The sequence below is a fragment of the Dermacentor albipictus genome, unplaced genomic scaffold (genome assembly GCF_038994185.2).
Source record: "Dermacentor albipictus isolate Rhodes 1998 colony unplaced genomic scaffold, USDA_Dalb.pri_finalv2 scaffold_20, whole genome shotgun sequence".
In the NCBI taxonomy this organism is placed as follows: domain Eukaryota; kingdom Metazoa; phylum Arthropoda; class Arachnida; order Ixodida; family Ixodidae; genus Dermacentor; species Dermacentor albipictus.
Genome location: NW_027225574.1, coordinates 3,546,972 through 3,821,594, shown reverse-complemented (window position 1 = coordinate 3,821,594; position 274,623 = coordinate 3,546,972). Strand labels below are relative to the sequence as shown.

At 45.4% G+C, this 274,623-nt stretch overlaps 1 protein-coding gene across 2 annotated transcripts; it reads left to right on the top strand.

Moving 5' to 3' along the window:
* Positions 1–33,151: 33,151 nt before the first annotated feature.
* LOC135919966 (presequence protease, mitochondrial) lies at positions 33,152–231,964 on the top strand. 2 transcript variants are annotated; one of them, XM_070529292.1, is made up of 29 exons: positions 33,183–33,322; positions 33,421–33,514; positions 33,580–33,686; positions 37,716–37,833; positions 37,949–38,100; positions 40,762–40,876; positions 60,003–60,099; positions 62,139–62,299; positions 80,602–80,728; positions 80,820–80,908; positions 83,787–83,915; positions 85,399–85,512; positions 90,200–90,296; positions 92,312–92,446; positions 120,492–120,630; positions 122,134–122,250; positions 135,706–135,835; positions 138,017–138,137; positions 144,612–144,688; positions 146,098–146,263; positions 160,802–160,902; positions 179,916–180,027; positions 180,850–180,962; positions 185,531–185,584; positions 194,433–194,504; positions 197,067–197,181; positions 206,611–206,744; positions 210,241–210,336; positions 228,323–231,964. In XM_070529292.1, the coding sequence occupies exons 2-29, from the start codon at positions 33,426–33,428 to the stop codon at positions 229,515–229,517; spliced, it is 4,272 nt and encodes a 1,423-aa protein (XP_070385393.1). In that variant the 5' UTR covers positions 33,183–33,322; positions 33,421–33,425; the 3' UTR covers positions 229,518–231,964. The 2 variants fall into 2 exon arrangements, with proteins under 2 accessions (XP_070385394.1, XP_070385393.1); XM_070529293.1 differs by lacking the exon at positions 37,716–37,833 and having other exon boundaries at positions 33,152–33,322.
* The last annotated feature ends 42,659 nt before the right edge of the window (positions 231,965–274,623 follow it).

Genomic DNA, 274,623 nt, shown 5'->3' with positions numbered 1-274,623 from the left:
GTCGCTCACCTCCCTGTACATAATGTAGAATAAATCCTCCCAAGTTTGGGTTTTCATCCGCGAAGTCCGTCCTTCAACCCCTACATCTGGTTGGCAGCGGTAGGATCGCCTCCGAATGCATCAGTTGGTGGCAGCGCTACGGATAAACCTTCGTCGAGAAAGATCCTAAGGAACCGGGAAGAGCGAAGAAGAGAGAGCCTTCGTCGAAAGAGGTCCGAAGAAACTGGGAGTAGCGAAGAAGGAGCGAGCCTTCGACCCAGGGAGTCCGGAGGAACCGGGAACAGCGGACGAATGAACCGGATGGCAGGGTGCTGCAACCGTAAGTGAGCGCGTGGTTTTTTTCCTTATGATTCGCCAGACTCAAAGGTTGTGTGTTCAATTTTGATAGTTCTGGGAATCGGGAGTTTGTTGCATTGTGTGTTTGCACAAATTAATTAAGGAAAACAGTTTTAACCACCTGTCGGGGCAGCTGCCATGGATCTTAGAAGGTTGACGAGGTTAGACTTGTTGGTGTGCGACGATTTGGGAGTTGAGGCGGACGAACGGATGAAAACGCCAGCTATCATAAAGGCGATTAAGGATAGTGGCAATGATGAGAAAAGCATTGAGCTTGCTTGGGAGGTGATACAGGAGCCACGGGAGCGTGTGCGTCGTGTACGTTTGCGGGAGCGTCGTGAGCTTAGGAGTGAGCTTAAGCGTGAAGAACGCGAGAATGAACGGAAGCAGGAGCTTCAAGAAGTTGCTCTTATGTGTGAGCTTCACGGACGTGAGAATGAACGCAAACGTGAGTATCAGGAACGTAAGCTTGAGCGTGAGCAGAAGTATGAGAGAGAGAAGGCAGCACTGGTCAAAGAGATACAGTATTGTGATCAGTTATTGGCACAGAGACAACGGCTGTCTGAGAATTCTGTACGTAGTACAGAGCGAAAGAATGAGGCAGCATCGAGCGGATTTTCGCCAAAAGCCGACGAGAAGAGTAGTGCCTGTGAGATTAGCTGCAGTATCATAAGTAAAGGGAAAAGGCTAGCTGCTAACGATGCCTTAGTGGCAATAGAGGCCGTTAAAGGCCAGAGTGAGAGCGACGAGGTGCTGTGCCAACAGATGACTGTGGAGACAGCTAGGCCAGCTGCGAACAAATTGGCACAGTTACCGCGTGTGTGCGTCGCTGGTAAGGTTAGCGAGGTTGCTAGCGAGGAAAAGGGTACTGTTGACGCGACAGACGCGAGCACCCATGTAGAGCCAGATCTGCGTGCAGAAGTGAAGTGCGAGCTGGACGATGCAGTTGAGAATAGCTCTCGGGGTGGCGAGCTCCGTAGCTCACGAGAGAACAACTGCATTGTTCAGGGATCGGTGCGGCTCTCCGCCAGTCTAGATGGCCTAGATAGGGATGATTCAGTTAATCATTCGGACTGTGCGCGTGAGACAGCGATCGATACCGACGGGCTGTGTGCCGATGCACAGCGTGAGCTGGGCAATGCAGTAGAGGGCAGTTCGCTAGAGTGCGAGTTGTCTAACTCGAGTAAAGCCTGCTGCATTGTGCCAGAGTCGGTTGGGCTGTCCGCCAGTCGAGGCAAAGTGAGAGTAGATTTAAATGTAAATCACTCAGACTGTGCGGGTAAGAGACCGATCCGGGCCGACGAAATGTGTACCGGCCAGCACGAGGCACGAGAAGGCGACATGAAAACGAGTGCAAAGAGAAAGCGCCATAAAAAGAAGCGCGGTAAAGACCGAAAGTCGGTAAATAATGTAGCGCCGCCAAAAATGGCGAGAAACCCAAATGGGCAGGGCGCGAGGAGAAGAAAGGTGCGGTCGTCACTGACGATGTTGACGCATCCTAAACGTTCGAGCCACAGGTCAAAGGGGGACCGCGAAGAATGTTCTGCACGGACGCGGACAAAGGGCACGAGGCTGTTAAACTCCTCGTCGTTCCGTAGTTCTTTTCATAGCTCAGCGTGCAGTTCGAAGAAACGCAACGTGGTAGGACGAGACCAGGTGGGGAGTAGCGACGCGGTCAATCGAGTTTGTGTTGAAAGCGGGGCGCGGGGACGCAAATTAGCAGGAGACCGTAACGTCTTGGGGGAGCTGATAGTGAATCAGCCCTTTAGTTGTCTCTCGGCAGCCAGAGTAGCTTTGAGACCACGCCCACCTCGAGTCAGGCTGAAAGTATGAGTCAATCGTAAGCAATCGGGAACGCGAAGCCAAGAGAGCTTCCGTAGAAATGAAACGTGTTATTTTGTTTTATTTTTGAGCATCGGAAAGTTTTCGCAATTTGAGACTAGGATTTCTTTCAAGGTGTAAGGTATGAGCTTTGTTTATGTTTTGGTTTGAGAAAGCTCCGAGATTTGAAAGACGCGTTTGTGTAAACATGTAGTCTCGCGAGATGCTCATTAATAAGTAGATAGGCTTTTTTTTGTGTATGTGTGTGTGTGAGTAACCTGAGGGTCAAGGTTATTGTTGAGAGGCCTATCGTAACGCGCGTGTGTTTTATTTAACCTTCTTTCTTTTTAAGTGTTGAATTTTCTAAGGTTAAGCGCGTAGATTTTCAGTGAGTGCATGATTTGCATTGAGAAGCGTTCTTAGTTCCATTAGCGCGTGTCCTGTGTGGACGGAAGGAAGCAGATTTATGACTGGGTTGCTCGTGTGTTGAGGGCAGCCCTATTCTGACTTCTTTAGTGAGCGTGCGTGGAAAGAGTTAGTAAAAGACGCATTATTTTAAGAGTTCTGCGGAGTGTGTAAGTCCCGCAAGTTTAATTGTTCGTTTATGTCACGTGTACTGTAGGACTTTCAGGGAAGAAACGTGAGTAAGCGTAAGCGAAGAGTTTGCCTACGACACAAGTATGCGTTCTGGATAGTGACCACAAGGCTAGCGCGCTTGTGATTACGCACTTGTGAGGTTGACCAGATTATTCAGTGGCGCCAATACGTGCGATAAGTACGCCACTGCGATAGATTGGAAACATGCTGTTCGTGTAGTTAGGCCACTTAAGTTATGTTCGGCTGTTTTCATTTGTTGTTTGCATCGTCAACGACCCTTTTGTTTTGCAACAACAATAGTACTCTGGTCTTGTCGGCAATCGAGGAGAAATGGATAGCTGTTTGGAAGGGTGGTTACAACTGTTTTGTCGAAATTGGGGAACTAAAAGATCAGGGTTCATTTTGACTCAGTAATAGCCTGGCGAGTCAGGGGTGAAGAGCCTGCGCTTACACGTGGGGCAGCGCTGTGTTATTTGGTTTGTTTGACGTATGTTCTCCAGGGCCCAGGATCCCGAAGTTCGTCAAACGTGGCTCGACCCCAGTACCCTGCAGCTTCTATCAGCGTTCCTCATGGCCAGCGAATTGAGTTCACCGGCCATTCAGAACTACCGGGGCGAGGACGAGCTGTTAGATATGGCGCCGTTTCCTGAGGCTACTTCGAGTTCCCCAAACCACTTCGAAACGCAGCACAGCTAATTGAGGAATGCAGAAGCAGTAAAGCACATTCCAGAGGAGCGGCCGAGCAAACAAATTGAAGGCAACAAGTTCACGTGCCAACAAGTTCGTACGCCGCCGGGATTAGAAGGGGGCGTCGGACAATGGAGCATGAGCAGCCCTCCCCTTCTCCTCGTTAGAAGTGCATTGCCAGTCTGCGAGGCAAGACCGCAGAGAGCCGCCAGGTGTGACACCGCGACACGGACGGGCGCCTACCATTGGCTGAAAGTGGCGTCATCGGAGCGGACTCTCCCATTGGTCAAACACGACGTGACTTACAGTGCTCGAAGGGTTTATAAGAAGCCTTCCAGAGAGACCTGATCATTCTGGAGCAGTCCCTGATTCCCTGATTCACCTCTCTCGAACTTCTTGCCGCGGGCCGCAGCGTCCGAGTTGCTGCCGGCCTGTAATGACTGTATAAATGTTACTTGTCGCTCACCTCCCTGTACATAATGTAGAATAAATCCTCCCAAGTTTGGGTTTTCATCCCGGAGCCCGTCCTTCAACCCCTACATCTCCAGCTGACGAAGGCGAATAGGGACACCCTAAACACGATGCTTCGTAAGGCAACGAAACAAGCACTGGGCATGCCTATTTACTCGTCCACTCAAAAACTGCTAGACATGGGCGCCCACAACACTGTGGAGGAGCTCATCGAAGCCCACCTCTCTAATCAGAGAATCCGGCTCAGTCACACGGTACACGGACGAGCCCTCCTACGCAAAATAGGATGGCAGATCGAGCCAGTACCCATCAAGATGGCCCTTCCGGAAGAATGGAAAACGATCATTCAGACAAAACCCCTTCCCCGAACATGACGCCGGGCAAGGACGACGAGAGGCGCACCGCGCGACCTAAAGTACTAGCCCGGAAACTGGAAGAGAACCCCAGGGTCCTCTACGCGGACGCCTCGCTCCGAAAACACAGTGACCGTGCCGCGGCGGTGGTTACATCAAAAGACAGGCTGATCGTCAGCGCGTCCCTGAAGACAACAGACCCCGCAGTTGCCGAAGAAGCGGCCGTGGCCCTCGCACTCGCACAGCCGAGCGTGGACACCGTAGTCACCGACTCAAAGACAGCCTACAGAAGCTTCCGCAGGGGGGTAATCTCCTCCGCGGCCCGAGCCATTCTAGCCAAGCACAAGCCTCCGGGAAGAGCCATAGAGCTCGTGTGGGTCCCGGCTCACTCGCAGGTAGCAGGCAACACCATCGCCGACTACCATGCCCGAGAAATGTCGATCCGGGCCGAGCACGAGCCGGAAGAGCTACCGCACCCGGTTACCAGCTTTCGGGACATTACCCGGATGTACCGAGAGGAAAGGTGCAGACTGCCAGAACCGCACCCCAAACTCACCAGGCAACAACAGACGATCCTGCGTCGAGCGCAGGCGGGATCGCTTGCGCACCCCGTACTCATGAACCGCATGTACCCTGCGGAATTAAGCTGATAAGAACAGATTTTTTTATTCATGCTATTTACAATACATCAAAAATATGTGTTACAAAACCAAGGAGAAAACGAATAAAAGGTGTATAATCTAAAAACGCAAACAAATAGCTAAAAAAACTAGTTAGTGGTGTTAGTAATAAAAGACTAACCAAAAGGCCGAGAAAAAAGGCCGAGAAGCGATAACTGGCCCTTGCGCCAATAAACACTACATATCATCATCACCCTGCGGAATACGATATGCTCTGTCCTTTTTGCAGAAGAGAAAAGGGCACCCTGCCGCACGTCTTGGCAGAGTGCACAGAGCTCAAGACCCCCCCTCCTCCCCTTCCCACCAACACCCCCAAACCCCAACCCCTTGAGCGATGGGAGACCTTGTTATCCAGCCCCGCCCTACCGATTCAGCTCGCACTGACGGACAGGGGCCAGGAGCTGCTGGAAACATATGGGTCCCGTAACTAGGGAACCACCCCGTCTGGTGCCTGCGTGCACCACCGATTTATTTCGGGCCCAGCAAATGTTGCTTCATCATCACCATCATCCAAAGTGCAGTATTAGCGGCGGAGAAATTTTCTAGATGGAGTGGCCTGAAGTGCGCACCCGAAAAATCTGAGGTTATCCGGATACACGCGAAAGGCTACAAATCCAGGGGATCGATTAACATCGTGGTTGAGGGCCAATCAGTCCGAGAGGTACCCACGATGCGAGTCCTGGGTTTGTGGCTTCAGAGCGACGGGAGAGCACTACAGACACTCAAGACCCTCAAATCCACATCCAACAACATAGCCCAAATGATACGTCGCGTGACGTATCGAAAAGCGGGAATGCGAGAAGACGATACCCTAAAGCTCGTACAGGCCTTAGTGGTTAGTCGAATAACGTACGGCTTACCGTACCAAATCCTGAACAGGGAGGAGGAAAAGCAGGCTAACACAATAATCCGAACCGCTTTCAAAGCTGCTCTGGGCCTGCCTAAATGTACTTCAACGGAGCGCATGTTAGCTTTGGGAGTGCACAATACTTTCGACGAACTGAGGCAAGCCACCCTGATGCGACAGAGGGAGCGCCTCAGCTTCACAAAAACTGGTAGGGCAATATTGGCTAGACTCAATATCCCAGCATACCCCATTTATCTCACAGAGCAGGCCGTACCTCTCCCTCCTTCGATGAGATCCAAAATTACAGTAGCCCCAATTCCAAAGAATATGCATCCAGAGTACAACAAAGAAAGGCGCAAAGCACGTGCACAACACATTCAATCAGCCTACTCTAATAACCATAGGTACAACACGTACTACACGGACGCAGCTCTGTATGCAGAGGCGACCGGGCAGCGCTACCAAAGGAGGTACGCCCTGGCAGTCGTGAACGCTATCAGCCAACAGCATATTACCGCGTCGGCCACGGCGGGATCCCCTACCTCGACTGAAATATTAGCAGTGGCGATCGCACTCGCTCACGCGGAGCGTTCGCAAAGGGACTCGGTCGTGGTCACGGACTCCCAGGAGACATGTCGCATGTTTCTCAAGGGGCACGTGACTGCGGCTAGCCTCGCGATAATCCCCAAATCCTTCACCCACCGTCATCGCCTACTCTGGTGCCCGGGCCACGCGGGGGTACAGGGGAACGAAAAGGCTAACGCGTTAGCTCGAGGTTTCACTAACCGAGCGACGGCGTCCTCTTCTAACCCCAACCACCCGCACTACCCCTCACAAAATTCCACCAATTTAAATGCCAAAGACATCCTTGCTCATCAGCGTGGAGTCCGAAGAAAATACCCGCCGCCTCACCCACAACTTAACGGGGAAGAGGCCGCCGATTGGCGTAAAATACAGACCGGGGTGTTCCCCCATTTAAAATTGCTAAACGCCATGTATCCCACTCGTTATAGGGCCAACTGTCCTTGGTGCGGTGGCATACCTACCCTAATGCACATAACCTGGGAGTGCACTAAGCACCCTCATAGGCCAAACACCAGTAGGACAATGGAGCAGTGGGAGGCACAGCTCGCCCGCTCCGACCTGGCAGGACAAAAGTCCTTAATTAGCCAGGTCAGGCAGGCGGCAGAGGCCAGTGGGGCCCTGGACTGAGAGGCTCCGACCACCCCTCCTTCAAATTTTTACAAGTACAATAAAGTTTCTCTCTCTCTACTGGACCATGATCAAGTTCATAACACTGATAATGACACCGATCTGCGTGGAGATGAGCATTAGCGCAATGCTTATGCATGCTTCGATAACTCGCAGAGGAGTTTCTGCGTGATTTTTTTTTCTTTAAACAGCCTGGCTAACGTTAGGTGGGACACACGGTGTAGTAAATGCGATGCAAGCGCAACAGTTTCGCGCTCCCCCCACGCATTTGCGCGCCGCTATGGCCACTCTCCCAGTATATTCTAGTGCACTCTCGTAAGGGAGCCTTCATGCGTGTGCTCCTAGCATATGATGAAGGCTCTCTACACAGGGACCCGATGCCGGCGCCTGCCGCAAAAAGTCGAAACGCATGTGAGTGCATGCTTACGGTAGAGCAAGACGTTGTTCGACTTTACTGTTTATAACAATAATTTTCACTTTCTTGCAACTTTAGATTAAAAGGCATGTGTTCTGTAGCGGTTTCACATGGGAAAACTGAATATGTTTGTTGTTTTGCTATAATTCATTGAATTAATACGTAAAAGAAACATGCGCCAACCTGAGCTTTAATTGACGTCAAATGAGACTACTTGAGCAGCTGCCACACTCGCGCAGTCGTGCTGCTGCGTAACATTGTAAAATTGCAAAATATACTTCTCTTAAGCTTGTGCCCGTGCCACACAGGCATTAGATACATAAACCTTTAAGTTCCTTAATGCCTTTACGATTCGGTCGCTGCTATACGTGCATACTGAATTACATTAAACGTCACGATGGCGAAAGCTGTAGTGAAACGGTTATGGTTGCTTGCCAATCGTAATACAATTAAAATATATATATATATTTAGAGAACAAACCATTAAAAAAGAAGGAAACAACATTAATAGGCACACTTTATTAGTTTACTTAGGAATGTCATTTTAGGATTCAGCCGCAAACTGTTTAAAGCCGATGCCAGGCCCCGGACACTCTCAAGTTCAAGAAATAGCCGCAGGGGAAAAAAATCGACAACACGCTGCTGCTAATAAAATCAGCACAGTAGAATCACTTCGGGATGCTTACGTTAGTTTCAGTCATAGAGTTTCATATTAGTATTTATTTCGAAACTCTATGGGGTGAAGGGACATAGTTGCAAGCGGACATGTAAGCCGAGGTTTCGGTCGTGAGACATTCGGAACACGTCTGCATCGAAACGGGAGCTGGATTATGTTGCGGCTGACAATGGCAATAATGGTGAGTAGTTGAATCGTTATATAATATTCGTCTCATTAACTTACAGGCGGAGATAGGATAGGATAGGGATAACTTTAATAAAGTGCCGGCAAACGACTAACGAGTCGTGACGCTGGCCAAGCGTCCCGACTCGGGGTTATACTCTACTCTGCACTACCCCAGTTGGGCCCGTTTGTAGTGGGTCATGAGGCTTGTGCTTTTCGAGCGCACCCCGGGCCTGCTGGACGGCCCATAGTTGTGAGTCCTTGTCTGCAGACTGCAGTGCACTTTGAAGTTCTGGCGGGTAAGTCCTGGAGGTAGCTGCCGTCGGGAACCTGGCACAGTCCCACATGATGTGCCATTGGTCCGCCGGACCCGCTGCACAAACACCGCACAGCCCACTCTGATAGAGCTCTGGGTGAAGCACGTGCAGCATTGCGGGGGCGAGGAGTGACGCGGTCTGTATTTGCCTTAGGATTACGGCCTCCTCCCGACTGAGTGCCGGGTGGGGAGGCGGCATTGTCCGTCGAGCTAAGCAGTAACACTTGGTTACTTCGGCATAACTAGTCATTCTGTCCTTGCTTTCGAACCACCACACGGAACGGTTACTCTCGGGGGCGCGGAAAGTAAGCGCTCGCGCTGCCGAATGGGCCGTCTCGTTGTGATTCGGGGAAGATGCACACTTGCCGGCGTGCGCCGGGAACCACTTGATACGGACGGTGCGGCCGCGGTCTTGAAGTTGGAGCTTGCCGATGATGGCGGCCGCCGGCGTGCATATTCGCCCCTTGGCAAAGTTGCGCACGGCATTCCTCGAGTCGCTGAGCACGGTGTGACACTCGGTCTCGGTGATCGACAGGCGGAGCCAAGTTAGCTAACTAGATCCTGCATTACATATGGGCAGTCAGGACCCTCCGTTGCTGTTTCCGAAATAAACTTTCAGTTGCGAGGCGATCATTATACACACATTCACGAAAGAGAAAGCGATATCGGAACGCACGTCACATTTTTCATCTTATTGTAGCAGGGGCCATAGGTGACCAAGTAGCCTTATCAACATACGTATAAAACTTTTTTTCTAGTACGCCAGCAACTTCTTCCGTCCACAAAACCGAATAATCCTTTGGTAAAATGAAGTGAAAGTACAGAATTACATTTATTAAACAGTTGCAAGCATGATAATTCACCCGTATTTCGTACTTGTTGGTTCCAAGTGTTCTTGCTGTTCAGTTTGATTTACCGTAGGGCATTTATTTTTGCAGTAGTGAAGCAATGCATCACGTTCGTGCAGAAAAAGAATGCATCAGTTCTAATAGCTTCATGACTTTCATGCATTTGCTTGTGGAACCATCAGTGTGATATCTTCTAGTGTATAAGTGAGCGCGCAAATGTTCTCATTTGTGATTCTAATAATGCTTACACTGTTGACATGCATTGTAGTTAGGCAGACATCAATTTTATGGACAATAGCAATATTTATTTAACATGCTGCTTAAGCACCCTAGAACAGACAGTGCACATTTGCATGTGTTCTGCAGTCGCAAACCATTACAATATATATGTCACATCTTATTGCATTTCATATTGCAAAATTGTGCTTCTTCACTTTCTGATGCAATAACAATTTCTGTTTCAGACATGCAGTAATGAGGACGGCACCAGTATAAAGCAACACACTCCACGCACTAAACAGAAGCTGCTGCCTGCCACAACAAGGCCATTGTGTGGACTTTGGCTGCTCCTACAAGGTAAACAACACCTGGTTCAGAAATAAATAATGCTTGACATATGCTGTATTGGCTTGCTAGTCTTGAGATGCATGTCATTTGTTTGCAGCAGATATGAATGTTTTTTTTCTTCAAATTTATTGTTCTAATTGGTTCGAACATATAAGAAAACCCTGCATGAGTTTGGCTAATCTGTGCTGTATCTCATGTGTCACTGTTCTGCCCCAACAGAGTCTATGCCAAGCACATCTTGGTCATCACAGTGTCTCCCATCTACACCACGATCAAAGAAGCGCATGCAGAAAAATTTGGATGAGATATCAAGTCTGCAAAGGGCTGTGTCAAGACTGAAAATAGCTTCAGCCATCATTCCACCAGCACGGACATTTGGCCGAGTCATCCAGGTAACTCAAAAAGGACTTTCTAGAAATTCATCGTGTTCAGATGCACCTGCAACTTCTGAACAAGCATGGACGACGCTGGCCAAAAGAGTTCCGTCAGTTTGCTCTTAATCAGCTTCCTGGCCATGTCAATTCCATTTGTGCCAAGTGCAATTTTTTTTTCTATAAATGCAAGCTTTTTCCTTGCCCATTCTCGTTAGAGATGATTCATACTCATCCAAACATAGAGGTCAACCGATTCTTCGCTGATACTTAATACCCAGCCACTGTCTGGTAGCGTAACATATCTGTAGCAGTATCTCCTGGTGCATGTTGTCATGCGCAATTCCTCTCCTGAAATAGCTGATGCAGCATCAGCATGTGTCTTGCATTAACCTACGCACCGTGTGCTATGCACCATTTCTTAATGTTTTTAGCCTTCAATGCTTGCAGAGCAGAGTGGCTTCTTACTTGATTGCAAGCTTTCTCATTTTCCATATTCCTAGTCTCGATGATTGCTCTTCTTCCTCGATAGCCTGGGTCTTTGCGCACGTTACACTGAAGCGATTGATTGCAGAATCTGGCTTTGCTGCCCCACTTGCTTGTGGTCGCCGTGTTACGTTTCTCGGATGTGGGGGCCTGGTCAGTTGCGTTGGTAAGCAGTCTCTCGAGGTAAGCATTTGCTCCTGCAGACCGCACAGCGATATAGACTCCCAGTATACACGTACCGTAACTGGTGCTCCCCGTTTTCTTTCCTGCTGCAGCCATGGGCAAATTGCGCTTGTGGCCTACCTCGGCCATGATTTGCTCAGAACAGAGACCAGCCTACACTCTTAAGCAAAATTACACCCTTTTGCCACACAACGATAATCGTTATCTGTCTTGTCCGCATTTCCTTTCTTTAACGCGGCGAGCCCGGTACTTCCCAGTAACGAACGGCATGCGCGTTATTCGCATGACATATATAGCATTCTCGACAGGAAAGTAGCGGGCGCGACGTTTTCAAGAAAGGAAATGCAAGCAAGGCAGATGATGATTATTGTTGTGTGGCATATATACACCTCAAAGGGTGTACTTTTGCATAAGAGTGTATGTGCTTATCGAAGTGTATGAAGTCGATAGCCACATGGGTGAAAAGGCCCGCAAAAGTGGCCGCCAAAGGTGATGCCCACGAAACTGATTTGTCCATATTGAGACAAAGTGGGGCACCAAGTGCGAGCCACACGTTAGTGGCCCTCGAAAGAAAAGAAACGTGCAGGTTGGAAAGGAGTTAACGCTAAAATACCGGGTGTCCATGTCGCTGTGTAGGTTGCGGCAGCAGATGCCTGCGTCACCTGACTGCTTCGCAATGGAAGTTGCTCATCTTTAGCGGCAACTGTCGATTCAAACAGATGTGACGCTCTGTCCAATCTGTTTATACTGGTTTTCGCTCATTACCAGACCACCACGTGCGACGAAGGCAAGCACTATGCCTGTATAGGTAGGCGGCTGAATGTACCGTAAGAGACCCGTGTACGTGAATGCTCACTGTTGCCATATGGTTCGTAGCCAATGTATAATGTATTGTCTGGGCCTCATGTGGTGATAGATTGCTGTTCAATTTCACTGTTATCTCACTTGGTTACGGTCGCCATGTTATGTTTCTCGGATGTGGGGGCCTGGTCATTTGCGTTGCTAAGCAGTCTCTCGAGGTAAGCATTTGCTCCTGCAGTCCGCAAAGCGACACAGACTCCCAGTATACACACACCGTAACTGGTGCTCTCCGTTCGTTCTTTCCTGCTGCAGCCACGGGCAAATTGTGCCTGTGGCCTTTCTCGGTCGCGATTAAGCATGAACGGAGACCAGCATACGTGCTTACATGGTATGATGTGTATGAATGTTGATAGCCACGTGGGTGGAAAAGCCCGCAAAAGTGGCTGATGAAGGTGATGCCCACAAAAGCGACTTGTCCATAGTCAGACAAAGTGGGCACCAAGTGTGAGCCACACATTAGCGGCCCCCGATATAAAAGGAACGTGCAGGCTCGAAAGGGGTCAACGCTGTAACATGCCAGATAGTCCATGTCGCTGTGTTGGCTGCGGCAGCAGATGCCTGCATCACCCGATTGCTGCGCAATGCAAGTTGCTCATCTTTAACGGCGACTGCCGCTGCAAACAGGTGGGACACTCTGTCCAACCTGCTTGCGCCGCTGATTGTCGCTCGTTACCAGAATGCGACGACGATGGTGAGCCGTTTACGAGCTCGCGTCAATGATTCCAGCGTATTTCGAGGAGGAGGAATAAACTTTTATTGTTGAACCAGCACTTTATGATGGCCGGGCCTACGCCTCCCATGAAGGGACGTCGAGGGCTTGCCTCGCCGCCGCCTCGCGGGCGTGCTGGGTCGCCCAGGTTTGGTCGTCGAGGGCGGAGCTCCGCAGAGCCTCATGCAACCTCGACGAGAGAGTCGTGGTGTTAGTCTGTGCGTACTGTGCTGGGCACTCCCATAGCATATGCGAAAGCGTAGCCGGGTGAATTCCACAGCACCGGCAGTTGGGGGTAGTGTAGACGTCCGGAAATATAAGGTGGAGGCGGGCGGGTGAAGGGTACGTGTTTGTTTGTAGTAGACGCAGGGTGGTAGCCTGCGCCCGGCTGAACTTATTTCGACATGCAAATTTTATTTCTGCTATTACACGAGAATGTACACTGCTTGTCTTCTGCCAATAAAGTGTCGCACGTTCTGTTCACTCACTTGTGGCTTGTTTGTATGGGCGTCAGTAGAGGCTCTTCGGTCTCCTGGCAATTAGAACGCACCAGCTACGCGGCAGCCAAGGCAACAAATGCACTTCCGCTTTGGATTGGACTGGATTTATTGGCCTCACCCTTTGTAACTAAAGGGGTTTTATTTGTATCGGGTGGAAATCGCCGTGAAAAAGTAGCGATGCCCTGGATGAATGGATGGATGGATGGATGGATGGATATTATGAGCGTCCCCTTTGGAACGGGGTGGTGGGTTGCGCCACCAAGCTCTTGTTATTATACTGCCTAATGTCATACCTAGGTTAATCAATAAAAAAAACACTATGAACTCCCACAACCAAATTTTCTGATCCCCTATTGTGAACTGTGCTTTTGTACGTCTCCGTTTTTTGTAGTTTCCCTACTTTTCTTCCACCAGCCCTCCAATCGCCTCTTAATAATCCCTATTGCGGACATGTTTACTTTTCCACTGCTCTCGCTGAACCCAAGTGCTTCAAGGAGGCAACTGGTGCCTAAACCGACCGCTGGGCAGACGTCTTCACATTCTAATAAAACATGCTCCATAGTTTCCCTATCTTTACCGCAGGAAGCGCAGGCTTCTTCTTCCTTCTTATATCTCGCTTTATAGGTGCGTGTTCTAAGGCATCCCGATCTCGCTTCGAATAGTAATGAGCTTCCCTTTGAGTTATCATAAATGGTTTCTTTCCTGATTTCGTTTTTTACTCTTAAGAAGTTATCATGGCAGGTTTCTTTTCCATTGCCGCCACCCATGAGATTATTTCAGCCTCTTTGACTTTCCGCTTGACATTCTTTGTTGCTGTGTTGCCCACCCTACAGGCCGCACACTTGCTGGTAAGTTTCCTAGTTGTTTTCCTCCACTGTGAATAAATGCTTTTTTCTGTACAGATACCTCAACCCTTTCCTGGTTGAGCATCGCCATCTGGCGTCCACCCAAGTAAGTCCCATGCGCTGCCGCTGCCTATTTTCGTACTATTACGAAAGGCAACGTTACTAGATTAAAGGTATCTAGAGACGGAAGCGATGACGGAAGGTGCGTGCAGTGGTGGCGTAGAGGTAGAGCATCCGCCTCGCGTGCAAGAGGACCGTGGTTCGAATCCCGGTGCCGCGCAATTTTCCACCGGATGAAAAAACTAAATCCGCGTGTTGATAAAATTGCACAAACAGGCCTTGAGTGCGGCCTAATCCCGGTGACCAGAACCGGTAACGCACTCCCTCACCAGAGCAGGATTGGCCACCCTGGTGCAGTACTTGGCCACAACCTTCCCATATGAACATCAACAATAAATAAAAATGTGCTGGGGTGCGTTTGGCAGGCATTCTCAGATCATGAACAGCAGGTTGCCATTATCCCTCAAGAGAAAAGTATATAACAGCTCCAGTTCCGGCCAGCTTCTTTACATAGACAGCTAAGGAGACAGCTTCGAAGTCATGTAATAGTTCCGAACCGTCTGGAAGTCGTATTTTGGTGTACTTGAATAGGGTGTTGTCTGGGGGCAAAATTGTGACGTTTTGCGATCGATAATTATCGGTGGTGCTGGAGCACTCCGGTCTACTGCAGCGCTATCTGTCGCTGCAGCCTGACGTCATTGCTGGCAAGCGGAAAAAGAATTGTGAAACGCAGGGCCTCCAGGATTAGCACTTACGGTTGTCGCGGGGGTCATGCATGTCTGTGCGGAGCTCGCCGATTGCTTGCTGCGGTTTTTCCGGCCACGTTCGCACATTTTATATATGCACGGCAGGCGCTGTGTTTGTAAAAAGGCTTTTTTAATTGTTTTTTTTTGTGCATTGAGTTTCCTGCACAACGATTAGAACAACTCCGAATTTCCTCAGATCAGGCACATTAAGAACATTGGCTGTATTAGAGAGCTTTAGAATAGGGGCCCCAATAGTTTGAGGCCCCAAAGATCTTTGCGGGTGTTAGCGTTGTGGCACGCAGGTGTGAAGAGCTTAAGAATAGGGCTTTGCGTTTGCGAATAGCGCCTTGCTCTGACAACGCAATTTCGGCGTTAAAGAAAACCTATTAAAAGTAATTGAATAAAATATACCATTTTATGGTAATACAGTAAAAGCTCGTTAATTCGAACCGCATGGGGAAGCCGCTTCAGTTCGAATTAACGAAAGTTCGAACTAACGAAAGTGAAGGAGAGCAACAGTACACTGCGATTTGGAAGCAGTAGGGAATGTCAGAAATTTGGCGTGTCAGAAAGTGATGGCGTGTGCCGCGGGCACACGCCATCTTCCAGTCGAAGCTCTGGGTCCGACTGTGCCACACCACCGATGTCCACAAAAACGAACGTTAGCCGAGGCTTAACACCATCACAATGAATCGCGACGGCCGATACCTCCTAAGCTGAAAACAGAGGTACACAACCGATGAAGACTGCCGAGACGAAGACGCCGAACATGTGAAGGTGGCGAAGGCCCTGATTCGTTGGTTCTTGATTGCAAGCGCAGCTGCGACGTACTTCATTCGCTGTGTTTTGGCGCTTGCCGTGCCATCTCCGCACAACATTAGCAGCTGTACAAGATTTGCAAAGCCTCCGAGATTCGCAACGGGCAAGAAGTCTCGGAGGTTACGTAGAACGGAGAGGCGGCAGCCGCCGCTGCCTTCTGGCTGACCCCGCGTCGGTTAGATTTTTTTCCCGATTTTGCCTTCTCTCGCCGTTCTCTCCGTTTAGGAGGCAATACAGCCTTGTGTGTAGGCCGTAGGCGCATTTCTCTGGCCGTGTGCCAGGCGAGCGTAGTTCGAATTATCCGTGAGGGAACCTTCTCGCGTTCGAATTAACGGACTTTTTTATACATAACACTTCTGTGGAGCTTGGCCGGACCAAATCGTACAGTTCGAATTATCCATAAATTCGAATTAATGAAGTTCGAATTAACGAGCTTTCACTGTAGTAATTTTGACTTTCGTGTTTTATCGTTTAATTACAATTTAGAGGTTATTCTATTAGCAGCAAACAACTAGCTAGTTGCGCTTAGTTTTGAGTAGCCAACCTTACGAGCTTTCACCAGCCAAGCTAAGCCGTGTGTAGTGACGTGAAGCGCCGAATGATAAGACAAGACTATGCATTGACGGAAACCACGGAACTGCCTTTATTCCGATGGCAATCGCTTATATATAGCTGATTTAATTGACAGCGCCCCCTATACACAACACATTCCCCCCTCATAAAAAAAAAGAAAGGAAAGAAAAATCAAACCACTTCACAGCACATGGCACGAACGAGGCTCTTCCAGTCAGGTAAGCTCGTAGTCTTCATATCGCGCTGGCATTCCTCTTGTTCGTTCTGGCCTGGTGCGTGGTGGTGCTGTGGTTGTGGCCAACTGCGACCGAGAGATGGCCTGCTGATCGGGTACCTCTATATATACGCCGTCATTGTGGGCTGTGCACCGTCAGAATGGGTAGCGCTTCCCTGGATCTCTTCTGATGGCACCATTTTAGATTGATTCTCGACGGTAGTAGGGGTGTCTTGCTCCGCCATCTTCCCTATGTGAAGATCCAGGTCGCAGGAAAACCCTGAGGCTGCACTGCGTCGCGCTGTAACCGCGTCAGCTATGGCTTGTGCCTGTCCTGTCCCTACTTTACCAATTACTGTTAATTTTGATGCGTTCCAGTTCGTGCCGTTTGCCAGCAAAAACGAATTCGTGCCCACTCGTCTCTCCACATGGATCGGCAAAGAAAACTTGTGTTTTGTCTTCGGTCCGGCTTGCTTTATTTTTACGAAATCGCCTGGCTCAATGGTAGAGGCTCTGGCATCTCGTTTTTCATCGGTGTACTTTTTTTGTTCGTTGTTGCTGCTCCTTAACGCGCTGTTTCAATTTTTCCAAGGCGACACGCGGTTCATTGCAAAATTCCCTTTCTGGAAGGCCTACAACATCCAATCTTGTTCTGGGTCTTCTTCCGTGCAGTAGGTAAGCGGGTGACGCTCCTGTAGTTGCATGTGGGTGGCCTTGTAAACACCCAGGTAGTCCCAGATTGCCTCCTTCAGTGGTCTTCGTTCCAATGCCGCAACCTGAATATATTCCTTGAGAACGCGGTTGAACCGCTCAATCTGACCATTGCATTGCGGTTAGTACAATGTTGTAACGCAGCGCTGGATTCCCCGATCTCGTAAAAACTGCTCAAAACATGTCGACATAAACTGACGCCCATTATTGTCAGCCGCAATGCTTTTCGGGTACCCTTCTCTCGTAAAAAGTTCCAAAAGCACTTTCACTACTGTCTGTGCAGTGATTGTGGACACAAATGCCACTCGGGCCACTTGCTGTGGTAATCAATAATAGTGATTGCAAACCTGCACTCTGGAGAGGCTCGCTCCATCGGCCCACGATGTCGATTCCAAGCTTTTGCCACGGCTTCTCGGGCCACTTTACTGGCTCCAATTGGGCCATTACGGTTTTTGCAGATTTATCTGATGCTTTGCAGATAGCACAATTCCTAACCAGAGATTCAACATCACTGTCCATTCCGGTCCACCAGTACTGTTCCCTCAACCGTTGTTTGGTGCTTACAATGCCTGGATGCGATTCCTGTGCCATCATGACCAGCCTGGAAGTGAGTGTCGCTGGGGGAACGACCCGTTCAGCTCGAAACAGTAGCCCGTCTATAACCGACAGTTCTTGTATACGAAAAAACAACCTTAGTTTTCCAGCTATAAAGGGCCTTTTTCCGGCCATCTGGACGTAACATGCCGCGCCACCTCATTTAGCAATGAATCCTCAGCTGTTGCTGCTTGCAACTCACTCTTAGTGATCATGCTGGAAACCACAGCAACTACTTCCTCCACCGGTTCGTCCTCTGCAGAGGTCAAAGGTAACCTAGAAAGTGCATCCGCAACGACATTGGTGTTCCCCTTTGTGTACTGCACAGTGAAGTTTATCTCAACAGTTTAGCACACCAGCGTACAATACGCAGTGGGCGTCTTCCAACCCCATTTGTGGACAGCAGTGTCACCAAGGCCTGATGATCAGTTCATAAGACAAACTTGCGGCCCCACAGATAAACGTGCCAATGTTCGCACGCCCATAAACATGCCAGCGCCTCGCGTTCCCCGGTAGAGTACTTGCGTTCTGTTGGAGTTAGTGTCCTCGAAGCGAATGCCACTGTACGTACTTCTCCGTCGACTACCTGTTGTAGCACAGCTCCCAGTCCATATGCAGAGGCATCAGTGGTCACTAGTACAGGCAAAGACTCGTTGACCATAGCCACCACCCCGCATGACGACAGCATCCCCTTCATCCTGCAAAAACTCTCACACCATATCTACATTTCCTTAAATCAGAATCAGATAAGATAGACACTTTTTACGCAAAATATATAAATTCGCTCTGAGGGGTCCCCATACGTACCTCCACTGAAAGGCTAATGCTTACTGGAACTTTTAACACTTTCTGAACTCATAGAAGCCCATCTCACATCCCAATATAGCAGACTTTCTAACACTGCAACAGGTCGACACATTCTACAAACTCTTTCTATCCCTCCGGCACCCATCATCAAGACTAAATACACCATTCCACATCACATACACGAGAACCTCTGCATCCCCCCACTTCATAAAAACATGCACCTTGTGCACCACAAACAGCGCAGGAGGCAGCGAGCAAAGGCTCTCCAAAAACAATTCTCCATCTCTAAAGACGTGCTCTATGTTGATGCCGCCGAATATGGGAACAGAAATCATTACGCTATATCAGTCATTAACTCTCACGGCCAGGTCGCTGCGGCCGCCTCCATTCCTGGCTCTTCATCGGAGGAGGCGGAGGAAGCGGCCATAGCCCTGGCCCTCACAATCCCAAATTCATCAGTTATCGTTAGCGACTCCAAAGCAGCCATACATAACTTCGGAGCGGGTAGGGTCTCTAAGCCAGCCCTTTCTCTCCTCTTGGCCCATCCTTTCCATCAAACTGTGGCATTAATCTGGACTCCCGCGCATGCGGGCCTTGCCGGAAACGAGGCGGCTCATGCCAGTGCCTGAGGATTTACAGTCCGGGCTCAGGCATCAGATGTGTCGGACCTCGCCACGGAGGAGGCGCCGTTTACAGCGCGGGATCGACTTATTACTTACCACGACATCTGTACACACTACCGACTAGACCGCTTAATCTTTCCGCCACTCATGGGCAAATTCCCGCGTTGGTGTGAAGTTCTGTGGCGACAGCTGCAGACTAGCACCTTTCCGTCCCCTTACCTCCTCCATCGCATTCATCCCGCCATTTACCTTTCTCGCTCTTGTGAATTCCGTGTCTCTCCCAAAGCAGACTTAAACCGCATCATGTGGGGGTGGCCTAAGCACCCCCTTCCCCCTTTCCTCAAGCATTTAATATCTAGTGAGGAGCAGTGGGAGGCTGCCTTGCGCAGCTCCAGGCCCGATCTTCAGGAGGCCATCCTGGAGTGGGCTGAGAGGATAAAGGAGGCCTACTTCAAGTAGTTCCTCCCCCCACCCTCTCTATTCCACTGCCCCCTTCCCTTTAAAGAGGAATGAATAAAGTTTTTCATCATCATCATCATCATCCTCGGGGCTCTGGTCCCACACGAACTTCTGTTCTTTACGAAGAAGCCGTCGCAGCGGCTCCACCACCTCTGCATAATTGGGAAGAAAATGAGAGTAACAGCCTACGAGCCCAATGTAAGACCGCAGCGAGACTACATCAGCAGGCGTTTGTGCTTTAATTACAGCATCCACCTTCTACTTGAGTGGGGCAAGACCACTTGCACTCACATGGTGACCCAAAAAGGAGAGTTCGTTGACAGCGAACAAGCATTTCTAATTTAGCTGCAGCCCCGCATCAGCGATCCGATGCAATACCTCGCGAAGGTTGTGGTTGTGCTCGTTCTTAGTCTTTCCAAAGACTATGATGTCGTCGATATAAAACAACACGCCCTTGCAGCCTTTTAAGATTTCTTGCATCATTCGCTGAAACGCGGCTGGTGCCGATGCGAGGCCAAAACACACTGCTGAACCTAAATGAGCCTTCCTGCGTAATAAACGCCGTTAATTCGCGACTGTCTTCGGCTAATTCCCCTTGGTGGTAGGCTGCAGCAAGATCCAGTTTCGAGAACCATGCTGCTCCGCTCAGCGCATGCTACAGTTCCTCCGTGTGCGGCAAAGGGAATCCATCAATGACTACTGCTTTGTTCGCCTCGCGCAAATCGACGCATAGACTAATAGTTCCATCTTTTTGCACAACCACTATAGGAGACACCCATTCCGCAGCACTGACCTTTTCTATAATTCCTGCATCCAATAATCTTGCCAGTTCAGCCGCTACTTTCTCTCGCAGCGTCAGGGGCAAACGTCGAACCTTCGCTGCTACTGGTTTTACATCTGCGCGCCGCTTCACAGAATGTACAAAGCTTTTCGCTAATCCTAACTTATCAGCGAAAAGAAAGAAAAACTCACATAATTCAGAAGGAAGCGACTAGGGGCTGACCGTGACTTGTAGACTCTCCAGTGTAGAACCGATGATGTGCAGCTGTAGCTGGTGGACCCCATCCAGTCCTAGTAATGCCATGCCTTGGGGAACAACGTAAAAGCGAGGCAAGCCGAGTTGTTCCCTCGCACAACTCTGGCTGTGAACCATCCCAAGACTGGCATTTTCTTCTGTGAAAAATCCCGCAGCGTCGCTGAAGCCGCAGTCAAAGGGAACCTGTTGGAGAACTTGGCTCGATAAACGTGGTCTGGCAAAATAGACACCGACGGCCCAGTATCTACCAGCAACTGAAGTGGCTCGTTCTCAATAACGACGTCAAGGGCCAAAGTCCTTCGTTCCACTTGTCTGACCGCCAGCACAGGGAGCACGTTATCCTCGCTAGCGCCGTCGTTTCGGACCGTCCGCATGTCCCGCTTCGCCGACCTGCCACAGAACGCTCGGAAATGTCCCATCCTGTGGCACTGGGAGCAACGTTTCCCCCGTGCTATGCATTCCTGTGAATTAGCGAGGTGCCTTGTAGAACCGCAGCGGTAACACCTGCGCATCGGCGTCATTGCCGCGTCGCTGTCTGGGCTTCTGCCTTGAGATACGTGCTGCACTACGTCCGTTTGTGGCGACCCTTGGTCATAGACCGCAGCACCCTCCGCTGCCTGCTCGTACGTCTGCAGCATTTCCACTGCCTCTGCGAGCGTAAGTTGTGACCCCTTCACGAGCAATTTCAGTCGCAACTCAGTGCTCCGTACGCCGTCAACAACCCTGTATCGTAGAACCACTTCCAAGAATTGCCCGAAGTCGCACGTCTTTGCTAACTGTCGGAGGTGTAAGAGTACAGGAGGACTTCGGCATGAAAAACTTGGGAGGTTTATTTACTTTATTTACAGTGAGAGTCAATTAACAGTCTTAGAATCATTAAGGACTGCCAGCAACTCGGACGCTGCGGCCCGTGGCAAGAAGCTCGAAAGAGATGAATCAAGGAATGCCCTAGGAATCCTCCCGGTCTGCGTCTTTTAAACCCTTCGGTGTCTCGAAGACACGTCACGTTCGGCCAATGGGAGAGCCCGCTCAGGTGACGCCATTTTCGGCCAATCGGCGAGAGCTTACTTCTCCCTGCGGTCTTGCCTTGCTGACTTGCAATGCACCGTCACAATAGATGGATGGGGGCGACGCCGCCAGGTTTTCACGGCGCATTACAGCCGTCTTGCTTCGGGACCCACTTTACCCGCAACAGTGCCAGGCTCTCGCTTCACTTTCGGGAAGAGTCAAGCAGTGAATAGCTCCATCTGCGGCACCCGAAGTGGGGGCCGCCAACTTGTTTGCACGTGCCGCGCCTCAGGAATGTGGTATCCGTGCTTCTGCGCTCCTTACTTAGCTGTGGTGCGATTCGATGTGGTCTGGTGATCTCGAAGCAGGCTCAGGAAGCGGTCCCGTATCTAACAGAGGGCACTGACGTACTCTCGTATCGGCTCATTTGGCAGTTGCCGACGTAACGTGAATCGACGTCGCTCGACCAGTACGTTGACGGTGCTTGAGAACTGCCGCTCCAATAGGCCGAACGCCTCCGTGTAACTATCCCCTTCACTTGCCTCCGTCTTGTGTTTTCCTGCTGGTTTGCTTGCCTCCGGCCCGGCTTTTGTCGTGTCTGACGGTTGTGGCGGCTCTGGACCCAATGTGCGAAAAACACGGCGTCCCTCGACCCCAATACATTGCAACAGAATGGCATTTTTCCGTAGTGGTGGTTGCGCGTCCATCCCCGTCGCTTCAAGGAAATTTGTGAAATCATCGCGCCCTGCTCCCATGGAATTGTCGCAGCTCGCTAGCTAGCAGTCGCTCGCTAGCTTCGCCGACTGCGCCAGATTGTAGTGACGCGAAGCGCCGAATGATAAGACAAGACTATGCATTGACGGGGAACCACGCAACTGCCTTTATTCCGATGGCAATCGCTTATATATATATATAGCTGATTTTATTGACAGCACCCCCTATACACAACACCGTGTTAGGCCTACGAGCCGCAAAATCCACAATCGAATTCGGAATCAGCAGCGTTTAATGGATAAATCTTCATAACACACGCTAGTTGAGAGAAAGCAATAACCGCAATCACTCCTCCTAGCTTGCGAACTTCACGCGTTACCACGAATCGAGGCCAGTTTGGTGCTCGTTCAGATGCTGAAGTGACTAGCGCAAGAGTAGACCCGGGGCACAAAAGGGCGACAAAGACAAGCGCAAACTTCCAACTGGTGTTTACTACAAATACCCCTGCTGCCTTTTACATCAGCCCATAGTAAAATTGGTTAAACGCGGCATTGTTCAGGCGTGCTTGAAAAATGCCTTGCTAAAATCCTGTTACCACTCTGTACAAGAGAGTTTCAAGTCGCAGATAGCTCGTATGGTTCCCTGTGAACTATAAGCTTCTCACGTTTTCTTCGATATTCCTTCAGTAGCCACATTAGGTGCCCAAAGTAGGCATTCGATTGTGGCCAACATTCTTTCCTTTGCGTTTTCTTTTTCATTTCGGTGCCCCCGCCCCACGAAAGAAACATTGTTGTGCATGGCGCAGCGAATTGTAGCATGGTGAAATTTCGATTTTGTTAGTTCTTTTGTGGAAAGTGATGGGCCACGGGACTCTGATACCATTATTATATTATTGCGATAGCAATTATATGGACACTTCAGGCGCATTCCTGACGTCGCCGTCACGTTCCGTGTAAACTCCAAGAGCGGTGTAATCGAAAGTTAGACGGCAGCCCGCCTGGCCGAAAAAATAAATGTTGAATAAACGCGATAAGACTGCGTGTTTTCAAGGGCTGAACGACTACTACTACAAGCAAGACTATCGGAGTGTAAGGCTAAGGTCCGTACGCTGGAAAATGATACCTTCTATGCCCGTCGCCGACTAGAGTTCCTGTGCCCTGCCGAATTTGCTTCAATACAGCCACACGATAACTTTAAAGCAAGCGTGAGAACACGAAATAACGACGTCATGCACCATGCCAAGCTGGAAATGCTGCGACCATCGTGATACGGTACGTCCCGAAGTTTACCAAGAGAGGCTATACACATTCTTTCTTCCTATAAACCTGACAAAGCGGAACTCTCGGTCCTGAGCCTTGGTCTAAACATTAGCGCAGGGCCCACACGAGATACGAAGTAGCTGATTTGAGCTGTTGAAAAGGCTGAAAACCAAGTCGACCCTTCTAGACGTGACGAAGGCCGCACGCGTGTTAACGTGCTTTCTAGGCTTCAAAACCCTTCTTCAAACTCCGCGCTGTCGCTAGATGAACATGAGGCTGTCGAACGGCTTCGAAGCAATACAGACGTCATCATTCTTCCGATTGACGAAGAGACGCAACTGTTTTGCTTGATAGTGGTAACTACACCAAAAAGATGCTGGCACTGGTTAGTGACGAGAATACATATATACTCGCCTGACGCTTGATCCCACAGGAAAACTGCAAAGATACTTTCAAAACCATCTAGCTGACGACTTCCATTTGGTCCCGCCCCAGCATATATCACTCTACTACCAACTACTTTGTCGCAACGGATCAGCTACTGCACTTTATGGCCTACCAAATGAATACAAGCAAGGTGTTCCTATGCGGCCCATTGTCAACTACGCTCGTTCACCTCTGTACAAGCTTTCTGGTTTCTTACACCGGATCATTCCACCACTCGTTAGAAAATGCGGCACTCACGAACGCAATTCTGACGACTTTATTGAAAAGATACGGCACGTTGTTCATGCTCATGATGACGTCATGGTCTCATTTGATGTTAAGTCACTATTCATAAGCGATCCAGTATAACTCGCTGTAAAGGTTTGCACCTCTGCCCTCAAAGCTGACGGGTCACTGCCCGATAAATCTCCGATTGACGTTTAAGACCTCTACCGTCTGCTTAGGTTCTCTTTCTCGAATACATACTTCATCTTCCAACAGAATTTTACCTGTAAACGCATGCTACGGCTATGGGTGCATCTTTATATCAGTTTCTACTGCGAATCTGGTCATGGAGGGCGTCAAACGTCGGGCGTTTGCCTCTTTTACCCCTTCTCCAGGGGCGTAGCCAGGGGGGGGGCTTATGGGGCTTCAGCCCCCCCCGAAATTTTTTCGTGCTGTCCATGCACCGCCGACCAAAGCGACCCCTGGCGCCGGAAATCACTCTATATTTTGTCTAGAATGTCTTTTTGACGCTCGAAAAGAGATTCAACCGCGAAGATTGCGAACTCGGGCTGGATTTCGTGGCAACGCCCATACACCGGCAGTCATATAACGCCAAGCAGTCCCATCCGAGCACAAAGTTTCAAGGGCGCTTTGATGGTGAGCGGGCTCGCCGCGGCATCTCACTGAGGCCACGGAATCTATGGAGCGCATGGATATCAATTGCGAAACTTTATGGGTATAAATCTCATAAACTCTAGATGTGAAACGTGCATTGACATTTCCAAAGTTGTGCTTTAAATTTTCAATTGCGGAACTTTGTGGGTTTAATGTGGTTATAAACATTTGACGCCAAAGATCCATTGACTTTTCTAAAGTCTTGCATCGGAACATACAACGAGACAAGCCAAATCAACACACTAGCAGACCAGTTGACAAAGCACGCAGCGAGGTCCAATGAGACGATGCGTTGGGGTAGTTCATTTGTGCCGTCATGTCACATAAAAAATTACCAACATTTTTTTTAACCTACGCCAGAACATCCATGTCAAGACACTAAAGCCAGCCAAAGTAACTACGTTCTTATTTATTTTTTTCTACTTTGGCTTTTATTCACCAAGGACACATTGAGCCTCTTCAATTTTTTTTTTTTGTTCTCGCTACCCTACCCGCGGGCTGCCAGAGCGAGCCAGAGCGCATATGTTTTTCTCGTATGGCCCCGACCACCGCGCGGTGCACTTCGGTGGGCGTTGGGTTTGCTCTGGCCGAGTGGATTTTTCCCTTACAGAGTTTTGGAAGCTTTCTGGCTAGCAGACGAGCAAAAAAAAAACAATGGTCGCTCGCCGCCATCACTGTGGGGACTCGAAGGATAGCACCGCGTTCCTTGAGCGGAACCTTTCCGGAAAGTCTTGTTTCGCCGGTGTAGGATACTGAGCAGTATGCGTATATGGTTCTCAATGGGCCAATCATCTCATGTTTTCTTCGGTATTAATTCCGTAGCCCCATTAGGTGCCCGATGTAGGCATTCCATTCTGGCCAACATACTTTCCTATGCGTTCTTTTTTCATTTCGGTGCCTCTGCCCCACAGAAAAAAAATACATTGTTGCGGCGCAGCGAATTGTCGCATGGTGAAAGTTCGATTTTGATACTTCTTTTGCGGAAAGTAATGGGCGACGGGACGCTTCAGTTTCCGGATACGTTTATTGTATTATTGCGAAAGCAATTATATGGACACTCCAGGCGCATTCCTGCCGTCGCCGTCGCCCTCATGTTTCGTATAAAGTCCAAGGGTGATAAAATCGTGACTACCCCCTGCATGCTGTATGTGCGAGTGAAAGCGTAGGAGGGGAGGTGGAGTGGGTGAGCCGACGATGGTGGCTCAGTCTTGTGTGCGCAAAGGAGAAAAGCGGGGAGCAAGCGCGCCGCCTTCCGTCGCGCGCAATACATCGGGGGGAGTGGATGGAATGGGGGCGGAATCTAGGATTCTGTGAATGTATGATTGTGCAACATGTTTATTTGCCTTGTTTGACGCATTACATACAGTTACTTTTTCTTACATACGTAGACTCATTGGAGACCTATACGTATACTTAGATATCTCGTTGCGAGGTTTTGTGTATACATGCAGTGAACTTTGTTTCCAGTGACACTTTTTTGTCCTTTGTCAAGCCGTATTTTCGCATTTGTATATGCCATTGTATCTTTGCATTTCTAATGTACGAGGGCGAGTCAAATGAAAGTGAGCCTACCCTAACCGCGCAATAATGGTTCGGTTCATTATCTGCGAGGCATGCGCGTAGGAGAACGGCATGTCTCATTTACAAAAGTGGCACGCAGGTATGAAGATAACTGTTCTTTAATGCTCTCATACACTGGGTTGAATATGGTTGCGTCGCATGGTGGACACTTCAAAAGTTTAACAGCTCGGTGTCGCGAAGTTTTTGACAGCTAAAGGTGTTTCCAAAACAGAAATTAATCGCCGTATGGCTGCCGTTTACGTTGAACATGGCATTTCATTGACCACTGTGAAGCGTTGGAGCAAACGGTTTAAAGGACATTGTAAAGACATTCCAAGACCGGGCCAAAACCATCGTGCAATCACCTCCCACACAATTTCAAAGGTTCATGAGCTGATGAAACAAGAAGGGAGCATAAGCATCGATGAACTGGCAGACCGTCTGAACATCAGTCACGGTTCGGTTCACGCCATAATTCATGAGCTTCTCGGTTATCGGCTCTTTGGTGGCAATGGATCCCCAAGATTTTGGTCCACCGCGAGAAGACGGAGAAGTTCCGCGCTGCCTTGACTCATCTGATCGGGTATCACAATAAGGATGACGACTTCTTGTTTGAATTTGTGATTGGGGACGAACCTTGATGCCACTACTACGAGCCTGAAACAGGACGGGAAATCTTACAGTGGAAACATACGAATTTACCACACCCAAAGAACGCAAAGGCCATCATTTCCGCTGGAAAGGTGTTGTTGACTTTTTTTTTCGGTCGTCAGGGTCCATTACTGATAGAATTTGCTAAATCTTGAGAGGCTATCAATTGTTTCCGGTATTGTGAAACGCCAGAACGGCAGTGTGTCGCAATCAAAAACGAACAACGTGGAAAATTGACGAATGGGGTCATCTTGTTCCACGACAATGCCTGTCCCCACGTCGCTTATGTGGTTAATACAAAACTGGCAAAATTCAAGTCAGAAACGCTGCAGCATCCGCCATACAGCTCAGACCTCTCACCTTGCGACTTCTACATTTTGGGGCAGCCGAAAAAACAGCTCAAGGGAACCAGATACAGACTTTTTGAAGCAGCAACCCAAGGAGTTTTATAAGACGGGAATCACGCGACTCGTTAGTCAATGGGACAAATGTCTAAATTCTCATGAAGACTACTTTTAAATAAAGTACCCCGTTGTTGGCTCACATTCATTTGACCTGCCCTCGTATATCTTGCAGAATTCCTGCGTTTTATACGTGCCCTCTGTTGCGACTATGATTTCGGTGCAATTACTCACGATACACGACCGGTGACAGCTGCTCCTGCGTAATACATTAAAACAAATTACAGCGTCATTGAGATTTTTCACTGGCCATTGCATATATACAAGAATGTAAGCACGGTTCTTGAATGACAAAGTTTCGTTAACATATTTGTCCTCAACTGGTTCAGTTCATTGCCTTTTAATTTTTCATATCAGTGGCATGCACTGCTTTCCTGGGTTCGAACTGATGTAGTTCTAAAGTTCGTGTGATATTTTCTTTACCTAAATAGACAAAAATATGGAAGCATTGATACCAGTTATTTTGGGCAAAATGTTTGGCACATACGAGTATATTCTTTTGTGAAAAAATACATATTTTATTGTTTTGACTGTGCGTAGCGTTCAAGAATTCGTTTGCAGCATCTTTGGAAATGACAATGAGGTTATTATTCATGGATTTGATCCCTTGAAAAATTGTTTAAGAGGAAGCCTTAGCTCGGGCCCAATCCGACGCGGCCTATTCAAATACTTGTAAAACGCAGAAACGCTTTTCTTAGATTATCCTGCTAATCGCTTTTGTTGAAATTCATTGCATTTGAGAGAGAAAGTTAAATTCTAGTTCTGTTGGAAACACAACTTCGATTTAGGGCCTGAATTTTGTTTAAAATATTTTGAAAAATTCGAAAGTTTGAAAAAATAGGAGCACGACGTTTACAAAGTAATAGCTATGCATGAAGAACAGACATTGTGGTTCTGTAAACGGCATCTATTATAACAGTCAAAACGGACAAGTTTGCTATGTCAGTTTGTATCTTACGTGAATTGGTTACGTTGTGTACAAGGGTTCTGCACAAGCCGTATTTCCACAATACTAATTTTTTTTAGATTCATGTGTAACATATCCATTTTGTCCACTGTAGATTTACTATTAGATGCAATTCACAGAATCGTGATATCATTTTTCATTGTTGAGTCACGGAGTTTTAAACTTGATAGTTTCGTTTTCTGAAAATTTTCGATTTGGCCAATTTTTAATAAATAATTGACCACCTAAATGAAAAATTCGAAACCAGTAGTCACTAGAATTAAACTTCTTGTAAATGCAATAAACCTCCTCAAATTTGGTGAAGTGGTTGCAGAGAAAAACGAATTCCCCTTCTACATGTACTTAAATAGGAGAACCCGAGCTAAAGCTTCCTCTAACAAAATTGCTGGCTACGCCACTGGCCCCCTGTGTATATATATATATATATATATATATATATATATATATATATATATATATATATATATATATATTTGTTCGGGGAGGCTACGCCACTGGCCCCCCGTATATATTTATATATGTATATATATGTATGTATATATATATATATATATATATATATATATATATATATATATATATATATATATATATATATATACGTGGGGCCAGTGGTGTAGCCCCCCCCGAACAAAATTTCTGGCTACGCCACTGCCCTTCTCCAAAGGTTTTCCTGATATATGTAAATGACTGCTTCTGCATAATTCACAAGGGTGCTCTCGCTGCCTCCACTGCTCGTCTTAACAGCGTGGAACAGGCGATTCAGTTTACTGTCGAGCAAGAAGCATACGGTTGTCTATGCGGTTTCTTGGTCTTATTGTCAAGCGCGGTTACTCTAGCCTTTCTTTCAACGTCTACAGGAAGCCCACACATGCAGGCCGGTACCTGCATTTTAACTCGGTACATCCGCTTTTACACAAAAGGTCTGTTCCTGCTACGCTGTTCCGGCGAGCAAAAACCGTTTGCACAAGACAGGAGGACTGCACATGTGATATTGGGAGCATCTGTAAAGATTTAAGAACCTGTGGCTACCCTCCGTCTTTATTGTCCTCCGTAAGGAAAGAAGTGCCACACCCAGAAAGACAGCGTTGTACGTCGTGTTGCAAATGGGTCGCAAGCCCCAAGGGTAGCGTTGGCCTGGCGGCCTGGGGCACAGCTGGAAGCATCCGAAGGTGCTGGCAAAGGATGAGTCGACTGCTAACAGAACAACTTGTTTATTCTAGCATCGTAAAAGAGCGGCCGGTCAGGTCGACCGAAGTGGAGAAACGGGAGGCCACGTTACTCTACGGAAGGAATCGAAGCCTCTCTCTTGGCGTCCGGGGGCAGCTGCTTTTATACTCTCGGAGTCGAGGGCAAGAAGGAACGGCTTGAAAGAGGCGCACGTGACGGCGGCACATGGACACGTTGTGACAAGAAGTGACGTATCCGCCGGGCCGGCGCCGGTCAGACCTCCTCGCTTCACAGTTGGGGAGCTCCTCTCCCCGGCTGCCGCGCTTTGACAAGCGTGGGCACCAACACCAACACACACACACACACACACACACACACACACACACACACACACACACACACACACACACACACACACACACACACACACACGCGCGCGCGCGCGCGCGCACGCAAACACACACACACACACACGCGCACGCACGCACGCGCACGCACACGCACACGCACACACACACGAAGACACGTGGCATTGAAACATGCCTGGACGCGCTTAGCAGGAAGCGTTGCGGCAGCGCTGAACTGGCCAAAATGTCCGCCGCTGTGAATGAAGCCCCGGCGTCCGTTGCATCCGCGCCGGCTATACCGCACGTCGGAGGCGAAACCTAACAGTGGCCTCCGAAGAAGTGAGCTGCCATTCCGTACGTCCCTCGCACAAGCAAGACCATCGCTCATATGCGCAGGTACGACGCCAAATTCCGCATGTGCCAACCCGCGAACTAAGAAACGGTTTAGTAAACGTAAGAGACAAATTGCAACAGGAAAATTTCCCTGGTGCTTACGCCATAACGCCATAATTTCCTACTGCATAACGTGCGAGAACTGTGCTTACAAGTATATCGGCGAGACAGTGACTTCAAGAAAAGTGTGAAACAGCATGAGTATGACTTCAAGAAACTACACGTGGCCTCGAGTGCCCTTGCTGAACATGTGGAATCTACAGGCCACAATATTGACTGGGCAAGTGCACGTGTCCTGGCCAAGGAAAAGAAGCTTGCGTCACGCCTACATCTAGAATCCTTGCACATACAGACCACGGCGTACACACTAAATAGACATGACGGGAGACTTCCGACGGCGTACACTCGCTGCTTGCGTCACGTACTGAAGCGTACTTAAATACGTTGTATCTCTGTTTTGGGTTTTATTGTAAACATAGCTACCATAAGTGGAGCGGAAACGTCATTAAATTTTAAGTTATCTTGGTCCGTGCATCTTTTCGCGCTTGTTGATCAAACTTCAAGGGCGATAACAACGTCACCGCGCTCCGCATGCTGTACGTGCGAGTGAAAGCGTAGCGCGGAGGGGGATAGGTGAGCCGACAATGGTGGATCAGTCTTGTGTGCGCAACGGAGAAAAGCGGGAAGGAAGCGCGCCGCCTTCCGTCGCGCGCGATGCATCGGGGAGAGTGGAGGAAGGGAGGGGGGCGGGCCTTAGGATTCTGTGATCCGTGAACATGTGATTGCGCAACATGTTTATTGGCCTTGTTTGATGCATTATATGCAGCGACTTTTGTTTAGATGCGCAGATTTATTGGATACTTGTATGTATATTTAAATGTCTTGTTGCGAGATTTTGTGTATACATGCAGTGAACTTTGTTTCCAGTGGCACTTTTTTGCCCTTTATCAAGCTGTATCTTCGCATTTCTAATGTATAATTTACAGAACCCCTGCTTTTTATATGTGCTGTCTGTTGCGACTATAATTTTTGTGCAGTTACAATACAAGACCGGCAACAGCTGCTCCTGCGCAATGCATTGGAACGAAGGTAAGCGTCACTGAGATTTTCTGCTGGCCGTTGCATATGTACAAAAATGTAAGGAAAGTTCTTGAATTACAAAGTTTCATTAAAGTATTTGTCCTCAACACGTTCATTTCATTGCCTTCACGTTTTTCATAGCAGCGGCATGCACTGCTTTGCTGATTTCAAACTGATATAGTTCTAAAGTTCACGTGATATTTTCTTTTAACAAGACAAAAAAGGTGGAAGCATTGACATCAGTTATTTCTGGCACAGTTTATTGGGACATACGAATATTTTATTTTATCAAAAAATACATATTTTACATGTCTTGACAGTGCGTGGCGCTCAAGAATTTATTTGCAGTATCTTTGGCAATGACAATGCAGTTATCATTGATGTATTTGATCCCTCGACAAATTCGATAAGCAGCTGACCGGCCACGTGTTCTCTTGCTGCCGATAAATATGGCCGACCTTACGTCGACGCAAAATTCTTTTCTTCTTTTTTTTGTATGGACGTAAGGTCGGCCATATATACACACTTTGAAACGCTTGTTTTCCGTCCCGAATGTTTATTCGTGCTGTCGATAAACATTCGTGCCGAAAACAAGCGTCTCGAAGTGTGCATATATGACCTACCTTACGTAGGTCATATATATATATATATATATATATATATATATATATATATATATATATATATATATATATATATATATATATATATATATATATATATATATATATGGACGTAAGGTCAGCCTACACACTTTGGGACGCGACTGCGCAAGCTAGCGCTCAGATGAACAATTTGATATCCGAATGTTTCCCGGCACGTCGCACTGATTTGCTATCACTTGTTTAGGGCTATCCACATCGTAACATAGGCGCTTCGCTACCGGGCTGACCGGCCACCTCAGCAGTTCAGAGTTAACTGACGTATCCGGAGAAACTAGGGGGGCGGGGGAAACGCTCACTTTGGAAGTTGTTTGCGCTGCAGTGATTACTAACATGCTGTGTAATTTCAATAACTGGTATCTATTTGTGAAGTTAGCGACGTGGCAAAATATTTTGAAATTCCGTAATTCATCTTCAGATTCGTTTGTTGACGAGAAAAGACGGATGCTTGCTTCTGTCAGAAACGGTGATGCCCTAACCAATTGGCATAAACATGCATATACCGTAACGGTTTTGCTAAAATTACTGTATCCGTACAACTAGAGTTTACTAGACTATGGTCTAGTACAATTTAACGCAAACTTTTCAGTATTACGAACAGTGTGCGTTATATACGGAACCAGTGGGTGAGCGAGTGAGTGAATAAACTTTCATTGGGTCCAGCAAAGCGCGCATCCAGCGAATCCCACCAAACCACGTTTCGAACACAAAAACATTACGTTACGTTGCAATCTCGGAGGCCATGCAAGATTGCTGTACATAAAAAATTTGCCATATTTCGGAGAACACAGAGTGCTGAACACTGAACTTTAATACTCGTCTCATCTTTCTTGCCCCGATTACGGCGCTGTTGCCGTCATGCAATCCGTAAATCTTTCTTCCACAAAACCTCCGAGAGTCGCAATTTGGATCAAATTGGATTGGTAGGCAGTTGCGCCCCTATCCAATCATACAGCCAGACGAAGCCTTCGCACATTCGCACATGGTTTCTTCCTAGATGGGCGAGCACATGACTAATTAAAGCAGTTCGTCTCAGCAGTAACTCCACTACTAATACTAATAGGGGAACGAGTATTTACGTAAGGTTCAGAAATGTTCAAGCGCCTGTGTCCAAGTTTTAAGAGGCTACAGGCGCGGTAAGGGGCCTCAAAATTGGTTTTATATAATAGTTAAATGGGACATCCTTTCCCAGGATAAACTCGCGTGCTCACAGCGCTAGTGTTTACTGTTTCAGGACAAATGTTCACCGATGGAGTCACACAGCAGCGGTCAAACAAGCCCTGCAATACAAGGCAGGGGCCACGATTGGCGGGTACACGGTGCGCCAGGTGCGTGCGGAAGAGTTCGTTGCATTTCAGGTCATTGCAAATGGATTTTTCGCGTATTTATTCAGGTTGAAGAAGTCAAAGAATTGCACCTCGCTGCTGTTCGGCTTTTGCATGAAAAAACAGGCGCGGACTTTCTTCACATCGCCCGTGAAGATCGCAACAACCACTTTAGGTAAGTCTGAGCTAAAAGATAGGAAATCTGTGCTGAAAGGCTCATCGATAGTTTATTTCCACAAATGACCGCACCCGTGTGCAGCGTTAAGACGAGATCGGAACTTGCGTTAACTTACGGATAAAAGTATCGTCCCTTGCTTTTTTGTGTCTGTGGGTGCGTGCAGATATATGTGCATTTTCTAAAAAATGGCCAGCTGTTGGAGTGTAGGTGTGGCATGTCGTGGGACTCTGCTGGCCTGTTCCTGGATTTGGCCCCCCCTCTGCTCTTTGGCTAGCATTGCGCTGGAAAGCATTTGGCTCATGGCACTACAGCAGGTGTAATTGTCCTGATTATAAGCATGTACATTGACTGCTGGAATGAAACAAATGATTTGCCTTAGTTATTACCAACAGGAGTTGTGATGAGGTTTTCGAGAAAGCATCACTGCATGCCAGTGAACAGGATTAACAGCCTGCCCTGTCAGCTTATTGATATTGACACGATCACACTCTAGAAGCCGAGGGAGAACACAAAATTCACATGCCACGTAGGAAGTGAATATTGTCTTTGGATGAACATATGTAGACACAGCCTTTTTGATGTGCTCTGTGGGCTGTAAATTTTACATCTGGAACCTTTTGATGTGGCATATACTGTGTGTTTACTAAAAACTGTGTATTAATGGTCAAATTACAGTTTGGCTGACCAATCTTTGTAGCAGTGATAGACATCGTAACTTGCACAATGTGCCAATGTATATATTAACAAAATTTTACAAATTTAGCCCCAGAAAGTCCAAGCACCATTCCAGGTCAAGGAAAATTACAGCTTGTTCACTGTTATTCCTGGCCAAGGAGGGCAAGCGCATACAAAAGAGGAATTAAATGTTATTTGAGTTAACAAAAATACTATAGAAATTAATGAGTAATTGGTTTGCAGAACTATCCACAACTGGAAGGGGGGAGGGGTAATCTTGCTCCAGGTTATTAGAAATGCTTCTACAGGCTTGATTAAATTGATTGAGCTCAAATCTGAATTTGGATCTGTTGAACTCAGTGCAGCAAAAATTATAGGTTAGGCTCTATGGGGTTTGCTTTTAAATTAATGAATTTATGGGGCGTATTGTAATTTCAGAATTGAAGTCAGCCAGCACTTGAAGCATAACTTTTGGCTAGAAATTTCGTGCATGGTACCAGTTTTGAGAAACGCGAACTCGTAATTAACCCATCAACAGTTCTTTTATACACAATTTTTTATCGGTGCTCAAACATATTTGGAGCAGCGATGTATTTTGCTGAAGATTTGGGTACTTATTTCTCAAATCTGGTGCAAAACGCAGAGATTTAATAAAATGAAAGATTCTATATGATTAAAAATGTAACAGCATGACCTTGGATAAACGGAAGAGCAGACAAGGACAAGTGTTGTTAAATACCTCCTCGTCTGGCCTATGTAGCAGCTGCCACAATGCTTGTCCTTGTCTCCTCTTCTGTTTGTGTCCTTGTCTAAAGTTGTGCTGTTGAATATTTAATCACACATTGATAATAGGAAAATGTTTTGCTTTGAGTACTGGCTGATTACACTACTGTGATTGCAACATGTCCCATAAAGCTTTAGTTTAAAGTCAATTTCTGAAATATCACTAATAATTGTATTGGTTGTAATTGCAAAATTCTGATTTCCGTAACTTTTATCAAGCTGCAATGAAATGGGAAGGTGGCATATTGTGCAATCCTTCTAGTGTGTATGATATCACTGCTTGTTCAGCAACGAAGTTGTGTTTTTTCTGTCTCATTATGATTGATTCATGAAAAGAACCAGAGGAAACAATGGACATGATTAAGTAGCCTCCACAAGAAGCCTGTGCACTGAAGCCAAGAAATATGCAAGGGAATGGATCTTTTCCATGCCAGAAAAGCAGTGCTAGCAGCTGCTGCCGAAATCCCTATTGAGAGTCAGGCTGGCATGGCTCGACGGATCTGATTGTGTGTGTTTTGTTAGTCATGGTGATTTGTGCGACTAGGTTCATGGGTTGTCATGCTTCCCATGTGTGCGTATGCACTCTTGTGACTTGCTTCTTGGAAACGAGCACAAGCATGCACTAGTAGAGGTCTGTTTAGAAGATGGCCGATGCAGGAATTTGTGCACCCAGCTCCGCGAATCCACCATGGAATTCAATTTTTCTTCCTTGGTCCGCCGACAGTGCGATCATTCCATCTTTAGAGGAAAAGTATCTTGGGTTGTAATAAATTCACTGCCCACCAACACTCTCCCGGATGTGAGACATTGATCTTATATCCATGCGCTTTCGTGAATCCCAGACATATTACAGGGAACTTGTGCCTAAAGATGCATACACCATGAACATGCTGGGTGTGGCAATAAACCTGATGGAGGTGATCTCTCATATACACATGTAAAAGTTCAACATACTTGTTTTTTTTTTCATCATCAATGAGGTACGGTACCATCATGGATTATCTTAAGTTTGAACATTGACAGTGCACAGCTATGGGGCGGCAGGTGAATGCTATAGCTCCCCTGCAGAAGCTAATATAAATGTCATTCGAGCGTCTTTATCACATCTACATGTATGTTCGATGGTATCTTTGTTATTTAGCAATATGTAGCTTTGGCGGTCGCCAAGTTGGACAGAATAAGCTCAAGCGTGCAAAGAGCTTTGCAGTAGTTTGGCCAGCACATGATTTTAATGGTGCTACATTGTTCACAGTTCTACTGTAAACATCAGTCAGCTTGGGAATAGGCTGAATGTGGCCATCCTTTGCTTACAGCATAAAAAACTGGGGTGGTGTGGGGAATCGAACCAGCAGGTTGGTGTCATTAAAGTGAGCACCTTAGACAACGCTCCACGTCTGCTTTCATTTGATCCCTCCACGGTTGCTCAGTGGCTATGGTGTTGAGTTTCTGAGCACGAGGTCACGGGATGGAATCCTGGCCACGGCGGCCGCATTTCGGTGGGGGCGAAATGCGAAAACACCCGTGTACTTAGATTTAGGTGCACGTTAAAGAACCCCAGGGGGTCGAAATTTCCGGAGTCCTCCACTACGGCGTGCTTCAGGATCAGAAAGTGGTTTTGGCACGTAAAAACCCATAATATAATTTTAAAATTTTGCTTTCATTTGGGACCGAAGGTTGAACTCCAACTGTTATAACTAATGAATAAGAAAAGTGGCACTTGGGCACATGTGCTACAACTGCGAGCGTGGGCATAGAGAACAAGAGGCAGAAGTAAACAGGTGTTCTGGCGGATGGCTGATTATCTGATACTCTCCTTTACATAACCTATAAAACAGGCTGAACATGTGAGTCCCTGGCTGAGCAGAATGATGCACAATAAGCAGGAAAGGGGTGCTGTGCAAATAGTGGAAGGCCAGTTATGAGTGGATACCCTGCTAGCTTCGTTGCCTCGGTGCAGTGTCATTTGGCAGGCCCCACTGTTCCTGCCTCTCACCCACTGCACAAACGCACTGCGATTCCTTACGTTTTGGGTGCGAGTCCCTGCTTGTTGCGCACGTACAAAGTGCATGTAGCATATCTTTCTTCCAAAAAAACTAATGAATGCGTTGGTAAATGTCAAAGATCAAATAAGTAAACAAGGCTTTCCTGTGTTGTATACAGGCTGCATGCGCAAAGTGTTAGCAGGTGTATATTGGCGAAAACGGAAATTTTAGCCGAAGATGGCAACAACACAATGTAAAAAAGAAAAACACCACCTCAAATGTCATTGCTGAGCACGTGGTATCTTTTGGTCATGAAATAGACTGGGGCCAGGCACTTGAATGCCTGTAATGCATCTTGAATCTGTTCATCCAAACTGCTGTGCAGACTCTGAACTGTAGTGATAGCAGCTTTCCACACGTGTATGCACAATGCTTGTGTTGCCTATTCAAGCCTACATTACCTTCTGCTCATTCGCATCGTTCTTGTTGTGAACAAGGCTCCCGTGTGAGAGCTGAAACGTCTCTTGTTTTTTTTTCACTGAACATTTTATTTTTTGGTCAGTGTTCCCTTTTTTCCTCTTCCCAGGATGCATGGTGTGGACACTGGCCACACATGTGCAATGGGGCACCTGGCAAAGGTCCATTGCATCTTTAGTTGAATGGAAAATGATCTTAAATGATGTGTTTGTTGCCTCCTGCAATATGTAAGTTTTTGTTTTGTTGATGGACACGCTGGCAGTGTATCAAAGCTTTCTTGCAAATAAATTTAACCTTGGTGTCAAAAAAGCCTGCAGCATGATAAAAAAAAAAATCTTCCAGTGTGGCGTTTGCAACGTTACCAACAAACAGCACAGGTGTGCCTCACATCCTTGAGCACCTGACATTATGTGGCTCACAGAAGTACCCCTGCCGTGACCCCTTCATGAAGATGCACAATCGATCATTGGCTACATTCATGAATGCGATGACAGGCAAGTTCTCACTTTTACTGAACTTTGGGAACCTTTCTTCGCATTTGTTCTTTAAAGACAAATAAAACATCCCTTCTTGCAGCTTTTAATTAATCGAAAAAAAAGAACAGGAATAGTTGCACAAAGGATTGTCTATGCATCATATTTTAATTGCGTGACATTGTTGCTTTTTGACTGATTTATAAAAAAAATTATATTAGCTGTTTTTTCACATATAGTGTGCTCATCTTACTCATGCCTTTTCTTAACACCTTTGTTCCTGGCATTTGCCTGCCTGGCTGACTTGTGCTATTTGCATGATGCAGTTGATTGGACTGTCAGTTCATGTATTTTTCATTTCGACTGTGTGTTCCTGAAAAATGGGGACCTTAGCAGACGTAAAATAAACAGGTTTAGCCCCATTTGCTCTGGCAGCATTCATTATTGCATTGTCTCTTGTATCTCCACTATGTACCTGTAATGATATCCAGTCCCTGTATTTGTCTTTGTCACTGTAAAGTTTTGTGATCAGAACAGTCGGCTAACCCTTTAAGCCCCAATCCCTAGCTGTACTTATCATGGGAGGTTGTACCAATATCGCCAATAATGGGGCACGCTCGTCGACCCGATGTTTCTGCTCGTACTGCCAAGGGAGAGTTGAGGTCGGCATTGAGGGAAGCCTGCCCTCAAGAGCAGCTTTCCTTTCTTTTTAGATGTTTGCATTAATTTTAACCAATAACCAATCAAGTTATATATATTCAGAATTGCAATGACAGAGAAAAAATATAACTACATAAAAAATTTGGGAAATGTGGTTCGTATTTCTGGAAATAATTTGGGGGTTAAAGGGTTAATAAATTGGATATGTAAGTATAAACTGGGATACATAGCGCAAGAATGGCACGAGGACGAAGCAGGAACATGGGATACAGGATATGTAAGCCTTGAAACAGGTGTAGTGAATTGTATCATACAATCTTCAGCAACTGTCTGATGAGCTAGAAAAGAAATGAAAAAGTCTTGAAAATGAAGTTCTTCAACTATGTAACTCAGTAATAAATATTGATATCACATTTCTGTAAACTAATCTAAAGAAGGCGAGTGATGCATTATACACCACTCTGAAATATACCACCAACTTGTGAGTAAGACTTTGGCAATATCCTCATCAGCATTGTGAGAATTTCACGTAAGGTGCAAATTTATATATTGAAGTCTGCTTTGGATGCTCCACAGATAAAATTTCCAGAATTGTGATATCTGTTTTTAGTGCAGAGCTACGAATTCGTAAACTTTGTTCTTCAATTTTTCTAATACCTACAAATTTTGGGAATTTTCGTAAAGAATTTGGGGGCCTAAATTAAGATGTTGCTGCATAGTATCACTACAATTGAACTCTCTATCTTAAATGCAACACATTTCATTCAAACCACTCCAGTGGTTGTCTCATCAAAGCATGTTCTGCATTTTACATGTATTTGAATAGGGAAATTAGAGTTGACCTCAAGCTAATGCTTCCTCTTAAGGATGTAATGTTAAAATTCACTAATATAGAATATACTGCCCTCCCCCATTTTTGTTTCTGCAGCCAAATTTTCCTGCTGATGCTTATGTAAACCATAGAAAAAGCATAAACAGGAGCTTTAAAAAGGCTGTTTCTGTAGTAAAACATACTGTAGCTTTTCTGTGTCCAATATGTACAAAATGAGCTACTATAACCATGGCTTTGGCTTTTATCTAAACACATTACGTGAGCAACTGCATGGTTGGAGGGCCATGAACATAGTGCTTGTGATACCTGTCCTATGTACAGAAGCAGTTGCTTCATGTTGTGTAGCACAAGCACGCTTTGCTGGTGCTTTCAGTTTACTTATGTTTTATTTTTAGCCTTTACACTTATTATGATAAGTGTAACATAAGTGTTAGATTACTTAACTTTATGAGTTCTTCAAAAATGAGAGTCGCTTATCTTGAGGTTGTGTACCTACTGGGTGATCCTCGCCCTCAAGGCAGCTTGGTCCAACTGTGGGTGCAATGAACCATCTCTGGGTATTCCGAGTACTCTGCCTAGTATAGATAACAACGAGTAGTGAAGCTCTCATGATGCAATTATTATAGCAGAGCTGGTCACATTACATGGCTAGGTCAAAAGCACCTAGTAGTCATTCCAGGAAAAACTTCCCGCACGGCTAGACTTTCTTCATAATATCCTTGGAGACCTTCAATTCTAGTGGTTGTTTATTTGTTTTCAAAATTGGGCCTAATGAAAAGAAAGTGGACAAGGGATAATACATAGCAGATCTTCTTATGCACAGAAGTTAAGATTGGAGCTATTTTTATTTGTATGTTTTCAAAACGTGTGCAATGAAAAGAAAGTGGACAAGGGATGCACATATATCAGGTTTTTTGATGTATACAAGTTTAAGACTGCAAAATGCATGATGTTTAAAATTGTGGATGATTCAAATGTTGATGCAAAGAATAAGGATCAGTAGTATCTTGGAATTGATTTGCTTGTTATTCACTTTGAGGAAAAACCTAGAATTGGGACAGCAAGTTTGATCGGCAGCTTCTGATAAAGATTTTATGTGTAATAATTAATTTATTCGTTCTGCTTGTTTATTTATTCCATAGCTCTGGTGAGAATCATGCATCTTAACCTTAATTTTCTTATCATTGCAGGTTGTGATGTGACATTCTACCCTTTCTCAACACAAAACATCAAGGACTATGAGAACCTTCTGAGAGTTTATTTAGATGCTGTGTTTTTCCCACAACTGACAAAGTTGGATTTCATGTAAGTTTGATTTGGCAGTGCAGTGTCATTGCTCAATGCTTGCAAATGCTATGAGAAAATGATATATTTAAAATCTTATTTACTTTATCTGAAAATTCGCTCAAGTGCAAGTGAAGGTCACTTTGTGTAGAGGTGAAAAGGTGGCTTAGTTGGTTGTTATAGGTCACATTCATTTTGGCCAGGCCTTGACCCGTCTATTTTGTTTCTTTCTTTGTCTACATGTTGTCTTAGTTGAGCTACTAACATGAATGTAAGCTGTCACTTCGTGTTTTTGTTGATATTCAATTAATTATTTCAGTCGTAATTCATAAAAGGAAACAATTAGCACAAAAACGAAAGACTCGTACAAGAAAGGTCACAGTACACTTTTGTCTCTTCATGCTGTTCATATTCGTCTCTTTTTTGTGCTTGTTTAATTTCTTTTATGAACATGTAGCAACTTGTCCAACGGCTTATGGTGCTGTTAGTCATTATTTCCTATTTTATTTATGCTTAGCTTTAAAGCCAAGTTGCCATTGCCTTGTGACCTATTTATTAGATGAGATCACTGTCTCAAGTAGAGTTACGTAATGACTAACCTCTATGTGAAACCTCAAAGCTGATGTCGTTGCACACCAAAAGCTCCTCTGTCAAGGTGACATTCACTGTTCTTAAAGTGGGACAGGGGTCTTTAGGCTGATAATTGAACAAAAATTACATTTTTGGACAGTGGCATTTTCAGAGTGTACATCTATTATTATCTTTATCTCTCAAGTTTCTTATCTGGTATTTCTATATTTCAGCTCTAATATCAGTTAAAACATAAGAGGCAGGTCATGTTTTGCCTGTGTTGACATAAAACGGCACATATTCAGTGACACATCGCTCGCATTCCAGGGCCTCACATGCCACCATCTTGGTCTATGCTCCTGGAGCCTACTAACGTTTTATGTGTGTGGACGTGTACATATTTCGGACTGTTCTCGATTAGATGTGACATTCATTTGTTTTCTTCATTTTCTTGAAATGCTATTTAGTAATTTCGGACATCCAGAAAATATGATACTGGGATATATCAGTACCTACCGGCAGATAGAAGAATAATTCTTTTTGCAGCACGAAGCTAGATGTTTGGAGAACACAATGCCGGGGGCATGTTTTTGATAACTTTTGTCTTAAAGGTTTTAAAATGTTTCACTTATGTGACCACTGCAGGTCAATGTTCAAAGTGATGCAATTAGTGTGCTATAAAATAAGAAATAATGGCCCAATTATAAAATTGCTTCCATTATTCTGTACCTGACGCTTTCTAGTATTTGTCCATGTGTCATTTGCATTTTCTTGTGCAGTGGGTTTTTTGTCAAGTGTTCTCAAAACAAAAGGTATGATTTAAAAAACAATTATGGAGCAATGGACATGTAGAAAAAATAATTTTTAGAAATGGAAGAAACTAAACAAGCCTGCCTACTTTTATCAAATTTTGTCCAAAAATAAAAGAATACATACAGCTTTCAAACCCCTGTCCCCCCTAAAGGGACACTAAAACAAATATTAAGTTAAGGTAAAGTGATAGATTAATGTTTAAAAAATGTTGTAAGATGTGGGTATTACTGAGGACAGAGCTTTAGTAAGTGAGAAAATGGCGTAAGTGAAAGACAATTTGTGATTCGACAGGGCCATTCCAGCACTAGCCTGATTATGTCACACTGCCTTGTTATAATCCGCCTTTTTCACGGTGCGGCGGTGTATGTACCCTGCCCTAGCGGATTAGTCGCGAAACGTTTTGGAAGAGACGCGTGCACTGCCAGATATCGGGGGAAAGTACCCCGGAAAAAAAAATAAAGCGCTTGGACGTGCGCTGTTGCAAACGCTCATGACATCTACTGCGTTGAAACTCTACTGGTAGCTCGACGTCGGTGCGGTGCCAAAAACGTGCGTAAGACTGCAACTCCACTTTGAAACAGAAAAGGGCCAGGGCTTGGTCCGGACTGCACCGTGAACCACGTAGTTGCTGCCTTGCATTGACGGCTGTCAACTTTATTGTTAAACCCCTGCGTTACACTTGGGTGACACTTCAAAAACACGTTGCTGACGCAGTCTTCTTGCAGCGTCGGCCCACTGTTGCTGGGGATGGAAGCACGTGCCTGACTTCATGTACTCTTTTAAGGCGTGGTAACATTGGGTCAATACGAGACTGACAAGACGCTGATGCCGACGGTTGGCCGACTATTCAGCACTATGTCACTGAGACTATTTGATCGTAATAGGCCGACAACGACGCAACCGACAGGTGTGAGTTGTCATATAGCGCGACGGGCTTTCGTGTCGACGGCACTGACAAAATCAGCGTGCTGACCGTGATAGCTTGACCAAACCTTACGTGATCAGCCGTCGAACCGACAACGCAATAGCTGCAGCTCATTCACTTGTAAATATAATTATTCGCGCTCAAAATGGGTCAACATGCTTTCGAAGTTGAAATGCACAACCTTCAGTCCTCTCAAGCTGTGCACGTGAAGTTTGAGTTAATGTTGATCCTGTTTAGCAAAGTTTGGGTTAGGCTTGACCCCGTTGAGTTTGTGCAGGCGCTACTGATGGAGCTCGACTTAAAAAAATAAGCAGTCAGTATGAAGGAAACCGCTCTTACAGTTAGGTTGTAGCCCTACAACGATTTGATAACTACTCTTCACTTTGCACGGCACGTACACAATAAGCGGCAAGCGGCGACACAGTGCTGTGCCAACATGTTCTTTGGTCGCCGTTCTCGAATGCGGCCGGTCTTATTCCCGCAGATGGTGGGTCTGTGTGTGTTATGCTGACATTTCTTAATTCCAAAGAAGCACTGTGTACCTCTGCGTGAAACAGGAAAGAGGCAGTGCATTCGGCCACAGCAGCATCAACTCGCTCGGTTGCCAACGGTGTCAGCGATGGCATCCGCTTTTTCGCGAGAGAACTACATGGCCTATAAGTGGGGACTTATTCCGAGCACAGTTGTCTCTAATAATACTTTATAGCATACGCAAACTGTAAGTATGATGAAGTTAAACAAAAGTGAGAATCAGTAGTAACAGCCCGTAATATATATGTGTCTGGATCACAGTTGCAGTTGTTTAAGGGACTCGGCCACTCATACTGACTTGTCTGTATGTTTTGCTACGTTTTGAGACTATTTCACATCAGCAATGCGCCGTTTCTACAATAACCGTAGCTAACAGTGATCTGAGGCTGTAGAGGTAAACAAATGCACCGCTTTGGCTAATCCCACATGGAAGGCTGCGCTCGAAGGCTTCTTGAATATGCGAAATGTTTGGTGAATGTGTACAAGGAATGCAAAAAGCAATGTGCAATCGCAGACATCAGCGACAACGAATTCAAGGCAGCCGTGTCGGCACACGTAACTCAGCGTGCTTTTGTTGGCCGCGCTGTTACCACAACAGCGCACTCGGGCCTGTTCACCCACTATACTCAATGGGTGAACGACATGCTGCCCTGGAGAAACCATTAAAAATTAATCGTGATCCATGAAACGCACAACCGATGTACACTCAGCATGGGTGCAGGTACACTAGTCAACCGGCGAAATCTCCGACACCCTTCCAAAACGTTTCCAGCGGTGTGCGTCAGAGGGCAGCACAGGAACATGAAAGAGGTGGATTGTGTCACTAGTAGTCAACTACTGGTAATAGAAAGATGATTATGTTGCATTTTAACACGGGAAGAAAATGCTTCTTTTCTACTTCTATTCATTTTATCAGAAAGAACGGATTGATGTTACCCTTGACAACAGTGTGGGTGGTTGGAAAGTTGCGTTTTTGTGCACCTCATACTGCCCAAGCTCCCAAATTTTAGTAGTTTCAGTATCACGTGGTGCTTCACTGGGTCTCCTTGCTTGGGAAGCTCATGCTGACTACAAGCAGCAGAAAATGCCACATCTGTGTAGTATTGTTAGCTTAAATTGCCTTAATGAAGTCCCAAGAAAGTCACCAACATCAACAAAGTCCATGAACGACAAGCCTTTGAAGATGATTAGCAGGTCACGTTCATGATAGGCGCGCACATTGTTTTGGTCTTGGTAATGCAACTAACCACACTGTCTTGGCTCGGTTGCAGCTGCCCTTCCATGCTTTGCTAAAAAAAACAACCGAAGTGCTAACTCTCTGGCGCAATTTTACTCACTGATGATGGAAGGGTATTTTAACACTATACGTTGAATTAATATTTTACTTTAGGGTCCCATTAAGGCAAGGCTTAGGTTGTGGTCTATCCGCAGTACTCAAAGGAACTAACCACCCCAAGTTTAATCTTACAAAGACGTAATGCCACATCAGCAGTTGCCTCGTGTAGACTATCCTGGTGTTGTGTGTATGCACTTGGGGGGCATCTGAAAGAAACTGAGTGTTACACCACAAGAAACACAGTATGGCCAAGGTAACCTAGTGGTTTATTCTACTCAACATTCAATGATACCTGTCACTCTTCCCATGTCTAATACTGAGCAAGAGCGAAGGCCTCCATGCCAAGGGTGAATACGCAGGATGGGTGCCACTAGCAAGTCACCGAGGGAAGAAGGCTCCTTGTGAGGGCCTCTCAAAAGAAGAAAGGCTTTGCATGCTGTGTCACAAAAGAGAAAGGCTTTGTGCGACCATGCTGTGTGCTCTGTGATGACCAAAGGGCCGGTTTGTGAGGGAGTAAGGCAATCTCTTTTAGCATTCACCTCTAATGTCTAATGAGTGCGGCCTGGTGTAGTAGAACCATGCACAAGCACTAAGCTTAACACTTGGAAAGGAGCCACGCAAGATGTGCACATGCTCACTGCATGCGAAAGACTACATAGACGAGCTCAAGTGTGAGTGATCCCCAAAACGAGTGCCGGACGAGAGGAAAATGCGTATGCACCTTGCATTCAGCTGGAGGCATGTCCTCTGAGTTCACTGTCATGGCCGGGAAATGCGTGACCTGAAGAGTGAGCCTTGATTACTATCAAAATCGAAATTAGTTCCATGGAAACTGGCTGCTGGACCTTCCACTTGAGTGACAATCTGGCTACCACCCTTCGTGCCGCAGGCTGAAATGGAAAGAGGAGCAGTGGCAAAAGTCACAGAGCACATCTTGTTCCCCACATTGCATAGTATGCTGCTGCCCCTGGAGTATGACAGATGCACACCTGATAACTGTACATGCCTGCTTTACATTGGAAGACTTGCAGTTGTGCTGTAGTGCTACTGAGATGAAGTGCGGTACTGCCAAGCCACATATCAGTTGCACAGATGTGCAATGATATCAACATGTGTATTTTGCAAGGCACCAGCAGTTTACTTAATTTTTGGCTAAAGAAGCGTTTGTGCTGCAATGGTAGAGGAAATTTTTCATGGGCAAGCTGGAATGGAGACGGGTATCACATAATGGAGTTATTATGTGTTAAATTGAACACTTGCATTTGTGCAGAGGGCACAACACCTGTTAGAGTACAGGAGCTGCGTGCTTGGAACTACGCAGGTGACGTCTAGCACTAATTATATGATTTGAGACTGGTGCGATAGAAGCACGCCTGAGCACATTTACGAGATAACTTATCTTGTCTTGACTTGTTGGTTGATGCATCCTCTGGCATGGCATGGTATGGCAAGAACTTTATTTTGGTCCAGAGAAACTAGGGCCTGAGGGCAAAAGCCCCCAGGCTAAGTCGGTGGCTCTGCCCACGTAGGCACCGGTAGGCCAAAGGCTTTCCCAATGTCGTGAGCTCTCCGGACGGCCAGGAGTTGATCTTGGAGGACTTCGCTGGATATGCGCCGGCTCCAGTACTCCTCACTGTTGAGATCCAAAGCCCTTTGGTTGGGGCACAGCCAGAACATATGATCAAATAGACATGGAGTGTGTCCACAACTTTTACATTCCGCGGGAAAATCCTGGTCAATGTTGTTAAGCACGAAATTTGTTGGATAAGATTAGTTTGAATCATTCTTAATTAGACTGCCTGAGCTCGGTTGAGCTTCTGATGGGGGGAGGAAAAAACCTCCTGCCATCCCTATAGTGTGAGGTGATCTCAGGAAAAGTACTAAGTGGGTCTTTGTAGGAGTCACAGTCATCCTGGAGCAGTTCTTGATCTGATACGTGGCATGTGAGATCTTGCACAGCAGAGTGAGCTTGCTCGTTAGGATTGCAGCCATTAGGGCTGGCAGAGTGGCCCTGATGAGCCGGAAACCAGATTAGGCTTGCAAGTTGCTCGTAATTATGAGTATTAAGACTGTGCATAAGTAACTTGTGTGCTTTCATTGAGACGAAGCCGGCTGAGTAGTTCCTAATAGCTGTACAGGAATTGGAGAAAATCGTGGAGCTTCTCCTCATTATAATCGCAAGTGCTATGCTTGCTTCTTCGGCGGCATGAATTGAGCTTGTTCTTAGCGACGCCGCACTTATTAATTTACCGTTCTCATCGACCACGGCAATAGCATAGCGGTTGCCCGATCTATAACTAGTTGCATCGACAAAAAGAGCTGAGCTTTGTTGTTGGTGCAGTTTACCCAGAATACATTTGGCCCTGGTGCCCCTTCTGCCCTTGTTGTAGACAGGATGAATACTTCTAGGTATGGGGTCCACAAGTAATTGTGTCTCCACCTTCTTGGGTTGTTTGAACTTAGAGACGTCTTCTCCTCGAGGCAGTATTCCGACTTCATCTAGAATTTTGCACCCTGGCTTAGTGTTGGAGAGTCTTGCAATTTGTGACATCGAATGCACCTGAATGAGCTCATCTAGAGTGTTATGAAGACCTAACTTGTCGAGGAGTTCGGTACTCGTTCCATGCGGGAGTCCCAGAGCCCTTTTGAGCCCGGAGCGTATAAGTGTGTTCAGCTTAGCCTTCTCTCCTTTCCCCCAGTTAAGGTATGATGCAATGTACGTGACATAACTGAAAAATGTCTGATATGCTCTGATGAGATTGTCCTCCTTGAGACCTGCATTTCGATTTGAGACCCTGCCCAGGAGCCTTAAAGTACTGTTGGCCTGCTCTGTGAGACGGTTTAGGGCCGTAGCATTACAGCTCCTTGCTTTAATGAGAAGACCCAGAATTTTAATTGTATCTACTCTGGGTGTGACCCATCGTGTGTTGTCTGTGATTTTAATTGGCAAAGTTTCCAAAGGCACAAGGTTCCTAACACCCTGTCTCCCCTGTCTAAAGAGCAGCAGCTCAGATTTACTGGGTGATAGCCTGAGTCCGGTGCTCTTAAGGAAGGATTCTGTAGTGCCTGCTCTAGTGCTGCGAGTGACCCCCTGGGGACCCACACTGCGATATCGTCAGCGTATGTGACGTGCCCCAAGCTCGGGATTTTGGACAATTCCTCCGAGAGCCTGTGCATGGCAATGTTAAAGAGGAGTGGGGACAATACCGAACCCTGTGGTGTGCCGCTGTTGCCTAAATTGTATGGACCGCCTGTGACTATCCTGATGTGACTATACCGAGTTTGACCCGAGCTGTCCGATTGGCTAGAAAGGACCTCACTTAATTGTAAAAATTGCTTCCCAGGTTCAAGGTTGAGATTTCATGTAGGATATGTTTATGTGCCACCGTATCAAATGCCTTGATAAGATCCAGACCCAGGATGCCCTTTACGTCCCTGCTAGGGTTGTCAATAATAGCATGTTTGATCATGAGCATGGCGTCCTGTGTGGATAATGCCTTCCGAATACCTATGAGATTGTGCCTGAAAAGCTCCTAGTTTTCTATGTGTTCTACTATCCTGTTATGAATAGCATGTTCGGCTACCTTGCCAATAGTACATGATGTAAGTGATATGGGCCTGAGGTTCTCCTTTGTTAGTGGTTTGCCGGGTTTCAGTATAAACATCGCCTTGGCCAACCTCCATTCCGGTGGGACCATGCCGGATCTCCAGTGATTGTTAATTTTGACCGTGATTATGTCTATGGCACCATCGTCCAGGTTTCGCAAAAGCTTATTTATAATGCCATCCGGACCCGGGGCAGATCTGTCATTTAAATTAAAGAGTATGTGCCTTATCTCAGCTGCAGTGAAGTCACTGTCCAAGTCCGGTTGCGATATTCCGGAGTAAGGTTCGCTTATTTCTTCTTCGTTCTCATATTCATTTTTAAGTGGCAGGTACATGTGTGTGAGGTCGTTTGCGACCTCTCTTGTTGTCCGCCGTATAGTTACCTGCTTATTGACGAGTTTGTTTATGGCGAGGTTTGTAGTACCTCTGGAGAGCTTGTCATTAAGGAGGCTCTTCAATAGATTTCATTTGCCTCCTCTGCGCAATTTGCCGTCTGTTTCTGAGCAAGCTTCGTCCCATTGTTGACGTGAGAGTTGAGCCGCATAGGTTTCAATATCACGATTAACTTGCGCGATCTTGGCTCTAAGTCTTCTATTAAGTCTGTGATTCTTCCATCTGTTTAGAAGGGAATTCTTTGCCTCCAGCATGTGAGCTAGCTTGGAGTCCATTTCTGGGACTTCGATTTCTGTTGAGACTGCTTTAGTAGCTTTCCTAATCGTTGCCTATAGTTGATCTAAAAGCTCCTCATAAGATTCGCTATCTATGCTGGTTTCCTTGCGCATTATGAAAGAGATCCCAGTCCATGTACTCATATTTCCTTAGTGGTGGTGGTTGCGTCTGTAAGATGACCTCAATTATGTAATGATCACTTCATAAATTCTCCTGCAGATTGTCCCACGAGCCTTCAATTCCCCGAAGGATTGTTAGATGTGAGGTTGTATCTCTGGTATCTCTAGTTCTCGTGGGGAAGGTAGCATCTGTAGTAAGAGCAAATTTTAACTCTCTGGCCGAGGTTGCTAATTTAGTACTCTTGACACTCTGATGACAATAGACCCATTCTTTGTTGGGAGCGTTGAAGTCCCCAGCCACTGAGAGTGGGGCTGTATCGGCCTTATTGGAAATGCGGCCCAAGAGGGTCTTAAAATCCCTTTTCCTATCTGCCGGAGAGCTGTAAACATTAGCTATAAACACGTTAGCTGCTTTTTTGTTCTTCAGGATGAGTTCGATCATTTGTGCTTGTAGACCAACCTTGTACTTGGGAAGCTCGTGAGTTTCGTAGGAAGTACCCTTCCTAACCAAAGTCGCTATTCCCCGACCCCCTGGAGTGATCAAGGTTTCAGAGCTGTAACCTGGTAGAGAGATATCCTCCTTGGCTGGTGTTTCTTGTACGAGAATAACGTGCGGCTTAACTTTGGCCGATCCCCGCAGGGGCGTCTGCTTGAGCAGGCGTTTGGTGTGTTGCGACACCACGTACCCGAGCACACGAGAGTTGGCCCCTCCCGCGTGTAGCCGTGCACGGCTTAGCCATGTCTGGGGAAAGGGGGATCCTGAAGGTTGAGCCGATGCTGGGTGTTTGGACCTTTAAGGCCCCCCGGCAGAGGCAACACACCTCTTCGGCCTCTGCTTCACATAGACGGCACCTCCAGACTGACCCACCTGGAGGAAATCGGCAGTCGCCTTTTCCTGTCCCCCTCTTCAATCTTTTGCTTTCTCTCTCGCTGTTTCTTCTTTCCTGTCTCCTCATCACTTCTTCTCACTTCCGTATTCTGGGCGGCAAGGGTTAACCTGGTGTAATTATCCAATTTTGGGTATTTTATATTAGGTTATAGCGGCGATGCATGGTTGGCGTCTGCAGGTACTTTCCCGACCTTGTAGCGTCCCCTTGTTGGGCTAGGTGATGGGTGGCGACCATCGCCGCCGAATTTCCAAACTCTGTATGGCAAACGCTTTTCCCCCACTGCCTGATCGCTCCCTGAAGAGGGGGCGCACCGATGAACCTTTCAACTTTTTAATGCCACCAATACAGTTATTTCCAAATATCATGTTGTTCACATTCAACACGAAACTAAGACAGTCCGAATGATATCACCTTTTCTTGTAGCCAAATCCCTCACAGAAGCAATAGGCCCAGGTTATAAAGTAACAAAGATGGGATCTTCTTCTCGAAGTTCGCGACAAGCCACAGTACGACAGACTCTCGAAACTTGTAGCGTTCGGGGACATTCCCGTCTCAGTAGGCCCACACAGGACGATGAATACAGTGCGCGGGGTCATCTCGGAAGATGACCTTCTCGAACTTAGTGAAAGTGAATTACTAGAAGGATGGCAGGAACAGAACGTTGTCAAGGTGCAAAGGATTAAAATAAGACGAGATGACAAAGAAATACCAACTAGGCACATTATCATAACTTTTGGAACCAGCATTCTTCCTGAATCAATCGAGACTGGTTACTGCAAGCTACATGTCAGACCATACATTCCAAATCCGTGTTGATGTTTTAAGTGTCAGCGTTTTGGTCATGGGTCACAAACCTGCAGAGGGCGTGCGACTTGTGCCAAGTGTAGCTCCATCGAACACTCTTCTGACGTTTGCAGTTCAGCAACCCACTGTGCCAACTGTGAAGGAGACCACCCTGCTTACTCGAGATCCTGCCCTTCGTGGAAAAAGGAAAAGCAAATAATAGAACTCAAAGAGAAACTAAATCTGACGTTCCCAGAGGCACGCAAGCGTTTCTTTTCCAACAATCAGAACAGTCCTTTCTACACCGATGTGGCGCGCCGGGGGGCAGCGCCACATCATTCGGCGGCCTGCCCAAGTCACTCGGAGAGTGACGGCGGTCACGCCATCCGCCCCCCTGACTGGGACAGCCAGCGCTATTCCGTCGCCCGCAAATGAGGGCCAGCAGACCTCCGGGCCTGTTGTACCCAGGGCCACTGCTCGTGCAGATCGGCCCACCACTCCCGCGAAAGTGCCTGCTACGCGGGCACTATCCACCGCCTCGGACGAGGTGATGGATACAAGCACAAATCCGGCGTCTCAGACGCCCAAGGAACAGCGCAGCTCCCTCGAGCGCGCCGGGAAGAAAGAGAGAGTTCGTATCAAGGGGCCTGAAAAGGTCTCGTGAGCTTATATAATCTATATTTCTTAGACACACAGCACAGAACACATACATTATGGATACGCAGATAATACAATGGAACGTCAGGGGTTTACTCCACAACCTAGATGACATCAAGGAACTCTTAAATAAGTACAATCCAAGGGTGCTGTGTGTCCAAGAAACGAATCTTAATTCTTCACACACAATCTTTCTCCGACAGTATGCCATTTACCGAAAAGACCGCAACGACGCCCTTAGCTCGTCTGGCGGTGTGGCAGTAATTGTAGATAAGGGTGTTGCTTGCCGGCAATTACCGCTTAAAACACACATAGAGGCAGTTGCAGTCCGTGCGATTGTTTGATAAACTGGTAACAATTTCCTCACTATACATCCCCCCGAACTACCATGTTTTAAAAACACAATTCCAAAGCCTTATGAATTAACTACCCGAACCTTATATTGTCGTTGGAGATTTTAATGCACACAATACTCTTTGGGGAGGTTGTCGTTGTTATGCCCGGGTACGCTTAGTAGAAAGCTTCCTCTTCACTACAGGTGCATGCTTATTAAATAATAGAGAGCCTACATTCTATAGCGTGGCAAACAAAACATTTTCATCGATCGATTTAAGTATTGCATCTGGTACCCTCGTACCGTATCTAGAGTGGAACGTGCTTAAAAATCCATATGGCAGCGACCATTTTCCAGTTGTCATAAAATCAACAAAACGTGATGAATGCTCTCCACGCGTCCCCCACTGGAAAACCGAGTCAGCTGACTGGAAACGTTATAAAGAACTCACCCGCATGACTTGGGAAGACATTTCTGCACTTTCTATTGATGATGCTGTGGCATATCTGACAACATTTATTGTTGATGCGGCGTCACTATGTATCCCTGAATCAAATAGATCGCCCTTCAAACGACGTGTTCCCTGGTGGAATGTGGAGTGCAAAGAAACTTGTAAGAATCAAAAGAAGGCTTGGAGTCACCTTCGCGAACTTCCAACGGCCGAGAATCTGATCAATTTCAAGAAAATAAAGTCACTAGGCAGAAGAACACGCCGCCGGGCCAAACGGGAAAGTTGGCTAAAATACATTAGTAGCATCAATTCATATACAGACGAGCAGAAAGCCTGGAATAGAATCAACAGAATAAAAGGCTGCGAAACTCATCCTCTACCTTTGGTAAACACTCAAGGAGACACTATTGAGGACCAGGCTGATTCGCTAGGAGCACATTTTCAGTACATCTCGAGTTCATCTCATTACTCAGATACATTTCTAAGATATCAGCATCAAGCGGAACGGCAGCCTCTGAATCAGAAAGGAAATAAAAATGAACCTTACAACCGGCCATTTAACATGGTGCAATTTCAGGCTGCACTGAACTGTTGCAATAAATCAGCTCCTGGGGGCGATCGAATAGTTTATGAGGTGATCGAATACCTACACGCCGAAACACACAAAACCCTACTATCACTTTTTAATTGCATATTCTCCGCCAGTTATATTCCATCTGCCTGGAAACCAGCAGTCGTAATTCCTATTCTCAAAGAGGGCAAGGATCCAACTTCAGTCAGCAGCTACAGGCCTATAGCCCTGACAAGCTGCCTATGCAAACTCTTTGAGAAAATGGTAAACAAACGCCTAATTCATTATCTTGAAAGCAACACAATACTAGACCCCTTGCAGTGTGGCTTTAGGGAGGGTAGATGTACGACAGATCACCTTGTCCGCATGGAGGCGAATATCCGAGATGCCTTCGTGCACAAGCAGTTTTTATTAGCGGTATTTTTAGACATAAAAAAGGCATACGGCACAGCCTGGCGTTTTGGAATTCTTCGTGATCTGGCTGGTATGGGTGTCAGAGGCAATCTGTTGAACCTGATCCAAAGCTACCTCTCTAATTGTACGTTCCGTGTGAGGGTTGGTCAGGTGCTGTCTCATCAATTTATGCAGGAAACAGGTGTGCCACAAGGTGGTGTGCTGAGCTGCATGCTATTCATTGTAAAAATGAATTCCCTCTATAGGGTCATACCACGAACAATGTTTTATTCAGTGTATGTGGATGACGTACAGATAGGATTTAAATCATGTGATATTTCTATCTGTGAGCGACATGTACAGCTTGGCCTAAACAAAATATCTAAGTGGGCTGACGAGAATGGATATAAGTTAAACCCCCAAAAAAGCATGTGCGTTCTATTCTCTAAAAAGAGAGGTATATTACCTGACCCTTTTGTCCATCTTAATGGACAGCCGCTATCTGTTAGGAACGAACATAAATTTTTAGGAATAATTTTAGACTCGAAACTAACATTTGTCTCTCACCTTAGGTATCTGAGAGCGAGATGTCTGAAGACAATGAATTTACTAAAGCTCTTGTCCCGCACATCTTGGGGAAGTGACAGGAGATGCCTTTTGAGCCTCTACAAAAGCCTTATACGGTCCCGCCTCGACTATGGAGCAATAGCATATAGCTCTGCTGCGCCTAGTGCTTTAAAGATGCTAGATCCCATTCACCACTTGGGTATACGCCTGGCTACAGGCGCTTTTAGGACAAGTCCCGTAGAAAGCCTGTATGTGGAGTGTAATGAATGGTCATTACATCTCCGAAGGACATATTTAACTTTTTCCTATGCTCTCAAGGTTAAATCAGACGTGCAGCATCCATGTCACTCATCTATTCGTGAAGTGTCTATAGCCAGGTTATTTTGTAACCGCCCAACTATTAGAGCTCCGTTGAACCTTCGTTTGATAACACTGGCTGAAGAAACAGGTGTCTTAGTCCCAGAGAATGTCCTAACGGCACCCACTCGCCTGCTCCCACCATGGGAATGGCAGACCATTGAATGTGACATCTCTTTCGTAGAAATATCTAAGAGGGCGACAGAAGCACATATACAATTCCACTTTCGTGAACTTCAGAAGTACTCTTGTACAGAATACTATACAGACGCTTCCAAGTCCTCTAAAGGAGTTTCCTACGTAGCTCTGGGACCTTCATTTTCAGTATCCGGGGCACTAAATCCACACACAAGTATATGTACAGCGGAAGCCTACGCTATACTATCGGCTATTCAAAACATAAGGCTCACAAAACTTGCTAGGGCTATTGTATTCACAGATTCACTAAGTGTAGTGTGAGCCCTGCTTAGTCCAAGAAAATATAATAACTCAGTTTTTAGTGAGCTGTACAGTCTGTTGTGCTTGCTCCCTTATATGTGCAATCAAGTGATTGTCATATGCTGGGTACCTGGTCACAAAGGTATAAAAGGCAACGAGGCTGCTGACCAAAGCGCTAGGTCAGTAATTTTTAGCAATGCAGATTCAAATATCCCCATCTCTGCCACAGCCCTAAAGCCTTTTCTACGCAGTAAATTGAGGAACCATTGGCAAGGCGAGTGGGATACACAAGCAATGAATAAGCTTCACATAGTAAAACCAAAACTCGGGAACTAGATAAATTGAAAAATAGCAAGGTACAAGGAAGTAATTCTTTGCCGATTAAGGATAGGCCACACGTACGGTACCCACTCTCACCTCTTGACTGGGGGCGATCCTCCAACTTGTGTTAAGTGCAACAATAGTCTCACAGTCCTCCATGTTCTTATTCAGTGCCTTGCAATAGAAACAGAGAGGAAAAAGTATTTCCCTGTTGCATATCGCGAAAATATACCCGTTCACCTTGCATTTTTTATTAGTGATGAACCGCTTTTTAATCTGGAAACAGTCTTAGAGTTTTTAGCCGAAATGGACACCCTGAAAATCATTTGGCCAGGCAACCTTTAGCACACGACTAACAACCCTGCATTCAAGGGCTCTCTTGAAACGCTGGCCTCAGTGTTATGTTTTATTGCATCATGTTTTAACGAAAGCCCATTGCCATAGCCCACATCACATCCTAGTCACCGTCATTATTTTAGCACCTATATATTCTACGCCACTTACAGCGGAAGTTTTTAGCCCCTTTTACAGCCATATCACATCTACCATGATGAGTTCATTGTGCACGTCATCCACAGTACATCAACACCACCACTTGTCATGGCGCTCTTTGGCCAAACATGGCCCTTGTGCCATAAAACACCACACATCAACTTTGGCCGATCTAATGAGCTGCTGTAGGGGAGCCTTGCGCCTTTGGAAACTCGCACAATTTCACTGTCAGAATTTAATGTTATTGCTGTCGTTTTCAGCCATTATGATACCATTGGTTGACTACTCGAACCCCTAGAGTCTGCACTCGGGCTACCGTTTGTGCCTCCAGGGACTGCCAATGCAGCTGCTGCGTTCGCCTTTGCCTTAACTTTGGGCCTTTCTAGTTGACCCACTCTGGCATCTAGATTAGTGATGAGCTCCGTGATTTTCACCAGAGTCCTGTCTATTGTTGCTAACCTTGCGGCTATTCTGACTTTTTTGGGTTTGGGGCATGCCTCACCCTCTCCCATCTCCCCTGTATCAGTGGATTCTAAATCTTCCTCTTCCGTTTCGCTAATGGGAACAGGGTGGGGGTCTTTACGCTTGGGTTTGCCGGCCAAGGGTTTTGGAGCCGTTGTCTTCATAAGACTAGGGGGTGTTTCGGACCCTTCTTTAAAGGATTTGAAAGCTTTCCTCACCTCGGACAGTTCTTGCCTCAATTTCCGATTTTCAGATTCTAATGCCAATATTCGGGCATTTGACTCATGTTCCAGCTATGCCCTACCATTATTACTCCTAGACCTTGTCCTAGTCAGTTGTCCTGGTTTCCAGGGGGCTCCGTTCGTGGCTCAGTCGGCCAAGGTTGCTCTTGGGGTCGACTGTGAACGGGACCTCGGTCTTTTCCCAGGCCCTCGGGGTTGCGAGTCGACATCAGAAGATTCTCTGGAGCTGGGTTGTCCTCTGGATTGAGAACGCCCCCTGGAGCGGGAGCGCCCTTTCGTGCGAGAGTGCAATTTGGCGTCAATTTCTTGCATCATCCCTTTGCACTGGGAATCGTCGCTGTTGTCAATGTTGTTGGCAACCTGTGTATAGCGTTCTTGCTGTCATTGGCGCCTTCGACGTATTTGTCTTGCGATATAAGGCATCTGGAACCTTCGACTGCCCTTTCGGTCCCCAGTTGGGTGTGCGCCACCACAAATAGCACACTTGGGATCACATTGAGGATCTTCAAGTGGGAAGTGATTCCACAGCCCCTACACTTTCTAACATTTGCCGGATTGGGACACACGTTAGATCTATGTCCATTTTCGCCACAGCCATAGCACACATCTATCTGTCATCAGTAGAGATTACAGGGCATGAGTACGTTACCACAAATAACATGATTTGGCACTCTTTGTCCCTCAAAAAGTACCACCACCATTGCAGTTTGCTTGATCCGACCTACCTCGACGAGGCCCGGATTTCAATGATTGACGAAAACGGTTTTCAGTTTCGTGTCGCTAATGTCCATGTCGATACCGCAAACAACACCCTTGCATGTATCTTCTCCTGCTGTGGTGTAGGCCGCCACTTCGAAGGGTCCATCCTTCGTATGGATCTTGCGTACCTTGGCGTAAGCTCTCGCATTTTCTTCCCGCGGAGTCGACACTACCAAAATGTTTTGACAGCCGTTCAGATAGTACATGTCCTCCGTCCTGTCTTCCGGTGCTAAGGCTGGCGCCATGGCCAGCGCTCTGGAGAGATGCACCAAACTGAACTTTTTAATGTCGAGGCTGCCGTGTGGGTGGACAATTATCTTGATGTGATGCCTCGGTAGTATCGGGATCCCAGAGGCGGTAGCGAAGCGCTTAAGCACATTCTGCAAAGTGGCCGTGCGGCGACTACCTTTCCCACCATGGTTGGTATCCTTTATAGCCACGGATTTTCCGCCAGCGGCTAATGCACGTCTCGTTCGGCAAGTGATGGCCGTCATCCATCTGATATCTTCCTCCGAGGTGATCTCCATGCCTTCAACAGCTTAGCCAGAGGCCATGCCTACACTCCGTCGTGTGCGTGAGGCCTAGGCCTACAGCGCGCAGAAAACAGTTTGCAGAGAGCCGAAAAATGGACCCACTGGCAAAAAATGGGCATCCACATAATCCTTGCGATAAGACACGTTGATCGACATCAGGTTCTCAGCGGTGGCACAAAAATTTCGGCACAAAAACATTGATCAAAGCGGGAGCCGATGTTTGCACGACCGCACTAGTCGGCTTCTCCGACGACAGGAGACATGCATCCTCTGGCACTTGCTTTCGCCGTTAATGCTGCCGTCTTTGATGCCTTACTGTGAAGCAAAAGCAGAGATTACACCGTTTAGCCTGTGCTATGAATGTTTTGTGTAAGTAAAGCTCAGAACTCTGCTATGATTTTGTCATCCTTCTGCCAATTGCTGCGTCTGTATTATGTGCATTGTGCCTCGAATTCCAGTGCATGGCTTGGCAGTTCATCGCCGTCAGCAACGCGTGTTTTCCGTAGAAGTTTTTTCATTGTTGAAATACCATGAACTGAAGTAATAAACATGGCAGAAGTGTGAGATGTGAGAACATTAAATTTTTTTTTTGCCCATGTGTTGTAGCAATTCATACATGACTTTGTTCAGCTGAAGTATTTTCAATGTTAGGTGTGCAGACAGCATTTTTTCTTAATGCCCGCAAACAAGCAAATGAATGCATACATTGCTAATGGAAACCGCTCACAGGAATCCGAGGAGTGGTGCATGTGATACAGATTTGCTGGTTGGCAGAACAGTGATACAATCGTAGCCTAGTTCCAAGCTTTTCACGCATCAAATATTGTCATAGTGTGTGCCTAATCACTTAACTGCTGCTTTGTTTTGAGGTGAGGCATTGCAGACAGAAATCCTGATGGTGAAAGCAATTGCCAAAGCATGCGGCGACCAACAATGCGGGAGGAGACAAGCCATCTTGTAAATGTAGCTGCACATGCATGCTCACATCAAGTCAGTCTTGAAGCAACTGTTATAGGTGAATGTTGACCACGTACTTGAGAGCATACAGCTCCTGTGTTCTAAGCATCAGTCTTGCTTTCTGTACACGTTGAATGCAAATTGTGCACACACAGTTCAGTAAGAGTTAGAAGCAGGGAAAGTGAGTCAGTCAAATTTGGCATATGTTCATTGTCAATGAACAGCAGGATGATGATGATGAATGTGGTGTTTTGTGGCGCAAGGGCCAAATGTGGCCAAAGAGCGCCAGGCCGGTGGTAATGCGTTCGCAATGGAGGTATGAATAATGAAGGGCAGATGTTACGGTGGCTGTAAAGGGGCCTAAAAACAGTTGGTCTAAAATGCATAAAACCTATACAAGATAAAATTATGCCGATGGTTAAGAAAAGCAGGACCAAGACACTTCTTGTGTGTCCTTTCCTTCATGTTGGTCATATTGTTATTTCATACTGAGTGAGAGAGTACTGTGGTGTGACAGGTTGCATTTAAACGAAAAAAAATTCATATTATTGTCTAATTTAATAAACAGTATATTCTATTAGCTATTTTTCTTTGTTTACATATTTTAATCATTTTCATCTCACTGTCATCCCCATCCGTACATGAAAGGTTTGCCATACCCGACTTCTTTAGTATCCACTAATGCTTTGATGAATGAAGAAGGTGATGAATGAAAAAGACAAAACACGGACCACAAAAGATTTAGTAAAGTTATTGTTTTGCGGGCCATGTTCACAATGCTGTTTAATAAAGTTTGTGTTTCGGCTCCCACATAGTAGTCTTGTTCACTGTGCTGTTGGCATTGGGAACAGGGCTCCTGTGTGGGAGCTAAACTGTTAAGTGTACCAAATCTTTTGTGATTGGCGTTTTGTTTTCTTTGTTCAGCATGTCTGTCCCGAGCCAACGGGATTCCATCGTACTCCTGATTTTATCCATTAATGCTTTCTTCTTTTATCAGACGTAGTCAAGTGCTAAGTGTGAATCTTTCTTAGTGCATTCAGCCTTGGTTGCTTAGTGGCTGTGGTGTTGGGCTACTAAGCACGAGGTTGCGGGATCAAATCCAGGCCCCGGTGACCGCATTTCGATGGGGGCGAAATGCGAAGACACCCGTGTACTTAGATTTAGGTGCACGTCAAAGAACCCCAGGTGGTCCAAATTTCCATAGCCCCCCACCACAGGGTGCCTCGTAATCGGATCATGATTATGGCACGTAAAACCCCATAATTTAATTAATTTTGTTTTCTTACAGCATATTTACTGAAAGGATTATGGGCCACATTTTTTTTCTCTGCGGCCAAGTAAGATTTAAAGCTTACATTATGCTCATTGCAGGCAGGAGGGATGGAGGCTTGAGCATACTGATCCCAAGGACAAATCTTCACCCATTGTCATCAAAGGAGTCGTGTACAATGAAATGAAAGGAGTCTTTGTAAGTGGAACTCTAAAGTTATACAGATTGTGTTTTAGTAATGTTCAGTAATTTTGTGGTACCAAAATGCTGCAAGGGTAATAATAAATGCAAGAAAGTAGAGCAAGCTAAGCTCTTATATAGCTACTACATACACTGAAATGCTGCTTGCACTTGCAGACACATATTCAGTTCCATGTCTTGTAGTACTGCAATCTGGCTTGCATGTACCACAGGCTGCCATATTAATAAATGCCTAATGACCTGTTGATACAGCGTACATTTGCTTAAAAGGACACCAAAGGGAATTGCATGCTATCTTGCTCTTTCGAAATGTTGGACCCATTGTCCGTACTCCACCTTTTGCAAGCTTTTCGCTCATTTACCTAAATGCATGTTTCTGGAAAAAATGTGCATTGTTTTAAGGAGCCTACTTTGCCTAGCGCATGGTAAGGCACATACTCTAGGCAAAATTATCTTGAGTTGCCTGTGGTAGACGGCACAAACACATCTCTGAGCATGCTTTCATGCTTTGGATGAGCATGTGCTGAGGGCTGTGCACTGAACTGTTTTGTTATTAGTTCTTTGCAGTTTTTATTTAGTTTGTTGAGAAATCTGTTTTTTTTAATTAAGAAGAAAGTATTGCAGTGTATGTGGATCTGAACAAATACTCTAGTCCTGACAACCTCTATTGGCTTTTTGTCATGGACTATATCATTGCCATAGTTTCAATGCGAAATGCTAGAAGGAATGTTTGCCTTTAGTTTTTTCACTTATGGCCATCCTTATTATTTTTTTTTTTGAATGAAAGCAGAGAACTCTTGCAGTCTATGCTAATTTTGTGTTACAATTCGCTGTACCTTTAAATAATTGATTAATCAGAAAATTAATCAGAAAGCCAATCACTCATTCCTACACTGAAAACATACCAACATGCAAAATACTGTTGCCACAGTTTGTACACCCCCATCTTCTGTACACAGTGCAGTGCTATGTGTTTGTTTGGTACTTGTGGTGTTGGAGATCACCTGAACAGCATTATGTGAGGGAACATGTCAGTTGTCATTTCTATCACCAACTGCCGCTTATTAGCAGTCCTCTATACCGAGTTGGCATGCAACTGGCCGCCTTTCACCATTGCTGCTTTTTTATGAGCAGGAACACCTGTGAGAATTGGCAGCTTGCAAGTTTCCACTTGTCAAGCTTCCAGGTCTGCTGCTAAAGAATGCCTTAAAGTGTACGAAACATACTAGTAGTAATTGCATGCATTACAAGTGCTTGAGGCGGGTGCTGAAAGAAGGTGTATGACAAATGTATAATATTAATGGTGACATATTTGCTTACGTCCTAGGTTCTTTCTATATGACCTGTGTGAATAGAATTGTGGTGCTGATGATAAAATGCTGACAATGATAAATGCTGCTTTGTGCACTGCAGAACCACTGTGTACTATTATTGTGGAAAAAAAAAAATGTCATAATGCTGCTGGTCTGTGCAGTCCGTTATTTATAATTTTTGCCAATTCCTCGCTATGACAGCACTATTCTTTTTTATGCTCGGCCCTGAATTGCTCTGTAACATTGAGGAATTTATCAGGTAAACTGCATATCTAGTGTGAATGCCACACATTTTAGTCTTCTTGAACTAGATTTACAGGGACCAGGCTACTGTGGACTTGACTGGAGAAATGCAGCAGCAGGAACATGTACTATCTGTCATTATTTTTTTGTGTGTGTGTATCCAGGCATCTATGACCAGTGGGCGTAGCAGATACTATTGTATGTGACATGAGGGCATTGCCTGCTGTGACCATTTAATAAAAGTGTGCTATAAAAAGCAGTTAATTTCATTTTACACCATTGCCATATTTTTAATTTTAGCCACTCCGAAAAGTTAATGCCTTGTCTTGTCTTTAATTGAGCAAAAATTCTTTGTTAGTAAGCACAATTAAGATTTTTTCCAAGTTTCAGTAACTTGGTGGGAGGCTACTAGTGTCTTAGTGTGCTGTATTAAAGCTGTTGCAGCCATGATTGTTTCATATAATTTCTTTGTCCTTGCAGTCCAACTCGAGCAATGACTTCAACCAGGCCATTGTTAACAAGCTATGTCCAAGTGGTGTGTATGGCCATGTGAGTGGTGGTCACCCCCTTTCAATCCCTGACCTCACCTGGGAGCAGCTCAAGGAATTTCATGACAAGCACTACCACCCAAGCAATGCCAGGTTTGTTTATTCCACACTAGAGCTGACACAGAGGTTTGGTGTAGGAGAGCTCATGGCTGCAGTTGAGAATAAAAATGCTGTTGGTTTGCTCGAAGTAGAACTTTTGGTCCACCCGTTATTCCAAGGATGGTGTAAGCTTGAAGGGCTTTCTTATTTTAGCACCATAGATATACATATTCTCTTTATGTGGCTTTTCTTGCACGGTGGCTGCCAAGCAAGTGTGTCTAAAGCTGTTGCCGCTGGATTGGGGTTACGAGGGAAACAACTGATACTGCTGCTGTGCAGGAGTTGTATAGATTGAGCTGAGCGGTGAACTCAGTCCAGCGTATCATCTCTGGTGCAGTCATTATGACATTTCAGAGATGTGAAAGATTTTTTGCCAGACTCTAATCCTGATCATTGTTAGCATTGTTCTCTTTGTGCTGGCATCCATTCACTGATTGTCATCAACCTAATCAATGCAGTAACATGGGTGGCAAGTTTTCTAGATACTTCTTGTTCATGAGCTCCCACTTCCTCGAACACCACTTGTGCCTGCAAAAGCTTGCTGCAGTCAACTCTGTTGATTTAGTCCTGTGAAAACTGTTTGTTAGTCAAATCAAGTGGAAGGACACAGGAACATGTAAACTTTTCATTTCTTTATCTGCCGACATGATCAACAATCATCAGCCGCTGTTTGTAATTCAAAATGCTTGAGCTAGAATGATTAACCATTGCTGGTTCTGATTTTTTTTAATGAAGTGAAAATGTTATATTTTGTGCATCTGAACAACAAAATTCAGGAACAAGTAAAGAAAAACGTTCTTACTGGAGTTCTTCACATTCATTCAAAGGTTTTTCATGAACTGCCCAAAACTCAATGCATTGTAAGCAGCAGGGTGTTATTCAGACTTCTTAATTTGCTCTCATGAGTGTGAAATATGGCCACAGATATTTGCAAGACCATTTTGTACAACCCAAGGCAGGTTACATGCACCAGGCAGGGCATTTCAAAAATAAAGCATAGAGAGCTAACTTCAGTGTGGTGTGACACATGACATTAGTGAAATTTCAGGGACAGCCATATTTATATCTGGCACAAAGCCTGCTAATTTTGTAGTTACCATTGATGACATTCACATTTCTGAAAACAGTTTTCAGCTTGTTTCTATCAATGTTGAATATTTCTTGCAAGGCATTGATTCATACAGGAATCCTTGAACCAGCAAGGGTTAAACAGCTCCAAGAAGACAAGGTACAAGGAAAGATGAGGCATACAGAGCGCTGTGTCTTGTCTTCTTTTTGTACTATTTAATCACGCATTCCTACCAACTATCCCAACAAGCGAAATCAGCCTAACGTAACTTGCTACACTGCATGCCAGTTTATCTAAGTGCCTGTTTGACGCTGGCCGACGAGATGTGTGAAGCAGTATTTCTGCAGCATTGAGCCCACTTTCTGCTGAGCTCGTACGCATTAATTGAATACCTTTGACAGAATTGTCACGACTTAGTGTCATGATTGCTGATCAGGTTGCTGCTTCAGGGTGCACTACTTTCGTTTGTTAAGGTATCGCAGATTTTTGCCTCAGTTGATGTTGATAAAATTGATAAATCCCCTCACCAGGCCGCTTTGTAAATTTTGGCTATGCATGATGATGATGATGATGATCATATGCTTATTGGCATTCCTTTTGAAATGGGGTGGTGACTAATAGCCAGCCACCATACATGCTTTCATTCAAGCTTTCTTGTATACATCTCCTCAATCTTTCTTCTCTTCTTCAAAACTTCTCTTTCTACCTTGTACAGTGCTACCTATGCCTGTAATGGATTTGGTTGTATCAACCTCTTCCCTGCTTTTTTTCCACCAGCACTCTAAGCGGCTCCTGCTTATCTCGAATGCTGACCACTTGGTGCTTCCGTGCACTTTAAATCCAAGCACTTCTGAAAGGTGTACATTACCCACGGGCCTCGCTTGGTGAATCTCTTCGCATTCCATTAGGTTGCGCTGAGTGGTCTCCGTATTTTTGCTGCAGCATACACATGCTTCATCTTGTTGCGAGCATTCACTCCGGTATGTTTTTGTTCTTACGCAACCAGCTTGATCCTCAAATAACAAAGCACTGCCCTTTGTGTTATCGTACAGATATTCCCTTCTAGTTTCTTTCTTCCCATTCTTGTAAATCTCCATGGCCTTGTCTGTTTCCATTCTGTGCATCCGATTTGCTCTCTCTGTTTCAATTATTTCCTTTCTGATGACTCCTGGTACACTACAACTTGTGTAATGCCACCTAGGGAGCATTTTACAGAAAAAATTTTTCGCATTGATTCATTATTACAGGGGATAAAAAAACTGCAATTCTGCATTGTCATGCTGCCAGGAGGCAAGCGTTACTGCCGACACATCTCTTGCTTTGCCGTGACTAGTGTCCGCAAGTGACATTCCTTCCCAACTTTATCCCATGCTGGAGCCAGCGGACTGTGTCATGCTTATGTTAGGAGCTTGGCCTTCATTTTTTTACTTTCTTCTTGTTTTTCACAGCGTGGAACACTTCTTGTGACTTTGCGTGTTCTGCTTTGGATGACTTACCGAAGTCATGTGGTAATCAGTAGTGTTGCAAGCAATGCATCTTACATAGAGGAATCTATGCATGGTACCTTGATTCTCCTGCAGGAAGCAGGGTTTCTTTGAGAAGAAAGCCGCATATGCTTTCGTTTGAAGTTTGAGATGTTTTCTAGCTGGGGAGTGATTTGACGTTTAGCAGACAAGATAGTCAGCGTGTGATCTAGAGGCCACGCTTGTCCGTTTGCAATGTCCGTACCCGGTGAGGGGCCCTTTAAGGTATCCTACCAAGATCAGGGTCAGAATTGGCATCTTTGGGGAAACACAGCATCTCTTCAATGGCAATGGCCAGATGCCAACCAATATTATTTTGTTTTCTTATAAAAAATATCAGTTTCACAAAAAAGTTGCCACCAAGATTGCCTACCCTGCAAAAGCCTGGCAGACTGTATGACCTGCTGACATAGTACCACAGCCATATTGGCTATGCAGACGTATGCACATTAAGGCTACAGGCCTGTTTACACCATGAGTAACTTGCCGTGGCTATTGCTGGCACTTCATTGTTTACTTGCCGATGTTGCTTCCTGTTTGGGTTAACATGTGGGCATCATGAAAAGTCTCTGTGTTTGCATTTGTTTATTCATGGGATAATTCATGCGTGGAAAATATTGCAATGTCGGCTACGTATGCCAGCGTATTAAATCGTATAAAATCGTATTTAATCGTATAGTAAATTGCGTAGCTATGCGATTTAAATAATTGGTTATATGGGAACAACAATTAGATAAACATTCCTGAATGCCACAGGCAAATGTTTAAATGTTTAGAAAATCTTTTGGTCATTGGTTACTAATGGTAAATTTTTTTCCTTAGGTTATGAGTGTTCTCTACTTACACACCAACTTTTTTGGTTAACAGCAATGCTGTTTAAGCTGGTGGTTAGGGTGGTGAACGTGCGCAGCAAAATCTTGCCGAGCAATGACATCATCGCGTGCGCCAGCACCACTTCACCGTAGCTTTGCCTCACCGTGCCGTACGGAGGCGATGCATGCGCAGATGCGGATCTAAGCCGCAACGTCACTACAGGGGTATAAAAGCAGCTCCGCTCCACTGCCACGCCGTCAGAACAGCCGGGTCTCCGACAAAGAGAGAGATGGGGTGACAAAAGAAGAGTGTCACTCCTGATGAAGAGGAAGTGTGGCGTGAAAGCTGCCGCTCCGCTACTTGAAAACGGATACGACGACTTCGGTCCTATCCTGAATATTGCACCGGTGAAGCGATTGCGATATTCATTGCTCTTTGGGGGGCTATTGACGACCCCATGCAGCAAACTTGACCGAGCCTCAAAGCGTAACCACACAGAAAACTTGGCTGAGTCTCCAAGCATAACCATGCATAAACTTAGGCTACCCAAGAATAACCTAGGTGGGGCCGCCAGCTTTGCTGTTTGCCCAGTCTTCGTGCCACAAGTGCGAAGCTGCCCCCAATTTTTTTGTCTCCTTTCTCATAAATTTTACGTGAAGTAAGGCATGTACAGTCATGTGCAATATGATCTGTAACTTGGTACCCTTGGCTGAAGGGGCTCGAAGACTGCACGCAGGGGCTGACATATAAAAAAATGGGAGAACTAAACACCATTCCCGTTACTGTTGGTCTTTATAAAACCAATTTTTCATATGTTGGTGCTGTCGTGTAGTCTTGGGGTGCCTCTGGCCTTAGGCATCGTTTTGCAGGTCATATTGCAAGCGACTACATTTATATGTGTACAATACAACGTCCATGGCTAAAAAGAGCACTTAATTAGTATTCAAACAAACACAAATTGGATGTATTATCAATTTCATGGAAATTAAGTGCTTAATGTGGCAAGTAATGTTGCTCATTTTCTCTGATGGAAAAAAATTATTCTTGAGGCCTTTTTGTCAAAACTGAGTTGTAATCAGACCTAAAATACCTATTTGGTGTTCCCTTTAACAGTGGACCAACATATTGTCAGTTTTTTTGCTGTGGCACAGGGATACACGATAGTTTGGATCGAGAGAGGTTGTTTTTTTATGTAAGAGAAAAAGCTGAGAGTATGGCCTGAACTACTGTACTGTGTTCTAGCCTGCTACTCAGTGTAAAGGTAGGGTGAACAAAAGGAGAGGGACAAAGTGAAGGTTATGACATGAAGAAAAAAAACACTAATTACAGTCATATATCCCATTCACTACTCTCAAAAAAGTTGCAGTGGCCTTCATGGGCTGGCATGCAGAATATTCTGGCCATGTACCTAAAAGAAGGTTTTCAGAAAGTGACCAGTTGCTGATGTGTGCCAAGACAAGTTAAGACTTCTATAGCTCCATACGATGAAAAAAAACAATGATTTTGTCGCTTAACATGATACAGGCAATGAACCGTTAGTGGCGTTAAGCACATTAAGATGACATAGGTGCGAGAGTGTTAGGTCTTCCTCTGAGAAGAAATAAGAAGAGTGCATGACCGCCAAACGTATTTGTCATGGTACCAATGTCAGGATTGCATTATGGAAACAACGTCCACAATTGGATTTAATGCACGCCTTTTTTTGATATTTTGATTCGATGACTACAGCTGGTACTGCCAGCAAACTGGCGCTTTTGGGTGACGCGTTTACCTGACTTTTCATCCTTCACAAATATTTGCTCAAACATCAACGAATTGGGAGTAGGTGTGAATCAAGGTTATTTGAGCCTAGTAGCAGTGGCATCAACAGCTTTATTGAGGGCTTTGTAATAGGCTCATACACATAACGTGCCGTCTTCATCGACATACAGTTAAACCTCAATACAGTTAAACCTCAATATAACAAAACTCTTGATATAAAGAAGTATTTTACTTTTCATAACCTCTTATGCATAGAACACCATGTATTTAGAACCTCAATATAACGAAGTGTTTCTATGCTAATTCAATATAATGAAATTTCACTGCCGTCGCAAAGGAATGCAGAGACACTAAATTGAAACTTGCGTGGACGCAGATGGTGAAATGATTGAATTACAAGCGGCTGCTTGCAAACGCACCACTGATATGAGCACCACCACTGCCGAAGTGGAGCCGTATCATGTTTTGCATAAAGTCCAAGTGCGATAAGATCGTATCGCAACTAGTGCACTGCGTGCTTTAGGTGCCGGTGAAAGTGTGCAAGGGTGATATAAGAAAGATGGTGGCTTCACGAGTGCCACATTCCCGTGCGAGCAAAGAGAAAGAGGGGCATGGGAGTGAGCTCATGGTAACGCGATCAAGCCCACGCGAGGGCGTGGAGGAGGGGAGGGGTAAGTTCGCACAGGTCTCGATTTCTGGCAGGTGTCCCGGCAGTGGTGACTGCGTGTGGCTTTAAGTGCAGCTGAGTGCATACGCAGCTGCGCATCGTGAATTAGAGGTTATCTACTGCGTGTGCAAAGAGCAGGCGTGCCGAGATGGCATGGCATCACCTAAGCTGTCTTCCCATGCGTTCAGTATTGGAGACTGGGTGATCTAGAGTTTCGATGACCTGTTAGAGCAAGAAGCAGACGAAGCATTTGCTCGTGGCTGCCTGTGCTTTTCATGATAGCGCTGTCACAGTGGGTGCGACGCTATCAACCGTAGGGGCGGAGTGCAAGACGAAGTGTGGCTGGCTTCACTTTATTCGTACCGTCTATATGAAGATATCATTGACGTGGCATGAAACCGTATCATTCATCGCCAGCTCCCAAATTCATTAAAATGAATTGTTTTTTCATTCAAGTTTGCATTTTTCAATTGCCCAATAATTTGGAAAAGTCTGCGGACCCTTTCCTTGTAGGAAGAATCGATGGGCGACTGCACTTATTTGCATAAAAGGTCGGATTTCAATAAAACAAAATTTCGATATAACGAAGCAAATTGCCAATTCTACTCACTTTGTTATATCGAGGTTTAACTGTATAATGAAGTCGGTAAAATTGGCAATTCGCTTTGTTATGTTGAAATTTCATTACATTGAAATTCTACCTTTAATGTAGTTAGATAAGTGCAGTCGTGCATACATTTTCTTACATGGGAGAGGCTGCAAAATTATCAAAATTATCATGCAATAAAGAAAGCGAATTTGAATGAGAAAAAGAAAATTCATTTTGTTGTATTTGGGTCAGCCAAAAAAGATACAGTTTCATGCGGTGTCCACAATATCTTCAGATTGGCAGTGCAAAGCAAAGCCACCCATGCTTTTGTGCCTACTCTGCCCCTGCGACTGATCATGTCACCCGCAGTGGGACAAGGCTATTATGAAAAGCGCCAGCAGCGGGTAGCGAATGCTTCCTTTGCCTCTCGCTTCAACGCGTCTCTGAAATTCAAGATTACGCAGCTTCCAGTACTAAATGCGTGGGAAGATAGCACACATGATGCCACACCATATCGGCATCCCTACTCTTTGGACATGCAGCACATTAGACCTTAAAAAAGGTGCACGGTCTGGGTATGTGCTTAGCCGTGCTAACAGCCATGCGTGGCCATAGCTGTGCTAGAAAAGGAGGTGTGTGCTGACCAGCCCTGCATTTCCTCCCCTCCTTCACCCTCCGCATGCTTGATTGCATTACCTTAAGCTCGCTCCCCTCCGCATCCCCTGTCCCCTCGCTCATATGGGATGGCGGCGCTCACCAAGCCATCCTCCTGCTCGGCTCACCCTTGCAAGCTTTCACATGCACCCAAATCATGCATTGCGTGAGGAGCGATAAGATCTTATTGCGCTTGGACTTTATACCGAACCTGACGCTGCTCTTTGGCGGTAGCTCTTGGTCGTGTCTGATTTGGGAGGAACGTTTGGCTATCCATTTGACCATTTGACTATCTTTGCCTGAGGAAGTTTCCGTTTATTGCCTTGGTGTTCCTTCGTGGTGCCAGTGAAATTTCATCATACTGAAATCCTGTATAAACACACTTTGTTATACTAGTATTGAGGTTCAAAACACACTATGTTCTGTGGACAAGCAGTTACAAAAAGTGAAATACTTCATGATACATGGAGAATTTTGTTATATAGAAGTTCATTATATCGAGGTTTAACTGTATTTTAGAATCTCGTAAGAAAGTGACCTGTGATTGGCGGGCCATTTTATTAACATGCTGCGAGCGTTTCTCACAATATCACTATTTTAATGTAGACAAAGCCACTGCTCATCCATTCTAAGTATGAGGAGCGCAACATTTTCTCCCGATTCATAATTAAATGTCTTGAATGGGACAGATTTTTTTTCTTGTTAATTTCTATCATCATGCAACCTTTCTGATTCAAAGATAAACTTTCGTGCACGGGGAGAAAAAAGCATGATACAGTAAAACCCTGTTGAATCGGAAGTTGGAAAAACCAGGAAAAATTTCAGGATAAGTAGAGTTTCAACATAAGCGAATTCATGAAAATATAAGCCCCTGGCCATGCATAGACCACACAGAGCCTTTCAAAATAAGCACTAGTAGCCGCCAAATTTCTCGCAAATGCTCAATATACCAGGGCGGTACTTCTGGTAGATCACTTTTGCGAGACGTTGTACGACTTGGCACCTGACATGTCAGGTGTCTATGGGTAACAGTAATCTTGCTTTCAGGTCCAGCAATCTCATTATCAAGGAGATAGCAGCTGGCCGTGAACAGTGGATGATTGTAGTGGTGTAGAATGAAGGAGAATTGGTTATGAACTTGCGGCCCTGTCACTTTTTGATGATATCGCAGCTGCACACTAAATGTGGAAACGTTTGAGTAGTGACGTTTTCCTGACATTTTTGCAGTCAGGATTTCGAGATATCTGGAGTACGGCGCAAAAGCATTTAGAGATAAGAGGTAAAAAATACATGGAGTTAATGAAGGGCCTGGAAAAAATTTCAACTTAGCTGATATTTTGAGATATCAGAGTTCAAGTGAATGAGGGTTGACTGTGCTCATATTCAGAACATGTGACAAAACTTTTTCGTGCAATCCCAGCTGCTCAAGTTATTCAAAGATGAGAAAAGAGAGGGACCATCTATTTAGCAACCTGATTTCAGCGATGTTGTAAGAGTGCTACACCACAGCATAGCTAGAGCTCAATGGGCTGCAGTGTTCACCAGAACAAAAGGAATGTCTTGTGGCCTGAACCTAGAAACATCTCCCGACAGCTTTGAATACGTACTGTGCTTTCATTAAGAGTAAACAAGACTTCATGCTGTCCTTTTTCTCCTTGCCAGGAGAGCCGACGTGGCTGTGACAGTGAGTGCCAGTATCATTGTCTTTGAAACACTGGTTGCGATAAATGCAGCAGGAGCAGTTGCTTAGTTGCTTATTTTGTGTTATGAGAATCTTAATTATAACAAATACAAAACTATACCCAACAATTCCTGGAAACTGGTTACTCTCTCTCTAATAGCATTCATGTCTGTGACCATGCGTTATAATTAATGTCTCTGAGAACAAGAGCTGTACCTACCTCCTGTTTTTCAATGACTGACGTGCCATTACAACTCATGCTAAGGATAGCAACAATTGCAATGACACCAGACAGACTTCTTTTACACAAGCAGAAAATACAACATGTTTCGCTGAAGTGTGGCCCTTGTGGCACCCAGAGAATTTGGTTTTTACCCCTCGCTGGTTTTGAGTTATGCAGCCCCTCTTGAGTGTGTTGCCCAATATCATCATTTCATGAAACTTTCTGTGCCGATTAAAAAATGCAATTCTTTGTTTAAGGGATAATGCGATGCTCGTTTCCATCATTTTGTGACTCGACCTTGTGGCACCCTCCCTTGGGCGGTGCCTAGAATCTGGATAGCGCATGCCCGCATGAGAAGAAAATAAAGACTGTGCGTGGCCGTGGCACGCGAAGCCACGGCTCGCAGTTATATTCCACCGTCGATTCGGGTCAGCTGTCTCTTTCTTTTGCGTTTGAGGCATAAGCCTGCAAGTTGTGACCTAGGATGAACACAATGACTGATCTGCCCGAACCCTCCACAGAACACGACTCGAGTCCACAGGACGTCTCGTTGCTGCAGCTTTGCCTCCCACCCTTCTGGCCACAGAAACCGCAAGTTTGGTTTCACTAGATTGAGGCGAAATTCTGCCTCTACCACATCACCTCGGAAACGACATGCTGCTACCATGTCACCTCAATCTTTTCTCCTGATGTTGCCAGTGAGCTCTCGGGTGCTCTCTCCGCCCCTACGGGCGCTACACCATATTTGCACCTCAAGACCAAGGTGCTTGTGTGATTCATGCCATTGAAACGCACCTGCCTTCTGCTGCTCCTTACTGAGGAGGACCTTAGTGACCGGCGCCCCTCGCAACTGCTGCGTTGGATGTGACTGCTTCTCGGGGAGCATGACGTCCCCACCCACTCAGCGTCGCTTCGAGAGCTTTTCCTCCGACGCCTTTCATAGACCATGTGCCACATCATCATGGTGGCCGGCGACGTCACCCTCGACCACCTGGCGGAGCTCGCCGACCAGGTTCATGAGGCGACCTCCCCGTCCGTCACTGGGCTTCTTCGATTTTCGGAGTTCTGGCAGCCCGCTGGGAGCCAGACGGCAGCCAGCTAGTTCCGGTTCTGACAGGAAGTCACGTGGGCTGGGATCCCCAAGACAACCCGAACCTGCCCGAAGTTTGCAAAATCGAACGCCGGTACAGCTGGCCAAATGTAAACATGCTACCAGCATGGCAGCGCCCGTCGAGGCCGACGCGCGCTCGGCGTAGTCGGCCCATTTGTGCGTTGCCAGCTTGAAAATATATAGTTGTATTCAGGAACACGATCACTTTCGCGCGATTTCGCGCGACTCGGCCAACCTCGCCTTGCGCAGCGCAACCGATGGCCTCCGACGAGGCGCATGACAAGACGCGAAATCGTGATTGTATACTCGAAAGCGATAGCTGGAGGATCCCTGCTCGCAGCGATCACGTCGACCACCGGCGACAATGATGAGTTGGCGTTGTGTCATCACAAGACATGAAAAAGCAGGTTAACGGGTACGTCTCATACGCATAAAATTTCGCGCCGACCTGTTTGGGCTTCGATTTCAGAAAGTTTGTTGTGGCTGATGGTGCTTCTTATTTAAGGAGCTGGGGATGCGGCTGGCGCGTGAAAATGCACGTCGCCTGTGACCAGCGAAACGTTTCACACGAAAAACAACATTGGTCGCAATCATGAGAGCAATAAGCCAATGTACGTGCGTCTAAATGTACCGAGTGCAATCTGTGTATTCTTAGATCAACGGCCTGCAGTTCGAACACATGGCGGTTTCGAGCTGCCACCCAAGCATACGACGGAGAGACGGAGCGCACACGGGCTAGCTGCAAAGCCTTAGATAACTGCAGAAAAAGGAGATACATCCGCATGCATACGCGAGATATGTGAAAAGGAACGCCATCAGTGAAAGACGAACCCAAAATGTACCGCAATGTGTGAATGAGCGCCTACAGCTTGCGTGGAACACGATGCAGATAACATGCACGCATGAGAGCGCGGCGTGCTGATCACCGCCGCGAAGAAGCAATCAGGGGACACACACACAAGCTTCAAACGGTTCACCACGGCTCGTATCACACCGCTTCGCGATGCGGAACGGAGCGTTAGCACCTAAAACGATAACGCTAGAAGTAAGGAAATCCGAAGATGACCGTAGACAGTTTGCTGAGCGAGGTAAGTTTAAGTCCTCAAGCGCCCGTGTAGCAATCCGTGAAGTCCCCGTAAAGATGGCGGCGAGCGCCCATCGCCTCTTTTAGTCGTCTGCTAGCCAGAGAACTTCCAGAGAGCAGCCAGACCAAAATCGTCCTGGCAGGTTCTGGCAGCCCGCGGGTAGCCAGAACCGTCCAGCGCGAGCAAAACGAACGCCCGGCGGAAGTGCGTAGTGCGGTGGGCGGAGCAACCCGAGAAAAACGAAGACGCTCTGGCTGGCTCTGGCAGCCCGCGGGTAGCCAGAAGTGGAAAATCGAAGAAGCCCACTGCTGTCTTACTGCCTGCAGACCTGGCAATTTCGTGCCTTGAGGCCTGCATCAATGAGCTCGCTGCATCAACAGCACGCTGGAGAGCCCCCCCCAGGGTACTGATTTACCTAATCTCGGTCATCGCACTCTTTTGTGTACATGTGAAGCTCCGAGTCCCAGCCCTATGGGTCTCTGCTGGTACCACCGGTGTTTCCAACACCGAGCCACGAAGGGCACATCTCCTTGTTTGTGGCCGGGAAACGCCCGCTGGGATCACTGACGGCGGCGTGTGGTCTCGCTTGTCATCCCAGCCTCCTTTTTGTGGTAACCGACAAGTTCTCCGGCACCCGGTTCCTTATAGACATGGGCGCGGAAATCAACGTGGTTCCCACGAGATGATTGTGCCACGTCAGGGCAGTTGCTTCGTGCTGCCAATGCCAGCGCCTCGTCTATAGCGACGTATGTACTCCAATCTCTCATCCACGACTTCAGCCTTCGCCGCACTTTTCTATAGGTCTTTGTCATCGCAGACATGGTTCACCCGATCGTTGGCTCGGACTTCCTCTCCTACTTCGACTTGAACGTCAGTGTGCGGCATTGTCGCCTCACAGACGGTCTGACTTGTCTCTCCTTCTCTGGAGTTCTGTCCGACCTTGCTCCCATGGGCATCTGCACGTTGATGTCTTCCTCTCTGTTCGAAAAGATCTTGACAGATTTTCCCATTTCAGACTGCCATTTCTTGGTCATCAGAAGCCCAGGCCACCTTTACTGCTGCTAAGCAAGCAGTTGCGAATGCCGTGCTTCCTATCCATCTGTGCAGCAATACCCCTACTTGGATGATGGTTGATGCCTCCAGCGTGGTCGTCGGAGCCGTCTTACAGCAGTTCATTACCTCTGAGTGGAGACCTTTGTCCCTACTCTCGGAAACTACTTCCTGCTGAGACCCGCTACAGTGTTTTCAGCCGAGAGCTACTAGCCATCTACACTGCAGTACAGCATTTCCTGGAAGGATGCCAGTTTTACGTGCTGACCGATCATAAGCCACTGGAGTATGTTTTCCACACCAACTCATCGAAGTATGTGTCACGCAAACTTCGCCATCGTGCTTATATTTCAGAATTTGCAACCGACATCCGCCACTTGAAAGGTGCCGACAACACCATTGCTGATGCCCTTTCTCGTATAGCTGCAGTTTACTTTCCATCTCCAACCGTCGACCGGGTTGCATTCGCTTCCACACGGCAGAATGCCAGCGAGCCCGCTGCTTTTCGGGAGAACCCCCGTTCTCTCCGACTATGGCTTGTTCCCCATCCATGTTAATCTGAGCTCTTTTGGTGCAATGGCTCAGCAGACGTTCCCCACCCTTGTGTTCCAGCTTCACTATATTGCACCATTTTCCACTCCAGGCATGTACCCAGGATTTTTTTTCGGGGGTGGCCCAACCCAAGGTAACTTTCTATGCAAATGAGGGGGGGTACCTTTACTAGTACAAATATGAATAACGCCCACCATTCACCACAAAGACGCGTAAACCCGCAAACGAGAAATGAAATAATGCATATCTCACAGGTACGCCTGTGAGATACACCTCTCCTTTACTTGGCAAACAAGGAACCACATCAAATGGACTCGCTCAAGAAAGAAGCGTAGAACAAGTAAACAAGCGAAAGTGTAAAATAAAGATTTCTACAGTAGAATACAACTTAAAAAAAAAAAAGAAACAGCATTTAGCAGCCAAGGCAAACGGACCATGTGGGGTTGTGTTACTCCGCCAGTCAATCACAGAACCAAACAAAATTATGATCATGCGACCTTTTCAAAATGCCGTCGTGCTTGACAGCTCCACAGCGTCCGCTGTTCTTGAAGAATCATTCATGGAAGCAATGGTGGAAGCAATGAGGTGTGCAACAGACATGGACAAAGTGTATGGAGCCTGAGTATATTTCATTCTTCAAAAGCCTGCGGTACAGTTCATTTCACTGCTGAGCCCGTTTTACTCATGAAACTTCACTGCCAACTTAAGTGAAACTTGACAATAAATAGTTGCTGCGAAGCAAGCATCTTATTTCAGTTCAATAAAGAATTAGGCTTTCGTAATTCCACTGTACTAGGCGAAGAAAAACGTGTAAAATTATGCGCTAATAATTTTATTTTTGTGGTTACTGCCTTATTTGGGTAACAGGAAAAGTTTGAACTAAGGATTATTTTCAGCCTCGTGGAGCAACAGTGGCTGGTGGTTATGAGGGCGTGGGCAGAGCTTCACTGCAGATTTAAGTTGTACACGACTATAGTAGCATTTTTTGTACTAGCTCTGGAAGAATTATAGAGAAATATATATTTGCGGAACAATCACAGTTCTTTTGGATTCCTCGTTTACTGCTCTACCAAGTGCGAAAACCAACTCGTATTGTTACTTGGAAAATTTCGTAACAATGCGTGGCCGCCAGTTCTATACAACCACATAGAGCGCAGGACGCTGCGGTTCTAGACTTACTGGGCCTACTGCGAAAGGTTAGAAAAACACCCACATAAGCACAGCAGAGAAGTGGCTACGTCAGGCGGTTCGACTGATAACTGTAGAAGCGTAATCCAAACACACGTAATTGTTCTCCATTTCTGGTACTGTTTTCTCTACTTCCTTTTTAAATAAAAAGATGTTGATCCCTAAATATTTTCATAAACAACAATTAAATTTGTTATGTTTCCTTTTCCTTCCAGTTTGGCTGTTGCCTTGGCTCCCTCCCTTAGAGGATTGCTTAATTTCTCAACTCCTTGCAATTTTTGTTTCCAGTTGCCAATCTTGCACGAAAAGTGCTCTACAATTAGGGAAAAACCAGACAAGGTAACAGGTGACAATCATATTACTTATGAGTTTTAGGGTTATTACAGGGTTTGATGAGGGACACTGTTTCGCATTATTTCAATTTGCACTTTATTTGACCCATATTGCGGGTATATGGTTCCGACGATCTGGCAGCATCATGGCGAGCCGCCACTAGAGGTAATAATGAAGCAAAAGGAAAAGTTAAACTCAGCTGGTGTTCTCTCCGGCTGCAACTCGTTCCTCAAGCATGCAGACCAGCTGAATATGAACCGAATTCCTTTCCTGGTCCCTGGATTAGTCTAAACAAAGAAGGTTGAACTAATGAAGCAACAGCCATGTGCGTGACCATTGAATAGATGGTGACAACTGAATGCATTTGGAGTTAATCGCGCTGGCACCGAATCGATGAGAAAACTGGCCTTCACACCCCAGGAGATGCCAATAAATACCGTCATCCAAAAGGAGTGAAAGAGGCATCAAAATGTTGACCACCAAATAGGCTGTCAAGTCTCAACATTGATTTGGCAGCGCTTTAGGAATGTGTGCGTAAGGATTGGTGGTGTGGGCAGGGAGGGCGGAGTGTATGACACATAATTTCGGCCCCCCCCCCCAGGCTCTCCCCTGGGTACGTGCCTGTTCCACTCTCTACAAGACATATGTCAACCAGGTATTTGGGCTACTTGGCATCTTCTCACCCAGAGCTATGTCTCGCCCGGAATTAATGGTGAAGTGTGCGCTTGGACGCATGCGTATCTGCCCTGCCAGACAACAAAAGTCTCCCGTCATGCCAAGACACCTCCCCAAGCCTTCCTTCCACCCGGCCGTCGTTTCGACCATCTTCATCTCGACATCGTGGGCCTTCTACCTGTGTCTCAAGGTTAACGTTATATACTCGCCATGGTCGACCGTTTCACATGCTGGCTGGAGGCTGTTCCCATTCATGACGTCACCGCCAGGACTGTTTCCCACGCTTTCATTTCTGCGTGGGTATCATGCTTTGGTTGTCCTGGCACCGTTACAGCAGACCATGGACGCCAATTTGAGTCCTCCCGGTTTGCTTGACTTAATCGCATTCTCGGCGCCAGACATTGCCGTGCCACTGTGTATCACCTGCATGTAAACAGTATGGTGGAATGCCTTCACCGACAGCTGAAGGCCACCCTGGCTACCCCCCTCAATTGTGCCGCCTGGGTTGACCTTCCCCCTTGTGCTCTTGTGTTTTGTCGGGGTTGAAGGATGGACTTCAGGATGAAAACAAAACTTGGGAGGGTTTATTTTACATTATATACAGAGAGGTGAGAGTCAAGTAACAGCCGTACAGTCATTACGGGCCGGCAGCAACTCGGACGCTGCGGCCCGCGGCAAGAAGTTCGAGAGAGGTGAATCAGGGAATGCTCTGGTCTCTCTGGAATGCTTCTTTTAAACCCTTCGAGCACTGGAAGTCGCGTCATGTTTGACCAATGGGAGAGTCCGCTCAGATGACGCCATTTTCGGCCAATGGTTGGCGCCCGTGCCGCGGTGCCACACCAGGTGGAGAGAGTCGCCGCTTGGTCCCCCTTGCTTGATCGCCGTCACAAAAGCCAGTTGGGGGCGACGCTGCCAGGCCTTCCCGATACATCGCAGCCGTCTTGTTTCGGGACCCACTTTCCTTGCAACAATGCCGGGCTATCCCTTCGTTTTCTGGAAAACTCAAGCATTGAATAGCTCCACCGGCGGCGTACGAACTTGTTTGCACGTGAACTTGCTGGATCGAGCGCTCCTCTGGAATGTGCTGCAATTCGATGTGGTCTGGGGAACTCGAAGTAGCCTCAGGAAACGGCGCCATATCTAACAGTTTACGGGTCGTCCTCCGCGCAAAGCTACAGTGCTCAGTGGCAGAGCTGGCTTATGGCAGTTCTCTCCCCGTAAGAAGTGTAAAGAAGTCTCCCCGGAGACTTCTTTACATGAACGCAGCTACCAGCCCAGCCACAAGAATTCCCACAATGCCTCCTGGACTGTGTTAAAGGGACACTAAAGGCAAATACTAAGTCTACGTGGACTATTTAAATACCATTCCAGAAATCTCGCAACGCTTGTTTCGTGCTAAGAAAAGACCTAGTTTACGAGTAAATTGCATCCAAAAGGTCCGAATACCTTTTTCGAAATTCAAATCTCCCGCCATCCAGCCGGTGGAGTGGTGACGTTGCATACGCCATCACCACCCTTTGCTGCCATCGGTGAGTAAAACAGCGTTTGACAGACGGCGATACCGAGCCAAGACGAAGCTAACAGAGTGGTGGATTCGCCGCTGCAGCTGTTTTTTGGTTAAGTAGTGTAGACCATTCAGGCATCCCGCGACATCAGTGGAAGTTGAATTCTCTTCCTCTTCTACTCGCATTTTGTGTGAATTTCGCAAGCCAGCAAAACCAGTGCAGTACTACGCTAAAACGAAACTACTGAAATGCGAAAGCGTGGGCGGTGCAGAGTCGAGTGAAAATGAAACTTTTTGACCGCCCGCGTCATTGTCAAGGGTAATTTAAATGAGTTCTTCTTTCTAAAGACGAAATATAACAAGACAAGTACCATTTTATTTCTTCTTATAATACAATAAAAGGATGTTTTTTGCAACGAATGGTTGAGTACTAGTGACAGAATTCAACTCAGGAGTGCTTTTGTCATCGGGCAAGTGCTTGAATTTCCTCTGGAGTCTGTAATCACGTCCTGCATTTACCTCAATTTATCGAATATTAAGGCTCTAGTCACGATAATATTGGTGCCTTAGAGAGTCTCGAGCACTAATTTAGTATCTCTTTAGCTTGACTTAATATTTGCCTTTAGTGTCCCTTTAAGGACCTCTGGTCCACTCCACCCCATCCTTCCAGCCACAATACAATCTTCATTGCGATGCTGTAAATACCGATTTCGCGTCCTCCACTGCACCTCGACAACCGCCATCCTCCTACAGAACGACAGTGAAGAGACAGTAAGCTTAGACCGCCTTAAGCCGGCTTACGTGGAGACTGCGATGGAAAGCCTCGCATCGCCGCCTGACCTCATGCTAGAGTGCCATAGCCGGCCCTCAGTCCGGTTTTAACTTCCAGTCTACACGGGGCGCCCATTGGCACCCTCCCTTTGGTGGCACCTGGAACTCTGATAGTGCATGCCCATATGAGAAGAAAATGATGTAGCAAGGACTCACAGTTCTATTCTGGCGTCACTTGGGGTCAGCTGTCTCTTTCCTACGCGTCTGAGGCATAAGCTTGTTTATTTCTTGACTGCAACCTCTAGAAAGTTTTGCGCAGTTGTCAGCACCTTATGAAAAGAATTGGATTAAACTGAGTTGTATTATTGTAAGTACACTGCATTTCCTGTTGCCTCTAAGCTCTCTGAGGTTGTGCCATACTTGCTACACGAAATGCAGCAAGTATGTGACATGCAGTTGTGTGGTAGCTGAGTGATTAGCATGTTTGGTTGTCTGTCTGCTGATGCACTAGTGAAACAGTGTAATACTGCTAGCAGCAATTTTAGGAAGCTTCAAACAAGGTCTTCATCCTATCACATGGTTTCTTGTTTGGTTCACTAGCATACTTGCATGCATTGCAGACAATAGGCAAACACTTTCATGCGTTGATTTTCACTTTTTAGTTGTAAGTGGCAAATTGTTCTAAGAACCTTTAACAGGAAAGAGGTGTGTAAGTCACATATGGGGATTGGGGACAAGTACCTTGTGGTCCCAGTTTCCTGTGCATATTGTAGTGATGGCACCATGATAGAGCTGTATCCACTGAATCTGTGCACTTATGAATGATTTTTTGAGCGTTGTTTTGTCTAAGGTGCATCGTCACTTCAGAGCGGAAGAGGCTGCAGCTGTGATTAACTGGTATGAAGCCAGATCTGCACTGTTAGCTACAGACGCTAGTTCATTCTGAACTTAAGACTATTGTGCCACATTATTGCAAGTATTAAACTAATATTATCTCGAACAAGCAAATAGCTGAAGCGTGATTTCCTTCCTTTCTTTTTGGACCAGATTCCTAACCTATGGTGACTTTCCTTTGGAAAAGACACTGTCACTGATCGATGAGTTGGCCTTGTCAAAGTTTGAGAAAATTGATAGCAATCATGTCATACCTTCTGAGCCAAGGTGGAAAGAACCGGTGAGCAGTCCTGGTTTTTATTTTCGTTGTTGCTGCTGTATACAGCTGTCCTCTGCAGAAAAAAAAAGTAATTTGAGAAAACACATTACAGAGAATGGAGACCATGACTTGCGTTCCAGACCCATTGGCTGCAAATCCTGAAAAGCAGTCAACAGTGGCAGTAACATACGCAATGAATGAGTGAGTGCTTTTTATTTTTATGTGTGTAATTTATTTTATGTGTGGTTTTGTATTTGCTCTTCAAGAAACCTCAGGCACACAATGCAAGCTGTGAAAAAGACTTGGTAAAACATGCCTAGCAATCCTGTTCACTGTGTGATCTGCTTATGGTTGTTTAGTGGCACATCTGCCTGTCGCATTGTAAAAGAAGGTGGTAATCCACTTACCAGATAACTGCTCTTAAGTGAAGGAAGTTTAGTGAACCTGACCTGTGTTAATCATATCAGCCTGAATGAAGTCAGTTGAAGGTGATGCTGTTGTCTACACCTTTAGCTTGTGTCCTCACTTATATGGCTTCTTTGCAGAATTCTGCCTAGTGCCATGCTTTAACAGTAAATGCTTGTGAACTCATATTTCATGGCAATGTGATAAACAAATTTGCAATAAACAAAATTCTCCATGACCACTTATTGGACTTGATAAACCGACAGAATCAGCATTAGATAATTACACCTCCTAAGATGCACTGTGTTGCTCCTTGGTCACAACTTTGCTGTCTGTGCACTTGTTCCCCTGTAATTTGTGTATGCTCATCCATTTATCGAGCACAAGCTTTTCCTTCTCATGCAGTTTCACTCCCTGCACTAGAATTGCTGTTCATTGCAGCACAAGAAGGCCCAAGTCTCATTGGCAAATCTAAAAGTGGTCATTTAAGTTTCTGTTAGGCATATGTAGTTACCATTGCCCCAAATTTTCTCCATGAATACTCACCGCTTTGTCCTTGAGTTGTTCCATCCCACAGCACCTTGCCAAAATAGAATGGGGGTTTTACTCTGTTCATACATCACTTTATTGTTGATGCCATTCCCACTGACGTCACTGTAAATTAGGGGTCTACGAATAGTAATTTTTCAAATGCAGATTGAACACGAAACAATTAGTGATTCATCATCATCATCAGCCTGTTTTATGTCCACTGTAGGACGAAGGCCTCTCCCGGGGATCTCCAATTACCCCTGTCCTGCGCCAACCTATTCCTAGTAGCTTCTGCGAATTTCCCAATTTCATCGCTCCACCTAGTTTTCTGCCATCCTCGACTGCGTTTTCCTTCTCTTGGTACCCATTCTGTAACCCTAATGGTCCAATGGTTATCTAACCGGCGCATTGCATGGCCTGCCCAGCTCCATTTTTTTCCCTTGATGTCAATTAGAATATTGTCTATACCTGTTTGCTCTCTGATCCAAACCGCTCTCTTTCTGTCTGTTAACATTATGCCTAGCAATCTTCGTTCCCTTGCTCTTTAACTTGTTCTCAAGCTTCTTTGTCAGTCTCCAAGTCTCTGCCCCATATGTCAGCACTGGTAAAATGCACTGATTGTACACCTTCCTTTTTCACTGATAATGGTAAGCTTCCAGTCAGTAGCTGACAATGTCTGCCATATGCGATTCAACCCATTTTTATTCTTCTAGGAATTTTCTTCTCATGATCAGGGTTCCCTGTGATTAATTGACCTATAAACGTACTCCTTCACAGACTCTGAAGGCTGGCTGGTGATTGTGAACTTTTGTTCCTTTGCTCGGCTATTCATCATTATCGTTGTCTTCTGCATATTAATCTTCAACCCCACTCTCACACTCTCTTTTTTAAGGTCCTCAGTCATTTGTTCTAACTTGTCTCTAGTGTTGCTGAATAGGACAATGTCATCTGAAAATCGAAGGTTGCTGAGATATTCGCTGTTGATCCTTACTCTTAAGCCTTCCCAGTTTAATAGCTTGAATACTTCTTCCAAGCACGCAGTGCATAGCATTGGAGAGATTGTGTGTCCCTGTCTGACCCCTTTCTTTATAAGTATCTTCCTGCTTTTCTTGTGTAGAATTAAGGTAGCTGTAGAACTTTTGCAGATATTTTCCAAGGTATTTACATAAGCGTTCTCACAGCAAATATAAATAGGAATTAAGTTATTTTTGAATAGCTTTAAAATAATAAGGCAAGTTTCCTTTCAATAATGTGCTAGAGTTCTGCAGAATTTCGCTTGAATCAATACATTTCAGCCAACATCAAATGAAGATAGAATGCTGTTCACTGAAGTTAGCTCCTTCATAGCAATTAGTATAGTATGCATGGTGCGGTTTTATTACCATCTCTTAAATAAAAGTCAGGCATCAAAATTAAACAAAATACTTTGGAAAAATGCAGCTTCTTGTGGGAAGTGGGTGTACCAAAGTACCTCCGAAGGCATGTTCAACAAAAATGCTCTGTAATAAGATTCAATAGATAAGCCCAGCTCCTAACCATATATTTTTAATGATAATATGAGATTGGTTGCACATGAGCACTTGTTTCACCCTAGCATTAAGCAACAGCATCGCCCCTAGATAAACATTGTCTCTCATGTAGCATAAAATCTTGCACTGTGCATTGAATATGGGCACATAGTCCAAGGATGGAAACAAGAAAAATGAATCCTTCGCCTTTTTGGTTTCTTGTTCTTCAAGTGCTTACTCGTTGGTACTGATTATTAAGAAACTATTTGATAAATGTTCAGTATCTCAAATAATAACTATTCAATTTAAGCACTGAATCGAATCATTGAATAAAAGTGTATTTAGTTTGCTGTATAAAATTTTCAGACATTCAAGCACCCCTACTCTAAGTGCTTTTGTTCCTCCTTAAACTTGCTTTGTCCCTGTATATTGTTCTTCTCATATTTTTTCTTATTTTAACTTTAATCACATGTGTGTGCATTCAAACATGCACATATATATGCCTATGTATGCCCATGTTATAAGTGTCCATGAACACATGCATACATGGCACAACGGCTTGACTCACATCTTTTTGTGAAGTGTGATGTAAGTACTGGCATTTATGTTATTGCATTGTTTTTTGTACCCCCCAGTATCACAGATACACAGGAATCATTTGCCATGTCAATACTAAGCCACCTCCTTGTGAATGGACCTAACTCACCATTCTATAAAAACTTACTTCAAGCTGGAATTGGAGCTGACTACACGCCATCACTTGGGTATGCTCACGCATTTAATTCAGTAAAGCCTGCAAACCAAATCTGATACCTCTTTATTGTTATTGCTGATGAGTCCTTCTTGAAAGTTGTTGCAGATTGATGTTGATTTTGCATGCAGAATGTTGTCATACATAATTTTTGGGCTTTCCTAGCTCTATATGTGTTCTCTGTTCAAAACAATCACTTTAGCTTTTTATTGTGCAGGCTGTGCACTGTAGGAGAGGTATAAGCTTTCAAGAAGGTTAATCGTACTGTAATGTGCATGGAATGCTTTGCACTACTATATGTACATTGCCTTCCTGTGTATTTGTTTTAAGGCCCTCACCTCATGCTCTGTAGTTTTGTACTGCTCCATTGTGTGGCTGCACAGTTGCTTAACTGATGTAGGATCTTGTTGAGTGTAATTATGGTGTAACTTCTGTACTATTCCATCTTTTTACTAAAGTTAAGCTTATGTTCAGAAAACTGTGCATAGTTTGTTCATGGACTGATTGTTACGACCATTGCACATTAACCCATGTATCAGTGCAACTGAACAATAGTTTCTTTGCTTATTACTGTGCAAGTTGACTATACGTACAAAAAGTAAATATAGGGATAGATTTATCTAGCCACCATTTGTTATGGAACAGTTCATGCACATGCTATTGCAGAAAAAAAGAAGTGAAGTCCAGCTGACTGTGGCTGCCAGCAGCTGGCTGGCTCTTACTTTTTTTTGTGTGACAAGGTGTACACATTGTTCTTGAGAAATAAACAGAGTTTGGTACAATGTACTATAAAATTTAGCTGGTACTTGAGAATAGATTGCTTGGGACCTTGCTGATATGGCACCATGCATTCAGCCAGCAACATGAAAAAGGACATCAGAAAAAGCATTGCAGGAGTGTGCTCTCTTTTTTTTTTTCTTTTTTCTGTTGTTACTGTTCCCATTGCCTGCTAAATTCATCTAGGTGGGCCATCTGATGTAGTTTCATGAGGTAAAGTGCAAAAGGGAATGGGGCAGGGGAAGAGCACACGAGACAGGCACCATTTACTGAATTTTTTATTTCCTCCTGGAAATTAATTTCAATTGAATATGTCTTGCAATCTCACCGGCTACAATTTGTAAATTGCAGTATATGCCATAAAGTAATTCATTAAGACATTAATTAAGGAATTTCTGTTAACTAGTTAACTATGTGTTTCGATTTTTGTTAGTAATATCTGCCTCTTTGAATAATAGAGCTCAAGGACAGGATTTATGCTGTCTGCCATTGGCGATTTTTAAAAGTCTGTAATACTTAAAAATTATAACCGTGTACAGTATTCCTTGCTTTTAAATAAAAGTTCATGTAAGCAGTGCTTTTCTTGTGTTTTCTCCCTCTGTCCCAATCCTTTCTGTTCTTTTTCTCATCAAAAAGCATGCAGTCTTTATTGTCCTTGACCGATGCTGTGCATTAATGCAGTTTCTATTGATTTACATGAAAACATTCTGTAATTACAGGTATGATGCCAATTTGAAAGAGGCATTTTTCTCAGTTGGCTTGCATGGTGTGAGTAAGGCTGACATAAGCAAGGTGACTGACATAATCAATCAGACGTTTGATGAAGTTATAAGGTGAGACATCCTGGCTAAAGTTCTATACCTTTTAGCTGTGCTTTCTCTAAACTGGGCTGTGCACTTAATTTGGTGATATTGAGCAGCAACCACATTGAATGTATGGCTAAAATGTGTTCCGCATGGTGTCCACTTCACTGTGTATTTACCCAGCAGATATTATAGTTGAACCTCCATATAACAAACCCAAATTTAAAAAATATTTGATTATTATTAATAAAGTACTAATGCGAACATAAAAGTAGTACACCTCTTATATGTTTTCCTTTAGACATTGAGAAAAAATGTAAGAACCTCTTTTATAAGTTTTGTAAAAAATGTAAGAAAAAACATACTATAGTCGGCTAAAACTTTAGAAAAAAGGGGAGGCCCCGCCCAGATGACCGAAGCGCGACAGCCGATTGCCTCCGCGACCAAAATGGTCCCGCTCGAAAAATCGTGCTCTGGAAACGCGTAATTCTCGGTATAAATAAAGACTTTTGTATTTTGATGACTGGTTTAGTAGAGCTCTCATGTGCACAGCACATGCCAGATAGCGACAGAAAAATAACCGCGTGCCTTCTACAACGCTGCCCGTCGTCTCCTCTTTAGCTTCATTGCAAGTGACAAAGGTAGAAAGAGCAGCTCTGCATGGTTTTTGCGCTTGTTTACATGTACACGGCGTATCTACTACTCGTTTTCCAAGCTTAAAATGAATCAGTTGCTATTGAAAAAGTACTTATATAAAACAATGCATTTATTGCAACCATTACAAACCTGGGGCAAGAATACGGTCGAGCCAGGAAGGTACAAAAATGCTTTATTCATCGTTTTAAATGAATACTCTTGGTTTTAAATAGCATAAAATTTGTATTTTTTTGGTTTTGTGTTTTCACAATTTCACAGCACGCATTCTACAACTTGCGCTTGCAGTGAGCACTGGTGGACAGCAATCAATCGACGGTGCTATACACAACGCTCGAACACTGTCGCTAGACGCTCGACTATCTCACTGTTGACAATGATCGTTCATGCTAAGTTGACGGTGACAAATCTTTGCGTTGAAGGCTTCTTCGGCCAGTATTTTCTGTTGAGACACTCGTAGGTTTGTTTCATGTGCGCACACTTTTCTGATTTCTCCTGATAATGGTTTTGCTCCATCTCTTCACCCCACCTGACGAAAAATGTAGCGACACAGTACACGAACACACCCGCCACTAATAGTAGGCACCAGTCCTTGGAAAACTTTTCTCGTCGTAATGTCACTCGGGAGGGAAATAAAACAACATGGAACAAACACGCAACATGTGTGTTCGTAGTGGTCGCCGCAGGATCCTGTTTTCAGGCAAAGCGTAGCGCAGCGCCAGCGATGCTCGCTGCAATGTTCCTTCTCCAGATCACGGCTAAGAATAAACGCATGCTGCACAAATGCCGCATCATAAGCTCGTAGTAATATTTCCGGCATGATAGACCATCACAAACAGTTCTGGAATTCACTCTGACGAGGGGCTGAAGCACGCAGCTGAAGCGACCTCACCCAGTTCGAAGGACGGGCGGCCTTCTTCTCTGCCGGCGGGCTCACCGGCTGTCTGGCTGATGACGTTAGTCCAGAGCGCGCCCATTGGTGGTTGCTTGTGTGCCTCCGCCTCGGAGGAGTAAACGCCCCCTTTTTTCTAAAGTTGTATTGGACCATAGTCAGGGAAATGTTCACCCGAAGTCACTAAAATATTTCGCAAACTCAACTGTTCAACCTACTTAATCCAAACTGTTGCACGAATCATTGCAACATGAGGTGCCGACACACCCCGCGCTATTGGAGCCTGAGCGGCTGACATGCGCATTGTTATTTTCATGGTGTTTTAAGTTAGTAATGGGACACCAAAATGAAATCGACTCTATAGGCGACACTGGAGTACGATAACACGAGAGCAAAACCTCATGCTTGCTTTGCGCCGCCTGCAGCAGGGAAGTGCAGTGCGTTTGTGTAATCGCCTATTAAATGCATGCATTACGCTCCCAACGGCACTATGCCACACGCACTGTAAAACAGATAGGTAAAGATGCTTATTGCAATAGAGCTGGCAGCGACAGCTATAAATGCAACGTGTGACGACCCGCGTGGAGATTTGCAGGTGCCAGTAGAGTGAACCGTGTGCTAACCAGCATATTTATGTGACATGGGCAGGCGAGTGCTGCAAGGAAGGTGCCATGGCGAGTGCCTAGTGCTCTCTATCGCTCATACCTCTCACTTCTTTTTGTTCTTATATAGGATCTAGTGGCTGGAAAATGTATTATACGATTGCTGAACGCTGGTGCAGAAAGATTGTGTTTTTCTGGGAACGTATCAACCAGTAAAAAGAAGCATAACTGTATTGGAGAATTGTTATTGTTCTCAATAGCGAACATTTTTGCCTGGAAATTGTAAGAAGTGAGATAGTATCAACAAGGTTCTACTGTACCTGGAAAATGTGTTACGTGGATATGCTGTTAAAATTGCTTGAACATGTTAAATACTAAAACACAGCTCAGCCTCTAAATACAGTTGCTGACCAATAACGTGGGCTCGACGGGGCCGTCTTATTTTTCAAATGGCCGAAAAAGGTGTGCCATATTCTCAGATTATCACTTACGTTCACCTATACGTTCACCTTTGTGATACGTTCACCTTTGTGTGAGTAGCGCCATACGTATCAGCATTTACGAGTGAAAGAATTCATGGCACAGTGCCAAGCAGGTTGTCTTATCAATCACACTGCCAGGATTGCTATCGCCTATCAACACATCTGGTTCTACGAAAGGGGAAGTACTATTTTCGAAAGTGATCATTCAAGAATACGGCCTAAGTTTGTCGAACACATTGCTGTGTGCATATACGCTTGCCTGTAACCTGGTCAGTCGGTATTTTGACCATTGCCATGCTGTCGCTACAGATAGATGAAAGTACAGTCAATGCATGTACTGAATCTTTTATTCTCTGGCAACATAACAGAAGCCAACTGAGCTGTGATAGCCAAATGATTGCAGGTTTCTTAGCAACAGTCGTTGTCTGGCGGTTCCCTCACTTAATTGCCACGCTCATAGGTACATACATTGAGAGTAGAGTTTGCTCTACTTCAAACTGCTTGAAGAAGTCACCTGAGACTTAGTTGCTATATTTAGCACATAAATTAACAAACACTGGATGCGCCGAACTTGTATAACAAATTGCCAATGCAGCTGATGCCTTACACGTAGCCTTACTGATGATGCAGCCTTATTGATCCATGCTTAGTGGCTTGACTTGTCCTGCGGTGTGGACACGGTCAGTGACTACTGGATTGACTGGGTTTCACTAGTTATGGTTTCGAGGAGGTGCTGCAACATGGCCGACAACCATGCTGGTGACTTATCAAAACCAAAATATCACCATTTCTGCCTGACTTTGTGGCTAAATTGGCATATGGTTGAGCTGGAGTCTGAATATCGAATAGCATGATGTAAGGTGTAAAAAATTCCAGAAATTTCTGCCAAGGCCACACCCGACAAGATTGTGGCACATTGCAAGCATATGTTGGTGATGGTCGAAAATGCACAGCTAGGGTTTCTAGTGCAGTTGACATGTTTTAAGTGGTACACTTGACATTTCTCTTGTAGTTATGCCCCAAAGTTGCAACATATCATGTGGGAATGTTGCGGGATCGATGAAGTATCAAAGGGAGTTCTAAAGGGGTGTGTTGAGCCTTTTGCTGCTACTGGGCTCCAGCAACATTATAATCAGGAAAAAGTATGAACAAGGAGCGTATCAGTGAGGTTCTACTGTGTATGCTCATAACAAATATTGTATGTAACGAAGGTACTGTATTGTGTCAGATGCCACTTTGCTATAACAAGGTTTGATTGTAGTCGGGAGAACAGTGTAGGCATCATGTAATGCAATGCCTCTGGGTGCCTCCATGCCAAATATACATCACAGAAAGGTTCCACTTGAAAGTTTCCCTGCTCCTTCATAAAATTTGCCAAATTAATGCCTAACTACAACTTAATGTAGAAACATGTATTGTGCAGCTAGCTGCCTGCTAGGTAGTTGCATACAACTTACCTTTAAATGCGCTAATGCTTGAAATAGATGTAGGAGTCTAGTATGTCTTCTGTAAGTACCAGTTAACCTTAATAAGAGCTATACATGCAAGATAATAACTATATGTGCAAGATCAAAATTTTATAAATATGCTTACACTCCACGTTTAACTTCTTTGCCTCTGTAATTGGCAGGGACAATGTGTTTCAGTTATTGTAGCAAAGACCTCAGAATTAGTGTGCAAATACTGTAATTAATCAAACCTTAAGTATTTTTGGTGCAGCTATGTTTAGGGGGGAAACAGTTAGCCAGCAGGGCTGACAGCTCATAGCAGTAATTGATGAGTTTCCCGCCCCTCATTCACTTCACGGAAGCTTGATGATTGTGTAATACATATCTTTTTTTTACTTCTAACTGGCTAGCTACAAGCATAAAATGAAGAATAAATAAACTGAATGTTGATTATTTCAACACATGCATGTAGGCAGCCTCATGCTGTGCAGTGGTTGGCAGACTTTTGATACTTTTTAAATGTGGTTCTGATATTGTTTAAAAAAAAAATGGCACATTGTTTTCTTGTTCTAGATGCACTTTGTGTTTGAAGGTTTCATTGTAACCCTCTGTTGTGTGTCCTCTTTTTTTCTTGAACAGTGCTGGATTCTCTCAGGAACGCATTGATGCTGCCCTTCACTCTGTGGAGCTGAATTTGAAGCATCAGACATCCAACTTTGGCTTGCTCCTGAATTATGTAAACCTTTTTTCTGCTTTTTATTAGCCCATGTTTGTCAAAAGACAGTTATGTGTCTTGCAATACTTGGTTTTAATGTGTACTTCATGGTTCCATTAGCAGGAGCCATCCTGCTGACTTTCTTGTCATGTGTATGAGACTGCAATAATGTGGTGAAGTTAAATCCGAGACTTAAGGTGCCAAAGGGGTGCCACTGTGCTTGTTTAAACAAGTTTATACAAGATATACAAGGTGGGACTTACAAATTTAATTTTTCAGTCCAGGAATTAGAAAGTGTGTTCAAAACAGTTTGCTGTCCAAAGAAGGCAACTGTGCTAGTAAGCTTGCATAACCAGTACCATACCTGCCAATTTTCCAGAATTTTTTATAAAGTTTATGAATATGGGCTCGTTTTGGAATTTTACGATTGTGGTATTAAGTTTTACGAAAAATAAGTTCTGTTTGTGAAAATGTTTGAGCTCTTGGAAAGATAAGATGATACAAGACTGCTAAACAGTGTATGCAAAAATGAAATTGTAATGGTACCTGTTATGCTCTCTTGTGGCAGAGCAAGGTGCCATGTAAACAAGAGTGTGCATGTTTCAAGCAAGCTTATTCAGAAAAGTTCCTTAAGCAGCCAAAATCGGCAACACCGTAGTTGCTGAAAATGTCAATGGGACCTGAAAACATGTTGCTTTTCAGTCTCTGCTGTTTTAAATTTGCCGATGTTTGCTTGCTGTATCTAAAGTTAAATGATCATTAAAGGGGTCCTGAACCACCCCTCTGGCTTGGTGAAATAACATAGTCCATAGGTAGCATACGCTGCTGTGAACATCTCAGTCAAGTTTGTTGTCATATGCAGTGCGTGGAGCTTGCAAGCGGATCGCGAAGTCGCCTTTCTCTCGAATGTTCTTTCTTCAACAGGAGGCCCTGTCCTCACTCTCTTCTAGATGCACTATTTCGTCATTTTCTTAGACGGCTGCTATCGACCGATAGCTGACATCAAGCCGCGGTCGGCTACATCCACTGGCTAAGCACACAGTGGCTTGCTGAGGACAAACGCATTTGGCTTATGTTTAGTGCATCGTAGGCACCAAGGGCGGAAGTCGTGGCGTCTGCGTTAACATCCAAAAGGAATTTTGAACTGCGCGCCACGATGACATTTAGAAGACTGAGTGTGGTGGGCATGCCCCACTGCGCTGTAGCCTTCGCAGTGCAAGGCATTGAAGAAGGAATGGGAGCGCAGCAGAGTCCATGCTTGATTGCAAATAACTCCGCTTCTGCTGAACGCATTAAAGTACTTCTTGCGGCGCAGTATTTCTGAAATAGACTATTTTCACCTCAAATACGTTTCTCCACTTCGATAAAAAGTGGTTCAGGGCCCCTTTAATAAAATATGTATCCCACAGAAGGTGTTGGCTTGGGGCAAACTTAAAGAAAAAATTAAGTGCTATCCCCCCTTCCCTCTCTTGTCATGTTTGTGGAATTTTTACAAATGTTAAAGTTCACAAGTTGGCAGGTATGTACCTAGTACTCACTACAAAGCCAGGTTGGCACATTTCGTGTGCATGAAGCAGCATTTTATGTTCTTAAATACTTGGCACTTCAACCAGTACTTCAACTGCAGTCTGTTCCAGCTTGTGGACTTGGAGCTGCATCGTCATCACTGCCTGTAGTGGGCTTGTTTATGGTGGGCAACAACTGAACCAGCCTTCCTAATTTATTGTGGCTGCCAAACAGAACAACAAATAGAACTAACACAACAAACTTTTGACACTGACTGTATGAATGTGTTGGATGTAGGCAGCACATTGGAACCTCACTGAAGTAAAATCATGGCTACACCCTGAAGCTTGGTATAGTAAAGAAGCACGATTGCACAAATTATGAAAAAGCTGGGATGATACATTTTAATTTACTCGTTGCACAAAATTTACTGAGCATGGGTTGTTTGCTGTAGGTATGTGACCCCCAATAACTATTTTCATAGCTGCTGTTTGTGTAACTTTGCTCTTGCCCGTCTTTCTTTGTTGCAGGCAACAGTTGGCATATGGAACCATGGGGGTGACCCTGTCAGGTCACTCAAGGTGAATGAACACATTTCTTGGCTGCGGGAGCAACTGGCAAGCAATCCACACTTCTTCCAGGAGAAAGTGCAGCAATATTTTAAGGTCTGTGAATGTCACTTCTGTACTACCTTCTGTAGTGGGGAAGGCTGAGGGGATCAAGATGAACTTTTCTATTTATAATGTCCGTCTGACTATGGGGGTCCCAGAGAGCAGTTGCCCCCAAAGCGACCTGGGTGTTTGATATGCGGTGGGCTTCGTGCCCGTCAAGCGTGTCCCCGGTATCGCTCCCGTGGATCCCACAGCTGACGTCTGCAGCCTCATCCGCTTGATGCGTTAGGGGCTGGTTGTCGGACGATGCTTTTTCCACGATATTGAGGTGTGTTCCACATCGTCCTTGGACAAGTCAAATATGAAAGCGCCGAATACGAATAATACGATTAAGGCCGCCATTGGAATCTGAACCTGGCAATGTTTAACGTTAGAATGTTATCTAGTGAGGCGAGTCTAGCAGTGTTATTGGAGGAATTAGAGGGTAGTAAATGGGATATAATAGGGCTCAGTGAGATTAGGAGGACAAAAGAAGCATATACAGTGCTAAAAAGCGGGCACGTCCTGTGCTGCCGGGGCTTAGCGGAGAGACGAGACCTAGGAGCCAGATTCCTGATTAATAAAGATATAGCTGGTAACATCCAGGAATTCTATAGCATTAACGAGAGAGTGGCAGGTCTTGTGAAACTTAATAAAAGGTACAAATTGAAAGTCGTACAGGTCTACGCCCCTACATGCAGTCATGATTACCAGGAAGTCGAAAGCTTCTATGAAGACGTGGAATGGGCGACGAATAAAGTCAAAACAAAATACACTATACTGATGGGCGACTTCATTGCCAAGGTAGGCAAGAAGCAAGCTGGAGACAAGTCAGTGGGCGAATATGGCATAGGCTCTAGGAATAGCAGGGGAGAATTATTAGTAGAGTTTGCAGAACAGAATAATATGCGGATAATGAATGCCTTCTTCTGCAAGCGGGATAGCCGAAAGTGGACGTGGAGGAGCCCGAATGGCGAGACTAGAAATGAAAATAGACTTCATACTCTGCACTAATCCTGGTAACAAGATGTGGACGTGCTCAGCAAGGTGCGCTGCAGTAACCATAGGATGGTAAGAACCCGAATTAGCCTAGACTTGAGGAGGGAACGGAAGAAACTGGTACGCAAGAAGCCAATCAATGAGTTAGTGGTAAGAGGGAAACTAGAGGAATCCCGGATCAAGCTATAGAACAGGTATTCGGCTTTAACTTGGGAAGAGGACCTTAGCGTTGAAGCAATGAATGACAATCTTATGGGCATCATTAAGGAGTGTGCAATAGAAGTCGGTGGTAACTCCGTTAGACAGGATACCAGTAAGCTATCGCAGGAGACAAAAGACCTGATGAAGAAACGCAAATGTATGAAAGCCTCTAACCCTACAGCTTGAATAGAACTGGCAGAACTTTCGAAGTTAATCAACAAGCGTAAGACAGCTAACATAAGGAAGTATAATATGGATAGAATTGAACATGCTCTCAGGAACGGAGGAAGCCTAAAAGCAGTGAAGAAGAAGCTAGGAATAGGCAAGAATCAGATGTATGCGTTAAGAGGCAAAGCCGGCAATATCATTACTAATATGGATGAGATCGTTCAAGTGGCTGAGGAGTTCTAAAGAGATTTGTATAGTAGCAGTGGCACCCACGACGATGATGGAAGAGAGGATAGTCTAGAGGAATTAGAAATCCCACTAGTAATGCTGGAAGAAGTAAAGAACGCCTTGGGAGCTATGCAAAGGGGGAAGGCAGCTGGGGAGGATCAGGTAACAGCAGATTTGTTGAAGGATCGTGGGCACATTGTCCTAGAAAAACTGGCCACCCTGTATACGCAATGCCTCATGACCTCGAGCGTACCGGAATCTTGGAAGAACGCTAACATAATTCTAATCCATAAGAAAGGGGATGCCAATTGAAGACGTGAAAAATTACAGACCGATCAGCTTACTGTCCGTTGCCTACAAAATATTTACTAAGGTAATCGCAAATGGAATCAGGAACACCTTCTGTAAACCAAAGGACCAGGCAGGATTCCGTAAAGGCTACTCAACAATAGACCATATTCAAGTTATCAATCAGGTGATAGAGAAATGTGCGGAATATAACCAACCCTTATATATAGCTTTTATTGATTACGAGAAAGCGTTTGATTCAGTCGAAACCTCAGCAGTCATGGAGGCAGTACGGAATCAGGGGGTAGACGAGCCATATGTAAAGATACTGAAAGATATCTATAGCGGCCCCATAGCCACCGTAGTCCTCCCTAAAGAAAGCAACAAAATTCCAATAAAGAAAGGTGTTGGGCAGGGAGATACGATCTTTCCAATGCTATTCAAAGCGTGCTTACAGGAGGTATTCAGAGACCTGGAGTGGGAAGAATTGGGGATAAAAGTTGATGGAGAATACCATAGTAACTTGCGATTCGCTGATGATATTGCCTTGCTTAGTAACTCAGGGGACCAATTGCAATGCATGCTCACTTACCTGGAGAGGCAAAGCAGAAGGGTGGGTCTAAAAATTAATCTGCAGAAAACTAAAGTAATGTTTGACAGTCTCAGAAAAGAACAGCAGTTTACGATAGCTAGTGAGGCACTGGAACTGGTAAGGGAATACATCTATTTAGGGCAGGCAGTGACTGCGGATCCGGATCATGAGACTGAAATAACCAGAAGAATTAGAATGGGCTGGGGTGCGTTTGGCAGGCATTCTCAGATCATGAACAGCAGGTTGCCATTATCCCTCAAGAGAAAGGTGTATAACAGCTGTGTCTTACCAGTACTCACGTACGGGGCAGAAAGCTGGAGGCTTACGAAAAGGGTTCTACTTAAATTGAGGACGACGCAACAGGCTATGGAAAGAAGAATAAGGGGTGTAACGTTAAGGGATAAGAAAAGAGCAGATTGGGTGAGGGAACAAACGTGAGTAAATGACATCGTAGTTGAAATCAAGAAAAAGAAATGGGCATGGGCAGGACATTTAATGAGGAGGGAAGATAACCGATGCTCATTAAGGGTTACGGACTGGATTCCAAGGGAAGGGAAGCGTAGCAGGGGGCGGCAGAAAGTTAGGTGGGCGGATGAGATTAAGAAGTTTGCAGGGACAACATGGCCACAATTACTACACGACAGGGGTTGTTGAAGTATGGGAGAGGCCTTTGCCCTGCAGTGGGCGTAACCAGGCTGATGATGATGATGATGATTTATAATGTGATTTTAACCAAACCATGTGTGGCATTTGTTATGTTTTTTAAAAAGATGTTTGAGGATAATTAATTATTTCCATCAATTCTATTTTTGCCTGCAACATACTTTAACGTATTGAAAAGGCCATGTAGGGCTTGAAAAATATTCTTGAAGACTCATTCAAATTGTAGTGTGTCACGAAGTGTATGCAGGCAGCAATAACATTCCTGGAATTAATTTTATTTATTCATGGTATTTGAACCTTGGTAAAATGCACATGAATACTATGAAGTATATAGAAAATTTTGTTAGTCTTGCTTTATTTCAGGGGAGTATTCTCCTGCTACAACGAAACCGAAAATGCAGGATTTGCTGCAGTACAGAGAAGCAACATTTTATTCACTCCATATAGTCAATTCTGGATACATTGAACTTGAAGGGGATTGGAAATAGTCGACAACCAATAATTCGGACTCCACAGGGAATGTAAACAAGTCTGAACTGTCGAATGTCAAAAAAAAAAAAAAGAGTGTATCCAAAAAAGATAATTTTATTTATGTATTAAGGCCCCTGTGCGAGGAATAAGTGGTTCATTCGTTGCTGCATGCACTTCCGCTTACGTGAAACCAAGTGCGCCTGTATTTCTGCTAGTTTTGTGCTGTCGCTGTACGCCGATGCAAGGACTGCAAAGGCTCGTGTACGCATGTGAAGGCTCCGGAGCACACGGCAGATCATTATCATCATCCGAGTTAGAGTCGCTGTTTGAGGGTGGGAGAACGTGCTCAATTATTTCGTCATTGTTCAGTTTGGTACACAACACCACTGCGCTATCAACGTCTGCAAAGTCTTCACATGTAACAGTGGCAGAAATCGGCACAGCACAGCCTAGTAAGTTATCAATGATGTCCACATTTGAACACATTGTGGTAGGCGGCAGGTTCAGGCTCTTCACTTGTAGAGTTATTCGGACTGCGACCTAAAAGTCAGACTCGTTTCGAATCGGACTGCAAGGGCACTGTTCATGCCATTTGGTGCAGCCTGTTGATAAGGTCACGAGAAAGACTTCTTGGAGGTAGCAGAGCACTGTCTGGAACGCAAGCTAAACAAACAAGCACAGAATAGCGGAACGCTGTATGATAGGCAAACTAAACAAACAGAATGGTGAGAGCAGGCCATGCGCATAGTTGCCGGAATAGGATATGATGATCGCTGTGTTGATGCGACCTATAATTTGAGCAAAGTCTCCAAAGTCGGCATTTGCAGTTAAATCTGAGCTGTACACTCTCAGAAATGTTTACACCCTTTGAGTTGTATCTTGCTACACAACAATCAATGTCATCTGTCTTGTCCACATTTCCTTTCTTTAATGCTGCGAGCCCGGTACTTCCCAGTAACGAACGGCATACGTGTTATCAGCATGACATAGCATTACCAACAGAAAAGTAGCGGGCGCAGTGTTTTCAAGAAAGGAAACGCAAGCAAGGCAGATGACGATTATTGTTGTGTGGCAGATATACACCCCAAAAAGTGTTAACTTTTTTTGGAGTGTAGTGCCGAGACCAAGGCAAGGCACTACACTGTCTAACGTGTAATCTCCGAGGCCATACTTGGTGTCGCATGTCTCTGAGACAATACTTGATGTCTTGCCGAGGTTGCCAGAGGAGATAATGGCGGCAGAGTCAGTGTAGGCTACAGCCACAGATCCGGATAAATGAATGTAGAGCTGGTGGCTCTCCGAAATATCGGTTGTCTTTACACATTAAATCTGTGGGGCCATTGATGGTGCCATGGCGCTTGTCTGAATTATTGAGTGTGTCTGGATTATCGGTGTCTGATTTATTGGTCGGTGACTTTAGTTTGGTATATCAATAATTCTAAATACAATATATGACTACTTGAAGCTTATCTGAAACCTCCGCACGTTTCGGACAGTTTCTCATGAAAAGAGATAATTTACCAATTTGCTTCTCTAAGGCCATTCTCCAAGGCCAAGGCCAAACATTTTCTTATATTTTTGCACACGAATGTGGAAAGTTGCTTGCACGGCAGTGATATATAGTAGAACCTCGTTCATACATTCTGCAAAAAAGTGTGAGAATGAACTTAATAATCGGGAAAATGTACAACCTGAAGTCAATGAAAAATTTGGCGGACTCAACAGTAGTTCACATCTACACAATGTGAAGTGTTGTGTGAAATGTTGCAGCACAAGATGCCAGCGTGAACCGAGCTGGTGGAGCCTGAGTGGCCCAAGACATGTATTGTTGGTTCCGTGACTCTGGCAAGCTTACATTTGTGCTCCTCGAATTTGGCCTGGGTCAGCAGCTTCTTTGAGAGGGGCATTTTGGTGGGAAGTTATGACGTGCCCACTTGGCGAGAATACTTGCAGCCGCGAAACGCCAACGCATGTCGAGCTGGTGAGGCTTGAGCTACCCGAGACGTGCATTGTTGCTTTCCTATTGTGTGTTTTAACTCTTCCCCTACCCTGCCTGTTGGGCATCATTAGCCAACTATTGATAGTTTGAAATGCCGCTTTCGGGAACTTCTGCACCGCTCACAGACACACTGCGCTATCGGACATGAAGGAGGAGAACTATATTTTTGTTTTCTAAGCAGTTTGCTTTTTTTCCCACCAAGTGGTAATTTTTGGATGAGCTCCAAAGTTTCGCGATTGTCGAAGTAGAAAGCGAAAATGGCCGCCTCCAGGAGCGGCACGCATGCTCTAGAGATTGCAGATCTTGCGATTCCACTGCGTCTTAAGCTGATTTTATCCATGGATCAAGCAGCAGCGAGTCTGAGGATGCTTCCTTTTCTTCAAGCTTTGACTCTGAGAGTGACAACGTCACAAACCAGTCCGGAACATCGGCGGCCGCAGCTCGGCACGCCCAACTGTAGTGCTTGTAGTTAAATTTTTGTTGTGTAATACCTGTTCAATGAAAAATGTAGATTTTTTCAGAGATAGTGCCCATTAGACATCAATACATTTTGTATATCTCATAATTATTGTTACATTTCTTTCCTTAGTAGATACAGTAAAAACTCGTTAATTCGAACTCGGGTAATTCGAAATCCCGGATAATTCGAAAGCTTTCTGCGCTCTCGTATTTTCCTATGTAAATTTTACCGGATAATTCGAACCGGCGGCCTAGGCCAACCTGGTTAATTCGAAGATTTGGGGTGCTGCATCTGCGTCAGCAGGCATTTAGTGTGTTGCGACACCATGTACCCGAGCACACGAGGGTTGGACCCTCCCGCGTGTAGCTGTGCGCGGCTTAGCCGTGTCTGGGGAAAGGGGGATCCTGGGGGTTGAGCCGATGCTGGGTGTTTGGACCTTCGAGGTCCCCCGGCGGAGGCAACACACCTCTTAGGCCTCTGCTTCACACAGACGGCACCTCCAGACTGACCCACCTGGATGAAATCGGCAGTCGCCTTTCCCTGTCATTCTCTTCAATCTTCGTCTTTCTCTCTCGCCTTTTTCATCTTTCCTGTCTTCACTTCTCCTCACTTCTGTATTCTGGGCTGCAAGGGTTAACCTGGTGTAATTATCCAACCTTGGGTATTTTATATTAGGTTATAGTGGCGATGCATGGCCGGCGTCTGCAGGCTTCCGATCTTGTAGCGTCCCCTTGTTGGACTCGGTGGTGGGTGGCCACCATCGCCGCCGAATTTTCAAATTTTTATGGCGAAAACTTTTCCCCGATTGCCTGATCGCTCCCTGAAAAGGGGGCGCACCGACGAACAATTCAACTTCTTTATGCAACCGAAAGTATCTTTCCCCAAATACGACGTTGTCCACAGCCAGCCTGAAACGTGAAACGAAGACAGTTTGAATGATATCACCATTTCTTGTAGCCAAATCTCTAACTGAAGCAATAGGCCCAGGTTATAAAGCAACGAAGATGGGAAGTGGCGATCTTCTGCTCAAAGTTCGCGACAAGCCACAATACGACAAACTCTCAAAACTTGTAACGTTTGGGGACGTTCCCGTTTTTGTAGGCCCACACAGGTAGATGAACACAGTGCGCGGTGTCATCTGAGAAGATGACCTTCTCGAACTTAGCGAAAGTAAATTACTAGAAGGATGGCAAGAACAGAACGTCGTCAAGGTACAAAGGATAAAAATAAGGCGAGATGACAAAGAAATACCAACTAGGCACATAATCATCACTTTTGGAACTAGCAACTTACCAGACTCAATAGAAACAGGATACTGCAAACTCCGTGTAAGGCCATACATTCCGAACCCATGCCGATGCTTCAAGTGTCAGCGGTTTGGGCACATTTCGCAAAGCTGCTGAGAGCGCTTTACTTGTGCGAAATGTGCATCAAACGAGCACTCTTTTGACACTTGCACTTCCACCATCCGTTGCGCTAACTGTGAAGGCGATCACCCCGCATACTCCCGTTCTTGCCCATCCTGGAAAAAAGAAAAACAAATCATCGAAATCAAAGTCAAACTGAACCTTTCCTTCCAAGAGGTGTGCAAACGCTTCTCCATGAACCAGTCCAGTCTATCCTACACCGATGTGGCGCGCCGGGAAGCAGCGCTACATCATTCGGCGGCTGCTCAAGTCACACGTAGCGTGATGGCGGTCACGCCATCAGCCCCCCCCCCGGCTGGAACAGCCAGCGCTGTCCCGGCCTCTGCAAAGGAGGACCAGCAGACCCTCGGGCAAGCCTGTTGGACCCAGGGCCACTGCCTGTGCAGATCGGCCCAACATTCCCGTGAAAGTGCCTGCCGCACGGGCAGTATCCACCGCCTCAGACGAGGTGATGGATACGAGCACAAATCGAGCGACTCAGACGCCCAAGGAACGGCGCAGCTCCCTCGAGCTCGCCGGGAAGAAAGAGAGATGTCGTATCATGGGGCCTGGAAAGGTCTCGTGAGCTAATATAATCTAGATTTCTTAGACACACAGCACAAATCACATACATTATGCATACACAGATAATACAATGGAATGTCCGGGGTTTACTCCACAGCCTAGACGACATTAAGGAACTCTTAAATAAGTACAATCCAAAGGTGCTGTGTGTCCAAGAAATGCATCTTAATCCTTCACACACGAACTTTCTCCGGCAATATGCCGTTTATCGAAAAGACCGCAACGACGCCCTTGCCTCGTCTGGTGGTGTGGCAATGATTGTAGATAAGGGTGTTGCTTGCCGGCAACTACAGCTTGAAACATCCCTAGAGGCAGTTGCAGTCCCTGCGGTACTGTTTAATAAGCTGATCACAATTACCTTTGTATATATCCCCTCAAACTACCACCTTTCAAAAGCAGAATTTCACACCTTTATCTATGAACTGCCCGAACCCTACATTGTCGTTGGAGATTTTAATGCACACAACACCATTTGGGGAAGCCATCGTTGTGATGCCAGTGGACGCTTAGTTGAAAACTTCCTCTTCTCTACAGATGCTTGCTTGCTAAATGGGAAAGATCCTGGGAGAGGATCTTTCCTTGATCACAATTACCGCAGCCCCAGCCAGAAGCGATGACATACGCTGCCGTCGCACGCCGTCAAGGTCCCCCTCCGCGACCACGCCAGGGCCCTGCAACGACACAATTCCGTCGTCCGCCGCCGCCGCCAGCATGCCCACCCTTTGCCCAGCGCACCTAGGCGAGGAAGACGGACATTTGGCGAGCCCCCGACCACCGCCCGCTCTGCTATCACTGCGGAGAAGCCGGCCATGTGTATCACCGATGCGCATACCACGACTTGGGACTGAGAGGGTCCGCCGTCAACGCGTCGCGTCTACAGCTTGGAGAGCGCCCACGTGACATCGCCGACTACCTCGCCACTACTCAATGGAGCTCTCGACGACCGTCGCGTTCGCCATCACCAGGCCGCTACCTGTCGCCGCAGTGCCGACCATACACTGGCCCAGCCCGAGGCCGGTCAGCGAGCCCATATCCGGAAAACTAAATGTAGCAACCGATGGAGCTGTGGTTGCTGTCCGTCGATCTGACGAAGATCCTCCACCGCCGACGAAGGCGCCGAAGAGACCATCTTGAAGACATAATAACGACATGCCGCCGGCCCGACGAAGTCCAGAAGCCAAGACTACACCGACGAAAGACGACTTGACGACGCGACGTTCCAACTTCAGTTCAACACGACGCAGCCGTGATCCGACGCCAAGACCTAACTGCAACGCCAGACAAAGAACCACCGACCTCGACGTGCTTCTCGACGGCCACGCAGTTACCGCCTTAGTGGACACAGGGGCCGATTACTCCGTAATGAGTGGACACATCGCCGCCCAGTTGAAGAAGGTTAAGACTGCATGGGAGGGCCCTCAAATTCGGACCGCTGGAGGGCACCTCATCACGCCCACTGGAATCTCCACGGCAAGAATAACCATTCATGACAGGACTTACCCTGCCACCTTCGTTATCCTCCAACAGTGTTCACGAGACATCATTCTCGGTATGGACTTCCTGGACCAACACGGCGCAATCATCGACCTGAAGTCGAAGTCAATAACACCCTCGGAAGATAAAGCGATGCCGCCGGAGAGCCCTCGTAGTCACCACGCCTTGAGTGTGCTCGACGATCAAGTGAGCATCCCGCCTCGCTCCAGCATCGTTATTTCGGTCGGCACCGAAACACCCGCTGACGTAGGAGGCGTCATCGAAGGCGACCAACGTCTACTGCTAGACCGTGAAATTTGCGTTGCAAGAGGGATTGCTCAACTGCATGGAGGGAAAACTGAAGTGTTGCTGACAAACTTCAGCCAGGAGTTCAAGCACAGCAGCTAGGGCACGACGATCGCGTACATCGAGGAAATTCTGGAAACCAGTAATGCGTTTGTCCTCTCAGATTCCGCCGCATCTACCCCGACGACGATGGTTCCCGAACCAGACTACGACATTAATCCAAGTCTCCCCGTGATTAAGCAACAGCAGTTCAGAAGTCTGCTCCGACGATACAAAGGCTGCTTTTCGACGTCGTCGAGGATTCGACAAACATCAGTCGCCAAGCATTGCATAATCACCGAGGAGTGCGCTCGACCACTCGAGCCCTTACCGAGTTTCGCCGCGAGAACTTGCAGCTATAAGAGAACAAGTCGACGAAATGCTGCACAACGACATCATCCAGCCGTCGAAAAGCCCGTGGGCATCCCCTGTTGTCCTGGTAAAAAAAATGGACGGAACCCTACGTTTCTGCGTCGATTATTGTCGTCTGAACAAGATCACGAAAAAGGACGTATGCCCCCCCCTCCCACGAATAGACGACGCATTAGATTGGCTCTGCAACGCTAAATACTTCTCGGCGATGGACCTCAAGTCTGGCTATTGGCAAATAGAAGTCGACGAAAGAGATCGCGAAAAGACGGCCTTCATCACCCCAGACGGCCTCTACGAGTTCAAGGTTATGCCATTCGGACTGTGCTCGGCGCCCGCAACGTTCCAGCGCGTCATGGAGACGGTGTTAGCAGGATTGAAGTGGCAGACCCGTCTCGTTTACTTGGAGGACGTCATCGTCAGGGCTTACTCTGAAGCCGGAAAAATGCCGCTTCGCTTACGATGAGCTTCTGTTCCTAGGCCACGTAATCAGCAAATATGCTGTCCGTCCAGACCCGCAAAAGACAGCTGCAATCGCACACTTCCCGCAACCCATCAACAAGAAGGCAGTGCGTAGATTCCTTGGCATGTGTGCCTACTACAGGCGCTTTGTCAAGGACTTTTCACGCATCGCTGAGCCGTTGACACGTCTTACTAAATGTAATGTTGAGTTCAAGTTGGAAACGCCACAGGCTGACGCATTTGAAGAACTCAAACGACGCATGCAGTCGCCACCTGTACTTGCGCACTTCGACGAGTATGCCGATACAGAAATCCATACTGATGCCAGTAGCCTAGGCCTCGGTGCCGTTCTAGTCCAGAGGAGAAACGGAGTCGAACAGGTGATAGCTCACGCTAGCCGGTCGCTGTCAAAAGCGGAAGGCAACTATTCTACGACCGAAAAGGAATGCCTTGCCATCGTTTGGGCTACAGCTAAATTCCGCCCTTATCTTTATGGCAGGCCATTCAAAGTTGTCAGTGACCATCATGCGTTGTGTTGGCTAGCGAATATAAAGGATCCTTCAGGACAACTGGGTCGGTGGAGCCTCAGACTACAAGAATACGACATCACTGTAACCTACAAGTCCGGACGAAAACACTCCGATGCCGATTGCCTGTCACGCATCCCCATTGACCTGCCGCCACAAGATGACGAGAATGACGACGCCTTCGTTGGAATGATAAGCGCGGAAGACTTCGCTGTACAGCAACGAGCAGACCCGGAGCTAAAAGGCCTCGTCGAATATTTGGAAGGGCACACCAACGTTGTCCCCAGGGCATTTAAGTGCAGATTATCTTTCTTCACACTTCAAAACAACCTACTCGTGAAGAACTTCTCACCAGTCTGTGCCAACTACCTTCTTGTTGTCCCGTCAAGACTTCGTCCAGAAGTATTGCGCGCCCTACATGACGATCCGACCGCTGGACACCTTGGATTTTCCCGGACACTATCGAGGATACAAGAAAAGTACTATTGGCCGTGCCTGACCGCCGACGTCGCCCGTTTTGTCAGAACATGCCGAGGCTGTCAGCGACGCAAGACACCGCCGACAAGGCCAGCCGGATTACTACAGCCAATTGAGCCTCCTTGCCGACCATTCCAGCAGATTGGGATGGACTTGCTGGGACTCTTTCCGACGTCAACAACCGGAAATTAGTGGATCGTCGTGGCGACGGACTACCTCACCCGCTTCGCTGAAATTAAAGCACTGCCGAAAGGTAGCGCAGCCAAAGTGGCGAAATTCTTTGTTGAAAACATCCTGCTGCAACATGGTGCCCCAGAAGTCCTCATCACCGACAGAGGAACGGCCTTTACAGCGGAGCTCACCCAAGCCATTCTGAAATACAGTCAGACAAGGCACAGGAGGACAATGGCCTACCACCCGCAGACGAATGGTCTTACGGAGCGGCTGAATAAGACCCTCGCCGACATGCTAGCGATGTACGTCAATGTCGAACACAAGACCTGGGATGCCGTCCTGCCATACGTAACATTCGCTTACAACACGGCGGTGCAAGAAACAACGCAGATCACGCCGTTCAAGCTGGTCTATGGCAGGAACCCTACGACGACGCTCGACGCCATGCTGCTGCACGTCACTGACGAGGAGAACCTTGACGTCGCTACCTATCTCCAGCGCGCCGAAGAAGCCCGACAGCTTGCCTGCCTGCGGATCAAGAACCAGCAGAGGACCGACAGCCGACACTACAACCTCCGACGACGCTTCGTCGAGTACCAGCCCGGCGATCGTGTTTGGGTATGGACCCCGATACACCGACGAGGACTCAGTGAGAAACTACTGTGACGCTATTTCAGGCCCTACAAGGTCATCCGACGTATTGGCGCACTGGACTATGAGGTCGTGCCAGACGGCATTTCGCATTCACAGCGGCGCCGCGCACAATCTGAAGTGGTCCACGTGGTGCACCTTAAACCCTTTTATGGACGCTGACGAACTTCCTTATTTTGTTGTTTTTTTTCCTACGAGTGCTTCTTTTTTTTATTACTTTCATTTGTTTGCACAACGCCTCCTATAATATACTATGCCTGGAACGTGAGCCGCAAACGTGCTGCCCTTCCCTCGCCTGTACTCTCCTCCTTTTGGTACGGTGGCGAGCGCCTTTCGCGGCCAGCCCTTGTAAACACGCCGGTGCGCGGCTACTGGGAGCGACGTCGGCAGCCAAGTGGCTGGCGCGTCGTGAGCAGACGACATCGTGCGTTTTCACCGTTGCTGCATGCAGACGACGACACACATGTGTCGTTTTTTATCGCTGCGACGAGATGAAAAATTGCTGAATAAAGTAAACTTCACTTTCTTGAAACTTTTTTTTTTATCGGAAACTGAGCCACAGGCAAATGGTGGTAAGTTTGTCTGCTAAACCCATCAGCTTTGCCTTCGTTCGCGCGATGCTTGCTCGCCGTCTGTTACTGCAGAGACGGTATTTTTATTTCAATACCATCAGAGCCTAAATTATGTTACAGAGCCGGTACTGGGTGCTTACTGTATGTGTGTGTCCGCCTTACTAACGTTTCGTGATTTACACGCGCAACGATGCGTTGCTGTTGTGTACCAGGCTGCCCATCAAGTTGGGGACGGAAGCAACCGGTGGTGTCCTTCCACGAGGTGCCAGCGGACAAAGCTTTGCGTACAGAGTGGCTGAGAGCTATATCAAGAGACGCTTTGCCGATCATTACTATCTCGGACTGCTCTGTTGTGTGTAGCCTCCACTTCCGTCCTACGGATTTCAAGGAGAACTTCACGAAGCGACTTCTGAAACCCGGTACGGTACCCAGTGTGTTCGCTGAACGGACACCATGCCTTGCGCAAACTGAGAGCACGACAGTGTCCGGTGTGTTCGGCGAACGGACACGGTGCCTCGCACAAAGCGAGGGCAGGACGGAACATCAAGGCAGGACGCGAAAACGTAAGCGTGCCCCTTCGAGTGCTTCGTTGCCTTGCGAACTACCGGAATGCACAAATGAAGGAAATCAAGGACCAGCCACGCCTCCAGGGCACGAAAGTAACGAGAGCAACACTGAAGGAACCGAGCCAACGCGCCATGCCATTCAACTTCAGTGAGAGGAAACCACGATGAATGATCTAACAGCCGAGAATTCCGATAGCTTGAATGCACCACGTACAGGGATGGTGCATGCTAAACGCTCGTACAAGACACACGCACCATTGAAGTTGTATTCCTCGACGTGTTTTGTCCAGCGCAAGCGGTGGCGCGAGAAAGAACGAGCGCTCAAAGCGAAAAATGAGAGGCTGAGTAGGAATGTAGAATCGTACAAACAGGAACTACTCATGCTGAAAGAAGCAGCACCGTTGGTACATTCCTAGAAGTGACGTCCGATGCCGATAAAGGAAATTTGAAGGCACTCCTAATTGTTGACCAGGTAAAGAACTACAGAAAGAAAAAGCCACAATGGTCAGAAACAACGCTGTGACATAGCATTGTACTCCGAAATTTGTCAGCGAAGGCGTACGAGTACTTGCGCTCCGAAGACCTGCTGAGGTTGCCTTGCAACAAGACCCTCCAAAAATACATCGGCGCGGTTTCCGGAGAAGTTGGCTTTACTCAGCTAGTTCGTTGCCGCCTGGAAACAGAAATATTAGCGCTTGAAACGCCACAGTCAAAAGTTTGTTCACTTATCATAGACGAAATGAGAATTCGCCAGAAACTACAATACCACAAACAAAGGGACGCGTTCATTGGCGACGTCAACATGGGCGCGGAGCTGCAACACCTTGTCCAAAACTCTCAGAATGAGTGCCTGGCAAACTCTGTCCTCTGCTTCTTGCTCTGCGGGCTCCACAGTCGATACAAGATACCTGTCGGGTATTACTTCACAAGGGGTGCACAGGGGAGCAACTAGCAGAAGTCATGCGCCATGTTATCGAGAAAACGTCGGAGATCGGCTTCGATGTCGTGCGCGTTGTCACAGATAATCACAAGATAAATGTGACAGCCATGCAAATTTTGTGTGATGGAGACCTGCGTATACGCGCTCCGCACCCTGCAGATCTCACTAAGCATATCTTTCTGGCTTTTGATCAGAGCCATATAATTAAAAATGTGAGATCGCAATTTCTGGCGAAGGACATCGGCGGAGAAAAAGAGATATCATCGAAGTACCTAAAGATGGTGCACAAAATGCAGAAGAACTTAACAGTAAAGCCAATCAGGTTCCTCACGCGAAAGCACCTCTACCCGTCCAATATTGAAAAAATGAGCGTGAAACTGGCCGTGCAGTTGCTGTCAGCCGCAGTAATTGGGGCCCTCAAATAGTTGAAAGACCAAGCAGGGCACACTGCGGACATTGAGTTTGCATCGGCAGGGCCTACAATCCACTTTCTGGAAGCGATGCAGAAATGGTTTACTCTCATGGACATAAGCAATTGCCAGCAGTACATTCATTGTAACAACGATGATTGTCGTCCATTCAGTGATGTGGATGATCCGAGGCTCGACTGGCTGGAACATGCTTTCATCGCGTACATCGAAGATCTGAGGGATGCCAGCAAGATTGAAAACTTTTTCAGCAAGGAGACGTGTCATGCTCTGATATTCACAACGCAATCAAATGTTGCTTGCATCCGCCATCTGCTGACTGAGAAGCAATTTAGCTTTGTTCTTACCCGCAAAATGTCGAGTGATCCTATTGAGGCAATGTTTGGATTCTTGCGGCGTAGTGCTGGATGTGATGATGCCCTAGACGTCAGGAGCACAATATGCGGTCTCGAAAAGATGCTGAAAACAGGCATCATAGCCGGTTCCAGTGGCAGCAATGTGCAGAGTACGACAAGTTTCACATCGAAGCAGCTTCTTCCGATTCAGCACGAGCGCCTTATGACCACAGGCACCGCCGAGCGCATTTTGAACATAGCAGCAATGAGTCTAAAAGAGCACTGTTTGTCAGACAGACCACTTGTCTCGAACCCCGACATTGCCAGCGTGGCCATGATGGGAGGGTTCATTGTTCGAGCTGTAAGCGTGCGCATTCCCTGCGCTGACTGCGTTGCAATGCTTCAGGCACCAAAGAGCAGTGCTCCCGCTCATGGCCTCATCACTCACCAGGATCGCGGCGGCCTTTTCTACCCGACGGAAGAGCTCGTCAAAGTTCTTATAGGTCTTCGCAGATTTGCGGACTGCATACTGTCTCAGCGACGGTCAGTCGAGAAGCCTCTCAAAGTATGCGTGCAGAGGACAGTGCAAGAGCTCATCAGTCTGCCCGTCTTGACCTGCGGCAACACCGATTCAGACCACCGCAAGGGTCTGTTGGAACTCATCGCAAGAAAGCTCATTAAGCCACTTTTTGCAAACTATGCACAAGCAAAAACCGACACGAATGCTGTCGCCAAGTTTCTTGAGAAAAAGCCCCTGTCGAGAAAAGTATTAAAATTGTAGTACATTTGTTGTGTGGCAGTACACGAAGCGCCGTGCCACACTTTAACCACCAACCACTTTCTGCATCAAAGTGCGTGGAATCATCATCATCTGCTTGTGATGAACCAGAAAAGAATATCTCACATGAACTATATATTAACGTGTGCTTTTTATGACAAGCAGGTGCGAGTAATGTGGTCGAGTTTCGAACATTGCTGAGCTAGCACTGCGATCTGCTTAGGAACGATTTTTGGGCCGTGCATTAAATTCTCGTGACATCACAACTGGCTCATTATGTGCACTTAGTGTTATTTGCTTTGTTTTGTGTTTTCTTCAACCTACCCCGAATCAATAATGTATACAGGCGCTGTGTATATGTTCTCTCTTTCGATCATGTCTTCTTCACCACGGGCTTAAGCGCGCTATTATTCGAGTAAATATAATTCCTGGCACCCTAGGAAACGGAACAGCGCGAAGCACATGCTTCAAGCTCTTAAATATTTAAATCGCTTTATCCAGAAGCCTCCTACATAAGGCTGATATTCCTCTCCACGCCATTAGTATTGTCAATCGACGCACGTACGGTGACCTATCTTCCCTGTAACAAGGCAGCCAATCCAGCGTTTACCGATCTGGATAGAGTGCTCATGAAAAAGCACAGAATCAGAATTTATCAACGGCCTTTTTTTTTTTTCATGGCCGCTCTTAAACGGGCAGCCGCACGTAAAAAAAAAGCAAGAAGAAAAGGAAGAAGAAAAACGCGTGAACGAAATACCCTTAAAAGAAGCGCGAAACACTATGCATCGTTTATATCCCTGAATAACTGCTTTGTGTGAGCTACATTATCGTGCTTTTTTGACGCCCGTTAGTTTGTCTTCGCATAAAATTTTGCAGCAGAGCAGCCGGGTTCCAGCGCGCCACTCGCCCGACAGCCGGCCTGAAAGCGGGAGAGCAGCGGCGTGAAGCCGCGATGCTTTCGGCAGCGGCTGTGGTTGCCATGGGGACCGGTACGGTGGCGCGCGCCGTCCTGCGGCGCATGGTCGCAACACTCGGCAGAGAGCTCCCTATGGAAAAGAGAGCGACGTTCCAGGCATATAGTTATAGGAGGCGTTGGTTTGCAGCATCGGGTCGATGCTTTTTTAGAGGGGGGTAATGACATGTGTACTTATCTTTATCGGGCGACCACGTTTGGCCGCCTAACAAACGTTATCGCGCAGCGCAGGACGCGCTTGCATGTAAAAGAAGTTTCTGGAATGTTATCGATGGTTCCGTCCACTGTATTTCACCGCAACTTGTGTAATCTGATTGCATGTATGCGCGACGCGAATAGTGTAGAACTTTGTGGAAGACACGCGGGTCCCATCGGTTAATCTGGAACATTCGACGACTGATCTATGAAAGCCGACGCGCTTGATCCGCTGATCAGATTTTCGACGATCGCCAACCGTGTTCGCCGCTATCGTTGTGCTAGAAGTGTAGCCTGTTTTTGTGGGCACAGGTTCGCCCAATAAAAGTTAGTTTTGTCTTTCACAGTATTTGTTACTGTGTTCTTCAACGTCACCAGCACGTGACAATACCAAATGAGCAGCGGCTGGACTGACCGCACCGTCTCGAGGTGAAGGTCTTGCTGGTCGTCACAGTACGCTGCCGTGCACAACCATACCAGCACCTAAAATGGTGACGCAGCATTAATCAGCAAGAGCAACAAGGCACAGTGCTGATCGCAGTTCTCCACCACTGCCACCGTTGCATGCCATTTCATAACACTGTGTTGTGCCTTGTTCCCCTCAATGGCCTGAACTCTTGGCATGCCATGCACCAAGAACTGGCCAATATGCCTCAACTCTGCTTGCCAAATTGTACCACACTGGGCGCGCAGGTGCTGACAATGCAAGATGACGTCAACGCACCGGACTACATGCCCTGTGTCCAGGCACTCTAAGCCACGATCACCAGAGAGCTATTGTGCCCTTCGCTGCAACACGGATTTTACTTAGGCTTCTTAACGGATGCTACAAATTACCACTCATATATATAGGCTTACAGTCATTCTTCTTTCTATACGTGCCCCTTTTGCACATATTTTTTAGCAAAACCCTGCCATTATTACTAAAAACCAATCCAAAGCGCTTTTGGAGCGTAGTAAAATGCAAACGTGGAAATAAGATTGCATTAACACAGTCTGGTAGTCAGGTTCCCAGCTATCTTTGCGCAGACGTCTTGAACAGCGCGTTTGTGCAATCATTTTCCTCTCCCGCACCTAACAACGAATGTCCCGTCTTACAGGGCTGTAACTTTCCTCCTATGGACCCTATTATATTTGATGCAACAGGAATTAAAAAAATAATCGAAAATTTGAAAATTACTTCCTCCTGCGGTGTCGATGAAATCACCACCAAATTCTTAATTAGCACAGTTGAATATTCATCTATCATATTGCAATATCTATTCTCGCAATCATATAACTCTGGCATGCTCCCGCTAGATTGGAAAACAGGAAAAATCATTCCCATACACAAATCAGGTGACACTCATAATCCCTTTAATTATAGACCAATTTCTCTTACCTCAGTACCTTGTAAAATTATGGAACATGTAATCTACACGCATCTCATTAACTTCCTTGACGATAATAATTTCTTTACTCCTCACCAGCATGGGTTTAGAAAAAACTTCTCTTGCGAAACACAGCTTCTCACATTTACAAACGATTTACACTCTAACCTTGACGCAGGCTTCACGACGGACTGTATTTTTTTAGACTTCGCTAAGGCATTTGACAAGGTGTGTCATGCTCTACTCTTACACAAACTAAGCATTTTAAACTTTGACCCTACACTACTTAAGTGGATCTGTAGCTTTCTTACATCGTGCGTTCAGTTTGTTTCTGCTAATGAATGTACTTCCTCTCTAGCCCCTGTCGGCTCAGGCGTCCCTCAAGGATCTGTCCTGGGCCCACTTTTGTTTCTTATATACATTAAAGGGAAGCTGAAAGGTTTTCCAGAAAAAATGAGTGAACATGTGTACATAATGGTTTTCAACCCTCTGAATTCGAATATTGTATCGAAATTGAGCGAAAGAAAGCGCAAATATATTTTATTTCGACGAAAAGTGCAGCAGCGGACACGCCCAGCTCGCGCGTCTCGTTTCCGCCTGTGATTGGTCGGGCGACCCGTGACGTCAACTTTAGCAACCGACCGCTGCCGCTCCACATGAAGCGCGGTGCCAGGTAGTTTGGTGCCGTAATGGAAAATTAAGAGGTAATAGAAAATTTAGAGAGACTGCGTTTTTTGAAGAGTTCGGCGTTGCTCCCTACATGTACGAGCCGATTGCAAAGAGCCGGCCTCTCGAAGAAGCAAACGATGCTGGTGCGAGCAGTGCTTTCGACGAGAACGAAAGCGAAGTCTTGGGATCTCCTCGTGTTGGAAATGCTCTTTTGAGTATGTTTTTAAGCGATCTAGTGATCTCGCCGATCTTTCGCCGATCTAGTGAGCTCGTTTCCGGTCAAACAACTGCAGTGTTGTGTTCCTGCATGCCTCCTCGTGGAACATAAGCGGGGATGCGATCGTCGGCATTTGTGCGCTGTCCAAAGCTGTCGGCAACCTACAAAGACGGTTCAAACGCGTGAAAAGCTTCCCGGTTCATGCAGTACGTGTAGTGACCTTCATCTGTGCGCCATCCGCACACTACTCGTAACCGAAGTCGTAAAGGCGGCGAATTCCGACGGCTACGTGAGGCGGTCGGTTTCTCGCTGTGCGCGAGAGACGCGGGGAGCGTAGGGTCCTGGCGTGCGCCGGCTTTCCAGCACATGCAAACTCTACATTTGCACTGCGTTATGGTAGCTGCGTGCAGGCTGTTTTACAACACACGTGCAAATAGAAAATTCGCGGCGCTTTGCGCCGAAACCTGCATCGAGGGCGGGAAATAAACATGCACCTTCCGTTCAGCGTGCTAACATGAAGGAGCTCGCAGTAAATCAAAATCCAGGTTTGGGCGAGTTCGTGTATTCATAAGGCCTTCCAACACCAGTTATCATCAGTCAGTCCGCACTCGTGCCGTATTTGTTTTCGTTGCTCCGATCTTTTCGCGCTGCGTTTAGAAAGCCTGCTAGTGGAAATTCTGGTGATAATCGTCGTCACGGAAGTGGTTGGAGCACACCACTGTTGTTCTTGAGGGCTTGAAATTCTTTCGCTTTACAGCAGCCTCCCACTTCTTTTAAAGCTTCTTGTCTTGTGGGAAGCAATAGAAGACAACATTGTCGCCGCCGCTGGTGTTCGTGCAACCGTAGGCTGCACAGAAAGACGGCATGATCGGCCCACCACATCAGTTGATGCTGCGCACGTTGACCACCACTCTACATACACACAGACGCACCAACAAAGAAATGCAGGGTCGATCGAAGCAGATTACGACGGCACGCACGCAGAAACAAGCACGGTCAGGCATGGTCGCGCAGGCTGCGAAGGAGCAAAACACTAAAGTTGACGTCACAACACCGCGGTTTCCGGTCTCCGCTCGCATCGTCAGCGTCAGCAGCAGCGCGCGGCATTCGACGGGGGGCGGAGCTACAGCGCAATTTCAACCAACGATTACGTCGCTCCTATTAGAAAAAAAAAACCAAATTTGACCTACATGGTTTATAAGGTTCCCGCATCCATATATGAGCGTCTTATTGAATTCGACAGACTCTTCAGCTTCCCTTTAATGACTTACCTATTAATATTTCATCAAAAATATGTTTATTTGCAGACGATTGTGTGATATACCGCAAAATTTCCAATAACTGCGATGTAACAGCCCTACAAACCGACTTAAATAAAATAACTGATTGGTGCAGCACGTGGAAAATGCAGCTTAACATTAAGAAGTGCAAAACTATGAGGGTTTCTCGTACTAACTCTAGTTCTCCAAATTATTCTCTTACTAATATATCACTTGAATGCGTCACCTCGTATCGTTATTTAGGAGTGACCATAACTAACAATTTGTCTTGGGAATCGCATATTGATATGATAGTGTCCAAAGCTAACTGCACTTTAGGGTACATACGCCGAAATTTTTCTCGTGCGCCATCATCATTAAAACAATTACTATATACCACTTACGTTCGCTCGCAACTTGAGTATGCTTCATCAATATGGGATCCCTGGCATTCAACACTAATACATACGCTGGAAGCTATACAAAACCGTTCAGCCCATTTCATTTTAAATAACTTCAATCGGACAGCAAGCGTAACACACATGAAATGTTTATTAAACCTTCCTCTCTTATCCGACCGCCGAAAACACTCACGCATTTCTCTTTTTCACAAAATCTATTATCATAACACCTTTTTAGACACTCTTTGGATCAGGCCAGCACCTTTCATTTCTTCTTGCCATGATCATAATCAGAAGGTTAGCATATCTCATTTCAATACTATCATGGGCGCAAATTCATTCTTACCAATGACTAGCAAAGACTGGAACAGCTTATCCTCTTCATTAACAGGTATAATTAATCCACTTATGTTTAGAAACGCACTTGAAAACGAACTTTTGTAATATACTTACCATTTGTCTTGCCTATGTGTATGTACCTTTCTCTATAGCAGCGTTTTCATCAGTTTTCATCAGCATCATGATCAAAAAGTTAACAATGCATTTTGTAAATCTACTGTACATATGTTTTTTTGAATCTCTTTACCATTGTGTACATCACATTTGTATTTGTATCTTTTGTACCTCTGTTTATTATCATCGGATGTCAACTCAAAATTTGGAATTATTACTGCTGTTATAATTATTTTTTTTGTTTGAGTTACTATTACTGATGTTTACTTTGTATTCTCTTAGCCCCTCCCCTCTATAATGTACCATGTACCTTGAGGGTAAAATAAATGAAATGAAATGAAATGAAATGAATTATTTCAATCACGCTTTGCACTAGGAGGGGGGGGGCCCTGTAGTGGCATGATTATTGCCTCCAGAGCCGGTGAAGACGACGACTCGCGTGCATGTAGCGTGAGAAGAGAACATGCTAGCACGCTCAACCTGAGCAGCCATGGTATCGGCCGCTCTCAAGATCCCGGGGCACCATGGCTGGCTGGCCTAAATAAACCATGGCCACGATGGCTACCTGGTCATGCCGCCTCCCACACTACCATACCTCCAGCCTCCAACCTGATGAATTGCTGGCTTTGGCAATATAGTTTCTGTTGTTGGGCCCGGTGGTTTGCCAGCTTTGGTAGCTTATGAGTTAAATAAAAGAAGTGCACTTGCAGGGGTGGGGCATGGTACGACCTATTGTTGGATATGTCAAATGTGGTGGTGAATGCTAGTCCGATACACACATAGTACAGTGCGCTAATTTTTATTTATTGTTATTTATATAAACAATAAATAGACATATCCAAGTTTGATATATTTGCAATTGACTGTACCGCATATGTATTCGGGTAGCAGAAATGTCAAATACAGTGACTGCCAAATTATTCAAATGCCTTCGTTTTCCGAAATGTTCGATTATTCATATTTCCCCACCGCACTGGCAGCTACACCTAGAACCAACGTACAATGTGAACCGAAATTTCATACGCTGCACGATGTGTTGAAATTTTCCGGACGTGGTCCACATGCGCGAGTTGCTGCAAATGTGGCAGTCGTAAGAAAAGTTGCTGCCATGTTGACTTGGAAACAAACCACAACTTTGGTTGCTTGCTCCTGATGAAGTGGCAGTGGTTAGGCCTAGTAGCAGCCTAATCAGTACGGCTGTGGCTAAAATTTGTCGATGGCCAGTAAAGTGGCTGACAAGCCATCGGAGGAAGCTCATTGTCAATGTGTTCGGGGAGAGAGAACTAATCAGCGATCGAGTATGAGTTCACACACAGGGGCTAGACTGGCAGCCGTAGTGGCAGAGTTCAGGTTTGCATGTGGCCCCCTCTGGTACAAGAAATGGGTTGGCAACTTACTCGGAAAAAGCAATTTGAAATGGTACATTCGGGACATGCGTCTCTTTCGGCCAACAGTTTGGCTTGGTTTGACCGCGTCTGGCAAGCCAATGTGCCGATTCCATGTATGACCCATCGCATGATTGCGTATTAGTGACCATGCAAATAGCACAAAATGTACTGTTTCCGTGTTGCACTGACCATCGACGGGCTATCAAAAACAGCGGGAGACCCTTTACCAGCCCATCACGCTTGCGTTTCTTTCGCATAAACCTCAATGCAATTTTTTTTCTGCTAATACAGTTTAACAATGTTGGCAAAATCTGCAATTTGCTTTGTTATATTAAATTTTTTTTACATTTGGAAGTTTGGCTATTTATGCAAATAAGTACAAATGCCGACGGGTTTTTCTTACGTGAAAGGGGCTGAAAAATTTTTTTAATTATCTGGCAATTGGAAAAACCAAATTTCAAATGAGAAAATAATTCATATGGTTAAATTTGAGAACTGGTAATGAGATACAATTTCATGTTTTGTCCACGATATCTTCACATCGGCGGTACGAAATGATGCTAGCTGTGCTTTCATGCCCACTCCACTCCCGTGGCTGATAATGTCGCCTGCAGTGGGACAACACTATCATGAAAAGCATCAGCAGTGGGGAGTGAATGCTGTCTCCAAAACTCGAGATTACACCTCCAACACTAAACACTCGGGAAGACAGCGCACATGGTGCCACACCATCTTGGCACGGCCACTGTTTGCGCACGTGGCAGATTACCTCTCAAGTAGGGCACGCAGTCTGCGTATATGCTTAACCGCGCTGACAACCATGCAAAGCCACGACCAGGCTAGAAAAGGAGACCTGCATGTTTGATTGCGTTATGCGGGCTCGCTTCCCTCCCCCTTTTCCCCTTGCTTACGCGGAAAGATGGTGCTCATCAAGCCACCACCTTTCTCTGCTCATATTCTCACGCTTTCACTTGCTTAGAAAGCATACAGCACACAGTGACGGAACATGACACTGCTCCGCTTCGACGGTCACTCTTGGCCATGCGGTGCGCATGGCAAGCAGCCACTTATAATTCAACCATTTGGCCATCTGCATCTGCAGAAGTTTCCATTAAGTCTCGGCATTCTTTTGCAGCGGAAGTGAAATTTCGTTATATTGAAATTGCGTATAAACACACTTCATTATATTGAGGTTCTAAATACATAGTGTTCTATGCACAAGTTAAGTAGCCAAGTACTTCATTATATCGAGAATTTTGTTATATTGAAGTTCATTATGTTGAGGCTTAACTGTATCAGCCTGTATGCTTAAAACGAATACTACAGAACCTCATTAATTCGAACCTGCTTAATTTGGACTTCTGGTTTATTCGAACTGATATTGTGGTCCTGTCAAAATTATGTGTATTTCAATGTGCAAAAATGCCTCATAAATCACATGTGTAAGCATTAGAATTGGTTAATTTGAACATATCACACCACCAAACGTGCTCTCAGCAGCACGTCAACTGACATGGCAGCGCCTCTGATTCGCTATCTGATTCATTTACATTCTTGATTAGTTCAACTGAAGAATTGGGAATCCTGTGCATACTCTGTTGTTTGTTGTTGTTAAGTAGTATTGCCTTCCTTTATTTTTGCGAGTTTAACTTTCCCTTTCACTTTGCCTTACCATTTGCCCATTCTTTCATCACCTTACTGGCTTCATGGTACCCCTCAAAAGTGTCTTGTCGTAGGCCTATATGATTTGTTTTTACAACGGAAATTAATCTCAACTGCCTTCTTGCAGAGGTAGTGTTCATCACTTTTCATCATCACTTCTTATGTTAGCTAAACCATCTTTGTCTTTCATGCTGTCCTGAATTTTAGCTACAATGTCTGAGGGCCTGATCATTCTTCAGGTGTGGTTGTCTTGAGAAGAGGTTTCTCTGTCACTTAGAACATTAATCTGAGAATTTTCATTGGAGATACTTCGGTCTCTTGGATGCTGGCTGCCTTCACCAGAATCATTGCAGCTTCATATACAATTGATGGTTACAATTTCTTGCGCAAGTGGTCTTTTGACTTCACCGGTGTATTTTTTTTTTGTAGTATTATGGAACATCCCTTGAAATATTCCATTCTGTCTGGATTCTATGAGGCACATTGTTTTTATGTAGGCCTCCAGTACTGCCTAGGCATCCCTAGTAAATTCATTAAACCTCTTTTCTCTTTCAGTTTTTCCCATTACTGCAGTGGTTTTCTGTTGACCCTTTGTTGCAGAGCAGTTTGCTCTAGAGGAATGAGATGACACTTTCGGCGGCGTGCCGCACATTGCCTCAGTGAAAGCGCACGAATACGAAACTGTTATACTGCTTCTTCCCTGCTACTGTGTGATCAGCTGTTGGAAATGCAACTGGGTGTCCGCTAACGTGATGTGCTCCATTCATGCTGCAAAAGGGGGAGCGATAGAGGGAAGACGTGCGGTAGTTGGCAGCAAAAATAGTGACTGGCATATTAAGTAATGGAATGAATCCTTATGGGTGCTGCTATATACATAAGGACTGCCTGTGTTGCTGGCCCTACCCAATGCATGGCTTTCCTTGAGGATAAAGAAATTCACTCATCCACCAGCACTGTATTGCTAACCTCCAAAGAGGTGACTTCAACCACAAAATGTTGGCAATTAAAATTTAACATTGAGTACCACTTGTTACAAAAGGGAGTAGCACCCACTTACTGGCATACTAAGTTTCTCGCATGTTATTTACACACATCCACCCCTACTCACACGAAAACTTAAGTCCACTATTTCGTCAATGTATCAGGAATAAGTGAATGGGTGCATACTTGAATCATTGCACTGAAGCATGAGTGATGACGACTATGGCGACAACACACGAATGTCCAAATTAAACTGAACATATTGTGATGGTCCACAAAGTAAGTGAGTGATTAGCGATAATACATCTTTGCTACAAGCTATCACAAAGTACAGAACATGTGCATCCCAGGCCTTGAGTGCAGCAAGAACAAATTGTTGCAACTGAGTAATTAGGCAGAAAAGAAACGATCAGATACTGACCACATCGAGGAACCTTACTGAGTCAGAAGCATCATAAGCTGCTGCTTTTAATTTAAGTGTTTGCCAAATAAAGAACAAAAAGTAAAAAACACTGATCCTGATTTAATTCATAAGCAAAACAATTGGACAGCTTGGAATACATTTCTAGCCCCTCTTTTAGTACAAGCACTGTATACGCTGCTTGCACCGTTGCACAAGGCGTAATGAGCTCTGAAAGGGTTTACTTGTCCTCTGAAGCTGTGGCCAAAGTTCATGTTGTCTACACAGTCATCATCTGCAATATTTTTCGAAACAGAGGCTTGCTGAGCTGCACCGGGCATTATGCACATGCATTGTAAACATAGAGGCAGCTCAGGCAAGCAATGGTTGTGTCACCATGTGGTCGAAAATGGCGCCGCCCGTGGGATTGCCATGAAGAGGGTCTATGTCTACAAGGTGGAAATTACCGTATATCTTAGGTATACCATATGTGAGGAACTGGGTAGCGTTTATTCGAGCTTTGGTTACAGTTTGCTGAAAGGGCGCTCTCTAAAGACGAAATCATCTTCAGGTGCAGTCTTGGGCATTATGGGCCATGCACAGAGTGCATTACAAAAGAAAGAAAAGGTACATGGCTGGTAAAAGGAAGAAAAGCAGCCTGCTCTGCACTGCAAAAGTGATGAGAGGAAAAGAAACTGGGGAGGTTGTCATGCAAATGTGAATGCAGCATCAGAGCTGATATTGGCCTCATATATTTCAAGTGGTGTGGTTGTGAACAAGACAGGTCGCTGTACGCACACTCACACATGCACGCACCCCACCATGATGGCTAAGTGGCAAGGCATACTGCTGCTAAGCACAAGGTCGTGGGTTCGAAAAACACTTGTGTACCGGGCATTGGGTTCACGAGAACATTAACATGCACCCCCCATTACCCTCATAATTAAATTACAGAGTTTTAGTTTAGGGGACGCAAGACGTTGGGGCCCCTAGTGCTTGGGTGCGTTTGCATTTGCGTACGCAAGCAGAAACACATTATAGGTTAGCAGCCCCAAACGCAAGCCGCAGTGAGGTCGCATGCCCTTGCAGCGCCACACAGGTCTGATCTTTGCTACGTTATCATTTTTTTAAAACACGAAATCAAGCATATCAAGTAAAGCACATAAAGTTATTCTTATTAAAAGCAGTTAATAGAGAGGTTTAGCGTGTTTGGTATTTGGGTAAATGCAGGTGGACGAGGCGTTGGGGCGGAGCCATAAACAGGAGCGGCCTGCATGGTGCAGCCACCTGGTGGCGCAAAGCTCAAACAGACAAAAGCAGCTAGTATTGCAGTAGCCAAGTGTATTTTACTTTGCTGTGGGTGTAAATTTTTGGCAGCAACACGATTACGCCAGTGCCGAAAATTTACACCGGCAGTGAAGTAGAATAGACTTGGTTATAGCAATATTAGCTGTTTTTGTTCGTTTGAGATTTGCGCCACCAGGCGAATGCACCATGCCGGTCGCCCCCGTTTACTTCCCCGCCCCAACGCCCCCGTCTGCGTTTACCTGAATACCAGACATGCTAAACCTCTCTAATATGTATAAGAAGGACGTCTGTCGACACTTGGCGAAAGATGTATCAGATTATCTACCCGCTAGCTACTCGAAAGTTCTCGTACACCTCGAGAGTCATATAGGCAACGTGACCGCTTAGGGGCAGCGATGTTTTCGGCTGCCCCAGGGACGCAAGTAGACGTAGCAGTCTGTGCATGTGCAGTACCGTCGCCCCTAGTTCTTGCGTACGCAAGCCGCTTGCGTCCCCTAAACTAAAACTCACTATTGTGTTTTTGGCTCATAAAACCCCAGTATTTAATTTTTATAACACACAAATGCATGCACACACAAACAAAGGGGGAGAATACTGTAAGCATCCATTTGTTGTGTACCCTTTCAGGAGAACAAGCACTGTTTGACACTAGTCATGAATCCGGATGATCATCACGAAGAAAAAATTCGCACCTTGGAACAAAAGAATATTGACAGGAAGCTGGGAGAACTGGACAGTGCAAGCCGAGCCTCAATTTATGACAACGGTAAGCTTAGGTTTTTATTTTAATGTGCTTTCATTAAAAAAAAATTGAATGCTCATTGTGTTGAGTGGTTGGTCCTTGGGCTTAAAAGTTCTTATACTAACCGTTTTGTCGTAGTTGGTACTACTACTTGGTTGCTAGGGGTTTATTGTCACAAGCATGTACTTGCAGTTGGCTGTGGTAGGAAAACAAGACCACCAAAAGACCACTGGAAGTTTCGTTCTGCTACTTGTTTGACATGCTTGTTAAGTGGGTGATTTTTTCTTAATCGATGAAAATAATGGCAATGCTTAAATAGGCTTTTTCTTTCATTTCCATGTACACATGAGTCAGCATGGCTTTTTTTGTTTCTTTACTATTTACTTCCTCTGGAAACAGCTATTACTGGTACATAAGTTCCATACTTAGTGCTGTTAATCCCGTGTTTGCTATTATGAAAGAAAAAGGCTTGCATGTCTTAATGCTTTCCAGCATCAGTGCAGCATTACGCACATAGAGCAAGTCATTATAGAATTCTGAAATAAGACAGTGCTGTTAAGTAGGCACACAAAAATAATATTGGCATAATATAATAATATAGTAATATAATATAATAAATAATAATATGGCAAATTATGTTGAATAGAGCTTTTAGGCAGAGAAAGTTGACAGTTTTGCATGAGAGTCTTCAGTGGGGCCATTATAGAATTCGTTGTGACCAGGCAAGCCCTATAGATGATTTAAGTGTATGTGAACCTGTTGGGCAATTTTTTTTTGTCATATGCAACACTTAGTTTACAACTTAACCAGGAAGCTGACTTCATATCAGGAAGACACTTCCAACCTGCATGTATGTGTAATTTTACTGTACCATGTAGCATGACCTGTTTGTTTCTTCTTGCAAAACTGTCTAATACAATGCCCACCTGCTTTGGTCTCACTGAGACTGGCAGTATCGCAAATAAATAAGACTCCAAAAAGTACTTGAATAGTGGACATCGGTGGGCTTAGAAAACATAATGTTAAAAGCAAAATTTTAATTAGCAACAGTTCTCTACTTTATAGGTATACCCATTCATCTGGAAGAAACCTTCCATTTCAGCCTAACCCGCTTGATGGTTACTATTCTGCACCACTCAGGGCTGCACATAAATGACAGGGCTTTCTTCATCCAAAAGCTCTTTCTTCATGACAAGTTCTTACATTGATGTTACTGTAATCCACAAAGAGAATGGTCAGTGTAAACTTGTGGTCTATTGAGATTGTGGTCACTTTAGCATGTTAGTGGGGTCTACGAGCTACTAAGCCATATCCTATTCTTTCTCCCGGGATGTCTGAAGAGAGCTTCACAAGAACTACACTTGACAGGAGTAGGCAGCTTTGCACTTGCGGTTTCCAGCTAAAAACTGTTCAGGCTAGTATACATTCGTGCACAGTCTACGGACATTTGAGGAGGCACTGTTTCAGGTGTTCACAGCTTGGCAGGATCCTCACGATCTCATGCTGTATTTTTTTTTATTTTTGCAGGCCTGAAGTTGCTGCAGCACCAGTCCAAGAAGGAGGATGAAAGCTGCCTGCCTCACCTTCTCCTCGGAGATGTTGCTCCTACTATTGAGATGACCAAGCTCAACCACATCAATATTGGTGAGCTCTGAAATTTCGTATTTTTGTTTTGCATGCAGGAGGAGTGCTAGCATTGTGCCAATTGTGTGATTATCAATGTGAATTGAGTGTGAAGTGTGAGTCTTGCTACATTATACTGCATTTGTCAAAATTTGTGTGATTTTTGTCCAGGCTGTGCCAGGAAAACACAATGCAGCACTTGCTGTACTGAGTAAAATTCACTGCACACTCTCCAGCAGCAGTGCAGTTTTCCTCCGGTTGTGATCTCTGGGTAGCTACTGTCACTGCTATGTGCCAGCAGAATCTCTCTACCATTGGTTGTAATAAGAGACTGTGGTAACTTGCAGTGTTGATGTACACACAACACGACAACCACTGTGGCCAGCAGGAGCAGGTAGAAGGCCAGCAGGAGCCTTCGGGGGAAAGGAGAGGAGGGGGGGGGAGGGGGCTTCTTCTCTGGATTCACTAGTAATAGCCAGCAGTGTATGCTCAATGTTTTAGTGGAAGCAAGGTACATTAGGCTTTCGTTATGCGACTTCGGATAACTTAATTTCGCAGATAACTTGATTTTGACCAAAGGTCCCGGGTTGTGCCCATACATTTCTAAGGGCAGAAACTTTCATTATTTCAGCCTTGCCAGATAATGCAAACTTGACTGATCAGTGTGAACCTGCCTGGCCTCCATGGCGACCCTAATAGTAGTGATCCCAATATCTGCAATATGCATGTGCCTTGGCAGCATTTAGGGCACAGTGAATGCATTTAAGACACATCATTTCTCCCTGAAACACCTGTTTATAGCCTACCTTCGGTAGATAGTGAAGCATAAATGGAAGCTCACATTGAATGTTTAGCATATTTACCCAATACGGATGCGTACCTTTTTTTTTTAAACACGCGCACACGCACATATGCCAAGTCTAGCTAATGAAGATCACGCTTACCATCTGTCGAATGCTATGCGAATGACTCTTCCAAGACATACCAAGCGGTCTGCACGCACCAAACATTCTTAAGCAGATGCCCCATTTCATTCCTTTCATCACTTTCCGCACTTCCATGAAAAAAAAAAAAAGCTACAACGAAACTTGCCTTGGCTCTATTATTTGTAGGCTTTATAACGGTTGTGATTAACAACAAAAAAGGCTTTTCAATTCTTCTCGTCTGCACTCGTGGACATGCAACAAATCACGAGCGGCAACGATAGTAGCCACAGTTACACTGATACGTTAGAAGTGTACCCTATTCATACCCTGACGCTTGTAACAAAGCTAAGATATTCGCCCACCCATAGCGGAAGCATGCTCTATGAGGATAGTAGTGAAGACAAATGCCGCAGCTTCTACAACACGCCCGCCATGGGTTTCTATGTCACTGGCAGCTAAGTGGGCCCATCTCTATTTCTGTCCCCTCAAAGTGGTCATGGCTGCGCTGTTGCTGCAAACTTGCCGATAGTAACAATATTATTAATTACTGATACGGAAGAAACTGTTTCAATGCGCGTAATGCACTCACGAGAACAAAAAAAAATCAAATTCGATGTGTTCGGCTTGCTCCGCTGGCCACCATTTTTGTTTTGGTGTGCCGCACTGTTACCGTGGCAGCCAACTATTTGTTGACCTGTTGTCATCTAGCAACAAATGCGGGATGAAATAAAAAAATTTTCTTTTCGCGGGAAATTTAACCCGCGTAATGATCGCACCCCTAAATTTGTGTCAATTTTTTTTACAAAAAAGTGTGATCATTATGCGATTAAATACAGTAGTTCTGTAAATTGGCTTAATTGGGCTGCACATTACAATCGTATAAGAACCGAAACCACCTTTGTTGCATTAGCAATAGCCTAGCATCCTAGCCAACATTATTGCCATTACCATCACAAGGTGGCATCAAAACAAGCTTTCGCCTAGCATGGCAACAACGATGCACAGCTTCCTGGTTTGAGGGGATCTGGTATCTCACAAGAGTACTGACACCCGCAGGTTTGGGCTTAGCAAGCCTCAGGGCTGCAGCAGCTGCTGCCTCACATAATGTAGCACGGTGCTGTGCATGGGCGCTCAGCCTGCAATAGGGCTCTGAACACTGCATGCCAAAAAGACAGTACAGTGAAACCTCGTTAAATCGTAGTTGGCCGGAGCTCGGAAAAAGTATGTACTAAACAGTAGTACAGCTTAACCGAAATAGCATGAGATCGCCCACTTACCTGTCAAAATGGAACTCAGGAAGGTGTGATGAAAGGGGAAAAAAACATGCAGTATTTGTTCACTTCGCGCGACAAAAGTGTTATTTTCATTTGATGCCGCGGCAGTCTAGCAGCGATGGCAGCAGCCTCGTACTTGCTGATGCTGCGAGCCAGCTTTTCAGCCAGCTTTTCAGCCAGCTTCTTCTTCTCGGCAAATACTCGCATGGCAAATTCCTCGTTGGTGTTACGAAGTCTCGGTGCATACGTGTGGTAGTGCTGCAGAAGTCACGGGGCACCTTTCTCATTTAGGAGTCTGTTCTCGCTGCGACGATTACATTCATGAGGCTGATGTAACGCACAGCTTCTACCACTGTCGGGCCTGAATCGCCCATGCTGTCACTTTCCGTGTCATCCTCATCACTGTCGCTAGTCGACACTTCGGCAACAACAGAGGCAACGATGGCAAAAAGTTTGAACTTCGTAGCCCGCATTTCTCCCTGGTCGCCGCAGCGCCGCCGAGTACCTTCTTCACATTCCAAATGCCATACACCGTAGTCAACAGCAGGTCCCTGTTGCCTGCCAGCACCGACTTCATGTCACGTTCGATAGCACGAACATTGTCTAATTTTTCTTATATGCTGAGCACCTGGCGTCTTTTTTATTCCAGCTTCAGCATGACGCGAGTCCTTGGTTGCACAATGCCAAAATGATGTTGATGATGTTTGGCTTCATGCGCAAACACGCAGGGCGCTTGGAGGCCGTTGTTCCGATCTCTGAGGCTTGTTGTTCTGCCGGGCTGCCCGACGGAGACGACGCACTGTGTGTTTGTGTGATGAAAAGTGGAAACACTACGTGGTAACCAATACGTACGCAATAAACTGGTACGTTTTATGCGGATACAAAACACATTATGTTCAATGGCCGCTGATTCGGGGATTTGACTTTACTTCTTTTTAAACGAAACTACTGTTTTAAGCGGGTATGGTTTAACAAGGTTCTACTGTATTGCCCTAAGTAAACAGAAGCAGGTTTATTTGCCTCCGATGACACCAGACTCCGAACAAAGGCCCGGTCCCAGAGCGGCACATGAACTGAGGAGGAAATACAGCAATGGCAGAAATTCAGAAAGAAGCGCTGCTAGCACGTTGCTCCCCGTGAAACACCGCTAAGGGACTATGCGTTCCTTTGGCAATGCTGCCTACTCGTGAGATCTAGGGCAATCTCCATTGGCTTGGGCCTCCAATAAGTGCAGCTCACTGTAGCATGACCACACACGAGTACAAGGCGCCGCTCTTTGACTTAATTTTTGGAAAAGTAGCAACACAGTGTAAGTGCGTGCTCGCTGTAGGTGAAAGGCATTGCAGACAAGCTCAAGTTCGCTGGCCCCTTCATTCACTGTCCAAACAAAGGGGCCAGCGAACGAGAGGAAGAACCTGTGCATACCCTGTGCTGACCCGGAGAGGTCTCTCTCGCACTTGCTCTGCCAGTATCGCTGGTTGCACCGCCGTGGCCAGCAGCACAAAACGCCACCATTGAACACCGGTCTGTGGGAAAAGCCACCCCCAACACATGTCACACGTGAAAAGGTACAAGCTACAGATGCCAGAATAGGTGAGTGTTTGCACTAAGGTGCTGAGATGCATCTCGGTCAGCAAAGGCGTTAATTATGAAAGATTATCGAAAAGATCTTATTTTGCATGCTAAGCTAGCAGGTAAACTTCCGTCACATTTTTTTGAGTGCTTCAGAGACTTGAGTTTATTTGAGTTCACTTATTTTACCACATGCATGGAGTTTCACATAAGTGGTTGGGACGAGGAAAGAAAGCTACATTAGAAACAGCTTGACTAGCCCTACGTCCCCGGTTCACTATGGCAGCATGCATTAAAAGAATACAACATCAGCGTCAAATGTGAATACACTATACAGTCAGTCAGTCACGAACTTTGTTGAAGTCCTGAGGAGTTTCAATCCGTTGGAGATCCCACGCGGGGAACTCCTCCGGCAGAAACCGTAGGCGACACCCAAGTCGGGACGGGAACGTGGTGACGCTCCGCCAGTTCTTGGGCCCTCTGGACGGCCTTGAGTTGGAGTTTGAGGTCCGGGCTTTTGAGGGCTTCTTCCCATTCGGGCTCACTGGAGAGAGGGCCCTTTGGTAACGCGGTACATTGCCATAGCATGTGCGAGAGTGAGCAATAAAGTTCTGGGCAGTCTGGGCAATTTGCCGGGATTTCTGAGTTATAGTGACTTAGAAGGCCTCGTGACGGATACGAGTCCGTTTGTAGCATTCGAAACGCGGCCGCCTGCGCGCGTTCGAGTTTGGCGTGTGGGAGCGGGAATTTGGTTCTGCCTTTCCGATAGTGGGAGGTGATCTCTTGGTAAGTGAGCAGCGGGTCATTAAACTGAATGTCCAGCCCCTCGTAGGCCGTGGGACCGTCGCGGCGGGCAAGTTCTCGCGCACGGTCGTGGGCCGTTTCATTGAGGTTAGCTTTTTGCGGGTGAATGTCTTTCCCCATGTGAGCGTGGAACCAGGAGAGGCACCGTTGGCTCTCTTTTGAGCCCGCTAGCAGTATACGCGCTGCTTCTTTAGATACGTTGCTGCATTCGTAGGCCCGAATTGCGGCACGCGAGTCCGTGAAGACATAAGTAAATGTGGGGTCTGCCATGGCGATGGCTACGGCTATTTGTTCCGCTTTAGCGCTGGTGCTCGTTTTAACCGATGCGGATGATCGTAGCGTTCCGTTGCCGTCCACGACCGCTATTGCGAAAGTGGATGTGCTGCCGTACTGGGCCGCGTCCACAAATGCGGTGGCTTCACGATCCGCGTCAATGCGGTCGAGAATCGCGCGGGCGCGGGCCCGGCGCCTACCCACGTTGTGTTGTGGGTGGACGTTTCTGGGAAACGGTGAGACTTTGTATTTGTCTCTAATTTCGCTCGGTAGGGTAACCGCGTGCTCGAGATAGGGAGACGGGGAGACATTGGCGTCATTTAGGATTAGCCTACCGGCTTTGGACGAGGATAGGCGGAGTATTTGCGCCATAGTCTGAGCCTCGATCACTTCGTCGATGTTGTTGTGCATACCTAGCTGGTCAACCTTTGCTGTACTTGCTCTTACTGGAATTCCCAAGACCTGTTTGATGCTTTTGCGCATGAGTGTGTTTAGCTTCGTCTTTTCTAGTTTCGTCCAGTTGTGGGCAGAGGCGACGTAATTAATGTGACTCATAAGGAACGCGTGGTATACGCGCAGAAGGTTATCTTCGCGGAGACCCTTCCTGCGCCCCGAGACTCTGTGGATGAGTCTGATCATGTTTTCGGTTTTGGCGGTTAACTGTTTGATCGTGTGTCCGTGGCATCCGGTGGATTCGATTAGGAGCCCAAGAATGCGTATGTGGTTGACTCGCGGAATCTGCTGTCCGTCTCTTGTGTGTAGTGCGAGCGGAAGTTCGTCTAGAGGTGTTAGGTGGCGGACTCCTTGGCAAGACTTGTGAAATAGTAATAGTTCCGATTTCTTTGAGGATAGTTTCATTCCTGTGTTTAGAAGGTACTCTTCCGTGGCATCAAGGGCAGACTGTAATGCCTGCTCCATGTCTCCCAGGGAGCCTCCCAGGCTCCAGATGGTAATGTCATCTGCGTATAGTGCGCAGTTTACGTTTGGGATGTGTCGTAGTTTGTCTGCAAGTCCCTTCATCACTATATTAAATAGTAATGGAGAGATAACTGAGCCTTGTGGTGTTCCGACGGAGCCCAGCGCGTAGGGGTCCGACTTAAGGTGCGAGACTCGCAGTCGGGCTTCTCTGTCTTTTAGGAAGGAGCGTACGTACTCCTGAAATCTCTGGCCGAGGCCGAGGCCTGCCACAGACTCCAGTACGAAGCGGTGCAAGACGGTATCGAATGCTTTCGTGAGATCGAGGGCGAGGATGCCTCGAACGTCTCTTGTTTTAACGTCGAAGATCTGTCTCTTTAGGAGTAACATCACGTCTTGGGTGGATAGGTGGGGTCGAAACCCTACCATGTTGTGTGGTAATAGTTCGTGTTCTTCAATGTAGCGTGACACTCGGTTTTGAATTACGTGCTCAGCTACTTTACCCACACATGACGTAAGAGAGATGGGTCGTAAGTTGTCGAGGTTAAGTGGTTTGCCGGGTTTTGGTATGAGGACCACCGTGGCAGTGCGCCATTGCATTGGTACCTCTCCTGTTTCCCACACGTGGTTGATGTCTTTCGTCAGTAATGTAATGGCTTGGTCGTCTAGGTTACGCAACAGTCGGTTGGTTACACCGTCGGGTCCTGAAGCAGACCTGCTGTTTTGATTGTGTAGCGCCTCTCGGACTTCTGCTTCCGTGAAGGCAGCGTCTAGTTCGGGAGTGGTTTCGCACTTTATGATCGGGTAATCATTGGGGTGAGCGACGCCTATACACTATACACAGAAAACTATTTTACAAAAAGAGAATTTAACGTAGAACACAGCATGCTTAAAACAAAAGTGTTAGAGAGTGTGCGAACGTTTTCATAAGAAATGTTGAAATTATTTAATGTCATTGACAAGCAATAACTTAAAGCTTTAAAGCCACAATTTGTGCACAACTGAGGCACTTACCGTTGTTCTGAGTGTTGGTTTAGCCACGAAAAAGGATTTAGTTGCAAGTTAGCTTCACTGTGCATTTAACTGCAACTTTTTGCAGTATCAGTTCTAAAGGAAAGTAATAAAGTGTATTCATATAGCATGTTTATTTTTATTACATTATAGGTATTTAACAAATAGTTCTGAAGTGTGTGCAATAAATGGTAGGTTTGCAACAGAACGTAGAGCCTTTTTTTTTTGTAGAATAAGAAGATTATGGATTGCTTTGTTTTGTTACCCCAAATGAAGTTGCAATACATTATAAATTATGAAGACGCCAAATAAACAGACACACACAAGAGAAGAAAACAAGACAGGGCGCCCTGTCCCGTTTTCTTCTCTTGTGTGTGTCTGTTTATTTGGCGTCTTCATATTTTATAATGAACAGCTACCAACTAGCCCAGCAAAAAGTGCTTTTATGAAGTTGCAATAGCGCAGATGAGATGAGAAGAGTTCCTTAAATATCAAAAGGCTTTTGAGGAACTGGCAATACACTCTGACATTTTCTCATTACGCCCAAGACCTGGCAAAGTTTGTTTTGTGAAAATTCGGTATGGTGATCCCATTTATATTTATGAAAAATAGCACCTAAAGGTTTTGCTCTAGAAGAAAGTTCAATTTTATTATTATTTAACATGAGATTATAAGAATGAGTGGGCTCATAAAGCGGGGATTTAGAGAAAGAAAGAACAGCTTTAGTTTTCGAACAGTTAATTTGTAAAGAAATAATAAGTGTCCAGGTGCATATCTTTTCTAATGTTTTGTTAGCTAGATTCAGGAGATGTATATTTTTGCTGGAAAAGAAAAGACTTGTATCATCAGCATAGATTATATTGGGCTGAAGGGTCAACATTTACAATATCATTAATAAATATAATAAACAAAAACGGTCTGTTATGATTGGCCTGCAGAGTCGAACATCTCTCAGCCCGCTGTGATGAATCGCTTCGTGAAGCCAACAATGCGCCTCCTATGCACAGCTCCATGGCACCAGCAAGACTAGCCATGTTTTGCGAACCGAGTATTGTTAGTTGCTTCTCTGTCACCTTCACGGTCTAATTGGAGCAAGAGAACTCATGGAAAAGGATGTTTAGCGGTGCTTTCTCACAGCCTCCGCTAATCATCACGGTCATTTGACATACGCGCTGGCTAACTGCGGAATCAGCTCTGGAATCAAGAGATGCAAGCTTGAGTCAAGCATGACAACCTCTGTCTACGAGACTCCTCTTTGATCGGTGTGTTCAGTGAAACAAAAGTGCAGAAGTGAGTGCATGAATCCTCACCCTCAAAGGCAACTTTGGACGCTCCGATTGGATGCAGGTTGGATGGCAGTTTTCTCTCGCCTGGGGATCTAGGGAGGACAGAGGGTGCTTAAGCACCTGTTTTTGGCGGCTCAGTGTGCTTAGTTTTTCAGTCTTGCTAGACTGATGAAATGTAATTTTCTCCACCCTTCATGTAGATATTGTAAATAAATCACATATTTCTCGTTCTCTATGAGAACAAGTTCCTCCTTTCAACCACATCTTTAGTAATGGATGAGTCGGACAACAACATGGGCCAGCTACCTCTTATTGCATGCCCGACTCCAACTCATACAGGTCCCAATAAGCTGCCTTGGGGAACTCCGTATTTAACAAGTCACACAAAAGACAGAGTTCCGCTTACTGATACACATTGATGTCTGTCTGTTAAGTAGTTTTGAATTAGATTGAGGGCAATACCATGAACTCCATAACGCTGCAGCTATCCTATTTATGTTTCATGGATAATTTTGTCAGAGGCCTTGGACATACTTAAAATATGTCGAGGGGGAATTTCCTTGCTTCAATATTTTTAAGGATCAGTTCTTTTTTAAACATTAGAGCACTTTCTGTTAAAAACCTGATCTAAATCCTTATCGCGATTTTGGTATGACGGAATGTTTGTCAAAAAATTTTGACTGTCTAAGGTGAATATTTTTTTCATGTCCTTTGGTGAATAGGGGAAAGATTGAAATAGGCCTATAGTTACTGAGAATATTTTTATCACCGCTTTTGTATATTGCCGTCACTTTAGCATTCTTCATATTCTGTGGGAAAATACCAGTTTTTAAGGAAAGGTTGTAAATATGAGCCACACGCTGGCTAAGAAGGTCAATAACACGTTTAATTGGCTCCATTTTTAGACCATTTATATCCTCGCTCTTGCTCATCCTAAAGTTTTTAAATACTCTTAATATTTCATAATTATCAGTTGGGCAAAGAAATATTGATTCCTTGAGTGGCACGGGTAAGTAATCAAAGGAGCTATCTTGATGTGAGCTCTCAGTTACAAATGCAAAGTTAAAATATTCATTGAATTGGTCGGCTAACTCCTTGCCTTTGATAACTTCATTGTCAGCTACAAGTTCTAAACAATTTATTGCTTTACCTGGAGATATGATGGAGTGTAATTTATTCCACATTTGTTTGATATCTGTAACTCCTTCGCACATGGTATAATGATAATTTCGTTTTGCTTGTTGTTTTAACTTAATGACCAAATTTCTACATATCTTAACATCCTCAAAGCATCTGGATTTCGGTTAACTAGGAATGCATTAAGTAGCCTGTCCTTTTTCTTCGTCACTTTTAGCATCTCTGTAGTCGTCCAAGGTGTGTGGACACGCTTTGGTTTTTTATAAACCTGAAGTGGGAAATGTTTATTGTAAACGGAACTGATCATTCTGATAAAATAGTCATAAGCTAAATCAATACAGAAGAAAGAAAATAAGTCATCCCATTGCGTTTACTCAATTTTTTCACGAAAGCGCGAAAGAGAGTTTGAATTTGCAGCTCTATAATATATACCAGAAGCAGCCTGTCTAGGTGTGTAGCAGGATTGGAATATAATAAAATATATAGGTAGGTGATCACTGACAGTGGTACAAATAGTGCTAGAAAGTATGGAATCGAAGAGATAGTTTGTTGTGAACATGTCTTTTAATGTTACACTCGAGTCAGTAATACGAGTAGGTGTGACAGTGACATTCGATAGAAAGTGGGAATCAAGAGGTGTGGAAAGATCCCTTTGCTTATTAGTGCTTGCTAACATATCGATATTCAAGTCGCCTCCCAACGCGAGTCTATATCCGTGGTCATTAACAATGGAAAACATGTTATCTAAAAACTGTATAAAATTGTTAATATTGCCATCGGGTGGTCTGTATACTGCAGCAAACACACAGTTTTATACTTTAAGAGCTACATTTTCAATATGATCCATGCATTGCGACCACTTGTTAAGCCATTCGTATGTTATCTCATGTTTAACATACATACATATGCCACTTCCCATCCTTATTTTTCTATTTAAGTAAACTGGATTATAACCTGCGATATTAAAAATGTCCGAGTCATCACGGTACCATGTTTCTGTAAGCATAACTATGGAGAAATCAAATTGAAACTCATCAAGAAGAACAAAGAGGTTGTCCTCTTTGCAATGAGCAGACTGCATATTCATGAGAAGCACAGCTATGTGTGATATGCGCTGGTCTACAATGGCTGAATTTAGTTCAGATGGACTAGAACCAACTGTAGTAGTGTCCATTAGAAGATGGTGGTAATAATATATGTATACAGAAATTAAGTATAGCAAGTATAACAAAACAGCAGCTCATGAATGGAATGTATAACAAAGAAAAGGATAAACACACTCACTGAGAACTGCCGCTGAATCTTTACAAAGCCATACTTTGGTTGTGCAACAATAGAAAAACTAGTACAGACAACAAATAAGTGATATATAACATTAATGCAGCACACAGCAATATTGCATGCATTACAGAAATGTTCACTTGCATAGTACAGATAAAGAATAGGGACATTGGTTACACAAAGTGCTGTGTAGTATGAAAAAATAGGTATGGATACATCTAGGATACATCTAAAAATAGGTATGGATACAGCGATAAAAAAAAATAACATGCAGCATTGCAAGCAAGGTAACCATTGTTCCACTGTGACGACCACTGTGACGACCAGTTAAACAACTTGCTTATACATCTAGGATACATCTAAAAATAGGTATGGATACAGCGATAAAAAAAAATAACATGCAGCATTGCAAGCAAGGTAACCATTGTTCCACTGTGACGACCAGTTAAACAACTTGCACCCAGTCCTCGCATGTTATACACAAAACTGGTGTCTTCTCCAATTTCCGCATGAGTACTTTATCTTGAGACACCGAGATAAACTTCAATTTTTTTCTCTTTCCTCACTTGTCTCGCTTTTGCTAGCAAAATTTTTTTTCGTGACAGAGATACTAGAGTGTTTTAGTTGAGCGTCTTTACAGTACGCTCCGCTCCGAGCTGCCCCGCTAAGCCACAGCGGAGCGGCGGGCGATTTTCACGTTTTAGTTACACGTTTAGCGTAGCGGAGCGGACCTTTCGTAGTTGCAGCACCCCCTGGCTAAATTCAGGGTAATGAAAGAAAATAAAAACACTTTATGATCACTCTTATAACAGTATAATAGTATAACAAAATTAGAGCTTATCAGTGCCATACCAATGTGTTTAAGTATTCATTTTTTCCTAACACGATTAGCGATTGGAATGAGCTCCCTAATGAAGTGATGGCAGCTTCTAGTTTTGAAAATGCTATTGAGAGCCATATTCTTTGATTGTTCTGTTATTCATTTCTGCACATACGCAACTTTTTTTTCTGTTTTGTTAGTTACTTTGTCACTCACTTTGTTTTGTACTTTGTTAGTTTCTATTCCGATTTTGCGAATTTCAGTGCTTAAACTATGTTGTATTTACTGATGTATTCTTTTGATGTTGCTGAATATGTTTCCATTGTGACCACCTGTATTTTAACCCCCCTACGATAATGCCGTACAGGCGATGTAGGTATACCGAATAAATAAATAAATAAATATACAGTAAAACATATATATGTATATATATAACTTATTTCTCCATGAAGTATCTAGACGTGCACTTGTAATGCGTTACTGGTCCATTTTATCCAATGGAAAATAAAGCACCGTCTTGGGGAACGCCACGTGTTAGCCGGCGCGCTTGCTTTCTGCATCCAATCCAATCCGTTCTGACGCCAACGCTAGCCAAAGTGCTGCACGGCACGCTCCGCTCAGGCAGCTTCTAAGCGGACCGTGTTCCTTGCTCCGCTATCCCGCTTACGGCTAAGCGGCCGGCGCATGCGCATTCGCGCTTCCGCTCTGCTTAGCTGCTTAGCGGAGCATGAGCACGCTCAACTAAAACACTCTACTCATTGTAGATCGAAGCATCTGTGTCATACCCTAAATCCCTTGCATTCAGTTTGCCCTTTCTTGCTGCTGAAAGCATTTCTTCCTGAGCAGCTCTCAAACGAAAAGTTACGACCACATATGGCTTACTCTCATCCTTAAATGGCACACGATGCACACCAGTCATTCTCAGTGATGTTGGCCTTCAGACACCCCACAAGTTTTCCAACTTCTTTCAGAAGGTCCTTATCTGGCTCAACTAGAAGCCCTTGAATTTCAACATTCATATTTATGGAGTACTGTTTCAACTCAGTTATCTCACTCCTAGCCTGCTTCAGTTATTTTTTGAGGAGTTCACTTTTAAAGCAGCATTGCTCACTGTCAGCCCTAACAGCAGAAAGCTCACCCTGAAAGGCCTCAACATCAAGTTTGAATTTTTCAAAACCTTCACTCCTCCATGCATGCATTGGAGGATGAACTGGTGAAAGTGTCAGTCTAGGCATAAGTCTCCATCTTGTTTGCAATGGTGGGGGGTCATTCATGAAATCCGGAATATCAAACACAGTAGACGGCATGGAGGATGGCATGTTGCTGTTTCTATGTAGCGATTAAAAGATGTGATATCGATGACAATAGATACTAAGTACAAATTTCCATTCTTTGAAGGTAGACTTTATGGGTTTCATCTTACTTGTAATTGCCAGAATCTGAGGCATACTACCATTTTTATGTTATAAAATTGGATGCTGTTTTGTACATTGTCTTTTTTCTGCCTCTTTTAATTTGGGTTACTGGATAGTTCGATAAATTCTGCAGTCCCTACAAAATCGAATATAAAGAAGTTGACTGTACAAATTAACAATGCTGTTAGCTATGCAATATAGAACTACAATGCAGGGGATTTCATTCTGTGGAATGCCTGAAGACACTAGGCACAAAGCAGAGTGAGGATAAGTACTGACAAGAGTGCACTGGAGAGGAGGAGTACGTAGTTAAAGTTTACTGAATTGAATGCCTCTAGTGCAGCTGTTACTGTGCTTGAGTGGGAACAGTGCAACACAGAGATGAAAAACAAGAAGAGGATGTCCCCTTGTCCTGTCTGCTTTCGTCCCCATGTGGTCTCTTGTGATGTTCACGTTCAGTATGGATTATCAAATGGCCCAGTCAGCCACCTTGCTATGTTACGGCACCTTTTTAAGGAACTCTTGTGGAGGAAAATGCTTCTTGGACAATGTCATACAATCAACATCAGAGGATGGAATGTTAAACTGACCTGGTTGAGGCATTATTCAAAGCCTGAAAACTGGGCGCACTGTTCCCAAGAAAGCATCTGTGCATGGAAACAAATGTGCACGCTGTACTTGAAACTTGGTGTGCAGGGTTTCTGAGTTTTGAAAGTTTACTTCAGTGCTCACAGAGTCTGGAGAATGCTCTTTGTTGTGCAGGTGGGGTAAACGTGCAGACCACAGAGCAGGCCACCAATGGAGTAACCTATTTTCGGGCTGTCCTCAATGCGTCCCACTTGCCTCCTGAATTGAAGCGCATGGTTCCACTCCTGTGTGAAGTTGTGACAAAGTATGTGCCTTTGATGCTCTTACATTGTGCTGGCTTTAATTTAAAAGCCTGCAAGGTGTAGCATGTAGTGCTAGCTGATGTCTGAACAAGACAGACGTTCACAGGGAGATGGGGGATCTGAAGGGGTCAACAGTGGTTGAATAAGGGATGTTACTAAGTGTTTTAACTTGTTTTCGTCAGGAAAGCAACTACCTTCCTCGGCAGCGTTTAATGTAACTTACTCTAACCCACCTCCAATGTGGTAGGGGAATAAGTAGATGTGTAGAGTAGGATGAGGGAAGTGTTAAATGGACAGACAGCCACTCAGAACATGAATCGAGATAAACCCACTGATGGAAAGGTTGTCAGTCATGTTGGCTAAGACTAGCCCTGTTTTTCTTATTAAACATAGATTTATATTTTTAATTTTTCACTGAAAGTTGCGAAAAATGACATTTGGCACCCCACACAACAAGAACATGAAGATGTATAAGTGACATATCATGTGACCTTCTGCTAGCGTACGTAGCTCCTGGTCTTTTTTATTAGTATTGAAATGCAGGGCACATTTTTCTATATTAAGTTTTTTTTTAAATATGCAGATAAGCCTTCGTTTTGTAGCGAGTAGAAAAGTGGCGCTGCTCTCACTTGACATTTTCGATGAGTTGGCTTGGCTCGTCTGTTGACAGTATAACAATGCAGGGGGCCAGCCAGCCATGACGTAGGCATATACTTGAGGAAAAACACGGTACAAACATAAGAAAGGTCTGTACAACAATGCAAACTTATTGCACCAGCTTTTCTATTTTCAAGAGTGATTGAAAAGGTCGAGATATAGGTGGTTAATCACAGCTGCACTTGCTCCTGTGAAGGCAGAACAATGAGTAGCTTTCACAATTTGCGGAGCAGGCTGTCGGCATTGCTCTCACTTCTCAGCATTGCTGGAGGAGGGACTCTTACTTTTTTTAGAAGCTGCTCAGATAGAAAAATTCTGCTTGTAAAATATCCGCACACTTTCGGAAACGCACCAGGTGTAAACTCTACCAAGGGTGAGCTTTTCGTTGTGCCATAAAAAACTGGGCCCTTAGATAATGGTTGTCGGTCCCTTTAAACAAAAAAAGGGAAAGTGGGTGTAATGCTATTGGACATTCCAAGAAATGGGGGCGACAAAAATGGAAATGGCTCTACACGTGTAAGCCAGCCGGCCTTGTTAATCCAGTAAGCATAGTCTTCCTTGAAAACTAGGTTCATTCTAGAAAAACTAGGTGTTCATCGTTTGTAGAAAGGCTTAGTCATGGCAACTGTTTGCACTTGGGACATGTTTCCATGGCTGGCACAAACCATGGCATTAAAAAATTAAATTGTGGGGTTTTACATGCCAAAATTTCGACCACCTGGGGTTTTTTACCTTGCACTTAAACCTAAATACACAGGTTTTTTTCGCATTTCGTCCCCATCAAAGTGCGGCCACCGTGGCCAGTATTCGATCCCACAACCTCATTTTTAGTAGCCCAACACCATAGCCACTAAGCAACCACGGCAGGTAAACCATGGCATTAAAGCAGGCAAAGATGGGTTTCTTACCCACATCAATCTTAATGGCGAGCGACATTAACAATCAGAATTCATAATGTTCAATGAAATCAGTGGCTTGGTTGTATGTCTGACAAAGCAGTAATGACCACGTGTGCTGGTGCATACTTGCCCCTTGTGCCTGGAATATGTACACCACCAAGGCAGACAAAACTGTGTTATGCACCTATTCAAAATACAATGCTTTTATCCAGCATTGGAATTGCTGCTGTGCTTGATTAGTTGCCGTGCAAGAAAGCAGGCAGGAAGGTCAAATGGTGGCTACCATAACTGGAAGATGGTTGCCTCTTTGGAGTGTTGTCTGCATTCTTCCATGAGATGGCTGTACCCCTGGCGCTCTTTAACGCTGCTCAGCATCAGCTGCACACTCCACTGTGCCAGGAAAGTGGCCATAAGTGTATGCTCAGTGGCATACAGCTTGAATTAATAATTGACAAAAGCAATTTGCATGCAGATTAAGGAGCTGTTTTGCACATGTGAGCTCTATGCAACTCGGCATCACCATGGTGGGATAATGGTTTGAATTATTTCAAAATTTGAAGTAATGAGGACTGACAATCGAGCTTTCACTATGTTACGTCTACTTCATGTACCTCTTTATTTCTACAGAATGGGCACACAGGACAAAGACTACCGCCAGTTCTTGCAGGAAGCTGAACTGAAGACAGGCGGCCTCCATACTTCTGTGCATATCTCACCTCACCCATCTGAGCATGGTCGTTTTGAGCAGGTAATGTAATTGTAACAATAGAGTGAAATCTTGATATAATGAACTTCAGAGGACCACGGTAAATCATGCGTTATTCTGAAAAGTTGTTGTATGTAGTAAAAGCTCCAAAATTAACCATTCTACCCATCAACCCATCAGTTTATATGTTGTTGCCATTTGAGCTATCCATAAAAAATGACGCTGTTGGCTCTTAGCCCGCGCTCTTTCTATTTTCTATAGATTTTGCCTCCATGCACCACTGAAGCACTGTATAAGAGTGACGCGTGCAAAACAGATGCTGACGCTGAGAAAACTACTTACTGAAAGGAAGCTCCATGTATCCTCCAGAGAGCTGTCTTTCTTGTTGATTTGTTTTTCACATTCCTTCCTGTGGACACTGTAACTGTCTCACTCTAGGCTCCACCTGAACTATTCCAAAGCACAAGTGCATGTAAACGACATCATCCGGAAAGTGCAAAGTGTGACCGTGTGGCATTCCTGCGAGTATGGAGGTTGCATTTCTCTTCGCATGTAGCTAGTACAGCCGCAGAGAGAAGCACGAAAGAAAGAGGGATGCCCAGAAAGAAGGGCGAAAAAAAGGAAGAGACAAGCCTCCGTTGCTTGGCAACACTTGTCTGGGCGAAGCATGTGCTCATAAAACCTGATGCTTCGTCGTCTTAATAGATTAAAAAATAGATATATACCTCCCACGCTTTTTTTTTTTTTTACAGCAAAGCTGTTAGCCTCTCAGTGGTCGGCATTTTTCGTGTCTGTCCGTGAGCAGAAATTATCATCAGCAATGGCTCATCATCATCATCATCATCATCAGCCTGGTTACACCCACTGCAGGGCGAAGACCTCTCCCATACTTCCCCAACTACCCCGGTCATGTACTAATTGTGGCCATGTCGTCCCTGCAAACTTCTTAATCTCATCCGCTCACCTAACTTTATGCCGCCCCCTGCTACGCTTCCCTTCCATTGGAATCCAGTCCGTAACCCTTAATGACCATCAGTTATCTTCCCTCCTCATTACATGTCCTGCCCATGCCCATTTCTTTTTCTTGATTTTGACTAAGATGTTATTAACTCGCATTTGTTTCCTCACCCAATCTGTGCTTTTCTTATCCTTTAACGTTACACCCATAATTCTTCTTTCCATAGCTCGTTGCGTCGTCCTCAATTTAAGTAGAACCGTTTTCGTAAGCCTCCAGGTTTCTGCCCCCTACGTGAGTACTGCTAAGACATAGCTGTTATGTACCTTTCTCTTGAGGGTGCTAAGAACGGCCTGCTGAGGTGCGAGTTTTGCCAGCCAGTTGCGACAGCGGTGTCAACTTTTCTTGGAAAGCCACCGTTGCGCTCTAGCCTCGGCGCCGTTGTGACTAAATGCGATCAGCAGACCATCTATTGTTACTGAACCCGCCACGGCCGACCTGATCTGCTATGAGCGAGGGAGTTGCTGAGGGAACATCTCCGGAGGCCCCTTCCCACGTGCCGTTCAAGACACAAGACAATGGACAACCGGCGGCCGCGCTGCGGGGGTCAGCTCGGGGAATCGGATGTGCCGTTCCTGACGTCAGCTCCGAGTTCTGCGAAGGCCGTTTGACGTCGGTTGGGGACCGTGAACCTCGCGCAGAGAGGTGTATTTGTAAGCCCTCGTCTAGGGTGCCTGGTCGTACGTTTCCCTCACCTTGGGATCGAGGGAGGACCGAGTGTTTATAAACCGGTGTTGTGCGGCTGCTCAGTGTACTTTCTCTCGCAGTCATGCTAGACTGATGAACTGCAACGTCCTTATGTAGATACTGTAATAAACCCATGTTCCTCATTCTCGATGAGAAGCAGTCCTTCCCTTCAACAACGTCTTCAGTGTGGATAAGTTGGACGACGGCATGGGCCAGCTACCACCTAACTCATGCTCGACTCCAATCTTGACAACTGGTTACTAGCGGTGGGATTGACCTCCCAATCCTTACAAGGGATAATGGCAACCTGCTGTTCATGATCTGAGAATGCCTGCCAAACGCACCCCAGCCCATTCTTATTCTTCTGATTATTTCAGTCTCATGATCCGGATCCACGGTCACTACCTGCCCTCAGTAGATGTATTGTTTTACCACTTCCAGTGCCTCGCTACCTATAGTAAACTGCTGTTCTCTTCCGAGACTGTTAAACATTACTTTAGTTTTCTGCAGGTGAATTTTTAGACCCACCCTTCTAATTTGCCTCTCCAGGTCAGTGAGCACGCATTGCAATTGGTCCCCTGAGTTACTAATCAAGGCAATATCATCAACGAATCGCAAGTTACTAAGGTATTCTCCATCAACTTTTACACCCAATTCTTCCCACTCCAGGTCTCTGAATACCTCCTGTAAGCACGCTGTGAATAGCACTGGAAAGATCGTATCTCCCTGCCTTTCTTTATTGGGATTTTGTTGCTTTCTTTATGGAGGATTACAGTGGCTGTGGAGCCGCTATAGATATCTTTCAGTATTTTTACATATGATATGAGCAATGGCTCATACCTCCCTAAGCAAGCAAAAATGAAATCGCTCATCACCCTCATGGCGCAGAGGCTACAAGCACTCAGCAAAGTGAAGCGAACAGTGTATACATTCGTTGGAATCATGCATACAACATTCAGAACAGTCTACGTTTCAATAAAGAACCAGCTCAAAACAAGCATCTATCATTATCTGCAATGGCTCATACGCCCGTGAGAGAGAGAGAGAGAGATAAAACTTTATTATGTCCTTGATGGGGTTCAGGGGTGGCGGGGGTCAGGAGACTAACCCCCAATCCCACCGCTTCTTTAGACGGCGGCCAGTCCTTGCTTTCTGGCGGCGTTTTCACCCATCTGGACGGCCCAGAGCTGCTCCTCTGGGTCCAAGCTGAGCAGCAATGTCTCCCACTGCTCGGCCATAGTTATGATGCATGTGTTAGTGCGGGAGGTGTTGGTTGGTGAGGCTTTGGGGCATTGCTGGATAATATGATCGACGTCAGCATGGGCCTCGCATGCTTTGCAGAGTGGGGAGTATGCATTGGGGTAAATCTGCTTGTAAAGCACGGGGTTCGGAAAAGTTCGTGTCTGAAGGACTCGCCAAGTGGTGGATTGAGATTTATTCAGTGTTTTGTGTGCTGGGGGGTAGCGTAACCGCTCTCTGCGGTAGTGCAGGAGAATTTCTCTGAACGTCACCATTCGGTCCCACGCGTGACCGCGATGCAGAACAGAGGGCTGGTCGGGATCGGAAGACGCAGGAGAAGGATGATGCGCCCGGTGTGCGAGAGCTCGGGCGGCATCGTGGGCGGCTTCATTTGCAGCCAGACCCGAGTGACCAGGGGCCCAGATGATCTGGACGCGGCGTTGCTTTGAGGGAGGAGTGCCAGAGAGTATCTTCTGCACTTGGGACGCTATCAGTCCTTTTGTGTAGTTCAAATGGCCGTTTTTGAATCGCTGATGATGCAGTGTGCATTGGTAGCCGCGTAGGCCAAAGGAATGGCAGTTTCTTCTCCTACTTCGGGTTGCGTGGTGAATATGGATGCGGCCGTGGCGAGGTGGTACTGCGAACCCGCGACTGCGACGACCGCAATGGCGTTTTGGTTGGGGTATTCTGCTGCGTCCACGTAGGTTACGTCAGCGGCTTGGTCGTAGCGCTTTTGTAGTTGTTTAGTTCTTTCTGCACAGTCGCTCTGGATTGTGTTCAGGGTGCATATTGCGAGTTATGGGTGGGATAACTATCTAAGCACGAATGTTTGGAGGGATGGGTACTTTTGGTCCGAATTGGGTGGTGTAGGTTATGCCTAGGGTGCCTAGAATGTGCCTGCCTGTGGTGGAATTGGAGAGTCGTTCGTATTGGCTAATACGCTACGTTTCAATAAGCTCGTCTATGGTGTCGCGAATGCCAAGAGCGTCCAGTTTCTCGTTAGAGGTGGAGATGGGGAGATGTAGGGCTTGTTTATAGGCCCTCTTGATCATAGTTTTGAGTTTGAGCAAGCAAAAATGCAGTGGCTCATATCCCCGTAAGCAGTGGCTCATACCCCCATAAAGCAGAGCCTACAAGCACTCAGCAAAGTGAAGCCAACAGTCCATACATTCATTGAAATCACCCCTACAACACACAGGACAGTTCAATAAAGAACAAGCTACAAGCAAGCATCTGAGCCATCACTAAAGCATTGCATACCCCCCCCTCAGCAGTTGTAGTGGTGGTTTTGCAACAGCTTCACTGGGCATCCACTTCCACAGGGCCGGGACGGCGCGCCAACTTTATCAAATAATTAATGCAAATTCACTAATTGACTACCTAATTTATTACTTCACGACGCATACTGCAATTTACTAATTGTAGCCAGTGAGTTTGCCAGGCATATCCACTTGGAATGAATTTCCAGAATGACACCAGTTTGGAGGTAGGCCCTGTTGATCCACTTTTTTTTTATTGGGCCCTGTCTCAAGTTTGCAAACCCATGCACCATGGCGTCTGCTTTCTGCAACTTGTCTGCTGGCCTACTGTGTCAGCTGCCGTGAAGGATACACTGAAATCTAAGAATTCCCAAATTGTTTAATATTCAGTTCGTAGTACTGAGGTTGTTAACATGACATGGAAACTGAATAATAATCATTATTCTGAAATGTTTGGTATTCTAAAGTTTGCTGTATTGAAATATTTTTACATTGAAACCATAAGAAGTCAGCAGGGTATTTCTGAAAAGTTTGTTAATCTGAAAAGTTAGTTAATGTGGTGTTCATAGTAACGAGGTTTCACTGTATGTGAAGCCTTATGTAATAAAGTAAATACATTTGACTATCATTATTTTGACCTTTCATTTGTTTATGTTCAAAAGGCACATATCATATGAAGCCAAGAAAAGCATAGGGTAAATTTTTTTTTAATTGAGGTATAGAAATAATAAGGTAGAGGAAAAGGAAAGTCGACAAAAAAACGACTTCTCGCTAGTGAGAGCTGAGCTCACATCTTCCATATGTCTTTGACTCTCACTGGCAGCAAGCTGTTTTTTCCCCCACTTTCCACTTTGTCTACTTCCATTTCGTGTTACCTTATAATTTCTATGTTTCTGTTAAAAAACAAACACAATTCCCCCATGCCTTGGCTTAATATGGTTGCAACAAACAAAACTCGGGCTCCTAGGTTCCTCTTCTGATTCAAAAGGAAATTATTCTTTTTAATCCCTACCTTTAATTCAAGCGAAATTTGTCCTACAGAGGTTCTATTATTGGAAGTCAACTGTATTACACTGGCTGTGTGGTAAGCCATGGTAAATGTCTGATTATTGAGCCAATGTGCACTAGACTTTCTACTGAGTAGCATTTTTTCATTTTATCAGGATTGTAAAATGACTGGTATGTGTCATTTTCATGCTCTTTATTTGTGAGCATTTCTGTACACGTATGCGTACACTTGAGATGGTGTATGAACTTGGCCCAGGTGACAATGTTGTAGGATTATAATGTTTGAATTTCTCGATTTTTTAATAGTATTTTAATAAGTATATTGCTGCAGAGGATTAGATTGAGCAATGAGAATAAATTTTCAGGCATGGAATGAACTTTACTGATGCAAAACAGAGTTAACAGGAGATCTCTGGTATAGGTGCTCATTCTGTAAAAGAGTTGCATAAAGTGATGGGATCGCACTATATAAAACTTACAAAAGTGTTTCTTTTCAATTGGTTTAAAATTTATCAACATGTAATGTAAAGTGTAGAGCAGAGCTACCCCATGCAAGTCTCATGGCTCGTGCTCAGTGCATCTGGGAAAAGAAAAACTAGAATGGGAAAAATAGAAAGGAGACAAAAGAGGATATTTGTGGTGAGGTAAATGTTCTGCAGTAATACACAACCAAAAGTTTACTAAAGCTCGTGAATAATAACTTGTGCCTGAAAATTCCTGTGCTGACTGCAGGGCGAGAACACCGCCCTGTAGTGGAAGCAACAGGTTGTAGGACATGTTATGCTTGTGCAAGGCAACATGTCATCCATGAAATTGCGGCGTAAGCATCCAGTCTACAGCTTCACCTGCCTTGCATGGCTGTTCATGGGCGTGAACATCATCGGTCACTTGCCCACATGGTTGTGAAGTGGTGAAGAATCGGTTCACTGTGCTAAAGCAAGTCATGAGCTGACACTTTACTCATGCAGTTTAGAACATTGACTCTCTTCCTTCAGCACCCATACGGCTGGTGTCAGGAATTTATACAATGAAATCTCGTTGATGCATACCTGGAAGGAACGCGGCATAACTGCATACATTACTACTGTTTAGTGCTTAGATTTTTTGCTGTACTTTGTGCTGAAAAGAGGCACTCAAACGCTCTTGTAGAATGGACATGATGTTTATAGTTAATAGTTGCCAGAGATGGAGTTATGATAACATATAGAATGGCCACTATCATACCCGTCCTTGGGAAATTACGCTTTACGAATAGCTTGCCACAGGTGGTGCTCTGCATTATGGCAATATTGCATGTTTCTTTGGCAGGGTGTGCTGCTGTCATCACACTGTCTGGAAAAGAACACAGGAGCAATGTTCTCCCTCTGGAAAGAGCTCATTCTTCGGCAAGTCTTGTCCACTGCATGTGTCCCCTTTTGACCATCGATTCCCAGACTTGAGGTTATCGTAACAGTTTTAAAGCAGACCAGGAATTCAGTCCTTGAATGGGATGTCCCTGAATGGGACATATTCAGAGTGTTATAATGCATGTGCATGGTTGCATGGATGCATACTATGTGCACGTTAGCGTTTTATGGAACTCAATTTGACAGTCACTTAGGCATAGCACAAACAAATCAAATGTTTCAGTTTAACCAAGTAAGATCATCTCTGTTTTTCCAAGTATTGAAAGTTAGTGCACTGTTATGGGCTAAATTAATACTGGAGTAATTCATTGTTATTTTATTTAAAGTAACACATTTTTACTCTTAAGGGGAGGTGCTTCTCTAAAAAGACTTTTTTTATTATTTGTGCTAGAGGTTTGAAAATTAAGTCAATGAGAGAGTTCTCCAAGCGGATTTTGAGTATGTCATTAGGTGTTGTCTAACCACTACATTTCTTGAGTTATGTCCTACACAATGGCAAAATATAGTAATCTTAGCGTGCACTTTCTTGTGTATTAAGTTTTCACAAGAAGCATTGTGTTGCAGCTTATTTAGCTCTTTGTAGACTGCAAAGTGCTGATATTTAACTGAACAGCGTGCACAATTAGTGAACTATGCAAAAGATCAGTACACTTCAAGTAATCTTTTTTTTTTTGCAATCCCGTGAGAATAACCTTGTGCACTTATACTTGTCCTCTACTAATGAAATTTCACATACATACTTTTCAAGGTATGTAGAATCCTGATATCTACTCGAAATTGCAATATCTCTCAGCAGTGGTTGAAAAAGTACAAGGTTGTAGTATTTCATGGAATTGTGAAAGAAATTTGTTAAAGTGTCCTAATTTTTTTTGCATAGTTCCAGTAATTGTACATGCTGTTTGGATAAATATTGACACTTTGTGGTCTACAACAAGCTAAATAAGGTACAGCACGGTGCTTTTTGTGAAAGATTTATACGCAAGAAAGTGCCTGCAAAGATCACTATATTTTGCTGCTGTGTAGGACATCACTAAAAAAATGTAGTAGCTACACAAAAACTAATGACATATTGGAAATCAACATAAACTACTCTATGAATGGCAGTATTTTCAAATATTTAGTACAAATAATAAAAAAGAAAAGCTCTTTCATGTAGCATCTGTATGTCTTGTGTGTATGTAGCATGTATGTCTTTTTCTAAATGCTATTGTAGTACTTCTGTTTGTGAGTACATCCGTGCTTTTCTGTTTGACTGGTTATGTTTTGCTCTCCTCTACGTAAGGCCTTTATGGCGATGTAAGTACTCTGTAAATAAATAAAAATAAATAAATCTCCCCTTAAATGTAACTGCTTTGCAGCATTACCGTCACTGCGCACTGTTTGTGCAGGTTGAAACTGGAAGATGATGAGCGCTTGATGCAGCTTGTCCAGATGTGTGCAGCTGGTTTGGCTCAAACACTGGCAGACTCTGGCCACCATTATGCCATGGCGCAAGCTGAGAGCTACTTGAATGCCTGTGCCCAACTCCAGGAAGAGTTTACAGGCATTTCTCATGTAAGTTTATAGTATTTCATGTTTCTGCACATTCCTTGCTTTGATCCATTAGAAAGGCGTGTACTATTACTTTGTTTGCAAAGGTGTCTGTGAATCACTTACAGGCACCGTAGGTGAACTAGAGAAACCTAGCATGGAGCCAACATTTCGACAGGGACGTGTTTTTGTCAGGGCGACACATTTTTCTAATTTTGTCAGCCTGGACAAAGCTGAGTCCCCTTGCCAAGCCATTGGCTCGAAGTTGAGGCTTCTCTTGTTTGCCCTCTGTTAACCGATTGAAGTCTCCATATTTTTGTGACCCCATTGCCTTAAAGATATTGGGGAAATTATTATGCATCAAAGATAAGAGTAACACAGGCATGCCATTTCCCCCTTGTGCTTTGATGCAAAACCATACTGTTTGGCTTCAGTCTTTCGTAGCTGTGAGCCTGGTACATACTGCCTGGTTGCAGATTACAGACTGGTGTTGCTAAAATACCTTTTTTTCCTCGAAAATTGGGAACACCCTTAAAACAGTGTGGTGCCCTCCCAGGAATGGTGTCGCAAAATTAGTTTGACTAATGTACTATGTTTAACCTATGTACAGAGACAATGTTGAGTAGCCTTGGCAAGGGAACAGAGTTCAGGATCGCGAGTCAGCTTCTAGAGTCTGTAAAGGAGTACGTTTATCTAGGTCAGTTACTCACAACGGACTGGGATCATGAGAAGGAAATTTACAGAATAAAAATATGTTGGAGTTCATATAGCAGACATTGCCAGATCCTGACTGAGAGCTTACTACTGTCATTGAAAAGAAAGGTGTACAATCATTGCATTCTACCTGTGTTAACATATGGGGCAGAAACTTGGATGTTGACAAAGACACTTGAGAACAAGTTAAGGACCACGCAAAGAGCGATGCAACTAAGGATGTTAGGTGTAATGTTAAGAGACAGAGAGAGAGCGATGGGGATCAGAGAGCAAATGGGGACAGCTGATATTCTAATTGACATTAAGAGAAATAAGTGGAGCTGCGCAGGCCATGTAATGTGTCGGATGGATAACTGGCGGGCCATTAGAGTTACAGAATGGGTGCCAAGAGAAGGGAAGCACAGTCGAGTACGGCAGAAAACTAGGTGAGGTGATGAAATTAGGAAATTTGCAGGTGCAAGTTGGAATCAGTTGGTACAGGGCAGGGGTAATTGGAGATCACAGGCTGGGGCCTTGGTCCTGCAGTGGACATAAAATAGGCTGATGATTATGATTTTAATGATGATGTACTTGGTATATACTGAGTGTGAGTGTAGTTATTAAAGGAATAGACTGTTTTCTTTCTCCCCCTTTTTCCTCCTCAACTCCTGCCTCTGGCCCTAAGCCTGGAGAAAGAGGCCATGTCAGATTTTTATGCAGCTCTTAATGTCTTTCACCGGCAATGATTACCATTGTTGGCACCTCCCAACTGCATTTGTGCTGACAGTGTTATGCCCCAGAAAGTTTCCCACAACATAATTTTCTCCTTGAGTTGTGGTCAGCACTGTATTGGCACACTAGGTACATAGCATCGTGCATTGTGCCATCTGCACATTATGTCATAACTCATCATGTGATTCCACTTCTACAGAAGCTTCTGGCGAGCCACACAGCAGCACGACTTTGGTGGTTTGTATCATATGATAATTGGATGCCTGCATATTGTGTGAACACCATGGAGGGGGGGCATGAGGCTCATGATGCTAGTGCAAGCCAGATCTCTGTACATGCCCATATCTAGGAGCAGTGTACCACCGCATAAGAAAGAAATGCTTGCGCTCCTGCAGCAGAATGAGCATTAGGCACTTGCTAAATGCAGCAGACATCCGTTTATTTGACTCCGGTTAATTAAATTTTTCGGTTAATTCAGCCTCAACCAAAGGTCCCGGCCAGTGCCCATGCATTTCTTCGGGCCCAAACTTTCGTTATTCGACACTAAAAGTGGCCTTCGCTGGATAATTTGAACTTGACCAGTCAGCATGAGTGGGGCGTCTTCTGTTTTGCACAAGGACGAGCTTGATTTTCTAAGAGATTGCTTCTGGCATGCACAATAGTTCTAGCTGATATAGCTTCACACTTTCGCTTTAGGAAGTGGCGTGATGCATGCACTCAAAAGAGCTTGTAAATCGATAGGGTATTGACAGGAATAAACAGTTGGTAGTAGCGCTTATCTTTGTCTGTTCTATGTGTCATTGTATAATTTATTCGCGCTTAGTTTTCCAGTCAACAGTCAGCATGCATGTGCCTGAAGCCTATGGTGGCCTCAATAGCAACCGCTTTACTGGCAGTGTCTGTCTCGACAGGGCCTGGGAAGGTGTTGAACACACGTCATCTCCCGTCAAAAGTGCCTATATCCATCCTGCTATAGGAAGATTTTCAATCAGTAAAGGCAGCTCATGGTGTCTGATTGAAGTATTTTTAAAATCTTGTTGCACACCTTTCTAGTTTTCCAAGAAAATTGAGCCAAAAACTGTGTTCACTGCATTTGTATGCTTTGCTGCGTAACACGTCCATATTGCAGCGAAGCTGACTAGGAAACTGGCCGCCACTGTGCAACATGTGCCTATTTTTCTTTGCTAAAAAATCAGGTGTGCGCTAGACTTATACTTCGTTTAGGATCTTTAATTTACCTTTATGTTATTTTTCTAATTTGGATTCATAAGTTTTGTGTGCACATTTGATTAGGGGGAGTGTTAGAATTCGGCAAGTATTGCCAAATGAATCATCGGTGTGTTTTGACGTTTTTTCTGCATCTTGGTTAATTTGACCCGCCGGATAATTCAAAAAAGTTTGGCTGCATGTTATACTCCTGTAACACGGGAAGGCAAAAGCCTGCTGCACACTTGGTAGTGCATTAAGTTAAACGATCGCAGGGGTCAGACTTCTTGCAAGTCATAATGAGCCACAGTGTGAAGTAAACGTGTGGCAGACCGTTGTCTGCGAGCTTCGGCCTCCTCTCTATGTTGCCGTCTTGCATCGTTGCGGTGGTGCTTTTGCAGTTCGGCTTCTTCGGCTCATTTTCAATGCTTAGCTGCAGCTTCGCCCGCTTTTGTAGCTGGTTTAGACTCGCGCCAACATTTCTCTTCAACTTTACGTTGCATCCTCTCAGCAGGGAAAGCATCACTCATGCTCGAATGCCTTGCTCCCGCCACTTCTCACGTCGCACCTCGTTTCTCGCTTTGCGGGCATCCTCGGCCATAGCATACTTCCGAGGGGGGTATGCACTAATTTATTAATACTTCTCACGTCGTACCTCGTTTCTCGCTTGGCGAGCATCCTCGGCCATAGCATACTTCCATGTTGGGTATGCACTGCTTGATTAATGGTTGGGATGCTTGTTTTGAGCTTGTTCTTTATTGAAATGTATGCTGTTCTGCGTGTTTGTATGTGTTATTTCAATGAATGTACACACTGTACGCACTTTGCTGAGTGCTTGTAACCTCCGCCTTAAGGGGGTAGAGCCATTGCAGTTTTTTACTTGCTTACGGGGGTATAAGCCATTCCATCTTTGCTTGCCATCAGATTTGGCAGTCGTAGCTGTAGGAAGGAGCTTGACTCTTCGTCAGGACTTAGGAGAGCAGGATTTATTTACATTTTAACATTTTGAACAAGACATATATCGACAGTCTAGCGTGACTCCCATATGGAGCCCGCAAGACTAACATACAGCAAACAGCTTACGAGCACACAGCTCACGAGTACATTTCTAGCATGACAACGAGCACACAACGAGCACTCACTAGCAGCCAACAATCGCTGCTTATAAGCTCTTGGTCCCCCCTTGATTCCAAGCGGACGGAAACGTTCGTCCAGTCATCATTCGACGTCACCGTTCGACGTTCGACGTCACCGAAGATGACCCGCCCTTTTGGAGGTGGAGGAGGGCTCACATACACGTGCCGCACACACACACTAGTGTAAAGGTCCGGAGCCCACGTCAGAGGGGCTTCGTAGAATTCTGCTCCGTCCTGGGTGGCACACCGGGTAGCACATTCCTGAGCTGACCCAGCGCCACGTGGCTGCCGGTTATTCGCAGTTCTCTGAAGTGCGCCCTGTCTGGTTGGATTGGAACACGTGCAGTGGGCTGAAATAGCTGGCACGTTGTCAACCCGTACAGCCATTCCTAACATTGCCTAGTGGGTTATGAGCCATTGCTGATGATGATATTTTTTGTACCACTTGACTAGGCACCATGTTTTTAGGTATGAGCCATTGCAACGAGCCACTTAAGGCTTTCGCCCTAATAAATTTTGTGGGTCTTGTTAGGGCCAAATTAGTGAAAGTTGACTGCACTACACTTAGTTGTTATTTGTCATACACATGCACTTGCACTACCATCTTCACCTAAAGCTCCCTCTGAATTTCCTTTCTCCTCTGGTGTATTTGGGATGTAACAGTGGACATACAACAGGTATATGCCCTATGATATTGCATTACACTTTGGCATGGTGCAGGTAGTGAAGAGGAGTTATGTTTTTGTTCTGGTTTTGAACAGTATGTGTGTTTACTGCTGCAGGCATTTGTGATCTGCCTTGCAGGACAGCAACACATTACATACAAGCTAAGAGGTTCACAGTATTATTTACTATTTGTTAACATACCACCTTTTCACCATTTGCAAGAGGTTTAACTCTTTCCCTATCCACTATGCATACATTGATCTCCTGTTCACCACTAGATTCAACATACTATATTGAAAGCTATTTCATGCTGCACCCCTGCAAGTGCCGCTTCTCCTAACGGAGACACAATCACTTTTTACATTGTCGGAAGTATTTAAGGCCAATGAATTTAAAATGGCACTGTTATGACAGGTGCTTTCAAACAAGAGATAGAGTTTGAAGGGCAGTACATGTCATGGAGGAAAAATAAGCTGTAGGGTGCAGGTTTTTCTCGCTGCTCGCATGGATGGCTCGGGTGAACTGTGGCTGTTCGTTATTGGTAAGAGCAGATTGCCACTTTGCTTCAACTATGCGAAACGCCCTCTGGTCTGATACGCGTTCCACAAGAAAGTGTCGGTTATACTGCATCTTCTCACTGAGGGGCGCCAGGCATGGGATGCCGAACTGGAGATGTCTGTGCTGCCGAGTTTGTCTTCTTGTATAGACAAGGGCTTTCCGCAAATGGCATTTTTGGAATCCGCGAGTGACCAAAATGGATCCGACCCCAACCCTCACCTGGATGGATCTTTACACCACAGTTTGAATTTAACAAAACCACTGCAAGCCACATCTGCACTTTATGGCAAGACCATTGCGGCAGCTGCATGCAAGTCCCATTGCTGTGTGATTTGTGGGTCAGCGCTGAATGCGCTTCATTCATGCTTCTGTGGTTAAACATTAGTGAAAATGAACTCAGATGTTCTGCATATTGAAAGGCACTTACGAAACAGCATGTGTGTAGTGTCGGCAGTCACTGACACAGGGGCTGGAAGGGAAGTATCGAGAACAAAGGGACATACTGCTAGGCGTTGGAGCGCTGAGCGGCACACAAGGCACAAGTGGTCTTCGGAGGGCAGTCGAGAGGTGAGGAGGAATGGTTCCAACAGAAACTGGGTTCTGGTGCCCAACACAGCAATCTGCCTGGCTTGTTGCCCAGGCATGACGACCGGCTATTTAAGCAGCGTAAAGGTCCCGCGGCCCAGCACGTTCACACACAATTTGCAGTACAAGTGTGCTGATGGTGGCACACCACCATCATTTGCATCATGTCCATTTCACTTCGATGTGCGCGAGGATCACCACCGTATCACGTCCAGGCGACGCGTACTTAGGGTTAGCATTTCATTCCGCAGTGCGAGTGAGTTGCAACGTTCATGTGCAAAAAATAAGTCAACTTTTGTGCTACCTAAGAGAAGCAAATCGACAAATTCCCCCTTTTGGTACTCTTCGGCAACTATTCAAAACGTGCGGATATCTCAGATGAGCTTCTGATAGACATATACTTCGAATTATTGATATATTGAACTATTTCGCGATCCCCTTTGAGTTCTATATATCCAGGATCGACTGTATTTAGAGATGCAGCACCTCTGTCCTCTCATCGGATTAAATTGGATTAAATATCTATATCTATCATTGGAACATTCAGTAATCCCTCGTTAATCGATTTACTCGAAATATCACTCTATTCGAAATTTCTTCTGGTCCTGACCCAGACGCATGCATTTTAAGCCGCATTACTCGAAGTTCACTTCGAGTAAGTGCACGAGTGAAGTGGCGAGCAGAGGCATCACCACTGCCAAGTGGCGGCGACCCTTTGGCACATGCAGTGTCAAATTAATACTGCTGACAAATTAGTCTCATGCAGGCACAGAACAGGCCACAAAAGTACCAAACCCATGACTGATGACCGCCTAGTAATGGGTACCAAGCGAGGGGCGAATGCTCCTAGTTGTTTACTGCGGCATGAACGGAAGCTGTCAAATTCTTGGTGCAGCATGCCTAAACCGTTAATCCCGGTTGTAGTCGCATCGCTGGTGTCCCCAATGATAGAATCCATGTGAAAATAAAGTTTTCTTGACACTTTACAATGCCAGAAAACTGCGGTCTCTTGGATGCCGAAAAGTGGCTAAAAGATCGCAGGCAGACTTGCGCCGTAGCATTCCATGGGGTGCGCTCGATGAGCAAAGTTTTACTGCTCTAAAGAGCACTTCTGGTGCTGAAACGTGCCAAAAAAAGCACAAAAGAAGTGTCCCTTGAATTATAAGTGCCATGTTCAATGCGAGGAGCTACGTTAACAAATCGGAAAAACGACCTTGGGGAAGCTGGTCTAGAAATTTGCTCGCCGCTCGCCATAATTGGCCTGCATCGCAATAAAATGCTGCCCCTAGCTTTGTTGCACTTTTGACGGTGCAAATCGACCGATAAATTGCTGAAGACATGAAAAAGTCACCAGCAGTGAGTCAGGCTGTCAATATGGTGGGTCAGTGCAAGCTGATGTTTCCCTGGTGGTTTTCTTGAGCTGGTCATGCTCAATTCATGTTATCTGACTCTAGACAAACAGTCTAAGTGCATGGTAAGGTCATTGAATTTTGTTCATAGACATTTATCAATGGTGTAGATGTGACAGTGTGTAAATGCCGACACTCAAACTGTAGAATTAGCACAGTGTTGTCGACAATGGTGTGCCGAAAAACTGTCATTTTGCAAACTTCACAGCTGCATACCTCAGGAAAAAATTGCCTAGTGATCGTGCAAAGTGCGTACTGCAAAACCGTTCAGTTTTCACGATAGCGCTGCATACCCACAATGAGCAGCTAATCATTTTTTGAGCACAACAAACACAACCTCAGACTCGAGCCACGGCATTTGCGGCACTTTCCAGCATGATACTGTCATAGTCTTCCGTGACCTCTGCACTTTCCCTATAAAAGCAGCCACTGCCTTCCCCTCCTCATTTGCTCTCCAGTCTGCAAGCCGTTTGGAAGCTAGTCGCTCCTCTCACTCACCTTCATGTCAACTCCTCGCCTCCTAGATGCCAGTTTCAATGTTGGTGCTCCTCCAAAGCTGCCCTCTTCCGGCCTGCCTTCCCGAGCACAATCTTCCACCATTGGGTGCCCTTCTGCGGTTCCTGCTTCTTGGTCTCCACAGCTCAGATCACCTTTCTTCTGCTACACTTGAATCTGATGCCGAGCTCACTTTTGCAACCGTCACCATCACCAAGCGTGCACTGACAAGGAAAGCGAGATGCCCTGATGACATTTTGAAGCTTCTGCCTTCTGAGTTGCCCGCCGTGCTCAGTCACTTTGGCGCCGACGGCACGTGCATTTGGGTCCATGCTGCAGGCCATATAATTGTGTGTTATTTGGAGTGCTTCGTTAGGCATGCCTCGCGTGTGCTTTTGTGGTCTACAGTGATAAATGACTCAATCAGTCTCCAGGCGAAAGTGTCTTGCTTTAGAGCAGAAAGTTCTGCTGATGAAAGAAGTGGAAAAAGGCGGCCGGCAGAAAACTGACATCACGAAGGAATTTGGCATACTACCGTCTACTTTATCAACTGTATTGAACAACAAGGAAGCTGTGCTGGATGGCTTTGAAAAGAGCTTCTTGGCAAAGAGAAAGAGGAATCTCAATTCAATATACCCCGAAGTAGAAGGTGCATTTCTACAGTGGCTGAAGAACGCCAGAAGTGCTAATCTCCCCATACATGGACCTGCACTTACTGCAAAAGCCGAAGCTATCGCTCTCCAAATGGGCCATAAAGATTTCAAGTGCAGCAATGGCTGGCTTGAGCAGTTCAAGAAACGACATGGCGTAACCTTGAAGTCGATTTTTGGTGAAAGCACAGTCATAAACCGTGACACTGTCGACGTATAGCACCAACATCCGCTCTAAGCTCTACTTGAAAAGTATGAAGACAAAGACATCTACAACCTAGACGAGGCTGCATTTTTCTACAAGATGCTACCGAATCGCACTTTCACTACCGCTGGCAGATCCTCATCCGGAGGAAAACAGAGCAAGGAGCTTGTCACAGTGCTGTTTGGTGCCAATGCAACAGGTGAGGACAAACTTCTCTTGTTGATACTGGGTAAGGCGGAGAAGCTGCAGTGCTTCCGAAATGTAACAATACACAAAGACTACAGAAATAACAAGCTAGCATGGATGACTGCTGCTATTTTTTAACACTATGTGCGTCTCCTGTATAGACAATTCAATGTAAATTATTGGCAAGTGCTTTTCATAATTGACAATTGTCTGAGCCACGGGAAGATCGACAACCTCAAGGCGATCGCTGTGGAATTTTTGCCTGCACACACAACCGTGGTACTGCAACCGATGAATCAGGGCATCATTATGACCGCAAGTTCCACTGCAGGGCTCTTTTGCAGTGCATGCTCACAGCATATGACGCCAGCAAGAATTACAACAGTGATTTGCTTGGTGCAATCCAGTTGCTGAACTTTTCATGGAAAGAACTTGCACCTTGGAAGGTTGCCAACTGCTTTGTGCACACCTGCTTTTCCCACACCGTCGTCAGTAACCCTGATGATGACCAGCTTGACGATGACCGGACTTGCAGTGGTTTGTACTAGGTTCTTCATAACATTGCTGGTCAAGAGAGAAGGTGACTTCGAGACATTCGCATTGGCTGACGCTGCTGCTCCCATGGTCGCCCCTGCGGCGGATGCGGAGATGCTAATTGACACCGTTGGTGGCCCCGACGAGGACGAAGAGCTGGCGGATGAAGAGCTACGTGAAGTGCCAACTATGGTGCAGACGTGGGAGTACCTACACCTGCTGCTAAATAAGGGTGAATGCATGGGCGGCGACCACAGCCTCGTGCAATGCTTGGTCAAATTAGAGCAGGCGTTGCTTGTGCCCGGTAAGAACTTGAAACAGCCAAAGCTCACTGCCTTGTTTGCACCTGAATAAAGCTGTGCTTCTCTGAATATATTGTATTTTGACTTCCTTGCAGTTGTGGCACAATTAAAGCTTGACTGCGTTAGCTTTTCTCGAGTGGTCGCTTATATTGAATTACCGTTTATAACTCATTTTTTTGCCGTCCCGCTGACTTTGTTATAACGAGGGATTACTGTACTTTATGCAATAGTTGCTCCAACTGCCGCAGCCATTCCATCTGGAGAAAAAGGGCTTTTTTTCCCCTCTCTGTCATTGCAGCAGACGGCACGTATTTATGATTTGCTTGTGAAGGTGTACACATATAAGTGGCCAACAAGGCTGCCTTTCTAAACTTTATATGATAATGCATGACCACATATCCTCTGAAGAGCCATAACTTTGCGAGCAAACTGCTTAGTAATTCCTAATGCTCCTTTTGTACTTTTATTGTTATTCTGAACTTATTCATGAGAGTGGCTTGTTGGGCTAGTTGGTACATGGTTATGCTAGGAGAATGCCAGCAAACTTTAGAGTAGGAAAAATTCGAGAGGCAGACATAGACAAAAAGACAGGAAGGTGGCTGGACTAACAACTGAACTTTATTCATGAAAACGACGTCCCCCAAGTCCGTACTGAACATGCGCAGGCACAACAAAACAAAAACACGGTCAACACCTTATCTATACACGTCTACAGTTATCAAGAAATAAAAGCTCTTTCTTGGTTAGGAACACAGATGGGGCGCTTACACACTTCTCGGGGCCAAGTTTATAGATGCGATAGGCGTCAATCAGTTCTCTTTCTTGCTGAGTCTTCGCCTTCGCCAAGATTGAAACGAAATTTCTTCAATCAAATTGCTTCAATCAGTTCTCTTTCTTGCTGAGTCTTCACCTTCGCCAAGATTGAAACGAAATTTCTTAGTGAAATTCGACAAGTCTTTGTCAGACGCCATTACCGATTACCGTGTTGCCCGGGTGTTCAGGTATGTCAACGATTTCCTGGTTCTCTTAAATATCAGACGAAGTGATTGTCTCCCTGATATCATTTGCAGTATTTTATCAGTTTTTCAGCATTGCTCTCGGCATCTTAGTTTCACCCACGAGGCACCACAAGAAAATTCCATCAAGTTTTTAGATTTGACTCTAACCTTTCACCCTCAAGGTCACATTTGCTGGGCTTATAGTCCAAGAACTAAAAAGACGTTGCTACCGTACCAATCCGCTCACTCGAAACTGGTCAAGCGTGGCATAGCCTCTTTGCGCTTGTCGAATGTGATGGAAAAGAGTTGTACGCATCTAATGCAAGACAGTGCCGCCCAGCAAGAAAGGAGACTGTTAGCGGCAGGCTACCCAAAGACTTTGATCACTGCAGTGGCTGAATCTGTGTACAAGCGTTTGAAAAAGAAAAACAGGGAGGATCGCGAAGTGCGAGACAAAATAAAGAAGAACTTGGTGGTCATGCTGTATGTACATGGCATTTCTTATCGATTGAAAAAGATTGCGGCAAGAAACAACGTCAGTTTGGTTTGTTCTGCGCCTTGTAAGCTTGCAAAACTTTGCAGTAGGGTCTCACAGCACAGTTCGCGAAAGAGTACGTGCAATACCAAGCATGTTGTGAAGCACCGCACGTGCGACACATGTGTAGTGTACAGTATCCCTTTGACATGTGGTAGGGATTATATAGGACAAACCGGTCGCTGTGTCAATGATCGCATGCGTGAGCATGCAAATCTAATACCCACAGGCACAGGAGGTAATCTTCCGCTGCATTGTAAGGAGTGCGGTTGTGATCCTATCTTCAATGACGTTTCAATCTTGGCGAAGGCGAAGACTCAGCAAGAAAGAGAACTGATTGAAGCCTATCGCATCTATAAACTTGGCCCCGAGAAGCGTGTAAGTGCCCCATCTGTGTTCCTAACCAAGAAAGAGCTTTTATTTCTTGATAATTGTAGACGTGTATAGATAAGGTGTTGACCGTGTTTTTGTTTTGTTGTGCCTGCGCATGTTCAGTACAGACTTGGGGGACGTCGTTTTCATGAATAAAGTTCAGTTCTTAGTCCAGCCACCTTCCTGTCTCTTTGTCTATGTCTGCCTCTCGAATTTTTCCTACTCTAAAGTTTGCTGGCATTCTCCTAGCTGAACTTATTGCCAGCTTTCTTGTAAGAATTTTTTCTGCTTCTCAGCTGTCGGCACAACTGCCCGATGAATGGAGAGTGCCCCGAGTTGTTCCAATATTTAAAAAGGGGGATCAATTAAGATTACAAAATTATCATCCCATTTCTCTGACATCACAATGCTGCAAGCTCTTGGAGCACATCGTGGCAAACTATATAAAAGAATTCTTGGCTGAAAACAATGTGCTCACAGAGTTTCAGCATGGCTTCAGAAAGGATTATTCGACTGTAACGCAATTGGTATCAGTGATTCATTCGTTTGCTTTATCTCTCGACAATAATGGCCAAATGGATGTAATATTTTTAGATTTCAGAAAAACCTTCGATAAGGGTTCACACAACAAATTAATCTTCAAACTTACAATTATTGGCATACCTGCCATTTTCATAAACTGGATTGCTTACCTGAGCAAACGCACTCAGTATGTTACACTTGGCGAACATAGCTCGGCCACTCCCCCAGTCAGATCAGGGGGGCCCCAAGGTAGTGTCTTGGGGCCTTTACTGTTTCTAATGTATATAAGTGACATCGTTAAAACCATAACTCCTGGTGTGCAAATAAGACTGTTTGTCGATGATTGTATTTTGTACAGTGATATAACTTGTCAGAATGATCAGACTGTCCTCGAAAAGAATTTAAATAACATATTGAAGTGGTATAATGAATGGGGTATGTTTGTTAACACTGATAAATTCGAATTTCTTCATGTTACTCGTAAAAAAAACAAAAAACACTACCTTTTCCTGATAAGCTAGGTTCTTCAGCTCTGCGTGAGACTAACAACTACAAATACTTAGGTGTTACTTTGACTTCCACATTGTCGTGGAACATGCACATTAAAGATATTTGTTCTGCTTTTCGCAAACTCTGTTTCCTAAGACACAAACTGAAAAATGCCCCTCCTATTGTGAAATAGCTCTGTTATTTTACATTTGTTAGACCAAAGTTTGAGTATGCATGTATATCATGGGATCTTTACACTAAGTCAAATATCGCGCGTCTTGAAAAAATACAAAGAAAGGCAGTTAAGCTTATATTTCATAAATTCACAAGACTGGATTCTCCCTCTAAAATTATGACAGAAAATTCCATACCCGCTCTTGAATCACGCCGAAAGCTGCTAAGGCTTGAATTCCTTTCCCTTCTTCTCAACAACAGGCTTGAAATTAAACTATCAACTTGCATAACGCCTGCAGTAACATGGCACACAAGACAGCATCATCTGGACTCACTAGCACCCTGTTATGTTCGAACTGACACGTTTAAATCTTCTTTTTTTCTCAGAACAATATCAGACTGGAACGACAGTTTACAGACACAGTGTGACTAAAAATTGTATAAATTTGTATTTGCTTGCTCCTAATTTGTTCTCTTTTGTTTGTATGTATTCTATTGCCCCTCCGTTTGGACCGAAAGGTCTGCAGTATGTACTAAATAAATAAATAAATAATAAAGTGTTCTTTATAATGTGCACTATAATGACAGAAAATTTTTTATGTTGTGAAAGCCAGGATGGGAAAATTAGTTTACATTATTGGTGAGAAGGCTGTACATTATTTGCAAACTATTTGAAAAATATTGGATTCGATTTGCTTCTGGAACTTTTCAATCTTTATTCTATTAGCTTCTGTTCGCATTTGATTTGGTCTCAAATACTGCTATTCGCATACTTCTAATAGTTTTTCCTTTTACTTTTATTTTGTAATAAATAAAGGTCCGGGACCTCTAAACCTTAGAAAAAATAGTGGAAAGCCTCAGAGTGCCCTAAATACTTGACTTGAAAGCTTTTCTACAGCCAGCTTTGGTTTCGTTTCCCAGTACGTTACTGTTAGGACGTCATGACACAGAGGGCAGTCACGTGAAAGAAGGACATTGCAACACTTTCTCGCTCTGACTCACTTCGTTGTATCTTATGCTGCTACGTCAGGCCTCATGAGTAGCAGCTTAGGAGGCGACCGTGTAAGCCAGAGCAAGTGTCAAAATCTTTTAATATCCTGCTCCCACGTGAACACCTTTCGTGTCACGATGCCATGACAGTAACCTCCTGGGAAATAAAGCGAAACTGCTTGTAGAAAAGCTGGTATTATTACATTATTTAGGGCACTCTGCGGATTGTGAGTATATTTTCTACAGTTTAGAAGTCTAAGGACCTTCACTTAATGGAAAATGGAAATGGAAAAGTCGAAAATACCATGTTAGTACTCCTTTAACATGCACCCAATGCACGGCACACAAGCGTTTTTGCCTTCCGCTCCTATTGGATTGCAGCCGCCACTGCTGGAATCGAACCCATGACCGTGAGCTCAAAAGTGCAACATCATAGACACTGAGCTACCACAGCAGGTGGTATATTTAGTTTCATGGTCATTATGATGACAGCTGCCTCTATATCATGCTGGTACATATTCTGTATGTTGCTTAATATCCAGTAGTGAGTGTGGTTTAATAATATAAAAAAAAGCATTCAGGTGCAGTAGCTGATTATGTCAATGAGAATTAATGATGCATCATTTAATGCATATATTATTTTTGAAAAAGCAGGCGGCTTCTGTGGCACTAAAGAAGTTACTGGACCAGAAAGAAATTAATTTTTTTTTTAGATTACCTCAGAAGAAATGCACCACAATTTTGACGAATGCAAAGACAGAAACCTGAACAGTGTCTGTAAGCATTGCCTCAAAAGGTTTTTGAATAGGAAAGAATAGGATAACAGCATGAAATAATTTAAGCAATGTTAAGGATTACTGAGCATGCATAAATGCTCCAGTCTTCAGGCTAATCTTTTTTTTTTCTAGTGTTGAATGTCAAAGTACATGCATTCTGACGATCTTCTTTTGTGTTCAATTATGAATTTGAAAAATAATCCTAATGAGGCAGTTTTTCTTTCATAGTGACTGTTGAGTCCGGGATCTTTACTATAGCATTTTATGCATAACTATTTCAGGGGATTGAGCTTGTGTGTGCAAAAAACCAACTACTGGTAAGCTTAAAGCCTGTTTTTTTTTTTTCCAGATAACACAAATGAAAACTTTAGCTGAAGCACGGAGCCTTAAGTATTTGTTGCCTCAGTTGAGAGCTCTAGCAGATGCTCTGCTCAAGAAGGATTCTATCAGGTAAGGAAGCTTTGATGCCCAAAGCAAGGCTATGAGATGGTCTTATTGCACGAATTTAAGTCGCTGTGGTTGCTTACAGTAAGCAGATAACAGAGGTTTCTCTTGCTAATGTCTTTTGTTAACCTATTCGTTCATTGGGCATAATAGAGGACAGTGACGCAGTAAAATTTGGTCAATACAGCCCCAAAGGGAAAGGGTAAAATTGTTTCAAATAAAATGTTAAAGGGGTTCTGAACCACTCTTCGGGCATGGCGGAAAAAATGCAGTCCGCGGATAGCATATACTGCGATGAATATCTGAGCCAAATTTTGTAGTCATGTGTGATGCGTGAAGCTCACAAGGGGAGCGTAAAGTCTCCTTTTTCTCGGACACTCTTTTCGAGCGAGGCCTTCTCCTCAGCTGTTTCGAAGCTGGCAGTAGCTTGCATATGTCGTCATATGCAAGATTCCCATAGATGGCTGCTGTTGGCAGATAGCTGACATCAATCAATAAAGGTTTTTCGATCACTCCGCTTCTTCCTACTTGGCTGTTTGCGCGTGTTCGTAAGACATGACAAAAACTTCAAGTGCATGACCAGACGAGAATGGTGAAAGAAGGCCGAGACACGCGAGCCCTATTATGTGTCTCAGTCTTCTTTCACCATCCTCGTCTGATCATGCACTTGAAGTGCTTCCTGCTGATATTGTGTATATTTACTGACGCATAAGCAGGCTCAAGTAAGCTAAAATCTGTTTTCGCATTTCAGTAAGAATTATGTACTTCTGGAAGAAGCAGACTATTGTCTGCTCATGCTCAGCCGCAGCTGCCTGCGTAGGAATTAAACTTTGGCCATGCTTATTGGTGTTGTAGCTGTTGGATCTCGCACAACACAACTAGCCTCGATCCACGCAAAACTTAAGATCAGACCACACATACGCTTACCAGCATGCACGCACTCCTGGCTAGATGCCTTGGCAGGCATCTCTTTGTATTGAGCTATTGACAGCGCTATCTGTCAGTCAGGCTGGTGCAAGACAAAGCCAGCCTGCATCACGTAGCATGGCCAGAATGAAGCACATGTGCAGGAGCACGTACTCCAGCCCTGTCGTGCACATAGCAGATGCTGCGCATACACACTACAGTTGCATGTAGCTGCATCTGCTACGTAGCATACATACCGCGGTTGCTGTGACGAGCCCACTCACTGCTACAGGCTTTAGCTCACTGAGCGTGCTGTGGCTCACTGAGGGCAACAGCATTTGGCGTGTCATAGGTACCAAAATTGGAAATAGTGGTGTCTACATGAACATCCAAAATCAAACTTGAACTGCGTGCCACGGTGATGTTAAGTAGGCGGAGCATTGTGGGCACGCCTCGCTCCCCCGTAGCCTTCGCCGTGCAAGGCATTGAAGGAGGAGAGTCAGCATTGTGAAGGGGATCAAATGTAATCTTTTATTGCCAATAACTGCACTTCTGCTGAACGCATTGAAGTACTTTTTGCTGCAAAGTGTTTCTGAAATAGCATAGTTTAACTTCATATGCATTTCTTTACTTAGATAAGAAGTGTTTCAGGGCCCCTCAAATATCATTTCTTGTCATTCTGTATTCCTGAACATGATCTAACTAAAAGATGGGTTAAATATATATGTTGGTTGCACATACACCAGAACAAGGGTTTTTAAACACGTAGTTGTCAAGGCACATTGAATAGTCTTGTTATCGATTTTGTGAGAGCCTTGAACTGCTTGCCTTGGTTTACTTCCCTTGACATCTGACTCATGTCTTCTCTGCACCGCATCAATGGTCCAGGCCACTGCTGTAGTTTCTCTTGTGTGCTGCACTCTGTGGATGAGCAATGCTTGTCTGTAGAGTGTCACTAGCTGGATGTGAGGCATGTTTTTTTTGGTCCCAGTGTAGCTCTCGTAAAGTTTAATTACAAGGTTTAGCATCCCAAAGCAATAAAGCACACATGATAAATGCCATATTAAGGGACTTTTTAATTTTAAGCACCTTAGTTTACTGTGCACCCAAGGCACAGTACACATCCGTTTTTGCACTCCACTCCATTACGGAAATTGCAACCTCATTCTCAGTAGCAGTGCCATAGTCAATAATGATACATTTGGTGGATTGCTTTAGAGGGCTCTAGAGCACTCTGGCAGAATGCTTTACATTTGGCTGGTCGAAATAAATCTGGAACGTACTCAACTGGTTCTTTCAGAGCAGTTGGATTTGCTCTCACCTTTGATGTGGGAGTGTAAGCAAGATCTGGTGGTGTTCCCGTCACATGGCTGCCCAAACTTTCGTTATTGGTGCGGTATCTTTTGTGGCAGGTGTGCGCTGTTGGTCTTCTATGTTTGCTTACAACAGCAACACTGACATGTTTCAGCTTCTAACCTCCAACTGCTCTGGCCAGCGGCCTGCAGTTGCAGACGACATTACAATATGTACAGTCAGAGGGTCCATAGGAGAACAACAAGAGGCATTGCCGGAGGCAGTGGACGTCGTAGCAAGATACGCGGAGACGTGCAGACTGCAATGTGCACCGGAGAAGCCGGAGCTCCTCATAATCGAGAAGTGCTCACGAGGACGATCAACAACCCAGGCACCAACCATCCACCTGTAGATAGGTCCTAGAGAAATCCCCAAGGTGGACGGACTTAGTATCCTCGACTTACACTTACAAAAGGACGGGGGCAGAGGATACACCATGCAGAAGCTGCAATACACGACCATGCAGATCTTGTGCATCATGCAACAAATTACCAGCGGGAAGAGGGCACTCGAGGAACAGGACCTGATCCAACTAGTGCAGGCTCTGGTTGTGAGCCCCGTCGCGTACTTGGCACCATAATTAAATTTCAGCAATGTGGAAGTGGAGGTACTCGACCGGTTGATACACAAGGCATATAAGCAAGCGCGCGGACTCCCACTTGGAACGGCTACTTTTTGCTTACAGGAGACAGGGGTGTACAACAACGGACAGGAAATTACCTATAGAGGCCCACCTGGTAAACCAGAAGGAAAGGCTACAACGCACAACAGGGGGACACTACATCTTGAAACGTCTTGGATGTTCCATACGGAAGACTGGCACACTGAAAAAAATCCCAACACGAATACAGGAAACCATGCACATCTCAACAATTCTCAGAAACATGCACACGAACTTCCACATTGGACGGCGACATACCCGAGTGCAGGCGCTCGCGAGGAAGTATGAGAACCATCCCAATGTTTTGTACGTAGACAGGGCCAGCATGGCAAGAAGCACTGCATTGGTCACCAGCGTAGTCGACAATCATGAGACTGAAATTAATGCGTCGTCAGTTTCCAGAGCGAGCACTGCAGAGGCAGAGGAACTAGCGATAGTGTTAGCCATCACGAGACCACACGGGAGTGCGTCATAGTTCTGACGGACTCTCAGACGGCATGCAGAAATTTTTCCAGGGCCAAGATTTCCAGGGCTGCACATTGCATTCTGATTGGGACGCACCAGCTCCCGCCATATATACAAGTCTTGTGAACCCCAGGGCATGAGTCCTGACGCGGCAATCAGCAGGCACACGCCTGCGCTTGAGCACATGCACACTGCGAGCCGTGAGAGGATCACGCCGAGCAGTTCCACCCCAAGCCATTAACATACTGTACATGCACATCCTACAACACTCTCGCCTTTCACGAAAAACACTACCGCCGCCTCATAATGCTCTGACGCGAGAGGACGCCGTAATGTGGTAAAAATTGCAAACAAACACATATCCTCGCTAGAATCTCTACCACACCAAACACCCTATATTCCTATATTCCTATAAATGCCCACACTGTGATCAATGCGCAACGTTTTACCACACGGCATGGGCTTGCGCAAGCACACCATTGCTCACACCCATAACACAGCCTACCACACGGCAATGGGAAGCAGCACTATCCAGCTCAGACTCGACGGGACCAGATCAACCTGGTAAACCGAGCGAGAAGGGCAGCTAAGGCCGCTGGACTCGTGTACTGAGGGTACCACCCACTGCACAGTGGAACAGCTACTACGCTCGTGTGCTCTTTTCTATAAAGTTTATTCTCTCTCTCTCTCTGGGCACATGTAGAGCAGGCATTGTTGAGCACATTGCTGCAATCCAAGTCTGAGCATGGTTGATACAAGCCGAGTGTACCGCAAGTTTCATGATCATAAATATCAAGTCCAGAACTGGACATGGACGAAAAACAGATGATAGCAAGTGCTAATTTCCAACTGCTGATATTAGTATGAACCAAACACAAAACATTATTTTACACTTAATTTAGTTGCTCCCAAAAGTTAGAATGCAATCTCTGTACCACATATCGTGGGTTTTAGGCTAATTGGAATATTCATTTCTTGAAGTGCTTGTGTGTAAAAGAGCCTGTTATGTAACAACTAAGAATTGTAAGTAACGTGCTGGCCATAATAACAGATGCTATTGGAGCCTTATGATACTGTCACATGGTAGTAACGTATAAAGAACACGGTACATAGCAATACTGTGAAAGACGAAACTAACTTTTATTGGGCGAACCTGTGCCCACAAAAACAGGCTACACTTAAAGAGTGGCAACGACGGCGAACACAGTCAGCGATCGTCAAAATCTGATCAGCGGGTCAAGCGCGTCGGCTTTTATAAATCCGTCGTTGAACATTCCAGAGTAATCGCTGGGACCCGCGTGTCTTCCACAAAGTTCTACACTATTCGCGTCATGCATACATGCAATCAGATTACACAAGTTGCAATGAAAGACAGTGAACGGAACCATCGATAACATTCCAGAAACTTCTTTTACATGCAAGCGCGTCCTGCGCTGTGCGATAACATTTGTTAGGCGGTGAAAAATGGTCACCCGATAAAGATAAACATGTACATGTGCCAATACCCCCCTCTTAAAAAGCATTGACCCAATGCTGCAAACAAACGAAAGTAATAAACAAAAACACCCATAGCAAAGAAACAACAAACTAAGGAAGTTTGTCACCGTGCTTAAAAGGGCTTAAGACACACCACGTGGACCACTTCAGATCGTGCACGGCACCGCTGTGAATGCGAAATGTTGTCTGGCACGACGTCATAATCCAGTGCGCCAATACGTCGGATGATAACGACACAATAGTTTCTCACTGAGTCCTCGTCGCCGTATAGGAGTCCAAACCCAAACACGGTCACCGGGCTGGTATTCGACATAGAGTTGTCGGAGGTTGTAGTGTCGGCTGTCGGTACACTGCTGGTTCTTGATCCGTAGGCAGGCAAGCTGTCGGGCTTCTTCTGCGTGCTGGAGATAGGTGGCAACGTCAAGATTCTCTTCGTTGGTGATGTGCGGCAGCATGGTGTCGAGAGTCATCGTCGGGTTCCTGCCGTAAACCAGCTTGAATGGCGGGATCTGTGTTGTTTTTTCCACCGCCGTGTTGTAAGCAAAGGTTACGTACGGCAGGACTGCATCCCATGTCTTCTGCTCGACATCGACGTACATTGCTAGCATGTCGGCGAGGGTCTTATTCAGGTGCTCCGTAAGACCATTCGTCTGTGGATGGTAGGCAGTTGTCCTCCTGTGCCTTGTCTGACATTACTGCAGAATGGCTTGGGTGAGCTCCGCTGTAAAGGCCGTTCCTTTGTCGCTGATGGGGACTTCTGGGGCGCCATGTCGCAGCAGGATGTTCTCGACGACGAATTTCGCCACTTCGGCTGCGCTACCTTTCGGCAGAGCTTTTGTTTCAGCGAAGCAGGTGAGGTAGTCCGTCGCCACGACTATCCACTTATTTCCAGTTGTTGACGTCGGAAAGGGTCCAAACAAGTCCATCCTGATCTGCTGAAATGGTCGGCTAGGAGGCTCGATCGGTTTTAGTAATCCCGCTGGCCTTGTCACTGGTATCTTGCATCGCTGACAGTCTCGGCATGTCTTGATGTAAGGGAAACGTCGGTGATCAGGCACGGCCAGTAATACCTTTCCTGTATCCTTGATAGCGTCTGGGAGAATCCGAGGTGCCCAGCGGTCGGATCGTCATGCACGGCATGCAGTACTTCTGGACGCAGCGTTGAGGGAACAAGAAGGTAGTTGGTGCGGACTGGTGAGAAGTTCTTCTTTACTAGTAGGTTGTTTTGAAGCGAGAACGAAGACAAGCCTCGCTTAAATGCCCTAGGGACAACGTCGGTGTGCCCTTCCAAATACTCGACGAAGCTTTTTACCTCCGGGTCTGCTTGTTGCTGTTCAGTGAAGTCTTCTGCGCTTATTAATCCAAGGAAGGCCTCGTCATCCTCGTCATCTTGCGGCGGCAGGTCAATGGGGGCGCGTCATAGGCAATCGGCATCAAAGTGTTTTCGTCCGGACTTGTAAGTTACAGTGATGTCGTATTCTTGTAGTCTGCGGCTCCACCGCGCCAGTCGTCCTAAAGGATCCTTTAAATTATCTAGCCAACACAACTCATGATGGTCGCCGACAACTTTGAATGGCCTGCCATATAGGTAAGGGCGGAATTTTGCTGTAGCCCAAACGATGGCGAGGCATTCCTTTTCGGTCGTAGAATAATTGCCTTCCACTTTAGACAGCGACCGGCTAGCGTAAGCTATCACCTGTTCAAGTCCGTCTCTCCTCTGGACTAGGACGACACCGAGGCCTAGGCTACTTCCGTCAGTGTGGATTTCGGTATCAGCGTCCTCGTCGAAGTGCGCAAGTACTGGCGGCGACTGCATGCGTCGTTTGAGTTCTTGAAATGCGTCGGCCTGCGAAGTTTGTTAGATGTGTCAGCGGCTCCGCGGTGCGTGAAAAGTCCTTGACAAAGTGCCTGTAGTAGGCGCACATGCCAAGGAATCTATGCACTGCCTTCTTGTTGTTGGGCTGCAGAAACTTTGCGATGGCAGCTGTCTTCTGTGGGTCGGGGCGGACTCCAGATTTGCTGATGACGTGGTCTAGGAACAGAAGCTCATCGTAAGCGAAGCGGCACTCTTCCAGCTTCAGAGTGAGCCCTGATGACTTGATGGCCTCTAGTACTGTCGCAAGCCGCCTAAGGTGATAGTCGAAATTTTCGGCGAAGATGACGACGTCATCCAAATAAACAAGACAGGTCTGCCACTTCAATCCTGCTAAAACCGTGTCCATCAAGCGTTGGAACGTTGCAGACGCCGAGCACAGTCCGAATGGCATGACCTTGAACTCGTGGAGGCCGTCTGGCGTGATGAAGGCGGTCTTTTCGCGATCTCTCTCATCGACTTCTGTTTGCCAGTAGCCAGACTTGAGATCTATCGACGAAAAATATTTAGCATTGCAGAGCCGATCCAATGCGTCGTCTATCCATGGGAGGGGGTATACGTCCTTCTTCGTGATCTTGTTAAGTCGACGGTAATCGACGCAGAAACGTAGGGTTCTGTCCTTTTTCTTTACCAAGACTACAGGAGATGCGCACGGGCTTTTTGACGGCTGGATGATGTAGTCACGCAGCATTTCGTCGACTTGTTGCCTAATAGCTTCTTGCGTTCTTGCGTCGGAACTTGGTAAGGGCGCTGGCAGATTGGTCGAGCGCACTCTTCGATCATTATGTGATGCATTGCGACTGATGTTTGTTGAATCCTCGATGACGTCGAAAAGCAGTCTTTGTATCGTCGAAGCAGACTTCTGAGCAGTTGCTGCTTAATCATGGGGAGACTTGGATTTATGTCGAAGTCTGGTTCAGGAATTACGGTCATCGGGGTAGATGCAGCAGAATCCGAGAGGACAAATGCATTGCTGGTTTCCAGAATTTCCTCGATGTACGTGATCGTCATGCCCTTGTTGATGTGCTTGAACTCCTGGCTGAAGTTTGTCAGGAACACTTCCATTTTTCCTCCGTGCAGTCGAGCGATCCTCTTGCGACGCAAATTTCACAGTTGAGTAGTAGACGTTGGTCACCCTCGATGACACCTTCTATTTCAGCGGGTGTTTTGGTGCTGACAGAAATAATAATGCTGGAGCGTGGCGGGAGGCTCACTTGATCTTCTACACTCAAGGAATGGTGACTACGAGAGCTCTCCAGTGCTATCGCTCGGTCTTCCGACAGCGTTATTGATTTCCACTTCAGGTCGATGATTGCGCCGTGTTGGTTCAGGAAGTCCATACCGAGAATGACATCTTGTGAACACTGTTTGAGGGTAACGAAGGTGGCAGGGTAAGTCCAGTCATGAACGGTAATTCTTGCCATGTAGATTTCAGTCGGCGTACTAACATGTCCTCCAGCGGTCTGAATTTGAGGGCCTTCCCATGCAGTCTTGACTTTCTTCAACTGGGCGGCGATGTATCCACTCATGACGGAGTAATCGGCCCCTGTGTTGACTAAGGCGGTAACTGCGTAGCCGTCGCGAAGCACGTCTAGGTCGGTGGTTCTTTGTCTTGCGTTACAGTTAGGTCTTGGTGTCGGATCACGGCTGAATCGCGTTGACCTGTGGCTGGTACATGGTGTCATCAGGTTGTCTGTCGTCAGCGTGTTCTTTGCTTCCAGACTTCGTCGAGACGGCGGCGTGTCGTTATGTCGTCGAGATAGCCTCATCGGCGTCTTTGTTGGCGGCGGAGGATCTTCCTCAGTTTGACGACCAGCAACCGCACCTCCATCGGTTGCTGCTTTTAGTTTTCCGGATATGGACTTGCAGAGCGGCCCCGGGCTCGGCCAGTGTATGGACGGTGCTGCGGCGACAGGTAGCGGCCTGGTGATGGCCAACGGTTGTCGAGATCTCCACTGAGTAGCGCCAAGGTAGTCTGCGATATCGTGAGGTCGTTCGCTAAGCTGTGTTTGTGGCAAGTTAACAGCGAACCCTTGCAGTCCCATCTCCCGGTATGGGCATCGTTGGTAGACGTGACCCGCTTCTCTGCAGTAGTAGCAGAGCGGGCGGTGGCCAGGAGCGCGCCAGACGTCTGTCTTCCTCGGGCAGCGGCGCTGGGCGATGGGTGGGCGTGCTGGCGGCGGCGGCGGTGGTCGACGGAATTGCGGCCTTACAGAGCCCTGGCGCCGTCGTGGAGGGGGACCTTGATGGCGGGCGATAGTGGCGTAGGTCATCGCTTTCAGCTGGGGCTGCGGTGATTGCGGTTGCACCTCGGGAACTCCAAACGACCGCTGGATTTCTTCTTTGACAATTGAGGCGATTGAGGCCACTTGAGGCTGCGATGAAGGGAAGAGCTTCTGAAGCTCCCCTCGTACGACTGCACTGATAGTCTCACACAAGTCGTCAGTGGCCAGTAATTGAACTCCGGCGTAGTTTGTTGAGTTGGTGCGGTGGTCAAATTGCCGGTTCCGCATTTCCAGTGTCTTCTCGATGCTCTTGGCCTCGCGAAGAAACTCGTCAACGGTCTTCAGTGGGCTTCTTACCATTCCGGTGAAAAGTTCCTCTTTCACACCATGCATGAGTAGGCAGACTTTTTTCCCTTCAGACATTTCCGGGTCGATGTGGCGGAATACATTCGAAACCTGCAATAACGAAATCGCCGGGGAAAGCAAAACATTTCGCTTTTGCGGGAATTTCGTTAGCACGAGAATGAGGCAGGGAAGGAAATTGACTTGCAAAAAGAACAAAAAAAAAATTTATTGCCAAAAGTCAGTCAGCTTACTTTGCCGAGCCTTGCCTTGCAGCAATTTTACTGCTCTCGACTCGCACTGCAAGAAGTGGTCCATTGCAACGTCGTCATCATGCTCACTGAAAAATGATCGAATTACATTGAAGGCATTCAACACATCCCGCAGGTTCGCAGTCCTCTCTTGATTTAATGCCTGGTGGTCGTCGTCGTCGTCAGCACCTTGGCAAACGCTACTTATGATGACCTCATCAGTCATTTCTTCATGGACGACAACACCTTCATCCACACGAACGAACTCATCGATTCTGAGGCCATCCGGAACACTATCTGTCACGGCAGAAAGTTCATCCCATGCGTGGGCCAGCGATGGCGGCACTGCGCCGTCAGCACTGTCAACTAGTGCACCTTCAGGCGAATCTTCTTGCGATGCCACTGGATCAGCGCATGATGCTTGTCAAGTGGCAATGAAGCCGGCATGATTAAAACAATTAGCTATCACGGCTGGCGACGTCGCAACCCATGCGGCGGCCATCATCTCAAGCGCCATGAACATGTCCACTACGGTGGGACGCTTCAACTGGAGGTTCAGCAGCAGACACTGAATCAGCCTCTCCTTGTAGGCGCACTTGACGCTACGAATGACGCCTTGATCGAGCGGCTGCAGCATGGAAGTGCAGTTTGGTGGAAAAAAAACCAAGCGCACGTTTCCCAGTTCCATGTCATCGACATGATGGGCACTGCAATTGTCCAAAAAAAGGCAGACCGATCTGCCTGCCTTCCGCATGTCCGTATCGAAGGCCTTGAGCCAGCTGCCAAATATGGCCCGGGTCATCCATGCCTTCAAGTTCGCGGTGTACTGTACGGGCAGCCGACGATTTCCCTTGAAGCAGCGGGGCTTCTTACTTCTGCCGATTACAAGCAGTGGCCGTTTATCTGTGTTGTCCATGTTGGTGCACAACAAAATTGTTACACCCTGCTTGCTGTGTTTCCCCCCGCAGCATTTCTGGCCTTTTAAGTCCAGGGTCTTCGATGGCAGCATCTCGTAGAATAAGGCCGTCTCATCTGCGTTGTAAATGTCCGAGGGCTTGTACTGGTCTAATACTTCTTTGTTGTTCAGCAGCCACGACGACGTTGTCAAAGGGTCGACGGCTGCTGCCTCCCCGGAAATGACTTTGGCCACTATGTCGTGGCGGGCTTTGAAACGGCTCAACCAGCCAGGGTTAGCCTTAAAATCAGCGTGCCCGAGAATGCATGCGAAGTCCAGCGCTTTCTGCTGAAGAACTCTGCCAGACAGCGGCACTTTGTTGGCACGCTGTTCACAAAACCATGCAAACACTGCCTTGTCAACGTCTGGAAAAGCCGCAGCGCTCACCGTTTTGTTTTTCGGACTCACACCATTTCCGAGCGCGCCGAGAATGGAGGCTTTGTTTTTAGAATCGTCGATATCTAACTGCAAACAGTTCCAAATTTTTCGGCGATATCCATTTTCTTCCTGCCCTTTTCAGGTTGGGCAATAATTGCAGCCTTATCCTGCAGGGTCATAAATTTCCTCTTTTGGGCTGGAGGGGGCATCTTAGCAGGCTGTCAAAGCAAATGGTCCGATTGGCACAGAGACACACAATTGACGCACTCTAGCACCAACAACACTGAGCACACGACCATGTGCGGTGGTACACAAAGCCAACTGATACTAAAGCGTCATCCGGGTTATCGGAGCCTTCACGTGTAGTAGATGTCGATTTGGCTGCCACGCACGCAGGCGTTTCGCTCTGCATTTAGCACAAGCTGTAATGGCACACAGGATTAAATAAAATGTGCTCACTGCGAGATCGCCTACAGTTCTTGTCTTTTTTTATTTGTATCATTTAAATTCTAATTGCATTTTTGGCCCGGACACTGCGAAGTCACCCATTGTGACGGGCGAACGACCACCATCATCATCATCGCTGTCGTCTGTCACGAGAGGTGGTGCGAGGCTTTTTTTGTTGTAAACAATGATGGCGGCGGCCACGCAAGTGTGCTGTGGTGATAGTTAATGCAATTTAAGCGCACAACGAATGCATTTGAGCAGTTTCCAGACACAACTAGTGTTACATGAGTAGATTATTTGCGGACTGTCGTTTCAGAAAATTTCGTTGATGAGGGATTGCTATAGAAAAAAGTTTCGTTGTCGCGAGATAGGAAATGCATTGACTCCTATGGCTGTTCGCCGGGGATCCGAAAATATTTCGTTGCGGCGAGAATTTCGTTCCCTCGGGATTTCGTTACCGCGGGTTTCGACTGTAGACGGGCCTTCTTCTCCATGAAGATCGCGATTGTCTCATTGGGCAGCTGCGCTGTGGTTTCTAGTAGAGCTTGGGCTCACTCTTTTCGCATGACGCTTGTAAATGTTTGCAGGAAGCCACTTTGGAACAGATCCCACGTCGTCATGGTGGCTTCTCGATTCTGGAACCATGGTTTGGTGGCATCTTCCAATGCGAAATAGACATGTCGCAGTTTGTCGTCGCTGTCCCAGCTTTCTGGGTCCTCGAATGTGGAACCACGGAACGTCGGTGGCTCTCTGGGCTGCTGCCGAACTATTGAGGACGCTGCGGCTGCCATTGGGGCTGTCTTGGCCATGATCTTCTTGGTCGTCTCTGGTAGAAGTCCGTGTTCCGGGGGCAGCTGCATTAGCCGGCGGCTTGCTCGATGTTCCGGGACGATGTTGGGGTTGTCTTTGCAGTCCGGGCTTGGATCACGGCTTGTCTGGGGTGTCCAGTACATGAACGTAGAGCACCTCCACCAGATGTCACGTGGTAGTGACGTATAAAGAACACAGTAGCAATACTGTGAAAGACAAAACTAACTTTTATTGGGCGAACCTGTGCCCACAAAAACAGGCTACCCTTAAAGAACGGCAACAACGGCGTACACAGTTGGCGATCATCAAAATCTGATCAGCGGGTCAAGCTTCGTCGGCTTTTATACATCAGTTGTCTAACATTCCAGAGTAATCGCTGGGACCCGTGTGTCTTCCACAAAGTTCTACACTATTTGCGTCGTGCATACATCCAATCAGATTACACAAGGTTCAGTGACAGACTGTGAACGAAACCATCGATAACATTCCAGAAACTTCCTATACATGCAGGCGCGTCCTGTGCTGTGCGATAACATTTGTTAGGCAGTGAAACGTGGTTACCCGATAAAGATAAGCACATACACGTGCCAATACCTTCAGCGTGGCTTGGTGGCTTTGTTATACTGTTGCCTTGATGGGATAGTGTTGCCCAAAACTGATGTGGATGATGAAATGCTTGACTTTGAGTCAGGCCGAGCACAAGATGTCGCTGCACATGTGACAGATAAGCAACCCTCGAGAGTGTATGCACAGGAGTTAGAGATTCTAGCATGTACAAATGGTGACTCCAGCGCTATCAGCTGTATGATTCTGTTCATACATCACATGAGAACTTAAGCAGTTCTTTCATCGCTCAGCCTTATGTGTGATGTAATGCCTGAGCTTGCATCCAAGGTCAGCTTCACCTATGAACAGCACCCTTCTATTGCGAAACTTATCTACTGGCATGTAAAGGTTGAGCTGCAGCAGCTAATAAATGAGATAACAAGCAAAGCTAAAATAAAACATTGATTGCCTTTTGTGTGTAGCAGCAAGCATGTCTTTGTTTCAACGCATATACCCATTTTGTTCTTTTACTCGTGTATAAGCTGCACCCCAACAAATTCAGGCTCAAGTTTAAGAAGAAAAAAAAGACCCTTTCGTCATGATATGCAGTTTGTTTTTCAGCTTTATAGTGACTGACAGTAGTTCGGAATGTGTAGTTGCATTATGGTGCATGTAGAAATATCATGCTTCACATTGATAAAAACAAGTGTTATGTTATCCCTGAAATGTGTAACTTTAAAAATTATGATTTTTTTTTACCAGTAAGTCATTTGAAACTTAATACTATTTCTTTTTGTGAACTATGATGGCTTTTGTTTAAAAGTGGCATAGCCTGTGCTCCATCATTGATGATGTATTGCTAGCTTTCCACAACATAGCTTAATATTAGTCTCCATGTGGCACTAGAACTCACATGTTCTCCACATGATTTGGCTCCTTTCCCCCTTCTATTTCCCTTAAGCATTATCTTTTCAACTTACCCATGTTGTCACTTGTCTCAGAACACCTGTCATCGTGCAATAAGGGCCTCTGCTTCCCCTTTTTAAAATGGTGGCAGGTTGCATGAGAATAGGTACATCCCCCCTTCCGCCAGCCTTGGAAACGAAAAAGAGAAAAAAGGTGATAATGTTTGCCCATTAACAACTAATGTTTGATGATGCAGTCAATGCTAATTAAAACAATGTCATCACCAACTTTGGTAATATAGTATAAGGGCAGTGGATGAATTTTACTTATACTGAACTGTGCAGTATCCAGAACAATCATCTAACCATGAAGAAATGGCTAATAGAACAACAGTTTATGAACAGCCTCTAGAAGCTGTTCAGGAGTACATTTATCTGGGCTAATTAGTCACAGAGGACCTGGACCATGAGAAGGAAATTTCCAGGGGAAGAAAAATGAGTTGGAGTACATATGCCAAGCAGCCTAAAGCCCTGACTGACAACTTACAGACATCCTTGAAAAGTGTACGATTGTTGCATTCTACCAGTACTAACCTATGGAGTTAATAACAGAGAAGCTTAAGCAGCTGAAGACAACACAATAAGTGTTGGAACCAAAAGTTATATGGGCAATGTTAAGAGACGTGAAGACAGCGGTTATGATCAGAGAGCAACCAAGTGTAGCTGATATGCTAGTTGAGATTAAGAGGAGAAATGAAGTTGGAGGCGATCCAATGTGTTGAGCTGATGAACTGGTGGTCTGTTAAAGTAACAGGATGGGTGCCATAAGAAGGGAAACACAGTTGAAAATGTCATAGTATTCGAGTCGAACCCAAATATAATGAACCTGGATAAAGTGAACTATATTTTCTACAGTTGAACCCACTTATATTAATATTCAAGTGCCCAGAAACATCCAGTGTTGTAATTGAAAATTATTATAAATGAGGGACATGAAAAAAAAAAAATGGAGGGTACAAACATGAAAATATTTTAATTAGACAGAAAGAAGTGCAGCTGAACCCACTTATAGTAACATTACTGGTTTTAACCGGACTCGTAAGTAACAGTGAGCACTTGCAGTGCCGTGGGCTTTGTGTGTGTTTTATAGTCAAATGAGCTACTTACTACAATGTTCCTATGCTACGTTATTGGTTATAACACTTAAATTTGGCTGCTAGGTGTCTGTACCAAAAGGAAAAGGAATGTGAAATTCTGGAGGGAAAATGCGAGCTGCCGTCCCCACTTCTCTGCTATGTACCCTCCCACCCCTCTTAAACATGAGTCAACTGCCCCGACATTGCCAGCAAACGTTGATGCTGGTCGCCGTAGGCTCTGTCGACTCAGAGAAGTGGTTCTTGTGGGGAAGGAGGAAAGGCTAGCACTATTTTCTGCAACCCATGCGGGAGCACGGCTCAGCGCCAGCAGTGTGAAGGAGATGGGATTAAAGAGGGTAGGAGGGAGAAAGGTAGAGGGTTGTAGAGATGGAAGCGAAGTAGTGGCGGATCAGGAAGCCCGAGGTGGTGGAATGGCCGTTAGGCCATCCGTCTTTGTAGAAATTTTCTGTAGTCTTGCCGAGAGCCCCGACGGGTCAAGGTACTCGACGACACTTAGGAAGGCTGGTAGCTGATTACGACAAGGGAAGAGGATATCTTCCTGTCGTGAACATGGGAGCCCCAGGCGGTGGAACTCTTGCAGAAGTCGGACGCGGTGCTGCAGGTGAGCAGGGCAAGCCAGCAGGAGGTGCTCCAGAGTCTCTGGTTAACCACAGGAGGCACAGGCTGGAAAGGTGGCTATCCCAAGGCGGTGCCGGCAGGCTGCCATCCAGTAGCAGCCAACTCGCAGTCGAAGCAGCAATGAGGGATCCCTTCGTAGGAGGCCGTGCTGTGGAAGAGGCCGTGGAGACCGGCCCAGGGATACTCGTTTGTCCGGGTGGCAGGCGATGATGTGCCGGCGCAGCCTGTGTCTCGAGAAGTCTGCGGCCGTTACAGCAGGGCTGAGGGGGACGCTTGAGTGGTGGGCACTTTTTGCAAGAGTGTCCGCCTCTTCATTGCGCGGGATCCCCACGTGTGCCGGTAGCCAATGCAGGGATAGTGAGCATCCTGCGTCCTGAAGGGCCGTCAGTCTTGAAGAGAGCAGCGCTACCCCAAGGCTAGCCCTGTCAGAGTTCTGCAAGCAGAGCATCGCCGCCTTGGAGTCGCAGAAGATGGCTGCCGGGGTCGCTGGTAGCTCCTCTGCAAGTAGGTCCACAGCAAGGTGGAGTCCTGCTAGCTCTGTTGCGGTAGACTCATGTTTTGGAAGGGTATTGCTAGGGAGACTGAAGAGAGGCGTGCAGCATGGACGGCACGCCAGTTGGCTGTGGCAGCTTACATTTTTTTCTTTTTCAGGATTTTGCATTCCTTCTCCTTTTAGTGCAGACACCCAGTGGCCAGATTTAATTGCTATAACCAATAACACGACATGGGGACATGTAGTAAGGGGTTTATGTTACCATAGAACACCCGCAAAAGTTCACGGGACACTATCGTACAGTGAAACCTCGTTAAACCATAGTTGGCCGGAGCTCGGAAGAAGTATGTACTAAACGGTAGTACTGCTTAACCAAAATAGCATAAGATCGACCACTTACCTGTCAAAAATGCAATTCAGAGAGAGTGTGATGAAAGGGCAAAATCATGCAGTATTTATACACTTTGTGCGACAAAAGTCTGTTATTTTCGTTTGATGCCGCGGCGGCCAGCAGCAACGACAGTGGCCTGAAACTTACTGAAGCTGCGAGCCAGCTTTTCAGCCAGCCCCCTTTTCTTGGCAAACACTTGCATGACAGATTCCTCGTTGGCATTGCATATTGTCTGTGCACGGGTGCGGTAGCACTGCAGAAGTTGCAGGGTGCCTTTTTCATTGCAGGGTGCTGTTCTCGACAACGATTGCATTCATGAGGCTGACGTAACACGCAGCATCTGCCACTGTCGGGCCTTAATCACCTGTGCTGTCGATTTCCGTGTCCTCATCATCACTGTCGTTAGGTGACACTTCGGCAACAATAGAGGCAACGATGGCGAAAAGCTGAACCTTGTAGCCGATATACCTTCACGGTCACAGCCGAGCTGCCGAGCAACTTCGCATTCGAAATGCTGCACACCGTAGTCAACGGTAGATCCCTGTCAGATGCCAGCATCGACTTCTTCATGCCACCTTTGATAGCACGAACGATGTCCAATTTTTTTTCTATGCTGAGTACCCGGTGTTTTTTGTCTGAGCATGACGAAAGTCCTAGCTTGCGCGACGCGGCAATGCTCTCTGGCATGGCGCTGAAATGATGTTGATGTGGCTTCACGAACAAACGAACAGGGCACTTGGAGGCTGTTGTTCTGATCTCTGAGGCTTGTTCTGCCGAGCCGCCCGACGGAGATGATGCACAGCCCGGGATACGCGACGAAAAGTGAAAACACTATGTGTTAACCGATACGTATGCGATAAGCTGGTACGGTATATGCAGATACAAAATGCATTATGTTAAATGGCTGCTGAGTCGGGGATTTGACTTTAATACTTTTAAAATGAAACTACTGTGTAAGCAGGTACGGTTTAATGAGGTCTTACTGTATTGGGTATAGAGTAGACTCTCTTTAAATGGAACCTCAAGGGATCAAGGGAAATTGGTTCCGTTTATCAGGTGTTCCATTTATTGAAAGACAAAGCTGAATACAATTTCATGAACACAAAACCAACCAACCAACCAACCAACCAGCCATGATGGTGTTCCATTTAAGAGGCAGTTCTGTTTAAGAGATTTTCATTCATCAAGATTCCACTGTATGGTTCAAACCAGTATTTTTATAAGTGGTTTCTACTGTATCGAACACACGAAACTTATTGATCAATACTTATGTAAAATAATTTCTTCATAATGAAGTAAAAATGGATATATTGAGCTCATGGCGTATGTTTCCAGCACCAAAAAGCCACTTGCATGCCACAAAAGTGGCTTTCATGGGATCAGTTTTTCTGTGGTGAATCTGGGAGTTGCACCAGGACTGTGCCAACATATAAGGAAGGGGACTGGGGCTGGTATACACAATCTTGCACACCGAGAACGCCATTCTTAGTGTGGTGAGGAACAGTTCAAGGCCAAAGGAAAAAATGGCACTCTACTATATGTATACCTTCGGTTTCAGTAAATGGATTCCTTTTGTGTGTTTTCTCCACTGGAAATAAGAAATCCATGTATAACAAACGCAACACATGGTGAAGGTGTTGCGGCTTCACCTTGTGGAGGTGTAGGACAGGCGGAGCTACAGTGCCTTTTCCGTGTGCTTCTGCTTCGTCCTTCTTCAACTTGGGAGCGCTGCGCAAAAATACATAATGAATGTTTACCAACTCGCTCAATTTTCTATCCTAATGCGATGCAAAAGTCCATTTAGGTTCATTTGATGTGAATTTCAGTATATGAAATATTGGGACATATAGAACCATTTTTTATTGTGTAAGCTTGTTTATTATGACCAGGTTTGACTGTAAATGGTGCAATGACATTAGGGAATTTATAAGAACAGGGTGGAGTCGACTGATTAAGAATGGGGTAATTGGAAGTCGCTGAGAGAGACCTTCATCCCGCAGTGGACATAAATTAGGATGAGGATGATGGGGATTGTGTCAGGTGATGATTAGCACATAAAATTATTACTGAAAATTGTCAGATGTTGCAAACATTTATTAGAGTTGTAGTTGTTTTGTTTAAAAAGGAACTTTCTAGCTACCAAAGCTGCACTCATTTCCCCATTCCTCAGTTTTTGCAGTATGCTGTCACCATTGTTTTCATTTAGTGTTAGTGGTGCCTGAATTTATATAGAGAACAATTTCAGACAGGTTCCAGATTTAAAGATTCCCTTTGAAAATCTTGTTCATGTTTTTCAAAGTAACTGCTGCATGTCTAGATGCTCTCGATGATAAGTTTTCCATCGGGCCACAGAACAATGGGCACTTAAAGGTGGGTTGTTGGTCTGTTAATAAAAACAGCAGTTGGAAGTTGGTGCTTGTCTGTTTTTCATCTGCTATCAGGAAGTTTACATGAACTTGGCAAAAGTGGTTTGAGTCAGCTTGCAGGCCTGAGATTTGCCTCTCCTGTTCGTGTAAACGTTGAGCCTAGTGAGCATTGATTCAGACTGAGCCAGTCTGACCTGGACATTTGAAGTACACTTGTAAACGCATACTGATCAGGGCGGCAGTTCTGTCAGCAGCAATGAACCAGCCATGCCATGTTGTTTAACCAGTAAACATTTTGCCATATAACCAAGGCTGTTTTGCATGCTTTTTTTAAATGTAAACTATCTTTATTTGTTTCTCATTTCTGCATTGTGGCCCAGGTGCTCACTGAATGCCAGCTCAACCGGTCTCTCAGCTGCTGAGAACAGTCTTGATGGTCTTCTTTCATCCATTCCTGGTGCATGCACTACCAACTGTCCAGACTATATTGCGGTGAGCCTTGCCTTTGTTCTGAGTCATTGAAAAACATGAGGTGCATACAGTAGCTGTTTCTGGCTATTCATATCTGGGATGTCTTTGCAGAGGAAGTCTTTACCTCTGACACCCTCTGATAGTGAAAGTCAGAGATATTAATGATTGATGAGAAAGTTTCGTAATGAGCACCATAGAGTCATAGCCACCTGGTGTATGGGAGCGAGCAGTTCATATGACATGGCAAGTTCATGCATGTGTACACAGTTGCACATAATAAGGGCCATGTTTTAAACTAGACCATCTACCCATACAAAGGCGGCCATGTGCTATTATGAGTGTGTACTACTAGTATACTGTAGCTTTCTTTCCTGTTTGCATATGTGTGATTTCTAATTTGATGTATAAGAATATTGTTTTGAGAGTTTGACACCTGTAAGAACAAGAGTTGTTGCCATGAAACTATTAATTTTATGTGTACATAGTCAAGTGCCTTTACAACGAAGTGACTAGTATAACGAAGAATTTTCTCTTTGCCGGCTGAGTTCATATCTTGTGTGTACTGCAAACGCCTCTACAGCAAAGACCCCTACAACGAATTTTTCTGTACAATGAAAAAATATAAGCAACCCCAAGGGCTGATCAGTGGCAATTGACTAGGGATCCCTCGAATTCCCGCTAAAGAAAGATTTTCTTTTGCTGAACATGCATAGCCTACCCTATATAGAGTGGTACAGTGTGCAGTCTTTACAACAGAATTGCGTGTATAACGAAGGATTTTGTAAGTCCTAATTATTTCGTTATAAAGGCGTTTGACTTTATATGCTTCTGTTTTCTCTACAGGATGATGACTTCTATGCCAAAGAACGCAAGATCCACTTGGTGTTCCCATTCGGTGTCAACTTCTGTGCAAAGAGCTTCAATGCAGTGCCTTATGGTCACCCTGATTACTCTAGGTGAGTTTTTTGTGTTCTTCATTGTAAGCAGTTACAAAGTAATACAGGCAGCCACTAAGCAGGAGTTAATATGGAGAGAGGGAAATTTAGGAATGTTTTAAGAATCCTTATTAATATGTAGAATACATCTATACACCTGTGAGAAAACATATACGAACCACGGGCTCACTGAAAGAAAAACTGAATTTCTTCATAATTAAGACGCACAAACTGAAATTGACTAGAACTCTGGAAAGTTCGCAATGACTCATTTGGACTGAAATCCTCAGTTTCAAGTTATATTCATAGGTGAAGAAGAAAATGAGCTTTTACGTGGAATCCCTAGTCTATATAGCACCTTTTTTTTTTCAGTGGAGTACAGTATTAAGAATATTAAGAATGGCTTATTAGATAATAGTAAACATGTTTTCGCAAGTGTGTCCCATGGAACAAGGTAGACAGGAGTGCTGCCCCTCCTACCTCTTAACCCTTTGAGGGTTGATTTTTTTCGCCATATGCGACTGCCCAGGGGTGATTTTTTTAATTTTTTTATTGCAGATGCCAATTCTTCTTGAGGACTTATTTCGAAAAAAATTTACCGTAATTTTTCTAGGGTGACCGTAAAGTGAGAAAAAAATATTTTGCATTGATATATATGTACTTTCGTTCATGAATAACAACAATAAAAAAGAAAATTAACTTATAAGAATTACAAATTTTATACATTGTTATACACGTAGCTCAAGGCTTTGAAAATGTGTACACGAGATTATTTCGCAAGACTCGAATGTTCCTGCTCTTACACTAATATTTACGTCCATAGCGCAATCAAACTGCGTAGGTGACTGCGCTCACGAAAACTGTGTGGTTGTGTGCCTGTCAAAAAAGCAAAACGTGTGAAAAACTTCCACTAATCTTCATGTTATCGCCAACCAGAGGCAATTAAATATTGCAAGTCTCCCAAAAAGAAAAGGAAATGCATTCAAGGCGGCATCCTTCCTATGCTCACTGCTGTGAGCACTAAACGAGCGAGAAACAGGCGGCTGCCCTTTGAGCGATTAGTAACGAGATAGCCATCAGTTTTGCAAGCACAAGAAGCTGAAACCGTCCGTGGAATGAAACCCAAACCGCCGCCCGCCCACGCACGCCAATGCGCGAGTGGTAGTATATAGACACGTTGGAGCGAACTAGATCTAAAACAAACCATGCAACGAAAACAGAGAGAGGGAGATTGAGAAAAAAATTGCCTGTATTTCCACATAGTGGCAGCACATGCCAAGAAAGAAAAAATTAGGAAATTGGCGCGCTTTTTAAACGTACAAACAGGGCCGTAAATATACAGCATCGACCATTTCGCACTTGTTTGTGGTGCCGTATATTTACATCATTTACCCTGAAAGAGTTAAGGGAGACACCATGCAAGAACTGGGTGGTTTTTGAGTTCCACTGCCGGGTGTAAGGTCATGGGTTTGATTTGGGGCTGCGGTGGCAGCCCCAAGGTGGAGTTAGAATGCAAGAGTGCCCATGTGTCATGCTTTCATTCCACTTAACACTAGGTATTCAAAATTAATTTGGAGTCCTTCACTTCAGCTTCTTCAAAACCCACTGTGCAATTTTTATTATTATTGTTCGATATGAAAATGTATGGGCGCCAGCTGTACCAATGTTGGCACACCTGACCATCTCCGATATTATTTAAAGAATGTTAAGTGCTTCGGTAGAACATGAAACGTCACTTGGTGAAATATTATTGCGAGAAAAATTTTTCACCAGCTTATGCACCACCAGAACTTTCTCCTAAGGCTTGAAAGTGAGCGTCATAATAAAGCGTTGCCAAAAATCATGCTCCATTGTTAAGCAAGCTTGACTATTTTTATCAAAAGAATGAAGATAGGCCGTACGTCTAAAGTTGCAATAATCCATTATTTATGAGCTGTTCTTCCATTTTTTATGTCCCGTTAAAAATTAGCAAGATATATGGACCAAGAAATTATCTATATTTGAGATTTAAGAAAAAAAAAGACTTTATAAAAAACTTTAATAAAGTACTCGGGAGTTGTGCTTCACACGAAAAATGTTTTTAGACATATATTGTGCAGTAGTGAGCATAATTAGCAAAAAATATGCAAAAAAGCTCATTTTTGGTGTATGTGCAGCCACCAATTGTCGTTGAGTTGGTCTTAGTAAAATTATGCTTAATAATGCATCTGATGGCACATTATATTGTTTCCAATCAAGAAAATTTTATGAGATTGCTCTGTGACTTCAAAAAAAAAATTAATTTGTCTTCAGCTGGTCTCAAAATCAGCATTGTGTTTTGTATTTGCCACATGGCCTCTTGGCATCAAATATATGCATGGCCACGAGCATACCTGTGCTGATAGAGGAATGTCTATAGGGATCCCACATTGCATCGAAGTTGTTTTCTTGACTGCTGATGTAGATAAGAGCAGCCTCTGTGAAGCAGAATTAAACCAGCATGTCGCTTTCTGTTGTTGACCTGCGTGGCATCTTCACACAGCACCAAGAAGCCCGCAAATACAGGCGAAGTGCCTCGAGCAGCCAGTCGCACGGCAATTTTGCGTGCATTTGCAGGCTTCTTTCACTTGGAAAAACACTTTTGTGCTGCACGTATTGAGCAACAGAAAGCTGTATCGGGAGTTTTTCATGTCGCTCTACAATTTTCTCATTGACACTTTTAATCTAATTGTAATATTTGAGAAGTTTGTTAATTAATTCAAACTAATTATCTCATTAGGTGAAATTTTAAAACATACTTTGAGTATCTTCAAGTGACAGCAAACAACATTACCTTTGTTCTGCCCAGCTACGTGGTATTTGCATATTTTTAAACTCTGGCTAAAGTTAGCTGGGACACCCTGTATAAGGCACTAACATGTACAGTATGATCTTCATGCCCAACCAATCAAAACAAACAGCATAAACATATGTGTCACTTGCCTTCCACCTCACACACGCTGCTGAAAATTTCCTGAATGGGATGCTACGGTCAATGTGGAAACTGAATTCGGTTGCCGACCAGTAATTTGGACATAGTTTATTATTCGGACGGCTTTGCGGCACCGCCACTGGCTCCATGTACTTAATGTATAAGGATGACCAAAATATTAGACACATTACACAAATGTTCAAAAAACAATTTTATTTACAGACTCCTTAAGCGTGGTAAAAGCCTTGAAGTCACACTGTAAACACAGAAACCCCGTAATTATTGAGCTCTATTCCGTCCTCTGTAGAGCGTATATGTCTAACCAGCATGTCATTATATGCTGGGTGCCTGGACATAGGGGCATCGAGGGTAACGTTCTAGCAGACCAGATGGCCACATCAATTTCATTGCATACAGTCAGTCCTACTGCTTCGGTCCCTGTCACGGACCTGAAGCCTTTCTTAAGAAGGAAACTGCGAAACCACTGGCAACGTAAGTGGGACGTAGAAGTAAATAACAAACTGCACGTGATAAAGCCACAGTTAGGTTCTTGGCCCTCCGTAACAAAATCACGGCGAACAGATGTCCTATTCTGTCGCCTCAGAATAGGACACACATTTGGTACACACAACTTCTTACTCACTGAAAATGATCCTCCAACCTGCGGTAGATGCGGGGAGAGGCTGACCGTCCTCCATGTCCTCCTGGAGTGTCGGAAAGCTGAATCTGACAGAAAGAAACATTTTCCGTTAGCATACCGGCAGCATATTCCCCTTCATCCTGTAATGTTACTCGGCCCAGAACCGCTCTTCGACACTAACGCAGTCCTAAGTTATCTGAAAGATGTTGTGTTGCGTGTTGTTAGCCCAACATGTTCGTAGCGTCTCCTCTCTTCAGAGGATGGCGCTGCGATAGTTCTTTCGTGTAGCACGTGCCTCTAGGCCCTTGTGTTTCAAGGGCTCTGGCGAGGCAACAGTGCTCCAGACAATTTTTACCATCTCATATATTTTCTATTCTGCATCATTCTTTCACGATGGATTTTAGTGTTCATAGTATTCGTCATCTGTCATCGCCATAATTTTAAAACAAGTTAATTTTACGCACTCTACAGCGAATATTTTTAGGCCACTTTACAGCCAAGTCACATCTTCCATAATACATCGTCAACATTACAACTTGTCATGGCGCTCTTTGGCCAAACCTGGCCCTTGCGCCACAAAAAACCACACATCATCATCACATTACACCGCCCTGTTCTTTCATTCGGACTTCGCCTGCATGAGCTGAGCAGAAATAGTTGGTGGCCCGGTTGGTGAAGGGGACATTTAGAGTTTGTTAAACAAATTGTCTGAAGATGTCGCTATTGGCAATCTTGTTCCCATGTGCATGCCTGCTGTAAAGTAGCTACTGATGTCATGATGTCAAAATATTTCTGCATATTATATTAATTTATCCATCTTGCTGGTGATAGGACACTTGGATGAATCCAAAACAGCTATACTTCTTTAACGTAACCAAAAAAAGATTTCTCAAGATGCGTTGTTAAAAGCCCAATCAACCAATCAATTTTTGATGTGAGCTTGCTTTGAACTTCTGCTCCCGCATTTCAGTGTATTTTTTTCTTCTTGTTTTCCTGCAGTCTTCAAATTGCATCTCAGTTATTGTCATTCAAGTACCTGCTGCGGGAAGTGAGGTAAGTAAATTAACACAACATATGGCGTGAAACAGGTGCCTTTTGTTGTCACCTGACAAAGAATGGTCAAACAAATACGCCTCGTCAATTCAATCTGGACAGCTGGTCAATACATGGTGTGGTCACACTTAAAAAGTTCCATATCTGTAGCACATTCAACCTGTTTCTGTATTTGGTATTCAAGTATGCAAGCCTAGAAAAAGCATTTCTGCAGTCCCCAATCAGAATGCCTCAAAGCTTACAGTAGCCACACCATCAAAAAAAGAAAAAGAAAAAAAACTTTTGCAAGCGTGGGTTTTGCAGACCCCATTTGAGAACCACTGGCTTAAAGAATGTCTTAGGCCCTTAGGATCCATTGGTGCCAAGCTTTAAGTTTGTGGTATAAAGTTTATAAACAGGAATAAGGTGCCTCAGAAAGGCTGGCCAACGTTTCGATAGGAGGACCTATCTTCGTCAAAGGTGGCCTCGTCATCCTCGGCATGTTCGTTTTGAAGGGTTAGTGCAGGGACGTCACGTGCGGTTGTCGGTGGCGGTTGGTTATAAAGAAAGAGACTTCAGAGATAATGAGTGCTGTCGCCTGACGTCTGTGAGCAGGGTTCCTAAGACGAGGGGAAAAGAGTGGAAGAGTGGTGGGAAGGCGGGGAAAAAAGAACAGAAAGAAAAGGAGAGAAAAAAAAACAGGAGGGGTGAGTTGAAAGAGGGACATGAGTTGAAAGAGGGACTTTAGTAGCATAGCAGCTATGCGTCAAGTAAATTTAAGGTAGTTAAGATGGCAACAAGGAGTCTGGGGTGCAGTGCATGGGGTAACTGGAAGGCAGCGGCATGGTCTTTCAAGGGACGTTAGCCCCAGTAGCTTAACGTAGGTGTCGTTACGGCGGTATGCAGAAATGGTGATACCCTGTGTGGCTGAGGTGGCGAAAAAGGTATACTGACGTATGGGACTTTGGAATGTGTTGGTGAGGATGTTTCAAAAAATATATAATAAAAAACAGACAAAAAAAAAAGAAAAGAGAGGGGGAACCGAAACCAGAATAACAAATAGGAGGGTGACGTATGCAGAAGCAGGCGGGGGCAGGTGTACATGGGAAAAGGGGGTTGTACAGTTTATATAAATGTAAAAACATGAAAGAGTATATTAAATTGAGTAGTAGGCAGGAAAAAATTTTCGAAATGGACGAATAGGTGAGGTTAAGAATTAAGGTTAGCTGGTGGCATAATGTATTTTGTGCCTTGGTTGATGATATGAGAATTTCAGATTTAAGTTACCGCTTTTAAAGATTCTAAGTTGCCACGTGCCAAATTAATTCCCGTCGGGTGTAGGCAATTAAACTTATGTATGAGGTATGATTCCGTATATTTCCTTTTGCAAGGTGAACAGAAATTTGTTTGTAGTATATAGAGCCTTGCTTTGTCGAATATATGACCATGTTCATTAAAGTGGCTGGCTACTGCTTTAGGTAAATTGTGTTTTGTGTCTGCGCGGTGACCGTTGAGTCTTGTACGAATTTGTTGTCCAGTCTCACCTATGTATTGTTTGCTACAAGTGGCACATTCTAGACAGTAGACTATGTTGCTTGATGTGCAGGTGAAACCCGAAGTTACCTTGTGTGCGTAATTTGATGCTGTACTTTTTACTGTAGTAGCAGATTGAATATGTTTGCATGGGGGCTGCCACAGGGACCTGGGGCTGCCACCTGGGGCTGCCACAGGGACCGGTTCCCAACTTTGTCTTTGTCCTTAGTTTGGCATGCATAAGAATATCTTCAAAGTTAGTGTTCCGTTTGTAGGCTGCTCTGGGTGGGTCGGGAAAAATCTTATTAAGTTTCTGGTTGCTGGTGAGAATTGGGTAGTACTATTTACTGAGAGTGTTATTCACGTTTGGGAGTGCGTTTGAGAATTTAGTAGTAGGAAGAGGCGTTGTTGTTCTTGTGATCCTCGGGCGGGGCTTGAGGACCTCGGCTCGATCAAGTTTGGTTGCAGCGATGTAGGCTTTCTGAAGGTCACTGTTTGGGTGGTTCCTGTTTGATAAAGTTCCTTTAAGGTGATCGAGTCTATGTATGTAGTCTTGGTTTTCAACGCAAATGCGACGTAGTCGTGTGGCTTGGCCTTTAAAGATGCCTTGTTTGCAATGTCTGGGATGGTGGCTGGTATATTCTAGGTACTGTTGTTTGTCGAAAGGTTTCCTATACAGCATTGTCTTTAGTCTCCCATTGTCAATGTATATTGTTGTGTCCAGAAAGTTTATGCGCTCAGTTGAGGATTCTGACGTGAATTTTATTGTTGGATGAAAAGAGTTTAGAAATACTACATATTTATCTAGACTGTCTTGACCATGTTCCCATATTATGAATATGTCATCTATGTATCGTAGGTATGTGTGGGGCTTGTCAGTGCAGCGCGATAGGAAATCTGTTTCTTGAATCCCCATAAATATGTTCTCGTAGGTTGGTGCAAAAGGCGTACCCATGCTTGTACCATGGATCTGTAGGTAGGCCTCAATAGGCAAACTCTCACTGCCTATCTCGAGAGACTGGCTTCAGGGCAAATCAGAGAGGTCTGACTTAATCCCAGAAGAAACATACTTACTGTTGATGTGACTACACGAACCATCCTCGACACTTTGAAAGCTGTAACTGAGCTAGAAAGTATACTTGTCCACTCATTCATCGTACATGGAGGCAGCACCACCTCCGGTGTTATCTACGATGTCGATACAGATACTTATTGATAATGTCGATCTCCCAACGCTAATCTCCTCAACTGTCCATATCACAGACATACTACACCGTCTTGGACGGTCGAGGTGCATAAAACTCATTTTTGAGGGATAGACCTTACCAACACATGTGAAAGTGGGTTATGTGCGGCATCCTGTCTGTCCATACATCCCTAGGCCTTTGCAGTGCCGTAAATGCCAGAAAATCGGGCATGTGAGTGCTGTGTGCGTGAACAAGATGACATGTCCGCGCTGTGGTGGTGATCACGATGAGTTGACGTGTGCTGGCTCTGACTTGAAGTGCCCTAACTGCAATGGGCCGCACGAGGCAACGTCGAAGGACTGTCCAAAATTAAAGACTGAAATGTCCGTGCTAAGGAAAATGGTACAAGATCGATATACACACAGAGAAGCAGCTACCAAGGTCCACCGCCGCCAGAGGCGCTCACGTAATCGCAGAAGGAGATCAGCATTGACAACAGGACAACCTGTACTTCAGGAAAAGTCGCGCACTCCTGCTAGTCCTCAAACGTCAGAGCCACCTTTAACCATGTCTACTCTTCTAAACACCAAGAACACTACTACTATATGGCCTTCCCTGCCATCTCGGAGTACAGAAGTGCAGCCGGAACACCAGTGTGAACATGAACCTTCATCGTCGGATGGGCAAATCAAGGCAATGCTTGCACAGTTGATTCGTTCCTTTCAAATGCTGCTCATAGGAGTTAAGACGCCCGTTACCAAGGCTGTGGTGCAAATTCTCGACGCACTAGAACCAGTGCTTGCTGCTGTATAAAAGCTAGCAAAGGCCATGGCTTCATCAACTTCAAGGTTGTCACTACAGGAAAGGATAAGCACTTCCGTAATATTCCAGTGGAACGCACGAGGTCTATGGGGTCGCCTGGGAGATTTTAAACAGAGAGTGCTCGAGCATCGGTTTCCAGTTATCGTAATATGTGAGCCGAATATGACATCGCCATTTAGACTCTCTGGATACGAACAATTTGCATCTAGGACAAGTGTAAATACTAGCAAAGTTTTACTGTGTGTGCGATGTGACCTCACGTATTCGCTAAACCAAGTTGCGGTGCACAACAGCAACGAGTACGTCTCCATAACACTGAAGCTAAAGCGCCGGATAATCTCGATCATTGGTGGCTATATTTCTCCCGGGGGAAGATTTGACTCTGGACACCTGAAACTTGTTCTTGACTCTTGCCAAGGACCTCATATTATTGTAGGCGATTTCAACGTGCACCACCATCTTTGGGGTAGTAGGATCACAAATCTTCGAGGAAGACAACTTCTTGACTTCACAAGCAGCAATGGTTTTGACATCCTGAACGACGGCTCACCAACATTTCTTCGTTGCACAATGTACAGCAGCTGTCTGGATTTAGCTATCGCTTCACGATGCCTTTCGTCTTCTGCTGCCTGGTGCACAGATGCTGAAACGTATGGCAGTGATCACCTACCTACTTATGTACAACTGAGATGGTTTACAAGACTTCCAAGTTCTCATATGCGACACACTGACTGGGATGCTTTTCAGAACAAGCTAGAAGAATCCTGCAACTGTGTGATTTCACCGAAGGAGATTGAAGAGCGCATTACAGCAGCAATGCACGCAACAACACGCATCATCCAAACATCAAATTCAAGAACATCCATTGACATTATATATGAAGAGCTGCGGGCAGTCCAACGTTGCGCCGAGAGGAAATACAGGCGAACTAAATTGACATCAGACTTGAGGACGTCACGCCGTGTGCAAAAGAAAATTCAAAGATACTTAGACAAGCTCGACAGACAACGTTCGAGGTCCTTTTGCACCAGCCCGGACCCAAGAAAACCGTTGTCCGCAATATGGCATGTTGTACGAGCACTATTATCTTCTCCACAACAGCTATGTCCCTTCCAAGCTTTGGCTATCATCCAGACGCGCAGCGAGATGGAAATCGCGGAAGATTTCTGCATACACCTCTCCGGATCTACAACATCGGTAGCTTCAGTGCTCAGGTGTGCTCCTCCAACAATGGACGATCATCTCGACCTCCCATTCACGCTGCAAGAGCTACGCGCAGCAATTTCCTCTTCAAGACACTCAAGTGCGCCTGGTCCTGATGGCATTACCTACTCTACCTTGCACCATCTAGGCCCTCGAGTGACTGAAGAGCTCCTGGCTTTATACAATCTCTCTTGGTCCTCGGGAACTGTGCCTGCACACTGGAAGACAAGCAAAATCGTGGCATTATTGAAACCAGGCAAGACACCCCATGCTATGCTTTCCTACAGACCTGTGGCGCTTGCCAGTTGCATAGGTAAAACCATGGAATGCATGGTTTTGACACGCCTGGAGTGGTTTTTGGAGAAGCGTAATATATATCCAGACGCAATGACAGGTTTCCGAAAGGGTAGGTCTTCAATCGACAGTGTCATTGACCTAGTAACAACTGTTGAACATCAGAAACGTCGCCGTCGATTAATGGCTGCTGTCTTTCTAGAGATCAAGGGTGCTTTTGACAACGTTCTACATGATGCAATTTTAAATGCCCTAGAAGAATGTGGCGTCTGGGGACGTATGCATCAGTGGATAGCCAGCTATCTTCAAGAGAGAGCAATATTCATGACAACTCCAAACGGTGAAACAAAGAACCACCCCGTCTATCATGGAGTGCCTCAAGGAGGTGTATTGAGCCCAACCTTATTTTATATCGTTCTCATTGGACTGGTCAAAGAACACGCAGGCACAGTCTCGATCTCTGTGTACGCAGACGACATCTGTGTATGGACCACAAGCTTAACGCGCTTGCTAGTGCAAGCAAAGCTGCAGTGCACGGTGTCAATAACGTCAACATACCTACACAGTCGAGGACTGCAGCTCTCACCGGAAAAAAGTGTAACCATGGCATTTACACGGAAGTCAATGGCCTGCTACCCCGTTATGATTGATGGGAAGATTATACCTTCAGTAACCCACTACAAGTTTCTCGGAGTCGTCATCGACCGTGACTTATCTTGGTCAAAGCACCTCTCTGAATTAAGAAAAAAGCTGGATAGCTTTACTCAGATCATTCGACATATGTCTGGAAAATCATGGGGGTCATCCAAATCATCTCTTCTGCAGCTCTACCAGGCGCTTTTTGTTGGCTACTTCCGCTACAGTGTGCCTGTACTTTCTCGGGTTAGTAGTACAACTGCTGTACGCACACTTGAAAGTGCTCATGCTCGCGCACTCAGAATTTGCCTAGGACTACCACGATGTGCGTCTACTTGGGGCACCATTGCAGAGGCACGTGCATGCCCAGCTCGAGTTTATCTGCAACATGAGCCATTGCGAGTGCATCTAAGGCTACTGACTAGACACAGGAATCATCCACTCACGAACATCACAAGTGTACAGCCTGTGTCCGCCTACTCAGAAGCCGTGTTGTCGCAGCAAGACTCATTGCCGTCGGACTTTGAACTGTATGACATACCCGAAGTTCCACTCTGGACGATTCAAAAGCCAACTGTGAGACTCTCAATCCCTGGAATAACGAAGAAGTTGAAAATGCCGCTTGCTGGCCTGAAGCAATTCGCGCTATCATACATTGCTTACATGTATGGATATTACAAACATGTTTTTACAGATGGTTCTGTGACACAGACCTCTTCCGCGGCGGCCTACACGGTACCAGGAATGGGGATCGCACAACGGTTCAAGATAGGACACAGGAAGTCGTATACAGCAGTTGAGTTGACCGGAGTTCGAGAAGCAGTTCGCTGCATACTGCAACAAAGTCTCGAGAAGTGGACAGTGCTCTGTGGCTCAAAACCAGCACTGCAACTCATCAGCAATTATATGAGTGATAGAACCGCATATAGTTCTCTGGTTTATGACATCATGTCTCTGCTTGCTGAGGTGTCTCATTCTGGGCATACCATCATGCTGCAGGGGATTCCTGGCCATTGTGGAATAGCTGTAAACGAACAGGCTGACGCGGAAGCAAAAAGGTGCACACTGATGGAACCATTATAAAAATTCATTTTTCCCGGTATGACATTAACGCCTTGCTCCATACCTCTATTGAATCTTCTACAGCACGACATTGGGACAACCCCGAACATCGACAAGAGCGCCTGCATAGACTTGACGCTGGATTACAATTCCAGCTTCCTCTTCGGTTGCGGAGAAGCCAGGAAACACTCATTTATCGATTACGGCTGGGTGTGGTATACACCCGCCAATACCTTCACAAGATTGGACAAGCACGGGACCCTGAATGTAGCGTCTGTCACGCTCTCGAGACAATAGCTCGTATACTTTGCGTGTGCCCTCAATATGCGGCCGAACGAAGGACACTCAAATCTACTGTTGACTGCTTGGACTCCCGCCCCTTTTCATAAGAAAAGCTTTTGGGCACGTCGAGGAGTGACTGTGCCAAACGTGCCATAAAATCACTTTTGAACTTTTTAAGTGAGTCTGATTTAGACGATTGCCTCTAGAAGCTGTGAAACGTGCAGTCAGTGCGAAATGTGTTTGCGCAATAACTTTTTCTGTCAAGATTACTTTTTGTATGGACAAGATTACTCTTACATGTATTGACTCTTCAGTGCACATCCACATATTGGACATCGTGTATATAGTATCTCATTGTATCATAACATAATCACCCGCCACCTACCTTTCCCTGTATTTCCCACTTCCCCTTTCCCCAGTGAGGAGTAGCAGGCTAGAGACACGCTCTCCAGGCCGACCTCTCCTCCTTTCTTTTCATTAAAATCTCCTCCTCCTCCTCCTGTAGGTAGTAACTCTCCCCAAATTCGAAGTAGTTATGTGTTAGAACTAAGTCAACGAGAGACAAGTACTTTGTGGTCCTTGTAACATATTTTGCGGTTCCACCTTTTCGGCATCTGCTGAGGATGGTCCGATGAGAAGTCCAAGGAACGTACTTCACCAGTTCCTCTAGCGTCATGCACCTCTTCCACGACCGATCGCTCTCAGCGTAGCTGGGCAACCACAAGATTTTGCATCCAAGCATATCTGTTTGCATTTTTGCAGATTGTCTTTATCACCTTTGCAGAGAAGAAGAGTAGAAAGAAATCCCACGCCATTGTAAACTGTCTTGCGCTAATCCGTAGTGTTTGGCTGAGATGTGCCATGAGTGGCCGTCTTGGCGTGAACGGAAGTTTCTTTGCTACCAATGGCAGCACATCATGACCAAGTGAAGTACGCAGCCTGAAGTTAATCAGGAGAGCCTTCAGGTCATGTGAGTAGATCAGCAGATAAGCACACACGAGGTAGGAGACCGCTCAAGGCTGTGAAGGAAACTCGCCGGTGAACAGCTGCAGATGTCCCATGTTGACTCAATACATCCTCACTGTCAGAGCTTGGATCAGCTTTGCTGTCATCTTTGGAATCATAACTCAAGTCCTCATCGCTAAATTGAAGTGCGGGTGCAGCATAGTTTCAAACACGACGCTTTTCTCGCAACGCATGCCATGCGGGACAACGGCATGTGAGTGAGTTTCGATAACTGCGCAGTGACACGGGCAGCGCTCCTTGCCGGGATTTTGTGAGAGAAGTGAAACTGAAGATGTTGGAAACTGGTTGAAAATGCCAGGTCAACATGTTCGACATGCGCTGGACCTTCAGAAATGCGCTTTGGCGGAATAAAACAACTCATCCTCCAAACCAAAGCTTACTAGTGAACAGCTGGCATCATTTGTGGTTAATTATCACCGCTCCACACTGTCAGACGACAAAGCCGGCGATATAATTTAATTCTTGACTTGCTGGGAGTCATTTGATTACAAAATTTTGATGCTAGGGCGGTGTAATCCTGAGTGGCATGCTTCTTTCTCGAGCGCGGCAGAAGGTGGCAGCCATGCCTCTTTTCGCTACAACATATGCACATTGGTTCGCAAAACGGTCCGTAAAAAAATCACAACATCGCCGGAGCACAAAAATTTAAACTGATTCTGAAAGTTCAGTGCCTATGCTAACTACTGAATGGCCTTAAGTGGATAAGATACGGCTCCAACATGTCGAAACCGGCGATCTAAAGCATTGATCACCGGGGATCGATTTGTATAGGCTTGGTAACGAAAGAGTTAAATCTCCTAATGTGTCCTTTGTTTTCTCTTTAGGGAAAAAGGTGGCGCTTATGGAGTGGGTGCTGTTGTTCAACCTGGTGGATGCCTCAGCTTTTACTCATACAGGTATTCTCACGAACTAGTGCAATTACTGGCTGAGTTTAGTTTGTGCTGTACGCTTTCCTGCATTTTATTTTGGTCGGCGTTCAGCTTTTCTTGCTTTTAATTGCATATTGAATGTCACGCCAATTATCCTGAGGTGCTTAACTGAGGAACAATAATAATGCAAGTTCTGCAAATTATTGCATTGTCTAATCTTTCTTAATTCTCAGGGCTATATTAGTACTTGCATGTTCACTTTTGCTCCTCCTCAGACCTGTGAAATGAGTCCAGTAGCCTTACTGTGTCCATTCTTGACAAGAAATGATTGGAAAAGTGTACGACCTTCTTCTAATGTGGAGTAAAATGCAGAACACTACTGCAATAACTTATAAATTTTCCATTTTTTTTCAGTGATTTGTAAATGCTGGAAATACCAAATGTGGCTCAAATATTTCTTTTTATGTGATGCATGTTTGATTTCAAAAATTGACCAAGAGATGGCTTGCTTTAAAAGCCACCTGCAGTGGAATTTCACTGTGACTAAACTGGTAATAAATGAGTAGTATATGCTACTGAAGCAATCTTGGCAAAGCTGCAGGGCTGGTAATTGTCCAATTTTCTTATTAGCAGCAGCCCTTCAATAGCACCTAAGCAGACTATGCATAGATCTGGTGGTTAGTGGATATGACGTAGGTGTTGGCACGTTGCCTCCAAGATTTTTCAGTGTGCCGCGGGCTGCTGAGGGGGACACCCAGTCTTGGAGGTCATGCTGAGGAGCCGCACATACATAGCCATGTGTCACTTCCAGTGAGCGGTGATGGCTGAATTTTTTTTATTCAGAATCAGTATCAAAAACATTAACCTTTGCAAGCCTTTCCTGACGCATCAGCTCGTATCTCAAGCATACAACTTTGCATGGAGGCTGCTGTATATCCACTCTATCTGAAAGGAGGCTTCTTTATGTGGCCTGGAACTTCGTTATAGTTGTCCTTTAATGAGGCTGTTATAAGTGGGCTGAGCTGTATTTAATTATAGGTTTAGTGACTTCAGCAGTCATTGTCAGTCTCACATTGGCATAAAGCCTAGCATACTTTCTGTGTGCATCTTGGTCATGTTCACCTCCTCCATCGTTATTGCTGCCTTTATGATGACATAAATTGTGGACACCTGTCACTTGTTGCTTACTTTTAACACCCTGCCCAATTGAGTATAGTGGGATTTATGTCCACTGGTATATGGCATTATGTGCCTTCAAATACGTAATGATATTTTATTATTAAAAAAAATCGGGGCCCCTTGGTTTCCTTTCTTCTTGTTCAAATATGTAAATGTTTTGGTGAACCCTTAGTCCTCGCTTAGCCTCTTCTATCCTTCTTTCTCTACTTTTCAGGGGGAGAAGAATGTATGGCAGTCAACTCATTGATCACATGTTTTTTTTTTCTGACTTGATTTCATTATTTGTGCAACATTAGTTATTGCACAAGTAATCATGAAGAATTAGTGCTCTGGCTTATCAATAAAGCATGATCTTATTGTAAATAAACTCTTCTCCTGAGTGCACATAGATTTTTGGAATGTGTTTAAACCATTAATCAGGTAAAGAAATTCCAGTTTCTAACTTTGTTGCATTGAAAGAGAGTGCTCACAGTGCTGAGTATAGTCAGTATAGTGGTCATTGTAGGCAGGCGTCCAGGCACTGATCATTGGGTTTCTGTTTCGTTCTGTTCCATTGACACATTCTTAAGGTTTTTCCATAAAGGAAGTCGTATTGTTATTTGAGCATTGTGCAGTAGCCACATCCTGATGGGGGAAAACACACACAAAAAAGAAAGAATGAAAGAAGGATAGTGGTATCTCTCATAGCCATACTGCAACTTTGGATTGTAAAGCTGTGTCAACAAATAAATTGTGCTAGCATAGAACAGCTCCGGTCACTCTGAGGAATTATTTGTAGGCATAAGGCTGTTGTGAAAGCTAAGAAGGGCAGGTAGACTTCCAGAGCATTTTGAAGTAGAACACACTAAAATTTATGTTAACATGTACAGTGCTCACGGAATGAAACGCGTTAATTTAGGGCTAAGTAATGCGCATACTTTCGTTTCCACCGGCTGTAGTTCGTGTCACATCGACGTAATTTCGGTGCGTACACTTACATCGGAGTCCTCGTCACCTTTGGTGACCAAATTCCTTGCGACATGACACGGTGCTCTCGCGTACTTTGCACGTATGCAGGATTTTACTAAATGCTCCGTGTCGCGTTTCATTCCGTGAGCACTGTACAGTGTTACCTAAGCTATATTTGCTATTGCCGATATAACCATGCCCTCAGGAAATGTGGCCAAAGTACACTTGGTAGCGACTAAACCTTACTAAAGAGAGGAGTTATATATAAGCGCAAGGCTGTTGGAAAAGCTAAGGAGGGCATTAAAATTTGGGTTAACACGCACAATGTTACCCACTAGTAAAATACTGCTAGGCTATAATTTGCTGTTGCTTATTTAAGCATGCTCTCAGGAGATGTGGTCGAAGTGCACTGGGTGATGACTAAACATTTCTAAAGGGAGCGCTTGATTTCTTTGTTTCAAGGGACCCAAACATGGAGAAAACATTGGATGTATTTTGTGACTCAGTAGCATGGCTCACAAAAGGAGAGTTTACAGAAGAAGATCTTGCAGAATCTAAGCTGTCCTGCTTTGCAAAGGTGAGCATGCATGCTGGAATTGTGTGCCTTATGTGCCTGTCACACGTGCACTTTCATCTACCACTAAAACCAACAACTGTTCAAATTCGTGAGCTGCACTGATTCCGTTATGTAAGCTTGCAGGTTTTAATTTTTTTTTTTTCCCAGGGGTTATGACACTGTGTGGCACATGTACGTTTGGGCATGCATGCATGTGTGTGTGCATGCATGTGTACTGTACATGCATTTGTTCACAGCTTAACCCCATGAGGGCTGTGCTTGCATATTACAGGGTAAAACTACTGTTGTGCAGGGGTCAGGTACACTCAATTTAAAGCGATAGCTTTTTTTTGCTACCCCCCACATGGTGGTTTGTGTTATTCTGGCTGGCTGTTTGGTGACTTTGAGATGGGTAATCTTGACATGTGCCTTTGCCGTAATTTTCTGCATATAACCCGCCACCGTGTATAACCAACCGGTACCCCCAATTACAACAGCCTGGAAAAAAAATAATACCCGCGTGTATAACCTGAGGAAATAACTGCATGTAACCACACTCAAATCTTTGAAAAGACTGTCTTCATTCGCGGGTGCACGACTCGTCCACGTCATATCTTTGGCCAGCAGCTCTTTGACCCCCCCCCCACACACACACACACTTTTGGTGACGCTGATAAAGCTGGATTCACACGACAGACATGATCACGGATGGGTCATTCACGTGACACGTGACGTAAATCAGATCACTTCGCAACCAGCATTCATGTGATAGAGGATGACGGCACCAACAGAGCAACCCTCACATGGGCAATTGCGACGGAACAAATGTGACCAAGCAAAAAATCCCAACAATAATTTGGGTCTCAGCACGCCTTCCGAGGACCGAGCCAGGAAATATGGGGCAATCAATAAGCTACGCCTTGGAGAACAAGAATTTGAAGCAAGTGCTTACAGAGCAGCTCCTGATAATACATCCAAGGGTCTCATCAGAGGAATATCTCAGGAGGAGGGTCCGGAGGACATAGTGACCAGTCTGGTCACGCCACGCAATCCTGGAGTCTTGCACGCCAAGAGAATGGGTAACACTGACAACGTGATCGTTTTATTTGAAGGTTTTCACGTCCCAAGATATGTGAGGTATGGAGCGATGCTTATCCAATGCTCCTTGTATAAAAAGCACATCGACATATGCTATGGATGCGGAAGAACAGGGCACAGGGCTGACGTGTGCCCCAACCCTGAAGACAAGATTTGCCGGGGGTGTGGGTGCAAGAATCCACAGCAGGATCACAACTGCAACGCGGAGTGCCAACTATGCGGCAAAGACCACCTCACGGGAGACAAGAAGTGCCAAGCAAGATACAAGATACCGTACCTGGTCAGGAGACGCCGCTGGGAGCAACGGAGGAGGGAAGAAGAGGCCGAAGAGGAAGAGTACTACTACCACAACTACAATGAAAACAGAGGGAGCAACAATAATAATCATAAGACTGTAGCGAGCAAGCAGCCCTCAACCGACAGAGAAGACACAAGCAGGAAAAACTATGGAAGACACCGCTCCGGTTCCTTCCCGAGACTGCCAGGGGAAGCCGGTCGCCAACGCTCCAGGTCCAGGTCCAAGACCAGATCGTGGACGAGATCAAGGTCGAGGTCCGGTTCGAGAACTAATCGAGGGGGAGACGGGAGCAAAGCACAAGTGAGCTGGGCAAGCGCGGTCTCCGGCACTGCTACTCAATCGCCTAAAGTTAAAGGGTCCGCCATAGAACAAGAAATGACACAGATTAGAAACATGTTAGAACAGATTACCCGAGAGAATGCAATGCTTAAAGATGAGATCAAGCAGCTTAGGGCAGAAAACGCGAAGCTTCAGCAAGAAAAGAATGGCAACGCACCCTCCGCCAGTACGACGTTGACGCGGAGTCGGGCTCCAACGCCCGTTCCCACGCAAGCGAACGGAGAAGCACCACCACACAAAAGGAGGGCGCAAGAAACGGCTGAAGAAAAGAGCGTCTTTGCAATCAGCGAGGTTATGGGAACGTTTAAAGGAATGTTCGATGGGTTACAGCAACAAATCACAAACATGTATGTAGAGATTAAACAACGATTTGATGGATTAGAGAATAGAGTAGCGGCACTAGAAAGCACACCAAAGGATATTAGGCCAGCAGGCGCAGGACCGGTTAAAAGCAAGCCGTATAGCAGGCCGAATGCGGTAGAAAATAGCGAGGCCACCGGGGAAGAACAGATAAATCAACATGGCGCCGCGTAACCAATACGCGATTTGGCAATGGAACTGCCGCGGGTATCGTCGCAAGCGAGGAAACCTGCAGCAGTTCATAACAAGTAAGGAGGCGCCAGATGTCATCGCCCTGCAGGAAACCGGGTGGATAGCAAAATTATCGGGGTATAAATCGTATAGTGCTTCCGGCGAGAAGGCAACCGTCACGACGCTCATACACAGAAACCTCTCGGCTGTCGAGCACGATACCGGTGTGCGCGGCATAGACCACGTCCTGATTGAAATAATCCCCTCCCGTAAAGAAGAGGGAAGTCTATTTATTCTGAACATATATAGTCCACCCCGGCACAAGCCCAAATTCGGCCCACTCTTCCACAAAGTGTTGAGCGTAGCGCACAAGCAGGCACTAGTCGTGGTCGGCGATTTTAACGCGCCACACGCGGCTTGGGGATACAGCATAGAGAACATTAAGGGCCGAAGCCTGTGGGCAGACGCTCAGCACGAAGGCCTAACGCTCATAACTGACCCTCAGGCACCAACCAGAATAGGAAACAGCGTAACCAACGACACGACACCAGATCTCACATTTACGAAGAATGTAGCAATTTCTCAATGGACAAACATGCAGGAAAGCTTAGGTAGTGACCACTACGTCGTCGTCACAACGGTACAAGCAGGCCCAAGGAAAAAGAGGGGGAGAGAACTGAAGCTAGTAGAATGGGACTCTTTCCGCAAAATCCGACAAGATGATGCGGAAGACACTATAACGGACATAGAGAAATGGGCAGAGAAACTGCAAGAAAACATTAAACGAGCTACCAAAACTGTTCCAGAGGAGGCAGGTATAGAGGAGATGGATAGCAGATTATTGCACATGTGGGAAGCGAAAGGTAGCATGCTGAAAAGATGGAAAAAGCAAAAACATAATCGGAAATTAAGGAAGAGAATTGTGGAATTAAACAAGGAAATCGAGATATATGCAAATAGGTTAACCCAACAGAAGTGGGAAGCCACGTGCGACTTGATGGAAAGGCAGATAGGAATGTCCAAGACCTGGAACATTCTCCGATGCCTCATGGACCCCGGAAGTACAAAAACCATACAAAGACACAATCTACAGAAGGTTATACACAGCTACAACGGCACAGAAGAAGAGCTCTTCCGAGAGCTCCAAAAGATGTACGTTGGAGATGCGGATAGAGAAGTACTTCCGGATTACCTAGGTAACGAGAATCCAGATCTTGGTACCCCTATTACGGAGGCAGAAGTCAGATATGAACTGACCAGGCTCAACTCAAAATCTGCACCAGGACCTGATGGGATAAGTAACAAAACACTTAGAAACCTCGACGATGTATCCATCCGAGCTCTCACGGACTACATGAATAACTGCTGGGAGCAAGGCAGCATTCCAAGTCAATGGAAATCAGCCCAAATTATTTTTATACCAAAGACTGGAAAGAAACCACAACTGACGAACTTAAGGCCCATATCCCTGACATCCTGCGTCGGTAAACTCATGGAACATGTGGTTCTCACACGTCTCACGAGATACATGGATGATGGAGGACTTTACCCACATACCATGGTTGGATTTCGACCAAAGTTATCGACGCAGGATATTATGCTCAAACTAAAACATCAGATCATAGATGCGGGTGAGAAAAGTCTAGACACTAAGGCCATACTAGGTCTCGATCTAACTAAGGCCTTTGACACCGTCACGCACAAGGCCATACTACAAAATCTCCAAAAACTGGATGTAGGACGTAAAACATACGCGTACATCAAAGACTTCTTGACAGATCGTACCGCAAAGATTTCAATTGGAGAATCCAAATCGGACGCACTCAAGCTAGGTAATAGGGGTACCCCGCAGGGTTCAGTCCTATCTCCCTTTCTATTCAACGTGGCAATGATTGGTCTTCCTGCGAGACTCGAAAAGATAGAAGGACTCGGACACAGCCTCTACGCGGACGACATCACCCTTTGGGTGGCGGGTGGAAGCGATGGGCATGTGGAAGAGATCCTTCAAACCGCAGTAAACACGGTAGAAGACTACATCAAAGACAAGGGACTGAGATGCTCCTCGCAAAAATCAGAACTTCTGCTCTATAGGCCCACATGCCGGGGTCGAAGAAGCATTAGGGAAAGGCCGGGCATTGTGGTCACAGTAGAAGGCACCACAATACCGATAGTGGAGAGCCTGAGAATACTGGGACTCCGCATATCCGAAAACGGCCATAACGGAGAAACCATTAGACTACTTGACAATAGTATTCAACAAACAATCAGACTAATAAAGCGGATATCCAACAGGCACTATGGCATGAAAGAGCACACTCTCATCCGATTAATAGAAACATTCGTAATCAGTCGTATTGTATATGTGGTTCCTTACCTCAAGCTCTACGCTGCGGAGAAAGCCAAGATAAACTGCATTATTAGAAGGGCCTATAAGCAAGCCTTGGGACTTCCGGCAAATACGTCAAACGAGAAATTCTTGGCGCTCGGCGTGCACAATACATTAGACGAACTTATTGAGGCACAGAGAGTAGCGCAGTATGAAAGGCTTACGCAGAGTTTGACGGGGAGACACATCTTAGATGACATCGGAATAACCTACGAAGCACAGCATGGAGTGCGGAGAGACATCCCAAGGAAAATAAGGGAACATCTATCAATACCCCCACTCCCCAGAAACATGCACCCGGAGTTTCACCAAGATCGAAGAAACGCACGAGCGAGAGCTCTCCACAAAAGATTCCGTGATGCCAGGGACGTGGTCTATGTGGACGCGGCGGAGTATGCAAATGGACAGAGTATGTCGATAGTTGCTACGAGTCTAGAGGGTGACTGCAGAGTTAGTGGGACGGTGAAAACATGGAAGGCAGAGGTGGCGGAGGAAGCTGCCTTAGCACTGGCAATAGCCTCCACGGAAGCCAACATCGTAGTAAGCGACTGCAAGACAGCAGTCAAGAACTATGCGAAAGGAAGAATCTCGCCGGAAGCACTGAGAATTTTAAACAACTTTCGTGAAGATCGCGACATTCACATTATATGGGCACCCGCACACTCCTCCCTTCCCGGGAACGAAATAGCGCACAACCTGGCTCGAGAACTGACAGGCCGAGCAGGTGACACGCAACAAATACTGGGAACGGAGAGAGACCGGATGACCAGCTTTAACGAGATCACCAAACACTATAAATTGGGAAGGGCCCATTTCCCCCCGGCACACTCCTCGTTAAATAGACGGCAAGCGACGGCATGGCGCCTCTTACAAACAGATACATATCCGAACCCGGTGGCCTACCACCGCTACTACCCGGACCTTTACACGGATAGATGTAGATTCTGTGAAGAAAGGGCGGACCTACAACACATGGTATGGGCTTGTCCTCGTACACCCATACAGAATAAAATAATTAAAACCAGAGAGCAGTGGGGGACCGCGTTGCTCAGCTGTGCACCGGAAGACCAACGCAAGGCAATCCAGCAGGCCAAAGATGCCGCCAGGGCCCAAGGGCTCGAGGCCGTCATTTAGGTAGAGGCCTAGGTCTCAAATCTGCTGTGCACAAATAAAGTTTATTCCTCCTCCTCCTCCTCCACCGTATCGCGTGGACTGAAAGAGCACCGCGGTAATGGGGGACTTATGATCACGTGATGCACAATCCGCAAGCCTAAATCAAGATCAAAATGCTTGGCTGGGGAGAGGATGGGGTTCCCAAGGAGATAAGGAAGCTTTAAATGGCCTTTAAAGGGACACTAAAGGCAAATATTAAGCTAAAGTGATTGATAGATTAGTGCTGGAAAATCTCTAAGGCGTCAATATTATAGCGAGCAGAGCCTTAATAATCGAGATATTGAGCTAAATGCAGGACATGGATAGAGACTCCCCCAGGATATTCAAGCACTTGCCCAATGACGAAAGCACTCCCAGTTAAATTCTGTCACTAGTACTCAACCATTCGTTGAAAAAAACATCCTTATATTGTATTATAAGACGAAATAAAATGCTACTTGCTTAGTTCTATTTCATTTTTTAGAAGAAAAGAAAACATTGAAATTGCCCTTCGCAATGGCGCAGCTGGTCGAAAGGTTTCACTTTCGTTCGACGCTGTGCTGCCCACGCTTTCACGTTTCACTAGTTTCATTATTGCGTAGTGCTGCTCTGGTTTTGCTGGCTCACGAAACTTGCGCAAACTGCAAGCAGCAGAGAATCATCTTCCATGTGATGTCGCGGGATACCCGAACGTTCTATTACGCCACTTCACCAAAAAACAGCTGCAGCGGCGAATCCACCACACTGCCTTGCTCGGTAGTGCCGCCTGTCGGACGGGGTTTTACTCACCGACGGCAGCAAAGGGGGGTGTGGCATATGCAATGTCACCACTCCCACGGTTGGGTGGCAGGAGATTTGAATTTCAAAAAAGGCATTCGGACCCTTCAGATGCAATTTTCTTGTAAACTAAGTCTTTTCTTGGTGCGAAACAAGCGTTGCAAGGTTTCTGGAATGGTATTTAAACAGTCCACGTCGGCTGAGTATTTGCCTTTAGTGTCCTTTTAAATGGAGAACCTTGTCTTGAGGTGTGGCTTCCCGGCAGTGTGCGCTGCACTGCCGTGCTGCGCTACCTCAAGGTGAAATTCACATATAACCCACTCCCCGACTTTACCATTCAATTAAAAAAAAATATTCGGTATGAATTTTACGGGCAGAAATATGGTTTGTATATATAAAGAAATTACATTTCCATTGGTTGGTTTCAAACCTGGTTCCTCCAGCACAGAAGTGCGATGCTCTATTAGGCCATGGATGCATGCCTAAAAAGGCTGAGTAAAACATCTTTGCCAATTTACCTCATGCAGGCCAGTGCTTTGAGATGCTTGGCCTACTAGGTAGGTCGCATAGGACCAATTTACTTACGAAAAGTGGGCGCAGGCATCTTTAGCTGACGATGTAGATAATAATCACAGGAAACACTCGCCACCTAACGTCACTGCGCATCTCTCATGGTACTGTGGCACTGTGGCATGTTTCTACACAGGCAAGCATGTAATGCCCTGTGATTCAACATGTTTTAATGCTTAATAAAGGTTCCCCTTTTTCTGCACAATCCACCGTGGTGGCTGAGCGATGCATTCATCACTGTAATCTGCAGCACATCTCCTGTCATATTGCACCATTTAACTTGCTGGCTGAAGAAAGCTTCACTTACACAGATTCTCACTGTGTGTTGGATCTGCATAATTTTTTGTACTTTTGTTCAGTCTGCTGCTCGTAACTAATTTTGAAGAAGAGAAAGGAAAGTGGAGTGGTCGCACCTTATGAAAACCTGCCTCATTATTAGCTCAGTGGCTGTGGCGTTGCACTGCTGAGCATGTGGCCGCAAGTTCTGTCACGGCCACAGCGACTGCATTCTGATGCGGGTAGAATGCAGAATGTAGAATGATGCGGGTAGAACACCTGCGTACCTTGTATTGAGTGCACATCAAAACGAAAGCCAGGTGGTCAAAATTAATCTGCGGTTTCCCACTACAGTCTGCCTCATAATCGTGTAGAGGTTCTGGCACGTAGAACCCCAGATTTTAATTTTAGCACCTTATGTAAAAGCTATTTGAACACAAGTTGCCTAGTGATATTGCATGTACAATAGGGACTTTCTTTTTCCATTTCTAACCTAGCTTTCGCCTTGGGGCATAGCATATCTGTTTGGAAGGGCCCTATATTCTTGTACAATGTTCTTATGCAATGTAAATTTTTGCGCAATAACTCTTTTGATTCCTCACAGCTCAAAAGGCTGAAGTTATGAAATAAACTACAAATCAATAAGCTCTAAAAATTTCAAACTTTAAAGAAAAGGTGTCTTTGTATGGAGTGAAAAAAGAAAAAAAAAGATTTTCATTTAATGTGATGTCAAATTGGCATTTTATATTGTAGCATGTGTACTCATAGGCGAGTGTGAAAGGGGCCAGGATTTCCCCAAATTACCAAGGTTAACCTGGCTTGACAGCCATTGCAATACCCAATACATGCCTGCTGAAGATACTGCTGGGGCATGGCCCAGGCAGCCTTATCATAGAAGATTTAACATCATTGTATGCGGTTTTATGCAATGACATGAGAAACTGTCACACATGCATGAAAATGTGGTGTGGCACACAAGGCACTTACCTAACGCTGTGAAGTGCACAAAGTATTGTGTGAACGGCTTATATATATTTTTTTCTATTCCAGCAATTGTGGCAGTTGCATAATATGAAAACCATTTATTTAGAATAAAGCTTGAGGCAGGGCTTCAAGGAGATTCATCTTTAACTACTGGAGCCATTTATGGCCACAGCAGGTTTGGCTGCAGTATGTTGCTGGGGTCAGAGCTGAAACTTGTCAGCCTTAAATACACATAGCCTAAGCATACTTACAGTGCTTAGGCATTGAAACGGTAATGCTTTTTTTTTTTCATATTCTGGACGTAGCACTTAAAAACAGCTTAGTGCCAACTTTGCTTGCTGCCCTGTGTTGTAGATAGGGAACGCAAGATCAGAGGGCTGAAGATGAATGTTTATTTAGTTGCTTATGTTATGTCCAAGCAGACTTCCTGTGTGAAGTGGGCTTCGCAATGGGAAAGAGGGTTGTTGCATCACTCTCTTTAAATTGCGGGGTAAGAGTGGCGTCTCTGGCCACGTGACCATGACCGGAGTTGACAGCAGCTGCAGGAGGACATATTTCACAGTTGCACTCCGATGTAAACATTGAGAAACCATGAGGTGTGTCACTTCTCACCCATGTTGTTAAACACATGCACAGTGCGGCTCTTCTGCAGCTTGTATGTATGGCTTTTGGGTTCACAACACCCTGGAAAAAGATATGGGGCTTTCAACTTTTCATCCATTGCACATTCATTGCTTCTGCCAAAGTAATCTCAATGTAACTTTCAATGCTGTTCACACACAGCATTTATACTCTGCTTACACAATGGAGAGTTTAGGCCTTGCTGTATTGCCATACCAGCTATACAAATATGGTTATCCACTTTCGTAGCGACATAGTAGAAGTACTGCACATGTAATATGCATATACTCTGCTGGATAGCAAGTTTTACTGGTTCGCCAGTTCAGTTCCATCTGGTAATACAGCAGGACTAAAACTTTAATCGCACAACTTCTCTCTGTCCTGGGCCTAAGCAGTGCCATTCTACCAACGAGTGCAGATTGACAAGCCAATCACTCCAGGTGACCGTGGGGCCGCAGCATTCCTGCATGGTGTGACAGATGAGATGAGGCAAGAGCACCGGCAGAGGATATTTGCCTGCAGCAAAGATGACATCATCTCGGCAGTCAAGAGGTATGTGAAGAGTCCACACTTTGAGCATGCAATAGCATTTTTACTTGCCATTTGTGAGCTTATATAGTAGTGACACTTTCCTTGACTTTGTTTGGCCCAAGTTAGTTCCCTTGAACTAGTTTTACCCAAATTTCCTTCTAGTGTTATTGCTGTACAGTAGGCTGTGACTATTTAGTTTGTGATGTCTTGCTGTTCTTTTCTCTTGCCTAATGACAGAGTTTGTGTGCTAGCCAATTACAAGGTTGCATAAGGTGCTGACGAAAACTGAACCAGTTACAAGGACTATATTTTGTAATAATCAATTTCATTTTCCATTTTTATCATTCGTTGCTCCAAGTTGCCTCCAATGGGCCTCTTTGATTTTCGGAGTTCTGGCAGCCCACTGGCAGTCTGACGGCAACTAGCTAGTTCTGGTCCTGATAGGAAGTCACGTGGGCTGGGATTCCAAGACAACCTGAAGCTGCCCAAAGTTTACAAAAGCGAACCCCAGGGCAGCTGGCCGCAGGATGAATGTAAACATGCTACCAGCATGACAGCACTCGGAGAGGTCGGCGGGCGCTCGGCATAGTCAGCCCATTTATGAATTGCAAGCTTGAATATATATAGTTGCATTCAGGGATACAATCACTTTTGCAAGATTTCGCGCGACTCGGCACAAGATGCGCACTGGGCCAACCTCACTTTGCACAGCACAACAGATGGCCTCCGACTCGTTCGATGCCAGGACGTGCAATCGCACATAAGTGATTGTATCCCCAAAAGCGATTGCTGGAGGATCCCTGCTCGCAGCGATCATGTTGCCCACCGGTGACATTGATGAATTAGCATTGTGTCATCACTTGACAAGACAGGAAAGAGCAGAATATTGGATATGTCTTATACACATTAAATTTTGTGCCAACCTGCTTGGAGCTTCGATTTCAGAAAGTTTGATTCGGCTGATGGAGCTTTTCTTATGACCCTATCGAGCGGGGGATGCAGCTGGCGCATGAAAATGCACACCGCCTGTGACTAGCGAAAAGTTTCACATGAAAAACAATGTTGGTTGCAATCATGAGAGTAGTAAGCTAATGTACGTGTGCCTATTACTCAACCAGTGCATTCTTAACATAAATCACCTGCAGTTCGAACACGCATCAGTTTCGAACTGCCACCTAAGCATACGACGGAGACATGGAGCAAACCCTGGCTAACTGCAATGCCTTCACTAACTGCAGAAAAAGGAGATATCGCCACATATATATGCGAGATATGTGAAAAGGAACACCACCAGAGAAAGACAAACCGAAAATGACCGCAGTGTGTGTGAATGAGCATCTACAACTTGCGAAGAACACGATGCAGATAACACACACGCATGAGAGCGTGGCGCGCTGTTCACTGCCGGGGAGAAGTTCTCACGGAACACACACGCATGCACATACAAAAGCTTTAAATGGTTCACCGCTGTTCATATCACACTACCTCGCATTGTGGAATGGTGCGTTAGAACTTAAGAAGATAATGCTAGAAGTGAGGAAATCCAAAGATGACCGTAGCCAGTTGGCTGAGCAAAGTAAAGTCTTCAAGCGCCCAAGTTGCAATATCGTCAAGTCCCCACAAAGGTAGCGGCGAGTGCTCATCACCTCTTTTAGTCGTCTGCTAGCCATAGAACTTCCAGAGAGCAGCCAGACCAAAATCATCCTGGCTGGTTCTGGCAGCCGGCAGGTAGCCAGAACCATCCAGCCCAAGTAAAACAACGCCCGGCAGAAGTGTGTGACGCGGTGGATAGAGCAACCAGAGAAAAATGAAGGGGCTCTGGCTGGCTGTTGCAGCCTGCGGGTAGCGAGAAGTGGGAAATCGAAGAGGCCCAATAATGGCAGCATGGCTTCTTCAGAGCAAGTGACAGTACAAAAAGAATGGATCACAAAATGTGTCATTACAAAATAGGACCTCAGGATTACTTCATGACTATAAGTTGTGGTGCTAACAATTGATTGAAAAATACCACTAATGCTTGCCCATTAGCTTATAGTATTCTGTATCAGCAGTAGCAGTCAGTGAAAGGGAGACAATAGCAGAGATGTTACACTGAACCAATTAAGCGACTTAGATGGGCTAGTTGGTTGCTGGCTTGTTGAAACATGGTTATAGACATGGAACAGACACAAAGAATGCGACTGTCCTCTGTGCATTCTTTCTGTGTCCCGTCCTCAGAATGTGCTATTATCACCATGTTCCATCAATACAGTGAACCACTCCATATGGTTAGTATTGTCATCATTACATTAATTCACATAGTAGCTCAGCGTACGAGTAAAAATTTATGCTATGCTCACTTCAATGTAGAAAACATCATGTGCAAAAAAAGTATGCAATTAAAGTATTTGGTCACTGTTATTTCAGCAATGTTGGTAATGAAGAGTAGAGAATTAGGTACAAGTTAATGATAGCGAGCTTGTGTAGTGAAACTGGGTCGAGGCATACACAGAGAGCTGCTAAAAATGGGGAGTCACATTGGTTTTCCAGCAACAGGGCCATTAACAGCAAGTTGTAAAGAAGTTGTTCTTGTGAGAGCAGTACCTGTAAAATTGTACTACCTTTGCTACAAACTAAGGTAAATATTTGCAACTATCCAATGTAGACATAACTTAAATGCCACTTTCTTGCTTAAATTTAATCTTATAAACTTATATTTACAGCAAACCATTGTGTATAATTCAATCAGGGCACCAACCATGTCTCATACTACCTGTCTTAGCAGTCTGGAAAAGGCAGTATGGTCAAGAATTTTTTCTCAGTGGTACAGACTCGATTGGAAAAAATCGTGGAAGTAGAACAATCATTTGAGCAGTTTCTTATGGGACCTTGTAGTTATAAAGTAATTAAATCTCAATTTAATGTAGAGCCATTTATGTCGAAATATTTTTAAAGAAAAATTAACGAATTACTGGGTCAAATCACATGTGGAAGGTGAATATTGGCTGCATGCATCACAAAAGAAAAGGTGAAAAAAACTATCCTTTACCCTAGCTGATGAAATGCAGCTCATTGAACTTCCTGTCGAATATGGTAGTGCCTTTAGTAAAGTTGTGTGCAGTAATATTCTGCACACTGAAGTGGTGCCATATTATGTAAGGCAGAGGGTTCAATTTACATGCAGCTCGATTTTCATGGCAATTTTTTTTCCTTGCCACCACTGCATGGAACTCGCAGAAACAAATTGCGTACACAAATGTGTAAACACTGTAGATTGTGAAAGGAGATCATGCAACTAGAGCAGCCATCTTGTCCTCCTCATAAAAGCAAACTTGGTGGCGAAATAGCAAGATTCCGTTAAATGCGAAGTTTGCTTTTCATGATGACTAAAATGACTACCTTTTTATAATTATGCTACAGTTGAGCAGATGACAGTTTTTGTTCTGCGTGATACCTTGCTCGCCTTACATACTTCCTCAGAACTTTATTTATACAAACCTGTTTTACATGCTTGCTTTTGCTTCTACCCACATTTTAGGTGTGCTGGTGAAGGTAGCTGCACGTCAAGTGTCGCTGTCATCGGCCCTGAAAATAAGTTCACAGAGACTGGGAAACACTGGCTTGTCCACAGAGAGTAGGTGCTGTCTGCAAGGTTGTAAGGCCTTCCACTTCATGTGCTTAGGCGTGAAAATCGGGCTGTCATATTTGCTGGCCTACATGTTTGTGTGTACCACCTGGTCTGGTTTTTTCAACTGTGCCTTATCTTACTAGTGAATGGGTAGTGCTCATTATGTAAGGGCCTTTGATCGCAACTGTCATGCCACTGTACCTTATACCTTTGTGATTCTAAATTCAGGGCAACAGCAGAGTCAATAAGAAGGTGAAAGAGCTGGTCGCTGTAGTCAGCTTCAGTTAATTTGTCACGCAGTCGATCAACACACCTTTTAATTTAGTCATGCTAAAATGCCCCAAATGGCAGCCATGTCTGTAACACCTACATTTAGTTTGAACTCTCTTCTTTTTTTTTTTTTTCTTTTACATCGCCTGTGACAGATAGCACTTTTCGGCCTTTTAGGTGGATTTCTGGAAGAGGCAGATATTACTTGCATGACAAATTGCAACGCCCAGTTGCCGCTCCCAGCCAGAGAGTTGAGGTAACACGCATAAACGCTGTGACATGAAACGCACTCCTAGCAACGTCACTCATCATGACACGTTACTTTGGCAAATTGTCTAATGCGGAACACGCAACGCTGCCACCGGAAAGGCACTACATGGCGAAAAGGGAAGAGGAAGAAAAAATGGAGGCGGGGCTAGTCAGGTGAACTCAACGTGGTCTCTCGGTTTCGGTATGGGAGGAGTGGAAGGAATGTCATGGATGCTGCTCGATGTAGAGGGAGAGAGTGTCTCTGTCAGGAGCTGCACTTGCCTCCTGGAGTTATGGTAACACGGCATTTGATTCCTTCTATCTCCTCCAACAATAAGCCAATTTGCGAAAAATTATTTCAGCAAAACAATCCCCAGACAGTGTTTTAGAACTTCTAGTTTAAAAACTGAAACTAAAATTTACAATGGGGCCCGGTGGAGGGCCCTTTTAAGGGAGATTACCTTAGAGATCCATATTTTCTAATAATAAATCAAACTGAATTAAACATATGCAGAATATAGAGTTCAGTCACCGATTTTCAAATAGCTTTTTAGTTTTTCAATATTTTAATCTGATATTTTTCGGTGACTCCTCAAAGTAGGAAAAGTATGGTCTCTTGTGCAAGGTTTTGGCTTCAAACCAGGCATAGGAGAGCATCATAATATAGCATATATTGCTTTTTATGAACAACTAATTGTAAGTGAGCTAAAACTTATTTTTGTTTAGTCTTTCTGGTTTAAAAAAAAATAATTTGGGCTATAGTTATTGAGAGCATTCATGATTGGGTTCCTAAAGTTAGCATAATCACTATTGCTGCAAGTTATGGTAAGGCCTGAACACTTGACTCTAGATATCCTTGTCTATATGCATACCAGGTTTGGCCACTATTGAGTCACATTAATTACAAGAATTTCTGTGCACAAGTAGTAAAAATAGTGTAAGATTGAAAACAGAGGAAAACGAAGTTGAAACTTCTAAATACACTTTTTACTATGAGGATTGCTCAACCTGCATGAAATACGGCCAAAATGCAGACCAATATTTGCAGAAGTGTCAAACTTCAAATTCTCCTGCTGTGTAGGTGGTATGCTTATAACACATGTGAGTTTCCTCCTCCAAGCAGGCTTTTTTTTTTTTTTCTGCACTGTGATAACAAGGTTTAGCTTCAGCTGTCTGTTTTCCAGACATTCCTCTGATTCACCTCCAGTGTATCTGGTCACTCAGCGCGAATCAACTCCCGGGTTGGAACGTTGCCCAGCTCCTGTAGTACCCCCTCAAAGCCTTTGTGGCCATTGTTAGACCACAGTGCGGCTGTAGAAGTGGCCATCTCTACAACAGCGCAATTAATTGAGCGAAAATTGAAGAATGAGCTGGTGCCAGCTCACTCATGGCTAGGGCTCACTTATGCCAGGAAAGCTCACCTTCTGGCAAAACTTGTAATTGTGACCCACATAAATCTAGCATGAATAGAAGAATGAGGCTCCTACAGCTCGACCCTAGAAGAATGAGGCCCCTACAACCATGACTCAATTAGAATAACTTCTTGCAGTCTTCTGGATGGAGAAATGTCTTGGTTATAGTGACACATGAAATTTGAATGCTAAAGCATAATTTTGCAACTGAAATCTAAAAAAAATTGTTGTTTGAAAGATTCAAAAGTTAGTTTCGCCCCAAAGGCAAAGCATTGATTGCAATAGCAAATTAGCAGACAGCCATACAAAGTAAGGATAGTACTTTTATAGGCCATATCAACTTGTAAACATTCGCTTTCAAACTAAATGAACAAGCATGGTGTCAATGCGCACAGCAAACATGAATGCATCACACTTGATGACTGCGGACACTCGCTGTCAAAACATTGGCTTGAGGAAACATGGCAGCAGCAGCGAGCAATGTGACATTCATGCTGTCTATCACTTCAACGCAAAGTGAGTGCCGAGGACACACAGCATGCACAAAGCTATGAGCCGCCGATGTACCTAGACCCTGCCCCCAACGCAGATCGCTCTCAAGACACATCCGTGTGGCCACGAGCAGCCGCCACATATGTAGTCGCAGGCGGAGAGAATGCTGCCCCCCTCCCCTCTGGCACCTTGCAACATTGGGTGTTTCGCATGTGAGAGAAGACGGTGCACTTCCTCTTCACATTCATCCCTTTCACACAGGCAAGATTGAGCCGCCATCGTCGGCTCCCCTCACGCACTTTCACTCGCACATACAGCGTAGGGCACGCAGCGACAGTGTTGTCACCCTTGGACTTCATATGGAACTTCATGGCAACACCCACGCTGATGGCGGAAATGCGCTTGGAGTGTCCATATAATTGCTATTGCAATAAAATGCAATTTTTTAACCAGCATCTCCCCTTAGCAGACGTCCTAAGTCTAACAGCACTTTTGAGCTATCCTTCTTGAATAACTGCTAAAAATGTATTGGCATTCTAGTTAAGATAATCCTGAACTGCAGGAGGAAAGCTTTCGGGAAAATTAACTAGGAAGCCAATGTATTTCTTAGCATATTTAAGGACAGATGTCTCAAAAGTGATGCTAGTCATAAGATTTCTGATATGCATACATGACTTTAGCACTGCTTGGCTTCAACTTCACAATTTTATTGTGTCTTAAACTCCATAACTACATATATACTATTTAGTGAATTTTTAAAGGGACACTAAAGGCAAATATTAAGTAAAACTAAAGTGATAGATTACTGTTCAAGAATCTCTAAGGTATCAATATTATGGCGAACAGAGCCTTAATACTTGAGAAATTGAGGTAAATGTAGGACATGATTAGAGACTCCTCCGAGACTTTCAAGCACTTGCCCGATGACGAAAGCACTTCTCAGTTAAATTTTCTCACTGGTACTCAACCACTTGTTGCAAAAACCATCCTTGTATTGTATTATAAGGCGAAATAAAATGCTACTTGTCTAGTTCTATTTCCCTTTTAGAAAAAATAGCTCATTGAAATTACCCTTGACAATGACGCGGGCAGTCAAAGGTTTCATTTTCGCACGACTCTTCACCTCTCACGCTTTCGCGTTTCAGTAGTTTCGTTGTCGCGTAGTGCTGCACTGGTTTTGCTGGCTTGTGAAACTCGCATAAACTGCAAGTAGCAGAGAATTCAACTTCCATGGGATGTTGCGGGATGCCCGATTGGTCTACGCCACTTGGCCAAAAAGTCGCTGCAGCGCCAAATCCGCCACTCCTTGGAGGAAGGAAAAAACTGAGGAGAGGCCCTACTCCCTCGGCTGGCTAGGAGAAAACTGTGGAGGAAGTGACTGGATAGTTTCTCTCTCTCTCTCTCTCTTGCTTTTCTTTCTTTTCATTCTTTTCTCTTTTTTTTTTTTTGCTGTAGTGGCCATGTTCTTAGGCCACAATGGCGGCTTTGTTATAGTTGTGTGCGCTCACACATGTTGCTCTGTAGGTTTCGTACCGTGGCAAAGGCGTCGCTTGGGCAGGTTAGCGTTAGTCTCCGTGTTTTGTTGCATTGTGTGATCTGGACCGCGCTCTCCGGGGTGTTGCTGCGACCAGGTGGAACAGGAGGAACTAAAACTCGTGAAATGTACACGCATGCAACACTTTATGCAATGTACTGCACCACGGCAATGGCAACAGACGAAGGAATATCTGCAGAAAATTTTATCTTCTTCGGTGGAATCATGGTAACATGCCATCGCGGGCCGAAACCGATATGTTTCAGAATCTGTACAATGAACGCCTTGCAGGTTAGTGATTCCTGGTTTTGACAGCACATGGTGCATTTGCGGCACTTAGAACACACATTAATCAAGAATGCATAATCCTGGAGGGGGTTTTAGAAATTCGTGTTCAGTAACGACTTGCTTTTGTGCATATTAAAACACATGTTGTTCAACTGTTACTTGTTTCTCACAGTGCTCGTGACAGTATTTTAAGCAGTGCACATTCGAGGGTCAAACACACCTGCACATGTGTACTGCAATACATGTGCCGATAGAGCTTTACGCTGAATATGTGCACTTTGCTGCCCTCGGCACTGTGCGCCGGCCAGTCAATGCTTCATCCGGGAAGATAAGAAAGAAGCGGCTGCTTTGACTTATTAAGGAATGAATTAGCCCTTCTGCAGGTGTATCTTATCTATGCGCTTGAGAAGTACAGTGAAGTGAAGGTTAGCGGATGTGCTGCAAGAGTCGGCAAGGCTCCACAGAATGTACTACGCTTGCGAACACACCCAACGGCTGTTCCATGGTCGCATCTAAGCCAGGCCTACGCTTGTGCTGTTCTGCGCTGTGCGCCAGCTATAACAAAACTTAGGTGCCATGAAGCTTCACTTACCATCGGAAGAAGGCACCTCAAGCAGTAAGTGTATTCAAACGCGGAGTTAGAATTGACGTTCTGCCTCCGCGCCACCGCGCTATGGTAGTGACACGCAGTCGGCTGAAATTTGTTCAATAAGGCGCGACGATTCCTCAAGCCACAGCGAAAATACATGTGTGCTCATCAACTTCGCATGGATCACAAATTGGTCGGTGTGTCGTACGTGTCTCCAGTGCATTCTTGCAGTACAGTGAGAATGCGTACATTTTTTTCGTATCGCCATACGTCTAGCTCACAAGTCCGTCTGAGAGCCCCGGAAGTCCAAGCAGAGAAAAGCAAGTAGAAGGGAGTGATAAAGGTGCTTTTTTAAAAACATGCAAGGACTGGGCAGCGGCTGGTTCCCGCTGTTGGTGAGAACAGTTAACTTGGCTGGGCTGATAAAGCATGTTTATTTTCATAAAAGCTGGTAAGAGCAGTGGATTCGACCTCACGGCCCAATTTGTGAAGTTCACTATGAACTTCTTTCAACATGACTTCGGCAACAGCAATGCGATGAGACGTCGCGATTGCATCCTTTGGTTTAGGATTGCTGCAAAGCGCGCGCTTCTTAGCAGCCCGGTTGTGCGCAGCGAGGCATGGTTTTGCGAGAAATGTAAATGAGAGAAGAACTGGCCCGACATTATGGCGGAGCAACGCCAACTTCCGGTATCGCTTAGCTTCACAAAGAGTGACATCACGGCCCCTCCTCAATTTTTTCCTTCCTCCATGCACAGCTCTGTCGCTCCGTATTGGCTCACTACCGCCATCTGTAGGCTGCTGTTTTACTCACCGACGGCAGCAAAGGGTATAAGCAATGTCACCGCTCGCCCGGTTGGGTATTCAGACCCTTCAGACGCAATTTTCTCGTAAACTAAGTCTTTTCATGGCATGAAACAAGCTTTGCGAGTTTTTGGAATGGTATTTAAACAGTCCACATCGACTTAGTATTTGCCTTTAATGTCGACTTAGTATTTGCCTTTAATGTCCCTTTAAGATGAGCTTCCTGGTTACCTTAATTTGTCATATAAGTGATGTCCGTCACTTCAGCTAATACAGTGAAACCTAAATATAGTTACTATGAATCCCCAGCCCTATTGCCATTGAACTTAATGTATTGGCTGACCGCTTAAGCCGTAGTCGCCTAACGCATGCCAAACAGTTAGTGCGTAGTGTTTACATAATTTTTCGGCATGTACAAGTGCAGAATTGGCGAAATGTCATCCACGCAGACCATAGATAGAGAAATTGTGGTGCACAGACCTTTTCCGGACTGCAGTCACCACCAATAGTGACGCAAAAACATGGTAGCCATCACGTGTTTTGTGCTCTCATAGCTTCCAGAGCTTCCATGTCATCGTCACAAATGATGACGTGGACGATGGCGCTTGCGTGTCAGACAGGGCTAGTGCGTTGACCGTCATGAAGTCATTTGCAGAGAAGTGTGGGCCTGATGGATAAACTGGTCTGCCACCTTGCTAAATTTGAGGATGCCATTGTCGCTGCAAGGCCACCATGCACCAAGTGGAAATCACACTTTTTTTTTTTGCTGCCTGTTTGCAAATAAAACTTGTCTGCATGTGTGTTTGAGTGTGAATTAACATGTTTTCTTTTTGGCCAGTCAGTCTAGCTGCTCATCTGCCATTGTCGGTTAACTAGTACATCACTTAGTGTGTATCTGATCCACGTTCCCCGCCAACTACATATTAACGAGGTTTTACTTAGACCTGAATAGGCCGAATTGCACCATGTGCTCTGAAATTTTTAAAAAATCTACTTGAACTAAAGAAAGGCACACTGTGCATTTTATTTATTTTGAACATTGTACCATTCAAACAAATCTTGCTTGTCCTGTTCGGATCAAACTAGCAGATGTAAAGAAATGACCTTAACGGCATGCCTTGCGCACACCCACCATTGTCGATTATCACACGTTGCATGCCTGTTAAAAACGAAATGAGAAAACACCCGTGTACTTAGATTTAGGTGCATGTAAAGAAACCCAGGTCTTCGAAATCTCTGGAGTCCCCCACTATGGCGTGCCTCATGATCAGAAAGTGGTTTTGGCACGTAAAACCCCATAATTTATGCGTGTTGATAAGTGGGAAGACCAAACATAAAAATAAGTATGTCTCTTGAACTGAAGTGCCTGCAGAGTAGTGCAAGAAAATGTAACCCAGCATTATGTGAACAGTCATTACATGTATGGAAAAGCTAAAGCACTCCATCAGTATTCGCCATTTCCCTTCTTATTAGTATAAGCTGGGATGCTGCCTACAATGTACATGTAAGGCTTATTTGGGTAGGCCAATAACAGAAGTACTTGGTTGCCGAGTGTAGAAATGAAACTATTGTTCTCCACTGTCAGGGCAGTTCTGCTTTCTTTTTGCAGATTTTTATAAACCGTCATGGCTGCTTGGTGAAACACATTTTCTTCATTTCCATTTTTGGCCACATGGACATTACCTCCAGGAATAATTATCACGCCAAAAATGAGACTAGTCAGCTAAAAGGGATAAAAAGCTTCTTGAAATATTTAGCTTCCGTTAGTCATGACAACACAGTTTAATCGGTGAAATTGATGTGGTCAGTGAAAACTAGCCCGTTTTGTAAAATTTTCTTAACAAAGACATGCACCAGGGTATTCATTGCTTGTGCTTTCATTGAATTCGTCTGTCTCTTATTGTGGAATCAGATGTTAGGTCTACTGCCACGCTTCTGCTTTGCAACAGATGTCAGGCCAGCTGTGTTCCATACTTTCTTAGCTGGTCTCCATTTCAACATCTTTTGCCACTGGTTTATGTTATATTAATAAGGTCTGCATTCTCTCAACTTCAGTGACATGCGGTCATAAAAACCTTGCAAAATGATGTATTTCGGCAGATAATTTGGTTCAGGTTTGTAACTTTCTTATAAAGCTAATACAGTAGACTCCGGATAAACGAAACTCGCTTGACTGGAAATGCGGGATAAACGCAACGAAAGTATTAACTTTGGCTGGCCCCTATAGACACAATGATTACAAAACTTTGGGTAAACTAAACACTTCTTTTTGTGAACTTCAGTTTAACGAAACTGGAACCAAAACTACCACCTACTTGATTGGCTATTGTGGCATATAGAACAGTAAAAATATGACAAACATGTTAAATAGTCACGCTAAATAGCCAAGAAAATCAATTCCGTCGGGTAGTCGCGGGCAAGTTAACAAATTAAGGTGTCGAAATTTCCAATGATGTTTCCACCATGAGGGCTTGACAAGGCAAGTAATCGCTGAGGAGGAAGACAACACTGTTGAGACGGAAGTACTTTACACTCAGGTCGCCACTACTGCTTCGTAAACTCTGCAGGAATACGAGACTGTAGATGATGCTGTCACTACCTGCTCTGGGGAGATCATTGAAAATAAGGTCACAGAAGTTCATGATAATGGCCATCATTCTAGTGACAATCGTGACAAAGGCATCACTGCTTCAGTGCGCATTATCATTTCACACCAGTCTGAAGGCATGAAAGAGAAAATTGTCATCCACCCTAATGTAGCACAAAGCTACAAAGGAAATTTCATACGGGTTTCTCGGAAAAAAAGCTTCGCAGTTCAGAAGGCCTGGTTGAAAGTCTACGGCGCTAATTTGAACGCGAGTCCTGCGCAGACTTCTTGGGAAACTTTTTGCGCATGAACGCATACATTGCACAAAGGATGCAAAGTGATGTTCAAACCAGAGCACAGTAATGTATTTCTTTCATCACATTAAACTCAAAGAACTTGGCACTTTTCAAACTATTTTTTTTATAATTTGTGCCCTTGGTCTCATCAAAATTCCTGATAAACGCAGAATTTTTTTCTGTACCTTCTAGTTTCATTTAAGTGAGGTCTACTGTAATTACAAAGCTAGCTCCTAATTTAGATTAGTCATACTTCTTCCAAATTTCATGCAGCTAATATCAGCTTGGCTAAAAAATTCAGCTGCAAAATTACAGTGCATGCTTCGTGATTAGAGCTTTTTAAAAAATATAAATTGCCACAGTAAATGGGAAAAAAAAGTTACAGTGAAACCTTTTTTTCTATAAACACCACATTAGCAAATTTTTCTGAAGTACCACACCAACTGCCCTTAGTTTTAATGTAAAAATATTTCAGTACTATAAATTTCAGCACACTGAACTTTTCATAATAATGATGATTATTTTCCTGGTACATTAACATCTCAGTACTGTTAAACTCATTTCAGAATCTGGCAATTCTTACGTTTCAGTGCATCTGCCACAGCGAACGAAGGAGTAGTTTAGCCGATGATGGTGTGCAATGCCTATGCCTTGTGATTGCACCTGGTGTGGAGCAGGGAATCGGAAAACCTGAGACATAGCGGGGACTGTTCAACTATCGGTAAAGAAAAGTATCTTATGTTTAAGTACATGCATATGCATTTTTGGATGTGTTTATGTTGTTGAGTGTAATTACACTCTCCTATCAATTTTCGGGCCAGCGCGATTATTTTTACAGATCTACAGTGAAAGAAATTTCAGATATCATACGGTTTCCCACTGAAAATTTTTAGCCTGATTCTTCATGCGATGTCGATAAAATAGTGGCTATGGACAATTTTCACCCCATTCCAGTGCCTTCCATTGCTCTCGCTTTCATTGGCGAGGCAGTTTCTCGACTTTCCGAAAGTCATACAGTCTGCGAATTGATCTGCATCATCTCAGCACTGAGCCCGAACTTTTATCATCGACAACCAACGAAATAGCATTGGTTAGGCTGAGCAGCTAAGGCACTGTAGCCATGATGAAAATTTGCCATTGTCCTGTGTAGTTGCAGGCAGAAAAGCGTCACAGAAAATTAGCTCCTATGCTTGTAGGGATATTCGTACAAGTGGGTCTTCACTGATCGATCCCGAAATTACTTGCAGGGCTGTAGCAGCAGTGTTCATGGCTGCGATTGTTCATTTAAAGTTTATTTGTGCACTTATTGGACAGAAAGAGGTAAGCTCGCACAAAAGCAGAAAGCTCTAAACTGAATTTGCACAGAACTGCTTAAACTGCCAGTGTTGTGCTACCAAGGTAGCACTAGGTATACTATACACCGCAATTAATGTGAATCATGCTTGCAGCCTCAAATATAACGAAATTTAAACTAAATGGATGCACAACATTGAACAAAAGTGTATAAATAAATTTTGCATATTGTTGGCCTTCATTCCTCACTTGAAATTATTGCCCCCCTGATCTGGTTGCTTATTTAGACATTTTTTTGCATCCCACTCAGCAACTGTGTTACGGTTAGTTTTTGGGCTTTCACTGTAATGATGTTTCAGCTTAGCAAAAAAATGTTCTGTGGTCCCCTGAAATTTGTTATATTGAGATTTTGCTGTGTAATAAACCTTATTTATGGATAGTATCAGCATGCACTTAACTAAAAACTACAACTACAGATTTGTACTTCTTAAGGGAAAAGAGAAAAAAGAAGCCTTCAAGTACATGCGGTCAAAAGCTAGCATGCAGAAGTAGGCAGCAAGAAATATTTTTTGCACCCCTGCACACTATAATGGCTAGGTGGTAGGCAGTCACAATGGAAATTTTATTCATCCTGCTCCAATGCTTTTGGTACATTGAACTGGCATTTCTATTACTGGGGCATGTGTGTGTGGGCAACATGCTTTTGTGTGGGAATCCCCACCATATTCTAAAAACAGCGACAATCAGCTGAGTAGTAGGCATACAATAAGTTGCTAAGCCAACACATCATATTAGACAGTGGCTGAATTGAAAATTAATTGCAACATTTGATTGGTTGTAACTAACTCTTAAACAAGTTCATATTAGTAAGTTTCTGTTGTACTGGTATCATTTTAGTCAGACAATGCACTGCAGTGAAATTTTGTTTCACAGCCATTGTTAAGCTTAAATATGCAGACAAGTTGACAATCTCTTAAAGGGAACTGGAACACTTCTTGAACATAGTAAGGAAGTGTTTGGGATCAGTAAAAATTGCTGCCATGAACATGCGAGTCAAATATTATTCTGTTGCGTGCAGCACAGAGCCCGCAATCTCACATAAATAATTGCTCTCTCTCCTGCGGCTTTTGAGACCCCATTATTATGTCCCACCTATGCATAGGGCAGATGACCGGTAGACCATTAGAGTTGCAGAATGTGTTCCAAGGGGAGGAAGGCACAGTTGTGGACGGCAGAAAATTAGGTGAGATGATGAAATTAGGAAATTTGCAAGTGGAAGTTGGAATCAGCTGGGGCAAAGCAGGGGTAATTGAAGTTGCTGGGAGAGGCCTTTGTCCTGCTGTGCACATTAAAAAAAAGAAAAAAGTGGCTGATGATAACATCTAGACCCGCTCTGCAGCCCATAGATGTCAGCCATTGGCGGATTGCTTGTGATCATGAGTTACTGCTGAGTGAAAGCTTGTACACGCATGCGCACCTCGTCATCTTCTAGCAAACTGCGAAGCAGTGGTTGTTAATGGGTCTCGCCTCTCTTGTCACTGCTCCTTTGTTGCACTCTGGTGCCTCTGTCATGCCAACCTTTAAAGGGCTGCCATAAATGCATAGTGGAAAGAATAATATTGGCAGCAGCTGAGAGGAAATGTGTTGAGTTGTGCTGTCTATATCTCCATTATTACTAGGTCCTTTAAAAATATTATACGGGAATATGTATTCATTGATACGCATTGGCCTCACTCTAGTGTGTTGTAAGTTTTGATCACAAGGTGTTGCAGGGCTCCTTTATTTGTAGGATGCCACAGCAATTAGCTTTATGTACACCGGATTGCAAAAAAAAAAGAAAAAGAAAGCAAAGGCCAGCTAGCCATAACCAGCAATAAACAGCTGACATTTATTGCATCAGGGGGTACAATTGTGAGCCAAAGTTTGGAGACCATAGATGCCGTGAAATTTTTATTTTCTTTGCATGTGGGCTGAAATTAAGTGGTACAGCCCACATGTGCCTGTTTACTCAGCACAGTTCATTCAAACAGTTCCATGTTGCACAGTTGTGCTAGGAGGAATAAAATTTTTGCTGATGCCGTGGTCTCCAAACTTTTTCTTGTGAAGGTTCAATTTCAGGGTGCCCAGCTTTGCAGAAGTGTTTCATTTTCGTTGTGTTTTTGTCATGCTCACTGGCATCAAATCAAACCTTCGTATTTCTGCTGATGGGAGAATTGACTGCAGCGAACAAAAAAAAAAATGTTTTGTTAATTTGCTGTTATGAATGTAGCTGTCATCAAATAACTAGATTGGCAACTTGATAAAAGTGCCAGTATCTCTGTTACTTAGTTGCAGAGACACATTACTGTGATGTTCTCATATTTCTCATATGTTAATTAGTGCCAGATTAGTCTGGCTTGTAAGTTTCATTGTTTGTGCAAGAACACTAATATTGTCCAGAACCAAGTGCGGTAGCACCACTACCTCTCGGTGAAATACTGGGATAATGTGTTTGCACACACAAATGTTTATTTCTAGGGCAACCTCAGTGTTCCTAAGCAGCACTTTCAGCTTTGTAATCCTCTTTTTGCAGTACAGTAAGATCAAACAAACATTGACAGGAAAGGTTTTGGTGTGTGTGCAGAAGTTGTCAATTAAGCACCTTTGTGTCCAATTTGAAATCAAGGTGCATATTTGCAGCCTCAGTTCATTGTCACTTGCGGAAAGATTATCCCATTCAACTTTAAGGTTGGTCATGGCAGCCATTGTTCGAGTTATGCCTTTGTCAGACCATAGCTTATCAATTTAACTGAATGGAATAATGTCAGGCTGTAGATCATTGCTTTGCTATGTGACCAGGAAACGTGTGGCTCACTTGATTACCTCACACTTTTTAGCAGGAGTATACAAGCTGGTTCGGAGAACTCAGTGTGCAGTTCAGGGGCAGTAGATGTGTAGTGCAAAGAAACTGCTTGGTTGTACAGGGCCGTCCTCTCTTTAGGAGCACAGTCAAACTTTGTTATAGTGTGACACAAAAATACCTTCATTACATTCAGTATTTGTTGTGAACAAGTTTTACACGCTGATATTGGTCAGAAACATTCTATATTTACTTTGTTATATCTGTGTTTACTATATCGAGGTTTAACTGTATATAGTAGAGTCTAACTTCGGCATACCACCTCTTTGAAGGAAAGAGAAAGTACCCTTGTTGATGCCTACAGCAGATAACTATTGCTGAAAGATTATGTGTGCCTCCATTTTAAATTGAAGCTTCTATGAGTGCCTGCACCTCTAAAGAGTGGATGACTTTGTACATTTGAATGACAGGAAATGTAATTACTTGAATGATGGCTGCCATTAAGTGATATTGCTAATATAAATATTGAGAGATTCAGTTGCAGCATGTGTTGTTTTGTTCCCCTGTGTGAAGGGAGTGACGAGAGTGGCCGTGTGGACTGAACTGCGTGTGTCGAGTGCTGTTGAGTACTGACAGGACATAACTGTAGTAGATGATTTCAGTCTTAGGGTGAAATTTGTATGTAAAAGCATTCATACTCCAGCCAGAACAGCACATAACTGCACACCTGACTGTGTTCAAAAATGGTTTTATATATAAGTACTAGTCATTTGAAGAAATAGTTCACATACTTTTGTTTGTGTATAAATATGAATAAAAATAGTTTTATAAACTTGACTTGTGCAGCATTTTATTGTACCGTATTATACTCAAGTGAGTATGGGTGCACTCTAATCAGGTTATGCGCAAGGACAGTTGTGCAACTTTACTACATTAATTGTGAACTTACTAGGCATTGTTTCTTTGCCTCGTATAGTGTTTTACAACGCTTTATTTGTATCGATTAGGTTGAATGCCATTTCACAGCTTAGAATGCCTCAAACAGTGCCTAGTGAAGTGCTGTATGTGGATATCTTTTGCTGAACATTTGGAACATAGCCTTCTACAATGAAATACATGAGATGTACATATTTTTGAAGTATAGCTTCAGAAACAATGCAACTATCTGTTCATGCCACTGAGTATTTTGGTGCTTTTACTTGCTATTGTCTTCTTTTCAAAACACATAAATAGAAAAAAGTTAAAGGAATGTTATCCTGTATTGAAATTCACTGGCTGCACTGGGGTGCAGCAAGGGGTGCTTGCTGTAATCACTATGGCTGTGCAGTGTAAATAAGTTTTTAGTAGGTTCTTGTCATTAATTAACCATGAAGCCAAAGCTCTAAAATAACTGCATTTTCATCAGAAATGCAATTTACTAGTTATTAAACCAATCATGTAGGGCATAAGAGGAAGCTTTGGCTCGGGAACTCCCATCTTAGTACGAGAGAGGAGAAATTGTTTTTCTTGATGACCACTGCACCAATTTAGATTGTTTGTTTCATTTAAAGAAGTTAAAATATAGCAAGTCTAGGAAGTAGATTTTCAATTTACGATATCAATTCTTTAAAATATTATTTAGAATTGCAAACTTAAAAGCCCTCAAGTATCAAGTTTACAACAACTAACTCAGCAATAAAAAAATGATATCGCCATTCTGTAGACTGCACTTAGTAATAGATCAAAAACAGACATTATTGATGTATGTACGGTGCTCTCAAATGGAAAGGTTATTTGTGAGTAGGACTTCTGCAAAACCCTCATAAATGTTGCTGTAATTGCACATAAGCTGTAAATTCATATGTCAAATTAGTCCACTTTGAGGTGCTCCAACAGGTGCAGTTTGCAGAATTGCAACATCTGTGTTTAGCATAGAGTCAAAGCTTTGTAAACTTTGTGCTTCTATTTCCTGAAAGCTGTTTTGGCCAGTCTTAAATCAATATCTTGCTTCCTAGAGCTACTATAATTTAAGTTTCTCTCGCAGGTGCAACAGATTTCATTCAAATCAGTGCAATGGTTTTCTCGTAAAAGTATTTCTGCATTTGACATGTATTTGAATAGGGAAATTGGAGTTGGCCCTGACCTAAAGCTTCGTCATAAGTGTGGCAAAAGTAATGTGTAGCTCACTACTGAGTGCTGCTTACTCCCTGCAGGAAAAGTTTGCAGGGCAAGTGCTGGCTCACTCGACTGTATTAATGTCCCATTTGACATATTTCTACTTTGTTGGTGCCCACATTTTGCATATCTGCATCCTTTCTTCTCTGTGAGGGTTATTCTCCTTGCCCCCATCTCAAATGAAAAAAAAAAGGAGGAAGGCTGTGTTATACTTTCCCAGGTTTATAAGTGAAACCTGCAGCTTGTTTGCTTGAGAATTGGCATCTCAAGCCATTTTTCAATTAGCTGATTGCTCCATTGCTAGAGCTGGGTCAGTACAAGAAGCTCTCAGACAACATTCTTTGGTTTCTGTGCATTTACACCAAATTTTAATGGCAAGTAAGTGGTACAATTCTGTTTTAGGTTTGCTGAGCTTGAGTTGGAAGGCAGCAAAATGCCATGCCAGGGTAACTGCCTTTCTCACATTAATTTGGAATGGGGGAGAGAAAATTTGTTCCATAAAAGGCACATTGGCCAGAAGTAAACTCCTCCAGCCTGCTACTTTGCACTGACTAAGGAAAAGGGAGGACAAGAGGGTCATGACGAGGACAGGAAGTAAATCATAAATATGTGAACATTCATATGCGGGGGTCATTTTCAAAGCTGGTAATGAAGACTTAATTAGACAGCGTGTTTTAAGCATTCGGTGGAGCATGTCTGCAGTCATAGCATGAAACACAATGTGAGATAAGTGTCCGATGCCTAGCGTGTTTGCCATCTACTGTGTGACATGAACTGCAACAGACTTAAGATTTGTGGGTGACCGCACTTTCTGGATTTCATGACGCACACATGAAAATGCGGGTCAAGCTTACTTCTCCATTCTTAGTCTTGTGAGACCTTCTTATGTGTTCAATTTGCAAGTGAATGTTTATGTACTTCCAGAAAATTTATGTGAAATTGTTTTCACACCTATCTACTCCTTCATGTTGCCACAAGGCACAATATTTATTTCTTCTCCACACCTATGAATAATGGGAAACCCTGTTTGGTTGCCTCTATTTAGCCAAGAATGCGTGTTCTTGAAACTATATTATATTCATGAGGTCAGGCATTTCCTTACGACTCGCAAGTTCCATACATTGTACCTGTCTAGTACAATTATTGATTGGGGCCATTTTCCGAATGTTCTGATCTCCATTTCAAGCACTAACAATGTTTAATGCCATCTTAATGGCTTCAATCAGTCACAATTTCATCAACTGCTCATGAGTTCTTATTTGAGTTATATGTTTGCATAGAAGCATAGTGCACACAACAACAAAATAACTCATAAAGCTGTTAGCCTTTCTGGCTAATCATCATAATTACAAGCAGTTATTCTGGATATGGCACTGCCAGAAATACTCTGTCATTTCATTAAAATGTTAAAATCTTAAAGAAAGCAGATGTATGCAAGTTCTTAATAAGCGAATGGCATCCTGATGCAGGAAGGATGCCTAATAGAGAGCAACATATCAGGCTTGTCAAGCATATTTTTGTCTCTCTTAATATGTACTAGTATTTTTTAATATTCTTCCTGCTGATGTGACAAGGGATCGATTTGAACTGAGTGCTAGCTGCATTCCGCTGAATGTTGACACTTTTTATCTTGCCGCCACTGCCAAGAACAAACGAAAAAGTTACATGTGTAGACACTGTGGCTGAAGGGGATCAACACTTATTGGAGTCAAAAGACCTACTGAGGGTATTGTGTTTTGTGTAGAATTTTCAATTTTTCATTTATAGCTTTGCACTTAACTAAAGTAGAATACTGGGCAAGTTTGTCGTTCAGGTACATGGCACGGGGAGTACATGATATGTATGAGGACAGAGGCTACATGTTTGTGCGACTTTCATCTTTGTTTCATCACACTGGTTACATCATGTTCATATTTGAGTTTCCTGTGTGTGCCTGTACTGATGAGAATTCTATAAATGAACAGGAATGATAAAAGAGTAACTAATGACCATATCAAGGGTGGCCAGTGGCTGTAATTTGAATAAGTAGGTCATAAAAATTACAGAAGTTTATGAATTATTGGTAATGCACTGTGGAAATATGTTCATGTGCTCATTCTTAGCCCTTGTAACACTGAAGAACTCCAGAACAGTGTTTGTGTTGTTTTTGTATGTTATGAGACCTTTTCAGGCATTCCTAAGCAAGCACTGAAAGTGTGCATAAATATGCTGCATAGCTTGTGCAATTGATTCTCTTTGCCTGGATTTGTATTTTGCAGCATGTTGAGAGACCTAATAATGGGCGAAGGGAAAAAAGTGATTTGACATTGCAACACTTTATATTAGCGACGTTGAATGATATTATTTAACCTCATAGCTGTTCTTTTGTTTGGAACGAAGCATCCAAACAATAACAGTATTGTTGTGTACACTTTCTTGTATAAAATGGTGCTTGTTTGGTGAGCAATGCAGCCTCTCATTGTCTTCAACAGAGTTCACAAATTGGTTTTATTGACATAACAATGACGTTAGCACCAATAATTTATAGCCCAGTTGCAGGCTGGTGTTGAAATACCCATGCATGAGGAACACTGTGTTCATTCACCAACTAAATGGTGGAAGGTATTCTCTGTCTGCAGGTAGATTCTACATAAATTCTATGAGTGAACAAGAAAAGCACTGGCAGTAAACCATGTCCCCATGTAATACTCTAGGGGAAAACAATGCAGTGGACTGTTAAGGAATTGTTTTGATACCCAGTGGGGCAGAAAGCCTGAGAAGTGACTGCAGTTTGGCTCTGGTGGCATTCTACATTTTACATAATCTAGACTAATTTTGCTTATGAAAGGCGCAGTGTCTGACCTGTTGATGACCGACGGTGGCTCAGTACCCCTGTGCACTTCTAAGAGCACATATTTTGCTTTGTCTTACTTTCAGTGTTGACAGTTATAGGATGTTGCCAGGGGCCGCATTTTATACCGACTCTGACCATTTTTCATTCTTTCTTGCCACTTGTCATGCATTTGCTCACATGAGGCTGCGCTTCTGCTATCGCCGTGGTCGGCAGTCGCAGCGGCGGATGATACGAAATGAATCGGGAGAAATAAATATCTACGAGACGTGACCCCAGGCTTTTTCATGATCGCCTATTGGCTTGGTTCTACGGCTGCTGCATTTTGTATTCTTGCATTTCTTTTTCTTCACAGCGGCAGTAAGAAGCCTGGAGAAGACCTGCAAGACAGCAAGGAAGCAGGACAACTAACCGAAGAGTCTGGCGCCCCCTCACCAAGAGGCGCCTCATTTTCAAGAAACGACAGTAGCAGCAGTGATAGTGACAGTGGCTCCAGCGAGAGCGATAGCGATGAGGACACTGAAAGATTCCTGCTAAGGGTTAATGGCCTCCCTAGAAATGTTACGCCAGCGTTAGTTGCCAAGCACTTAAAGAGAGCAGGCATCAAGGTGTCTAAGGGCGCCCAGGGCGTCCTCTTGTTGACCAGCAACAAGCTACCATCCGGCAGTGCATTCGTTGAGGTGACATCAAAAGAGGACCAAGAGAGGGCCGTCAAATATGCGTGGGGCAACGCCGAGCTATCGAGTAGGGGCATTAAGGTCATCCGGGCGGAAGCGAACGACGTCCGGCGTTATGTAATGGCAAGACCACCCGCGCCGGGCGCGCTTAAGGACATAGTTTCCAGTCATGTCGTGCATGTCCGTAACCTTGCATCGGACGCTACGGAGGAGCAACTTAAAAGGTTCTTGTCCCATTGCAATGTGACACGAATAGAGCGTGAACGATTCCACTCAAACAAGGCTCAGAGATCAGCGTTCGTCCGGTTCGCGACCGCGGAAGATGCCCAGAGAGCTTTGGCTATGACCGGCAAAAGGCTGAAAGGGGCGAAGCTAGAGCTGCAGCTCGTCTCGGAAGATTACGCTGACAGGCTACTCAAGGGAGATCTTCTGAGCTTAGCATTGTATGCGGACAATACGAGTTCAGGAATGCGTGCTCTCAGGTCGTCGACTACGAGGCGAGAAAAGGCGAAAGCGTCCGGCGAACGATGGATCCCGGGCGAGGTGGTGAAGGAGCATAACTTGGAAGAAGTCCTGCAGTCATCGGAGGGACAGTACAAAGTGGTCGCTGAAGGCCTTCCCTTTAGCGTCGCTCAGATCAACAACTTTCTTTGGCCCTTGAAGCCGACCATGGTGGTTCGCGTCCGACGCACCGATGGTGCACTGTCGGGGAAAACGGTGCTGTCGTTCGGTAGTCTTCATGACGCCCAAGAAGCCGCCAAGAAGAATGGTCACGTGATATTTGGCCGCATTGTGAAGATGACACTTGCTTCTGACGTCCCCAGCGGCCGCGACGGCGGTGAGACAGCCAAAATGGCGGCGTCTTCGTCTTAAGCAGTGCCATGAAGCAGGTTTAGCTCCGTGTAGCTGGTTCTAGCTGTTGTATTTAGTATAGAAGGTATGCACTGAGCTCAATCCGCGAGGTGGCGACTCGCCGGGGCAACCGCGCTAGGCGCGCCTGAAGTCCCTAGCTTTTTGCTTATATACTGGTTAAGGTGGTGTCACGGCCGCCATCTTGCGTGTAGTTCTGATTTTTCTGACGCTCCGCGACCGTATCTAGTGTCTTTGACCGCGCCATGTTTACGGTCGCAGAGCGTCAGAAAAATCTGAAAATCCAGTAGCTGATATAAGCGCAGACGTTTCACTGTTTCGTGCGAAGTACTGCTGGTATTGGTTGATTGAACAGATGACTACGTACAGGTGTTTGCGTATCCGAAAAGACTACGCGCCGTGGCCGTGCATTAACAGAGCTTCGGTGTCATGGTGAACTGTGCTGTATTTGGCGGCAGCAACCACACAAGAAAAGCCCAGCGATAGGAATGTTGCCCAGATAGGATCCTTCTCGATACCTGGTTATCTCTCTTCTTCACTACAGCCTCAGTGTAAAAGATCACGGCAGCTATGTGCAAGCATGACTCTGCAAGGCCTGCCTTGCAGGTGCAGTGTGCAATGGAGCACCTCGCCCTCTTCTTTTACGAGAAGTCATGGTGTGAGTGGCTTTTCATTGAATGATTGTGATTGACGAACCTGGGAGGGCAAAAAAAAAAAGTTTTGGCAAGACCAGCAGAATTGACGCAACACACAAATTACGAAGGCTGTGGAGTCGCATTGATAAAGTGGAAGCTTGGGCGAGTTGGTGATTCAATATCGGCATGTCTGCACAGCGCAAAAGACGAGGACAGCGCCTGTGTTGTGTTCTTTCTTCTGTGCTTGTCTTGTGCGCTGTGCAGACATGTCGATATGGAATCGCATTGTTTAGTTCTCGGGTATTTTTTTTATTTCAGTGAAGCAACGTTAACGCTACCTTTAGCGACGCTAGTGGACAACATGCAGTCAATTCCGTAATTGAGGCTGTCATGCTACGCGAGCAGCATGGCTGCCGCACCCAGCCGCATCATCAGATAATTGTGGCCTTCCATTCAATTGTAAATTTTCAATTGCTCGCTGATCACGAAGCTCGTTGCATTCACAAGGTAATTCTTGATTTCTGCAAGATGCACGCGAGGCAGTAGCCCGGCATCGCGCCGAAGTTCATCATCTTTGAGTTCGAGCGGGTCAACACAATCCTACAAGCACACTTTGTTTTTATAGCGCGTGCTTTTTCTGGTTCACTCAACCCACGCATGTACGCTCTAAGCGCATCGCTGGACGTACCACTCGGTAGCCAAGTCGGAAAAACGCTTCGAAAAGGAAGTCGGGCGGTTCCTGCGTATTGGTAGCTGCTTGGTGACGCAGGCCTGCTCGCGTAGGCAGCATAAACTCGCGACCGAAGTTATGCCTGACGCCGCTAGCGCTCCTAGCGGATGTTATGTGCATACCCCCTTTCTAGTTGTCGCGTTTTATGATTGAGCACGTGCACCATGAAGCAGATATACTGGGAATGTGCATTCCGCGTGATCATGTTATACAAATACGGCATTTACGGCAGAGATCGATCGCCTCGCATCTTCAAACAAATAGCGCACGTCCCCGACATTGTGTGACACTAGCTCCGCCGTCTATGTTTAGCTTGTACGCGCGCGTGATCATGAAGCGGGCCCATGCAAGCGCCGGAGTTAGATCGTACGGTGTGAGCGTTGCGAGCCAGGGCTATTTATATAGCTACGACACAACGCACGGCTACTGTTATATATGTTGTGCAAAAATGTGTCGCGAACGTTTCATTGGTGTCCATTCATTATAACTATTTCAAGACGCCAAAGAACACACAGCGCACAAGAGAGGCGCTGACTGAAAGTATACAGGTACTACATGTCTTCTGTAAAAATAAAGAAGTTGTGAGCAAAAAAAAAAACAAAAATTCAAAAAGGCGCTCGGTCCTCCCTTGTGTGCTGTGTGTTCTTCGGTGCCTTAAAATAGTTATGAATCGATACCAACTTGCCCAACAAGAAGTTCTCATTAGTGCTTTCAGAACTGGAGTTGGACTGTAGGCAGTGGTCTGGTGGTCTGTCGTGCTTGGGGTATGTCAGCTGCATAAGGTGTTATCCGTTGTATAGTTAGTGTAAATAAATCCTCTCTCGATAACCATCTAGCCCAGTATCGTAAAATCTACCAGCAGCTTATTCTAAAACCCTTCCTTTAACATCGCGTCAGCAGCGCGCTTCAAATCGTGTTTCAAGACTCGGTTTGGGGTCACCGATCCTGCACGAATGACGTGACAGCCTACTACTTATTGCCTAACCTGTTTTGATCGAAATTGAAGGCTCCATATCTTGGTGTGCAGCGATGATGCAAACCGCCGGAAAACATTGTCGCAGAATAAAGAACAATGGTGTATTTCATTGCAGGTGTGTGTGAGTGGTTTTAAGAGTTCGCTTTACGACTAACATAAATCCATAGATACTACACAAGCTTGATTTGTGCAGCTGTGCTGTTCGACCAGACCAGAGGAACACGAACTGCAATTAGATGTTGCGAATATGCATTTACCTCGGAAAAAAAACTTTCGATAGGTATCAGTGCGTGCCGGAGAGAGAGATAGATACTCTGTCTTTCCCCAAGAACGTGCTAGTCCATCGCACTCATCTTTCCGGCCGAATTTTCGACGAAGCCGTTTCGAGCAGTCGTATTAAGAATCTTAATTGTCTGTAATTAAACCACGCACGTAAAAAGCTTTGCTCGCATATGACCCGTAAGATAACTTCCATTACCGACAAATTTAAACTCATCACTTAGTTCTAAGGCACTTGGAAAACGCGCAATAACGAGCTTGGATGATGCCGCAATTACCCTCGCACAATAAGCTTAGCACGCCTCCCCCCCCCCCCCCCCGCCCTGTCTCGGCTCCTCTCCTAAATTTGATCTCGGTGCCAGTTATAGTTTTCTTAGAACAACGGGCGAACATTCTGTGCGGTTTCTAAAACGTGTGTAACGCGTAGGAGCTTACTGCAAAGACCGGCTTTTTAAGCTTTGCCTGCTCGTATCCACAACCCTACTTCCACTTAGTATAAACTAGGTGCCGTCTTTGGTTCAAGTAAACTACGCTTATCGTGTAACGCTTGAAAATGGCGACGGTAGTTAATGCAGAAGCTCACCTTCGGCCACACTTTACACATAAAATGCGCCCCCCCTCCCCATCCCCACCCATTTCCACAAAGTGTGAGCTATGTGCCAGATTCGGTCCTGTCTGAACATTGGGAACCATTGCGCGCTAAAAAGGCTGCGTCGTTAATCCGCTGGCGACAAATTCCGCCAGCAGGCACGCACAACCTAGAAAGTGTCATGTTTCTATTCTGGATGTTGGCGCAATCGTCATCTTGTCAGCTCTTATTGGCCCAGAGTGCTGCTACGTACGGCCTCTCTGATTGGCTCGAAATGCCGCTATTATAAAATTCGCCAATGTGGTGGAGTTTGACGATAGATACGTTCAAATGAGGCCAAAATCTCAGAAAAGGTCGCGCAGCTGCAGCTGTAAAGGTAATTGGCTAGAAGCCACAACTGGGTATTGTTGCAACGAATTTCAGAGTCTGACGTAGTAGTTCTGCGGAAACCCGCAAGGTGGAGAGAAAAATTCGTCCTGGTCAATTTTTCTTCAACTATGAGGCTTTTCTTTCGAGGAACCCGTATGGGTTCCCTTTGTAGCAATTGCTACGAACGGGTGGATGTCTGTTTTTCCCTTTATTCATTACTTCTCTCTGCCTTGCGGGTTTCCGCAGAACTACTACGTCAAACTCTTGCCTTTGCTTCGTGTTGTCGACAAATTCGACTTCGCCCTGCTATCTGCTAGCCGCCTGGTTAGCTCAGATGGTAGAGCGGCTGCCCCGGAAAGGCGGTGATCCCGGGTTCGAGTCCCGGACCAGGACGAATTTTTCTTCAACTACGAGGCTTTTCTTTCGTGGAACCCGTATGGGCTTCCTTTGTAGCAATTGCTACGAACGGGTGGATGTCTGTTTTTTCCCTTATTCATTACTTCTCTCCACCTTGCGGGTTTCCACAGAACTACTACGTCAAACTCTTGCTGAGTGGCTATCGTGTTGGGCATCTTAGCACGAGGTCGCGGGATCGAATCCCGGCCACGGCGGCCGCATTTAGATGTAGGCGAAATGCGAAAACACCCGTTTACTTAAATTTAGGTGCACCTTAAAGAACTCCAGGTGGTCAAAATTTCCGGAGTCTACTACGGCGTGCCTCATAATCAGAAAGTAGTTTTGGCACGTAAAACCCCATAATTTAATTTAATTTTTTTAATGTAATTATATTTGAGAAGGTGTATAATATTAATTATTTAATTAGGTGGAATGAAAAAATAAGTTGAGTATCTCGAAGTGACGGTAAACAACATTACATTGGTTGTGTGCAGCTACGTGGCATTCGCATATGGTAAACTCTGGCTAAATTTAGCTGGGACACCCTGTATATTGGCTGGCGCGGACAACTGTCTCGTGCGGCAGATTGCAAACCGAGCGAAGTGTGGCGCGACTGCCTCGCTAATCTGGAAATCGCGATAGCCAGCGCGGGGGTGACGCGTGAGCGCCATTCACAGCAACCGCCGCCGACAGACCTTCCAGACGACGCGCGCTGCTCTGGCGCCATCTTGTAGCCATCATCACCGCACTACGCTTTTCTCCTCACCATTTCACCACATCCTTCTCTACTTCTCGCGTCTTGCACCCCCTGCTGCGCTCCGCATTCGCTCTTCCATATTTCGCTGTGCTCGTTTGTTCGGTTACGCCGACGCTCGCCACAGGAACGGGCGCCGAAGAGCTGCGCTCTAAAATGCATTTTTCCGTGTATGGTCCTCGCCTTAGTGTATAATGTTATCGCCCGCTGGGGAACTTGGCTGAATGTATCCGATTATTCGCACAAACACTTCGCTGGTGTAAAGGCTATTATTACCGGCTTTGCAGCATACGAGCATAGCTGCGAGAAGGCATCAACTGCACTACGCGATGATACGTTTGAAGGCGACTTAGCGTACTTATGCGCTCACGTCACCTTCTTAGCCAACATCATCTAAAAACTCGAATGCTCGGGCGTAACTCTGACCGGGAATATGGGGCTTCTTCTGAATGTTCAGGAGTGGTTCGCCACCATCCATATACATGTTGATAGAGTTAGACCCGAAAATTCAGTGTGTATCGGTCGAAAATCCCGGATTTCCGCTACTAAAAAAAAAAAAGCTCTCAAATGTTCTGACCGGCGCGCAATCTGGAATTCCAGAGAGCATGGGATGATCGAACGTTGCGAAGTTCAAATATGTGCCGCTTAGGTAGACGCTGAGCGTTCTTTCCTGCATACAAACCAATACTTAGTGAACAAAAAAGGCGCAACGTGAAACTCGGAAATCTTGAGATGGTTCTTGTTTGTCACTGCTTTGATAACTTTTCTCGCGGTGTTTTGCCGCTCTACATTTTAGATAAACCTTGTGACATACGCAACTTGCCTCGTTATGTTTTATCGAGAAAATAAAGTGAATTTCCTGAAACGCGTCTAGTGGGCTGTGTTCCCTGGAAAATCATAATTTAGCTTCTAATGCGCAGCGGTTCTTAACCCTTTGAGGGTCGATTTTTTTCGCCACATGCGACCGCTCAGGGTCGATTTTTTTTATTGCACATTTAAATTCTTCAGAGGGAGCTATTTCGAAAAAAGACTGCTGTAGTTTTTCTAGGGTGACCGTAAAGTGAGAAAAAAATGTTTGGCGTTGGCATATATGGACTGTTTGTTCATGAAAAACAATAAAAAATAGCAAATAAAGTTATAAGATTTTTAAAAAAAATTGGCGCATTGTTATACACAATGTGCACACGAGAAAAATACACAAGAAGAATGCGCACACAAAAATTTTTTGCAAGTCTCAAATGTTCCTTTTGCACTAATACTTCTTCAGCGTGTGGTAGTTCTTGAAGCATGGCTCCACGCAGAGCGGTTTGTTGCACTCAGCGCACATGTACCTTGTGTCCTCACGATATTTTTGCTGCCGAGTGGTGTTGGCGCAGACATGGCACCTCCTCTGGGTACTGCTTCCCTGAGCAGACGTGGGAGGCAACTTCGGAATAAAGTGCCAAAAAAGGAAACGCATGCACGGCGGCATCCTTCGTATGCGGACCCCTGTGAGCAACAACCGAGCGGGTAACAGGCGGTCACCCTTTGAGTGACAAGAACGAGATAGCCATCAGTTTTGCGAGCAAAAGAAGCCGAAACCGCGTGCGGAACAAAACCGAAACTAACCGCCGCGCGCCCGCGAGCGCGTCAATGCGCGAGCGGTAGCAGACGCGCCAGAGCAAGAAAAAACTATACAACGAAAACTGAAAGAGAGAGACGCGAGGAAAAAAGTTCATGTATTCCCACATAGTAGCACCACATGCCAGGCAAGAAAAAGTTAGGAAATTAGGGCGCGTTTTAAACGTACAGACGGCGCCGTAAATATACGGCATCGACCATTTTCGGACCTGTTCGCGGCGCCGTATATTTACGGCGTCGACCCTCAATGGGTTAATATATGAGCCTAAAGAACAGTATTTGACGGCTAAATATGCCTTAAATGACGAATTTAGCGTCTCTTATAGGCGCTTAAAACATACTGTAGAAGTGCTGCTTGCTGGGCCAGTTGGTTCGTATTGAAGCGAGAAAAGCAGCGAAAAAATTTAGACCCAAACACGACAGAGTTGTGGTGTCTCTTCTTTCTGTCGTGTTTGCGTCTCAATTTTTTATCTCGTTTTCTCAAGCTTAAAACACCGTTTCTAATGCCTAAACATCCGGTCTCTAATTACATGAGAGATAGAGAGAACTTTATTTTCATGTAGGGTGGTTTGGTGGAGAGGCCCTCAGTCCAGAGCCTCGCTTGCGGCATTCTTCAGTGCACCACTGATAAACGCCACAAGGTACTGTTGGTCGTCGGCGCTGGCTGCTTCTGTCAGCCACCCGGCATGGGGTTTAGGGCAAAGATTTGTACGGGCAGGCAGGGGAGGTGGGGGTGGTCCACAGGACCAGAGGATATGGGATGTGTTCGGGTGTTTGCCACAGTATCGGCAGGGTGGGGGATCTTCAGGTAAGAGGCCGCGGAGGAGGTGCATTTGCGCTGGTGTAGGGAGTGTTTCAGTCTGGGCCTGACGAATCAGTACACCCTGTTCACGGGTGAGCACTTTTCTGAGCTTGGGGAATTTGTGCCTTGCCTCTTGATATGGCCGCAGAAGCAGGGAAGCCCACCTTTTCGTCTGGGCTGGTAGCGGAATGCAGGGTGCCTGGTTCAAAGTTTCGCAGGCGAGCTGATTAGCTCTTTCATTTCCCGGCAGCCCGTCATGACCAGGTATCCAGATGATTTCCAAAAGGCCCTGAAGGGGCTCTTGAATAAATGTCGAAATGTAGGCCGGGAGATCGTTGTGCAACAATTTCCTGCAAGCTGACATGGAGTCGGTAAATATGATTCTTGGATAGGCTGTGTTACTAGGGGGCATGTGTTTAATCGCGATTGCAATGGCTGTCAGTTCCGCTAAGGTCGAATCTGTCTCTGGGAGTACCTCCGTATGCACAGTTTGGAGGTCGTTATTCACGACTTCTATAGCGGAGCCCCGTGCACCAACGCTAGGATCAGCGTATAAGCATATGCCGTCGGTGTCTTGCCGTGTACCTCTTGAAGTAGGCAACTCGCTGGCGTCGCCTCTCCTTGCCTCGTTCTGGATTCATGTGGCGTGGCAGTGGAGCTATGGTTAGGTGTTCGCGTTGTTTCGGGGGTAGTGGGCGCGTGTTCACAAGGGGCGCAGCTGCTGGATGATGGCCGATGCTATGGGGGATGTGCGTGCCTTGACACGTACGCTGCAAACGCAGTTCTTGGCGACGACGATAAATACTGACTAGTTCCGCTACCGTGTTATGGCAACCGATGTCGAGGAGGAGCTTAGTGCTGGCACTAAACGGAATGCCGATGGCCAGCTTTGTCGCCTTCCGGATGAGCGCATCAAGGCGATTGATATCTTGCTGACGGAGATTGGTATAGGGTAGGTGATAGCGCAGGCGCGACATAATAATGCGTTTCTTAGTTGAAGCATATCCGCCTCTTTCACTCCATTGGCTCGGTTGGAGACCCTACGCATCATGTGCAACACCTGTTCTCCTTGGCTATAGGCAGGTGCTGCACCGTCGCAGCGGGACCTCCATCTTTCTGGATATGGAGACCGACTATCTTAATACATTTTGGTTGGGAAATCGGCACGCCTTCGTTTACAATTTGTATGGTGGGCGGTCTCCATCTTTTGTGACGGACCAGTAGCAACTCAGATTTTTTCGGCGCACATCTAAAGCCAATAGTTTGAGCAGCCTCATGCACCCTGTTCATGGCCTATTGGAGAGTTTCTTGGATATGCTCTGGCAGACCCGTGTTTATCCACATGGCGATATCATCTGTGTAGATCGCATATTTGATGTCGGGGATGTCTCGTAGCGCTCTATGGACTACGCACATGGCAAGGTTAAAGAGTGTGGGCGAGATCACGGAACCCTGCGGGATACCTCTCTGCGGATAGGGATACTGTTGTGAGGTGATGTCGCCTACTCGTAGCGTGTACTTGCGACTCCGTAAAAAGCCCCTGATATAGTTATAAAGCTTGGTTCCGCAGCCAGTAGCTTCTAGCTCTTGCAGCATAGCATCGTGGTCAACATAGTCAAAAGCTTTCTTGAGGTCGATGGCAAGAATAGCTTTAAGCTGAGCGCTGCTTGTTTCCTTCGTGATGTCTTCGTGTAGCTGGAGCAGAACTGTCTTGCAGTCAGTTTTTAGAACTTTTACAGCTTTATCTTAATTCCACCTTCATCACTTGGGATAACCAATATTTTTTGCAGAAGAGCGGTGTTTGTATTGGCTCTTGCATTGCTCCCATTCTTAGTGACTTGTTTTTATCCTGTTTAGACCGTGACATTCCATTACAAGTGCAAGGCACGGCAGTTTTTAAAATATTCATATACGTTGATGACTTTTTAATTTTCATTGACTGCTCTTCTGATGCCTTCATTCTGAAAACTAAGAAAGCGTTAGAAACGTTTGATAAGTGCTTTGTTCCCCTTCAAACTACTCGTGAAATGCCGGTAGATAGGTCTCTTCGTTTTCTTGATCTTCGCCTGAGCTTTCAGGACAGCCACACGTGTTGGTCGTATGAGCCGCGAGCCAACAAGCCATTTCTACCGTATTCGTCCGCACATTCTAAGCTTGATAAGCGGGCCATTATCAGTTTGTCCTTCAAGAATGCCCTTAGCAAGTCTTGCTGTCGTGAAGTGGACGTAAGCTTTAAAAGCAAACTCGACGTTTGTCCTTGGCTGGATATCCTAGGGTGGTGCTAGTGTCTGTCACGGAACGCATTTTAAGAGAAGCGCGTTCCAGCACGCAGAAGTCAGTTGCCGATGCCCCTCCCGGCATACGCCCCAAAGTAAGTGTTATACCTTACATGCACGAAATATCCCATAACTTGAAGAAGATGGCCCAAAGGGCGAATGTAAGAGTTGTTTTTTCTGCCCCCAACAAGCTCGGCAGGCTTTGCAGGTTGACGGATTCAAATGCCGTTCCTTCCGATAAGTGCAGAAAGCATCACCGCAAAAAGTTCGTCGAGTGTGTCCACCGGGTCGTTTACAATCTCCCGCTTTCATGTGGGAAGCAATATATCGGACAAACTGGGCGTTGCCTCAATGATCGGTTCCGCGAACACAGCAACAATGTAAAAAATTGCTCCAGTGGTTTCTTGGCAATTCATTGTCGCGATCATGGCTGCAAACCTCTTGAGCACCAATGCACGATTGTTTCCCGTGGCAGTACGCGGCTCATCCGATAAATATCTGAAGCGCAGATGATCGCAAAATTGGGTGATAAGTGTGTTAGCTTCCCTTCTGTGGCTCTCACAGAAAAAGAACTAAGTTTCTTGGATGCGGCATCGCATGACCTTTAACTGTGTTACATGAATGCGCAGTTCATTTTCATGTAAGCGCATGCGCGGTCTACACTGCTTCACGTGTATAAAATCGGTTTCAGTGGTACAATAAACTTAGTTGAAAGTTTGCGCTTGGTGTGTCGTCCTCTCACGTCCGTGTCGTTTTTTGTTCCGAAATATCATTTGAGTAATGGATTACCAATTTGCCCGGAATTCTGCTCTCATTAAGGCACGTATGCTCAGACAGGAGCGACGCTCGCGTCCCCCCAATTACATGAGAGGTTCCGCGTAGTTCTGCTTCCGATTTCGCGGTCTTCATTTTTGGGAAATATGGACCAATGTCTTTTGAAAGTCGGTGAATTTCCGTGTGTATGACATGGCTTCGATACTGCTCTGCTCTAATTTCGCAATTTCAACATGAGCCTTAATGTGAATAATTAAAAAGTTAGTGAGTCATATTAATTGTGTATCTAGATGTTTCGATTTCTCATGTAGGTTATTTCCGCCGCGTCGAGAAATCCAACTAAAGCGGTGGAACAGCGCTGTCACAAACGATTCTTTAAAAAAATTCTGCACTTTCAATTTCTGTCAAGCTTATGCTAACTTTGTTGTATTTGTATCTACAATAAATGCTGTCAGCAGTGTAGCGTTGTCGCCTTAAACTTTGTATTACGACTTGTGTCGCGATTTAAGCGCCTATTAAGTGCGTGCCAAACAATCTCTGGAATCCACATCGCTAAACAGTTTTTCAAGATATGCACTCTTTTTGTACGTCGAATAAGTTTGTTTACAAAATTGCGATATTTTTTTAAAGGCAGAATGATCATCAGGGCTCCTTGACTACGCATTTCGAGTATAATTTACTTTTTTAACGAATTACCTGAAGGCACTCATTTTAATTCTCAACCAAGGTTTGCGTACTTTCGACTTCTTTGGTATACGACTTTTCGATTATGTGCATGGGCAAATTGCAGGGTGTCCAGTTTACAGCTTGAATTAGACGTTGAAAATCATTCAGTGTTAGATTTATTTCCTGGACGACGATAGGTTTGCACCGACTCCGTCCCGCTTTAAAGACGTCGTTTCGATTGGGAAACGTATATATCGGCAAGTGGTCCCCGAGATCTGCCACAATGACACCAGCAGTTAGATCTTTCCTAGGGCGGTTCGTAATAAACAAATCGAAAGGGATCCAGAAAAATATGTGATAGGAGTGGCCTTTCGATCCCTTTTGTGCAGCGAAAAGAATCGAATAGAAACAAATTGCGGGAAATTGCATTCAACTGCAATAAGATTATGCTACAGGTACCCTTTATGTTGAGGCTCACTTTATTTGGACGTGTGTAACTTAGCAATAGCTCTAATAAGGTGAAAACGTTTTCAGCATCACCATCCTAAACGCTAGTCGTGGTCGGTACACAACCGCGAAAAGATTAGATCCACACTGCAGTGTAAGTGTTTCGTAGTCTGATGGGGTCTTTCGAAGAGTAGTGATCAAATTACATGATAGCATTTTTTTTTCCTGAGGCCATCTGACCCCGCAAAGAACATCTTGAGAACTCTACCATGTCTCACTTATCATTATTAAATCAAGACTGAATGTGAATTGCTCACTGACTGAATGCATGCTCACTAACCTGGAGAGGCAAAGCAGAAGGGTGGGTCTGAAAATTAATCTGCAGAAAACTAAAGTAATGTTTAACAGTCTCGGAAGAGAACAGCAGTTTACGATAGGTAGCGAAACACTGGAAGTGGTAAGGGAATACATTTACTTAGGGCAGGTAGTGACCACGGATCCGGATCATGAGACTGAAATAACCAGAAGAATAAGAATAGGCTGGGGTGCGTTTGGCAGGCGTTCTCAAATCATGAACAGCAGGTTGCCACTATCCCTCAAAAGGAAAGTGTATAACAGCTGTGTGTTACCAGTACTCACATATGGAGCAGAAACCTGGAGGCTTACGAAAAGGGTTCTGCTGAAATTGATAACGACGCAACGAGCTATGGAAAGAAGAATGATGGGTGTAACGTTAAGGGATAAGAAAAGAGCAGATTGGGTGAGGCAACAAACGCGGGTAAACGACAACTTAGTTGAAATCAAGAAAAAGAAATGGGCATATGGCCCGGACATGTAATGAGGAGGGAAGCTGGAATTACAGCTGGAATTACATGTCCGGGCATATGGCCCGGACATGTAATGAGGAGGGAAGATAACCGATGGTCATTAAGGGTTACGGATTGGATTCCAAGGGAAGGGAAGCGTAGCAGGGGACGGCAGAAAGTTAGGTGGGCGGATGACATTAAGACGTTTGCAGGGACAACATGGCCACAATTAGTACATGACCGGGGTAGTTGGAGAAGTATGGGAGAGGCCTTTGCCCTGCAGTGGGCGTAACTAGGCTGATGATGATGATGATGATGAATGTGAATTCGTTAAGAAATGCTACAATATGATCGCGTTTATTACGGGCACATTGTATGAGATGGGGGAATCGTGGGGGGGGGGGATGCGTTGAAGTGCCAGAAGGCAAGCCAGTCAGCATAGCCGGGACGAAAAAGATCGCGTGGTGTGGCCATCGAAAAGCAAGAGTCACAAACACGTGCAGCTTGTAATTAAAAAAAATATTCACTTTTATTTTTCATTTATTTTTGATAGATCTGTCTCGCATGCAATCTGAACAAAGTGACATATCTCCGATATCCGCGCAAACATTTTCCTCCCTTTTACCAATGCAAAGTGCCATTTTATTTCTTTTCTCTTGTAATTGCCATGTCAAGCAGTCTCTTGAGTTGATGGCACAAATGCTCTTTTCACAAAAACAGGCTGCTTAGAAGAAGAAAAAACACTGTTTTCTGCGCTGATGTCTTTTTCCTTTAGTGTGTATGTTTTTTTGTTGTTGTTAATGACCGCGTCACGTTTCAAGCGATCGTTAAAGGTGACAATGTTCTTACCAGCATCAGAATTACGTGCAGGAACGCGATGACAGATATCGATAGCATGTTCAACTATTAGCATGCCAAGCACCTCTCGGACTTCTTTTCTTCATTATTTTCTCTCCTGTTTTATTCTTTCATACCCATTTTCCTCTTTCTATATAAAAGATATAAAAAGATATGACAAGGCAACATGTGATCATAGTTAATAATTATGGGGTTTTACGTGCCAAAACCACTTTCTGATTATGAGGCACGCCGTAGTGGAGGACTTTGGAAATTGCGACCAGCTGGGTTTCTTTAACGTGCACCTAAATCTAAGTACACGGGTGTTTTCGCATTTCGCCCCCATCGAAATGCGGCCGCCGTGGCCGGGATTCGATCCCGCGACCTCCTGCTCAGCAGCCTAACACCATAGCCACCGAGCAACCCCGGCGGGTATGGTAAAACTTGAAAGTGATCACCATTTGCGACTGGCGACTAAAAACCGACTGAACGTGACCGATGCCCACACCGGCAAGCTCGGGTGAGCGCGACCTGCAAGTCGCAATCCCGGAGATGATCGTTCTCAGCGCACTTCTCAGATTGTTATCTGTATACGCAGTTCGCGCGCACTTCGCCTGAACAGCCATGGATTTTGATCCGAGTGAAGAGGAAGACGTCATCATTGTGCTGATGTGCTTTGCCATGCTGTCAGCTGTGGCAGCGCGGAAGCTTCCGGTTTTGGCAGTTTTGCTACCACAGTCGCGCGACTGAAAAATCGAGCAGCGAGCGACTGGCCCAGAATAGTCGTTTTTCGAGAAAAGCGACCATTTGCGACTGGTCGCTTTGCGACGAACCTTGTCGCGCGACCGCTGTCAGTTGCCGGTGTGAATGAGCCTTACCTTGTGTTTAGCGTAAAGTGGAAGGTTGGGCGGGAGTCATCAGGTACAGTTTGATAAATTTCATGGTGCTTTTAGTAGATGGCCGTCGTAACAGCAAGCCGCCGACTATAGAGGTCCAGAGTAACCACCATCAGCAAGTCACGATTTAGAATGTAGAAATGCTTTTCAGCACCGCCCTATTGGTTCGGCCATATTGGTTGACGTGGACGCACCAGCATGAGCGGCCTTGCGGTGCAACCTCCTCGTGACGTGGTACGCCGGCATGAAATAAAGCTTCGCCATACCGCGGGACAAAGCGGCCTGTCTCGCGCTTGCTTCTGAGTACAAGGGCGAGCTCCACCATTGGAAAAGCTGGCGCCACCGTCGGCGTGACGTGGCATGAAGGATCACGTGGACACAGCGGCCGCGTCGGCTGCTTCGGAAGCGCCAAAGCGAGCTGAAAACGAAAGTTTAAAGTCCCACCTGCGCCGCGGTTCTGATTAAGTGGTAAGGCTTTACAGCCTTGGGTGTCTGCTTGACAACATTTGAAAGTACCACAATAGGTAGTGGCTGCCTTTGGAGGCGTGCAGCATGGTAGGCTACTGCTCGGTGCCACAGTGCCGGACGCACGCAACGGAGCCCGGTGTCAGCCTTATTCACACGTAGCCGCAGGGCAAGGAGCTGCGTGAAGCTTGGCTGGCGAAACTTAGAACCCACAGACAGCCATCGGCTACAACTCGGGTATGCAGCAAGCACAGACTCGAGAAAGATTTCTGCTACGGCGCCAGGACTGCGCGATGTTCGGTGAGTAGCAGAAAACGCGCACTAAGTCGCTCGCCCGTTTCCCGGCTAATGTCATGACGGTTTGGTCTATATTGACTTGTTGATGCTAGATCCTGGCAAGTCCACTGCCAGTATGGCATACGGTCATGTTTTTGTTATGAAGTAATGCACTTGATTACGAAAAAGAAGCAGAGGGAAATCGCACGCCGAGAAGACCGATAAACATAGAATGCGACGCAACTTGAGAAATAATATTGAAATGTCCAAGAATTTAGAAGACAAAGAAATAGTGAATCGTCGCGATGGCACATAACAGTCTCCGTAGGCGTCGAAGTCTGTAACGAAATTATTTTTGAACAGTTCTGATAGCGTCCACGCAACAATGGTTGCTAGTGTGCTGGCAAATGCTCATATGCTACGGCCTAAAGCTCACGGCACGGTGCGAAAACGCGCTCACAGCGAAAGCATAACATTGTGCGCGGACATGCATGCAGACGCGCGGTCGGTCGCCACGAACCCGTGCGATCGCTGCATTGAGGCTTCATTCTGTTATGCCCCATTTGGTTATTCAGACAGCCTGCTATAAGAACATATTTCACATAGTGTGCTTTCAGCGTTTGCCTACCTTTCACGCGAGAAGGCGGCTCGGGAGACTCCATCGCGACGACCGCGCGCAGTGGCGTTCATTGTACGTATTCGGTAAAGAGATAGCGTCTGTAAACGATTCTGTGCTTTCAGTTTGCCCAAGATTATTATATCGACAGTCAAAAACTTCCCTCGTTTTGAGAGTACCTAAGTAAATGTCCAGGAGGGCTGCAGCGTGGTGTTATTATTGAGCGCCGTAAGCGAAACCTATGAGGAGCGCGCCGCGTGATCCCTCATACTACGCAAGGGAGGCGCTTCCGACAGATAGCGACTCCGTAACTCCTCGCCCCCTATAGATCCAATCGGGAGCTGCAAACAGCGTCAGTAGGAATAAGCTCGCGGAAGAAAAGAAGTGCGACGACATGCAGCTTCATTTTACACACCTTTGCGTCACGGAAGGGTTGGACGGAGAGCCGTACCTAGGTGTGCTGCGTGCATAATTAGGTAAATTGAACGAATAATTAGGCGCTAGTTATTTTGGTTTACATAAAGCATAACTGCGAGTCGGCCTAGTTGGAACAGATTCATCTTAAAACTTTTTGTGCGCGAACAAACAGGGACGAAGAATAGGGGCAAGCGCTCGTCCTTGTGTTGCCCCTATTCTTCGTCCCTGTTTGTTCGCGCACAAAAAGTTTTAAGATGAGTTGGCTTACATAGTCATTTCAAAATCTACAAATGCGTAACTAAAGATTTTCAACGATCCCTTCAGCTTTTTAATATAAGCATGTGCTTAAAGTTCGTAATTAAGAAGATATTTGATGTAGTTAGTTTAAGCAGTCAATTGATTGCTTTTGCTTTGCTTTGCAAATTATATCCGTCTGGGTAGGTAATTCATCCGTAGTGACGGGATTCTAGTAAATTTTGTAGGATTTTTAAAAAACAAAATGTTCGAAAAAAAGCACTATATAGGCGACTGCGAAACTTGTGCGCATCATTATGCACAGTGAATTCTCGTTTTAACGAAACTGGGCCCATGTTCACAAAAAAAAAAAACTCTTACGCTGGAATTGTTCGTAAGAGAAAATTTCAGCTAATCCTGATTCCGGACATATTATTAGCGAAGGCGGCCGGCCATTGGCGAATAACTTACCAGTGAAGCGCTTTGTGAATTCGGCCCCTGATTTCTTCGAAATAGTATCGCGGTATTTTGGGCACCCGTCTTAAAAGCATGCTCTCTAAATCGAATCGTTTAAAGTGCAGTGGTGGCCTCTACAGGCTGCGAAGGGCAAAACAGCGAAAGGCGACCGCTTTGCATACGCGGAAGCGGGTGAAGGACCCATCCAATTGGTTCCAGGGCCGTATTCACAAAAAATGTCTTACGATAGAATTGTTGGTAAGAGCAAATTCCAGCCAATCCTGGGACTGGACACGTTAATAGCGAAGGTAGCGCGCACTTAGGAACGACAAGCTTTGTAAAATCGGCGCTAGTTTCTTATTCTCGCTATACAGCGAGGCGAACAGGGCGGCTGGACTGCTGTTGGCACACATTTTACTGCATCTAGCCACGTGATTTGCGTCCACCTTACGCTAAAGATGGTATGACTAAGATCAGCGCAGTGCATGGTGCTGGCTCACGGTTATAAGTCCAGAATCGATCGCTAACGCCTACTGCAGCGCGTGCAACGTACTGTTGTTACCTGCTACCGCTGACTCGGCCGTGGACTACTCGGAAGAAAGCAAACGACCGATAATGAGGGGCGTACGCGTTGACTCGGACAACAGCCACCAAACAAAGGTACACTAGTCAATTTACACGCACGCAGCCTCGCTATGGAAGCAATGGCTGCCGTGACGTCGTACGCCGTTCCTCGTCCTAACACGGGCGCGCGCATTCACTTCTTGCCATCCGGATGAGAGAGAGAGAGAGAGAGAGAGGCAACGGGGACTGCAGCCTCGCTACTGTGTGCTAGGCTAGCCTCGCTTCGGAGCAGAAAAACGCCCCAGGTGGCGGCGCTGCGGGTCACGCATCAGGTACGCCGGCTCTTTCCGCGCGCGCAGGCAGCCGCTCATGGCCGAACAATATGCCGAGCTCTCTCGCTTGTACGCACACGCACACACGCACGACACGCATTGAAAATCCACTTGGCTTCTTCAGAGCGCCGGGCGTTAATCCCCACTTGGGGCGACAACGGCGGCACGGGGATTAGGATTAGCTGGCTTCTATAGCTGACCGCGTGTGTGGTGTGGACCACACGTCTCGGCTCTGGATGCGGGAAGCCACGCAAAAGTTGAAAAGGCTGCCCATAGAGATCATGGGAAGGGGAATAGACGCCACAAAAGGGGGCTGGGAACCTTTGTGCGGAGGCGACCAGGCGGGTGAAGCAGACAGACTTTGGGGACTATCTGGAAATCTGCTTAGTGCGCTCATTGACTTCCCGAGACATACATCCTTTCCTTCGGTTTGTTCTGGCGCCGTGTTACGCTCTTCTTTATTTCGTTATTTTGTCTCGCTTTTGTGTAGAGCTCCTTTTCTCTCTCTCTCCCCAACTCAGTAAGCGCCCTTTTATTTACCGGTGTTACTCGATCTAGTAACGTCGTAGTCTGAAGCGTAAGGGAAGGACTTTCGCACACATCTCGTCAAGACCCTGACGGACGTCCGGATGAAAAAAATAAAAGAACAGAAAAGAAATTCAAGAAACTGCATGTGTGGCCTGTAAAGTTCGGGATGCAAAGCAAAAAAGAAAAAAAAAAGAAAAAGTACGATAAGAAAAATGTGAAGAAACCTCACCCAACCAGCAACTACACTCTTCAGCAAAATTACACCCTCTTGCCACACAACGATAATAGTCATCTGTCTTGTCCGCATTTCCTATCTTTAACGCGGCGAGCCTGGTACTTTCCAGTAACGAACGGCATGCGCGTTATCAGCATGACATAGCATTCCTGACAGGAAAGTAGCGGGCGCGGCGTTTTCAATGAAAGAAACGCAAGCAAGGCAGATGACGATTATCGTTGTGTGGCAGAGATACACCACAAAGGGTGCAAACGTTTTATAGAGTGTAAGAGCGTAGAGCACGCGATGGCATCGCATTGCAATACCCCTTCTATCACTCTATGTATGCGTCGCTGTGGTACGACGAAAACGAAATTGTAAAAGAGAATGCGGTAAAAGAGAGAGAGAGAGACAGATGTTGTGAGACAGCGCGCTTGCAAGTAAGCAATCATTACAGACGCACATTCAGCAGGCGAAAGGAGGTGACGGAAGTGCGCAGAAGTGTGGCGTGAGTAGTTGCTGCTCGTCCCTGCTGCGTTGTGCCTGTGCGTCGCACATGTGAGCTTTCGGTATCGCGAGGAAAGACGGGGGTAGGGGGTGAGTTATCGCTCGGCGAGAGCGGCCGTTTCGCCTCTTCCCTGCACGCTCTCGCACACCAGCTTGGTAACGAAGAGCATACGAAAATGAAAAAAAGAAAAAAGAATGGGAGTCACACAAAAGGAAGGCGGGAACAGTCACGTTTGCGCTAACAAAGACCTCCCAAATGTGTGTCGTACAGGGTTGGGGAAAAAAGAAGGAAATAATAGATAGGCAGAATTGGACGGATTTAGCGTCTCTGGATGGGGGCGCGCGGCATTGCGGCAGCACTGGCAAGCCCAAAACCGACCAGCCACTCGAGAATAATCTCGTCAATGGTGTTGAGGGAGCACAAACGGCAGCGGGTAAGTGGAAATGCTCGAGCAGTTAAACCGTGCGCGACAGCCCGGGGTGCAAGGTCAAACAAAATGCTAAAAGAGCACAACAGGGCGGGCACTTGGGATTTTGTCGTCGCAGTCATGCAAGCGTGGCGATGACTGCCGCAGAAGAAGCGCGGTATATTGAACGTGCGGATTCGCTGAAGACAGGAAACGTTGGCTGAACTCAGGTCTACTGTGCTGTACGACACAGCCGGAATGTTGTGTACTTCAATAGTCGATGCCAAGCGGTCTTTAAGCTGTAGAACCATGGAATGGTTGGAGGCGGATACAGGATATCACAACACGTACCAGGACTATAGCTTCTAACACAGTCCATGTGCGCTTCGACGCTACCACAGGGCCCACTTATAACGATGAATACAAGCAAGAAAATGGTGCTAAGCATACCCACACGGGGTGCAGGTGCGCAGTGACCACGCATGGCCACCGGCCGTCGGAGTCTGGTCACTCTCCTTCCCGCCAAATGACGCAAACGCAGCTTATTTCAAGCTTTGCTTGAGTTTACGCCTGGTTGGCACCGACGAGCGATTTCTTCGCAATCAGCTGATCAAGGGGCAGCCAGCAGGCAAGTAGTTTCGCATCATTTCACGTAAATGTAGTTGACGAAAGCAGTTAGCGTGGACTACAAGACACTATCCATCCTCAAAACACATGGTTAGAACGTGAAAAAGCAACACTACCTGCACACGCATAAGTTAACCGGAATAAACGGTAGTTGAGCGCAGCCGGTGTCGTCCACCGATCAATGTTGCGCGTTTTCCGCACTCTTTGTTCGTTAGCAGGGGCCCGCAACTCTGTCGACCGGCTATGAGATGACGTCCCTGTGATGTTTAGACACAAGATCATGTCTTGATACCATAAGTTCTTTCATTTGAGGGCGTCACCAGAGCTCGGGAGATCCCTAGGCACGCCAAAATTCTGCATAATAGTTCCATTCATGGGCTAGGGCCACTGCCTTAGTTCTTAAATAACTATATAGGATCTATTGCAGTTTAGTACAATGAAGACGACGCAAGGACGAGACAGGGCGAAGCGCGCCACGCAACAGGTAAAGTATGCTAAAAGAAATTATCAGGGACAAAGTTTCGTGATTAATAATTCTTGTACGTGCACTAAGGTACGTATACTAAGCGCAGGAAAATTACAACAGAGGACAAGAAAAAAAAATTGTTTTTTTTCAGCTCACATTCCGGTTTCTCGATTCCTATGTTTTGACGCACTCGCGGGGTGGTGTCGCCGACGTTCAACGTAACCGCTAAATGTATTCCAACGTTAATTGAGCGCAACGTCACACAAGTATCGGTGCCGAACCCAGAAGCGATATTCATATATCCTTATTGACAAGGTCTGAGGGACCATTCACTGCTGCCATCTCCCGGTTGTACCTTCGCGGAAAGACGTGTGCATAGTCGCTCTCCGGTGCTATTTAAAACAAGGTGACTTTAACCGATCAACACCGCGTTCGTCTGTCGTTCACTGAAACCCAATACGCACGCCCTCACATTCGCTCACAAAAGAAGGAATTTCGTGGCGCGACGGCTCCCGATTGTGCTCTAAGTAGTTTTCTTCTTTTCGTTATTTTTTTCTTTCTCCCTTACAAAGCATAGAGGACGAATAGGGAGGCCGGAGGGAACAGAGAGACGCGGAACGCAGATTTGCCGTTTCCATTGTACGATTCTAATTGAATAAAACGGCGGGGCTTCCAGGTCGAGTAAACAGCCGGCGCTACCCGTGGTGGCAGCCCCTGGATTTTTAAGGAGATCGTTGGGGAGAGGCTTATAACTCGCGCCCATTGAGACGTGTGGCCCGGCCGCAGTGGCGAAGAGGAGGGAAGATCCTCCTTGACTTTTCGCGCACCGTGCTTGCACTCGCTTTGCGCTCATTGCGTGCGTCAGCTCCGGTCCTATCGAGCCGGTTGCTCTCCGCAGCGTGTGGGGGTGGGGGGCGATGGCTGGCGTTTTTCAGCCGTGGGACAGTTGTCTCTGGCACCGCGCCCCTGTTTGAGTTTCGCGCACCACAATGGGCGATGGATGAACGCGAAAGTCAAGAGGCTTATAACTGCTCCCCGCTGTGCGCGCGTGGTACCCTTTTCGTTTTCCTTCTCTTTGCACCGCTCCTTGTTTCTCTTTCAGCGCGGTTTGCCAAGTGCTCCGAGATCGTATACGCACACGAGATTCGTCTTTGGAAATGAAAGAGGCGGGTCACGGGGTGAAGGGGACGATAAGCGTCCGAGATTCAAGCTTGAAGGCGAAATAAGCGACATGTATCGGCGACACATTTCACGGTCTTGTGTCTGCCTCTTTGCTTTGACAGAAACGTGTGGTGTCCGCAACAGAGAGTTGTCATTGAAGACTCACAGTGGCGCCGTTCTCAACTGGATTCTTGCTTTCTTTCTTTGTATGGGGAGGAGGGGAGCTTTAACTGTGAGTAGTGAGCAAAGTGGTGTGACTCTTGACATACCGAAGAGGGACCTTCTATAAACAGTTCCAATGAATGCCAGAAGTGTTCCTGAAATGACGAAATAGCCTCCGGTGACTTTAATCCCATGAGTGCCAGGGCAGCTGTAGTGCCTGAATTGAAACGGCTTGAGCTGAAATTAATATCGATGCACTTTTTAGAGAATGACGGTTGATGGTTAATATGGCTAGAATTTAGAAACAAGGGCGCGGGATCTCTTGCTAGTTAGAAGTTTCATGGCTATACTTGATGCCTATACACCCACGGTTTTTTTTTCATTCTCACATATATGGTTACTGAAGAAAAGCCTTCAATACGCGTGAGGCTAATGTGCATGGCCATCAGATTTTGCCAAGGTACGAGAGTGACCAATCAACTCAGTTCGCGGGAATATGATGTCGTGTGCCCACAACACTGGAAGTTGCTACCACCAGAACTTTCTGTATACGAATGAACGTGGACATGTCATTGGGGAAACGTATATAAGGCGGGGAAGTTTACTGACAGGACTCGCAACTTCGCTTACTGGAAACACGTTTGATTGCACTAGCGTTTTCACGAAGTGTTCTTTTGCCATGTATACACGCCATGAACATGCGCAACAACGCTCACTTGTCTTGCGCGTCTGTTACACGTAGTATGCTGCAGTGTTGAGACATTGCGTGAACGTACTACGGAACCTAGAGACTGCGTTTCGCGCGGTTATAGCTGCGCATGGCCATGTGAGCCACCCATATTTAAAATTTGCTACTGTAATTGTCATTGTGCGCGTGTGATATACAGGAAGAGGACATTTCATGCGCATTTGCACTGCACGCTTTCAAGACTGGCATGAAGGGAGCGAGAGATAATGGCGCTTAGAATATTGGGAAGTTGTGCACTTGTCCTGGGTGATAATTCTTTGACGTGCGCTGCCTCGCAAGTTGGAAAGGGATGGGTGCAGTGCGACACTTTTTTTTGTAACCTTTGACATAGGTCCAACGGGCATGCAGATAACTTATTGAAGCTTCTTCTTCAGTTATGATAACAGCGGTAGCTTAATTACGCGGTGAATGTTTCCGCATATGCATCCGCGTGAAGCCTTATGCATATATATAGAAGAAGGTGAAAGTATAATCTAGAAGAACAGGGCACGTATTCACAAAAAAGCTCTTACGCTAGAATTGTTAGTGCGAATTTGAGCAAATCCTGATGCCGGACATGTCATTATCGAAGGCGGCCAGCCAATGGCGAAGAACGATTATAAACGAAAAGCTTTGCGAAATTTGGCCAATTTCTGCTGATTAAGCAATGCTACATAATAAGGCTCGTATTCGAAAAAAAAAAATCTTACGCTAGAATTGTTCGTAAGAACAAAATGCAGCCAATCTTTATGCTAGACATTGCAAAGTGCACTTACGAAAACTTTAGTGAATTCGGCCCCAGTTTTCGGCCTGTATGACATGCATCTCCTCATTTGCTACAGTTTACCCCCTAAAAATGTTTGTGCATTATCCAGGGACGCGGATGTAATACACTTTCTTATAATAGTTTGACGTTGGGCTGGTTTGTAAAATATCACAGAGAAATTATAAATATGTTCGGCATGTTGTCAGGCAGGGGCGCTATAACGTAAAGCTGTTCCAAACTTTTCTATTCCAATTCTGCAATATGCCCTCCACGATTGGTAAAAAAAATTTCGGACCACCCCCACTTCGCCTGTCTGTCTTGCGCCGTCACGAGAACAGCGAAAACGACCCATTTGATATGATATGTGCACACTGATTATGCGTGATTATACCAAATGAAAGAAACATAATTATTTCTGATTCGACGCATTTTTTCCCATTAGCCCTCTGCTATTGGTCAAGCATTCTCGGGCAGCGCTAACGTTGCCTGTCTGTCCCTCGACGTCATAAAACCTTGATGATTCACCGCGTCAAGGTGACATGCACGCGTTAAAGGCGCATTAATATGCCGAACAAAACTGAATTTCTTTCTGAATAGCGGGGCAGTGCCCCGTTTCAAAAGCAATAGAAGATGGCTGCCCGCCGACCGCTCAGGCATTCGCTACTCGCACCTGCCGGTGAACATGGTTTATTTGCGTATAATAAATCTTTTTGCGTGACAGTAAAACGTTATCGAGCCATTTCGGCACGTATACGACATCACTCTGCCAACTCTTCCTTGCTGAGGATGCGTTTTGGCGGAATTTTTAAGTGTCAGTTTCACGACCCCCGTAATTTTCGAAAAGCCACCGCAAGCTAAGTAAAGGGAAGCGTACCAATTGCAGACGCCAGCACCACCCTCTTCATCCGGTTATCTACTTTCACTGTGCTTGCTCGGCCTCATCGGAACTCTCTCCACTTGAGCGTGCTCCTCGCCTCATGTCAACCAATTAGATAAGAAAAACTGCTTAATGTAGGCAATGCTATTAGCTTTGAAAGTAAATTATGTGTCCTCCCATAAACGAGGACCTCATTTGATTGGGCTTTTCAAACAACGCTGTGGGATACCGCCCCATGCTTGCGTTGGTGGTTACGTTATTTTGACGTCAGGAGATTGGAATAAAAACATATTGGAATAGTTTTACGTTATAGGTCCCCAGATTTGGAATTGATGTTAGCGCGCCTTCCATCACCTTGTCTGCGAAATTAATTTACAGAATTGTCTCCCGGGCATGCGCACTGAGCGTTGACAGCAGTGCTCATGCGTGATAACGTTGTCAGGCTGATCTTTCTATTTCGTTGCTTTCTTCCTCTCTTATCGCGTTTCAATTTCCCGCATGTTTTTATGTTTGTTGCGTGAAGCACTTCAGTTAACAGTTTGCCCAATTATATATGTCGTTCGTATTTGTCTGCGTTTTGCTGGCTTCGTGTAAGTCTTTGCAGCCCAACGATTTTCAGTGAAGCTTAATTACGTGGAAGTGGCAGTAAACACGCTATTTACTGTAAATGCGATGACATTTTTATGACCCGTAGTGCTCATGTGCTCAAAGACATAAATTTAAAGAATTAATTCTTGGGTTTTACGTGCCAAAACCAGGATCTCATTATGATGCACGCCGTCCTGGAGGACTCCGGGTTAATCTTGACTACCTTGGCTTCATTTAACGTGCCCCTAAACCTAATTACGCGAGCGTTTTCGCATTTCGCCCCTTTCACAATGCGGCCGGCGCGATCGGGAGTGAACCCGCCGTCTCGAGCTTATAGCAACACAATGCCATAGACACTCAGCTACCCCGGTGGGTGAAAAAGAACACCGAAAAAGGAAGAAAATTATAGGAAGATGAGTACAAGACCAGACGCCAGGAAGTGAAAAGCTGCGTGTCCATGAAATCTGCGCAAGTTGGTCGAGTCAGAGGTGGGGCTGACCCCGACAGGCCCGACCGCGTTTGCATACATTTCTCCAGGCTGGGCCGAGCGAGTCAACCTATACCCACATGAGTCAAGTTGACCCGCTATAGTTCACGCGAACACCGCGACTGTATTGCCGACCGACAATTGAGCCGACTCGGCCAAACTTTGTCGGCTCCCTGTTATTGTAGACCATATCGAGCAATCATGGTCGCTGTGGCAGCACACGCACCCTCTCCCCCCTCTGAGCAACATAACAGAAACCTTAAAAAAAAGAAGAAGAAGAGGGAATTAGAGCGTTATTTGCTATGGACTTTTCTCCCGCTGGATTTGGCAGGTGTCCGTGTATGCAAGTGCTACAACCGAATTAAAATAAAGGTGTGCTTGCCTATATATGTGCGTATACAATGATGCAGATCTAAGGCACAGCTTCAATATATGTGAAGCGAAGCTTTCGCGAAGCGGTTTGTCAAATGCTCTAAATTTGTCCATTTCATTCGTGCGAGTTTGGCGTAAAGGAAACGGGCGCGTGCGCGCATGTGCTCCCGCGCACCTGTGTTATACGCCATGTGACACGCGCGGCGACAATCTCAAACTGCTATGGTTGGCGCTGGCGCGGTTATAGTATACGTGCGATTGTGGCCTAAACATATGTCATAGGGGACGCTGTCCTCGTTGTCTGCAGTTAAGAATCGAATTCCGTGCGATGTTACGAGAGAGAGAGAGAGAGAGAGAGATAAGGAAGACAGGAATATGAACCTATCAAGAGTCTGGTTGGCTACCCTACGCTGGGGAAGGGAGAAGGGGAAGAGAGAGACGGGAGAGAGAGAGAGAAGGAGATAGAGTATAGAGACGTGCACAGACAGCCATTGAGTGAAAGCCGCTCGTGCAAACCAGACGTTCTGAGAAAGCACAAAAGTGCCTTCACTCGCTTCTGAGCCGATGATCGGTGGGGACGGTGCTCTAGTAACGTCTGTTCACTCAGAGGACGATAATCTAGTTTCCTCAATGTGTTGGACAAAGATTGTCTTTGTGCTTGAAATTGAGGACAGTGGCACATTAAGTGGTCAATGTTCTCCTCGCATCCGCAAACATCACATGCAGTACTATCAGCCACTCCAATTAGTGCTGAGTAAGCTTTCGTGAAGGCAACTCCCAGCCATAACCTACACAGAAGAGACGCTTCGCATCGGTGCAGTCCGGCCGGAGGTCTGAGTTTCAGTGAAGGGTTTAGTCTGTGCAGTCCGGTGTGCCTTGTATGCGTTACGGGAAGTTCTTTTTTTAAGTGTGCGCTGAAGTAAGCACCAATGACATATTGCGTCCCAGCAATTGCGTCCCAGCGTGCTCTATTTCCAGTTTTTTTTTTTTTTTTTTGCAGGATGCAGTTGACTGTTCATGGCACAAAGAATGCTATGTTCAGACTACGTTCGTAAGGCGCCGATTTTTCGTAACATACGTAAACGGAAGCGCAACAAGCGTATGCGTCTAGTTCAGACTGCGAACGTAAAGGTACCAACGTGCGCAATTCTCGCAAAAATCGTGGGTGAGAGTGTTGAAGGGTCGGCAACATTTACGACTGTTATGTTACGACCGTTGCGACACAGCCAATGACCGATAAGCTTTCGTCTTTCAACAACCGGTGACGACACTTCCGTCCTCTCGTCTGCAGACAGCTCCGGGCGCGGGAAGTGCCATTCCGCCATTCCGTGCGCACGATTGGCTGTGTTCGTGAAAATTTTTGCAGTGCGCCTTGCGAGACTGTTTTCAGTTCATCTGGTTTATCCGCCGAGGAAATCGATGGCCGCAGATGCGTGCTCCGAACTTCGATGAGTGGTCTCATTAGGTTTTCAAGGAAGCGGAACTGCTGGGGCGACATGCGCATGATGTTATGAAACATCGCAGCGTCACCAACTCGGAGCTTGGCGAAAAGGTTGTGAAAATCGCCGTCCGTGGCCCTGTCGAGAAATACTTGCCGCACCCAAACCCTTCTGCGTTGCCTTCGTCGTCTTTGGGCGATTGAATACATGACTATAAGTTTGTTTTGAGCGTGAATTTCTTCGATCTCGGCCAGCGCGCGCATGTTGGCAGGAGCCATATTGGACCGCTGGTGACGTCCATTCTGCAGCTCCAAATTTGATTGGCCTGTTGTAAAAGCCGTAATTTAAGCAGCAGTAAATGTGAACAAAGGTGCCGGCTTAACTGCCGTAACGTTTTTTACAGCCGTTACGTTCGATACGCCAAAAGAGCTGTTACGCGCGTTACGACCGTAGTGTGAACATAGCATAATGCTATGTTCAGACTACGTTCGTAAGGCGCCGATTTTTCGTAACATACGTAAGCGGAAGCGCAACAAGCGTACGCGTCTAGTTCAGACTGCGAACGTAAAGATACCAACGTGCGCAATTCTCGCAAAAATCGTGGGTGAGAGTGTTAAAGGGTCGGCAACATTTACGACTGTTATGTTACGACCGTTGCGACACAGCCAATGACCGATAAGCTTTCGGCTTTCAACAACCGGTGACGACACTTCCGTCCTCCCGTCTGCAGAACGCTCCGGGCGCGGGAAGTGCCATTCCGCCATTCCGTGCGCACGATTGGCTGTGTTCGTGAAAATTTTTGCAGTGCGCCTTGCGAGACTGTTTTCAGTTCATCTGGTTTATCCGCCGAGGAAATCGATGGCCGCAGATGCGTGCTCCGAACTTCGATGAGTGGTCTCATTAGGTTTTCAAGGAAGCGGAACTGCTGGGGTGACATGCGCATGATGTTATGAAACATCGCAGCGTCACCAACTCGGAGCTTGGCGAACAGGTTGTGAAAATCGCCGTCCACGGCCCTGTCGAGAAATATTTGCCGCACCCAAACCCTTCTGCGTCGCCTTCGTCGTCTCTGGGCGATTGAATACATGACTATAAGTTTGTTTTAAGCGTGAATTTCTTCGATCTCGGCCAGCGCTCGCATGTTGACAGGAGCCATATTGGACCGCTGGTGACGTCGATTCTGAAGCTCCAAATTTGATTGGCCTGTTGTAAAAGCCGTAATTTACGCAGCAGTAAATGTGAACAAAGGGACCGGCTTAACTGCCGTAACTTTTTTTACAGCCGTTACGTTCGATACGCCGAAAGAGCTGTTACGCGCGTTACGACCGTAGTGTGAACATAGCTGAAGCCGTTTATCCTGCAGCCATGCTTTGGCTGACAGCGTGCCGTTATGTAATCTAAAGAAAAAATAAGGGCTGTAGTATTGAGCTTGTTGGTAAAACGTGCTTTAAAGTTTTGATAAGATTTTTAATGTGCCTAGTGTTGACTGGCGCACACTCTCAACTTGCGGTGACAGTGTTTCGCTAGGTATTGAAGCGGTTAAATTGTATTTGTCTTGTGGGTTGAGTCAAATTATCGATGGTCCTTTACTCGAGGCAGTGCCCTTCCTGATCCAGTTTTTCCCAAGTTCTGGTCTTTCAGCGAATGGCTTCTCCTGCGAAATAATCGATGTAATTTCTGATCACAATGCTGTAAATTTTCCTATCTCTTGTTCCGCTCCAAAACAGCGATTTCATCTTACTACATTCTTTGATTTTGATCATGCTGACGATACATCTATATTGGATCGGTTGTCTAGTTGTTTTTGACAATTTCCATGACAATCAGTCGAAACGGGGGTACTTGCACCATAGTAAACGCTTTCGAGATTCTCTTGAAATCGTGCGTTCAGTGCTTTGTTCCGCTTAAGGGGACAGGGTTAAGCGAAAATTTTGGGGGGAAAATCGAGTTTTTTTCTAAATGTGAGAGTAAATTGTTTTTTGCATCTTTTGCATTATCACACTTCTTCCTAAAATGGGTCAAAAATGTTGGCAGAGTGAGAAACGTAGGATTGAAGTTATTGTTTACTTTGAACTCAGTTTTCTCAAAACAAGATTTTTCGTTATGTCGGTACCATTATTTTCATTATGACAAAAGATAGCACGCAAATTTTTTCTGCGCATACTGAATGGTTAGTGGCAATACACTGAACCAAAATTAAGACTGTACAATTAATATCTTTGTTTGATGATACGAAAATGTGAAAAAAAAATTGTCTAAAATCATGTGTGTGAAGAAAAAAATCGCTATAATACGCTTTTTTTTTGCAAAATAAAACATTTTTGTTCAGTAGATAGAAAAGAAAGTACTGAACAAAATGATACAAGCGTCTGGCCGATATCTCTATTAGTTGCTGAAAAAGGTACACCACAATATGCCAAAAAATACATGGGATGTATAAGGCTTACCCTGCCCCTTAAAACAAAAAAGAAAAATATCTTAATCCCTTGGATGAACGGATTCCTAGTTCATCTTTCACACTGAGCAAAAAGACTCAGGCACACAAAAATCTACAATAATCCTGATAGTCCCACACGATCTAACGCTGCGAAGGAAGTAGTTCGGCTTAAGACAAACATGACTTTTTAATTTCCAGCTGGAATTACCCAATTTATTAAGGAATAACCCGCGAAAGTTTTGGCGCTCTGTCTTGCCTGGTACGTCGTCTAGCGACTTCCTTCACGCTTAATGATGAAATTATCACTAACCCATCGACCATCGCTAACGCATTTAATTCCTACTGTCATTCCATTCTTGCACGTGACACTGCCGATGCTCCCTCCTTTAGTTCCACCTATTCTTGCTCTATTACCGATGTTCAAATCAGCACCTCGGTTACACCTAACCTTATTCTTAACCTGGACACCAAGAAATGCACTGGTCTCGATGGAATTCCTAGCTCTTTTCTTGTTCGCCACTTTGTGTGCACAGGTCGGTATTTGACAGTAATTCTTCAAAAATCCACATCGTCTGGCGTGGTGCCTTCATCTTGGAAATTAGCTAAAATTTTGCTTATGTTCAAATCTGGTGACAAGCATACCTTGAGTAATTACAGACCAATTTCCTTGACATCCCATTCCTGCAAGACGTTTGAGCTCATAATTCACAAGCATATCATTCATTTTTTTTTGAGGATATGAATTTGCTGTTTAATGTGCAACATGGTTTCCGGCGGGTATATAGTACTGCAACCCAACTCATTAAATTTACTCATGACGTTTTCTATCAACTAGACCTCGGGCTTCATGTCGATACTATATTCTTTGATTTCTCGAAGACATTTAATATCGTGCGTCACCTTGAGCTCATGTTAAAACTCGCTGCTATTTTCAAGAACCCTCAACTAATAGAGTGAATTTTTAGTTTTCTCCCAAATTGTTCACAATACGTTGACTTTAATTCTGTGAACTCCTCCACTGCTAGCGTATCGTCTGGTGTCCCACAGGGCTCAGTGCTCAGCCCATAAATATTTCTCATCTATATTAATGATCTCGCAAATAGCATGACTTCAAAGGTCCGTCTGTGTGCTGACGACTGTGTACTATATGACGTAATCAATACCCCAGAGGACCACCAGGGGCTCAACAACTCTTTCAGCATGTTCTGGGCCTGCTGTAAAACCTGGCAGATGAATAAAAATTTTGCTAGAGCAGTAGTTATATCGTTTACTAACAGTCCAGCCCCGCTGTATTTTGACTGTTCATTAAAGAACTCTTCGTTAACTACAGTGTATAAGTATAATAATACCTTGGTGTTGTTATTACACGTACCATGTCATGGGCAGAGCATGTACATTTGGTAACCGGTAAAGCACTTCAAAAACTTGGATATATAAAGCGCACACTTTCTGCTGCTCTTAAAGACATGAAACTACTGCTATGTAAAATCCTGATCCGACCTATACTTGAGTATGGCTCTGTTGTGTGGTGCCCTTTCTACCAGTGTGACCTTAGTAAAATTGAATCCGGGCAGAAAAATTCTGCGCGCTTTATATTCCACAGATACGACCGATACTTCTCATCCTCTGCTGCACTTCCTTTCTTTAACTTGACACCACTCTCGGCGCGCCGCGATGTAGACTCCCTAAGATATCTGTGTGATACCGTCAATTCTTCCCCCAATCTATCAAACTGCATAATTAACACTCGCTAAGAAAACTTCTACCAGAAGTTACCACGAACCTAATGTGCAACCATTCTACCCACGCATTAACACATTTAAGTACAGCTTTTGCCCCAGAACAATTGATCATTGGAATTTGTTACCTGGCAATTGTTGTATTTAGTTTCGTTATTCCCTTGAGTTTTTTATTCCCCAGGGGGCACTTCTGTTCTTAATTATATATATGGTTATATACGTTGAATAAACGGCTTTTTACATCGGGACGGCTGGAGTCCGACTTCCACCTTTGGTCCATAGCACATTGGCGACGAGGGTGGGAATTGCTCTTCAGTTTGAGCAGGCGGCTGAAGAGCTAAAGGAGCTTTCTGCTTCGGTCGAAGCAATTTTATTGCGGCAGCGTCGTAAACCATCCTCGCATTCTTCAAAAAAAAAAAAAGGAATTCACAACCGGCAGCCACCTTTGAGCAGAATTTAACGCGGAGCGCGGGCGGCTCACGTGCGCCGCAGCGGAACCGCCCCGCTGACCGGAACCGAGAACAGAGTAGCCGCTCCGGTTCGCCACATTGTTTCCGATGCGGCTCGCGGGACCACATGGCGTCAGCACCGCAATGCCCAGCGCATGGCAAGACTTGTCCGTTTTGCGGTCGCAAGGGCCACTTTCAAAGGGTATGCAACCGCAAGCTAACTCAAATGCAAGGCCGAGTCCGTAAAGTTGAATTTCATAAGATGTTTCGTCATCTAGCAGTGCTGAGCAAGTTTTGACTGTGCCACGTTCCGCGCGTAGCGGAATTCATATTCAAGTGCAAGTCGCGAATGTCACATTGACATTCCTTGTAGATTCAGGGTCGTCTGCTTCAATCCTGTCGGAGCAAGGATTCAGTCAATATTTTCAGAGCGTTCCGCTCCTGCCTGCTCCGCATGTTACTCTGTTTGACTACTCTGAATGGCCGATTCCCGTGCTAGGTTGTTTCCAGGAAGACGTTCGGTTTAAAGGCCGCACAGCGTCGCTACGTTTTTATGTTGTTCACCGAGGAACTTGTCTGATCGGTCTTGACGGCATTAAAGCCTTAGATCTTCGCATTCAGGGTTCTGCCCTCAAGTGCATGCTTAAATACGTCCGTTGCTCCGCTGCCGACGGTCGTTGACCCGCTATCCTTTTCCATTTCCACACCGTCAAGCACGCAGCCCCGTAACAAAGCTCTTCCGCCAGCCTTAGCATTTGAGTTCAGTTCACTTTTCAGTGTCGAGTTGGGTCTTGCTAAGGGGTCCACGCATCGCATCAAGACGCGGCAAGGCGTGCAGCCTGTAACTTCGAAGCTTCGTCGTCTGCCGTATTCTCTCCGGTCACCAGTATCAAATGAGCTTCAGAGGTTGCTGACCCTTGACATCATCGAGCGCATCGATGCTTCTGAATGGGTGTCCCCCGTTGTTGTTGTTAACAAGAAAGATGGTAGCATCAGGATATGTGTAGACCTTCGAGAGCCGAACAAAGCTATTGTTCCAGACAGTTTCCCGTTGCCCCACACAGAGGAGCTGCTTCACGCTTTGGTAGGCGCCATACACTTCTCCAAACTTGACTTGGCTTCCGCTTACCATCAGGTTCTCTCTGACAGCAGGGATCTGACAGCTTTCATCACTCATGATGGCCTTTTCCGTTTTAAAAGAGTTTGCTTTGGGTTGGTTTCTGCCCCAGCAGCATTTCAGAAGATGATGGCGACAATCCTTGACTGCAGCTGCCCTGGCGTGTTGTTCTACATTGACGATGTCATCATTTTTGGCAAGACCGCAGAAGAGCACCTTTCAAACTTGAAGACAGTGCTGCAAAAGATCAAGAACGCAGGTCGGAAACTGAACAACGAATGCCGTTTCGACGTTCTAGAACTTGCGTTTCTAGGGCGCAAGTCACTGCACGTAGTATCTCGCCACTTCCAGAGAAGGTAGACTCCATAGTTAACACACCAGTGTCAACTGATGTTGCCACCCTTCGTTCATTCCGGGGTCTCGTAGAATACTACTCCAAGTTTGTTCCACACTTGGCACAAGTGGTTGAGCCAATGAAAGCCTTACTTCGCAAAAATGAGCCATTCATCTGGTGTGCCGAAGCAGACCGCAGTTTCAGGAGGGTCAAGGAAATGCTTTCGTCGAGTACAGTCCTCCAGATGTTCGATCTGTCACTGTCAGTCATTGTGGCGACCGACGCGTCCGACGCGTCCGACTGTGGGCTGGGAGCAGTCCTGCAGCAACAAAGTGGCCACGAGCTCCGCACAGTCGCTTTCGCATCTTGTACACTGTCGCCTGCGGAGAGAAAATATTCAGTCGGTGAACGAGAAGCTCTTGCATGTATTTGGGCATGTGAGCGATGGCACACGTGCCTTTGGGGTCGCCATTTCACAATTCGAACAGACCACCAGACACTGGTGTCCTTGCTGTCGTCACAAGGACATGGAAGACGTCCACTCAGAATCGCACGCTGGAGTGCACGACTGCTTTGCTACAATTTCACTGTTGAATACCGCAAGGGGTCCACAAACACTGTAGCAGATGCACTTTCTCGGCTGCCAGCACCTACATCGGAGGCAGAGATTGCTAAGGAGGAAGAAATTGTCTCGTTTATTGAGCCAGTCTGCGTGACAAAGGAGAAGTTCAGGCAGGCCGACCTCGATGACAGTTGCCTGGAAACCAACAAGTCATTCGTGCTGAGTTCCTGGCCGCCAAAGCCTACACCCGCGCGAAGCCTACAGAGCTTAACCTGAGTCCCCACACTGGCTCACCGTATTATATGAACTTGCAGGTTTGAGGAAGTTTTCACTTCCGTTATTTCTTTTCTTCATTGATACGGGTGTGCATGTTAAAAGAATATCATTGTGATTGCGAATATATTGCACTAAAGTTGTACGGGCAATAATAATAATAATAATAATAATAATAATAATAATAATAATAATAATAATAATAATAATAATAATAAATGATTGGGGCTGAATGGCTATAGATCATCGGGCTGGTGTGCCGGGGGACAGAGGTTCGGTGCCACCGTCGGACACGTAGTTCATTTTTTGTAAGTATTACCTATCCGACCCTATCCGACAAGACAGCACTCGGCAGCCACGGTCAAGAAAATCCGGGAGGGCTCGCAAATTAAGAAAGCGTCGTTTTAAGATTACTGAAAGCTTTGGGGGAACTTGGAAGAGAGGGCCATTGCTGTCTATAGCCACAACTTGCTGTGGCAAGACTGGCTTTTACTTTCCGAGCCTGAATTTACACAAAGTCACATAAGCCTTGCAAGGCAAGAGTCACTAAACAAAATAAATAACATAGAACTAAGGATTGCTACGGACAACCTAGCTAAAGTTTATAAATTATTCCTCCAAATTTCGCGAAAAACTAGCTAGCGCTTTAAATGGTGAATTTGTTGCGCCGAATTTAGTCTTCATAAGGTAATTTGTTTTTACTTATTATTTAATTGACTGATGCGGCGTAAACGAAGACAACCAAAGCGACGTGAATTCTGGAAATTCTGCTCTCTTGCCTATGGATATTTTTCCTGTTCGCTTTCTCCGGCTTTTATTGACTCAACTCATCTTTGTTGGCTTGCAGGACACATTAAGAGGTTTTACGTGCCGCAACCAAGATATGGTTATGAAGCACCCCGTAGTGGGAGACTGCAGGGTAATTTTGACTCTCTGGGGTTCTTTAACGTGCACGCAATGCACGGTTCATAGCCGTTTTTGCATTCCGCCGCCATGAAATGCAGCCGCCGCGGCCGGGATTCGATACCACGACCTCGGGCTTAGCAGCGCGACGCCAAAGCCACTACGAAGTGCCACCACAGTGGGTGGGTTAGCAGGACGCTTATAGAAAGTTATAATTAATTTACAAAAGCCTGGCAAATAAAGCAGAGAATGTGACAGTTTTGTAATTTTTAACAAGTGCGACCCCCTACTCAGTGGCGATAAATTTTAATTTGGTAGCGTCCATTGACAGGCAGCGGCAATAGTTGGCTAGTGGAGCATGTGTTAGTTTCTTTTTCTTTTGCACGTTAAGCATCAAAACAGGCACAAACAATTAGTCAATTAAAGAGTAGCCACTTAACTGAAAACAAATTTTAATCGATGCCGTGATACACAGGACTGCACAACACAGGACTGGACTCAAGTCTGATGCTGTGTTAGCGACCAGCATTCATCGGACCACTATTCTCACCATCGTCATCCTCCATCTCATCTTTCGTTCCCTTTATCCACTTCCCTAGCGCAAATTAGCAGATTAGAGCGCAGAAGGCCCAGGCCGACCTCTCTGCCTTTCTATAAATAAAATTATCTCTCTCTAATCGAGGCCGGTCCTTAAGTTCGCTGAAGTGTTCTTTATTTATTTACTATTTGTGCGGTGGGCCTCACTCAGTCTTTCCAGTTCTTCTGCCATACCACAGCATTCAAGGGCTACAAGTGAGCTCTTCCATTCCTCGGTACACAATTTCTCTCTCTCTCTCTCTTCGGCACGCGAGGTCCTACCCATTGCTCGAGTACAAGCACGAATTTTCGCATCTCCTATAAACTCCCAGTTCAATACACGTGTAGCGAGAGCATGGCCGTTGACTCTGCGCAACTTTTCTTTAAATGTTTCCTTCTCCACAAATAGCAGGCCTGTACATGGGCGGAAAAAGAAGCTTGAGAGCATGACACACGCAGCACGAGAAGGCGCTACGAGAAGACTGCGAACTGAGTAGAGTGAATACGGAGGCGAGTAAGGCGACAAAAGGGAAGCGAAATAGCCGCTGCTCTTCTTGCTACGGCTCTTTATATACAGTGGAGAAAAGAGCCGAAGGAACAACAACAACAACAAAAAAGCACAAACATACGAAGAAAAGAACCGGATGACCCTCGCGGCGCCCTTTGGGTCGAGTTGAAATCGAGAAACCTTGTTAGCGTCAGGACCGCTTTACGAACCCCGCCTTTACAAGGCGTTCTCGCGTCGATTCCCAGCGGCGGCATTGGCGCGGGCCGTGTGGCCGACAGCGCACTCCCCTTCCCAGCTTTTATTATTTTTTTTTCCAGTAATCTCCATTCCGGGGGCTTTTCTCCTTTTACCCGTGACGCGTTCTGTGTTCACTGCGGGGCGTGGTTCTCACTCCGACACGAGCAGTGCTTTTTCGGAAGTCTGGGAAATATTGTACCGCGCTTTGGAACGCCATAGGCGTGTGTGGACAGTTTATATACGCTGCCGTCGATCGTTATGACTTAATAACAGATAGAAAGAGAGAGAGAGAGAGAGAGAGAGAGAATGCGACGATGAACTAAACGTTTGTTTGATACGAGCACCAAAGGTCGCATTTGCTTGCCGTTTCTAACTTTGTTCAACGGATCACCGGAAGCACCGCCTCCTATATGTCTCGCGTTTCTCGCGCACGATGGCTGAGTTGGCAGCTTGCGATGGCGATGCTAACCGTGCGAAAATATCTGGCCAGTAGCCGCGCAGGGCTGAACTTGTGACGCAGTACAAAGTTCACCGCTTAGACTCCAGTCGTTCGCTCCATGATTGCCGGACTTTATTAATTGGTGGTGACGGATGGTTGCATGTTGATTGCAAAACAGCGCTCAAAACAGAACTTGAGCGTTGTTTTACAATCACCATGCAACCTTACCAACCCTCTCCAACTTGCCGCACTTGATGGACGGTGCTGACAGGCTGCACGAGCTTGGCTCAAACCTGATTGCGCCTGCATGTTGCCGCTCGAGTTGATATGCTTCATTACTTCCATTGCGCTTCACGGGCCATTCTTGCTGTAAGTTTCTTCTTCTTAAAGCCGAATGCGACAATATACATATTTATTTCGAAAAATGTGGGCAGGAACCAGTAGGCCGCGAGCCCACAATTGATCTGTCTTGACGTTTCGTCATGCGCAGCTATTGTTGCGGCTAGTTTGTCGAGCAAAACTGTCACTAATGCTGTGGACAGCCAGATGACTGCTACAAGCCTCAGAATGGGTGTTTGCTTTATTAAACACCATGTGAGACGTATCAACCTTATATGTGTCGCTTCGCAATTATTTTAAATGAATGTAGAGTCACGACTTATTTCATGTTCCCTTTATTGCCTCTGTACGTACATTTGCAGGAGCGACGGAAGCGCTTGGTAGATTATTCAGGTGGGCGGCCGATGGTTACTAAGTTTGCGGCCGGATCAAGGCAGAGATAAAAGTAAGAATGATAGGAGGCGTGGAAAGGTCAGCTGGAAAAGCGTGCCTTGTCGTCTTCTCCATGCTGGGTTAAGGAGATGGGGTAAGGCAGGGGAAGACAGCAGGATGAGAGGTGATTATACAATGCAGTTATGTGCGACATTGGCACGTACAAATCACAGTGTGCGCACTGCTTTACAGTCGATGCACTTGCACGAGACGTGTACAGATGGCAGACGTGCATGTTCCAAAGCACACTTCAATGTGCATTAACAATGCTCTTAATGCACGATATGCGCACCATATGCTGCTAGTACACCTGTACGACACACACACGCCCAAGCAATGCCTGCAGTGAAATATTCCAGGAGACAGGGGACAGCAGGTCTGCGCGGGAAAGGGGATCGATCGCTTGTAGACTCGCAGATTGAAACCACACTAAAATTTCTGCCGGTTTTTCTGTGCGGACAGAACAACCAATGCTATTAGAAGAAAACACTTTTAACACTTATTTTTCTCTTTCTCGACGCCGTGAAGATAAGAGCTGCGTCTATTAAAGGTGCTCACTTCCATTGGTAAGCTAATTTATTCCTACAGTCAGCGTCACATTCACGAACGATACAGCACACTCGACCACTCTTAACAGCAAAATCCAGCTGAAGCCAATGTGTTCGGAGGTGCCTATAAAGGAATTTTTGATTACTAATTACGAGGTCTGAGAGAGGCGACAGGGAGAAAGACACCAAGCTGTGCGTTCGGAGGTGCTACTTATTTCGTTCAAGTTCTCTTATAACCTTCGCATTAACGTCTTTCGCCCATTTTGCGACTTCTTCGAACAGCTAATCGAAGTGCATAAAATATTCGCAGATTCCAGACGAGACACTTAAAAGATCTAACGCCGCCACAGAAGAAGTGAAGCGTCAACGCACCGCAAAGCGACGAGAATTACGTGCCAGCGCCTCGCAACTATTATGCATGAGATGCAAAACGCGAAGCCCGCGTACGCGTTTATATATACGACATCTAGGCGTGTATATAAATATGCATATATTTATCTACCACCTACGGGAGCACCTAAATGTATTCTCCCTTATACTGGGCGGCATCGCGCTTTTACACTGTCGGCTTCCACGTTTAATTTATTTCCCGTCTATAGGCACTCGACACTCTCGCGAGAGCGCCCGCGAAGAGATGCTGGCGGCCTTTCATCTCGATTGCCCCGCGTCGATTCCTGCTCTCCCCGGGCTGGCGGCGCCCATTACTCCGCAAAATCGACTTTATAGGCTCGCGTAGGCGACGAAAAACATTTACGATACATCTCCACTCGGCCTGGGCACAACACACGCACGCACGTCGATGCCGAGATGGAAGCGAGGGAAGACTCCCGAGGGTCGCGCACGGCTCGCTTAAGAGACGGCCAAATAAAAGCGGCAAATAATGAGGCGGCGGCGTCGCCGCAAGCCCGCGAGAAAGGCACCGCCGCCTCGTCGTCTTCGCTTGCCTGACCCCTCGATCGGTCGGCAACGCAGAAAGCCAAACTTCGTTAAGCAGCGCTAAAAGCGCCGCGCGAAGCGTTGTAAGAGCTGGCCCCTTGGCGCCATATTGATCGCGCACCGTGGAGAGGAAGAGCGGCACAGACGCCTCGGTGTAGGGACGCCAGCAGAGCTCCACGCGCGCACGTACGGAGCGACCGGCCGCTGATTCGCCGAGCGGATATGGCCCGCCGCTTGGGTCCTTTCTCTCTCTGTGGCTGCAGGAACGAAACCACGGCGGCTAAGCTGTGTCATGACTCGATTTCCTTTTAAAGCAGAAGTTTCCTTGTCTCTTCTCTTGACTTCTGCGGCGGCTGTCTTGTCGAGTTGACAACACTTGGGTCACCGGGGTATGTGCCACTGGTTATTTTCCCGAATGGACAACTTGGGTCATTGGGTAATGTGCCCGTATAGACAAATAGAACAACAAGCAAGAAGCGAAGTCAGCCGCAGAAAATTGAAGTCGGCCACATAGAAGTGACGAAGTCGGCCACAGAAGCAGTCAAGTGTGGAGAAGAAAGTGAACAAGATTTGGAGGACGCTTAATATTCACCTTTAAGACCGGAACGCGATAGCATTCAAAGATCCCTGACTGCTTCTCACGCTTCCCGGCAACTGCAGCTTATGTAACCGTAATGTTTGCCGGGAAGCACTGGCGGCGAACGCTATGCTCCAAGGCCACCTTTCTGGTAGAAACGCGGCCTCTTGCGTAGGTCGATCGCGGAGGTAGCGAACATCTGTGCCAAAAAAGCAATAATAATAATAATTTGCAGGTTTCTGTTATTGTTTCGCACTGTTAATATTTAAGTCTGAGGAAATGTAACATAAGATGCATGCGCTGTCGCTGTTTTGTTTCATGACATCTGTTTGTGGGCTGTCATTCCCAAAATTCCTAGGAATAACTTTGTCAAGAATGTTAGACAAAGAATATGAGTAACTTTAGAGTGGCAATATAACCCGCATATACCGCATGTCATATAGCAAGGCCAGGTATATATATATGTATATATATATGCATATATATGCACGGCAATTTTCACTTAAGGACAACTCCGCCGACGCCAGCGCCAACACCTGATTTTCTGCGATATGGTGGCCTTAACGCTGTCGCCTTACAGTGGGATCACAGTGCGTGCATTGAGCGACGAGCGTTGAGCTACAGAGAAGTGAAGTTGGCTACGGAGAATTCATAAGTGCGTAAAATTACATTTTTATTAACGTCATTTTGTACAATCATTTTCGTCATTAGCGTTACGTTTACGTAACGTTTGTGCGAATATCAAAGAACGCTTTGCATAACAGCGATTGACACATTAGCATGGTGTTCGCCGAATATTATTGATATCTCCTCTCTATCAACCGCTAGCTGTTATCGCTTCCCCTCTCTCTTCTTGCTTATATACAGGGCTGTATATGCTAAGGCGATGTGGTTCTGAAATTATGTACCTACGTACGTGCGTAACTAAAAAGTTGCTGTTTCACCAGAAAGGCGAAGCATTTATAGTGATGACAAAGTATTAGACATCTACACGACGCAAGGTTATTAGCCTTGTAAGCCATATAAATTGCAGTAAACATTCGCTTACCAATTAATTTAACAATATGGTGTCACATGCGCACAGGAAAACATGAACAAATCTCACTCAATGACCACGAACACATGATGTCACAACGGTGGCGTGATGAAGAGTGTCGGCAGCGGGGAGCGAACGCTTCGTGCTGCCCTTCGCTTCAACGCGATTCCGAAACTGGAGATTACATGACCGCCAACACTAGCTGTGCTAGAAGGCCCCGGGCATGCAGGCACCAGCCATCTCGGCTCTCCCCAGGTTTGCACCCGCAGTAGCTTACCCCCAATAACTACGGCGCGCGGGCTGCGTGTGCGCTCCGCCACGCAAACAGCCATGCGCTGCCACGACCGAACCATATAGGGGAGGCGAGTGCTTTCCTACTCTAGCGCACTTGATCACGCGTGGCGCAAGGGAAAACTGCGCGCATCAAGCCGCCAACCTTCTCGGATCATCCTGGCACGCTTTCCCTCGCAGCCACAGCATACGGCGCGCGGGGGATGATTTACTTTATACAGAACATCGCGGTGATGGTGAACACGATAACGAAAATTCGCCTGAAGTGATCTCAATATAAAGGGGTCCTGAACCACTCATCGGGCTTGGTGAAAAAACACTCCGCGGATAGCACACGCTGCTGTGAACATCTCAACCAAGTTTTACAACGTGAAGCTCGCAAGCGGAGCGCGAAGTCAACTTCTTCTCAAACGCTCTCTTTTCAACGAAGCCTACTCCTCAATATTTTCTGGAAGCCTTAACTGGTAATATGGCAAGTTTCCATATACGCGACTGCTATTTGCCAATAGCTGACATCAGTCAAGAAGGGTGTTTGGATCAACGTGCTTCTTTCTCCTGTTACTGTTTCTATTTATTTACGCAGTTTAGTAAACAGGACGATTTAAGCGCAAGTTTGTTTTCGAATTTCGATACTAATTACACACTTCCGGAAGAAGTCAATTATCATCTGTTCACGCTTGCCCACGGCCACCCGCGGAGGAACTAAACTTTGGACACCCTGCTTTTCGGTGTCGTAGCCTCTCGAGTCTCGCTAATTTCGGCTTTTTTCGAACGCTGAACTAGCCTCGAACCACGCGAAGCTTAACGTCAGACAACACGCACGCTTGCCAGCGCGCGCTCACCCCTGGCCGCTCCTGGTTAGACGCCTCGGCAAAGTTCGCTTCCTATTGAGCTATTGATAGCGCTTCAACATGTGCAATTTTGATGGGGCTGCTATCCGTTGGTCAAGCTGGTGCAGGACAAAGCCAGTCTGCACCACGTAGCATGGCCAGACGAGCTTATGAGCTTATGAGCGTGAGCGGACACTAAAGCCCTGTCATGCACAAAGCAAACGTTGCGCATATGCACTGAATTCGCACGTATACCTGCGGTCTGCTACATAGCGTAGATACCGCGGCCGACGCTGGGTGCCGCGATGAGTCCGCTGGCTGAGCGCACTGCGGCTTGCTGAGGTCAACCGCGTTTAGCTACGCTTGGCGCGTCGTAGGCGCCAAAATCGGGAAATAGTGGCGCCTACGTGAACATCTAAAATCAAATTTGAACTGCACACCGCGGTGACGTTCAGTATAGGCGGAGCGTTGTGAGCATGCCCGGCTCTGCCGTAGCCTTCGCAGTGTAAGTCATTCAAGAACGAACGGAAGCACCGCTAACGCGATATTTAATTGCCAATAACCCCGCTTCTACTGAACGCATTGAAGTACTTTTTGCGGCAAAGTATTGCTGATATCGTCTAAGTTAACTTCAAATGCATTTCGCGACTTCGATAATAAGGGGTTCAGGGCGACTTTAGCCTTTTTAGAAAGCTGACTTTCCCACTATAAGAAGCTTTGTGGGGCGAAGCCCGCTTCACTGATGTATTTCACGCTTAATTTGAGCGTTAAAAGTGTGTGCGTGCGTGCACGCGCGCGCGTAGCAACTCGCTATTGACATCCGATGGCATTCAATGAATGCAAAATCTTGCAGGAATAGCGCAGAACTGTCGCTCTTAAGAATGTCCTTCCAATAAACATGCCCTCTAGCACACTCTACCAAAGTTAGCCATGTACCTTCTTTCATCTAGTATATCCGCACACACGAGACGACTGGCTTACTTCTTCTTTGTGGCTGCAAGCCCCAGCTATACTCACTTTCCTGTGCCGGCACTTTCATAGGGTAGAAAGAACAGTGGCGAACTAGCAGTTCTTCCAACAGGCAGAGCTATAAATAAATAAATAAATAAATAAATAAATAAATAAATAAATAAATAAATAAATAAATAAATAAATAAATAAATAAATAAAATTGCTCATCAGCCTCCTGAATTAGGCCAGGGCTACCTCGATTCTGAAGCACAGACACAAACGCACACGCGCACGCTATATTCTGGGGCTTTAATTGCCAAAATCACGAATTATAATGAGGCACTCCTCAGTACCGGGACTCCCTGTTAATTTAGCCTGTCTGGGGCTCTTCCTTCGCCATGGTCGAATATCCAGAGCATTCGCTACCCTCGGAAATCGTACAGGGTTTGGATTCAGCGATAGCCAAAATATGTGTTCTTTCTTTTTGCGTTTTCTCTTCTGCAAATTAAGGAACGCCTCAAAAGAAATGTGCGATTTATAGCGCCATATGCGGGCCGCATTTACCACGACTTGACTTCAGGCTGCGCCGCTCATTTTCCATCCGACATCCGTGGGGTATACCCTGCCACGTCGTCAGCCTAACTCACATCTACAGTTTCTCATTAAAGTCGTCACCTCTGTAGTGACACTGACCAGTCGATTTTAGTCATAGTACATGGCGCGGGGGCTCAGATTGCTCTTTGTGGTGTTTTGCTGCTAAGCAAAGAGGTCACGGGTTCTACTCGCAGGCGCATTCCGGTGAGAGCAGAATAGTAAAAAAAAAAATCATGCACCAAGCACAGGGTGCACGTTAAAAAATACCCGGGTGGTCAAAATTGCTACAAAGCCTCTACTGTGTACAGCGTATTTCATAGCCATTGTATTTTTCCTTGTAATAAATTTGTTATTAGCCTGATCACGCCAGTTCCAAGGGATCGATTTCGAATAGAACCAAGGGCCGAACCAAGAACCCCAATTTCTGGCTGCACCAAATTTTTTAAAATTGCCTATGGCAGATAGCGCAATTCTAACCATTGAGCTAAATTACTCAATGAGGCGGCCATTACTTCTACGAAAAATCAATATGCCTAATTGAATAATTAACATAATTACATTAAAAACTTTTTGATTATTTACTCTACAGCACATATATAAACTTGCGAGTTGTAGCCGGTGAGTCCGCAAGGTGAATTCATTTGAAACGATTTCTCAGAACTACACCAGTTTCGAGATATCAGTTTTCAAAGGTTCCAACGAAATACACTGGTGTTGCAGTTGCGTTTGGGCTTCAATGCATAAAACAACGTTTTCTTAAAAAGTAAGTGGAACAACAGTGCATTTTTACTGCGTTTGACGGCGCATTTCTTGAAACTGGCGTAGTGCTGAGAACTCCTTCCAAGTCAATATGCCTTGCAATCTGACTACAATTCGCAGATTGAAATATGTGTCGTAAAGTAAATAATTTAAAAGTTCAATAATGTACTTACGTTAATTGTTGAATTAAGCATTTTATTTATCGTAGAAGTAATCGTTCCTGAAAGAGTAATTTATCTAAAGGGTTAGAATAGTACAATCTGCTACTGGCAATTTTTTAAAATTTGGTGCAGGTAAAAGAAAAGCCTACATTATTGAAGGTAGTCGGCCAATAGCAAACTGTTATTTACAGATGAAAATCATTGTGTACTCGAGAACAGAGAATGGGAGAATAAACGTATTTTACCAGCAAAGTATTACACTGCACTGGTCTGATTTCTAGAAGGTCCGGTGGACGAATGCGTGTCTGTGGATAAAAGCGTGCACCTGTCCTGCGTAAATTCTGCACCACTGGGAAATGCGGTCATCGTGGGCGGCTCATTGCATGCAGGAGAGCAAGCCGCCGTCAGGAGCGTTTTTTTTTTTCCCCAGCTGGACGGTGATTTCTGTTTAGAGCGCCCCTTCAAACGGTGGCACCGGCAGATCCGGTGCGAATGGCCAGAACTCCGCTCCATGCGTCTGCTCCTCCACCGCTTTTGGCGGAGGCGGAATAAGGAGATGGAGCAAACGAGGCGGCGGGCGAGGGCGTCTACGGGAGTTGCATCGGTTGTGGCCGAAGCCGTAGCCCGAGACAAGACTCCGGTCCGCAGCACACCGACCGGCAGGAGAGCGGGGGGAGAACGTGCTCGGCGTGGAGAAGAACGGAGAGAATAACGACGCGACTCGGCCAAGGGGAGGAAAGCAAGAAACCTATAAAAAGGTTTGTCCGGGTCATCGGGGTACCGCTAATGGACAATTTCCAGCACAAGCGATCCAATATACCTTCGCGATTCGCCGCTGGGCGCCGTGGTGCAGTGGGGGGAAACCCGCGTTGCCCGGGCAACGCCCCGTCGGCGCACCTCCCCTCCGCCCGGCGGCCAACAGGGGCGCGCGGGGGGTGCCCTCAATCGAACGAGCGAAACAGGACGCACGCCGCCGGCTCAGGGAAATGGGGGTTGGGGGTGGGTGTAAATAGGGAAAGAAAGCGGCACCGCAAGTGCACTATGCACCACAACCACTATTACCACCACCAGCTATCCGTGCGATACTATGTGCCGCTTTCGTGTGGCCGACTGGGACCTTAAGCAGCCATGATCGACAGACACTATTTTTTCTCACTTACGCGAATGTAACACTGGGCGTCTCAAGGTGACGCCAGTTACTCCTTATAGTAACACTAATGGAAACAAGTTAACACTGTACTATATAGTATATTACCTGCCGTGGTGGTGTAGGGGCTTGGGCGTTGCACTGCTAAGCCCGAGTTCGTCGCAGCCGCGGCGGCCTCATTTCGATGGAGGCGAAATGCGGCCTTGCATTGGGTGCATGTTAGAGAACCCCAGGTGGTTAAAATTGATCCGGAGTCGCCCACTACGACGTGCCTCATAACTATATGGGGGTTTCGACACGTAAAATTCCAGAATTTATTGAATAACTAATTTATATTATATATTAGAGTTAATTTTGTAACATATTCGCCCTATTTCCACCCAGCTATGGAGAG

Excerpts from the sequence above, each read along its gene's own strand:
- LOC135919966 (XM_070529292.1), top strand. The coding sequence starts at position 33,426 with ATGTTCACCGATGGAGTCACACAGCAGCGGTCAAACAAGCCCTGCAAT. Across the intron at positions 144,689-146,097 it reads TGGAAAGAGCTCATTCTTCG|GTTGAAACTGGAAGATGATG; the intron begins GCAAGTCTTGTC and ends CTGTTTGTGCAG. Across the intron at positions 206,745-210,240 it reads ATCATCTCGGCAGTCAAGAG|GTGTGCTGGTGAAGGTAGCT; the intron begins GTATGTGAAGAG and ends CCCACATTTTAG.